This window comes from Cryptomeria japonica, chromosome 9, assembly GCF_030272615.1.
Source record: "Cryptomeria japonica chromosome 9, Sugi_1.0, whole genome shotgun sequence".
In the NCBI taxonomy this organism is placed as follows: Eukaryota; Viridiplantae; Streptophyta; class Pinopsida; order Cupressales; family Cupressaceae; genus Cryptomeria; species Cryptomeria japonica.
This window is the reverse complement of record NC_081413.1, coordinates 400860262-401148619: the sequence shown is the minus strand read 5'-3', so window position 1 is coordinate 401148619 and position 288358 is coordinate 400860262. Positions and strand designations below refer to the sequence as shown.

General features: G+C 36.8%; 1 protein-coding gene across 1 annotated transcript; it reads left to right on the top strand.

Annotated features, from left to right (window-relative positions):
• The first annotated feature begins 73384 nt into the window (after positions 1–73384).
• On the top strand, positions 73385–189250 carry LOC131073132 (uncharacterized). Its single transcript, XM_058009521.2, has 10 exons — positions 73385–73657; positions 80302–80599; positions 80697–80849; positions 82486–82764; positions 136291–136476; positions 136588–136718; positions 188141–188333; positions 188435–188503; positions 188605–188692; positions 188804–189250. The coding sequence occupies exons 1-10, from the start codon at positions 73392–73394 to the stop codon at positions 189010–189012; spliced, it is 1872 nt and encodes a 623-aa protein (XP_057865504.2). The 5' UTR covers positions 73385–73391; the 3' UTR covers positions 189013–189250.
• Positions 189251–288358: the final 99108 nt, after the last annotated feature.

Here is a 288358-nt window from a genome sequence, read left to right as displayed (position 1 = left end):
AGTCCACCAGACCAGAATATTGCTAGTTCTACATCTTCGCTCAATCTACAAAATCTGTCTTCTATCTTCTATTTTATGTTCTCTCAAATGATTCACAAACTTCTATTTATACCATCCACAAATAATAATAACTTGATCAAGTCGGCCCAAAGACCAATCGGTTCATGAAACGTGCTAAAGGTAACATGTCATCTCAAATCACTAAGAACACCTCCAAAATGCATAAAACATCATGCGGTTCTCTAGGAACATAAAACATGACACAAGAAACACAAATCAACAATCCACAAGTCACGGAGATCAACCGCAACCTAATCCAACTTCGCTCAACACACTGCAAGAGTAACCGGTAAGAACATATCAACCGGGCCAATGTCGAAATAGATATCATCGGAATCAAATCCAAATGTCATGAAACTCAAACATGAGAAAGACAAAAAACTCAAGGGGATAAACCCAAAACCACAAAGCCAAACTTTCAAACAAGAAGAAATGCCATGATCTCCAAGTAATTCCACTACTAACTGCTCAATTGGTAAGAACCACATCGGTGCTCTTGCATCAAACTCTCAAAGTAAATTGAAAAGTGAGTCCCATCACTTGATCTAGTTCGGCGATTTGTCAGTAGGTACTTGCAACTACCTCAAGGATTTGGCAATCCGATCTTGGATTGCGATCTAGCATGTGGCATATGTAATTCTTCATCTCACTTCATTCTTGAAGGATTTTTATAGATTGTGATACATTATGGACATACATCTCACTGATATGGTGAAATTTTTAGAAGACTTATAGATGTTAAGCATATCAATTTCAGTTCCAACAAACTACAATTATACGAAGTAGTTCATTCTTGAGATTAAAAGTTAGATCAAGGTGTTGGTCTCCATTGAAGATGGTTGGGCTATGGCTTGGAGATCTTTGAAATTAGTGAATAAAGCTATCATTCCCCCTAGCCTACAAAAACTATAATCTTCTATGGAATGATTCTTTCTTTCTTTTTTATATACATATTTTCTTGATGTTGATAAGGTGTTACCCTTAGAGGGGGTCAATTTGATAAAACATAAATCCATTTTGTTATTACTATCAAAGGGGGAGAGAATCTAGGAAGAAGTTTTGGTTTTGAATTTTGTTGGTACAAAGTTGTCGTCAATGACAAACGGGGAGATTGTTACAATATTCCCACTACTTGTCATTCATGTATTCTCCTCTTGATTGGAGCTTATCCAGTATCTCCTACCCAATTTGATTAATGCATATATTTTGTATAGTAAGCTTCCAGATATTAACATTTTATATTAAGTGACCCACAAGATCGATAAATTTATCTTGATAGTTTTCTAGAGTATATGGTAATCACTTTTTTCTCTGGATGAAGGAATAATGAATGATTAATCATATTTGAGGATATGTGGTAGCATGTGAAACATATAGATCTCTTGCAGTTGTTGGAGGTGATGCAGTATACATATTTTTGTGCATTCTGCATTAACAAAATTGGGTGTTTTTGGTCTAATGGCAATATACACATTACATATTGTTGGAAAGAGACATTGTAGAGTGTAGATAAGTGTATGGGAGTTGTCATTGATGGCAACCCAACTTAGTAATTTCATCCGGTTTGTATAGCTTCATCCTACCAGAAGTATGAAATTCATTTTGCTTAAGTCTGGAAGGTGGAACACAATATTTGATATTGTGGGATTATTTTGAGAAGAAATTCACTTTGGTTGCATACTTTGCTTTTTTATGATTCAGGTAGTTGGTTGGATGTCTGGAGTAGCTTATCCCATAATCTTAGCCTCCGGTGTTGTCCGTCGTGCAAGATTGAAGATCCGGTATTCGGCATTTCAGGAAGAACAGTGCTTTTTGGACAACTAGTGATGTATAGTGTTATGTGGAATTATTGGAATGATTTCGGTGATTAATTTTATACTCAAGGTTGTTTGGACGACATGTGGGTAGCGTGTAGCCAATTTTTTTTGGTTTGGATATATGCATTGAGGAACTGATTCAACCGACACATCTTACACATTCATATTTTGCAAATATTTTTGAAGTCGACTTGTTGGTGAGCTAAATTCATGCTGCGGATATATATAAGAGATTGGAAAGTTCATTTTGGATATTAGAAAGTATGTGAGTGGTGTGTATGTGCGATTGTGTGTAGTTTCACATGTGCCATTGAAGGATTTTTCTCCAGATTAAAGCAGAATGAAGTAATGAGTCTTAGAGCAGTGAGATAGTTGTACTTTGTGCTTAAACCGAAATTATCCCAATCATTTGTAGATGCTAATTCATAGTTTAATCTTGGTGTTATCCTTTTGTAATTCCTTTATAAGGCATTGAGCCTTCTAGGGTTGTAGCCCTTATTGTACTTGAGTAGTGAGCTCTAGGCAGTGTGCTTGAATGCATGTGTATTCCTATGTAAAATTTTCACATACTTATAACAGAGTATCTTCTTACTGTGGGTAGGATTCCCACTATATTTTTTCCCTTGATCGGGTTTTCCACATACAAAATCTCTATGTTATGGTGGTAGTTTTTTGTGTGTTTTGCTTTTTCTTATCTCTCTTGTTCATTTGCATTAAGTGGATTAAAGGATAGCTTAAGAAGATTAAAAATTGTAGAACACTGATTCACCACCCCCCCCCACTCTCAGTGTTCCCTGATTCCAACATTTGGTATCAGAGCCTAGTACCTCAAAGGAAGCCTAATAGCTTGAGGAAGATCTGAGAAAGAAAATCCATGCATTCTGGTAATCTCTGACAACAATTGTTATTTCTCTTGAAGATCTTGATCATGCACAAGCTTAGATCTAGCAAGTAAAATCAAATCTCAAGGATGCTGAGAAATACATTGAAACATTGAAAGATCAGTTGAAAAAATAAAGGGATAAGAGAAAGGATATTGTTGACAAGCTGAAGGAGAAAGAAAATCAAAGCATTGATGAAGAAGCCCTGAAAGAAAAGAAAGAAGAATGTTAGAAACTTTCTAGAGCTAATATAGTCCAGAAGAATGAGATGAAAGCCACTATGATGAGATTGACAAAGGAGATTGAAGAAAGGAAGAAGAATGAGAAAAATCTTGCTCAGTCACTGAAAGACAAATCTAAAGAATGTTGCAGACTTGAGAATGAAAATGGACAGTTGATAAGTGATCTACAATATGCTAGAGATCATGAGGAAGATCTTGGAAAGAAGATCCTAGTTCTTAAGGTTGATCTTGAAGATGCAAATGAATACAAAGAGAAGTTTTGAATCAGCTCAGCCAAGCTTAATGAGATGCTTGCCAATCAGAAAAATCCTAATGATACTCAAGGTCTCAGATATGAGAAAGTTGAAAGCTCCAAATCGGCACAACAAAAGAAAAATTCAAGAAAGTCTCTCATAAGGTAGCCTAATGCTCAAAATTTCAATGGTAATTATTTTGTTTGCAATAAAGTTGGTCATATGGCTAGTCAATGCAGAAATAGGATGAACAATAATGGCTCATCTTTTACCGGTCAATGTTTCAAATGCAATAAGTATGGTCATAAGGAGAATATATGCAAAAGTGTGATAAATAACTTTTAGAATAGAATAAATGTCAGATGTTATGCATGTGGCCGTATGTGTGGACGTATTTCTAATCAATGCAAATCAAGGACAAATCAAAGAAATTTTAGACCTAATCAGAGGAACAATGTTGTTTGCTATGCTTGCAACAAATTCTGTAGTGTCCACCCTTGACTTGACTTGTTTTTATTAGAGTTGACGTTTATTCCATGCGTGATAGACTTATCTCTACTATTTATGATGATTATTCATGTGATTTGATGGATACTATATGCTTACTATGTGATAGATTGTCGAAAGATTATATTGATCATGGATTTGATGTTGATTATGATTATACTAACCCTATTTCATGATTACATTTGATGAGATTCTTATGAGATGTGTTTGACTATAGTTTGTTTGTCTTTGTGGAGAATCAATGTTACATCACTCATTGCAAGCAGGATGTGTCGTTACATATTTCTACCACTTGTCTGTTATATATATATATATATATATATATATCTGTGTGTGTGTGTATGTATATGTATCGTTATTGGTGGTTGCAGGACTAGCAGGTACTGGACATTTATTCCTTCTAGAATTCCTAGGTGTGAGCTCCCCTGGCTTCACAAGTGCGAGCATGTCCTTATCCCAATGGTAATATGTGGTTTCGGAGTTGACATGGGTTCCCTTCACATACTCTAGGTTTAAGTTGTCACTAGGCGCAATTGGTCATGTCAGTTTTCAGCTTGGCTCTTTCAGTTTTGGGAGTATGTTAGTATTGATTGACTCTTTTGGTATGAGGATTTTTTATGTTGTGATTGATTTTATTGTCACGTGGTTATTTATGTGGCGTTCGATTATTTATCTATTTGTTAAGAGATTTGATAATTAGTATTATTTATTTTTTAATTATTTGATTTAAGCTATTTAAGCTTTTGATTATTTGATTTATGATTTTTAGAATTATAGTATTTATTTAATTAATAATTTTGTAAAGATTATTTAATTAATTATTGATTATTTCTTATAGTCTAAATATTAATTAAATATTTAATATTGGAAGCAATAAATTATTTAATGGTTGACTTATTTAATTATGTTTTCTAGTGGCGAAGTATTCAATTAAAAATAACAATAGTTCATAATGTATTCAATAGTAATTCTTATAGGGCTATAGTTTAAATATTAATATTTATTTGGTGGTATGGTAATTATACCTTGGGATATTAAAATATATATATCCCACCTACTTATAATATATGTTAGTATTTCCTACCTACCCTATTCTCCTATTGGAGGATTTTATTTTAGGGAAACCATAGGATATGAGAAAAATATTCCAAAATGGAATTTACCCTATTGGTTGGTTTTCTAGGGTTTCTTGTTTTATTATTTCCTTTTAATGGATTCCCTAGGATGGTTACGGGGGTTCCATTCTTTGGCTTTGGATTCTCGGTGGATTGCCTAGATTGGGTTTTGGAAGAGATTTGGGTTTGGATTTGGATTGCAAAACTTATGGGCTCTCCTTCAGTGACCTACCATCACACGGGTTGTAGGTTGGAGGCCATACCTATTGTTCATCAAAACTGATTAACCCAAGTACACCTACAATTGATCTATGAAATAGCCAATTCAATCTATGAAGAACCTGAGGGCTTGGACAACATGACAAGGATATGAATCCTTCTACTCTTCAGGCTCTACAAAACCTAGATGGGTGTACCTTTGATGCTTAAAATTAAACCCATTACACACCTATGACAACATCAACAAAAGCAGATAGATCTCACTAGGGCTCAACAACAAGTGGGTTACTACAGATGGGCTAGATCTACACATACAACTCAGCTATGTTTGAGCATGAGATAAATGAAACATTTCAAAACATAACATGAAATAAAGATATTCTAATTGGTTTGAGAATCCCCTTAATTGCAAGATTTGTGCCTTATCCAAGGGCAACAGAGTCACAAATCAAACTATAGATGAAAACTTATGTTGCAGATCCATCTTCATTCTTAAGTATTCCTGCATCTAATGCCTTGCATAAATGTACTACTAAGCTTATCCATAGAAAATATCAGATCCAGAAACATGAACCCTATTTTATTAATGTTTGCTCATAGAGTTTAAAATCTTCCTTGAAGATTACCTACAAACAAGAATTACACTCATAGACACAGCTGCTCATGACCAACTTGATCCTCCTTAAGAATTAGATTTGAATAAAATGAGAATACATTTCAGAGACAAATTATGTATGAATTTGTGCATGCCTTACATACAAAAGAACTTGCAACTAAGAACACCTACAGCAAGAATTGAACTCAATTACTGAAAGAAAAGCCCTTCCCTGTACAATCTTGAAGAAAACTCAAAATTGGAAACCATGAAAATATGGACCCATTCTCCAAATTTTTGGAACCCTTACAATTGAGAAGAATTGGGAATAAGAAGGAGAGGGAAAAAAATCATAATCCATTAGAACATGCCATGTGTCTTCTTTTCCCTTAACTGCAAAAATATCTCCTTCCTTCCCATGGAAACTTCTCTCAAAATATCTCATTCTTGTTTAAACTAATTCCATAACTACATTCCTCATCCCAAGAACTTTCTGGTGATATATAATACTTGATATTTCAGACAAAAATGAGCCTTTGAGCGAATTAAACATTCAATATGTGCACATCATTTAAATTTTTCAATTTTTTATATAGTCTGCACTATATATTTAACTTTGATTTTAACTTTGATTTTTGGCCTGACACCCTACCACGTGTCAGCCTACGATTCGTTGATGGGATCCACTAGGTGCCACCTAGGATGACACCTCATCCTTCGCCACTTGTCTGCCTCATCACCGCCATTGGACTGCCTACTTGTACGCCACCTCGTCGACACGTTAGCAGGACCCATGAGCTAGACCTCCACCTGCACCTACCACCTATACGCCATGTCATCTTTTTCCATTTCATAATGGCTAACAGACATGCATCTTCGGGTCACAAAATCACGCCAGCCGTTGGATCCTACTGAACCTGCATGCTCTTTAACTCTTCACCATTTCGCGAAGCTTAACCGGCGAGCATCTCTGCTTCGTGAAATTGAGTGCACTGTCGATCTTCATGGAACATGCTCGATCTTTAGTCTTTTTGCTGCTTCGTGATGCTTAACTCTTGCACATCTTTACCCCGTGAAACAATGCACGTCGTCAGAACTCCTGCAACTTGCTCACTGGTTAAGTTACCTTTCTCTGCAAAACTCACCTCGAGAACTGTGCCTATGTGGGGTCCACCTGGTTGCCACTTGTCAGCCTCCTTGGTCACCTCGGGAAGTGTGCCCATGCACGTGGGGTCCACTTGGTCACCCAGCCAACACCATCCGTCAAAAGCCCTTGAGGCTTTGACATTATAGATGGGTGGAGTTTTACTTATAAATACCACAAATGATGCCTGCCCAGCCAATGTGGGATAATGCATTTTAGCCTGAGAATGCATTTCTGAGCTTTTCCCTTGGGTTTTAATGGTGTTTGCTTGAGCTTTTTTAGATGCTTTTTCACCAGACACTGCGCAGAGAGGACATTGGCAAAGTCACATGGGGTTGCAGATTACATTTGCCATTGATTTTAAACCCTTTACCATGCCATTGATTCTAAACCCTCTACCATGCCATTGATTTTCATGCAGGGAGGAGGCATAAGGCATGGAGATGCTCACTGAAGTAGGGAAAAAAAATCTGCTAAACTTCCTTCTGCAACTACCTCACAGAAGCTCACGCACCAATTGCATTGCTTCAGTTTTTTCCATCAATTCAAACATAGTTCATGCACCACGAACAGGGGAATAAAGTTGTCTAGGCTTTATGCCTGGCAATTGAATTTTCTATTTATTTTCAATGCCTCCCCTAACTCCACGCAGGGGCTGAACTGGTTTCACACCTGCCATTTGCATTGGCAAATGTTTTATGTTGCCTCTCCTCCACCAACCACGCAAAGGGGGAGAGAATTTGATGCTTCAAACCTGACAATTTGCCTTTGTTTCATGTTCCACACAGAGGAGGGGGGAATGGACCTGTTTGTTTACTTGAGATTTCAATGCTTGAGCAACCACGTGAGAGGGCAGGTTTGGCTGGAAACCTACCAATTGCATTACCATTTTCCTTTTAAACAAATACCTTCATCATCCTACGTAGAGGAGGGAAGACTAGTAGCGATTAAATGCTTTTTCCAACAAGCCAATGCAATTTCTAGAGTTCATGTTTAACGTGGCTTCTTCAAATCTAAACGTTGCACAGGGGCTTTGTTGGTTTTCACATGGGGAGAGGATTTGCTATGGCTGAAAGCTTTCTGCAACCTCTTCAATGTGACTTCCACGTGAGGATTTGGCACTTGCTTGGAATTTTACTTGTTGAAGGTTCTTAAAACCTTTTAACACCTCCCTCTTATGCAAACCCAGGAAGAATTGCCTTCACATCTGCAGATTGCATTTGGTTGATAGCTCATAAAATGCCTCTCCTTTCAGCCAGGCGTGGGAAGATCTCGGCATTATGTATGCCCATGGGATTTTCTTGCAAATTTATAAAGCTTCTTCAATGCCTTCTCCAGTTCACCCACCACACTCAGGACTATACCAGAATTACACTAGCCAATTGTATTTGTCTGGAAGTCAAATGCCTTCTTACAATATCGAGCCATGCACAGGCAAAGAGGAGCTACCAAAGGTTATGGAATTACACCTTACACCGGCCATTTACATTGATAGTTTCTGAGGTTTTTGAATGTAGTCTCTTATCGGCAAAGCTAAGATAGATCCAATGTCTTATCCACAAGATGTTGATTAGCACTTGGCCCCAAATTGTAAATATGATGTGTAACAACACCTACAATGTTTTATCCTGATTTCATGAAGAAATTCCTCAAACCAATTTGCATCAAAAAACCATCAGGTGCAACAAGTTGGGGTCTCACTTGAAAATCCTCATGACTCTTTGTCAATATCCTATTAAGCTTAATTACATCAAATGCATACTGCTTAGAGCTAATTCTTGCTTAAAAGACATATGAAGGGTCCAGTTAGGTCGGGCTCCAAGGCAGGTTCGACTAAAACAAAATCATTTTCATGCAACTAACCTTCAAAATTCCTCATGGACCTTAAACATACCTCTGGAATCGATTGGCACCATTTTCGGATCATCAAACTGAGTTTTGCAACTTTCAAGCACTTGTGCCACATTTTCGCATTTAATAGCGAAGACGTAATTTTCAAACCAGTCAAAACACCTTTCTGGACCTTGCCATCTGACAGGCGTGTACTCTGATATACAAGCATGAACTCTACTAAGCGGTTTCTCAAGTAGAATCCTGAGTGAAGAGATATTAATGGTCAAAGATGACCAACTGGCTTTGTCGGCACTATGGACCTGATGAAGTCAATGCGTAGGCAACTCATGATACCTTTCTCAAAAATATCAAACGATCTCCATAGACCCTCAAATTTGAGGCATAGGTACCTTGAAGTACATATCAAATCTTTGAATATTCAGTTCAACCAAAAGGATGATTGGGTGTAAAGGGTACCCTCATGAAAATAGCTACATTAACTGATATAGCAATGAAAGTACGGATCATTGAAATAGATGGCCTAAGAAACCCTTTTGAAAACCGATTAAACGGATTGGAAGGAGCTTGAAACTGGAAACATAACTTGTAATTTATACCAACAATAGCCCAGAATAGACATTCTGACATGACATTCACGGAGGCATCTTTTACACTTATGCAAAACAGGTCTCCGCCTAGCAGCTGAAATAGGGACTTGTCAAACCATACAAACTGCAAACAGATTGAGCTTTAAAAACTAAGTGAATGGATTCATAAAGACTTGAAAATTTGCATGCTGACTCACATTTGTGCATAGAATCGAATCCATTTTGAAATTATTCATGATGATCAACAGGGAAAAAGATATAAGCACTCAAAGTAGGCTACTTGGTAAAATCTGCATATGTGCCTAAAATGCACTTTCAACTCACCCCTTGAAATGGGTACCTGATAAATTGATCCAAACTGAAAACGGAAAGTTGCACAACACTTCATTAGCTAAATGAAAGGTTTAGGACACATTTCCCAAGCCTTACCCTTTGAAAATCAACTGGCTCCATGTTACCCTCTCTCTAACCAGGCCATTCAAACTGACTCATTTTATGATCATTTGGAAATGCATAGCAAAATTTTGAAATGGGCCTCTCAAATTTGACTCAAATTTAATGAGTCCCAACAATACCCTTTCTATTTATCTTTGTTTTCATTGTCTGCAAGTGTTTACTCCGTGAATGTTTTGTGTGGGGAATAAAGAAATAGTTCATTTCATTCTCTCTATTCTTAATGGAAGTTATTGAGAATTCCATGGGTTATGAGATCTTTATTTGGATGAAAGTCTGGAAGTTATCTTTTTTGTGGTTGTCGTGAATGCATGACATTGGATTTATATGTATTGATATTTCTTCCAATTATGATGTGATTGTATTGGATTATTGTTGTTTTTTGAGATTTCTTTCATGTTGTTAAAGATTTAATGGAGTTTGTGGAGTTGAGAGGAGAGAGCCTTGTGAGCTTCCAGTTTGGCCATGTTGTGAGGAAGACTCACAGAACTCATCTCCTTCTGAGAAATTTTATATAGCTCCCTTGTTTTAATGTGTTTTTATGTTTGGAATAAGTTATTGTTTGTGTTTATATGTGTGTTGAGTCTATTTCATGATTTGGATTCAAGATTTGGTGTTTGATGGTTTTCTGAACTTGCTAGAGATGTTTTTTCCTCCTGAGGTTTGTATTATGTTTTCATTTGGAGTTCCTTGGGTGAATTTTATTATTTTATTTTGTTTACATATTCTTATAGTTCATTTTGTGCCAATTCGAATGAGTATAAATACGTCATATTTGGCTCATTATGTTTCAAGCCGTTTTGATCCCGCAATTAAGCAGTTTTCTACCAAAATTTAGACCTTTTTCCTATGCACTAAAGAAATGACCATATGCACTAAAATAAGCACCGGATGCACTAAAGTATTAGCCATGTGCACCACTTCAGAGAATGTATGCGTCATTCTGTGTATTTTTAGGGCTTTGTCCAATTTGAAGTATGTTTGATGTCAGTTGGATTTTGGGTCGTACCAGAGGCTTTTTGAGGGCATTTATGATGTTGTCTAATGTTTATTTATGATTGGTGATGTCTTCATATGAATTATTTGTGGTTTTTGTATTCTTTTTACTCCATTTGAGTTGTTTGTGCTTCCTCTCTTGTTGATGTGCCAAGAGAGAGATTGAGATTCTTGTGATTATGCGTCAGCAAGTGGATAGGCCTTGCTGAGATTATTTGATGATTCATTTCAGATTTGATGGCATTTCTTATGGCCTTGATATTTTTATTTGGCCAAGAGGCTCATTGATTTTTTGTTCTCATGATGTTACCTTTCACATGTCTCATGATTACGAATGAGATTATTGGTTGCATGTGGATTGTTTATGATTTCAGATTTATGCATGTTCTCAGATTTAATTATGATTCTAGATCCTCTTGTATTGCCATGTTTGAGACCATGTTAGGGGGGAGTGGGCTTCCTTGTGATGACCGGGGTCGCGAGAGATAGACTTGCATGAGGCTCCTTGTAAGGATGCATGAAGTCTAGACCACTAGGGCACATTGGGAGTTTATCATGATTGTAAATAAGTGAAAACCTAATAATTGATGGGTTGGATAGTTAGATTCATTTATAAAGATAAAACTGATGTGAGCCTCATGACTTGATCCTAGGGAGGATGTTTTAGGATAAGCATGAGAAGGTCGTGAAGACGGTAAACCAAATCTCCCTTGATCTCTCATAGGTTAAGTTGGTTCCGCATGTGTGTCGCTTACCAAGAGGTTCCTTGAAAGGATGCTTGTAACATGCAATGACACTCCACTCTTACATGTGTTTCCTTTGATGATCTTATGACTATGCCTTGTTGATTGATAAGCCTCTGGGAGTTTCTTATTATGGTTGTTTGTGTTGGTTGTATTTTCTCCATGCTTGAGAGAGTTGTTGTAATCTTGTCTTTTGGTATTAAGTGTCAGCCTAGATGTAGAGTGTGTGTTGGGACCCTGTGTCATCTCCTAGCACGGGGGGTGGTTCCTTTGGTTCCACATGGTCTGGTGGTTGGTGATTATTACCATTGGGTTTTTTCCCCTTGTTGGTGTTCTTTGTACGTGGATATGGATTCTCCTTCTTGATAGATTATGGATGTACCTTGTAGAAGATTTATGTAATGAATACGATGGAATGCATGGATGTAGTATCTTGTATGTGGTAGATGGAATCGTGTAAAAGGAAGAGATATGTTCATGATGTATTGTTATATAAATGTATTCGTAAGTATTTCATAATGGGTAGTTAGGGTATGTCATGATTTGTAAATGTGGCAATGAGATGGATGGATATGTTCTTGTTAAATGAAGGGAATGATTTCATGTACCCAAATTTGGTAATGGAGATGCAATTGAAATAGATGTGATTTATAATATGATTTGCTTGTATTAGTTAGAAAGGAATTCTATGGTTATTCTTTAGATTGTGATTTAATATGTGAAAGAACCTTGAGAAATGGAATAATCTTAAATATCAGTATTGAGAATGTTAGATAATATGGATAAGGTTTAGATAATTATGTCTCTATGTGTATGGTTGGAAAATATTAGGATTCTTGTGTTATGCATTGGGGTTATTGTCAAATTAGGAAAATGGTTGCATGTGTAGTTGGATTAGGAAAGGAAACTATTGCTATTCGATTTGTGGATATGCTTTTGGTGCTATGTGAAAACTACGATGTTATGAAGGAATGTAATATGCTAGTAGAATGGTATAATGGTATGCATTTCATAATGGATAGATAAGCTAGTGGGTTGCATATCTCATGATTAGGGAATTAAATATGATGTATTAATTCAAGGTGGAATATGTTTATCATGTGAGTAGGCTGTCATTATGGAAGTTAAATGAGTAGTGGCGTTGAAGTACCCTTGGGAAAGGTTAATGATGTTATGTTATTTCCGCTTGCATAAATTAGTGAAATGTGAGATGATGTATGTTCATAATGTTTAAATGGTTAATGAATATAGTTATATGGAGATGTTATGTATTACATTAGTTGTTATTATAAGTTAATTTTAAAAAAATCTCAATTAGTATGATAGATGATTAGTTTTCTCTAGGGTATTTTGGCGGGCATTACAAATTTGGTCACATTGCTAAGTATTGCAGAAGCAGAAATGTTAATAGGAGAGGTCCGGAAGTCAAAAGAAAAAATATAAAGCCAGATGAGAAAGGAAAATAAAAAATTGAAGAGATCAGAGAGCAGACGAAGAAGACTTGGATGAAAAAGAGAGATAATGATGTAGGAAGTGGGTCCGCGCCTAATTCTGGTGCTGGAACCTCATTCGGTAACTAAGCTAAGGCATCCGGCCTTAGGGGGATTTTTTCATGAAATTCTGACAAACCCCTTCTTGGAGATCTATACCTATTTCTGGTAAGTTGCAAAGATATGTATGATGGTCACTGATGCATTTTTTAAAGATTTGAGCCGAACTGAAGGTCCATAGAAGAGAACTTTGTGTATGCAAGGTGTCTAGAAGAAAGAGAATTTATTATACTTAAAGGTTAGGTATGTGGCAGACAAAAGGAGATCCAGTCTCTCATTTATCACTTTTCATTCAAAGAGAGAAAGAAACAAAGTGTGGCGAAGCTGATTTTGCAAAGATAGAGAAACTTGTCGAAGAGATCTTGCATCCGGTTGAAGATTGAAAATGTATTTCTCTAAGCTAGAACTTTTTCAGTTTGAAATCTAAAATTTTGATATGGTATCAACTGGTGTTGTGACTCCACTAGTAGTTGAGGTAATTGAATGAACTAGACCAAACTTCAAGAAACATCTCTACAAATCGATGGAAAATGATCCAAACGGTGCATTTTCATCAATCCCATATGGAGTCTTGCATGTGAAAGATATAAGGTTTTACTATCATTGTAACATTGAAGAACTTGGGAATGCTTAGATGTTAAAACTTTACACAAATCATATGATTAACAAGATGGGAAACCTAAAACTTGATTCAAAATGCTTGAGGAAAAGGGTTTTGCACAGTTTGTGAATTTTCTAGTTTTTTATGAACTTGAGTGGGTCTGATATATCTTGAGAAGAATGCATGGTGAGTTTATATGGCTTGAAAAACCACACAAGATCACTAAGACAATAATCAAGGCCATGACCTGTCTAAATTCGATTGGTGAGGTACCTAGTCTAAGAAATGTGAAAAACCAAACCATCACAGAAGCAACCGGTTCATAATTTGACAAGAGAGCAATGACAATTAGTGATATAATTGAACATGATGTTAGATTTGTATCGATGGTAAGAGGATACAAATTTTATCAATCCAATCATGACAATTCGGTATCTGGTACGACCATTTATGTTTCCTATCAAATCTTGAAGGAAGGTAAGATGTACGACCTATGTGAGGTGCTTTAGAGTGATCTCTTGAGAAATCTGAAGAAAATCAAGCAAGATAAGAAGCATGTATTTAAATTTAGCACTCTGATTATCTATCTATATTTCTAGTTTATGAATGAGATTTCAGGAGTAGGAAAGGTTCAGCGGGCCTATGACAGGCCGGTGGCTATTCAAATCAAAGAGACACTTCAGAATCTAGGAAATTTTCAAGCACATAAAGACATACTTTGGGGATACTTCAAGACATTTCAAAGCATGATGCAAAGTAGAGAAAGGATTCCTAGAGAGATAGTTGAGAAATATCAAGATACTATCTATTTTATGGTTGATACCGACCAATGTCTTATGGAAGATTTTGAGCCAAGGACTTCATGGATCATGCTCATGGGGTATGAGGTCAAAGGACATGTACTTGAGGCATATGCTCAGCACCTATTGAGAAAATTGGTGGATAAATCTAAGGAGAGATTCAGCGCATGTATAAGAAAAAGAGCTTGAGCTTGCTCTCTCAATTCAAGAAACCTAAGATTCAGAAGAAGGTAAGGAAGGAGGTGGAGCAACTGGCAAAAAATATGGGGATCACTAAGGAGGTGATTTGGAGAGCCCGAGAGCATAACATCTTGAAGGACGAAGATATGGTGAAGCCTTGGGAAGCCAAACCAAAAACCCCTCCATCTAAGCCAAGGAAGACAAGGAACTCTGCACCCTCCTTTGATGCTTAGAAACCATCAAATTCTCAGCCTCAAGCCTAGTCATATGATGGAGTAGTGAAGAGGAAGAAAGAGTAACCACATAGAGTTTATGTGTCAGCACTTATAGAAGAAGAGGAAACTGAATCTGATGAAGCAGTAAAAGAAATAAAGAAAATCTCTACAGCTTCCAGAGTTGTCAAGAAGAAACCATCTGATGAGGAGAAACCAAGCAAGAAGTCAAGAGTTGAAGCAGAACAATCTGGAATAACACTCAAGAAAGTAAAGGAAGCAATAATTGAACAAGGTAATCTCAAACTGCTTTCTCAATTTTATGATCTAATGAATTACAAAGGGAATAGATCATTGGAAGAGGCCACAGTTGTATGCTTGAATAATTATAATAGAGATTTTATTGATATTGTATCAGAAGTTCCTAAGAGATTGTATGACCTCTTAGAAATAAGGAAAGAGACAACTAGACTAGAGGAATAAAGGATAAGGGAATATGTGTCAGTGCAACTTTGTCCGGTAATTGCTAAATTGGAAATAGATATAATTCTTAATGAAAATAAAGATAAGTTCAGGAGTAAATCAAGGGTGAATAGATTGATGATTAGCAAAAATGAAGAAGTCCACAAAGGAGACTAAATAAATTTTGAGGGAAATTATTTTGAAGTATTAGTATGAGGTGATTCTTGAGAGATCTCAGGAAGATGTTCAAGAGTCTATTCTGGAAGTCCTAGGAATGTCATCGCTAGGAGATGAGCAAAAAACTATTGATCCGGGAAAACAGATAGCTCAACAGGTTGTCATAGATTTTGAGGCAGATGTAGGAGTTGAGGATACTATAGCTAAGGAAGCAGATGTAGATGAGGGAACTCAAAACCCTCTGGTAGTAATTGTTGAACTTGAGAAGGCAATAGAAGAAGAGAAGGAAGCAAAGGAAATAGAAAGCAAGGTTGAACAGATTCTAGTGGAAAGAGACGTTGTGGAATCTGAGAAGGGGAAGCAGATCATGAGTGACATAGATTTTGCCCAAGGCCCTACCAATCTTGACTCTCTATCCCCTATTCAGGCACTTAAATTGGTTGCACTCACTCAAGCCAAGGCTAGCAAAGGCTTATTAAAATCCCACATAGAGGACAATGAGGTCATATAATTGGAAATGAGTGTTCTTGAGAAAAATTTGCCATCTTTCAACAAGGGCTCATCTGACACACTCTTCGATAAGCTAAAGAGTTTGCTCGAGTCAATTGATTCTTATTTTTAATCATTAGAGAAAGTTGTTAAGGCAAATATTTTAAGAAATTTTAATGCTATTAGGATGAAGATAGTTTTGAAAATGATTGAAGGAGACAGAAAAAGTTTGGCCACCTATGTTAAAAGCATTCAAGATGCATTGGCTGAAGGAGGAAGAGTCTACAAGTCATGCCTACTACTGCCTATGTTCACTATTAAGATTGATAAGAAGATAAAGGAGTGTGAAAGGAAGTTGACTAGTCTATCTCAATCTTATGATCCTCAGTCTATATCAGGAGAATGATATAATTGTAGAAAAATTTTAATTTTTGGAATTTTGACTTTGTCATTGATGTCAAAGGGGGAGATAGGGAACTGAAAAATGGTGTATAGTCTCAGGGGGAGTCTGATGTTTGTAGAAGTTTTTCTTTTTGCAAATCTTGCATTGTATGACATTTTTTGGTTTAACACTTAGTCATTTTTCACTAAGTGTTGCCATCAATGCCAAAGGGGGAGATTGTAGGCAAGAGACACTGCATATTATAGATAAGTGTATGGGAGTTGTCATTAATGGCAACCCAACTTAGTGATTTCATCCGGTTTGTACAGATTCATCCTACCGGAAGTATGAAATCCATTTTGCTTAAGTTTGGAAGGTGGAACACAATATTTGACAGTATGGGAGTATTTTGAGTAGAACTTCACTTTCGTTGCATACTTTTCTTTGCAGTGATTTAGGTATTTGGTTGGATGTCTGAAGTAGCTTATTCCATAATCTTAACCTCCGGTATTATCCACCATGCAAGATTGAAGATCCGGTATTCGTCATTTTAGGAAGAACGGTGTTATTTGGTCGACTAGTGATGTATTGTGTTATGCGGAATTATTGGAATAATTTTGGTGATTGATTTTATGTTCGAGGTTATTTTTCCGACATGTGGGTAGTGTGTAGTCAATTTGTTTTGGTCTGGATATGCATTGTGGAACTGATTCAATCGACACATCTTACATGTTTCATATTTTGCAAATGTTTTTGAAGCCGACTTGTTGGTGAGCTAAATTCATGTTGTGGATATATATAACAGATTGGAAAGTTCATTTTGGATATCAGAAAGTATGCAAGTGTTGTGTATGTATGATTGTATGTAGTTTCACATGTTCCATTGAACTATTTTTTCTCTGGATTAAAGCATATCAGGAAAACATAACAACAAGTCTCAAAGTAGTGAGATAGTTGTACTTTGTGCTTAAACCGGAACTATCCCAAGCATTTGTAGATTCTAATTCATAGGTAAATCTTGGTGTTACCCTTTTTTAATTTCTTTGTAAGGAAGTGAGCCTTCTGGGGTTGTATCCCTTATTGTATTTGAGCAATGAACTCTAGGCAATGTGCCTGAATTCATGTGCATTGCTATATATAATTTTAACATACTTCTAGCAGAGTATCATCTTATTGTGAGTAGGATTCCCACCATTATTTCTCCCTTAACCGGGTTTTCCACATACAAAATCTTTGTGTTGTGGTGGTAGTTTTTTGTGTTTTTTTCTTATGCTTATCTCTCTTGTTCATTTGTATTAAGTGCATTAAAAGATCATTTTTATAAGATTAAAAATTGCAAAACACTGATTCACCCCCCTCTCAGTGTTCCTTGATTCCAACACATCTCCTTCTAGACGGCTTTATAATATATGTGTTTGATCTAGATGATATAAAGATGTCAGAAATGCTTTGTAATTAAATGTATGAGTATGTGTGGATATCAGAAATGTGAAGAATGCAAATATTTGAAACAAATCAAAAATATAGAGACTTAGTAGATGAATCGGGGAATTCTTTAACTGGAATTGTTATCAATATTGTATAGATTCTCTTTTTGTACATTTCAAATCATATTGCATATTGTACCGAATTGTTATCTGTATGATCTTCAGCAGTGTAAGTCATCTTTTGTATCTTGCCTAGTGTAGTGCACCTTAGTCCATAAGTTTGGAGCAATAAGATCAATAGTTGGTGACCACATTTATTGTAAACAATGAATATTACATATTGTGAGTTTAATTCTCACCATGGTTTTTTTGAGTTTGGGTTTTCCACGTGAAAATATAGTGCTCCTATGTGAATGTGTTTATTCCTTTGTTATTTGCCCTGCCACATAATTGAAGTAAGCAAGTAATGTGTTTTGGCATCTTTAATTGGTAATATTTTATTAATGTTAATTCACCCCCCTCTCAACATCTTATAAGTGTTCAATGGAGCTAATATCATTGTCATCGATGTCCTCCTCTAACTCCTCCACCTCCTCAATCTCCACATCCATCCCCTCTTGCTACCTATGGTGACACTGTCACTATGGCATCCTATCCTATAATCTATCCCCATCTCCTCCCTCAGTCTTGAATCTACCTCCATCTCCCCCTGTAGCCTCAACACTTCCATCTCTACCTCCATCTCTCCCTCTACCCCTACCTCTCCTCCTCCCTTGACCTCAACCTCTATCACCCCATCCTCCATCATCTCCTTTTTCCCCATCATCACCACCATCATATTTTTTGTCTCGCCTTTGTCTCATTCACCGCCCAATACTGCCAACAATGTTAACTATTAGATCTATCAAGGTAGTAAGGTTTATATTTTGGATACTAGATGTCATACTATAGTGTGGTATTAGCATCAATCACTATTGATCCTCATCCCCTTTTCACTAGAAGAAAACTATCAAACTTAGTAGACACAACTTTTTCAATGATACAAGGACCCCAGTCTGATACCTCCCTAGTTGAATAAACAAATAAGGTTGTGCCCTGCAAAACACCCTATACTTCCCCAAACTACCTAAGAATATGGTCCAATAATTGCACATCAACAATCTTGTGTGACTAGACAGTTTGGCCTATCAAGTACCTTTTCTACCTACAATAGGGTACATGTTATGCATTGTCCTCCCATTTGGGTCACTCTATACAGCCTCCATATGAAATTTTGCAATACATTAATCTCATGCCATTAATATAAAGTGTAGCCCATATGCCTCTAGCAAATTGCACTTCAATATCTATATGCATAAGGTTGCACTACCTCCAACTAAACATGCATAGTAGGTTTGAACATGATAATTTTCTCCCAGTCCCATACCTGAAGGAATGTGATCCTACAACTGATAGACTAAGCCCCAAGATACACTACTATATGAAGCTGATAATACAACATGGCAAGAATGCATGGGCACTAGGCATAAACTCTGTTGTCAAACATCATCCCATATAGTACTCGACTCAAACCAACAAGAAAACAATGATTTCATCGATTCAAAACCAAAGTACCAACAATCAAGCTACAAAGAACTATGCTAATCTTGTCATACTCTATCATCATAACTCACCACCTGATCTCATAAAGAGCCTTTATACCCATCTCATCCACCTCACACTCATACAAATCACACAGTACCACAATCCTCGAGCTTTGGTCATAAATAACCTTCTCCCCATGAATAGAAATATGCAATATATGACACACATGCTCCAAAGTCATTGATGCCTCTCTAGTGGGTAAATGAAAAGAGATAATCTTAGAGTGTCACTACTTTGCAAGTGTTGTAATCAAGCCCCTATTACTCGTAACCTTGAGCGTGAATAGAATATGATATAGACCAACTTCACGGAATAAATCTCACTCCTCTTCATCCAATTAATAATGTAAGCCAAGGCCCTTAGGCCTATTCTCTCACACACCAAGGACTAGGAGAACAACCTACAAATACATTTTCTTGTCAACTTAAACCTATCAAAATCCCTAATTGACCAAATGAAAACACCTAATTGCAAGAGAAAATGCAAAATAAACCTAATTTAACAATTGTAAAAATTTGTCAAAATAAATGTGACGCCCTTAAACAACTATGAGCTTCTAGGAACAAATGTGGTAAATAATTAACAATTGTGAAACTCTTTTGCATAATTAAAAAATTTCATGCAAATAATTGTGAAAATGTCCAGTTACACGTGAAACTTTTAACAAATGTGAAAATTAAATAACAGTTGCGAAATTCAATTAACAATTGTGAAAAAATCATAAAACAACCGTGAAATGCTTAAAAATAAGACATTAGGCAAAAAATAATAAATAAGAAATTAATACAAAATTTAACAACTACACAGGTGGTACTTACCCCCATTGTTGAGCCCATCGGTCTCCCAAATGTCCTAACTTGCTTAGACAAGTGTTATCTCCACCTAATGCCCACCATTGCTCCTAAAATGCTCAAAATTTGCTCTAAAATCTCCAAGCTTAACAAATGCAAATGGTCAAAATGAAGCCCCTAAATTCAATTTATAACCAAAATGGAGCCCTAATTATGATTTTTCACCCTATTGGTCACAGTAAATTTCAACTTCAAATGCCTTGTAGGTCATTCATATGAGCCCGAAACTTCTACAAACTACATATTTAAGATCCCAGTCCTATTATCAGTAAATTAGTCCTCACATTATAATTTTTTAACCAATTTCCCGAGGGGAAATCATCATACCCTATTATCATTGGGACATACTAGGGCATGTTTTTCTTGATTATTCTTTGAAATAATGCCTAAAAACGCATTGCTGAAAGAGGGGGGGAAATGTAGACTCTCAAAATTGTCCCACTTCTGCATTATGTCAATGTTGCTAATTATTCTTCCAGATTAATTAAATAATTTTAATTGTCTAATTTATCTAACTTGATTAATATTCTTCAGTCATTTCAATTCAATCATTCAATTTACATGTTAATCATTTAATCAATTAACCATTCCCCTTTAAATTAATCAAATAATTTTATCATTTAATTAATCTCAATTTCTCACTTTAATCGAATGATTTTTATTGTTTACTTAAACTCAAACTCTATTTTCTCATAATTAAATAATTTATTTAAATATCTAAGTATGTCCTCTTAATTAAATAAATTTCATAAATTCATTTAATTTATTTTCCACTTCATTTTGAATTAATCAAATTGCCGCCAAATTCAAATTCAAATTTATTTCTCATTAATTTCAATTTCATTTCATTTTCAAAAACTCAAATGCAAACCAAATGACATTTCGTCCTAATTTCCTACACCACATGTGGAAAATCTTAACTATCACTAACTCAATCAATCTTTGATCACTTTTTTCTAACTAGTCAGTCACTTCCCCCTTTTTTGAAATCAACTTTTCCTAACTGATCAATCAATTCAGTCTTCAAATCAATCAAATTATTTAACAATTCAATCAATTTTCTTAACTAATCAATCAAATTCAGTTCCACTCCCAATAATGTCACTTAACTAGTTAGTCAAGTGAGTTAATCTCTTAATCATATCCAGTTAGGATGATTTATTCTCTCCCACCAACCTATCTCATTTAACCTCGACCATTAATCAATCCTATTCCTAAATCGATCTCAACCATTCAATCAAGTCTCTCCAAATCTATAAATTGAACATCAATCTTCCCTTTTTGATAACCACTATCTTTGTAATTCTTATGTCAATAACATTATAGGTAGCTTCCAAAGTGCATCTTTGAGAGCCACATTCCCACAAGAAGAAGCACAATGGAGAGCAAGCATATTGGAGTCAACAATTGTTTCATTGTTTTATGATTTCATGCTTTCTTGTTGATTTCAATTTTAATTATCCATTGAGTTGCGATTGAATTAATTAGTTAGATTTCAAGTTTCTTGGTTGCCTATCGATCTAATTGACATGCATATTTTCTCTTGTACACAATAGGTATGGTAAAACCTAAAATACTACTATAGATAAAAAGATAAGGATTATAATATAATATATTTTATTGCTTAAAAAATTAGACTAGTTCCTACCCAATTGGGAAATGGAGTCTCAACTTGCAAAGAAGATGAGATTTATTTTTAAATCAAGAAATGAAGCAGGGATTTTATACACATAATTCTAAAAGATAAAGAAATTTTCAAATGGAAATACTTAGTTATCCCTTTATACCCCATACACAACAAATAAGATCATTACAAAATATTTTGCAATAATTTATAATACATATCATACTCTAATTAAATCTTGTTACAATCATACCAACAAAAAAAGAAAGTGAGAGAAAGCAACTAGGTTTAGAGCCCTCTTGAGATGTTAAAACTTGTTATGGATAAATAAATTTACTAGTAAAATCTTATTAGACTACCCTTCCCCTAATCTAAAAAAAAATCTTCATCAGTTACTAAAATTTTATTTGATACCCTAGAACTTGCTTAAGTAACTTACATTTAAAAATTGGCTCATTGACCAACTCTAGTTACCTCTTACAAGCATGCATACATCATTACATTGAATCTTGATGCTTGGGCAAGAATGCAAGAATGGTTAATAGATTGACATGTTGCCCATGTTTGTTTCATCAACATCACAATATTGTGCACTAGAAACCATTCCCCTTGCATCAACAACCATATTCCTTTATACACAAAACCATGCCTCTTAGGGGTCCACATGCACTAAAAGTAATTTGAAAGTCTTACTCTATCTAATTTTCTTAATTTGAGACCATCAATGAGAAATTGGTTCATGAATAGAGTAGGAAGGATTTTTTGTTTAAATGCCAATTTTGAGAAAAATACATGCAAAATGACATGATAGACTAACAAACATCCCAAGATCTCCAAATGACAAGCTAGGATTACAAACCCAAAATCTCTAAATAAAGGGAATTGGGAAAATAAAGTTTGAAGGAATGACATGCCATGATGGTAAATCCCAAAATTTTGAATTAGAAAAAAGAGAGTTTGAATGAATAACAAGCTAGGAAGGAAAATTCTAAAATGATATTTCAAGATGGGAAACTCTACAATCTTGAAATGGGTGAAAAAGGGGAAATGGTATTTGGAAGGAATTCAATATCTAGAAGGTAAACTTAGAAATGATATGTTGGGATCAAAAACTTTGAAATCAAGAAATAGAAGGAAATAATAAAAGGGGACTTAAAGAGAAATGGGGAAAACATACTTAAAAAGAATAGCATGCCAAAATGGGAAACTCTCATATATTGAAATGGAGATAAATGGGAAAATGAGACTTAGAAGGAATGACATGTTGCGAAATGAAAATTTGAAATGACATGTTAAGATGGGAAACTCTTAATCTTAAAATAGAGGGAAATATGAAAAGGGTATTTAGAATGAATATCATGCTAGAAAGGGAAACTCCAAAATGGCATGTCAATGTATGAGAAACTTTTAAATTTTGAAATGGGGGGGGGAAATGAGAAAAGGGAAATTTGTGGGAAATGGGGAGGAAAGGAAACTAAGAAAGAGTGGTATGCTAAGAATGGAACTAAAAAATGGCATTCTAGGATAGGAAGCTTGTAAATGATATGTTGAGATGGGAAAGATTGAAATCCCAAAGTTGAGAGAAATGGGAAAAGGGGACTTAGAAGTAATGATATGCTAGGAAGGGAGATTTTGAAATGACATGTCGATGTAGAAAACTCCAAAATACCAAAGTGGAGAGGAATTTAAAAAATAGGAGTTAGAAGGAATGCCATATCGGAAAGAGGACTTTGAAATGACATGCAGAGATGGAAAATTTTGAAATCCTAAAAGTTAGTAAAATAGAAAAAGGGGACTTCAAAGGAATGAAATGCTAAGAAAGAAAACTTTCAAAATGGCATACCAAGGTAATAAAATCTCAAATACTAAGAAAGCCTATAAAATATCCAAAATACCTTCTCTTTAAATATTTCAAAACCTAGGTTGCCATTGAAGTAACAAAGTGGAAAAAGCACACAAACTAGAAAACCTAGAAAGATATGGGAAACCCCCAAAAAAGCTAGGGAAACTAGAAAACCTAGAAAAACATAAGAATCTAAAATAATCAAAATGTTCTAGAGTTTTAGATTCAATAAGGTGTGGCAAGAAGGCCAAGGAAATGAAAAAGATACAAGACCTAGAAAAATATTTATTATTAGGGAAGATGCCACCAAAGATTGAGGCATAAGGTTTTTATGGCTAAAAATAGGTACAGGAGTCATTGTGGAAGGAATAGGAATGGGTTGAACAACATGAGGAATGAGCATGTGCCATAGAAATTGAGGGGCACAAGATGACATGAAATGTGATCCAAAGCTCAAGGGAAGACTATGAGAAGTATGGATATGAACTAAAGGTTAGGAAATGGATGTGGAAACATGACACACCATATGTAGAGCTTGCATATCATTAAATTTTTTGTTGTATCCTTGTGTGTATCTATGTGGCATGTAAGTGTTGATGAAGATGTAAAGATTTATCTATAATGGTTTGGATACTATCCTCTATTTAGTATGAAAATGCAGAAAGGTAGGATTAGGGCCAAGATCCACTTTCACACAAACATTGGAATACAAAGCCACAAGATGTGATTGAATTTGACTCTCTTGTCCAAGAGAGTCAAATAGTACCTTAGGGATTCTATTCCTTTGCTTCTTTGGAAAGTGTATGGATTTGAGATAATGTTAAACTATGATCTAAGTATGATGTGAATGAAAACTTAAATGAGTGTAACAAACTGATACACAAACAAAATCTTCGCAACAAGTATAGAATTGAACTAGAAATACGAAGGTGCATATGTGATTTAAATCTGAAGTTGAATTCATGGGACATGGTGCCCGGAGGGCACCAGTCCTTTGGATTTTGCACACAAGTCCTTTGGATTTTGCACACAAACTCATCTGTGACATTCTGAGACCCTATACTTTTCTCTCCTAAAATTTGGTACAAAATTTTGAGGACTAGGATGCCCAAAGCGCCTCATTCTTGGACCATGACACTTAGAGTGTCCTAGGTTTTTCCATCTAGGTTTTGGGTACTAGCTTGCATATGTCTACTGAAGCTCTCTTGTTATTACAAAATTCATAAAAAAAATATAACTACACACAAGAGGAGAAAAATGGTGTTGTTGATAAACTTTTGCCTAGGTCAAACTATAGGTTTGGAATCAACCCTATAATTGAATTGAAATTAAATTGGAAAAGCTCGCCTTTTGAGGGCAAGATTAAATCTGAATTGAAATGATTGAATATAGATTATACCTTCAATAGGTGATCCATTTCTCTTAGGATAATCTCTCCATGTGTTGATACAATAACTTGATAAATTACATAAAATCTATCATGAAATCATAAATGAAACATAAATGAAGATACCTTGATGTAGTTTGTTTCTCCTTGAATTAGATATGCTCTTGAAGGAATGGTAGCATATTGAGGAGATAAGAATGATATAATAGTAGATAGATGAAATGAACTGAGAGGGATGCCTTATGTAGGAATTTCATAATAAAATCACCTTTATGTCATCCTAGAATTATGATATTTTTGCACAGAGCTAGATTTGAATAGGATAGGATTGTCTTATTATCCTCCCAAAATTCAAGACATAATGTGTGGAACTATGGCAGAATTTTCATCCTGGTCTCGACACTTTCAACCCGTTAGGAATGTGATATAATAGGGTTCTAATATCGTAATTAAGTTTGTGTGACAGTATATAATGTCTAGATGGGGGAAATATGTGAAGAGGGGAAAATAGATTAGAAGGTCAAATGATAAAAAATATAACGAAATAAACATGCAAAATGCTAAAATATCATGAAAAGACCATTTCACCTTGCTATTTTACCCTCTCCTTCAGATTGAGTTTGATGAAGTGAAGCCACCCCTTGATAATGCTCCACTTGATGTGCTCCTTTGATTGTTGGATGTGGATGGCTCTCCAATGTTGTGCACAAATGGAATGGATTTGGAAAATGATAAGGATGAGATGATCAAGTTGCCAAGATGATTTCCTGGGCTCAAAAGGGCAGCATAAGCTTACTGGATTTTGAGATGTTTTTGAATGAAGGGATGGAGCCCTTTATTTATAGGAAGAGGAGAGAAAAATGGATGGCTAGGATGGATTTGAGATGAAGGGCTAGTATTTACTTGTGAGCTCACACAAGGTCCAAGAGAGGGTGTGGAGACCAAGAAATATGCCTTAAAGGCATTTCTTATCTCCACACTCCACAAGGTGCATTGGAGGAATTAAAAATTCTCCAAAAAAGGATATCATGGGGATTGGAGGAATAAAAAAGAATTAAAAATTCCTTGGGAGAGGGGATGCTTGGAGGAATGTGAGATTTTGAAAATCTTACATTCACCTAGGAAAAGAGTATTTAAAAGCAAGGAGTTGACTTTGTGGCTAATCATGTTGATTAGCCATTAACGATTCATTAAGAGGGGGATTAAAGGAAATGTTAGGTGGGACTAGGATAATTTGACTAGGAGAGAGAATGAGTGGAGGGAATAAAAAAAATTAGAAGAATAATGTTAAGTGAGTTTAGGGAGTTTCTAGAAGAATTTATTAGGTTAATGATGAATTAAGAAGATGATTTGTAGGAATCATGTAGGTTAACTAATTAATTGAAATTAATTAGCTAAGAGGAAGATTTGTGAGGATTTGATTTTTTAGAAGAATAAAGAAAGGGATTGATTTATTAAATTAATCAATCACATGCTATAGTGACAATATTAATTATATTTAATTAATATTGAGGAGAATTTGAATTAACATAATTAATTAATTAATTATTTGAGAAATTAAAAATAATTAAAATAATTATTTTTAAGTGTCTACATTTTGACCCTCTTTGAAGTGAGGTGTGATGACGCATTGATTCAAAGAATAATCTTGTTTTGGTGTTGATATTGGTTTAATAGGATGCCCCGACTCTTGATTGATAGATTACGGTATGGTGATGCCCCCTCGGGAGATCAATTGAGGTAATTGATCTTTGGAGTTTTGCGAGATTGATTTCCCGATAGATTTGATTTGATTTGATTGATAAGATCTAGATTCAGTCTGGTTTCAGGAAGGATTCATCCTGTATAAGACAAACATGATCAAAGCATCTAGTTTCAGGAAAGATTCATCCCGTATAAGACATAATTGATCACAACACCTGATTTTAGGAAGGATTCATCCTGTATAAGACATGATTGATCACAACTTATGGTTTCAGGAAGGATTCATCCTGTATAAGACATGATCAGAGCTTCTGGTTTCAGGAAGGACACATCCTGTATAAGACATGATCGATCACAACGTCTGGTTTCAAGAAGGATTCATCCTGTATAAGACATGATCAGAGCATCTAGCTTCAGGAAGGATACATCCTATATAAGACATGATCGATCACAACGTCTAGTTTCAGGAAGGATTCTTCCTGTATAAGACATGATCGATCACAATGTTTGGTTTCAGGAAGGATTCATCCTGTATAAGACATGATCAGAGCGTCTGGTTTCAGGAAGGATACATCATGTATAAGACATGAATCAGAATCAGAATTGATTATGTGAGGAAGAAATAGAGGAAGAAAAATTAGGGTGGAAGGGATAAATGAGGAATAAATATGAAGCAGTTGTGAGGTATTTGGAAAGAAGAATACGAGATGCGAGACCGCGAAGGAAAATGGGGGCAATTGAGAGCTCCATGGGATTATTGAGTTTAGGATTTTGATGGAATGATGGTGAGATTTTGTGCACAACAAATGGGAGAGCCAACCTAGTTTGATGTTGCACTGAGTGACTTGCACCACTGATTATAGAAATCAGGATGCCATGAGAAACCTAGGGCGTGGACTGACTCTGTAGACAAATGGAAATTTCTTGCACACAATAATGCAAGTGTTAAGAAACACTAATACAAAGTTGTGGGTCCGTGCAAGGAAACCCTCAAACACACCGATACCTCTTGTACACGAGAAGGTGAGTGTTGATAAACACTAGTACCAGGTCGTTGGTTTATAAGAGAAGGATCCAAAACATGCCATACTATGAAATATGCCCTAGTATGCGCCTATCATAACGTACCTGGATATGAAAGAATCCATGCAGTCGTAAATAGTGGCAATCGTAGGGCAAAAGATGCAAGTCTATATGAAAAGATCTAACAAAATCTAACAAGTCTCTTCCTTGTGACCAAATGATACCTCTTGTTAAGAGTAGAACTAGGATGGAGGATTAGGTTGCCAGGCGAGGGAAGGAGTCATCCTTAGGGCAAAGTGGGCTTTTGGATTAGGCAAGCGATTTAATAGTTTTGGAGAGTGACCTGTGGACTTGGGATTGTTTCTCAAGACTTCTTGAAGCTTACACAGAGGCATAAAAGCTCAGTTTAAATGGGGCATTCCTTGTTCATGACTCAAGTGAAGACTCATCATCATACACATGTTTTATTGGGAGGCAGAAAAGAAGGAATGTTGTGCATGGGTGGGCTGGATGGCGGATGATTTGTAGTATCAACATGATAGACAGTGGATCCAGTTATTTACCTTAGTGCCTGCACACAAGTTTTCACCAAGGTACTTGTCCATAGCGCCACCAAGTGGTTTTCACTAATGGATGAATTGTTTTTCTTTCTTTTTCCATTTTTTTTTTTTTAAATTTGTGTCATAAGGCGCCTGTTTGCCAGGTTTTTCACCAAAGTGACGATTTTTTTTTTTTCAAGATCTTTTTCTCATTTTTTTATTTTTATTGATTTTTTATTTTTTTTGACAATTTAAGACTTTCTGAGGACTAAGCATAAAATCTTTTGAGGTGCATGATATTCATTGGATCATCCATAGGATCGCCTTTAGGAGTAGCCAACTGATAAGCTCCTGATCCATATTTCGCTATGATTCATATGGTCCAAGCCAATTAGGCTCGAACTTGCCTTTCTTTTCTCTTTCTTGTAGATTTTTCTGATTCTCCATGAGGACAAGATCACCAACTTGGAATTCTCGGGTTCTGACTTTTTTATGATAACTCATGCGCAGATGGTTTTGATATACCTGGAGATGATTCAAGGCCTTGAGGCACCTATCATCTAATAATTCTAGCTCTTGTAAGCAGGCAATTTTGTATTCTTCCTCTGGTAGGATGTTTTGCAACAATACCCTTAGAGAGGGGATCTCGATCTCAATGGGAAGGATGGCTTCAGAACCAAATACTATGGAATAAGGAGTGGCACCTGTGGTGATGTGAATGGAGGTGCGGTAGGCCCACAATGCAGGATGGATTTGGAGGTGCCAATCACGGCCCGCTTCATTGACTGTCTTTTTGAGGATTTTTATTAGGGTTCTATTAGAAGCCTCAGCTTGGCCATTGCCTTGGGGGTAATATGGAGTGGAGAAGCGGTGCTGGATGTTGAATTTTTGGCAGAGTTCTTTGACATCCTAGTTTTTAAATTGTTTTCCATTATCTGTGATGATAACTTTTGGGATGTCATACCGGCAAATTAGGTAGTTCAGGATGAACTTGGATATTTGCTTGCTGGTGGTGAAAGTAAGAGGGATAGCCTCTACCCACTTGGTGAAGTATTCGGTGGCAGTGATAATGAATTTATGTCCATTGGAAGATGAAGGGTGGATTTTCCCAATGAGATCGAGCCCCCACTGCGAGAAGGGCCATGGTGTAATGAATGGCTGCAATTCTTGTGACGATGCATGAATCTTGTCACCATGCTGCTGGCAAGGGATGCATTTCTTCACATAGTTGTATGCATCTTCTTCCATTTTAGGCCAATAGTATCATGTTCTCAAAAGTTTTTTAGCCAATGTGAGTCCACTTGAGTGTGCCCCACAGATACCCTCGTGTACTTCGCATAATGCCCATTCTGCTTCTTGTTTATCTAAACACCTTAGGAGGGAACCATCAAAATGCCTTCTGAACAAGGTGTTTGCAAGGATGGTGTAACAGGCACATCGACGGATGAAGGTTTGTTGTTAAGTTTTGGTGAGGTGTGAGGGAATGGTGTTATCTTTGAGGAAAGCAAAGGTTTCTTGGTACCAAGGGGACTTGGGACCAATGAGAACACACACCATTTCAGACTCTGGTAGGTCATATGTTGGTATAAACAATTGCTCGACCAAGAACTCACACTTCTGACTGTGTGTTGGCATTTGAAGGAGTGAGCCAATGGTGGCCATTGCATCTGCAGCCCTATTGTTTATTTGTGGGATTTGATCAAACTTGATTGCCGTGAAATGTTGCTTAAGATCTTCAACTATGGTACGGTAGGGAAGGAGTTTATCATCTTTTGTCTGGTATTCATCATTGACCTGTTTTATGACAAGCTAGGAATCACCATAGACTTGTAATTCCTTTATTTTCCAGTGGATAGCCAAGCGTAAACCTTTGATGAGGGCCTCGTATTCTGCTATGTTGTTGGTACATCCAAAGGCTATCTTGTATGATTTTGGGATGCCATCTCCTTGAGGTGTGACCAATAATATTCCTGCCCCCGATCCATTTTGAGTGTAGGAGCCATCAAAATACAATTTCCATGTGGAGGATGTGGTAACAGTCATAATGAACTCATCTGGTAATTATTTGAGAAGAGGATGGTCACTTGGAAGTGGAGCTTCAGCCAATTGATCTGCAATGACTTGTCCCTTGATTGCTTTTCTGTCCACATATTCAATGTCAAACTCACTTAAGAGCATGACCCATTTAGCCGTTCAGCCAGTGAGAGCAACTTTGAACAAGAGATATTTAAGTGGATCGATTTTAGCAATTTGTTTTGTTTTGTTGTTTAGCATATAGTGTCAGAGTTTTTGTGTGCTAAACACCAATGCCAAGCATGCTCTTTCAATGGGGGTATAATTGAGTTCATACCCTACCACTGTACAACTGATGTAGTAAACGACATGTTTTTTCCCTTGATCATCTGTCTATGCCAATAATACCCCCAATGCCACTGCAATAGCGCATATATACAAAATAAGGGGTTTTCCAGGAGCAGGAGGCATCAATACCGGAGGTGATGCTAGATATTCTTTTAGTTTCTCAAAGGCCTTTTGGCATAAGAAGTCCCATTTGAATTTTGTGTCCTTGCGCAGGAGGTGTGCAAATGGATGGCACTTATCTGCTAGTTGTGAAATGAAACGTCTGACAGACTGGAGTTTTCCCTAGAGACTGCGCAGTTGTCTGAGAGTTTTTGGTGGAGGCATTTCCATGATAGCTTTTACTTTTGCAGGATTGACCTCGATGCCTCTACAGGAAATAATGAATCCTAATAGTTTTCCCGATGTGACTCCAAACACACACTTTTTTGGATTCAACCGTAGTTTGTATTTTTCTAATCTTTCAAAGATCTGCTTTAGAATGGGGATGTGTTCTTTTCTTGTTGTAGATTTGCCTAGCAAATCATCCACATAGTCCTCCATAATTTTGTGTAAGAGGTCATGAAAAATTGTTGTCATTGCATGTTGGTATGTAGCTCCAGCATTTTTGAGACCAAAAGGCATGACCCGATAACAGAAAGTCCCCCATGGCGTTGTGAATACAGTTTTATGTTGATCCTCATCTGTAATCTTGATTTGGTTGTATCTAGAGAATCCATCCATAAGCGACAACATCGCATGTCCTGTTGTAAGGTCCACAATCATATCTATGTTTGGGAGCGGGAAATCGTCTTTAGGACAAGCTATATTTACATCTCGAAAATCTGTGTAGATGTAGATGCCCCTAACAAGTTTTTCGATAGGTACAATGTTGGAGACCCATTCAGCATAATCTATTGGTTTGATAAATTTTGCGTCTAACATCTTTTGGAGTTCCGCCTTGACTAGGAGTGCAATATGTGGGTGCATTTTGTGCAATTTTTGTTTTACAGGTTTTGCGTCTGGGCGGACAACGAGATTGTGAACCACCAAGGCAAGATCCAACACTAGCATATCGGAATAGGACCATGCAAAATTGATTTTTACCTCTGTAAGGAAGTTGATGAAGTCTTGTTTCTCTATTTCTATGAGGGATTTGGCGATGAGCACATTTTTCAGAATGACTTTGGTGCCCATGTTGATGTTGTTTGTTTCTTCTATCAAAAAATTTGATTTGTCTTGTGGAAGGTAACCAATGGTAGGGAGGTCAAATCCCTCATCGTTAAGTGCCTTTTCTAGGTTTTCACTTTCGGATACGCCCTTTGTTTTTATTTTTTGCTCATCCAAAGGTGCCTCAGGGAGGTTTTCACCTAGGGAATCATGTCTTTTCCTTTTATTATCTTTTTTGTGGCTAAGGGCATTGACTTGACTACCAAAGTATCCCTTTTCGTGTAGTTGAATACCCTCGATTATGTTACAATCTTCCAGATTTTGCGTTGTCAAGAGAGCAATGAGAGCATTATCGTCGGCACAGATATCTAAAGTGGGTTTGTCTCGTTGGCCCTAGTCAATGAGTTCAGGATGGACAAGATGTAGCTCATGTGAAGTGGGAAGGATTACGGGGGTGATGGTATTGATGTAAGCGTCCAAGAAGATATATTTCTCATATTCATAAGGCATTTCATGGAATTCCTCTTCATCAACGCTTTCGATATCTGAAGAAGGACTAGAAGGGGCACCAGCAATACTAATCTTAGGCACCAGGGTGTACCCCAAGCCTCTGTTGTATTTGTAGGAGATAGGATTTATGGGTGCTTTTCTTCCTTTCTCCTCTGGTCCCAGGTCGTGTCCTTTGTAACCCATTTTTTAAACTATGGCAGATGCTTTTGGGTACATTTTTTTGGATATTCTTGTTGGATCTTCATCCTCTTCCCTGTACATCCATGAAGAGATATCTACTTTGAGGCTCTCATTATCAAGTGGGCCCCATTGTTGGAAGGTGGTGTTTTGGCATTGCATGACTAGTTTCGGGTCCTTTTTGAGCTCTTTTGGTTTGCCAAATGACTTAGGAGTGAGAGGGAGGTTGCCTATCAATGAGACGTCCTCCAATTTGGATTCTCCATAGCCATTGTCCAAGATCTTGATTTGATTATTTGGTTGGGATGATGTGGAGGCAACATTTAATGTGTCAGGTGGAGGCGTTGGTGAGGGTCTATTTAGTGGGCAATGATATGGATGATTCCCCTCTAATAGTTTGCAATATTGAAAAGGTTGGGGATCACCTTTGATAGTGATCACTCTTCCATTATAGGGGAATTTGATGCATTGGTGATAGGTCGAGGGTACGGCTTGCAAGGAATGAATCCATGGCCTCCCGAGGAGAATGTTGTAGGGGAGATCAAGATCTAGTAATTGGCAAGGGGTTTCAATTGTAATGGGGCCCACTTGAAGAGGTAAGGTGATCATGCCCTTTGAAATTCTTTCTGCATCATCATATGCCTTTATTGTAATCCTTCCTGATGTGTCTATCAGATCCTCAGAAATTTCCAATTGTTTTATTAATTTGTATGTGCACAGATTAAGCCGGGATCCACCATCTATCAGGATACATTTGACCTTGTGCTTGTGGATGAGAGCTTCGATGTGCAAAGGTTTGTTATGGTCTTCATCTGCAGGAGCATCTTTGGAGTTAAATACAATGTGTTGCCGGGCAGCAAGGTTTCCAATGGGGACTTGGAATTGGGTGGCGTTGATGTTATCAGGAACGTGTGATTGGGGAAGGGCTTGTTCCAAAATTTCTTTATGGACTGGGGAAGTCTTGAGAAGTTCCAAAATGGATATCTGCACAGGTGTCTTCCCAAGTTGATCAAGGAGGTCATATCGGTAGGTGGAAGACATGGGTGGGGGGTTTGGTGGGGGAGGGACTCCTTGGATGGTGACTTTACCTCGGCATGCAGTTGCATTGCAGTCATTCTAGAAATGGGAGGTGGAAGGCGTGGCGCCTTGAATGACTATCCTAGCAGAATTTGGTCTGCTTTGGGAAGAAGGAGGATTGACTCCTTAGATGGTTATGACATTGACATGATTGTTTGCAGGTTCAATGCGACCTACTAAAAAATCAAAGTCGGCTATGTGATTAGCGTAGTCATAACCCATTGCGTTAGATGATGAACCTTTTCCTTTATCATGATTCGGGAAGGGTTCCTGGTACATTTTGAGTTTGTCATTGTTATTACCAGGTTTTGCATTTTCTACTTCAATCTCACCTCTATCAATGAGATCTTGTATGTAGATCTTCAGTTTCATACACGTGTGTGTATCATGTCCCTTGATATGATAGTATTCACAATACTCATTTTCATTATACCATCTTGGTTTAGGTTGATTGGGGTCAAACAGGTGAGTGATTGGAAAAACCACTGCACCTGCTTGGACAAGTTTCTGAAACACCATTTCAATAGGCTCAACTAGAGGAGTGAAATCTCTTGGAGTCCTGTTATTCGATCGAGGTCGATCGGGGTGGTCGTCCCTGGATTGAGACATTGTTGTGAGGATTTTGGGATTGATTTTGATTATTTTGATTGTTGAATTGATGATTATTGGTGGTAGATTTTGGGGGAGCGGCCATGGTTTGGACCCGCTTTGCATCAGTTACACCATCATTGACCATGTTTTTGTTCTTGGACCAGAATTTTGGCTTGTTATGATAAGAGGAAGAACTTTGTGTTGACTTTTGGTAATGTTTCAAGGTTCCTTCCTCCAACAAGACACGTTCGAGGGCAGGGCCCTTATCGGTCAATTTTTGGAAGGATTTGATACATTGGGATATTAAGGGTCTTGAAAATTCAAGCACCAAGTTCTTTTGAAATAGTTCAATTTGATGTTGTTCTGGTATGTCCCACTAGAATTTCTTGATAAGATGTCACCATATTTGTAGGAAATTGGTGAAGGTTTCTTCGGGACTTTTTTTTGTATTACATAGGTCCATCATAGAAACATCATTACCCATGTTGTATGCATAGTGGGCCACAAATGTTTCTACCAAGTCTGGAAAAGAGACAATGGAACCTCGTGGTAAAGATGAGAACCATGCCAGGGCGTCTCCCGTGAGACTCTTGGGAAAGAGTCTGCGAAGATAAAGGTCACTATAGGAGACTTCTTGGCATAAGATGTGGAATTCTCGAACATGATCGCGGGGGTCTCCTTTGCCTTCATACTTGGTGAATTTAGGGATCTCAAATCCCGAGGGATATGGTGCAACTGATATGGATGGGTCATAAGGACAAGGGCAAAACTCTTCGAACGAGTAAGTTTTTCTTTTATTAGTCCTTTGTTTCATGCCCTTGATGATATTTTTCATGTCTTGAATTTCCTTGATGAGGTCTTGTTGTGGGCTTTGATAATGATGAATTGTATTTGCCCCAAAAATTGGATGAGCCAAAGAAGGTGCACCACCACCAATATATTGATATGATGAGGGAGGTGGGAACATGGGATGTGATGACTGATGTCGCTAGGGTTTGAGTGATAGTTGGTTGTGGTCCGCAAATGGTTGTGACGGGATTGAATACGGTCCGAATAAAATTTGCGACATTGTTGGGAGGAAGGGAAGTTTGTGGAATAGAAATATGTGGTTGAATATTAGGTGGTATAGAAGTTTGTTGGAGAATAGATGAGATCGGATTTGATAGTGGTATGGATGGTAAGAAGGAAGAAGATGGGATGGAGACCACGGTGGGAGGTACCGCGGGTGGCATTGATTGAGCTTGGATGATTGATGGGGCTGCAATTGATTGAGTTTGAATAGTAGGTGCAGCACTTGTGTGGGAGAAAGGTCTCCTTGTGGTTGTTGGGCGAAAGCGGATCTATTAAACTCAAGCGGAAGTTGAGCTCCATTTTCAAGAAGAGCTTTCAAAAGTGCAGTAGGATTGTGTTTAATAAACTTGTCCATCATCTCTTGGTTATAAGAATCTACTAGGAAAGTTTGCACTTCCAGACAAAGTTCATCTTGGTTAACCATGTCAGGATTTTGGCTTTGATCTTGATTGCTAGGTTGCCCACTTTGTGTATGATCTTGCATGGGATCTTCATATAGGACACCAATGTTCGGCATGCCATATTGTTGTTCAGCCATCTTTTTCTTTTGGGATCAAGTTGCGACCATACACGATATTTGTGATGAAAGGACTTAAGAAATTTGAGGATGAAAGGACTTAGGAAATTTGAGGATGATTGATGGAGGAGGTATGGTAGTGATAGTTTAGAAGAAATTTGATGACTAGGTTGTCTTTGGCATGAACATGAAGGATCAATTCGAATGACAAGTTTTATGAAGGGATACGACCACCCTGATATGGACGATAATTGGTGTTTCAAAGGACAAACTTGAATGTTGATGGAGAGGACGGACTCTTAGCTTCTCTCTTAGGCTTATGAAATATGTGATGGATAGACCTTTGACGCAATTTTGGACTTGGTGTGGGTAATGACTTGGACAATTGTTTGTGTCTTCACAAGTGTTTTTGCAAAGTGTTTTGGGATAGTGATGTTTTTTTAGTCTTCTCTTGGCAAGTATGTATCAAACAAAGAAAACACAATGATCAAATGCATATTATCTCAAAGACACACATGCTCATATACAACATTCTTAAGGCTGGCAAGGACAATAGTCATTGAATTCCAATTGGTTTCCCAGCTACGCTTACCCAGAGCAGACACTTAGATGCTTGACCCCACTGGCTCCCCTCCATGGCACTCACTTCTCGGGGCAGCCAAGAATTAACTCCCATGAAAACTCCTCATGGTGAACTTTGTGTCTCTACTAAGGGCCGTAAAAATATGGGCGGCTTTAGAGGTCCGACCTCCTGCACCAATGACTAGAAGGTTTTTGGCCACTATGAACAAGGTGTTTAGTAAGTCTTCCCGTTAGGAGCTACCCTTCGAAGTTGCGCAAGTGCAATTGAGGCCTATAGCCCAACGAAGCACCAAGAACTTAGTAGTCACGCAAGCGTGATTGAGATCTCTAGGACCCTACTAAGCACCCAATGTGAGAGTGAACTCTCATATAGCCCCAACCATTAACCCTTTCGTAGTCATTGGCCTATTTATTATAGTGAGTTGGGAACCCCAGGTCCGGGTGTACTCACTTGGGTCGTTCCCCTCTTACCTTCTCAAAGAGCAAGTTGGGAGGGCAGGCCCGCTAGAGGTAAACACACAATCAAACAAGAAAAGGTTGGAGGGTCTGGATTTCTGATCGTCTAGCAAGATGAGAGCATACTCTCCTACCTTTACGCTTTTCTTAAAGACACATAAGACAATGGTTCATTCCATTTTAAGTAATATCTAGGTGCCTAATTTAAATAAATGCACAATATTTGGTTGAATCAGCTAGGCAACCTACAAAACTTCTTGATTAGTAGTTTGAAAAATGGAGTCTTCAAAAAGCGTCCTGCAAAACAACTAGATTAGTAGTTTGAAAAATGGAGTCTTCAACAAGCATCCTGCAAAACAACTTGATTAGTAGTTTGAAAATTAGTCTTCAACAAGCGTCTTGCAAAAGACAACAAAATGACAAAAATATTATTTTTTTTATTTTTTGGGAATAAGTAGAAAAACATGAATAAAAACTTTTTTACTAATGACAAATGTGGATTTGGAGGAAGCTTTGATGGGTAAATGGGGTTTGACTAGGTTTTTGCCACTTTCCAAGGGATAAGCAAGCAAAAAATGGGGATTTTAGAGGAGAGATGAAGGAATGGGAAAATTTGTCCAAGAGGGACAAAGAAGCAAAAGTTGGAGATGGATAATATGGGAAAAATTTGGAGGTGATTGGATAACAGGGGAAGGAGTTATGGAAACCCTAAAAATAGAGGAATGTGGGATTTTGGGCTTCAAAAAGTGGATTTTTTGGGATAAGGCCCCCAAGGAAATGTGGAAAATGGAAATGCGGAGAATCTGGTGAAGTTTGAAGGAAAATGGAGTCAAGATAAAAAAAGATATGGTGAAAAAACAGAAAAAAAAATTACTTTTTTTTTTTAAAACCCTAGATTTAATAGAGCAGACAGAAACCCTAGATTTAACAGAGCAGACAGTCGCACTAAACAGAATAAAAAAAAATGTCAAAGGTCTGGATTTCTGATTGTCTAGATAGACAAGAGCATACTCTCCTACTTTCACACTTTCCTGTGGTCAGACAGATTATGATTAAACAGAGCAGATAACAGGAAATGAAAAGAAAATGTAGACTACAGTTAGCACCTAAAAATTTCAGACAGATTAACAGAGTAGACAGTCACACTAATCAGATGGAAAAGTGCCAAAGGTCTGGATTTCTGATTGTTTAGATAGACAAGAGCATACTCTCCTATTTTCACACTTTCCTACGGTCAGAGCATACAGTCACGCTAAATGGAATTAAAAAAATGCCAAAAGGTCCAGATTTCTCATTGTCTATATAGACAAGAGCATACTCTCCTACTTTCACACAAATTATAATAAAACAGAGTAGATAACAGATCAGATAACAAAGTTATCGTGTTGAAACAGAAACAGAAATAAAAAAGAAATAGAAAAGAAATAGAATGAGGAGCCATCACATAGAAATACAGAGCCGCTATTTTGGAACCTGTGAAAAAGATATATATTTTTTTTTGTAGTCACGCTATTCTAGAACCTGCATCTCACAACTCACAAAAACTTAAAAAAAAACATTAGTTCTTAGGGACGTGGGTCCCACCGGGCATGCCAAAATGAAGAGGGGAAAACAGATTAGAAGGTCAAATGATCAAAAACATAACGAAATAAACATGCAAAATAATAAAATATCATGAAAAGACCATTTCACCTTGCTATTTTACCTTCTCCTTCGGCTTGAGTTTGATGAAGTGAAGCCACCCCTTGATAATGCTCCACTTGATGTGCTCCTTTGATTGTTGGATGTGGATGGCTCTCCAATATTGTGCATGAATGGAATGGATTTGGAAAATGATAAGGATGAGATGATCAAGTTGCCAAGATGATTTCCTGGGCTCAAAAGGGTAGCATAAGCTTACTGGATTTTGAGATGTTTTTGAATGAAGGGATGGAGCCCTTTATTTATAGGAAGAGGAGAGAAAAATGGATGGCTAGGATGGATTCGAGATGAAGGGCTAGGATTTACTTGTGAGCTCACACAAGGTCCAAGAGAGGGTGTGCAGACCAAGAAATATGCCTTAAAGTCATTTCGTATCTTCACACTCCACAAGGTGCATTGGAGGAATTAAAAATTCTCCAAAAAATGATATCATGGGGATTGGAGGAATAAAAAAGAATTAAAAATTCCTTGGGAGAGGGGATGCTTGGAGGAATGTGAGATTTCGAAAATCTTACATTCACCTAGGAAAAGAGTATTTAAAAGCAAGGAGTTGACTTTGTCGCTAATCATGCTGATTAGCCATTAACGATTCATTAAGAGGGGGATTAGAGGAAATGTTAGGTGGGATTAGGATAATTTGACTAGGAGAGAGAATGAGTGGAGGGAATTAAAAAAAATAGAAGAATAATGTTAAGTGAGTTTAGGGAGTTTCTAGAAGAATTTATTAGGTTAATGATGAATTAAGAAGATGATTTGTAGGAATCATGTAGGTTAACTAATTAATTGAAATTAATTAGCTAAGAGGAAGATTTGTGAGGATTTGATTTTTTAGAAGAATAAAAAAAGGGATTGATTTATTAAATAAATCAATCACATGCTATAGTGACAATATTAATTATATTTAATTAATATTGAGGAGAATTTGAATGAACATAATTAATTAATTAATTATGTGAGGAATTAAAAATAATTAAAATAATTATTTTTAAGTGTCTACAACATGTCTTGAGATTTAAAATAGGGAATGATCTATGATGAATCGGGATAATAAAAGATAAAAAGGCACACCTAGAATTAGGGGCCTAAATAAGAGTGTGATGATGTATTAAAGTGGAATAAGGCTCGTAATATTGAATCAAATATTAACTTAAATCATTATTGGTCCTATAATGCATAGTGAAATGAGAAATACTAAAATGGATGCTAGGAGAGTGTGAAATTAGACACTCTAATTAAAGGTGTACAATTTGTGATGCTACATTTAGCCCCCACATTAGCAGAGTATGATTTCATGGTAAAGTAGAAATGAGGAGATAGAGCTTCTGAGAGTAAGACAAGATAAGGATAGGATATCACTAAATTTAAGGGGTGATAAAACCCCCAAGCATAGGATCCTATCAATCCATGCAAGTAACCTTCAAGTATCAAAAAGAACACAACATTAGTACTTGTTTTCACAAAGTTCTAAGTTAACTAGTTGAAGGGACCTCGATAACCAAAATGTCTCATCTACTAAAATCATTCTCAACATATTATTTCAAGGGAAAGTGGAATTATAGAAATAAAAAGGACATACAACAATTTAAAGGACAAGATCCCATGATCCAATACTAGCAAAGTGTGTTATTTTATGGGTTCATGGGAGGAAGGAAAGCATGGATTCCACGGGCTAGCAAGTTTTGTTGTGCTTGGTGATCCATGAGATGAAAAGCAAGAGGGAACATGGATACCATGTGCTAGCAATATATGTTATGCTAGGTGGTCCATGGAAGTATGGATTCTCATGGGACAATAAGTTGTGTTATGTTGTGTGATCTGTGTAGGGAGGAAGAGTTGAGTAACAAGTTGTGTTATGCCAGATGCACTCATACTAAAAATGAGAGAAAGAGGAGTTGAAAGGTCTAGAAAGTTGTGTTATTCTAGTCAACTTACCCAAAAATAATGCAAATTGAAAAAGGATATCTAGGAAAATCATGTTTCTTATAAGGAAATCCATAAAGTGAATAAGGATAACCAAGAAAAGCATTATATGCAAGAAAATCCACAACTTTAATTGAACATATGATACGAGGAGGTTGCATGCATGCCTCCCATTAAGATGTTAACATATCCCTATGTTGATCTCTTAAGGAAAACATAGAAACAAGGATATACATCTTCATCACCAAGGGGATATCCTTTAAGAAACAATGAACATAACTCCAAGCTAAAGAGGCATGACTCTTATAAGCAAGGAAAAGATAGTTGAAAAAGAGATATCTTGCAACAAGTGTAAAGGGATCCTTTTGAGGGATGCTTGAAAAAGGAGGAAGAAATATTTGCATAAAGATATTTACCTCCAAAAAATACAGGAGATCTTTAATAAAGATAACATCTTTGAAAAAGGGGAAGGAAAATAAGAATGCACACCTTCCCTATTGCTAGGAAAAAGTGGATTCTTAGTGAAGGATTGGACACTTTCACTAAGAAGAGATTATGTATAAAATGCATATCGTTTCAAACAAATAATAAGTCAAAACCAAGGGCCACACATGTACTCACTTGGAAGATAACTATATGCAGGAAAGGACATCTAGTTATAAAAGATGCAACTCAACAAAGGAAAAGTGAATCCTTAGATAAAAGAAATTATTGAAGACTATTCTTGCCCCCCAAGCATGAAGACAAGAATAAATGGGCTATTATGTTTCTCACATAGCACGATTGCACATGAAATTGTACCACCATGAATAACAATGAGCCCCCAATAAGTAAGCTAGCAATGTCACATAGTGAGGAGCAACATAATAGGAACTTAGATGTGTACATAGAATGGTGATGACCAAGATGCCACTCATTATCACCTTTTAATTGAATGATACTAGAATAAATTAATTGTTGAATTTAAATATGCAAATCTTGGTATTCAGAGTGGAATGGCCAAGGAGTTGTTGATACACACAAAAAGTAGTATTTTCCAAGTTCTTGTCTACATTTTCTCCTTCATTTGGGCCCAAGAAGGGTAATTAAATTGGCTTGAACAAGGCTAGATAAAACATTATCTTGTTGTAATGAAACATGAGAAGACATGGATGTACTAGCTAATAGAGGAGAGGATGTTGTCAAAGGAAGAGGTTAGAAAACTAAATTTTTATTGCAAAAGTGTGACTTCTCATGATCTTCAAAAAATTGTTGTGCACATCCTAAAACATGTCCATTGTATCCATGTGTAGAATCAGATATAGGTGTTTAAATGTCTATAGGAGAGGGTTCACTCATAGTTTTAAGATCTAAAGAGTCTCAATCATTGTCAAGAGATATGTTGGAAGAAGAGGTTGGAATAGAAGAAGCTTGGATAAATGACACACAAGGTTCCTTCAAGGCTTCATATTTATATTGGGGGATCTTATATCCAATAAAGGAAGGTATAAAGTCTAAAGAACCCCGATTCCTTTTTAAAGAATTAGTTATAGGAGACTATTTTACATAAGGAATCATAGAGTGAAAGGGAGATATGCATCCTACTTCATCATGAAAAACATCATAAGGATTAGGATCAACCTTGATTGTGTAGATTTCATTGTTATGTATGAATTTTATTATAAAATGAAGAGTAGAAGGGACCAATTTCGTAGCATGAATCCACAGTCTTCCTAAATGAAGGTTATAACTAAGATTGTTGGAAATGACACAAATAGAAGTGGTAAAAGTCATAAGTCCTACATTGATAGCTAATATGAATATACCAAGTGACTCTCTAGGAATATTATCAAAGCTGCGAGCATATAGAGGACCAAGATAAACTAAGATGCAATAATCTCAAAGCACAATATCTTCAGTGACTCCAGAGCAAAAATTGCACAATAACAATAAATCTCCAAGGTGTCTTTAATGAGAGATGACGGCTGAATTTATAGAGACTCAAAAGAGAGACCAACGGTCAAGATCGATTAACAATGAGTAATTGTGATTCCTCAAGAAAAAGCACAATCCAGGTTAATTGAAATAATTGAGAGATCATATTAAGTTAATCTTGAGATAGATTCCAATTATAGCTTGATTGATTGCATTCAAATTATAAGTCTAAGTTTGCATTGGAGATAAAATTAGTTGATTCCATGCACTTGAGATAAAATTTAGTTGATTCCATGCACATGAGATAAAATTAGCTCAAGATTTTTATTTAGAAAAAGCCTTTTCAATGTAACTGAACCTCTTTCCTCAAGAAAATCTTTGAGTTTTTAATTTTAGAGAAAATGATTAATTCAATTTAATTGCTTTTTTGAAATTTCTCAAGTTATCTCAATTTTAGAAAAAGAAATATCTTAAGTTTGATTTCTTCTCTCAATTTAATTCTTTTGTTTTGTTTTCAATTTAACTCTTTCTTTTATAAATTAATTCCTCTTTTTGTAAATTAATTCCTCTTTTTCTTTAAATTAATTCCTTTTTTGTGATTAAAATGGCAAATTTATTTATTAATTAAATATGCCAGGATATTTAATTAAATAAATAGGATAATTGATCAAAATGATTTACTTAGAATGATTTAATTAATTAAATAAATATTTAATTAATATAGAGTAATTAATTTGCCATGTAACATTAATGATTGAAGAATTAATTAATTAGGTGCTCAAGGTTGACTTAATTGCCTTTGGTTAGGACCTTGGTGATGTCGAGATTAGGGAGCCATGGTTTAGGTGATCATTTTTATGGTATTACAGAGGGCACCTTGATCTAGGACCACAGTGCCCCTCATCCTAGTCCTCAAAAAATAGGTTCAAAAACCTAGAATAAGGGAGGGCAACTCTAGGATGGTCCCCACTCAGTGTTGTCAATAGGTGACATCAAGGTTGGAGTAGAATGGGGCTAAAATAAGCCTAAGAGGAATGAAAATGGGACACAATAAAGTAGGAGCACAAACATGAGGTGCAAATTGTTGAGACATGGACCAACTAGGACTAGAACCTAGGACCTTCCATATGCTGTTGGAGTGCTCTACCACTGAGCTACTGGCCCCTCTTGGACCAGTCCATTTTTGGTCTAGGTGTGGCTTATTTCCAACACCAACACCCCTCCTTAAGTTACACCTATCATGTGCTTGGGGCTCCTAGCCTGGACCTGGCTCCGATACCATGTTCAGACATGGACCAACTAGGACTCGAACCTAGGATCTTCCATACGCTACTAGAGTGCTCTACCACTGAGCTATTGGCCCCTCTTGTACTAGTCCATCGTTGGTATGGGTGTGGCTTATTTCCAACACCAACACAAATTATATTGGTTACAATTTATGATGCTACACACCTATTGAAGATATAATCTACATTCAAGCATTTTGATTCATAGTTACTTTTCTAATTCAATTTCAATTCAATTATAGGGTTGATTCCAAACTTGGGGTTTGACTTAGGAAAAACCATATCAACAACACTATTTTTCTCCTCTTGTGTACACTTATAGATTTTTGGCAAAGACAGGAAGAACATAGGAGATTCAATAGACAAATACAAGTCGATACCCATAATCTAGACAGGAAAACCAATTTCTCAATTGCCTGCATCAAGAAGATTAATCTCGGATTTTCCATTAAAAATCCTAGCCCTCAACCAATTTCTCAATTGCCTACATCTTTTGATCCTAAATCTCCAGTCAACCAAAAAATGTTGATCCAAATACAGAGGAGAAAAATGATAACCGAAGTATTTTTGGAAAGGTTGGAGGGAATAATTCAAGAAAGTACAAGCTATATCAAAGACTTGAGTAAAGTATATGATGATGCTATGGTGGTGATTAAAGATTTGGAAATAGAGATGGTCTTATGGAGGACAGAATAAACAAAATTACTAGTAGTAATCACTCAGATGGGTGAGGTTTAAAAATATGGTGTAATGAAATTTCTAGCAGAAAAGGTAGTGCCCAAATTGGATCACAATGTGTTGTATGTATGCCGAAAAGATATAGAGTGGTGAAACTCAATTGTGAAATAGGCGTATGAAGAATTCGCCAAATTATTAAAAGATTTGATGGAGCTCACTTTATCAATGATAAATGATCTAAGTTGCATTGGTGTCAAATGCTTAAAGGATGATGGAAAACCCATGGAAATTGTCGACTAGATAATTCAATCTTTTAAAGAAAAGATCGATTATGTACAGGATGCAAAAATATTGATAACCGAAGACCTCTCTACAACTGCAAAGATAGAATCTCTGCTAAACCTATGTATCAATGGCCTAGATAAACATGCAGACAAAGTGGTGTAGGTTAAGCTGGATAAAGATGTTTGGAAGAAGCAGATCACTCACATCAGACTCCCTAACTTTGCATTCATCCAAAAATTCTCTGCGGCCCATCTAGAATGGAAACGTGTAGTAACTCAGAGCTAATCTGGAAGTTCCACGTCACAGCACCATCCCTAATCGTGCTACCAGATTATAGTTTTCTATTCAATATCTTTAGGCTTGCTCTAGAACAGTTTTAGTTATGTTCAAACTGAATTTTACTTCATGATAGAGTTAAGTAATTTTGGTTTCCAAGAGACTGTTATCCTTTCTGGCTATATATATGTTTTTAAAAGACTTCAAAAAGGTCCAAGAGTTTTTGAGGGAATAACTCATAACTTTTCTATAAGTTTTGATTTGTGATGTTTTGGAAGAAGACAGTTTATCTGTGAATGAAATGAATGAACAATTATTGTAGACTTAATCTGTATGTTTAAGTTTATGATAGTAAATTTCTATCCAAATTTATTCTCAACGTGGTAACTAGTTTTGCTTCTATAATTTATCATATTCTATTCAAATGGAATTGGTTGATTTGTGGGTTCTTTTTGTTTAAATTTTTGAGCAATAAGCAAAGTTTGTGTGCTTTGTTAAAGTGAGATCAATTTTATTAAAAACACATTCATGACATGTTTATGTGTGAATGGTATCTTGCCTTTAGTACTTTCAAGTTAAAAGTATGTTTGAAAATTTATTTTTTGTTTAACTCATTCCTTGAAAATCATAAAGGGAGTTGTACCTTTAATTTAGAAGGAAACTGTTTAAAGTTTACCCAACTATTGGTTATAGATTTGATATTTAAAAAAAAAAGGTTCATAGAGTTTAAAATATTTCTTATGGTCAAGGCCAAATCTGCTAACCAACAATTTAGAAAAAGGATGGGGAACTACCTTTTGTAAGGCTTCTTGAATTAACTAATGGTATGAAGGTGTAGTTTGAATCAAGTCCCAAAGGGAAATCTTAGCTAAGATATCATGGAGTTTCTCAATAATATTAGATTCCTTATGGGTATTTTGCTTAATATGAGGGGAGAAAGTGAGGAAAGTAAGAAGAACATTGGGATCTTTCTCGTTGAATCTAGTTTTATATGTGTGAGGCACTTCAAGTCCATATTTTTGTGCTAGTTGCCTTTCCAATACATTTGTTTCACATATGAATTTCATAACTCTTAAGAAACAACCAAGAGGTCTCTTTGGTTTGTTAGCATTAATCACAATTTGGTGTTGAGGGAGTGGCCTATTGAACAAATATAAGCTTGTAATAACTAGAAACATGAATAGTATTGACTTGATTAAGCTCCAAGGATTCATCTCTAAAAGGAAGAGCATCAAGGAAAGTGATAATAATTTCCTCCTCTTGCTCCAAGGTATCTTTATAGGTAGGACAAACTTTGGAGAAGGATTAACAATATCCATCAATGCTTCATCTCTAGAAGGAATACCATGAATGTACGGTAAAGTGACATTAAGGAATATGTTTATGATATCATCCTCTTGCTCTAAGGTATTCTTATAAGCAAGACAATATTTAGGAGAAGGACATACACCACACATTAATTCCTCATGAGAAGAAGGTAAAGATTCATTAAGAGGATTATCAATCATGTTATCCTCTTGTACCGAGGAAATCTCATGGGGGAGATACATTAGGAGAATAATTAACATCATTCCCTAATGATTCATTCTAAAGAGAGATATCATTGAGAGAAGTGTTAATAATATCTTCTTGCATCACAATATCCTCATTGAAGATAGAAATCTTGGAAGAGGTGTAAGGTGATATAAGAGAGGCCAAAGAAACATCACATGCATTAATCTTGTTCGTTTTAGAGCTATTGGGAAAAACACAATGCGAAGACAAGTCATCTGAAGGTCGATAAATTTTATTTGCAACATGAAAATAATTTAAAATGTCCTTTTTTATGATGCTTGATTAAATGAAGCAAACAATGTCCTAAAACAAGAATTAATATCTAAGCCATGCATATGCATTAATGAAGAAATTATGGGATTAGTTAAAAATTGAAAGTGCATCAACTAAGCCATGAAATAAGCAATGTAAATAATGCAAGTACATAAGTAATGAATGAGTGTATCTAATGACGTGTAAAAATAAGATCTAAAACTCAAAATCACAAGTCATGCAATTGTAAGAAGAATCGGGTACACCAAAACATTTAGTATGAATATGGAGCAAGGTAGGATTAGGGCCAAGATCCACTTTAAAACAAACATTGGAATATGAAGCCTCAAATATGTGATTTAATTTGACTAACTCTTGTCCAAGAGAGTCAAATAGTACCTTAGAGATTATATTACTTTGCTGCTTTGGAAAGTGTATTTGAGATTATGTTGAACTAGGATCTAAGTATCATGTGAATCAAAACTTAAAGGACTTTTACAGATTGATCCACAGACAAAAATTGTGCAACAAATATAGAATTGAATAGAAAATACAAAGGTGCACATGTGATTGAAATATGGAGCTAAATTCATGGTATTAAGGCACCTAGAATGCACCAGCCCTTTGAAATTTTGACACAAACTTAGTTGTGACCTTCTAAGACCCTATACTCTACTCTCTTGAGATATGGTGTACACTTTTGAGGATCAAGATGCCCAAAGTGCCTTGGTCTTGCACCATGACACCTAGAGCACCTTGGTCTAGGGTTTTCCTGTCTAGATTCTGGGTATTGACTTGTATTTGTCTATTGAATCTCCCATGTTCTTCCTGTCTTTGCCAAAAATCTATAAGTGTACACAAGAGGAGAAAAATAGTGTTGTTGATATGGATTTTCCTAAGTCAAACCCCAAGTTTGGAATCAACCCTATAATTGAATTGAAATTGAATTAGAAAAGTAACTATGAATCGAAATGCTTGAATGTAGATTATACCTTCAATAGGTGTGTAGCATCATAAATTGTAACTAGTATAATTTGTGTTGGTGTTGGAAATAAGCCACACCCAAACCAACGATGGACTAGTACAAGAGGGGCCAGTAGCTCAGTGGTAGAGCACTCCAACAGTGTATGGAAGATCCTAGGTTCGAGTCCTAGCTGGTCCATGTCTCAACATGGTATCAGAGCCAGGTCCAGGCTAGGAGCCCCAAGCACACAAGAGGTGTGGCTTAAGGGGGGGTGTTGGTGTTGGAAATAAGCCACACCTAGACTGACAATGGCTTGGTCCAAGAGGGGCCAGTAGCTCAGTGGTAGAGCACTCCAGCAGCGTATGGAAGGTCCTAGGTTCTAGTCCTAGTTGGTCCATGTCTCAACAATTTGCACCTCATGTTTGTGCTCCTACTTTATTGTGTCCCATTTTCACTCCTCCTAGGCTTAGTTTGGCCCCATTCTACTCCAACCTTGATGTCACCTATTGACAACATTGAGTGGGGACCATCCTAAAGTTGCCCTCCCTTATTCTAGATTTTTGAACCTATTTTTTAAGGACTAGGACGTGGGGCACTGTGGTCCTAGATCAAGGCGCCCCCCTGTAATACCATAAAAATGGTCACCTAAACCATGGCTCCCTAATCTCGACAACATCACCAAGGTCCTAACCAAAGGTAATTAAGTCAACCTTGAGCACCTAATTAATTAATTCTTCAATCATTAATGTTACATGGCAAATTAATCACTCTATATTAATTAAATATTTATTTAATTAATTAAATATTTTAAGTAAATCATTTTGATCAATTATCCTATTTATTTAATTAAATATCCTAGCATATTTAATTAATAAATAAATTTGCCATTTTAATCACAAAAAAGGAATTAATTTAAAGAAAAAGAGAAATTAATTTACAAAAAGAGATTAATCACAAAAAGAGGAATTAATTTGTAAAAGAAAGAGTTAAATTGAAAACAAAACAAAAGAATTAAATTGAGAGAAGAAATCAAACTTAAGATATTTCTTTTTCTAAAATTGAGATAACTTGAGAAATTTCAAAAAAGCAATTAAATTGAATTAATCATTTTCTCTAAATTTAAAAACTCAAAGATTTTCTTGAGGAAAGAGGTTCAGTTACATTGAAAAGGCTTTTTCTAAATAAAAATCTTGAGTTAATTTTATCTCATGTGCATGGAATCAACTAAATTTTATCTCAAGTGCATGGAATCAACTAATTTTATCTCCAATGCAAACTCAGACTTATAATCTGAATGCAATCAATCAAGCTATAATTGGAATCTATCTCAAGATTAACTTAATATGATCTCTCAATTATTTCAATTAACCTGGATTGTGCTTTTTCTTGAGGAATCACAATTACTCATTGTTAATCGATCTTGACCGTTGGTCTCTCTTTTGAGTCTCTATAAATTCAGCCGTCATCTCTCATTCAAGACACCTTGGAGATTTATTGTTATTGTGCAGTTTTTGCTCTGGAGTCACTGAAGATATTGTGCTTTGAGAATATTGCATCTTAGTTTATCTTTTTGCATACTTAGTTTAATCATGATTGCTTGGATTCATCTAGCTTAATATTCATTCATCTAGCTTAATATTCATTTATCTAGCTTAATATTCATTCATCTAGCTTAATCTTGCATCCATTTAGCTTATTCTTGTACTCATATAGATTAAATCCTTCGTCTTGGTGTAGTCTAGTCACTAGTATTGCTTAGACAAATCTGAGAGCGAGTCTATACTCGCATCTTTTAGAAGGCAATAGGTCTATTTGTTATGGTTTTTATATTCATGATTATATCTATCTAACCATGCATGCAATGACTTAATTGAAATGTTGTGTCTTATAGCTTGCATGCTTTATCAACTTTTCACACGCACATTTTTGGCACCCACCATGGGGCAGAAGACTACAATTTTCAGCCTTGCAGATCAACTTATTTTTATTTTTCCGATTTTTTCTGTATAGTTACTGCTAAAACTCGTACGAGTTTTCATAGAGGCTCAAACGACAATCTGTAGGTCTCGTATGGTCCGTGGTGAATTATCGTACGACAGGGTTAGAATTATTGTACGATTTTATAGTTTTTGGTATTAAAACAGATTGCATTTTTAGGGTTTTTTTTATTAAATTTTGATGATACTAATGCTAACCTTGGCTTGTTTTTTGTCTGCCTGAGAGAATTTTTTACAACTTAGCTAGTTTTTGCAGGGCGTTTGTCGAAGAACACGCTTGCTGCACAAAAACAATATGACTACTGATTCATTGCTTTTTGTAGGTTACCTGAGGAGATTCAAGTGAATATCGTGTATTCTATAAATTTATTTTTAGGCACTTAAATTATTATCTGGTTAATGAACAATTCTATCTTTTGTGTTTTAAAGAAAATTCTAAGAGGTAGGAGACTATGCGCTTGTCTGCACAGACAATCATAAATCTAGACCTTCGAAGCTTTTTCTAAGTTTTGAGATTTGTGTATCTTTAGCCGACCTGTCATAGTGAAAAAAATTAATCACCCTGTGAGAACGACCCAAGTGAGTACAACTGGACCTGAGCATTCCAACTCACTATAATAAATAGGCTTTTGGTGATTAAAGTCTCGGAGGATGAGATTATTTGAGTTTTCTCTTTTAGATCTCTCATATAGGACATTTTGTAGGGCCTCATGGTCTCAATCACGTTTATGGGACTACAACTTGTTTCAGTACCTTGTCGGGCTAAAGGCCTCAATCATGCTTGCATGACTTCAAGGGGTAATTTCGAACAAAATTCCTTACTAAGAACTATAAGATAGAGGCTACCCAATTCACCTCTGAAAGGGGGATAATCTTTGTGCAAGAGAGATAGTAACTCTCCCAAGATACTTTCCATTTTCCATTTCGTGCCCCCATTAGCATTTGGAGTCAGCTAATACGACGTTGAGAATCCATTGTGTGAGACTCAACGATCGTATTCTGATGAGATATTGGGTGTGTACCTGAGTCAACAAGTGAAAGTTTTCTTCTCTCAGCCAACTTTCGTAGGGTTAGTGTGTTGTGCTTGAAGTTATTATACATCTTGCGTGTTTACTGTGTTTTCGTCCTTGAAACTGAAACTGAAATACTGAAACTGGAGAAAACAATCAAAACGTAAAAATAAAACTCAGTGATCAAAACTTTGTCTGTGTCAAAAAGTAGTCTTTGTCTAGTCCTCTATCATATGAGTCTACTATATTGTCGTCTGGCTATACATCTACTGTCGTACGAGTCTTATTTTTTGTCGTCTGGTTATAGACCTATTATCGTACAAGTCTGAATTCATCCTGTTAGTTTTTCATTTGGTCTTGTCAGAATTGTTGTCCTAGTCCGTGAAAATTATCATCTAGCCTTATAAACACTATCATATGAGTAATCATTATCCTCATTAGATTGTCATCTAGAAAACCTTAAACTGTCATGCGAGTATAGGTAGCAACTCATACGAGAAACTATCTGTATCATCTGGAACCTATTAAATTATTGTCTGGGTCAGAATACTCTATCATACGAATTTATGATTTTGTCATTCCAAAACTTGTCTATTTGCATACTTTTCCAGAACTATCATACTTGCCTAATCGGTCTACAGTGAGCGTATATGTGGTCTTTTTCATCCTAAGCATAAACAATTTTGATAGTGTACACTTGTCGTTGTGTTGCATGATTTTGTCGATCATCTTTCAGCTAGTTCAATCAACTACTTATCAAACTTAAGTTACTTAGATCATGTCTTATACAGGATAGATTGTTCCTGAAATTAGACCGAGTCTTAGTCACTTCTCTCAAATCAACCTAAGTTACTTAGATCATGTCTTATATAGGATAGATCATTCCTGAAACCAGATTGAGTCTTAGTCACTCCTCTCAAATCACTACGTCAAACGAACAAACATCTCCAATTTGATCTTGACATCTGCATCACTCCTAGCTCTCGGTCACATCAGTTATAAATGCCTATTCAAACTAGAACTTCTCATAAGAAAGCTGCCAAAGGTAAAGGACAATCCTTTTCATTATAGACTAATCCATTCTTTGTAGAAGAACTCGTATCTAACAAACCTTCATCGTCAAATATACCAATTTTTTATCAACCCTTATCTCCCACCATGTCTGGAGAAAGGCAAGAAAGAGAAGCTGCTAAACACGATACTTCTGACAATATCAGTACCCATGCTAATGACAATGATTCCTCATCTAGCGAGTCTAAAGCTTCTGAACCTATAGAAGATATTATAAATAGCTGTCAAAATGATAAATATTTTTGAAAAATGATGAAAATCATCATGGCTAGAGAAAAAGACGAGCATTTTCTAGAGCTAGCAAAACAAGGTGCTAAACTTCCCATTGATTATAACATTGAAACCCTTATCACTAAAGAGGAAGAGATACCACTAGCATTGGTAAGCAAATAATTACAAGTGTTACAGACCGAAATCAAAGAAATGAAAAACAAGGATAAATCATCTATGCAATATTCTTTAAACACAATCTACCTGTTCCCATTTGACAAGAACCTCCACATGCCTCCATTTCCTTTAAGAGTGAAAATTCCTAAGTTTGACAAATATGATGGTACCACAGATCCTCAAGGCCATGTTAGAGAATTTTGTGCTTTACGTATGGAGTTCATGCATGAAGAGACGTATCTCATGCACCTTTTCCCGAGGAGTTTAGGAGGACAAGCTATGGAATGACTTTCAAGCCTACCTATGGGAATTAAATCTTTTGAGGAATTAGTCAAATTATTTCTTGAACAATACTCCTATAACATTAATCATCCAGTCACCATGATCAAGCTTTGCAATACCAAACAGAATATAGGAGAACCTTTTCTCTTTTTTCTTCAATGTTGGAGAAAGATGTTCTCTAGATATTCACGACCTATCCCAGATTTTGAGAAGATGGACATTTTTTTTAATAACATGATCCCTGAATTAAAATACAATATCCAAATGTAAGTATACCTTTAATTCAACAAAATGGTAGATAGTGCCCTCAAAATGGAAGATGTGCTTATAAGGAAAGGAGATATATCACTTTGGAAAGAAACACAACAAGGCCCTAGTTCCAAAGAAAAGAACAAATACTGAAAATATGGCAAAGATAACAACATAAATGTTGTTAATGATGAAGTGGTGGACACTATTAAATCAAAATCAAAATCCACAATATTTAATCTGGCTAGCGGTACACAAGCCCTCAAAGCAGCTGAAACTGCTATGGAAAACCCTCTGAAGAAATCAAAGGAGTGGTTTTAAGAGAAGCCTTTGGTTTCAAAGCCTAAATGCATTTTCACTCCTTTGAAAGAATCATATGAATCAGCTCTTAAGACTTTATTGACAAATGATCTGATCACATTGCCTGACAACTCTAGACCATATGATCCAAAAGCTAAACTCAAATGGTGGAGGGAAAATGAGTACTGTGAATATCATCGAGACAAGGGTCATACAACAAACAATTGCATGAAACTCAAACATGAGATTCAAGACCTTATCGATGCTAGAAAAATTGTTGTTGGAAATCACATGACTAATGCTGATCACAAAGCCTTCAAAGATCCTTTACCTGCTTATGAACAAGGTGAATCCTCAAAATCCAAGGGAGGTGCCAAATTCAATTATACCTATGCCAACAATGACAATATGATCAACATGATTGAATCTTCCCAATCTAAGTATTGCAACGTGGTCATAGTCAAAGATAAACAACATAAAATGCAAACTACAAATGTTGTAACCCGCGCTCAAAAGAAGGTTACTCTCAAAGGAGCTAGTTCCTCAACTCCCAATCAAACAACATCAAACCTATCAACTTCTTCAAATAGACAACCAGATACGATCACGGCTAAATCTAAGCAACTGGCTTCATCATCCTCTCCTGGTTACAACATTGTCAAACAATTAAAGCAAACCACCACTCAAAACTCCATTTTTGAACTGCTTAAGATATCTTCTGCTCATAGAGATATCTTGGACAAAGCTTTGCTCAGTACTAATATCCCTAAAGATTTAGATGTAGATCGGTTTCAATCTATGGTGGGTCACCTGACTTTGCCTCATTACCTCACCTTCTCTAAATAAGATGATAATTCACAGAATCACCCACATAACCAACCATTACACATCGAAGCTATGATCCATAAACATAGAGTCAAACGTGTTTTGATAGATGGAGGTGTTGGGTTGAATATTTGTACCTACAATTTACTGATACAGTTGAGATTTTCTAAACATGTCATTGATCTAGCAAGATGATTCAGAAACTGAATCAAGTGAGTATGAATGGGGTCTAGAGCCTCTATCAAATGCATCTACTGAAGAAACTCCTGAAGAACCTAGTAATATCATAGATGAAGCACAAGAGATATTGTGCTTAAAACTGCAAAAGGAAATAGAGGAAATCAAACTAAAAAGACAAGAAGACTATGAAAAACAACGAAAAGAAGGAACAACACTAGAAAATTCTTCACCTACTATATCTCTCTCTAATGAGATAGAACAAATCAGGTGTGGGACTACAAATGAAGAATTGGAGGCTATAGAACTAGGGCCGATCATTAGTCCACAAGAAGCTGAATGGAAAAGATGACAAAGACTAACAAAGTCATCAAGGTTATGTCAACAAGTATGTCAAGTACAAGTGATCATTGAACCAAATTGCGAAGGAAATTGTAGCATCAAAGATGTAGATATTGATACTATACATGCTTTCACTAAGCCACTTGAAGAAGACTTAGAGGCTTCATCTTCTGACTTTGATCACTTTGAAATAAGATCTATTTATGACATTACCTATTCGACACCAAACTATGACTACTTCGTAATGAATTTCGAAACTCTATTTGTTGAACCTGTTACTATCAAACCACGATATGTAGTCCAGTCTAAAGTAGAGGACGATGCTAGTGGTAGGTCTATTGGGTTAGGTTCCCTAAATACTAACGTAAACTTTGATAATCGTGTTCTAATTGTTCCTAGTCTTGAGATGCTTATGCAAGGTAGTCTTCTAGAACTCAACTTGTCGGTTCAAGGTTGTGATGACAATACCATGAATTCTCTTGAACCTGTTAAATCTTTATCCTTGGCACATCTTGAGCTTATTGACTATACTCTCCAAGATCAACCTTTGAATATACCTACCTTTGTCAACGACTATACATTAGTCTGTTCTCTTAATGCAGTTGAACAAATGGGCTCTTCCACCAGTGAACAAAGTGAGAACATGATAGCAATAGATGTCAAGTATCTTAGTCGTAAAAATAAAAGAAAAAGAAAAATAAGAGTTCTAATGGCGAAAACCACACTGTGGCGGTGTCACATTCAAAATTAGTAAAAATAAAGGACGTACCTAATGGTGAAAACCTCTCTGAGGCACCTGAAGGTGAGATACTTGACATTTTGCCTGATCACTTTTAAGAGCGATCATCAGTGCTAATTGAACCTACACAGCCAGTAAACATTAGAACAGAAGAAGCTCAACACACCATACATGTAGCTCAATTCTTGTCAGCCAAAGAACTAAAAGAATTTGTTAATTTCTTCATGGAAAAGAAGATCAATTTTGTATGGACATATGTTGATATGCTCGGTCTGGATCCTGACCTCATAATGCATTAGATTTCTATCACTCCCGGAGTTAAACCTGCTAAGCAAAAAATCTGAAGAATGCATCCTCATGTTGCATTACTTGTCAAGGGTGAGTTAGAAAAATTACTAAAAGTTAGATTCATCAGAGAAATTGATTATGTTGAGTGGATGTCTAATATTGTACCCAACGACCAATTCCTCCTCAAATAGGTTCCAATTTGAGACTAGGTGGGCTCTCTCCCTCCCCAATGGAATTTTCTATCCATGGCTACACTTGACCATTGGAGGTCGATCTAATTAGTAATTTACCTAGGGAACCCTATATAAAGACATCCTATCAATTCATTTTAAATATAAGACTCCATACCTAACAATTGCACATTCAAACATTCATCATTAAACATTTTCAGATATTCAAGGCACTGTTTTATCCTTTAAGCATTATGGAGCAAAGTTACATCTATCTTCATACAAGCATGCGTGTTTGACTAGGTCATTCATATCCATGTGTTTATCATGCCATTACATTCAACACTTGTGATTTCATTCAAAGAGAATTGCATCATCAATCCTTCCATCAACGATTGCAAATCTGAGGTATATCTCCTAGCATTTACTTCAATATTTACATTATTCGATTCAAGGTTAATTTCTAAAACATGGTTTGACCTAATGAAAATCCCTATCCACAACACTTTATTCTCTCTTTCTATGTGCAAGGAATTGGCTCAGGAGATGTACATAAGGATTCTGATGACAAACATTTTTAACTTTCTACAAAGAAAAAGTCAGAGGACTAGGGTGAATCTCTATTACCTGGTCTTGGAAAATTAGCCCAAACTTTCAGAAGTAGGTTCTGAATCTCTTCTTTTACCCAATCCCATTTTGTGGCTTTGTTGGATATTTGTAGCATTCTATCTTCATCAACTTAATTCAATTATCCCTTGTTTTGCCCTAGTTTCACAATTCACATATGATTTGAACTAGAAGGAGGGGGAAAACTTAAAACCAGTGAATCTAATTAGAATTTTAGCTCTTTTACTATTTGGATTGTGGTTAGATCTATTGGATTCACCCTTCTTTCAATATAGTGGTCTCCCAAGTAAAATTAGTGGCTTTATTATCTTAATTGGTGAAACCCTAGGTTTACAACCACATTATATTTTGGTGAACCTAACTTCTTTCATGCTTTTTTTATTTGTGGTCTCAAATCTAATTAGTACACACTTAAACACTAAATTTTGCACTCATAAATCATATTTACAATTTAATCACATAAATTTAGTGGTTAATTTCATAAAAAAACCTCTAATTTATTTATTCTAAAATTGACTTGTGGGTTGCATAATTTTTTACTTGTTTTTTTAAGATATGACTTGGGGTATTTTCAAAATAGAATTTACTAAATTTGATTGGTTTTATATTTCACATATGATTACATTGTTTCTTAGTTACATATATCAAAATCATGTGTTGGATAATGATTTCTTTCATTTTACATTACTTATTTTCATCCATAGTACTCTTATTTTAGAATTTCAAAGATATTTCCTACTTGCAAATCATCTCTCAAGGATTTTACCCATATTGTATATTATTTTTATGATGATATTTTAAAGAAAATACAATACATATGTAGATCATATAAAAGATTTCGTAGACAATGATAATCCTAGAGAGGATATTGAAAAATCTAACACTTGTACCTCTCCTAGAGTATCTCGTGTGAATGAGAAAAAAGTCAATACTCCTATCAATGATCCCTCTAATGGAGAGAAAGTACCGAAGAGAAACATTACACCATCTTCTTCTCATGTGCATACTCTAGTGCAAGGAGGGAAATATCAAAATTTTAGTGTGTCAATCTCTTTAGGTCCTCCATATTCTCCTAGAGCTTGACTCAATCATCAACATATTTGTAGGGAAGAAGATGTTATGAATTTTATTCATGATATATGTCCTCACATAACATTAACTAAAGATGAATCTTTAGATGATAAGGAACCTACTTTCCAACCTATCAAAGAGGACATCAATGATGATAGAAAGGAGAAATTCCCTGCAAAGGACATCCCTTATTCATCTGCTCATCCCTTTGAATTCTCCATGTGACCTTACACTACAAATTTTAAACAAATTCGTGATAATGGTAATTTTTTACAATTGAAAAATTCTTATAAGAGTGGTTATAATATAATCTCAAAACAAGGTTATATTGGACAAGGAATTGGAAAATGGGAACAAGGAATCAAAGTCCCTATAAAACCTCCTTCACAAGCTAGTATGAAAGGTCTAGGACATCCTCATCATTCCCCTATGGATGATCTCCTTAAAGTTCAAAATATTAAGGAGTATTCTACAAAACATAAACTCTATTGTCTATTTAAATCTGATTCCTCCTCAAATAATCCCTTATGCACACATCATCAAACTAATGATTATCATACAAATGAATGTCATGATTTTCAAAATGAAATACAAGGACTCACTAATAATAGAACTTTGAAAAATAATAGAAAATAATACTCCTCCTTCTTTACCTTCTACTAGCACACCTTGTCCTAGATCTCAAGAGACAGGGCCTACCCCTATTGACAATCAAGACAAATTAGCTACAAGAATATTTTGGAGATTGAAGTATGATAAGAATGTTTTTTTTCCTTTCATAATATATAACAATAAAAATAAAGAAGGTGATGAGTATTGTCTTTTTCATCATTGCTATTCTCATTCTCTTGGAAATTGTAAATCTTTTAAGGAATTTGTTCAAAACCAATATGATCGGGCTTGCATAGCTCTTACAATTAATCTTGCAGTTTTTCTTGGTGAAGAGGTATATCCTTAGCACTCCATTCACCTTATTATTTTTCTCCTCGCCCTATGGTACTAGTAGTTTAGCATTATTGGGGGCTCTTTGTCATGAGTGGTGATACATCTTCTTTTTCAATCATACTTTGACAACAACATAATTCATATTTGTCTCCTTGCTTGGGGGGAAAGGATATTATATTCAATCATCTCTCCTTTGAAAGACTACATCTTATTTTGAGTTGTATTTTATATATCTTGATGTCTTTTCTAGCATTAAATCTTACTTCATGTGATTACATGTGTGTTCCTTGGTTAGGACCTTTTCTTTTCTTGAAGTGATACATCTTTTATGGATAATCTCTCTTTGGAGGTTGTGTAATTTTTCTCTTTGCTCCTATGCTTGGGGGCATTGATTTCTCATATTTTTTTGAAGGATCCACTTTTCTTTTGTTGAATGGTGTTTTCTTATGATACGATGTTATTCCTTGTGTCAAGTTGTTTTTTTTCTCAAGGATTCTCTCTTATTCAAGAGGTGTGTATCCTTGTGTATAACCTCTTCTTAAGTTGGCAGTTTATGTCTATTTAAAACAAACCCCTCACTTCAGGTCAAAAGTGTGTTATCCGTCATCAAGAATCTCTTTTTCCTAGAAATAGGAGGAAGGTATGAATTCTTGTTCTCCTTCCTTTCTTTTGGTCAATGGTGTTATTTTTGTTCAAAAACTCCTCTTAGAGGTAGGTATATTTGAGAAATGATCTCTTCCTCCTTCTCCTCCAAAGGATTCCCTTTACGCTTGTTGCAAGATATCACTTTTACAAATATCTTTCCCTTGCTTCTAAGACTCCTACCTCTTTAGCTTGGATATATGTACAATTTTTCCTAAAGGATATCTCCTTGGTGTTGAAGGTGTGTATACTTGTTTCTAGCTTCCTTAAGACATCAACATACATTTATGTTGACATCTTAAGGGGGGATATGAGGTGTACATTCTCAAAACTAGACCTAACTCTTATACGAGATGCTTCACTGTTGAAACCAGACATAACCCTTTTATATGTCTTATATGGGGTATACATTCTCAAAACCAAAACTAACTCATGTGCGAGATGTTCCTGAAACTAGACATATTTGTTTTTATTACATGTCTTATACAGGTTGTTGCATGCTGAAAACCATACCTAACTCTTATATGAGATGCTTAAATCTTGAAACTAGACAATGACATACGCAGTAGGGTGAGTTGACTAGCATAATATAGCTTACTAGACCTTTTAGCTCTTCCTTTATCAATATGAATGGAACTAGAATAACACAACTTGCTAGAATATTCTGACTCTCCTTCTTTAGATGAATCACACAACATAACACAACTTCTTATCCCGTGAGTATTCATGTTCCTATGAGCCACCTAGCATAACACAAATTTATAGCTTGTCGATTCCAGGACCTCTCTTGCTCTTCTTCTCATAGATCACCTAGAATAACACAACTTGCTAGCCTGTGGCATCCATGTTCTTTATTTTCTCCTCCCCATGAGCTCATAACTTTTCTATTTGTGGATCATGGTTCATCACTCAATGCATGCTCTTTCTCTTTTTATGTGACCACTTGTGTTCTTATGATAACATTATGAGAATAATATTAGTTGCTGAGACATTTGATTATTGAGTTCTCTTCAACTAATTGACATCGAGCCTTTTTGTTTCTAGTACTAACCTTTTGTGTTGTGTGTCTTTTTCCCTTGTTTGGCTTTTTACCTTTGTCTTATTTTGTGTGTCCCTAGATGTGATTGTGTGAGTTAAGATCCTAAGATTGGGGGCTTGGTTTGTCAAAATTAATGATGTCTTAGCTCCTTGTGATCTTGCTCCTAGTTTCTCCTCTCTCTCATCTTTCTACTTTACTACGAGTATTTGCACAGGCCCATACTCCCATTAAAGTGGGGGACAAATGTAGCATCATAAATTGTAACCGGTACAATTTACACCTCATGTTTGTGCTCCTACTTTAGTGTGTCCCATTTTCATTCTCCCTAGGCCCATTTTGGCCCCATTTTACTCCAACCTTGATTTCACCTATTGATACCATTCAGTGGGCCACATCCTGGAGTTGTCCTCCCCCAGTCTATAAGTTTTTGGTCTTGTTTTTGGAGGACTAGGGTAAGGGGTGCCTTGGTCCTAGACTAGGGCGCCCCCTAGTGCCCTGGTCCCCCTTAAATAGGTCCCAATTTGAGATTGGGTGAGATCTCTCCCTCCCCGATGGAATTTGGTCCTCGTGGCCACACTTGATCATTAGAGGTCGACCTAATCGGTATTTACTTAGGGAACCCTATATAAAGACATCTTATTAATTCTTTTTAAATCTGAGACTTCATACCTGACACTCGCACACTCAAGCAATCATCATCAAGAATTTTTAGAGATTCAAGGCAACATTTCATCATTCAAGCATTATGGAGCAAAGTTACATCAATCCTCATGCAAGCATGTGTTTTTGACTAGGTCTTTCATATTCATGTGTTTGTCATGCAATTACATTCAACATTTGTGATTACATTCAAAGAGAATTGCATCATCAATTATTCCATCAACAATTGCAGATCTGAGGTATATCTCCTAGAATTTACTTTAGTATTTACATTATTCAATTCAAGGTTAATTCCTAAATCAGGGTTTGACCTAAGGAAAATCCCTATCCATAACACGTTCTTCTCTCTTTATATGTGCAAGGAATTGGCTCAGGATTTGTACTTAGAGATTCCAACAACGAATAGGTTCAAATTTTGATAGAGAAAAATTTGGAGGACTAAGACGAATCTCTACTACCTCATCCCAAAAAATCAGTCCGAACTTTTGGGAGCAGGTTCTAAATCTCTTCTTTTTCCCAAATCCTAGTTTGTGGCTCCATTGGATGTTGGCAATATGCTAGATTTGGTTAAGTGTTTTTATTGATGTCAACACTGTATCCCGATTGGATCTATCCCGGTTAGTCTTGGTAATCTTCTTGGTTTTGGCTGTGATTCTGATTCGATATGATCAGATCTTTGGATTCTGTTTTGGATTCTTATTCTAGTTGGTTACATACGTGCTATATTTTTTTGGTTCATGATCTGGTGCTTTGACTATTATCGCTTTTGGTATTTACCGATACCGCCTAGTTTCTGGCTTTACCGGCTTGCCTCTGATATCCTGGTTAGCTTTACCGGTATGCATTATTTGGTGACTTGGTTAGTGGATTTTGGGTCCGACTTATGGAATCAGTCTCTATCATGTTGAAGGTGTTTCTTGATCATGTTTCGAGTATTTGGTGACTTTGCATTCGATGACATGCTATTATGATGGTCCTATTTGGATCTGGTTAAACTTGTTATTTCACTAGGGTTTCTAATAGTTGGTGAAGCGTGTTGGATTTTGGTCTTAGCGGAATCTCCAACAAATATAATTGTTTGAATACTTGATTTAGCTCCATGTTATGTAACGTAAATCATAATATTTGTCCGGTGGTATCGTGTGATGTAATTTTTATAATTATGGGTTTAGGGTTTAGCCGACCTTGTCAATAAGGTTGATGATCTGTATTTATAGGTGACTTATTCATGTAACTTGGATATCGATGGGATGGATGGTTATGTCTGCATTATCAGAGGAAGGATTATATGCAAATAAAGCTATATCATTCATGTGAAGGCTGGAAAGGTTTTGTACTGCAGAGCATACATTAGTGCTTAATCGAAATTGTATCAAGCATTAGTAGATGCTACTTTCATAGTTCATTTCTTTCCAGATTGTAGTATGATGTTTATGTAAGTTAGTGAGACTTCCCTTTATGATGAGCAGTGCGCTCTAGGCTATTGGCATTTCTGCAAGTGTAGATCCCATTGCAATTATTCATAATACTACTATAGAGTATTCATCTGATTATGGGTAGGGTTTCCCACTGTGGTTTTTCCCTTTTCGGGTTTTCCACGTCAAAATATAGGTGTTATGTGTGTTGTGCTTTCATGATATATCTTTCATTGTGTTGTGCTCCAGTATAAGGTTTATAACTGAATTAATTATTGTACTTGTGAGTAAACCGATTCACCCCCCCCTCTCAGTTTACTATTGGTATCAGATCATTCCAACAATTGGTATCAGAGCAAGGTCCTCTTTGCAGAAGATTAACCACTTGAGGAGATCCGATGGCAATTGCATCAAGTTCCACATTCAATCCTTACCGGAAGGAGAGTCCCAGATTTGATGGTACTAATTACAAAATATGGAAGGAGCGAATGAAGATTCATCTCAGATGTCTTGGAGCTAAAGTTTGGGAGACAGTGGAGAAAGGGTATATACCTCATGATCCTAATTCTAGAACACTAACACCTGCTGATGAACAGAAGAGAGCTAGAAATGATGTGAGAGCAAAAGAAGCATTGTTAAGCGTCCTATCTAATGAAAAGCTATTGAATGTCATACAAGTGGAGAATGGTAAGTTGATCTGGACAAAGCCTGAAACTCTTTATGAAGGTGGCTAGGTTGTGAAAATTGTAAAACTTTAAGGTTTCCGGGTAAGATATGAAACTTTGAAGATGGAAGAAGATGAGAAGATAAGTTCTTTCATGGATAGAGTCAATGAGATTGTCATGGGTATCAAATACTGCGGCGGATCGGCTAGTGAGGATGAGATAGTATCAAAAGTTCTGAGAGTTGGACCTCCAGCTTATAAAATGAAGGCTATTGCTATCAATCAACCCTGGACAATGTCAAGTACCCCTATGACCAGAGATACATTAGTTGGGAAATTGACTACTTTTGAACTTGAAGAACTTGGAGATCAGAGTGTTGTTAAAACTAAGACTGCATTTTAAGCATTTGCCTCTAGTAAGGAGAAGATAGATTGGAAGGAGATGTATGCTAAGTAAATTGAGGAAATTGAGAGAGAAGAAAGAGAGCTTGAAGAGCTGGAAGCCCTGATTGCTAGAAGAATTCCTAAAGGACTAGCTGGAAGTAAGTATGAAGGAAAAGTCCGTTTTAAATGTTTTTCATGCAATAAGATTGGTCATTTTGCTTCTAGATGCCTTGAATGAGCTGCTAGGAATCATGAAAGATTTGTGAGGAATTATAAGCCTAATCCTGAATATCAGAGATGGCCTGGATTTAGAAGGAATAAGGATAAACCATGTTATTATGTTGGTGATGATGATTTTGGTATTTTTGATGATGAACTTGTGAGTGGATCCGGTAATGGTGCCTCATCCAGAAAAGACTGGGTCTTTATTGCTATTAAGGATGATTCTCCAGAATCTATCATTGAAACAACTCATACTGAAAAAAAGGCTTTAGCTACAAAAATTGAAGAGAAGGATGAATGGGTCATAGATAGTGGATGCTCACATCACATGATTGGTGACAAGAGAAAGTTTTTATAATTGCAATAATTTGATGGTGGATTGGTCAGATTTGGAGACAACAAGGCGTGTAGGATCAAAAGAAAAGGAACAATATCATTAAATAGTAAGACCAATATTGATAATGTTTATTATGTTGAAGGGTTAAAGCATAATATTGTAAGTGTAGGTCAGCTGTTGGATAGAGGATTTCATTTGCAATTCAATGATGGAAAATGTAAGATCATCAATAGATCTGGATTGGAGATTGCTTCTGGAACTCATACCAATGAAAATATCTTTCATTTGAACTCTGGTGAGAAGGCTTGGTCGTTTGCTCATATTAAAAAAAGCTGGTTATGACATAAGAGGACGTGTCATGTAAATTTTTATTGCATAGTGAAGATCAATTCAATACCGGCTATCAAAGATTTGTCCAAGATTGTTAAACCTCATAATCCGGTATGTAGAGAATGTCAAATGGGTAAGAAAGTTAGAACTTCTTTCAGAAGTATACATGATAAATCTAATGAAGCTCTTGATCTTATTCATATTGATTTGCGTGGACTAGCAAGGACTAAAAGCTTTCAAGGTGATAGATATTTTATGTTACTTATTGATGACTATTCTAGAATGATGTGGGTAGCATTTTTGAAATAGAAATATGAAGCTTTTGAGAAATTCAAAATCTTTAAAGATATGGTTGATAAAATGCTTAAGATTAGATCATGGTGGTGAGTTTACATCTGGTGATTTCAACAACTTTTGTGAAAGGAATGGTATTAGGAGACAAATTTCTACCCCAAGGACTCCACAACATAACAGATTAGTGTAAAGAAAGAACATAACAATTTTGGATGCAACAAGGACAATGATGCCATAAGCTAGATTACCTGATATCTATTGGAGGGAAGCTATCAATACAATGATATAAACTTTCAACAAAGTACACATAAAAGGTGATACTAGTAAGACTCCTTATGAATTATGGTTTGGTCATACTCCTGCTGTCAGATATTTCAAAATTTTTGGAAGCAAATGTAACATTAGAAGAGATGATGCATTAGGAAAGTTTGATCCTAGAAGTGATGAAGGAATATTTTTGGGTTATTCTACTAAGAGAAAACCATACAAATGTTATAACAAAAGATCGAATAGGATAATGGAGAGCATAAATGTCAAGGTGGATGAGCATGACAGTAATCATATCAGATCATTTGATTATGGATCGAAAGATGAATTTATCAGACCTGAAACGATAATGTAAGAATTAGTTCTGAACAGTGAACCAGTGACACTGGTAACATCAGAAAATTCAACAGTGACACTCGTAACATCAGAAAATTCAACAGTGACAGATGAACAACAGAATGGGTCAGCAAATCAAGAAAATTCAAAGACTCCCAGGTATGTAAAACTAAATCATTCTGAAGATCATATCATTAGGGATTATTGCAAGGTGTGTGCCCTTGGTTTCCTTGTGTTGTGCACTACAACGCTTGGGTTTGTGTCATGGTGTAATTGCCTCCTATGGATTATATTGGTTTTTTGGCTTAGTAAGAAACAATCATGTACTTTACTATCTACAACTGAAGCAAAATATGTTGCAGTTGCTAACAACTGTACTAAGATTTTATGGATGAAACAAATGTTAAAAGATATAAGGGTAAGTTATGATGAGCCTATTTTTATTCACTGTGATAATACTACTGTTATTGATATGTCAAAGAATCTGGCATTTCATTCCCAATCAAAACACATTTCTATAAGGTATAATTTCTTGAAGGAAAAGGATGAAGCAAAGGAAGTTAGATTGGTTTATGTGCCTACTAAGGAACAAATTGCATATATTCTAACAAAAGCATTGCCTAAAGACACTTTTGAATATCTCAGAGATCAGTTGGGGGTTACCAACCCTTCGGAAGAGACTTAGAGATGCAGGAATGCATCAATCCAGTAAGCTTATCAGATATTTTCTTTGATTTGGGTTGATGAGATGGTGCTACTACTTAGGAGGAGTACTCAGTTGTTTGGTTCAATATTATTGGTCTGGTATACATCCTTTGTCATTGATGTCAAAGGGGGAGAGGTGGTATTCATGTGAAAATTAGTCATATCTTTGAGGGAGATTATTGGTATTCCTTGGTAGTTGGATGTTTTTCACATTCAGTGTTGCCATCAATGCCAAAGGGGGAGATTGTTGGCAATACGTTGGATTTGGTTAAGTGTTTTCATTGATGTCAACATTATATCTCGATTGGAGACTATCCTGATTGGATCTATCTCGGTTAGTCTTGGTAATCTTCTTGGTTTTGGCTGTGATTCTGATCCGGTATGATCAGCTCTGGATTCGGTTTTGAATGCTTATTTTGGTTGGTTACATGCTATATTTTGTTGGTTCATGATTTGGTGCTTTGATTGTTATCGCTTTTGATATTTACTGGTATCGGCTAATTTTTGGCTTTACCGACTTGCCTCTACTATCCCGGTTAGCTTTATCGGTATGCATTATTTGGTGACTTGGTCAGTGGATTTTGGGTCCGACTTGTTGTTCACCAAAAGTGATAACCCAAGACACCTATAAATCTATCTATGAGATAGCTAATCTTAATCAATGAAACACCTCAGGGCTTGGACAACATAACATAGGATCCTAATGATCCTCCTGCACTTCAGGTTCTACTAGACCTAGGGGGGGACACCCTTTTGATGCATTGAATACAACAATCACAAACATAAGACTGCATCAACAATGAGCAGACAAACCATTCCACAAGCTCACCAAATTAGGTAACATGTACATATGGGCTAGATCTTATACAAATAATAGGTGAAATAGAGCTTTGTAAGGATAGAACATTAACCCCTAAACATAAAGGGAAATAGATTTATCTTTTAAAATGTATATCTGAGACCATTCCCAAATCTGTCAAAGACTAGTGCCTTGTTCATTGGGCAGCAGAGTCACTCACAGAACTACAAATATAAATCATAGATGCAAGTTTGTTTTCCCAAACAATATATTCATGCATCAATACCTTATATTAATGCACTATTTGATTCATTCACAAATTCATCAGATCTGGATATATATTTCATTATTTATGACTGACTATAGAATTTAAACTCTTCATTGAAGAATGCCTACAAACAATCATACAATCTCCTTGAGATGACAAATTTCATCCTCCTTGAGGATTGAATTCATAATAATGAAAAAAATATCACAGAGACAATCTTGTGGGAAATGACTCATGCCTGACACAAGTAAGACCTGCAATTAAAACCATATTTACAACACTGCACTGAAATCTCTATACCTTGAAACCAAACAGAAGCATTTACAAACTTGGGTCAAGATCTTCAGAAAATGGAAGCCATCAAATCTGGAGCATTTTCCAAATTTTTGGAACCCTTACAATGGAGAAGAATTGGGAATAAAAGGGAGAGGGAACCAAATCAAATCTGCAACTGAATTGCCAAGTGTCTCCTCTCTAACTAAATTTTGTTCCCATGGAAACTACCTCCAAAATATCCCACATTTGTTAAAATTAACCTCATAATCAGATTCCTCACTCCAAGAGCTTTTCGGCGATATATAATACTTTATATTTTGGCCAAAATTTAGACCCTGGGCGAATTAATTCCCATTTGTGCTCAGTCATTTAAATATTTCGAATTTTAATATAGTCAGAACTATATCATTTATTCATTTTGATTTTGATTTTTTGCCTCCATTTGTGCTCTGATGCCTTGCCACATGGCGACCTCTGATTGGTCAATGGGGTTGACCGGACGCCACCTGGGATGACACCTCATCTTTTGCCACCTGTCGGCCACGTCACCGCCTCTGGGCTGCTTACTTGTACGCCACTTCATCGCCATGTCATCTTCAAAACTGACATGACCATCTATCACGACACGTGGACGACTCTCGTTCACTTTTGCTATTTCATAGGGTGTAACTCGCGTGCATCTTCCTTTCGCGAAATAGCGCGCACCGTTGATCCATCTCAAACTTGCTCACTCGTTAAGCCGACCTTCCTCTGCAAAATTTTGCCTGCTTGCCTCGGGAAGCGTGCCTACGTGGGGTCCACCTAGTCGCCATCCAGTCAACTCCTTTGTCACCTCGGGATGTGTGCTCACGCGTGGGCCCACCTTGGGCGCCCATAGGCACCATCTGTCAAAAGCCTTTATGGCTTAGACATATTACTATAGTAAGGTTTTGCATTTAAATACCACAAAGTTACCCTCCACAGTGAATGTGGGATAATGCATTATACCTGGGAATGCATTTTTGAAGCTTTCTCTGCAACTTAATGGCGTTTTTATCATTTTCTTTTGCTTGAAACATCTGATGCAAGAGTTTTAATCCTTTACCCTGCCACGTGAGACGGAATAATGGATTTGTTGATCATTGCATTTGTTTGAGAAATTCTTTAACTGCTGTAGCTGCTACCAGAGACTTCACATGGGGAGGAAGTGGCTTTACACCCAACAAACTGCATTTTTTCTTGAACACTCTATCCTCTCACAACACCACACTCATACACCAGACACCACGTGAGGGAGGGGAGACTGCAGAAATTTCCATTTGTATTTAAAGCTTAACTCTTCAATACTTCCTTCAACGCTGCCCCTCTCATTTGCTTCATTTGTTTATTAAGACTGCAGATGCCCTCCCACAAATACCACACAGGAGGACTCAGTTGTTTCAATGCATTTGATTGTTTTAACATGGCCTCCAAACAGCCACGCAGGAGGATAGGATTAACTGCTGTTTGCATTTGATTTGGAAGTATTTCTGCTGCCCTCCAAACTCCATGCAAGGAAATTTAGCCAAGGAAGTGGGTTTTGCTGTTAAACCTTTCAATCACTACACAAGAGGAGTGAGTTGGCTGCAAATTGCATTTGTTTTTGGAATTTTTCTGTGGTTGCTAACACGTGGGGGGTTTTGGCTGGGAGCTTGCAAATGGAGGATGTTGCTGCCAGCAAAAAACTTGTTTAAAAGATCTTTTAAAATCCTGTCCTCCACCATCCACACAGAGAACTTGGCAATTTCATTTGCCATGGAGTTTTCAATGGTCCTGCATCTTCAAGACTCCACTCCATGCGTAGGGAGGATTGGCTGGGCTCTTCATTAAATCTGCTTTGGAGGTTTCCAATGTTCAGCAAGATGACTCGACTTCACTCTTAAATCATAAATGATTCACTTAAGTGGTCTCTATATTTTGGACAAGTAACCTGGTTGCTGATTTGTAGTTGCTTGAATGACTCCAATTGGAAAAGTTAAGAACCATGCCAATCCACAATGCTAATATCATACACCACCATGAAAGTTGAAATTCTTCTTTCCATACCATGCTACCAAACAATAAGACTAAGAACCACCACTTGTGGTCTAGTGAGAAGCTAGGGTCCATAATCTCCTCCTATTTGGCTTTCACTTTAAACCTTGAATCATATATCATATGATTTTAAAATAACAATTAAAACTTTGCCTGAAAAGATGCCTGGAGCAACAAGTCAAGTCGGGCCCCAGAGTGGGTCTGACTAAAAAAAATTTCGTTTTCATGCAACTGACCTCTAAAATATCTCACGGACAACAAACAAACCTCTGGAAACGATTGACATCGTTTTCGGATCATTAAACTGAGTTTCGCAACTTTCAGGCAATTACGCCACAATTTTCGCATTTAATCGCGAAGATGTAATTTTCAATGTGGTCAAAACACCTTTCTGGAGCTCGCCGTCTGACAGGCGTGTACTCTGATATACAAGGATGACTTCTACCAAACGGTTTCTCAAGACGAGTCCCGAGCGAAGAGATATTAATTTCCGAAAATGCCTAATTGGCTTTGTCGACACTGCGGACCTGATGAAGTCAATGTTCTGGCAACACATGATGCCTTTCTTAAAAATACCAAACGACCTCCGTGGGTCCTCAAATTTGAAACATAGGTACCTTAAAGTACATATTAAATCTTTGAATTCTCAATTCGATCACCAGACTGACAGGATGCAAACGATGCGCTCACCAAAACGGCTACATTAACTGATATAACACTGGAGTGCGGATAACTGAATTTGATGGCAAAATGAGCTCTTTTGAAAACCGATCAAACGGATTGGTAGAGCCTTGAAATTTGAAACGTAGCTCACCATTTATACCAACATTAGCCCGGAACAAACATTCTAACATGACGCTCACTAGGACATTTTTACACTTGTGCAAACATCACAAACTACAAACGGATTGAGCTTTGAAAACTGAGCAAACGGATTCATAAGGACTTGAAATTTTGCATGTTGACTCACATTTATGCAAAAAATTCAATCCATTTTGAAATTATTCATGATAATAAACATGGCAAAATATATAAACACCCAAAGTAGGCTACTTAATAAAATTTGCACTTGTGCCTAGAATGCACTTTCAGCTCACCCCTCGAAATGGGTACCTAGTAAACTTATCCAAATTGAATTCTGAAAGTTGCACATCACTGCATAGGCCAAATGAAAGGTGTGGGACATAAATCCCGAGCCTTACCCTCTGAAAATCAACCGGCTCCATTTTACCCCCTTGCTAACTAGGCCATTCAAATTGACTTATTTTAATCATTTGGAAATGCAGGGCAAAATTTTGAAATGGGCCTATAAACTTGACTCAGTTTTAAATACTCCCAACACGACTTATGGAATTGGTCTCTATCATGCTAAAGGTGTTTCTTGATTGTGTTCCGAGTATTTGGTGACTTTTCATTCCATGAAATGTTGTTATGATGGTCCTATTTGGATCCGGTTAAACTTTCTGTTATTTCACTGAGGGTTTCTATCGGTTGGTGAAGCATGTTGGATTTTGGTCTAGTGGAATCTCCGATGGATATAATTGTTTGAATACTTGATTTAGGTCTATGCTATGTAATGCAAATCATAATATTGGTCTGGTGGTATCGTGTGATGTAATTTTTGTAATTATGGGTTTATGGGTTTAGGGTTTAGCCGACCTTGTCAATAAGGTTGATGATCTGTATTTATAGGTGACTTATTCATGCAACTTGGATATCAATGGGATGGATGGTTATGTTTGCATTATCAGAGGAAGGATTATGTGCGAATAAAGTCATATCATTCATGTGAAGGCTGGAAAGGTTTTGTATTGTAGAGTAGACATCAATGCTTAATTAGAACTGTATCAAGCATTAGTAGATGCTACTTTCACAATTCATTTCTTTCCAGATTGTAGTTCGATGTTTATGTAAGTCAGTGAGACTTCCCTTTGTGCTGAGCAGTGCGCTCTAGGTTGTTGACCTTTTTGCAAGTGTAGACCCCATTGTAATTATTCATAATACTACTGTACAGTATTCATCTGATTGTGGGTAGGGTTTCCCACCATGGTTTTTCCCTTTTCGGGTTTTCTACGTCAAAATATTGGTGTTATGTGTGTTGTGCTTTCATGATATATCTTTCATTGTGTTGTACTTCAGTATAAGGTTTATAATTGAATTAATTGATGTACTTATGAGTAAACTGATTCACCCCCCCTTCTCAGTTTGCTTCCGGTATCAAATCATTCCAACATTGGATACCTATAACATTCTATCTTTGTCAATTTACTTCAATTATCCCTTGTTTTGCCCTAGTTTCATAATTCACATCCGATTTTAAACTAGAAAGAGGGGGCAAACTAAAAACTAGTGAATCTAATTAGAATTTTAGCCCTTTTCCTATTTGGATTGTGGCTAGATCTATTGGATTCACTCCTCTTTCAATGTAGTGGTCTCCCAAGTAAAATTAGTGATTTTATTATCTTAATTGGTGAAACTCTAGTCTTACAACCACATTACAAGGCGATGCAATGCTCTTAGGATAATTCCTCCATGTGTCGATGCAATAACATGATAAATCACATAAATCTATCATGAAATCATAATTAAAATATAAATGAATAAGCCTTGATGTAGTGTGTTACTCATTCAATTAGATGTACTCTTGAAGGAATGCTAGCATAATGAGTAGGTCGGAATGAGATAATAGTAGATAGATGAAATGAATTGAGGGCTGCCTTATATAGGGATTTCATAATAAAATCACCTTTATGCAGAGTTAGAAATATGATAATTTTGTATGGAGCTAGATTTGAATAGGATAAGACTGTCTTATTATCCTCCCAAAATTTGAGACAAAAAGTGCAAGTGCAGGACCGTGGCAAAACTTGGTACTTTCAACCCAACTTTTTATGAATGTGAGATAATAGGGTTATAATGCTAGAATTAAATTTGTGCAACAATATATGATGTCTAGATGGAGGAAGTTCATGTCTTGAGATTTAAAATGGGGTAGATCTATGATAAATCAAGATAATAAAAGATGAAGGGCACACTTAGAATTAAGAGCCCAAAGAAGAGTGTGATAATATATTCAAGTGGAATAAAACTCATAATATTGAATATTTAAATTAATATAGGTGCTAAAATGGGTGCCAGGAGAGTGTGAAATTGGACACCCTAATTAAAGGTTTACAATGTACAATTTACGATGCTAAATCCTCAATGAACCAAACAATGATTGAAAGACATCAACATAAGATTATCCTTCATGCATTTCTAAGCTAAATATTTGTTCATATTGGTCTAATAAGGGGCAATAAAAAACTCAATGTAATTAGTCCCTTCATTAATTTATGAGTTGAGTCTCTTCATTAATTTATGAGTTGAGATTTGAGACACTAAAATGAATAAATAGATGATTAATGAAAAATGAAAAAGATTAGAGGGCTTACCTATAATTTGATGTAATGTTGAATTTGGCTATCTTGACACTATGAAAACGAGTTGATATCTAAAATTTAGAACTTGATAAGTGAATAGAATCTAAGATGAAAAAAGCTAGAGCTTTCGAGGGATTTAGGTCATATCATACTTACTATTCAATCCTTAGACAACTATGTACTATGTAGTCTAGTCTACCATAAAATTTATCCTTCCTTGTAAAAAATATCCTTGTTTGTATATCTATGCTTGAGAATGGTGTTGTGCTAAAGAGCTGTTTTGAGAGTTTGCAATGTGTAAAGGGAAGTTCAATTGACTTATTTAATGACCATAAGATCCCTAGGTTGTTTCAATAAGATCAAAATAGAGATAGAGAATGATGGACACTAAATAAATTATAATTGATGTAAATCGTGAATCACAATGTATGTGGTTGAATTGGTGAACATGAGATACTACTAATGAATGATTAATCTTTTAATAATGAAATGACTTTGGATAATCTCCTTAAATACATCTCTAAATTGACTAATGATTATATCACAAGATTACCAATTTTGGAATTGAGAGATCTAAATTTTTAATTAAAAGGACTAGATTTTACTGGAAATCCACTCTGAGGGACAAGATTGTGAATATGATCTAATCCCGAAAAATATGTAAGTCTAAATATGCAGGTTAGTTATGTTTTGAAGCAAAGATTTTGTAAAACATATTAAAATTATAATTAGTGAATATGTAAAAAATCCAAATCAGATATTAAAAACATACATTAATAACATTCACACAAAATAGATTTATCACTAAAAAAAGAATAAAATATTAATGACATCCACACAAAATATAAATAAAATTTAAAAATAGAAGAATAAAATATACACTTTTCCCCTCTTATTAAAATAATTTAAAAAACATCAAACTAATAATTGCAATTGATTCATATTACTCTGCATCTACATCTGGAAAAGTGACAGTTTTAAAAAAAAAAAAATCTATCTCGTTGAATCATAGTAATGGATATTCTAGTCCTGTGGTACGTGAGAAAGGAATGTGAGATACAGAATCAAACTCATAAGAATCGGCCACGTGTGGCATTTGATTAAATAGAGAGAGAAAATATAAGATGGGGTGGCATCTGAATGATCAGAGGGGAGGCCGTAGGAGCAATGGCAGCTTGCAGTTGCAGTTGCGCGGGCAGGTGGGGTGTTGGGAGCGTGGCGGGGCAAGCGGGTGGGAAGAGATGTTTAAACATCAGAGCGGCTGTGGAAGCAGGAGTAGGAGGGACCAGACTATCAGGGGTGTTGGAGTGGGAGGTGGGAAAGCGGCTGCAGGTGCAGAGGGCTCCAATTGCGCCCAATTTGACCACCATCAGGTCTTTGGACTGGGACCGCGATCGCTTTGACATGTATGATTTCTTCTATCATATTTCTCAACTTGTATCAATGTCCAGCAGCCCCCTTTCATTCTTATTTTCAGTTCTTCCATATCAATTTTCGTGCTTTACCATGAATTATGGCCGTAGAATGCTTGAATCATCCACACGCCCTAATTCATTGATTAAATTTGTTTGGGCAAATGGAGTTTATTGCATCAAGTAGCTTTGTTCGCATGTTTGTATTTGTCTCTTGTGATGTTGCATTGTTGTCTTTAACACATACTGTAGCGCCCAACTCAAAGCCTATGTGGCAGAGCAGTGTGCAGTAGTGTTTAATGTGTTGTGTTATTCCTCCCCATGTCATGTGGGTATAGTTGCATTGGCATAGCCATATGTGGATGGATTGATTGATTTAAAATCGTCCTCGAGACTAAATCTGTCTTTGGGACCGTAAGGATGCGAAGTTAACTTTAGAAGTGAGAAACTACTAAAATAAGAGACCAGGGAGGTTAATTTTGCTTGTTTGCACTTTCCTAAGATTGAGCACTTGAGAACCAAAAATCAACTTCCCTCTTTCAAAATGGCAAGTTGGAAGTTTTTTGTTCAATGCGACTACATGCAAAAGTGTTACTTTTGGAATGTTCATAGGAAGATAGTGCTCCGACGACTAGTAAAACCGTGAATTTTCATAGGATGGTAGCATGTTGCACTCCCATCCATGCGTAGCACTCACGTACGGAAAATTCGGACTCAAGAAGTTGTGACCATCATGAATTTGCTAGAATTATTGAGCTCAAGAGTTAGCATATTGTAATTAAAATGTTAATGTAGCGTAGAAATTAGGAATCATCAAAACATAAGTAAATCAATTAAAACACAAGACATGATAGCTCAATCAAAAGAATACTCATTGAAATGAACCTAATTCCAAAGCACACTCAATAGAGGCATAAAAACAAAGCATTTAAAAGAAAATGTCATGCAAACCATATAACAATTCGGATGCCTCTTCCATGCGGCTCCATTGTTGTTCTTTCCTCTTCAATGGGTTTGTGGATCTCACCTACAAGTGCTCACACAATTGAAAGCAAAAAAGCTCAAGAGTACTAGAAACGAAAATTCGGTAGTTTGATAGAAATTCAGGATTCATGAAGGGTTCGAAGGGATTGATTGAAGAAAATTATCCAATATATAGAAGAATTGGATAAATGACAAGATTGGCATGATGCAATTCAAATGGAAATTGCAAATCAATATGACAAAATATGACAAATTATGCACTTTCCATGCACAATTTAATTGATTGATAATTGATGACAAATTATGACACATTTCATGTCAAAATTGATTGATTATCAATTATGACAATTTCATGACAAATTGAAATGTCATTCCCATAGAATTAGGAGAGAAATAGGAGGAATTTGAAATTAAGAAAATTAGAAAATTGAAATTGATGACAATTAGGAATTAGAAATTGATGGAAAAATAGGAAATTAGGAACTAGAAGAAATTAGGTAAATTAATTAATAATTTGTCATTTATTAATTAATTTACAAGAGGAAGAATAATTAGCCAATTAAATAAAGATTTAATTGTAATGAGAAGACTTAGGATTAATAAATAATTTAGTAATCCTAGAGGAAGAAATGAGAAATTAGGTTAAATGATTAAATCATAAAACCCTAGAAGACGAATTAGAAATGCGAAAATGACAATTAGGTCTTGATTGAAGATAATTAATGTCATGATTTTGAATTGATAAATGACCAGTGTTGATAAATGATTTGATTGAGATTGGTTGACAAAAATCAATGACAAATTGACCAAATTGACATGATTTGAAAAGGACAAGGATCGATGATGAATCGATCGCAATATGACAAGATTGACAAGGACAAAGATCGACCAAGATCATGATTGAAGATTGTTGTCGACAAGACCAAATTCGAAAGCGATACAAATGAAGAATGCAGAAGAAGGACTCAATGCTCGCAAATGATAAAGACCAAGTGCGTGACATAGAAGGAATGTTAATGCGACGCAAAAACCTAAAATGAGGCAATGCGCAAATGTTAAAGTATGACTCCGCAAGCGTTGACCATTTTTAGGTGTCTACAGTTATATAACAGAGGGCTAAAGAAATGACACGATGCAGTGTGAAATTGCAGGGGTATGCAATTTTCAACACTACACCTACTGCCACTAAATTTAACATGATTCACCTTTTTTTATTGTATCTTATTTCTTAAGAGAGAATATGTAATCACCTATAGACATTTTAAAGAGTTAACGAGAACATTTTTGTATGTAGTGCATTTCATGATGTAGTGCCATTCTCTTTGCAAACCCTGAAGTATGAAATAGATGTATTTTGTTTTACTTTTCAAATTCCTTCATTATTTCTCACCTTAGTGATTAGAAATGAAACAAAAATGACAAGGTGACAAAAAATGGGGTTGGATGAGCTTGCACATAAGAAACAATTTTCTATATGCATATATAATTCACATTTTTCTGATTTTTAATGTTATATCTATTGAACATATTATGACACAAAATCATAAGACATAAATATTGGAAACTGCATTTTGTAAATGAAAGAACATGTCTAATTAGAGGTACAAATACAACTGTCTTCAATAGTCACCATTAAAAAATTTGAAAAAATTAAAAAAAGGTTACAAAAACATGTATATATCAGCATATGCTTATATGAAACAAAAACTAAATCTCTAATGACAATTCAAAAAACAAATCATATAAGTTTAGTAGGATCTATTTAAACTCAATTTCAAAGGTGTTGTTATGCTTTTACTTCCTTGCCCTTCTTAAAAAAGTTGGGTTGAGCTTGTTTACCTAAAATGTTCTTTGCTTCATCTTCAAGCACTGTAATTGGCAAATCATCATTGTTATAATCCAATGAGTCATCACAATTCCACATTTTGTAAGGCCTTAACTAAAACTTTGTTGAAGCTTGGGATAAGAGTCAAAGGTTGGAGTGAATATAAATAATATCATTTGCTTTTTATTTTCCAACCTATTATGTCTCACTGAATGGATAATGCGATACCCTCCATTTTATTTCATAGATTATCATTAAAGAACTAGAAACCTATGAAACAAAATAAATTTCACTAATTAAGGATTAAATTTAATTTAAAATAATGTGTTTTGTTGCATAGCTAGGAAAGATTTTGAAAATAACTCATGATTTTTTTATCTGAGAGGACCCAAATAATTGTGTATTTATGCAAGAGTGCGCAAGTGCCATACACCTTTCAAATTTTTAAAGTCTTCAAGAAGCTTTAGTCAGAGAAACATCACACTCTTTTATTTTAGCACAATCTTCCCTATATCTAGATTGTAGATGATACTTATCAGTATATGTTTTTCCAACCTAATGCAAACTCCTCATACATAACCATGTCTTTTTATGAAACCACCTTGGATTTATTAGAAAAGCTACAACATGAAGAGAATTGCGAAGCATCCTACACCTTCGATCATAAGAAGCCCAAATTAACTCCATTGTCTCTTAATCAAAAGAAGGTGCCCTTTCTGCAATAATAGCTTTAACAGTCTCCCTTATCTGGTCTAAATTCTCAAAACATTCCCCATGCATGGCTTATCATTATCAAAAATATGAGGGACATCTAAAATTAGTTTGCAAAGAAGATAAAGATATACTCATCTTTGCCAAAACAAAGTAGCCATTTCGCCAATAATGAGTTCTACAATGTCATCATATAAACTATAAAGTGGTGTTGCTGGTAGGTTAAATTTTTCATCTTGTATATTCAATAGTGTAATGTCCCTACTTTGAAATATAATTTAATAATAAAGTCATAAAATTCAAAACACAAAAGAATAAAAAATAAAAATAAAATTAAAATGTAAAGGAATATAATTAAATATAATCAAAATTTGATTAAAGTTAATGAATGGTCAAAGGCATGAAATGATAAGTTGGGACTCCCCCAAATATGAGGTATAAAAGGGAGAAGAGAACTCATTTGAAGGGGGATAATTTGGAAATTAGAAGTGCAGATCCGTTTGTGAAAGGTTGTGTCCCTTTCAAAGGGCAGAAATAATGAAGAGTTGCACTCTTTCAAAAAGTGCTAATGGCGAAAGGGTGTGTCTCTTGCGAAAGGGCATACATGATGAAGAGGTGTGACCTCTCCCTCACATTGAGAGATATAAAGGAAAGGAATCAAAAGCATCCAATGACATCACCATGGATCAGATCAGATCAGAACTGTTATTAAGTTACAGGCAGTAACATCCTTGTTCTTGGTGGTATGCATGGGGATGTGCTTAATATGTATCCTTAATATATGAAGCCTGATAATGTTCTTATGCAGAATTTAATAGTAATATTAATATAGACTGCAATATGTATGAAAGTCATACTTAATTTCATATACATTCATAGTAGAACAAGATATTGACATATTTATAGTCCCAAGCTCTTAACTAGTTCTAATTCCTTTTTCCTAAGGAGTGGTGTGATGCTGTTAGGGAGAGGCGGAGTTAAACCATCTCATGATAGATGAGCCCCAAGGGTGAAAGAACTCATGATCCTGAAATCTGGGCTGTGGGTCCCAAGGGTGAATGGACTGAGGTTCCAGTAATCTGGGCTGCATTAGGGAGATGGTATCATCGTGCCCTAGACAAGCAAGTCTCCCATCTAGGATTAGAAATTAGAAGGGGATTAAGATTAGGCCTGAATAAGGACAATGCCTAATTGTACTATGAGCAACCATAGTCATTAATTCCTAATTACTGTAACATGGTAGGTAGTAATGTATGTTTCCCTTTGGGAATTGACAGCCTATAAATAGGGGACATTACAAATAGATACCACCATCTCCTTGAGTGATTGCTAAACATTTAAGGATGCAGCCAACCATAATATAAGAAGGTGCAAATTGAGTCTTAGCACATGGAATTAGTTGTAAGTATGATACTTTTTATATGTGATATTGGACATTCAATGATTTATAATGAAATGCTGAATTTTCTTTATATCTGCCACCACTTGGCTATTCCAAGGAAGACCATTTGAAAAGCTTTGAGCAAGAGGTTCATGAAATGAATCACACCTGGTGTCCGAATTATTTTTTTGATACTTGTCCTCAATAAGCCTATTGCTGGTACACTACTTGAAGCAAAATTTGTGTGATTTGAACCATATTATGTCTTCCCACAAGCTCAATTTCACCTCCAAATAATCCCATCAGATAGGTCACATACTTTATACGACTACAAGCATTATATATCTTTGATAACATCAGACCTTTAGAGAAGGAAACAAAGATGTTTATAAGGGGCCTATGCACAACATCAGTGCAGCCATTTGTATCAAGTGATCCACTTGTCTAAGACCAACTTTTATTAGTGTTTTTTAGTCTAGCCTTAACTTGGACTTTCTCACCACTCAAACAAATTGTTATGAAGCTTTTTATAACTAGGAGGAACATCATTCGAGGAGAACAATTCATGGGCTAAACTGTTTATTTTAGACAGCTCATGAGCTAAACTCTCCATTTTATTCTCTATCTATATCTCTATGTTATGGAAATGCCTTTAATTTTTAAAAAAAAGTAGTGTTCGTCTCTTTTTTAGCATTTTTTTTATATCCAATTTTTTCCTGTTTAAATCTTTATTTAAAATAAAAATCTTATACACTTAGTTTCCCGATTTTTTCCCCAAAATATTTTTGCTGCTATTGTTTAAAGTTAAACACAATACCTTAATTTATTTTCTAATGGGATGCTTAAAAAATTATTTCTATTTATGTCTAGATGATATGAATAATCAGATGGCTTGTCCTTCATTAATTTATCAATTTGAAAAGAAATGAAATTTGATTCAATATAAGAATCATTTGATTATGCTCTACATTTGGATAGGTAAGTGCTCAGCTTCAAAGTTTATCTGTTTAATAAATCATTTTTCATTAGCACTTGCGCATTTATTGGAGATCATTTGCCTTTCAATAGATGAATGGAAAACTTTCTATACTATTTTAAGGTGAAACTTCTGCTTCCTATACTATTTTATGATGATCATTTCTGTTTGGATTCCTATGCGTTTTATATCTTGTGTCTATACAACAATAACATGTTTGCTAAGTGTCATCCCAATTAGTATAGATACGACACTTTTTACCATAGTTGTCTATTTGGAATAAAGATTTTGCATTTAAAGCATGCTTTTGTGTAGGGGTTATTATAGAGGTAGAAATCATAACTATCTTTGATATGCTAGTAAAAATAGACTAAAAGGGTGCTGAGAATTAGAGGAGGTGGCAGTCAAATATAGAGTTAAGGGGGTATACTTAGAACCCTATGAAAATATGTGTTTTGAATATGTTTAATTATGCAATCTCCCTTAGTAATATATTATATAAAATGTTACTAATATAAAATTAAACATGCATTCAATAAATAGTAAACATGAGAGACACGAACATGTTGCCATATGCATGACTCTTGTTTTTATTTTCACAAGGCTTCACATTTTCGTTCCTTGTATTTTTTAAATGACATGATATTATTTGGACCTATAGTCATACACATTTCTGAGTATGAAAATTACTAAAGCTATATAAGGGTAAAACATTCATGTTTGCCTTGGTTTGAATTAACATATAACTTTTCTTCCTGCAGAGAATTTGGATTACAAAATGGGACTACATACAATTCATTTATAATTGATGCTGATAAGCCAACTGTAATTGATGCTTCACATGAAAAGTTCAAAGGACTTTACCTGTCAGCAATCAAGGAACAAATTGATCCTAGTACCATTGAGTATGTTATAGCAAATCACACAGAACCTGACCATAGTGGTCTTATTCCCGATCTCCTAGAGCTTGCACCAAATGCAACAATAGTTGGATCTAAAACTTGCATTATGTTTCTTCAAAATCTTATTCTACGCCCATTCAAAAGCTTAATTGTGAAGGTAGGTTGAACTTTATGATGGCTTGTCCTTTGATTTTTGTATTTGACTTCCAATGTATGTCCCATTGTTTCTTATGGCAAGTTTAATTTTGTTACAGGGAGGTGACACTCTAAACCTAGGAAGGGACCATGTGTTAGAATTTATAATGGCACCAAATTTGCATTGGCCTGATACCATGTTCACTCTTGACCATGGAACAAAAGTTCTCTTCACATGTGATGCATTTGGAATGCACTATTGTTCTGAGTTGGTAAGATATTTTCTATTCCATCTAGTTTTCTCTATGTTGTCTAGCATTGTGAATTCTGATATGAAAATCAATTCTGCAACTAAAAATGTATTTTTATGCTGATAAATGAACAATTTATTTTTATACTTATGGGAACATGTAGATCTGCCATGATAACTAGGATTCTAGGGTGCCTTTTAATTTTTACTGCTAAGGTTTATGGCTATCCAAGTTTGTGAAATTTAATCACTTAATTTGAAGGGAAAATTTTAGCCTCAACATGATTGGTTTACTGTTTACAATTCCCAATTAAAATAAATTATAAGTGAGTGTGTTGATACAAGTAACTTTGGTGTGTTGAATTTGTGTTATTAAATAATTAAACTATAGCTTATCTAATATTTTTACAATTTCTTTAGATTTAATTTATTACTTTTCTTCTTCTACTCACTAAAACATTGGAACATTATATGAGTACCCAAGATTACGTTATATGAAAATAAGTGCTTTATAATTTTTCATCAAATCCTTCAGCTGACACTCCTTTCTTAGCATTGTAGAACTCTAGCAATTATATATTTTAAAAATTTAGCGTTGCAACTTGTAAACTTCTACTTTGGGTTATAAAATTGAACCTTGCTGTTGTATCCTCTTAGTGGCAACAATATTTCATTTTAATGACATATGTTTGAGCATCTGTGGTATTTGAAATGGCACACATCAGTTGGAACTGAAAGGAAAACCAATTCCATGCCATTCTTTAGCCCTCAGATGAGGAACTTAGCAACATTCACTGTTATGCCTAATATTCGTAGGCAGTGCAAAATATTGTGGAGAGTATGTGTAAACAGAAAATCTTTGAATATTTATTGTACATGTTCTAATGACCTCTTTATGACAGTTATTTTTCAAATTCTAGATGTCCATGAGAATTTTTCCTTAAGGTAGTTTAGAGTTATCAGGAACTATATTGTCAACTTATACCAATTCTGATTGAAAGAATATCTCATTATTAAGTAATATCCAGATTTGCATATTCTAGATGTCCACGAGATCCAGAAATCTATTTAAAGTTTCAAAAGTATAGCTGCACTTCTTTTAGTTGACATAACAATAATTTGGCTATGGCGCTGCATCTGAAATAAGTGCTACAATTTCCTTGTGCTATTTAATGATTACTCAGCCCAGAGGACATTCACTTGCCCTTGTAAAGTGTATACGGTCAATAATTGACTTATTGACCATACATGTTCATAATGTTGGAGGTATGCATTTATATTTCTAAGATAAGATTATGTACATGCTTACCACCTTACAGCCTCAGAAGATTTAATTAGAATCTAAATCAAAAAATTATATCAATGAATACTGTGATGCCTATTACAAAAGAATAAAGTTTTATTCTGGTGCTATCACATCAGACATTAGAAAGGGGGTAGAAGCTGATTTAAGAACTGTGTGTTTTTGGATCCACATTACTTCTGTCAACTTTTCAATTATGCACTGTATTGATCATGTTTGCTTCCGTTGTGCAGTTGTAGCTGCTATGCACCCACATGTTTTGAATCTCCCTCATTAACATCTTAAACTATTTATCTCCACTGGTTCATTGGACACTTTTTGGAATTACTGTAATGTTTCTTAAAATTGTGTGTAGGTATATGATGAAGACTTAGGTGCTATAGAACCACATTATAGGTTCTACTATGATTGTTTGATGCGGCCGAATTCACGTTCTGTCATAAATGCATTGAAAAGGGTTTCTGAGAAGGATTTCAGTATTGTAGCAACAGGTCATGGTCCTCTTTTAAGGTACAATATAGCTGAACTGATGAATAAATATGAGATGTGGAGCAAAGAAGCACTGCAAAAACAGTTGGCAATAGTTGCTGTACTTTATGTATCTGATTACGGATTTAGTGATCGGCTATCTCAGGTTTGGTTTTGGAACCAGCTATCTTGCACCTTATAACATATATTGTAAGGCCTTTGGATGCATTTCTTTTTCAATGGTATTTCTAATTTATGGTTACTCAAACAGTAAATTTCCATTTGGTAAATCATTTTCTATTGTAATGGTAATGGGTCCAACTGTTATTCCCAAAAGTATTAGTAATTTTTTTGTTTGTTTGTGGATTGTACTCAACTTGAATGTTCATTTATTTGTATATTTAGGTACTTCTATTCATACAGGATAGGTATTTGTGTCCATACATGATAAGCATTCTTCTATGCATTTGGGATAGGTATCTATCCATAAAGGGTAGATATATGCTTTGGCCAGAGTTTTAGACTCATTGGGACTATTTGAGTTTGTAATATCCCTGACATTTATTTTTTATTTTTTACAAGATTACAATCACACCAACACCCGTTAGGGATTAGAATAAGAAAACAAAACCAGCCGAAAGGAACCCTACACCTTTTGATCACCGAGAGCCCAAGTTGGGAGGGTGAGAGCATACAGTGGTAGGGGATCGTTAGATGCAAACTTCTGAAAATGTTTATTACAATAATGGGCGGCAAGCCAGCCCCTTCCACTTTCCAGTGGGTAAAACAAGGAAACTTGGCGATAAACCAGCCAAGTAAACAAGAATACACTCAAGCACAAAACATTCTATCCCCTTCCACTTTCCAGCAGGTAAAACAAGGAAACTTGGCGGTAAACCAACCAAGTAAACAAGAACATACTCGAGCACAAATCACTCTACCGCAATATTTCAGCGGGAGGACATGAATGAAAATTACAATCACTTTATCGCTTGTGCGGTGGGAGGACAGTATTACAGAGACAAATGTAGGCGGCAAACCAGCCTCTTCCACTTTTCAGCGGGGATTTGCTTTACAATCCAGAAATGGCTGTTAGTACTACTATCCAGCTTTACAATAAAGAGATACAAAGCATAGAAAAGAGAGATTATACTGTCTAATACTAATGAATTCCTCCAAGCTTAACACAATTAGCAAACTCAAACACACCCACAAAGAAATAACACACCACTGATCACTAAACTAAAAATACAATTTGCTGTTCGCATAACACGCAGAAAACAACCACTACCAAATTCACTATTATGCTCATAACTCGCCTTAAACTACTCGGAATGACACAAAAGTTGAAGCAAATGAAAGCTAAGACAAAGACGATGCTACCAAAACCTCAAATCTGCACCGCGAACACCACCAACAGCCAACACGCAACCCAAGGCAGCCAATAAATGGTACGACCCAGCTGGGAAGTACGATTTTCTGCCAAAAATCAGAATGCACACCCAAACAAACGCCAAGGTAGAAGAATGGTCGCCCTCCAAATACGCTTCCAACGGGCTAATACCTACAATGATCGATTGCACAGGCAGGGAGATATGAACCAATCTTCGTTTCAGCCACACCAAAACCAGCAACATAGGAAAACCACACCACACACTGAAAACTTCACCAACAATCCTCCACTCAGCTAGGTACTATTTCTCAAGTACGAAACTAGCTAAACTAGGGAGCCACAACTCCGAAGCTCAAGTTCACTCACCATTCCGATAGCATAATGATATGATTTCGTCAAGATAATAAAATGAGGAGCCCATCCCTTGTATTTATAGATTTTTGAAACTCAAATTCACCTGAAATGGCGCCCAAATTTCCTTTCATTCATTTGCATTTCATTACATGTCCCCCTCAAGACATGGCGTCCCCTTTTCCAGCCTCCTTAGTCGAACTTTCCCTAAGGAAATCGCTATGTTATCTCATCAACATTACAAAGCATAAACACCTTCATTTTTGATGCCATCAACTAAGGGAAATAAAATGTGACTTAGGATAAATAACAAAATATTTTCCTTCCTAAGTCATTCCTCCAAAATATAATCACTCGAAATAATTAAATATTAAACTTTAGAATAAAGTAATAATATTTAATTAACAATTAAAAATTAACCACTGATTGTTGCCAAATCAATTATGTGAACGGAGGTGCAGAAAACACTAATCTAAACTGGATTGGAGTTTTGTTCAAGACTGCCAAAAATAGCATTGCCTAAATTGACACTTACTAAAAATAGTAAGTCATGAAAACATCTTCGAAAGACATGCTCGTCGAACCCTGTGAGAGAGCTCAGAAAACCTAGAAAAACATCAAAACCCAGTCAGTTGCCACCAACTTACTAAAAATAGTAAGTTCATAAATCACTCTAGAATAGAATGCATGTTAAACCACCGTGAAGCTTTGGAAAAACCCAGAAGGAATTCTCAGTTCTTTCTGCCAAACTCCAACCAAAATATCCTTGAAAACTGTGAAGAATCCTCCTAGAAAATAGGAAACCCTAATTCCTCATTCCAATCAACCTACGGGTCTTCTGAATAGGCCAATGGACCACTAATTACTCCTTACTGAGAAGGGGACATTACAAAGTTCTTAGTCTCTCACTAAAGACAATATTCCTCTATTGGGAGTGCGTTGAGGTCGCCATCTTTTAGATATATATTTTAAAATACTTTCATATAAATATAGGATTGAATGCCACCTTAGAATTTGACCTAAATCTTTCTTATTATCCAGCAAAAATAGTACATCAACCTTCCCATGCCTTAAGCATCCCAGCCGCTTATAACATGCGTTTTTACAGGTATATTTTGGACAGGTATATTTGGGTGATGATGAGCCCTGTCAAATTGTTGGAAAATGAAAGATAAAGATCAAGTTGCAAAATGGAAATGACTGGTTTCTGCAGGAGGAAAGACATGTTCCTAACTTAAGAAGAAATTTAATTTCTGCAGGGCAACTAGGTAGTGAAGGTTGCATAGTTACCTTCTCAGACAGTATCTGGAAGGTCACTAAAGGATCATTAGTAGTAGCTAAAGGTGCGAAGGTAGGCACATTATATCTGTGTACTGGTAACACTTACTCTACCTTAGCTGCTACAGATAAAGTTACTGCAAGGACAACAACAATAGATGTTGCAAGAACAGATTCGATAATGTGGCACCATAGGCTTGGGCACATGAGTGAGAAAGGGATGAAAATACTTCACTCCAAAAATCTATTGCCAGGACTAAAGAAGATTGATTTAGAGTTCTGTGAAAACTGTGTTTATGGTAAACAGAAAAGAGTCATATTTCTCAAGGTTGGGAAAGAGAAGAAGAGTGAGAAGTTAGAGCTTGTGCATTCAGATGTATGGGGACCGGCTCAGGTATCATCTCTTGGTGACTCTTGTTATTATGTTATTTTTATTGATGTCTCAACCAGAAAAACATGGGTATATTTCCTAAAACAAAAATCGGATGTTTTTGAAACTTTTAAGAAATGGAAAGCTTTGGTTGAGAATGAGACAGGAAAAAAGTTGAAGTGTCGCAGATCGGATAATGGAGGTGAGTATTGCAGCAAAGTATTTGAAGATTACTGCTCCTTAAATGGGATTCGAAAGCAGAAGACAGTTCCAGGAACTCCACAGGAAAATGGTGTGTCAGAGAGAATGAATAGGACTATCATGGAATGCGCGAGGAGCATGAGATTGCATGCTGGATTGCCTTTAAATTTTTGGGCAGATGCTGTACATACTATTGTCTATTTGATAAATAGAGGACCTTCAACCCCTTTGGATGGTGGTATTCCAAAGGAGGCATGGATTGGTAAAAAGGTAAATTATTCTTTTCTGAAAACCTTTGGTTGTGAAGTTTTTGTCCACGTTGATAAAGAAAACAGAACCAAGCTTGATGCTAAATCTCAGAAATGTACCTTCATTGGATATGGGATAGATGAATATGGCTATCGGTTATGGGATTTTAAAAATAAGAAAATAACTAGAAGTAGAGATGTTATATTCAATGAGAAGGTTATGTATAAAGAACAGATGCAGGAAAAGAAGCATGAACAGGACAAGCAAGAATATGTGGTGTTGGATGAGATTCCTGAAAATGAAATGCCATAGGTGCTTGATGCTCAACAACAACAGAATGTCCCACAAACTCCTGCAAGTGTTAGACGTTCTACGAGGTCAAGTAGACCCCCTAAAAGATTTTCTCCTTCTTTGTATTCTATATTATTAACTGATTCTGGTGAACCAAAAGAATATGAAGAAGCAATGCAGGTGGATGCCAAACAACAGTGGGAGCTAGGCATGAAAGAGGAGATGGACTCCTTGATGAAAAATAAGACTTGGGACTTAGTCCCTCTACCTGCAGAAAAAAGAGCCTTGCCTAAGAAATGGGTTTATCGGCTAAAGGAGGAGGAAGGAGGTCAGAAAAGATATAAGGCCAGACTTGTGGTAAAAAGTTTTGCACAAAAAAAGGGTATAGATTATGATGAAATATTTTCTCCAGTTGTAAAAATGACTTCAATTAGAACTATACTTAGTTTTGTGGCTGCAAATGATTTACATCTTGGACAATTAGATGTGAAAATAGCTTTTCTCCATGGAGATTTGGAGGAGGAAATTTATATGTTGCAACCACAGGGATACGAGGTCAAAGGTAAGGAGAACTTGGTGTGCAGGTTGAAGAAAAGTTTGTATGGCCTAAAGCAAGCACCCCGACAATGGTATTTAAAATTTGATAGCTTCATGGCTGAACACGGTTATCATAGATGTCATTCTGATCATTGTGTATATTTTAAGAGATTGGATAATGGCAGTTATATTATCCTATTGCTTTATGTTGATGACATGCTTGTTGCTGGGTCTAACATGGAACACATAAATGATCTTAAACATAAATTAGCCAGGTCATTTGCTATGAAGGATTTGGGTGCAGCTAAGCAAATTCTGGGTATGAGGATTACACGGGACAGAAAAAATAGAACCTTGAAATTGTCCCAAAGTGAGTATATAAAGAAGGTGTTGAAAAGATTTAACATGTAGGATGCAAAAGCAGCTAGTACACCTTTGGCTAGTCATTTCAAATTGACTCAGGAGATGTGCCCAAAGGCACAGGAATAGGTAAATAAAATGTCTAACATCCCGTATTCATCAGCTGTTGGTAGTCTGATGTATGCAATGGTATGCACAAGGCCAGATATTGCACATGCAGTGGGAGTTGTGAGCAGGTTTATGAGTAATTCGGGTATGGAACATTGGAATGCTGTGAAATGGATCCTTTGGTATTTGAAAGGAACCACTACGAAGGCATTATGTTTCAAAGGATCTAATGCTGCTTTGAGTGGATTTGTTGACTCTGATCTGGCAGGTGATAATCTGCTTGAAACCCTAACAACATTTCCCCATCGATGCCTCCTCTTTTCTAACTTATATCACTTTTTTACACACTGCAATTATTTCTATCAATCCATATTTTTCTGTCAATGCCTTTTCATGTTCTGTCTTCATATATTCTTTTCTACTTCTTGGGCCGATACCAATGAGTTTACATTTCCCATACACCTTACATGTCATCCTTTCTTTGCAAATGTATATATCATTTAATTAATTGCAATCTGTTTGTCACTGTCCATAGCCTAATTGATTGGTGTTTTTTTTCCAAATCTCTCTGCGATTTGATCGGATGTGCAATTCGATCCCCCTTGTAACATTTCGCTTCACCTCCCGGTGCATTTTCCTCCTCCCTTCATTGCTTCATGCTTGGTATGGAAGCTGAATGGTTTTTCTACTGATAGGTTTTGATGTTAAAATCTAAGACTTGCATTATATTAATTCCTCAATCGCAACCTTAGTAACACTTTATATTTGGCATTATAATATGAGAGTTGCCGTAGACACATTATCAATGGCATGCACCTTCCCACCTTCTAATGCACTCGTGTTCTATCAATTGCATTTGTTTGAAAGTTTCTAAAGCCTTTCCAACAAATCCATTTTGTGATCATTGCCTGTTCATGAACCCATAGTTCTTTGAGGCATTGCATCAAATAATTCATGGGTCTTGTCTATACTTCTGCATTTGAAGAATGCTTGCTGGAGATTTTTTACTAGTCACAAATATAAATGAGAACCCAAACCAAAAGAAAAAAATTATTTCATGAAATTCTTTCAAATTACAGGCAATTCGCTGTTATGTCTAGGGACATGCAACAAGGGTTCTCCAATACAATTTCCATTAAACAAATACTATAGCCAGAGACTGCATTAAATTCCTATGATTAATTAATACAAAGAATTGAGCATATGGCATACCAAATATCGCTCCGAAATCTGGTTACAAATCCCTGACATATGCTGATAAAAATGAGGCACTGAGAATGGCTGAACACAATATGATTTGCTGATGCTGTTGCTGTCTGATTTGGGCTAGCAGCAAACTGGAAATTGTGATCAGACTGTGAATTGCAGACAGCCAAGAACTAGGTTTAATAACCTCTGATTGCTGGAAATATCTCTCTCAAATACAGTGTTAGTGATGAGTGCTAGGAATCACTGCTCCAAATTGTGGGAAAACACTGTGAAAATTGCCAAGCACAGGCCTGGGGCTACGCCCAGCCTGAGATACAGGGGTTTCGTCCTGTAGGTTACACACCACTTGCAGAGAAAATATTAATAATAACTTTAGAACTGAATGAATACTCTAAATAGCTGCATCAACCCCCTTTTTATAATAACTTTAGCCAATCTAAAAAACCATCGATGCAACTAGAAGCTTCTCCTTAGATGACTTAGGCAATTGAATAATATAAATATTAATTATCCCCCCACCATGACGTTGCCTAGTAAAATAACGTTGTAACTTAAAGTGGCCCCTTTATTAGTCATAACGAATAATTAAATATTTTGCACAAGACTTTAGCTTTTTGGGGCTCATTCTTCAATTATTCATTTATTCTCAATATTCCTTTATTAAATTCGTTCTAACCTTCGATAATAAAAATAGGGGACATTACAGTCCTCCTTTCCCGGGATTGCTTGCCCTCAAGCAATCATCAAGCACCCCACTGCTCCACTTTGATCAAGACACCATACACCACAATATGTGAAGCAACAACATGGAATCCATGTAAACTACCAATCAATACCCGGATCCCATATCAATATGTAAAACATGCTATAAGGGATGAAGAAGAAGTTTGTCAACCAATCATCCTTAAGTAATCATCCATACATGTAGGACACCAAGACAATGCGAAGATGAATTCCCATATGCCAATAAACGAACACAGATGGCCACCAACTCTTGCTGACATAATTCTGATTAACAACATCGATGATATAAAATATATCATCAAACCAATGCCAATCAAAACAAATCACTCCAAACTCCCTCTCCATCCAAAAGAAATATTCCTCAACACTCTCGTACACTTCAATCGCTGATGTGGTCCTTGCAAAATCAGGAAGTGCTGTATGACTCCAACTAGGTCGGCCATTAGTCCATAAGGAATCAAAGAATATGAAGTCACCAATCAACAAAGATGTCACTGCCATATCAAGAGAAATAGGTGACAAACTCAAGAATGAAGAATGTATGCCATCCCTTCTCAACACAGACAACTCTTGTGTGGCTGGTCCATTGAGAGAGTCATCAAACAAATCTCTATCATCATCATGAGAATGATCAGCTATCTCAACTGGGAACTCTGGATTAGTCAGCTCATGTCTCTCATCAACAAGTTAAGTTTACATACACTTGTCTGCCACAACCTATGGGTTATCACTTTTGATAGCTTTCAACACAAGTTGTTTACCTTCATGAGTAAACTCAAGCTCCATGTCGTTGAAATCTTGGATGTGTCTGCCAAGAGATTTCAACCACGGTACTCCCAATACTATATCGGACCCACCAATGCCAGCAACATAGTATTTGTTATCAAATGTATACTCCCCAGTTGTATGCTCAACTTTGATATCCTTTTTGTGCAACATATCTTGGATCCATTTGCCAAAATGATATTGAATTCGAGGAAGTCTTCTACTTGTAGTCCTTCCTTGGCCACCAAGGCCTCATCAATAAAGTTATGTGCAGCACCTCTGTCCACCATACACATAACTTCGTTCCCTTTGTCAGTCCCCTTAAACATGAGAAGATGATTTGTAGAATCACTGAAGAGGGAAGTAATAGTACCATGTGTTTTATCATCATGCCCATTATCGTCATCGCTGTTCACATCAAAAATCACCTCAATAAGATGGACCTTACCTTTACCAAGACATATGTGTCCTGATTCCCAAGGTTCTTTGCAAGAAAAGAAAAGGTTCTTTCTTCTCAATTTGTTTCTTGTTTCTTTTTCTATCTTAGGCATTGGGTCCTTTGGCTGATTAGGAACCTTCACATTTGATTTCCTATTCTTGAATTTCTTCTTGGGTAGCTGATAAGGCGGTGAGGTCTCAAGGTCAAGAGCTAACCCAATAACATCATGCAGGGTCCCAGGCTTGTGTGCCTTAACCAAACCCCTCAAACTGTCACTCAAACCTTCGACAAATAGCATAGTTACATGCCTCTCGGTCATGTCAGGAACCATAACTGCTATTTTCTGGAACTCGTTGATGTAAGCCTCAACATGCCCAACCTGTTTCAATTGAGCTAAATCCCTATAATAAACCTCAATATCCTTCCTGTCAAAGCATGCAGTCAATTTATTGACGAACTCCTCATATGAGTGAATTAAACCATGGTCTTGTGAAACAAGCTCGTGGTGCCACTAGTTGTATGCCACACCCTCCAAATGCATTGTGGCAAATTGTATAGCCTTGTCTTCCTCCATAGGCTTAAGTGATAGGAATGTGTCAAGTTTGTGCACCCAAGATTTGGCACTAACTCCTCCGCTACCATCAAAATTAGGTAAGGAGATGTAATGTCCTCACTTTGAAATAGAATTTAATAATAAATAATAATAATATAATGTAAATATTAAAAATTAAATTAAAATATAAAATAATATAATTAAATATAATTAAATATAATTAATGAAAATTTAATTAAGTTAATGAATGGTCAAAAGACATGGAAGGAAGAGTTGTGACTCCCTCAACAATAAGATATAAAAGGGAGAAGAGAACCTTATTTGAGAGGGGGGAAAATTGGAAAATCAGAAGTGCAGATTTGCATTAAATAAGAAGTGCAGATCTGAATTAAATAAGAAGTGTAGATCTGATTGTGAAAGGTTGTGTCCCTTTCAAAGGGCAGAAATAATGAAGAGTTGCACTCTTTCAAAAGTTGCTAATGGTGAAAGGGTGTGTCTCTTGCCAAAGGGCATGCATGATGAAGAGGTGTGACCTCTCCCTCACATTGAGATACAAAGGAAAGGAATCAAAGCATCCAACAACATCACCATCGATCAGTTCAGATCAGAACTGTTATTAAGTTACAGGCAGTAACATAGCTGATCATCTGATAAATGATCACAGTTATACAGTAAATATAGTGGATACTACAATCTGATACGTGAACATAATCAGATATAATAAATGTTGCGGGGAACAGAAAATTAAATCTGCCAGCAAGGATAGAGGGATATATAGAGACTGCCAGCAAGGATAAAAAAAAAGGAAGAAGGCCAGTGACAGGTACTTATGTATAGGATTTCTGATTTAATAATGGAATATAGCAGGCAGTATTATATATATAAAAATCTTGTATGATCTTAATTAAATTAGTGGCATTAATTTGATATTAAGTTCAGAAGCAAATATTGTATAATTATTAAAACAGCATTAAAATGGTTATATATGACAACACTATTAGACACACAAACACACACACACACACACATTTGTTAGTGAATCCAGAAGGAATAAGGCAATCAAATTCAGTTTGTATAAATTGCTATAATACTATACAGTGCTAATAATATAAGATGCAGCAACGACAATTAATGAATAATTATGATTTAAAGTAATACTAATAGAAATAACTTTTGACAATCTGATATAAGACACTAAGGCAATATTATATGATGGAAGTATAATAACTATGTAAAGTACAATTGATTATCATAATTAGTTGAACTGAATAACAAATACGACTTCATTAGAATATCACAATTGGTTCATTGCATATGAGGGAGTCTCTCTTAAGTATGCCACTCCATGATGGATGCCTAGCACCTGCCACATGGAGCCAAAAGGGGTGTAGCACCTGCCTCTTGGAGCCAAGAGGGGTGTAGCATCTGTTAATTTTTAGACTTTCAGATTAATACAATGTACAGAAAATAGAAATCTATCTAAATTTTAGGTTAATGTTGAATGCTGTTAGGATTTTCCAGAATTAAGCATAAGTAGAGAAATAAACAAAATGAACTCACAACACACAAGTACCCTGGGAAAACCTCCTAGGAGGAAAAACCTAGCCAGAAAGATCCTCGGATCTGATTATGAATTAAGCAAAGTTTTCTGATTGCAACTTATCTCTTAGGGCTTTGATGAAGAAGTTCACTTAGCAAATAGGTCAGCACACAAGCTACTTCTTAGGTTGTCTTCAATAGGTCTGTAGTTTGTTGTCCAAGTCTGCACTTCAACAATCAGATCTGTTCTTTCAATGTACACAGGTCTGCTACAGTTCTGAGGTTATATGCAAGGTCAACACTCCTTCTTGAATGGAGATCGCACTTTCAGCAACAAAGATGATAATGAAGGAGGAGCAACAAGGTTCACAGTTGACTGGAGATAATTCGCACCTTTCTGATGTATTTCGTATTAGCTAACAGCAGACTGAATTTCACAAATGATATGTGTTTTCGAATGTGTAATGTTTCACTTTACATCTTTATTTATACCCATATCATACTTTAATTAAGTCGGCCTTTGAATAAGGTATTTTGGCGCCAAGGGTGTAGCGTGTCCTTTTGGAGGCTGGCCCTATTTGAGGGTGGCGTGTGAGAAGGGGCCCAACCCTATTTGAGGATGGCATGTGGGAAAAGGGCCCAGCCCTAGAGAGTGGCGTGTGAGGAAAAAGGCCTAGCCCTAAAGGGCGGATTCCAATGTTGCCTTAGGCAATTGGAATCCGCTCTCCACCCTAATTAAAACCAACACTCCCTCTTAATTAGGGAGAAGAGAATATAATCAAAAAATTGCTATCTTCCATCTTGCACACAAGCAAAGAATGGATTACATAATCAGAACATAGTAGACTTCCATCTTGCACACAAGCATAGAATGAAATTACATAATCAGAGGTCTTTCATCTTGCACACAAGCAAAGATTTGGAATTACATAACAAAAGATCTTTTGATCTTGCACACAAGCAAAGACTGAAGCCACCTAACATTGCCCGTAGAGGGTGGTGAGGATCTTTTCTGGTAACAATTATTCTTCTCCCTGAGAAGACTACCACCTTACATTGCTCGCAGAGGGTGGTTGATGCAACACAATGCATCACTGGAGATGAGACTCCCTCTCAACCAAGGTCTCATTTTCTGAAACCCCAAGCTTGTTTCTGAAGTACACAAAATTTACCTTGGATAGAGGCTTGGTGAGGATATCTGCAGTCTGATCATCAGTGCTGACATATTTCAGCTGAATAGCACCTCTTTGCACCATATCTCGAATGAAGTGATAATGAGTTTCCACATGTTTTGACTTGTCATGAAACACTGGATTGATAGACATCTTGATACAACTCTGATTATCACAATGTATAACTGTTAGTGCCCAAGGTTGTCCAAACAACCCATCAAGAAGCTTACGAAGCCACACTGCTTCTCTAGAAGCAACACTTGCTGCAATATACTCAGCTTCAACAACACTTAGTACAACAGAGGATTGTTTTCTGCAAGCCCAAGAGATCACTGCGGATCCTAAGCTAAAACAAATACCAGAAGTGCTTTTCTTGTCTTTGTCACTTCCAGCCCAATCTACATCTGAATAACCTTCCAATGTTATTGAAGTGTTAAGTGGATACTTCAGCCCATAACCAACTGTGCCTCGCAAGTATCTTAGGATGTGCTTGACTGCAACAAGATGAACATGTTTGGGCAGCTCATGAACTGGTTGAGGGCATTCACTGCTAGCATATGTCTGGTCTAGTGTTAACTAGATACATCAATGATCCAATCAATTGCCTGTACTCCGATGGATCTGCAGAATCAGAGTTAGCTGTAGAAACACTCAACTTCTTTAAGTTAGATTCCATAGGGGTAGACATAGGTTTACAATCCATTATTTTAAATCTTTTCAAAATATCAATAGTATACTTAGAAAAATTTCGTTAGATCTTTGCCATATTTCTAGGCCTAGAAATAATGCATTCGACCTAAGTCCTTCATTTCAAATTCTGAAGCTAATTCTTTCTTACATCTAATGATAAGTTCATCTTTGCCAATAAGAAATAAATCATCCACATATAGAACTAGAATTAGCATTTCATCATTAGATATCTTAAAGTAAATGTTAGAGTCAACATCATTTTTACAAAACCCTAGACTTAACAAGTACTTATCAATTCTTTCATACCAAGCACGAGGAGCCTGTTTGAGGCCATATAGAGCTTTCTTCAATCTGCACACATGAGTTTCTCTATCCTGAATCTCATAACTCTCAGGTTGTTCAATATAGACTTCTTCCTCAATGACACCATTAAGGAAGACAATCTTAACATCCATTTGATGTAGCTTCCAACCTTTAGCTGCAACAATAGCTATTATAGTTCTAATAGTGGTATATCTAGCAACAGGAGCAAATGTTTCTTCATAGTCTATGCCTACCTTTTGAGAAAAACCACGAGCTACAAACCTAGCTTTATATTTTTCAATACTACCATCAGCATTATGCTTATTTTTAAATAACCATTTAGAGGAAACAACAGATTTACCTTTGGGTCTAGGCACAATGTCCCAAACATCATTCTTGATGATTGACTGATACTCTTCATCCATAGCTAGCTTCCAGGCATGATGGTTCAAGGCTTCTTCAACATTGCATGGCTCAGACTCAATGAGATTGCACATCAATGCAACGTAGCTGGAGAATACTTGCGGTCTTTTGGTTTCACAGAAAGTGCCACTGGGAGCTGCAAATCTTTCAGCTTCTTGAATGGTGTTTCTCGACCAAAGTGGCCTCTTTTTGCTAACAACAATGTCACTAGGTATATCAGTGGGATTCATAGCCTCAGGTGGATCATTATGCTCTTCTTGAGGTGACAGTTCAACAAGCTCCCTCTGAATCTCAGGGTTAGTATCAACATTCATATCTTGATTGTCATTAACTTCATCAATAACAAGAGAACCTTTTGATTTCTTAAAGGCAATATCTTCTTCAAAAGTAACATCCCTACTTACCTCAACATACCTTTGACGTGGCATATAGATCCTGAAGGCCTTGGAGGATTCACTGTATCCAACTAGCATGCCTTTCTTCCCGGAGGGCTCCAGCTTGGTTCGCTTTTCCTTGGGCACATGAACATATACAGGACTTCCAAAAATTCTTAAGTGACTGATGTTAGGTTTGGATCCTGCGAAGGCTTCTTCAGGAGTCATATTCTTTAGAGCACGGTGAGGACATCTATTCTAAATATATACTACTGTTCTGGAAGCCTCAACCCATAGAAAGGTCTGCAAATCCTGATCATGAATCATAGCCTTTGCAGCCTCAACAATTGTTCTATTCTTTCTTTCAGCAACTCCATTTTGCTGAGGATTGTATGGAACATAGAACTCCCTCTTAATTCCTGTCTCAACACAAAAATCATGAAAGCTACCAGAGGTATACTCACCTCCATTGTCAGATCTTAAACATTTAATTCTTTTACCAGAGGTGTTTTTAGCCAATGCCTTAAACTCTTTAAATCTACTTAAGACTTCATCAAATTCTTTAGATTTCAAAAAGTAGATCCAAGTTTTCCTAGAGAAATCATCTATGAAGATTACATAATAAAGAAATCCACTAGGAGATGCTGTAGACATAAGATCACATATCAGAGTGAACAAGTTCTAGTTTATCTTTAGTTCTATTTTCACTTTTATGAAAAAGACTTTTAACATTTTTACCTATAGCACAACCTTTGCATGTATCATCATGAATTTGACTGAGTTTAGGCATACCTTTGACCAACTTCCCAAGGGAGGGAAGTGCTTGATAGTGTAAGTGTCCAAGTCTTCTATGCCATAGCTCACAGGATTCGGGAGCTTCTTTAATGAGGGCTTGAATAGAGTTAGCAAAAAGCTTATATAAACTATCATATCTATTTCCAATTACACGAGCATATTTAAAACTAGATTTCTTAGGCCAAGCAAGTACTTTACCCTCAGAAAATGCAATTTGATAACCTTTATCTTCTAAAGCAGAAATGGAAATTAGGTTTCTTTTAATTTCGGGAACAAATAAGATATCACTAAGGTGAAGTGAAATACTAGGGTCTAAATTTAAGGAAGTAGTGCCAGAACCTCTTACCGAATTTCGAGCATCGTCACCAATTACCACATGTAGACTGGTATCTTTTTCTATTAAGTCTGAAAGGTGATCACGGTAGCCTGTGATGTGTCTGGAAGCACCACTGTCAATTAGCCATGTGTTACTGTCTGTGGGTATGCTGCTTGACAGGGCAGAAATGAATAAGAAGTCATCATTTTGTTTTGAGACTTCATTTAGATTGGCTTCTCTTTGTGTGGGATCATTCTGACATTCTTTAACATAGTGACCAAATTTGTCACATCTGAAACATCGAACATGAGAGATATCTCTTGGCTTCTTCCAAGAATGCTGAGAACTAGGTGGTCTGAAATCTCTATTCCTCTTGGGATAATACTTCTTCCAATTACCACTGTTCTTGCATTGGGCTGCGAGCATGTGTTGATCATCTACTTGAGGACTTTTGAGTTGCCCCCTTGTGATAAGACGTGACTCTTCTTGAATGCAATCATTCTTAAGGCGATCAAGGGTAGGTAACTCAGATCTTCTACTTATGGTTTGAATAAAGGACTCCCATGAGTGTGGTAGACCATTTAGGGCAATCATAACAAGATCCTTGTCTTCCATGTTATGTTCAATTGTACCTAGCTGATTCTTTAGTTATGAAATTCTCATAAAATAAGACATAACAAAATCTTTTTTTGATATCTTGACATTAAGTAATTGCTACTTTAAAGTAATTGCCCTACTGAGATTGTTAATTTCATAAGTACCTTGTAGATGACTGAATATTTCTCTTGCAGTAGTGAATGAGGCAATGGAGGTGACTAGGTGGTCTTTAACTGAATCAATAAGGAGCTTTCTAGCCTTGACAGCGTTCCTTTTGAATTGCTTTAGCTCAGCTGCATCCGTAGGTTCAGTTAGCTCTTTCTCTTCTATGAAGTGAAGATCTTCTTCCTCAAGGGCAACCATGATGCGAACCTTCCATGCAGCAAAGTTGAGATCTCCATCAAGCCTATCTTCAACTTTCAGCCCCATTGACCCGACCTGTGAATGAGACAACAATCTGGAAATAAAGGAGTACTAATTCTGAAATCTGAAAGTTGATTTAGCCTATAGCTCTGATACCATGTTAATTTTTAGACTTTCAGATTAATACAATGTAAAATAGAAATCTATCTAAATTTTAGGTTAATGTTGAATGCTGTTAGGATTTTCCAGAATTAAGCATAAGTAGAGAAATAAACAAAATGAAACTCACAACACACAACTACCCTGGGAAAATCTCCTAGGAGGAAAAACCCAGCCCTCGGATCTCATTATGAATTAAGCAAAGTTTTCTGATTACAACTTATCTCTTAGGGCTTTGATGAAGAAGTTCACTTAGCAAATAGGTCAGCACACAAGCTGCTTCTTAGGTTGTCTTCAATAGGTCTGTAGTCTGCTGTCCAAGTTTGCATTTCAACAATCAGATCTGTTCTTTCAATGTACACAGGTCTGCTACAGTTTTGAGGTTATATGCAGGGTCAACACTCCTTCTTGAATGGAGATCGCACTTTCAGCAGCAGAGATGATAATGAAGGAGGAGCAACAAGGTTCGCAGTTGACTGGAGATAATTCACACCTTGCTGATGTATTTCGCATTAGCTAATAGCAGACTGTATTGCACAAATGATATGTGTTTTCGAATGTGTAATGTTTCACTTTACATCTTGATTTATACCCATCTCATACTTTAAGTAAGTCGGCCTTTGAATGAGGTATTTTGGTGCCAAGGGTGTAGCGTGTCCTTTTGGAGGCTGGCCCTATTTGAGGGTGGCGTGTGAGAAGAGGCCCAACCCTATTTGAGGATGGCGTGTGGGAAAAGGGCCTAGCCCTAGAGAGTGGCGTGTAAGGAAAAGGGCCCAGCCCTAAAGAGCGGATTCCAATGTTGCCTTAGGCAATTGGAATCCACTCTTCACCCTAATTAAAACCAACAACATCTGCTCTTGGGCTTAAAAGGGAAGGTGGTTGTGATGAGGGGGAATGGCGATAGGATACCTCACTGGGTACGCCACTCCATGATGGATGCTTAACACCTGCCATATGGAGCCAAGAGGGATACAACATCTGCTCTTGGGCCTAGGAGGGAGGATCTCTTGGACACCCTATCCAACTAGCCTACCCTAGTGCACTAAGAAATTGGATAACAAAGAATGGTGACTAACCTACAATCTGATTTTATCTAACAAATATAACAATCTGATTCTATCTAACAAACATAATACTAATGGTAATTAATACATCAAAATATTGATATCATTCAATATAATTCATTAGCCTATGTTTCAGTTTATGAGTATTACTTCATATCGGGTCTCTAATTTTGTGTTGCAGGAAAACAATATACAAAGGTACTCCCATAAAACTTAATTACCTATTTTAGATTTGGGCAAATTTAAGTTAATTTAGAGTATAACTAATTAGGGGACATTACAAGAGACCTTATTCAGAGCATCTTTAAATTCTTGAGGTTGTGGGCTTTGTCTAGTTTGACCTCTAGGTCTCCTCTCTTGCCTCTCCAAGTGGCATCTGGCTTTGTCCTTCCGCTGGTTCATAAATTGGTTTTGGTTCATTAACTGTCTTACTTCAGCCAGAAGCAGTCTATACTCATCATATGCCACCATGACATCATCTGTGATGTGTGTCTCTACTTCCTCTACCTCTGGAACTGCTTCTTCTTCAATTGGCCTTAGCAAAAAATAAGGTCCTAGAGGCCAGTCGGATAGGGTGTTCGCTGTCCTAATAGCGTTAGAGGTTGTCCTTTCTTGTTGATAATTCTTGGCATCACTTCTAACTCCATTTTGACCTTGTGCCTGCGGTTGTTGGATCCTTATATTTCCAATTGCAGCTAGAAGCTGTTGCTGAGACTGCATAAATGTTTGCATCGTCTGTTGTTGCTACTGTGCCATCTGGGCCATAATATCTTGAAGGCTCGGTTGACCATTTCCACCATCATTTCTTTGTTCAGCCATGCTGCCAGAATCAAACAAGGGATCCCCTTCTTCTTCCAACTGCTGTCCAGACTTACTCCTGGTGAAGTATCTATGTAATCCAGACCCTCTCAAGTGCATAGAAATGTTTCAAATTGACATGCAACTGATTAGAAGCAACATGCAACCATAAATTCCAACATGCAACTGGTTTGATCACCTTCAAACCAACATGCAATTATTTGGGTATTCACCAAATTGACATGCAATGACATCCAACACACATGCAAATGCAAAATCTGACATGCACTACTGAAACCCTAACAGGCTGGCAAGATCACCAGTTCTGATACCACTGAAATATGCTTGTTGGAGATTTTTTACTAGTCACAAATATAAACAAGAAGCCAAACCAAAAGATAATTTCTTTCATGAAATTCTTTCAAATCATAGTTAGTTCGTTGTTATGTCTAGGGACATGCAAAAAGGGTTCTCCAATACAATTTCCATTAAACTAATACTATAGCCAGAGACTGCATTAAATTCCTATGATTAATCAATACAAAGTATTGAGCATATGACATACCAAATATCGCTCCGAAATCTGGTTACAAATCCCTGACATGTGCTGATAAAAATGAGGCACTGAGAATGGCTGAACATAATATGATTTGCTGATGCTGTTGATGTCTGATTTGGGCTAGGAGCAAACTGGAAATTGTGATTAGACTGTGAATTGCAGATAGCCAAGAACTAGGTTTAATAATCTCTGATTGCTGGAAATATTTCTCTCAAATACAGCATTAGTGATGAGTGCTAGGAATCGCTGCTCCAAATTGTGGGAAAACACTGTGAAAATCGCCAAACATAGGCCTGGGGCTATGTACAGCTTGAGATACAAAGGTTTCATCTTGTAGGTTTTACACCACTTGCAGAGAAAATATTAATAACTTTAGAACTGAATGAATACCCTCAATAGCTGCATCAACCCCCTTTTTATAATAACTCCAGCCAATCTAAAATACCATCGATGCAACTAGAAGTTTCTCCTTAGGTGACTTAGGCAATTGAATAATATAAATATTAATTATTCCCCCACCATGACATTGCCTAGTAAAATAACGTTGTAACTTAAAGTGGCCCCTTTATTAGTCATAACGAAAAATTAAAACATTTTGCACAAGACTTTAGCTTTTTGGGGCTCATTCTTCAATTATTCATTTACTCTCAATATTCCTTTATTAAATTCGTTCTAACCTTCAGGAATAAAAATAGGGGACATTACAACATTTTGCATAATATTTGCTAGGACAGTTTGCAACTAACATCTTGACAAAATTCCTAACATATTCATGACCAAATTTGTACTTTAAACTTTACCTTTCGCCCTCCATAGTCATAGTCAAAGCTAATACTTTAAACTAACATCTGTAAGGTACTTCTTTATATCTGATTCTATCATCGTCTTTAATAGGTTTAGGCATTGATGTCATAAAGTTAGTCGAACATGGAGAAAACAAAACTCTACAAGGCTAAATAGAGAGATGCCAAACAAAATCAAAACAAACCAAAATTTGAAGAAAACAAATTGAAATGTTTTTGATTGATGCTGATTACTAGTTTGCATGGATGCTCCTGTATCAGATATGCTGGGTAGGAAATTTTTTTAGAGTAAAACTCACAAAATGGAGTCAAGTAATAGAACTACCTTTCCAAGTTGTAAACAACCTGCAACAAACTCCATCGCTGTATTAGGTACATAAAATTAATTCTTTTTCCTCTTCTTGCATTTGGTTGGAACATTCACCAATTTTCTCCAACAATTTTGCTCTACACTTCTTTTCCTCCTTCCTCTTGTGGATTCATATCCACCATGAAATGACCTCCTCCTCTAAATACTCTCTCCATTTCTTTCCTCTTTTGTGGCTTTTGACCCACCACATACTGACCACCTCCACCAAAATCCTTCCATGTCATCCTTTATTGTTTCCATATGCAAACATGCAACCTTCTGACTCCAATTTGCAATATTTACAAAATCCACTTGCTTTCTCTCTATAGCTTCTATATGCACCTATGCAAACTTTGCAACTGATTTTTTTTTTCCTTGCATCTAATTGTACCAACTCTTCTCGATTCATCTCTTCTTCACAAAACTCACAAAAATCAATAATCACCTCTGTAGTTTCAGCTGTTGCAACATCCTCTTCAACCTCTACTATACCTTCTTTCTTGTTCATACAAACAACTCTTTAATCTTTTTGATCTCCTATTCAAGCAATGCACTATATACATCAGGTCTTCGATCAAATATAGGGCCTTCATAAACCTCTGCTACACCCTCCAAGTCTACATTTTGAACTTCTACCTCAACCTGTGAGGTACTCTCACCTCTATCACATTCTCTACTTTCTTTAGTTAACTTATGGTCCATAGTGACCATTTTTTCTCCTTTTCTCTTCATTTCTCACCTCATTTCTTTTTTTCTTTTCATTTGTGCTATCTACGCTTGTGTGGGCTACTCTCACATCTTTCTCCTTCCGTCTTCCTTCTATCCAAGGGCTACAACTGTCCTTTTTCAAGGGAATTTTCCTCGTCCCATAACTCTCTTCCCAATATTGTTCCAAAAATGGAATTATCATGGGTCTCCTCATGACCCACCTCATCCTTCTCTTCGAACACATCTTCTCATTTGCTGCAATCTTTCACTTGAATTACACTCTTTGCAATCTATAATTCACTTTTCTTTGCAGCTTCAAGCTCTCGCTGCTCAGGACTTCTCTCTCTCACCTGCAGCAGTCCACATGAGCTTCTTCATAGCCACTTCACACTTCCAAGTGCAAATTGCCTCTTGATCGGCGATCTGTTTACACAACTCCACTCTCTGGTCTTGGTGTAGACTGCCTCATGTTTGGCTATCTGTCCACACACTCAGGATCATTGGCTTTGATACCATTTGATGCAAGAAGGCTCCTCTTGCTTGCAAAACACACATTTACACAATAGGCATTTCACTACCCACAAATTTAAATATCAATGACGCAAAGATTGCAACAAAACTACTCAAGTTTATACAATTTTGCTTCACAATCAAACTATACATCTGCAACAAATTAATTACAAAGTTTGGCCCCTCAATGGTCTGTCAAATTTAAAAAACTCTTCTCTTTCCTATACTCTCACAGTCTCTTCAAGCCCCCTCACACGGACTGAGACTCTACCTAAGAAATCTACTCTTTTAGCTCTTGGTCAAGCCTTCTCTGGTTTTGGTCAGCACTCTTCTTTCTATTTCATCTGCAACGCTTCCTTATTTATTCTTTATTTTCCTTCCATTGATTTTAGTCTTCAAACCTTTTCCTAATCCACACTTGGTGTGCTGTCCTCTTTTCTTCTTATTTCTACATTATTAAATTTGTCTTGTGTTTGCCTGAGCACCTTCTCTACCCTATACCGAGACTCTCCTTTTGGCCACACCCACACTCTCTTTTCTTAGTCGATATTCCCCCATTGATGCCTCCTCTTTTCAAATTTATATCACATTTTTACACTCTGTAATTGTTTGCATCAATTCATAATTCTCTCTTGATGCCTTTTCATGTTCTATCTTCACACATTGTTTTCTACTTACATGCCAATGAATTTTCATTTCCCATATATCTTACCTGCCATCCTCTCTTTGGAAATGTATATATCATTTAATTAACTGCAATTTGTTTGTCACTGTCCACAGCCTAATTGATCAGTGTTTTTTTCCAAATCTCTCTACAATTTGATTGGATGCATGATTTGATCCCCCCTGCAACATTTTTCATCACCTCCTTGATGCATTTTCCTCCCTTTCACCACTTCATTCTTGGTATGGGAGCTGAACAATTTTTCCACCGATAGGTTTTGATGTTAAAATATAAGACTTGCATTATATTAATTCCTTAATTGCAACTTTAGGAACACTTTATATATGGCATTATAATATGAGAATTGCTGCAGACATGTTACCAATGGCATGCACCTTCCCACCTTCTAATGCACTTGTGTTCTGTTAATTGCATTTGTTCGAAAGTTTCTAAAGCCTTTTCAAGAAACTCATTTTTGCAATCATTGCCTGTTCATGAATCTGCAGTTCTTTGAGGCATTGCATCAAAATAATTCACAGGTCTCGTCTGTGCTTCCACATTTTGCATACATATCTGCTAGGACAGTTTGCAACTCTAACATCTTGACAAAATTCCTAACATACTCATGACCAAATCTGTACTTTAAACTTTCGCTTTCACCCTCCACAATCATAGTCAAAGCTAATACAGATAATATATCTGCAAGGTACTTCTTTCTAACTGATTCTATCATCCTCTTTAAGAGGTTTAGGCACCGATGTTCTAGAGTTAGTCGAATATGGAGAAAACAAAACTCTGCAAGGCTGAATAGAGAGATGCCAAACAAAACCAAAACAAACCAAAATTTGAAGAAGACAAACTAAAATTGTTTTTGGTTGATGCTGATTACTAGTCCGCTTGGATGCTCCTTCATCATGAAGGGAAGCATTTAAATTTAAAAGTATTTGGTTGTTGTGACCAATAATTGTTTACTTATTTCATCTAATACCTAGCCCTATTCAAAGAATTCAAATAACAATATCTTTCTTTGAATATTACAATGATTTTTCTATTTGTTATGGTCTATAGAACGATGATTTTGTTTCCCATTTCAAAATCGAAAGATCATAATTTTTTCCTTGAATAAAGATCTTTCGACTTCCCTTATGGAAATACATGATGGTTTTCTCAGTTTAATCTAATGTTATTTTGTTCATTTAAATTATATTTCTTAATTTGCAACTCAAAGAAGTTTGCTTGTCTTTTAGATTTTAATCAACATGATGTTATTTTTCTCTGGCAATTTATAGGGACGATGCCACGAATGCCATTGTTGCAGTTGTATTAGGCTATAAGCTCAATAGTTCAAGTATGGTGGCATTATTTGTAAGCATGGACTAGGGGCACGATTCTTATTGACTATTGCTAGTTTTTTGTTTCATATCTTGTTTAGGTTGTCTAAACTAATTTAAAAAAGAAACAATTTCTTAATGAACTCAAATTAACAAGACAATCAAGTAAATTATGGAAATTGACAAATTTTAGATAACTCATTCATAAATCACTTAATTAATCAATAATCTCAGTTTAACTCTCCTTGACAACTTTGTTTGTTACTCAGCTACCTTTTTAACTAGTGTCAAAATTATATAAATAATTAATTTCATTTGGATACTTTATTTTAATTTTAATTTTAAATTTGTAATGAAAATTAATTAATTAATTATTTTTTATATTATTTACTTTATTTTATATTATTTGTTTATTTATTTTAGTTTTACTATTTCCTATTATTTTACTAAATTGATTATATAATACATACCCTTAGATTATAATTTATAATTTAATTATTCTATTAGTTTAATAAAATGGTTTTCGATGTACCAAAGAAGGGGTCATGACAATAATTGGCACCATTTTGATTCTTCTCCCTGTCTATGCATCCTCTGCTCAAGTTTTGTGGTTTTTTCCCTCCTCGCAAATTTCCCCTACCATCATGTTATAAGGGAGGGTTGTGGGTTTGCACACTAGTTTGATTGATGACTTGCAATTTCCTACTCCAAGGGAGGGTCTCCATGCCCTATTAATGGCATGGGCATCCCCTTCCCTTCTCTTTTCCATACTTAGTCAATGTGGGCTATCTCCAATCCCCTTTTCTTGTTTCAAAAGTCATTTTATTTTCTTCATTTTTTCGCATCCCCTTCCCTTCTCTTTTCCATACTTAGTCAATGTGGGCTATCTCCAATCCCTTTTTCTTGTTTCAAAAGTCATTTTATTTTCTTCATTTTTTCTTTCATTTATGTTCCTATTCCTTGACTGGCAGGATGTGATACAACCCAATCCATAATGATGATAAGGTGAGTGTGAAAGTCAAACTTACTAGCGGTAATGCTAGTCTACAACTTTGAACAAGTTGAAGCTAGAAGGAAATTGCGCACCAAAGTGGATAATGTCTAAGTGATTTGCACCAACATCGAAGATGAAAAACAAGCATACTATTGTTGCACATTTCTAATGGCCATGCTAACACAAAAAGGCAAGGACGATGGTTGAGTTAGAGAGAAAGCACAAAAAAGGGAAACTTAATTTGATTAAGTGAAAATGGTGCACTTATTTGGTGATTGTTCTAGCATAGAATATTAACTTAAGCGACAATGTTATTGGTAAATCATGATAAAAAAGATGAGTTTAAGAATCACAAATGATGCATGTCTTTTACCTAGTAATGCTAGCTCATATATGCAATTTAAGTGGAAAAATGAAAAGGAAAGTATGCCAAGTGGGAAGTCAAGTCAAAACATAAAAGCTAGTCATGCTTTTCATGTGGCAATGCCACTTCAAATGATAACCTAGCTAGCAATAACTTCTAAGAAACTAGGCCTACTTAAGTTTCCAATCTAAAACATAAAAGGAGTTAGACTTTACTATTGGCAACACCATCCTAAAATTGTGACTATAAGTTATGTTAGTTAAAGATAAAAATCAAATGCCCCTTTTCAAGATTTAAAAGAAAAAATCACTTAAAGTGTAATGTCCCCATTTTTAGCAATATTGTTTTGTGAGTTTTTGGCAGTATTTGGGTTTTCCCGTAAGCTTCTAGGTGTGCTAGGGAGAACTCCAAATTTCTTGGAGGACACAGGTTCAATATTTTATTGTTTCCATTTGTGGCATTGAACTCAAATGGTGTTATGGATTGTGTGACACTTTTAGAAGCGTATTTGGATTCTTGGTGTTTTCTCCAAACTTCTTGTAGAGCACATCTATTTTTAGTAAGTCTTTGAGTTGGCACCTGACATCGTCCCATAGCTCCAATTACATCATGACATGATTAGAACTGGTTTTTGATGCCTTGGCAATGCTTTACTGCAACTTGGTTGGAGTATTTAAAATATACACTTAAATTTTTAATGTTTAATGTTGAATTATTTACTTAAGTGTTATATTTTATTAAAGTTGCTTTATGACCCCTCAAAAGTGGACACTTGTAAAGGGGACTTGCACATGAAAATCATTTTAATATTTCAAAAAGGTCTTTTTGTGGGAAAATGAATGATCATCATTGAGCTGAATGATATATGCCCGATGTTGTTTGTGAAGTTTCAATGAATGTTAAAAGATTTGTGGAGATATATTGAACTAGATTGCCAAACTTTTACAGGTCCAAAGAGTTGCAAGTTGCAAATTTATTGAAGTTTGCAAGCAAATTTGTTTTTTTAAAGATTTAATGTATTGAGCAGGTTATTCCATTCTATTGCATACAAATATAAAATATCGAGATTAAGACACGAGAACTATAGAGATCAGAAATTTGAACAATATGAATCCTCAAACGGATCAACCACAAATCCTAAGATTCAAACTAGATTAAATCTTAAACAATAGAGCATATATGAATGCAAGCAATAACAAATGACTAAACAAACAATTATACCTTTATGCCAAAATCATGATTACCTCCGTTGCTCTTTTCAACTTTCATGTCTTGGTAATATGTTGCTCTCAGTATTGTATTGTAGCACTATTTCAAACATGATTGCATGAAAGCTTAAAGATTGTGGTTGTTAGGAATAATGATTGAAGGTTGCTTTTATAGATTATTTGATATTGATCAATGGTGGAGATCTAAGAAGATTTGATGATCAATGGATGAGATTTGATGAGACAAATTGATTGAGATAATTACAAAGTAAACTAATTGCATGATGTAGATAGACAAAATTGATTGATCAGTTTAATTGAGAGAGTTAGTGGTAGTTGAGAGGTGGAAGTGGAGACTTAATTAACATTAAATAATTAAATATTATTTAATTGTGTGCATGAGAAGAATAAATAAATAAAATAAGATTTATTTATTTTTAGAGGAGCCATGTTTAGAAAAGTGAATAGTTAAATAAATTGAAGAATTCATTTAATTATAGAAGACAAGAAAATAATTAAATCAATAATTATTTAATTAATATTAGAAGAAAAAGAATAATTAGTTAATTAAAAATTATTTAATCATGTGTATGAGAAAAGAATTAAATAAATTATTTAATTCATGTGCATGTGAGAAATAAATAAAATAATAATTTTACTTATTATTAGAAGAAATATATTTAGGAAATGAATAATTAAATAACTTAAATAAGTTTATCTAATTATAGAAGAGAATGTTAGCTAATTAAATAATTATTTAATTATAGGAACTAAAAGAAAAGATTTAATTAATTAATAAATTTTTTCAATCAATGAGAAAGGAGGAAAACAATTAAAATAATTAAATAATAAAAATCATTCAATTAATATTAGAAGAAATTAGGATAATTAAATAATTATAAATGCGATGAAGGGAAATTTGAAATTTGAATTTGAATTAGAAGAATAATGTTAACTTAATTAAATAATAAAATTATTTAATTAATTTAGGGGAATAATTAGTGAAAATGTCATTAGTAGGTGTTGGACAATTTTTCAGTGTCTACATTTGGCTCCTCTTTGAGACAATGCATTTTGGCGTTGTTTTAAAGGTGATGTGGTTCCTTCCCCAACGTGCCCCAATGGAATGTGGGATGGAGGTAGGATGCCCCCTCGAGAGATTGTTTGTGCAGTAAAGGCATGAATGATCTCTTGAAAGAAGAAGAATGATAGATGAAAGATGAAATATGATGAAATAGAAGAATGGTTTGTAAGAAGTGAAGAAAGTTTATGATAGACAAGTTTTGATCCATATCAGATGCATATAAGCTCGTTTAATTAGATAGAATAGATAGCATGAGATTGATTGATTGAGATTGATTATTTGATTGGAAATTGATAGATAGACTAGACTTTGAGCTTTCCTTGTACTTTCTCTATTGCACAAAAAAATCATCATAGAGTGTTTTTATTTTGCAAATGGATATATTTGCACCGAGGTATGGAAAGATCAAGGTGATGATGCTATCCCTTTGTGTAGACAAACATGTTGTAGACAAGGAGTGCCTTGACTCATACTAGTGACAATAGAACCCTATCAGAATATGTGAGGAAGTAACCACAAAGCATGTTGATCCTAATGCAAGAAAGTGTTAGATGACCTTTGACTTGCATAGGATGTTTTGATTATGCCAAATGGAACCCAATTACACACGAGGAACTTAGTTGCCCTAGCAATATTATCAAGATAAATCGCAAACACCAATCAAATGATAAAAATCATGAATCATTTTCGCTCCTCTAATCACATGTGGATATCCTCGAGGAGCATATGAAAATGATGTAAGATAATAATATAAAAGATAAGGCACGCTGGACCAAAGGAATAAATAGCCATTTAGATCTTTTTGCAAAAAATGAGTGTTTCTTGTTAGGATGATGTTTGATAGGATGCCCATTATAATAACAATATATTCGTTAAGGCATGATATTTGATAAATTGCTTGTTTAAGGAACAATGTATCTGTAAAGGCACGTTGTTTGATAAAGATGTTAAAAATTGATTGGCGTCCAATTGTTTAGATTGTAGGCTAGCTTGGTAGTTTGTTTGTTGTTTTGTGATTTGTTAAGCTTAGTGTTTGGTCTAATGTTTTGATTGTGTTTGTTCAAAGTGTTAGTGTCTTAGCAAGAGACGGTTTATTATGGATGATGGATGGTGATGGTTTTTGATTGGATGTTGATATGATATGAATTGGGTTTTAGTTGGAAATTGTTGGATTTTTTAGATATTTGGTGTTTTTGGATTTTTGAGTTTGAATTTTTTTGGATTTTTGAGATTTTATTTTTTGGATTTTTTTTATTTATTTAGATTTTTGAGATTTGTTTTTTTGGATTTTTGTTTTCATGAAAGTTGTCCAAATCACTAATTGAGGTACAAAATATATATCAGGATTTATTTCCAAGCAAGATGTTTTTATTTGCCCCTACTGTCTAGCAAGGCATGGAACATTATGAATGGATGGATGAACTAATGGGATGGAAATGGATAAGTGAAGGATGGAGACAACTTATTATGGATTCAGATCTGATTTGATTTTCAAGGACTATCTTGTGATGGGATAACATTTTTATCCAAGCTAAGGGACTGGATATGGCAATGCAAGGTGATGGCATGGTGCATTGAGTGGCATGTGGTCTACAATAATGGACATGTCAAGAGTTTTTTGAAAACATGTTTTGCATTTTATGTCCTTAGTTTTGATCAATATCAAGGGATGGATTTGGATAGGATGAAGATAGGATACAAATAGGATAAGAAAGATTAAAGGTGATAATGGATGATGGAAGACATGGATAAGGGTTATGGATTGAAGGGTGTGGATAAGGTGAATCAAATAGGATGCATGATGTTTATGGAGATTCTTAGCCTTGTCAAGATCAAAGGTGGAAAAGGGAATATGGATATAGATAGGGTGATGGATAGCGGAGGATGGGGGATAATGGAGGATTTGGTGGATAGGATAGCATGGATGAAACTTGCCCCCAAGTGTAGAACATAAGAGGATGATGGATTACACATGATGCCTGTTTGCCAGTTTTTCATCATGGTATTTGCCCAAGGTGCCACAAGAAGTGGTTTTCACGAGTGGCAGATTATTTCTCTTTACTTTATTTTTTTTGACTTTTTGGAGGATAATGGATGCATGATAGGAGATGAAGGAAGGACTCGAGCGTCTCGTTCTTTGGATAATATCCTTGAAAGATGTGCTACAATGGACCATGTCTATTGAAGGTATGCTTAGAGATGTTGGTAGGGTAATGGTAAAGGGAGATGAAATGGATGGGGTAAGGATATATGCAAAGGATTGGATGGGAGGGATGGAAAATAATTGTTGGATAATAGATGGGTTGTTGGAAGATTTATGCATGGGTGGATGGAAACATTGGCAAGATTAACATTGACACACACCTTGAAGGGTAGAGTGATGGAGGAAAAGTAGATATTGAATTTTTTAGATTTTGATGGAGAAGTGGATGTGGATTTTGGGACATAAGGACCCAAAATGGATGAATGAGATGATGGATTATCTAAGATAGGGAATTTTGGGACATAGGGACGGAAAATAGATTTGAAAAGTAGATGTTTAGGTGGAGTGAAGGAAACCATTGGAATAGCAAGTTTGGATGCCAATTTTGATTTTTTTAATGATGCAGTGCTTCTATGAGCAACTTGGGAATCCAAATGGTTTTTGATTTTTATTTCCTTTGTGGCTCTTTGGAATGCATTTCTTCTATGAGCAACTCAAGAATCCACATGGTTTTTGATTTTTGTTTTTGCATAATGGGCCTTTGTGGTCTTTTGGATAATTCTTTTTGCTTTTGGATCAAATTTTGCTTTGTTTTTACATGTCTTTTAAATGGTACATGTTGATCTTTGGATGTATGTGAATTTTTGGACTTATGGATTTTATGCTTGGCATCCATATTGCTTCCAAGGGCAATGGGATTCATGGGTGAATAAGAACAATATGGAGTTCTTTTGGATGGGTTCATGTAGATGGATTGTTGGAAGATTCTCAAGGATGTGTGCATTTGCTGATCTTGATTTATGGTGGAGTAACTAGATTATGAGCTAGGGGTGATATTGATAGTGGATGGAGGCATATAAGGATCTAAGATGGATGGAAGGGATGAAGGCTTTGGTTTCGGGACATAAGGACCCAAAATGGATTTGGAAGATGGGGAATGTGTATGTTTGGGTTTAGATGGAGGGATGTGGGATTTAGCAGGGTATCGGTGTCTTGAGAGTGAGTTGTGTAGCCAAGGCCATGATACTTGGTATTTTCTTTGATATGAAGGGGTTCTAATATACCTTTTTCATGTAGTTCTAACCCTTTGTCTTGATAATGCAGGCTTTGACAAATCTTTTCACCAATGGGATACTTGTTACTTTTGAAACAAGATGTGAGTCTAGTTTGAAGAGGATATGGTATAGAAGGAATGATAAGCTCATGACGTAAATCAGATTGGATGAAAGTGGAGGAATTGATGTGATATGTAAGGGGTTCATGGATAGCTTGGATAGGGGTGATGAAATCTTGAGGAGGACTAGGATTCTAAGGGGGATTAGGAGGGATGATGGGATCTTGAGGTGGATATGGAGGATTATGGCATGGAGATGAAGGGATACTTTGATCTTGACTTGGAAGGGGATCACTGGATGGAGTCGAAAGGATGCTTTGCTCTTGATTTTGAATGGGATCATTGGAAAGGATGGAAGGCATAACATGCTCTTGCTTAGGATGTGGATTATGAATGGAACTTGGAAGGATGCTTTGTTCTTGAGATGGAAGGGGATCATCTTGAGGTTCTAGGGAGATGGGATCTTGGTCAAAAGTTGGATGGGATTGGAGAGTCTTGGTATCTTGATCTTGATTTATGTTAGGACTTGTTTCTTTAGACTTTGGATTATCATCTTGATATGGATCCAATTCTTATGATGGGGCATGAGTTTGTATATGTATGGGGGATTCTTGGAAGGATTCGATACTTCGGCATGATAGGAATGGATTTTGAATGGGACTCTTCGGAGTGGGTTTGATTGGCAATGGAACATATGGTGGTGTCGGATCTAGGATTTTTGAATCGTGGAAGAGATTTGTATCAAGAAACAGATTAGCTTGGATTTCTATTGTGGATAGCCCTTGGGGGTAAACTTGAAAATTTTCGTCATTGTATGTATGTTTGATGGAGAGGTGTAGATTGTTGGTGTGAAGCTTTAGGGAATGAAGGGATGGTGGGAGATATGGAGGCTACTTGTGGGCTATTTTATTTTGGATAGACTATTATGGAATCACATGAGGTAGATATGTTGTTGGTGTGATTGTTTTGGAATGAGCCATTGCTAGGCATGGATGGATTATTGTGATCATGGTTGGAAAAAGTGTTTTGATATATGCCTAATTTCACATTAGGTGAATTATTGGGATGTTTTTCAATTGTAATGCCACCTCAATTAATAAGGTTTTGAATGAGGTTTTTCACTCTTGAGCAATCATAAGTTTTATGTCCTTTGGTCCTATGGTATTCACAAAAGTTGCGTCTTTCCACCATGATGGTTTGAAATGTCTTTGTACATTGTGTTTTACTTCTGTAAGTGTGATAATGTTGGATTCTATGAGCTTCTTCAAAGATGACTTAATAGGTTTCCTTGAGGGCATGTATGTGTGTCTTGAGATATTGTTGTTGTTAGAGGAAGTCCTCGGGGGACCGTATTTTGAGTTGTTATGAGCCACATTTGTCGATTGATCATTGTTGTGTGATTGGTTGTTGTTAGATGTTTGTATATTTGGTGTTCAAGGTCCTTTGAGGCTAATGATAGGTTGAGCCTTATTGACCGCTTTTGCATCTATGATATCATCATTTGTTACACTTTTGTTTCTGGACTAAAGTTTGGATTTGTTGTTTGATGTGCTGGGATCGATGTTGGTCTCTTTGAAGATTTTTACAAGTCCTTTTGCAATAAGGGCCTTCTCAATGGAGACACCCTTCTTAATGACTTCATCAAATGTGTTGGAACACTAGAGTTGGAGATGAAACATCATCTCTTGATTAAGGTTTTGTATGAAAATTTGAACCAATTGTTTTTCTAGTATATGGCATGGACATTTACTCGCAAGGTTGCTCCATCTCTATAGGAAGGAAGTGAAAGATTCTCTATTTTTCTGTTTGGTGTTACAGAGGTCTGTCATGGTCACCTCATGTTTAATATTGTAGGAGAAATGTGCAAAGAGATTTTTTGGCTAGTTGTTCCATGTCCTTATGCCATGACCTAGATGAGGAAACCGCTCCATAGCTTGTCCTCCAAGACTATGTAGGATTAGGTCCATGAGATATGTGTTGTTGTATGCCACTTCAAGACAAGCTATGCAAATTTATGTGATGTGATCCCTAGAATCTCATTTCCCCTTTAATTTTATCGAATTTTGGCATTTCAAAGTTGTTAGGGTTAGGTGGCATGTGTAGTGTTTTGTCAAATGGGTAAGGACATATGTCCTCCATGGTGTATGTCTTTTTGGGTCCACTAACTTGCATACTTGTCATTTGTTGCTGCAAGCTTTGCATTTGTTGAGCTAGGATTTTTGTTGGTGTTGGTAGAATGTGAATCTTGTTTGTTTGAGGATGGATTGTTTGGTTATGGTTAGGGTCTATGAAGGGGTTTGTGTTTTGGTAGGTGGGTGTTTGGTTGAAAGTTGGTATGTTCTGGCTGAATGTGTTATGATAATGTGTCATGGGTTGTGTAGTCTAGTTAAAGTTGGATGTAAATGTTTGGTTTATGGACTATTGTTGGATAGGACATTGTGTTGAGGAATGTAGGTATGATGTGTGACTTGGGGGTTTGGATTGTATGTGTTCGTGGAGAAAGTGTCTTGTTGTTGTTGTGGGGGTATGTGATGTTGGTTCAAGTTTAGGTTTGGTGCGATGAATGTGTGGGTCCGAGTTATGGGTATGTAAGTGTTTGTGTTTTGGTTGCTTGTAGTAGTTTGTGGAAGTGATGTGTTTGGTGGTGAGATGAAGTTTGTGTTTGTTTGTGATGTAGGAGGCTGTTGATTTTGTGTGAATTGGTTTTGGTTGTTTTGGGTTGCGTGGGATGCGTTGGTTGATTGCATTGTTGGGGTGAGTGGTGGCATGTTGTAAATTGGGTTTGTGAATTGTAGTCCAAAGGATGGTGGCGTAGGAATGTTCATGTTGGTCATGTCTTGTGAGGTGTTTACCAAAGGCATGCTCATGTTCAATTGTTGGGAAATTAGATTATTTGGTGGGGGTATCATATTTTGAGATCCTATGTTCTAGGATGTTGTGTTAAGTGCTAGCTCTTTCACATTGGAGATATTGAAAGCAGTGAGAAGTCTAGCTCAATTCTGTGTGAGAAACAAGAAATACCTATTGGAGTCTGTGGACAATAGTGCATCCAATGACTCTTAGGATTCGAGGATCTTGTGAAGCATTGTCAATTTCCTCCCGAGTTATATTTTTCTCAACATTAGTCAAGGAGAATTTGTCATTGGACGGCTACAACGTAGCATCTTGACGTGGAGTATGATATGTGTTTGAGGAAGACCCAAATTGCATCGTGCTAGTAGAACTATACATGGGATTCAATGAGGGATTCATTTGTTTTTCTTTTTCTTTGTGACCTTGTGTAGACCACAAGAGACCTAGAGATTGTCTAATGTGAGATGAAGCTATGCTAAATGGTGTATTTTTTTGGATTTTTGTTTTTTGAATGTTTGATGCTAGTTCTATGCTAATATGATGATGGACCAAAATGAACACAAGGAAAGTCTAGACCTCATAAGGATGATGATAAAAATGTTGGTTGATAAAAGTCAAACCTAAATTACACTGATGAGTTTTAGGCCCAACTATTGATAAGATGATGGATGTTGTGACATCAAGACTACCAACGAATGGCTAAGGTCTAATTTTGCTGGTTTTGATATTTGAGGTTTGCTGGTTGAAATGTTGGATGGATTCTTGATGCAAATTTGATCCTAAATGTATGTTATTTTAAGCTAAGTGAATGCAGTGGTGTGCAAAATGCAAATGTTAAGCTAAGATGATATGCTAGGTCTTAGGTCTCTCTCTTTGTTTTGTGTAAATTTGGTTTGACGGCTAAGGTTTGGATTCCCAAGGTAAAAAACCTTTAAAACAAATGCATTAGGTAATTGGTCAATTATGGTGCAGATTTTGATAGATGAGTGATAGAAAGTTTTAAGTGTGTTATTTTGCTCAGAGGTGTCAAAACTTAGGATATAGTCAAGAAGATAGATGTGTGACAGAATATGACAATTGCAAAGCTAGCAAGGACAAATGCGGCGCTGACAGCTATAGTTGCAGTTAAAAAATGATAGTTGTGTAATTCTGTGTAGTCCTATGTTTTTTAGAATGGATCTGTGATGTGATTCTATAGATGTGTAATTCTGGTTTGGTTTTGCAAATTTTGTGTCTAAGAGTATTGTTTGATTAGGACAAATGTTTGGTATTTCAATTTTTTGCAGGAATACACTTAGAAGACAATAAAAACAGAATGGCTGATTGACTTTTGACTTCAAGGTGATAAGGCTAAGGCCAAAAAAGCCAATGGCGTCACTGGTATTAAAAAAACTGAAGACAATCTTAAAACAAGCACAACCTAATTATTCATAGATGTGTATACTTATTGTAGGCCCATAGCGCAAGTGCTAATAACTCAAGCTCGGTGTGAGACATGTCTCTTTTAAGAGTGGATAGCTAGAGGTCCAGTGGTACAAGTGCTCACCTTTCCTCTCTCCCTGAGAGGCTAGAGAAGCCAAACCCAAGAATTTCTACCTCTACTCAAGGGAGTACATTGTGAGTAACTTCAGGGTATGATACACATCCCCTACACTACAATAGGCAACGGTCGATGGCTCCTAGGCTTCTATGCACAAAGGTTCATAGTAGGGGACAATCGTGAACAAAGAACCTATTTGTAATAGCTTGAGATTGGAGGGGTCTCCTCCATTCACCTCACCAAACAAGTCTCGGCGGACTAAGGATCTTGTGGTTCAGCTTCGAATGATGCTGGCCACAAGGTACAACTTTCGCTCTCCCCCCTTGATATACTTAGTCGGGAAACGTGGTTGAGATCTAACCTTGGGGTGATGAAATCCCCAAGTAGGTGTCCTACTTAAAAAAAAGGGAGATTATTGTGTTTTTTTCTTGCACCCAGGGTTGCACGAGCACGCAAGGGGAGAGGATACACACACAACAATCTATCCCTTAATAAAATGAAATGTGAGATAACTAGAAATTACAGATACACAACTTGCAAAAAGTATGTCAGTAGTTTTGAGATTAATGGTTTGTCCCAATGTTCGCCAAGATGTTGCACAAATTTGATTAGTAACATGAAAACCTCTATATACGTGAATTGAAATGTGTGAAATGATTAAATACCACAAAATGTATACCTTTGCTTTAACAATTGCAATGAAAAGATTAAAACAGTGACAACTTTTTAAAATCTTAATGTAATTTAAAACTATAAATTATTTTGGAAAGCTTAGGTTAGGATCTAAAAAACGCAAAAACTGTTTCATAAAATTCTGCATGTAATTTTTTTTATAAATGAGAGAATAGTACAGATTTTAGAAGAACAACAACGATTTTAAAATTGTAATAACTTTACAAATCTAAGTGAAATTTAAAACTGTAAAATGTTCTAGAAAGATAAGACCGAGATCTAAAAAACCCAGAACTATTTTATAAAATTCATTGTGTAAAATTTTCTATTGATGAAAGTAGCACAGATTTTTAAAAAAATTTGCAAGAAAACCTACAAAATCCATTGTCAAAATAGATAAAATGCAACAAATTATAATGCAAATTTGTTGGAGTGTTCAAACGTGTTGTGAAAGTCGTTAAATACATCATTTTGACTATAGCCTGTTGAAATAGAAAATCTCACAAAAACGTTAAACTTTAGAGACATTGGTCCCACCGGGTGCACCAAAATGTAGAGATCAGAAATTTGAACAATATGAATTCTCAAACGGATAAACCAAAAACCCTAAGATTCAAACTAGATTCCAAATCTCAAACAATAGAGTATGTGTGAATGTAAGCAAGAACGAATGAATAAACAAACAATCATAGCTTTATGCCAAAATCATGTTGCTCTTCTCAACTTTAGTGTATTTGTAATATGTTGCTCTTGGTATTGTATTGTAGCATGTAATGTCCCCTTTGTAAGAGACCCTAGTTTTGCCCTAGATATGATTTACAACCAATAGGAAGAGGGTTAGAAGGGAGAAAGGATACCTTTATCTCTTATAGGAACAAAGTCTTGCAAAACAAAGTTAGGAAACATTCGACTGATTATGCTACATAAAGAAGTAATCATAACAACAACTATAACTAAGCAAAGAAGGATTGATGTATAAAATAAAGGTAAACACATATTCAATTAGAAATATGAACTATGAAGCCTTATGCACAGTAAGCTATTATGCATGCTTGAAAGGGTATCTTGATCAACCGTTCCCCCTTATCAAGTCCAACTGGATAGGGTGTCTTAATCAAACCGTTCTCCCTATTATACCATATGTGATAGGGTGTCTTTATTAAACCGTTCCCCCTATTATACCATATGCGATAGGGTGTCTTATTAAACCGTTCCCCCTATTATACCATATGCGATTGGGTGTCTTATTAAACCGTTCCCCTTATCTTTCCATATACAATCGGGTGTCTTGATAAACTGTTCCCCCCTATCTTACAGTATTATAATCAGCATAGGTTATTTACAGTGCTCAGATTTAAGTTATAGTATGAATTAAGGTACAATACTCAGATTATCATGAATTAAGTTACAATGCTCAGATTATCATGAATTAAGTTACAATACTCAGATTATTAAGCCATAGTATTCAGATCATAGATCAATATGTAGAAGTATGCTATCAGTTCTATCCCTTTATTCATATATAATGTCACCAATGACCATATTCGTTGTATGATGCAGATGATATCATTGTTTAATGCAGAACAATGTCACATATTTTCCCTTATTATTATTATTAAATGATTGATCTATTCTAAAAATCAGATGCTCTATATAACCAAAAAATATTATATTCGCCAGTATCTATTAATATGATAATAGGAAGTTCTTACTATTTCGCTGGCCCCTTTATGTGTTCTGGTTTCCTGAAGTATCCTCTCTTTTTAATTTCTTTTTCTTCAGGTCCCAATGCAATCTTTTATCCATCTACCTCCTTTCGCAAATATCGTGGAGGCTATTTATCCTCCTCTTTTTGTGGCAGGAAACCACCACTATGAGTCATGCCTCTTAGTGGCAGCAACCCCTTTGAAAGGTCGCTGCCTTTCTTTTCACCATTATTATTCGCTATGGCAATCTTATTGGTTGTCCATAATAAAACGTGAATATTGATAGCTATTAATTTCTTAATAAAAATCAGAATATAATAATAATTATTTTCATTATTTAAATAATCAGAGTAATCAGAATATAATAATCATTATTTGAATACAATAATCAGAGTATTAATCATTATTTAAATAATCAGAATAATTAGAATAAAATAATTATTATTTGAAGACGATAATCAGAATATTAATAATCATTTCATATCGTTACTTAAAGGATACATTGAAGACTCCTTTGATGAGGATACGAGGGGGATATTACAATCCTCCCCTCCTAAATTTGCTTGTCCTCAAGCAATTTTAAATTTGGATGATCAAACACCTCAGGCCCCTCCCACGTGGCATCTTCGGTGGGTAGACCTTTCCACTTGACCAAATATTCTTCAATAGTTTTGTTTCTTAACCTTTTTTCTCGTAAATTGAGTATCATTTCTGGTTCCAAGATTAGTTTGCCTTCATCATCGAGCGGAGGTAGTTTTGGGCATGGGATGACATGTCCCAATACCTTTTTAAGGCGAGACACATGGAACACATTGTGGATTCTACTATTTGAAGGCAACTCTAGTTCGTAAGACACCTCCCCAATTCTTCTCAACACTTTATATGGTCCATAGAAGTGTGGTTTGAGCTTCTTTGCTCCACTAGCTTTGAGTGATGATTGCTTGGATGGTTGTAGCCTCAAAAACACCATGTCTCCTACCTCAAATGTTCGTTCAGTCCTTTTTTTGTCTGCATACAACTTTTGCTGATTCTAGGCTTGGAGAAGATTGTCTATAAGCACATTCATAATATCATTGCTTTCTTGTATGGAGTCCCTGGCCCCTGGCACTTGGCTTTCAGAGTGAATGAATTCTTCGAAGGATGTTGCTGTGTACCCATATGTTGACATGCGTTTTGTACACAATCAAACACAGAATAAAATACCCAAGGGTACCTTATCCTCTCTTGAATAAAGCCTCTGATTGCTGAAGATGTCGCAAAAAAGGATCAATCAGGATGACTCCAAGGTTCTTTGATGTAGGGTCTCTACGTGTGGATAAGCACCAGTGGTCGTTGTGAATGCTGTTTCATCAAGGGGCCTTACATTTCTGAATTGCAGGAACAAAATTTCCCAAAACTAACAAGTTCTCAAAAGGATCAAAAGGTAGGGCTTGCAAGAGATGAATTCTAATCTAATCCTAGGAATGACTCAATGAAGGCTAGACTTGGTAAGATTCTACCAATTTCAGTATTGCCAAGGAATAACAACTCTACTGAAGTTGATGCGATCTTCTAAGGTGACTAATGATTTTTCAATTCATCAAGAATCATAGACACTACCATGAAGGTACATATCAATGGTTCAATAATGATTGAAGGTTTTAAGCAATCCAAATATCTCCAGTTGACCACACAAGGCGTCCTTACAATCAGCAAGAAGCTAGTGGTTTGGAACGTGAATCTCACCAAAGATCAAGCCCAACACTTAGTCCTTCAAATTTAAATACTACTTCAATCAAGAATGATTCAAGAAAGTAAGCAACCATGAAAGTAGCCACAAGAATTGCAATAAAACACCATAACTTCAATATTTTATTGATCTCAAAGCCAAAATTGACAACAATTGCTTGAAATTCTCTCTTCAATGCTCAATCTTGCTACAAAATAACTTCTAACTATCTGACTCTAATATTTATTTCTCCTCTTAATCTCTCATTCTAATCTTACTATTATCCCCTTAAAAATGAAAATGAGTGAGGGTATATATAGCATCCTCAATTACAATGAACGGCCCAGATCAAAAGAAGATCAACGGCTGAGATTCTGACACCTAAACCCTAATTAGGGTTTATTACAAAAAGTTCCCCTTTTATTGAACAATATTAAATGCATAGCCAAATATTTAATTGGCACAAAAATCTAGGAAACATAGACCAATGATAATTAAGGTGCCACATCATCTACAACAACCTCTCTTCTAGAACCTTGTTTCCTTTCCAATGCTCTTTCTTAGCATATGCAATGAATCTAGACACAATTCCTTCAATCTCAGCAATAGGAATCTCGGGAAGATTCCTCATTCGTTCCTCCAAGTGGATAACTTGATCGAAGGCCTTGAGAAGAGCTGCATCCCATCCAGGTTCGAGTTCCTTGATTTTCTCAATCAGGGGCATAGTAGCGAACATTTGATCCCTTTGCTCATCTGTGATAATATTCTCATCTTTGCAAAAGATGACCTTAACCTTCTCTTCCAACTCTTGAAGATTCACATCTGTCTCATCTTCAATCCTTCTGCCAAGAATAGAACATAACACCTCAAACACCTTGTCCTGAATTGGATGGATGACCTCCTCAACTTGATTGCATTTGGTGCTGATGTCTTCGAAAAGAACTTCCTTCATCTGGAGTAGAGTTGACCACTGGAGTAAATTATGAGCTCCTCCATCCATTATCTTTTCTTGTGCTAGGATCTTCCTTGGTGTTTGCCTGATTACTTGTAGAACAGGAATGATAACATCTCTAGTGTGGGCAAAGGTGGCTACTGTTATCATTAGGTTGTGAATGATCTCAAGGACCTGGATAGCTCGATGGGTGGTCTGCATCATTCTTGTTGTGAACTCAATGGCAACGGTATGGGATTTGTCAATCCAAGAGCTCATAAGCTGAACTAAGCTCTTAACTCTTTCTGCCTCGCCAACTGATTCAAGGGGAAGTGCTTGCACGGGAGACATTGCTGGATCCTGACGTCCCAAAGGCTGATTGAGATGGCTAAAGTAGCCTCTCCAAGCACCGACCTCTCGCTCAAGCTTTCTATTCTTTTCCATTTCTTCTTTAAGCTTGTCTTTAAGTGCCTCAAATGAATCAGTTGCCTCATCCAGTGTCTGCTCGGCTGTGAGTGGACCAAGCTCAAAGGTCTCTACATCATACTCCTCTGCCAGGATCTCACCTTCATATTTGTCCACTGTAGGTGTAGCTATCTGCAACTTCTTGGACCCTGTCTCATCTCTGACCATCTTGGACATCTTGGTGGCCTTCCTCCTTTCTGTCACTCCCTGAGAATTTCCTACAAGGCTCTCTAAGTCAATTACATTATCTTCATCTTCTATCACGATCACCCTTGTAAGTCTCTCTTTCAACCAATCTGGAATGGCGGATCTTGTCTCTCTAACTTGTATCTCTTTAGGCAATGGTTCTTCTTCTCGGAGAGGAGATGTCACTTCATCATTATTCTTGTCTTCATGTAGCTCATTAACTTGAGGAGATTGACTTGATGAACGCTGAGATGCCTTCCCTTCTTCGTGTGTATCATTCTGTACTATTGATTCCATAGATTCCTCAACTTCAGGTACCCTCTTCTCTTGTCCTACATTCTGACTTGTTCTTTTTTCATGTCGAGAAGATGTACCGGATGAGCGATCTCAATTGGCCTCTTGTTTCTTCTTGGAGGGTTCCCTTTTCTCAGGTCTTTCTTTCCTCTTCGCGCCTCTAGGATGAGGATTGCCTTCACTTGCGCTTCAGGGATGAGGATTGCCTTCATTTGCACTTCTAGGATGAGGATTGCCTTCACTTACGCTTGCTCCTCCTTCTCCCGGCTTTTCCTCCAAAGTAAAGTTATTGGTATGCTCTGATCTCTCAACTTTTGATGTTGTATATCTACCCATTTGCGAGTATATGACAAAACTGGAGCCATCAAAGCTTTTAAGTCCAAAACCTCAGGCTCGTTCCAATCTATCCTCACTGCTTTGTCTTCTCGGTCATAAGATGATTGGAGATGTCTGCCACTGTCCTGAGCTTGATCAGCCACTTTGTAAACTTTGCATTTCCTGATGAGATCTAAAGGCAATCTGGAATGCATCTTTCTTTTTACTTCTAGATCATTTGAGAGATTCATCCAAAAGTCCTCTATCTGAAATTCGTGCCTGTACTTTCTACCAACTGTCTCCTCTATATACCCATAAGGATCAAAATTCTCCCTCAAAGCAAAGAATGAAAATGAATACAAGGCTAACTCCTTTTCCGCATCATCCAAGGCTAGAGCATTAGGACATACCCCAACTGAATTCCCTAGTATGATAGGCACAGGAATTCCATTTCCATGCCTGTGTCTGAATGCCTTCGCATAAGCCGCCAACTGCCTAGTCACCTCAAGTAGCACTATCCTGTCTGTCGGATATCTTGGCAACATATAGGGAGGTGAAGGACACCCATGAACTCTAATATATGTAAACTTTTGGAATTGGATGAACCAAGCACCATACCTCTTTACAAGCTCTTGTGCATCTTGAGATAACCGATTGTGAATCCCGCCTTGCAATATCCTGGTGATATTCATCGTAAAGGTATCATTGACTAACTTGTAGTCACTTCCTGGTGGGTGATGCAAATGAACATAAGATTCACAAACTCTGACTTCCCTGGGCCCTCTTCCGATCACTCCTCTGTGAGGTAGTCCTGCATATTCAAAACTCCTGATAAAGGCATATATGATGTACGAGCTCATGTGGAAGGACTTGGTAGCCTTCAGTCTTCTTAACTGCACATCCAAGCAATGGCTAATAATTCTAGCCCAATGAATTGTTCCTTTTCCTTGAACTATCACTTGGATGAAGTAGAACATCCACTTCTCAAAATAGAAGGCTTGAGGAGCCCCTGTAACTCGATTGAGCAAAGTTATCAAATCTCTGTACTCCTCCTGGAAGTCGATCCTATGTGGTGTGTTGGGAATCTTGCTCAGGCGAGGACGACTTTTGAGTAACCAATTCTTATTGATGATGCTCAAGCAAGTGTCTGGATCATCTTCGTACATGGACCTAGCTCCTTCCAAGCTTTTGTAAATCATATCTTTATGTTCTGGCAGATGGAGAGCCTCACTGATAGCCTCTTCTGAAAGGTAAGCCAAAGTGTTCCCTTCCTTGGACACGATTGATCTTGATTGTGGGTCATAATGGTGGGCACACTCGATCATCAGCTCATGGCACAAGATTGCTGGAGGGAAACCGGCCGCCTTGATGATGCCACTTTCAATTATTCTCTTTGTGACAGGTGATGGTTTTCCAATATAAGGGACCTCTCGAAACTTCTTCACACTGAAGTTTCCCAAGTTGGTATCTCCAATGTTGCTCCATTTTGACACGATCTTGGTCTCCAATTCTTCATTCCTTTGATCTTCCTTCATGAGAGTTGGACGACTAGTGGATGCTCCCGCCTTTGGGGTCGCCATTATGACACCTACACAACATTTCATAATGAGTAATATATTTTGCAACGTAGGAATATAGATTAGAAAGGAAGATTTAAGCTTTTAATTAGGAAACTTCATGATAAATCCTTGAGTTATCATTTCCTAATTAACTATGTATTTTCAAAAAAGCTTGAAGTTCTAAATTCAAAATTTCGACATTGGGATAAAGGTGATCACGCCATACCTCCACTTTGAATTAATTCTAAGAAACGATGTAAAAGTAAGGAGAATTCGCTAGGCAAAATGAAGATTGAAGACTCCCTTTAGCAAAATGCGCCTTCCTCTAGTCTTCGCAAGCATCAATTTACCACCTCTAGTCTTCAACGCTTGAGGAAAATTCGCTCCAACTAAACCAGATTTCGCACTTCTTCCTTGCTCTTCCAAATCGCACTTGAAACAATGAGTGAATGATTTGAATAATGAAAACATGCCCCAAATATATAGAGCGCTCACCATTTCATTTTCCCATAGGCGGACTTGATAAAATAGAACCAAAAATAAACAAAAATTAATAAAAGGAGAAGGCCGACTTGCCAAAAGATTAAAATAATACCCCAAAGCGCTCCATTTTTAAATTCAATTTAATAAAAAAATAATTTTAAATGCCTTTATAATTAAAAATTTCGATTTTTCTAAGGCTCAAAAATTAATTTATTAAATGATATGCACTTTTATTAAATGCCAATTTAATTGAAAATATTTTAAAAATATTTTGAAGTTTTTAGCGAATTTGGCATTTAATGCGATTTGAAGGATATTGGCGCCCAGGCATGGTAAAATTATCAATTTGTTAATAACCTCGCTCTGGTCCCTTGGAGAGGGACAGGAGTGCTCTTTCATGTTTTAGCCTTGTATTCCTTACTTTTACGTTCAAAACCTCATCCTTGGCGCCCAAAATGGCATTTGTTATTTGGAACTTTGTGCTTAATTCATTCGATCCTTAGAAGGAGTGTGCTTTAGGACATTTTCGCCCTGGTCCCTTGGTGAGGGACAGGAGTGATTTTGCCTTTTGTCCTTGTTCTTTATCTTCCAAATCGTCAATTCATGTTGTGGGGCAAGCAATGATCTCCTTCGCCCATTCTACGCATGCTTAACTTGTTTCTTCAAGATAAAATAGACTCTCCCAAGATTTTCGCCCTGGTCCTCCAGTGAAGGACAGGAGCGATTTTTGTCCTTGAGTCTAGGATTGTCGATTTTTTGGAAGCAATTCTTTGTTCACCATTTTTAAAAAAGGCGCCTCTCATCTTGCATCACCTTGTCTTGGCGTGGTTTTGGAGGGAATTTGTTAATTTTATGAAAATCGCCTTGGTCCTTCAGTGGAGGACAGGAGCGCTCTAGTTTATTGCACAACCTCTTGACCTCATCAACCTCCAATTATCTTCATAGCATAAAACATCATGCCCCACTCCATCTTGAGTCCTGGAAACAAGAAATAGCACTTCAAAATGTTAAGCATTTAGGCATATTTGAAGATTTCACTCTGGTCCCTTGGTGAGGGACAGGAGCGCTCCAGCCGATTTTCATTGAATTTTATGGTCTTTGCAACTCCATTCCTCCTTGAAGCACTTTAAATATCATTGCAATCTCGTGCCTTGGCCTCGATTCGTCCAAATTTGGAGGGGGAAGCTAGATAATGTGTTTTTCGCCCTGGTCCCTTGGTGAGGGACAGGAGCGATTTTGCAATTATAAGCTCACTTGTGCTTTGCTAGTCTTCGAAATTATCTCCAATGGACCGATTACGTCCTCTTTCATTCATCTCAAACACAAAACTTGCCTTAACTTTGCAAGATATTTGCCTTGTTAAAAAAATCTCTCTGGTTACTTGCTGAGGGACAGGAGCACCCTTTGAAAATCGCTCTGGTTCCTTGAGGAGGGACAGGAGCGCTTTTGTTACTTAGGCTGATTTTCTTCATTGTGGCCCACTCAAGTTATATTCAACGGACAGAACACACTCCCCTTGACCTCTTCAAATCGTAAAATCACTTAAATCTTGCAAGGATAATGCAAATTTGGAATTCAAGCTCCGGTCCTTCAGTGGAGGACAGGAGCGCTTTTTGCCCTCTAGGCCAAATCATTACAATTTTCATCTCGGAATTCCTTTGCTGGAGAAGATATCATCCTTTTACAAGCCATGAACGAGAGCCCAAGTCTAGGAAAGGTCCAAAAAGGTGTGTGAAGAAAATCGCCCTGGTCCCTTGGTGAGGGACAGGAGCGAATTTATCTTGCTAGACAAAAGGTCCAATCTTTCATTGCTTTTAACTGAGTCTGGATGCTCCATTATGCTCATTTCATCCTTCATTGTGTCCTTAATGCTTCAATTTGATCAACCAAGGCCAAAAATGACCAAAATAAATCATTTCGCCCTGGTCCTTCAGTGGAGGACAGGAGCGAATTTATCTTAATCCTTCAAATTTCATCATTTTCAAATCTTCAAAATCCTTGAAATCGTCAAGTCACGTCCAATTAGCTCCCCTGGAGACCCTGCACAAAAGAAATTAACAAAGTCAGAGACCAAAATGCACTAAAAAACATTTTCGCCCTGGTCCCTAGGAGAGGGACAGGAGTGATTTTACCCTTTTAAGCTAAAATATCCATAATTTAGGTCTTTTAATCATTTCACAAGGCATAATTAGGTCATCTTCAAGGCCGGGAACCAGTTAGCAAGCCTTCTAAAAACAAGAAATTTGCACTTAAAATGAAATTCGCTCTGAGCCTCCAGTGAAGGACAGGAGCGATTTCATGTTTCAGGCATCATCTCGCCTCCAAAATTAAATCAAAACTTACCTAGGCAAGAATATACAATTACATCTTCGAAATGCTAACACTTAGACAAAATTTAAATTTTCCCTCAAAAAAAACCCTGATTGGACCTAACCTGAGACATATCTGACTTCCTGACAGGCTCATCCTATTTCAAAAATTGCAATCTTCGGGAGGATGCTTAATAATCTTCAAAATTTGACTAGACTCGGCTTGAAAATATCCAAAAGAAACCCCTAAGGCTTAACCCTAGTCCAGACAACTCACTCACTCACTCAAAACCTTAACAGCAGAGAGAAGAACAGGCAAAACAAAAGCAAAAAGAGGGGGTCCCCATTTTAATGGGGCGATGTGTGAAATGGTCACAACACCATACAATGCCTCAAATGGACTCATTCCTATGGACATGTGGTGAGTATTATTATAGCAGTATTCTCCTAAGTGGAGAAACTTAATCCATTCATTTTGCCGCCTTGTGACTTAATTTCGGAAATACCCTTCCAACCATTTATTAACTATTTCAGTTTGTCCATCGGTTTGCGAGTGGTCACTTGAGCTGGGGGTTAACTCTGTTCCGGTTAGCCTGAAATGTTCTTGCCAAAAGAGATTGAGGAAATGACTATCTCGATTGCTTACAATGTTTCGGGGCAATTCGTGTAGTCTGAAAACCTCCTTGAAGAAAATCTCAGCTACCTATGGTACTCAAAATTCCGTTGATATAGCCATGAAGTGGGCATATTTTGTTAGTTGATCGACCACTACATAAATACAGTCTTTCCCTTGTACCTTGGGTAACCCCATTATAAAATCCATGGATATGCTCTCCCATTTTTGACTAGGAATGGGTAATGGTTGAAGTAGTTCTGCTGGGTATGTATGCTCATCCTTGTTCATTTGACACTCCATGCATTCCTTAACATGCTTTAGTACATCCCCTTTAAGACCCTTCCATGAGAACCTTTCTCTGATTTGCTTATAGGTTTTGTAGTGTCCTTGATGTCCCTCTAAGGGATTGTCATGATAGTTTTTTAAGATATCTTTCTTCACCTTTGACCACAGTGTAATGAATATTCGGTCTTTATAAAAGATGAGGTCAGTCACAACTTGATATCTTTCATCTTGTATCTTTCCCTCAATTAAATCACTTGAGAATGTATCTTTGGCATACTCAGTGAGTATAGATGTTTTCCAATCAATAGATATTGTTGTTATTGCATTAAGGTGAGGTCTTCATGATAATGCATCGGCCACAATGTTATTCTTACCTATCATATACTCAATATCAAAATCATATGCTTGCAATTTACTTACCCACTTTTGTTGCTTGTCATTTAGGTCTTTTTGACTTAAGAAAAATCTTAAGCTATTGTGGTCAGTTTTCACAATGAACCTTCCACAAATCAAATACTACTTAAATTTTGCAAGGGCATGCATTATTGCCAACATCTCTTTATCATGAACGGAGTATGTCCTTTCTAGGTCCTCGAGCTCCCCGCTTTCAAAAGCTATGTGGTGTTTGTTCTGCATTAGTACTGCCCCAATTCCTTACCGTGAAGCATCACAATATAGCTCAAAAGGCAGGGAGAAATCGGGTATGGCCAACATAGGGCAAGAACTCATGACTTCCTTGAGTTTTTCAAAAGCTGCTTGGGCCCCTTCACTCCATGTGAAAGCTCCCTTCTTAGTAAGATCAGTAAGTGGTGCTGCTAGTCTTGAAAACCCTTTTACAAACCTCCTGTAGTAGCTATGGAGACCCATGAATTCTCGTAGGTGTGTGAGGGTTCTTGGTTTTGGCCAATTCTGAATGGACTCTATCTTTTCTTCATCTACCCTTATTCCTTGTGCACTAATCTTGTGTCCCAAGTACAAGTTCTCCTCCATACGGAATTCACATTTGGATAGTTTTGCATAAAGGGAATTTTGCTCAAGTATCCCCAAAACTTCATCTATATGTTTCAGGTGCTCCTCCCAGGTTCTGCTATAGATCAATATGTCATCAAAGAAAACTAATAGGAACTTCCTATTGATGATTGTAGCTGAGGTCGGAGCCTTCTAAGGCCGACTCACAAATATGCTAGTAGTCTACGACCTAGCATATTTAATATATGCGATCCTTGTTTGGGCCGACCTAATGAAGGGGTTCTTCATTAAATGTAAATATAAAATATAATTCATTTTTACTTATTTGTATAGGGCTGACTTGTGAAAGTCCGCCACCCTATGTAAAATTGCCTTGATTAAAAGGAGGCCGACCATTGGTGAAAGGGCGCCTACCTTGTTGGTTTAAATAACGGATGATTCTCTTCTCATAACATATTGAACACAAGCAAGGATAATTCGCAGCAAGGCAAGCAGATCATGTTAAGAGCAGATCGTGGATTATCTACAGCAAGTCGACTTTGTGCAAAAGGCAAATTTATCTATTGTGCTTCTAGGAGTGAAGCGATCCTTATAGGCCTTTGTTCTTGGCCATTGTAACAACATTATTGCTATTCATATTTGATATATAAAGGAGACATTCATTGCTGGGTTTTTCTCCCTCAAGTTGGAGGGTTTTCCCAGGATAATCTGATGTGTTCATTGTCTTAGGTGTTTTTCTGATTGCTCTTAATTTTGATCATAAAATTGAACACTTCCTTAATTGACCCCTGAAAATGTGGTTCATACAAGATTGAAAGGTGGCTAGAGCATTGGTCAAGCCGAATTGTAGGACAAGAAATTCAAAATGCTTATAATGGCATCTAAAAGCTGTTTTTGGTATGTCTTCCTCCCTTAGCCTGATTTGATGGTATACTAACCTTAATTCTATTTTGGAAAAGTAGGCTGCTCCGTGGAGTTCATCAATTTGGGGAATGGGGTACCTGTTCTTTATTGTCTTCTTATTCAGTGCCCTATAATTGATGCACATCCTCATTGTGCCATCTTTTTTCTTGGAGAGTACAATGGATGAGGCAAATGGGCTACAACTTGGTTGAATGTGCCCCATCTCTAATAACTCTTTTATGGTTTTTCCAATTTCCTCCTTATACTTGTGTGGATGGTGGTAGGGTGTGGTGACCACCGGTCTCTAACTCGATGGAATGTTCAAAGCTCCTCTTGGGAGGTAAGCTTGAAGGGATATTATCAAAAACCTTTTTGTGTTTCTTTAGCAATGGTTGGATATCCACATGAACTACTTTACCTTGGGGAGTAGTTTTGTCTAGGATTAGGCATTGAGCCACCCACTCTGCTTGGTTGTGACTAAGAATTTTTCCCATCTTTTTTGCTGAAACTACCCTAGGAGATCCATTCGAGAGTCCTTGTCATACAATCCTTTCCCCATTGTTTTCAAAACTTAGTTCTAATCTCAAAAAGTTTTTGATATCTCCTAATGAATCTAGCCAAGGAATTCCCAAAATTAAATCGTTGTCCCCTAGCTTCACAATATAGAATTTGTCCTTGATTTGGTATTTTCCCATAGAGATTTTAAGTTGAGGTACCTTCCTTGTGCATGAAGCTGTAAACCCATCTGCTAGTGATACCCTGAATCCTTTGAAGTCTTGTGCATCCAATCTCAATTTTGTGGCTAGGCCTTCAATTATAAAATTATGTGTTGCTCCGCTATCTATAAGGGCTGTTACTTTTTTTTCTTTAACCACTCCTCTGATTCTAAAAGAGTGGTGTTTTGATGCTCTTGAGATAGATTCCAAAGTTCCTCCCTCCTCATCTTCTTCATTGTATTTTTCCTTCTTACTAGGAGGCTCTTCATCTTCATTGGGTATGGTTTCAATGTGATGAGCTTGGCCCCTTTTTACACAATGGTGTCCCGGTTCCCAGTTTTCCCCACATTGGAAGCACATGCTATTCTTTCTTGGATTCTTTCTTTTGCATTCATGTCCCGGACCCCATTCATTGTTACATTTGTAACATAACTTGGGCTTTTCACATTTATGCCCCCTCTCCCATTTCTTTTTGCAATCAAAACGCTTCCTTAATTCCTCTCGTTCATTATGTGAGATGAAGGTTCTTTTGCGGCCATCCCTGTCATGAAAGTGCTTATCCCTTGAAGTTGTCTTTTTTGATAGATCTCTCCCCTTAGTTTGGGCAGCCTACAACCAAGTGACCTTAAGGATTGCTTCTTGGAGAGTGGAGGGATCCAAGGCACTCACTAACCCTCGGATTGTATCTGCTAGTCCTTCTATGAATAGGTAGACAAGTCTTTCCTCGGATATCCCTGGTACCATGGCAGCAAGTCTTTGAAATTCTGATATGTACTCTTTAAGGGTTCCCCTTTGTCTATTCCTTGCGAGGTCCTTAAAATGTTTTTGGGGATGCATTTGATTGAATCTTTCAATAAGTGTTTGTTTGAAGGAATGGTAGGTTTTTATGTCCTTGTGGTGTTGGGTAACTAGGCCATGATGCCACCAATCATGTGCCATTCCTTCTAGTTACAAAATAGCAAATGTGATGGCAACCCTTTCTGTCATAGGTCAAAGGGTTAGGTATGCTTCTAGTTTTTGTAGCCATGCATGAGCTGTAACTTTTCCTAATCCATCAAAATTTGCGATGGACAATCTCCCTATTTTATTTTGCATGCTTAGGTTGGGTCGGTTATCTCCCTTCCTATGGATGCTCCTCATTCCAGTCTCACAATATGCTGTGAAGGGGATACTTCTCTTAACTTTGGGGTCCAAGCCTGCATATTCCATGGCAAGTTCCCTCATAGTTGGGTTGTTGATTTCTCTATTTTCCCTTGATGATCCCTCATTTAGAGAAGGGGGTCTATTTGTGCTTCGGTTTGACCCTATTGTAGTTTCATGATTGTTCCCAGATTGGCTGGGAGTATCTTCCCTTTCATGCCTTTGGTTTGGCTTAAGAGTATTGTTTATGTTTTGAAGGGTTTGAAGTAGTGCTTGGGTTGTTTGTTCATTTCTTTCCATGAAACCCCTCAATTCATACTCCATTTGTGAGTCCCTTGTGTTGTTTTGGTGGGGGCGCCTCCTCTTTTCCCTTTCTAGAACCCTAATTGCTTGCTGACTGAGTTGCATTAATTGTTTTTCCTTCAGGTCGGCAGGAAATTGCTCTGATACCACTTGTAATGTCCCCTTTGTAAGAAACCCTAGTTTTGCCCTAGATATGATTTACAACCAATAGGAAGAGGGTTAGAAGGGAGAAAGGATACCTTTATCTCTTATAGGAATAGAGACCTGCAAAACAAAGTTAGGAAACATTCTACTGATTGTGCTACATAAAGAAGTAATCATAACAACAACTATAACTAAACAAAGAAGGATTGATGTATAAAATAAAGGTAAACACATATTCAATTATAAACATGAACTATGAAGCCTTATGCACAATAAGCTATTATGGATGCTTGATAGGGTGTCTTGATCAACCGTTCCCCCTTATCATGTCCAACTGGATAGGGTGTCTTAATCAAACTGTTTCCCCTATTATACCATATGTGATAGGGTGTCTTTATTAAACCGTTCCCCCTATTATACCATATGGGATAGGGTATCTTATTAAACCGTTCCCCCTATCTTTCCATATACGATAGGGTGTCTTATTAAACTGCCCCCTCCTATCTTTCTATATATGATAGGGTGTCTTGACAAACCTTTCTCCCTATCTTACAGTATTATAATCAGCATAAGTGATTTACAGTGCTCAGATTTAAGTTACAGTACTAAATATAACACTATAGGAATTAAGTTACAATACTCAAATTATCATGAATTAAGTTAAAGTACTCAGATTATTAAGCTATAGTATTCAGATCATAGATCAATATGCAAAAGTATGCTATCAGTGCTATCCCTTTATTCATATATAATGTCACTAATGACCATATTCGTTGTATGATGAAGATTGTATCATTGTTTAATGCAGAACAATGTCACCGATTTTCCCTTATTATTATTGTTATTATTAAATGATTGATCTATTCTAAAAATCAGATGCTCTATATAACCAAAAAAATATCATATTGGCCAGTATCTATTAATATGATAATAGAAGTTCTTACTATTTCGCTGACCCCTTATGTGTTTTGGTTTCGTGAAGTATCCTCTCTTTTTAATTTCTTTTTCTTCAGGTCCCGATGCAATCTTTTTTCTGTCTACCTCCTTTCCCAAATATCGTGGAGGCTATTTATCCTCCTCTTTTCGTGGTAAGAGACCACCAACATGAGTTACGCCTCTTAGTGGCAGCGATCCCTTTGAAGGGTCGCTGCCTTTTCTTTGACCATTATTACTAGCTACGGCAATCTTATTGGTTGTCCATAATAAAATGTGAATATTAATAGCTATTAAATTCTTACTAAAAATCAGAATAAAATAACAATTATATTCATTATTTAAATAATCAGAGTAATCAGAATTTAATAATGATTATTTGAATATAATAATGAGAATATTATCATCATTTAAATAATCAGAATAATTATAATAAAATAATTATTATTTGAACACAATAATCAGAATATTAATAATCATTTCACATCATTACTTAAGGATACATTCTAGACTCCTTTGATGAGGATATGATGGGGATATTACATAGCACTATTTTGGCAGTGCGATGCACAAAAGCTCAAAGTCTGTGGTTGTTATGAATGATGATTGAAGGTTTCTTTATAGATGATCTAATATCGATCAACAGTGGAGATCTGATAAAAAATAATTAAACAGTGGAGACTTAATTAGCATTAAATAATTAAAAAATATTTAATTGTGTGCATTGGAAGTATAAATAAATGAAGTAAAGATTTTATTTATTTTTAGAGGAGCTATGTTTAGAAAAGTGAATAATTAAATAAATTAAAGAATTTATTTAATTATAAAAGACTTATTTAATTAAATAATTAAATAAATTATTTAATTATAGGAGGCAAGAAAATAATTAATTAAATGATTAAAAACTATTTAATCATGTACTTGAAAAAAGAATTAGAAAAGGATTAAATAAATAATTATTCAATTCATGTGTATGTGAGAAAAGAATTAGAAAAAGAAGTAAATAAATAAATTATTTAATTCATGTGCATGTGAGAAATAAATAAAATAATAATTTTATCTATTGTTAGAAGAAATATATTTAGGAAATGAATAGTTAAATAAATTTAAACAATTTATGTAATTATAGAAGAGAATGTTAGTTAATTAAATTATTAAAATAATTATTTGATTATAGGAGATTAGAAGAAAATAATTAATTAAATAATAAAAATTATTTAATTAATGAGAAAGGAGGAAAAAGATTGAAATAATTAAATAATAAAAAATATTTAATTATTGTGTGAGAATAATTAAATTAAATAATAAAAATCATTTAATTAATATTAGAAGAAATTAGAATAATTATAAATGCAATGGAGGGAAATTTGAAATTTGAAATTTGAATTTGAATTAGAATAGAGGAATAATTAGTGAAAATGTCGTTAGCGAGCTTTGGACAATTTTCAATGTCTACAAGTACAACTAGTATTTATTTGTTTGGAAACCCTAGCCGTCCATTTTCTAGTATCATATAGGTCACATTAAGGGAATTGCTAATATTGCATATCGAGTGAGCAGCACTTGTAAGGAGATGGCATTGGAATTTATGGTAGTTTGGTGACATGTTAAATTGGTTTTCGTGTTACTAGTCAGTTTTTAAAATGTCAATGACTATCCCCATGTATGGCAACTATTTTACAATTATTCGTGTGATCAATATTGATAGGTTCAGCTGTTCTAAAACCTTCAAATCATATTTATTGATTGATTTTTTGATTTCCAAACTATTTGACAAACTGTTTGTGAGTTTAAGCTGAAGTATATCCAAGTTAGTAGAAAATTTTGGTAGGAGTTATTACAATCCTATCCAAGCTTATAGAAATGGCTGCCTACCAATGAACAGGGCTAGCTGGAAATGTTATCTAAAAGAGATTTATAATTGGATCATTTCTAAAAGCTACCATTTAGATTAACTTACCTATCAATGGAGAAAAGATTTGGGTCAAATTTAATGATGAGAACATGTCTAAGATGAACTTCAATATATCTTGTCATAAGGACTATCATACTTAATTACAGTACATAAAAAATCTTTGATGTGTCTATTTGGCTCAATGAAATAAGGATCTTAACTAGGTTGTCATAGTTCATCAACATTAAAACCTAGATGAAGTGCCTGATTAAAGAAAGCAACTACCGCAACTATATGAAGGCAGTAGAAGTAAATGAATTCATAATGAGAAAGTAGAGGTAAAGATACCAGTGGAAAGAAACTAGAAAAAACCAACCATCTCAATACTTTGTGGTGCTTTCTGAAAATCTGTATATTTTTTAATCCCTACACTCTAAAATTATGGACCAAAAATCAAGAAAAAATTATTTTATCTAGTATAGACTATAGACAATAGATCAAAGATGGAAATATCTTAATCGACAATAAATCTTTTGGCCGAAATTTTTTAAAAAATTGGGAATCGGGAAAAAATCGGCAATAAATCGGCAAAATTATCGAACATTTGAAAATATCAAAACATGAATTATTTTTCATCCCCTTTCATTTCCAATTACTTTTTTTTATTCCTAGCCATCATATTCAATTATTTGGGATAATTTTGATATTTCATATTGTTTTAATAGTTTGTGTTAATTACATTATTAAGTGCATTGAGCACACAATATATAACATTGAACAAAAAAGAAAAACTATTATTCTATCTGTAACGAGGACCGACAGTTGTAGTTACATGTAGAATCAAACCCCATCGAAATAGATGTTGCAAATCCCGTTGAAGCCAATCCCATCGATTTGAAATAGATGTTGCAGAAGAGTCGAAGCCACAAATCCCGTCGGGTGTGTACTGCGTGCATTTTCTCTGATGTGTTTAGGGTTTCATTAAAAAACACGATTTTTTGCCATTTTTCTCGCGATTTTTCCTCTTAAAACAGCGCGATTTTTACCCAAAAATCGGTGGCATTTTTTTTGCAGATTAAATCGTTTCAACTTTTGACTCCCGATAAATTGCGATTCAGACGATTTATTGACGATTTTTTCATCCTTGAGCATATAGACAATAATGATGAATTTTGAAGATAGTTGTATTTGTTTGTTTTTTTGGACTTGACAATGTGAAATATTGGAGTATACTTCATGAAAAATTCATGTACTTCCGATTTCAATATCTTTTAGTTTGACGGATGAAATGAGTAAATGTCTGAATAGCCTTGAAAAATGTTTTAAACCATCCATCAAAACTTTGAAGCTACTTTGTTCTTTTCTTGTTGGTCTATTACATCTTTGCATACTTGGCTCATTATGGATTCAATATTTTTCCTTGAACACATCTGTAGACTTTAGCAAGAGGCTTGACCAAGACAAACATTGGTGTGGAGATGATGGATCTTAACATTGTAGATATACAAGATATGATAGAGTGTGTTGGCCGATGTGCTGGAGTTGTCATTATGGCTCCTCCTAGCTCTGGACCTGCCAATAAAGCTCTAAGTACACTTTATGCAGCTGTGAAGCCAAAGCAGGTCAGTAAGTAACCTGCAATATACTAATTGGTAATATTTTGTCTTTTTTGTACAATTGCTTTGTAGTCAGATTTCATTTTTATGTGATGATATAAAATAGTTTTCTTGCAGCCAATTGTTATAGCAGAGAGCTATGGAGGAGATGATGAGCCTGTTGATACAATAGCACAACGATTTGTAGGACTGGGGATTTCTCTTCCAATTCCACCTTTAAGAATAAAAGAGATACCAAATGAGGCAACGTAATCTTCCTTACTTCTTGTTTAGTTCTAGTTTTCATTTCTAAATGCGTGCAATTTTACTTGTTATTAGCTCTAGCTTAACTTTTTTAAAGCATGAGCAGGAAAGGTTTTTAAGTTTGCGATTATGAATTATGTTTTTTCAACCACTTAACAAGAAAAGTGACCTTATTTGATTTTGATCTTGTTATCAAAGAAACCAAATAGAAGGTTCAACTAAAATGTAAAACATAGCTGTTAAGAAAATAATTGTGCTGCTCTAAATAGAAAACTAGAAGAAATCTCTTCTACAAACAAAGGACCAAAATTTGGGATGTTAGATGCCAAAGTGATGCAGGAGCATACATTTCCATGATGATCTTGCATCGCCAAAAGAACATTTCTTTCAAAATTTTGGTTGTTTGTTTGATAGGCTTTTTTGTCAAGCATGCACAGTTGGAAGATTGCTACAAATGAGTTACAGATTGCCTTAAGTTATTCTCTTAGGCTACCAACTTACTTGTAACTATGCTACAGACATGCAATAGGCTGCTACAAGAGTGAAGTAGGTTGCTATATGTCAGTATTGGTTGCTTACAGGTATTCTCTGAGACTACAAACTAACTTGTAGTTATGCTACAAGTTGGTTATAGATTGTTGTAGGCATCAAGTTTTTGATGTCTAAATGGTTGAAGATCTCATAAGGGGTATTTATTGACTCCATTCAAGTCATTGGCGAACATTCTTCTATCGAGATCATTTAGAGACAATATTTATTGCTTTTATCAATATGGTAAACACCAGAATATATGTTCAGCATGCTAATTTCAGTACTTTTGTGGGGCCCAAACTGACCTCACATGGTGTCCAAATTCGAGGATTGCATAATTGGATTGCTCTAAAAATTAAGTACAATTAAAAAACATGATGCCTTATTGTGAATATGGATGGAAGGATGCAAAAGTTATGGACTCTGGAAGATGAGGTCTCTGCTAATGACATGATAGTTGTAAGGTGGCATTTTTTTTGACTTTTACTGCTTTTTCTTTAATCATGGTCGCTGGTCTAATTTGGGTATGAGGTCATCTCTGTAGTCTGTGTTTAATGTTTAGCTAACTATTGGATCTTTTTGGAGTGTTTTTGGATCATTAAAATTAGTTTTCTGGCATCATATCTGACCATCAGGGCAGCAGCAATGTGTGCCTTTCTCTCTCAAACTTTCTTTGCTGCAAGCACAAGATTTTCTTCAAGATAACCCATTTGTTTTGGTATAAATGTCTTCACATCTTCACCCATCACACAACTACACAGAAGAATCAATCCAGACATTTGTCAAATGCTTTTGTCATGATTTAAATGCTATTTAATCATTTTGAACACCCTAACTTAAGTACTGTTCCACTTTCAAAATTGATTATTTATTCCATGGGAATGGTAGGTGAAGAGATGCCATTTAGGTACTGAAAAATCGAAAGGGAATAAAAAAAGAAATGGGGCAGTTTAATTAGTATTGGTGCTTAAAATGGGCAGCATTATTTTTCAGCTCGAGGCAATGTGTGCATCCGATGGATGGTAGCATACGGAACATATGAGAGGAATGTTTAAGTTGTAGCACATCCCCTCAAGGACAATGATCTAGTCCTTTGGTTCATTTCGAAACTGTGTAGGCTCTTTTTCAACCTGTTTGTATGCCTTTTAGTAGGCAGGTTTCATGAATTAGTGTAAATAATGTTGCTTTTGCTTCTATCTTATGTATGCATGTGTTGGCGCATGCTAGGCTACTAAGTTTAGGTGGTTATTCATTTATCTTCCCACCTAGACTACATCAAGTGGTATTAGAGCAAAGTTCACCTTGCAAAGTGTTCTATTGTGAGGCTTTAGTAAATTTGTTGTAGTATGAGGTCATGCAATTGCAAAGAGGTGTGAGAGGAAGACATCAATTTGTATTTGAAAGTGTTTCAAATATTGTAACTTGCTGCTTTCCACATTGTTGTGGATAGAAAACAAAGAGGATGTCTATTGTAGAAGATGTTTTTTAGGTGAAGGGTTCCTTGATGCAAGAAAGTGGTAGAGAATTCAAGAGAAAGGCAGAATGTTCTCCATCTAGGCAAGATGGGTAGAGCACATGAAGTTATGTGGATGGCACACAAAGGGAACAAAACACATAGAGCTATAGACTTGGCAGAGATGTTGAGAGAAATTCAAGAAATAATAGATATCTTGGAAATAGGGCAGCATAAGAGTTGCCTAAATAACAGAAAAGCAATGCACTCATAGTGGAAAGCAACAAGATAGTTGTAAGAAAGACTTTAACTGTAGAAGCTAGTGCAGGAAGAATGTTAAATGGGAGGTAATCCACATCTAAGATTGAAGAAGAATTCGTTCTTCATAAATTGTTGATGGGTAGAGAGAAAGTAGGAAAAAAAAGTTAGAAAGAGAAGAGGAGTGACTTGGAAGTTACAAATCATAGTGATTGAGGAATCGATGAAGAAGATGGTGTCTAAAATGGATACCTTAGAAGGAGAATCAACAAGAGAAAGAGATTTCAGTAGAGGACAAAGGCCTGTAGAGGTCATAGAGAGATAAAAAGGTGGATGAAGATGATGTGGTTGCTTTGGTTATTGATACTTTGGCACATCATTTGAAACTTTTATGGAGTCTTTGCATCTATTGGCAAAGTGTTAAACTCTCATTTTTGAAAAAGTCAGTTCATATTGTTACAAAAAGAATAGAGACAAATGCAAATGGCCAAGCCTAGTTTTGCACAATTTGAGAGTGCACTTGCTACATGATATAAGGGCAAAACAAACAAAACTTTGACTGTGACTCAAAACACAAATTTAAATGTTATTATTGTTATAAGCTTGGGCATATCAAAAAGAATGCCAAAAATGACAATATGATCTATTCCACAAGAAGTTAGATTCAAGCTAATGTTGAAATTGAAGTTAAGCAAGACTTGAGGGAGGAGTGCATTTATGATGTCTTCCTGAGATAATGATGATGCAACTAGTTTGTTGTACTTTGATTCTACTACATCTTAAGATTTCTCCTACCACAGAGATTGGTATATAAAATTTACCCAAGTTGCCGATTCGGGTATGGGTGCGGGTACGAGAACTGGAACTCAATATGCTGGTACATAAAAAAAATTCCCCCTTGGGTATGGGTCCATGAATATATATATATATATATATATATATATATATATATATATATATATATATATATATAAAGATATAGTTCAAAAATATAAATTATAAGAACAGTGATACTCATAATTGCCAAAAAAAAATGAACTCTTAAATACCTCATATTCATAATTTGCAAAAAAGATGAAAATACCCAAGTCTCAAAATGTCAATACATAATGAAAATTAAAATTACAATTGATATTTAATATTCATATTCTTCTTCATTAGAAGCATCAAGGTCAACATGAACATTTGGTTCAATTTCATTTGAACCACAATCAATTGGATTGCCACTCACATTAGTTGTGTCGTGTAGAAGCTGGTTCAATTCCATTTTGCAAACATTTGACAAATGCCAAATCATTAACAATACAAGGAAAGTGATTTCACAAAACATAAACAAAGAGCTGCTACATATGCATAATGTAAACCAACTGAAATCAATCTCATTAATGCTGATATAAGGTTTACTAACCCTATGTTCACAGGTGCAAATCACAAATGCAATTGAAATGATATTTAATTGCTTGCTTGGCATATTCTAATATAAAATGCTGTTACAAAGTTATGATATAGTTGGGACTGAATGGATAAAGGAAATGGCATACCAAAAATGATAGATTGAAATTGAGGTTTTATGTATCAAACTACACTTGGGTACGACTCTATGTACTACATGGGTGCTTAGGTTTGTAGTACATTGGGCATACCCGGGGCTGTACTCGTATGAGGACCATACCCATACCAGGACCCAAGCTTTACTAGTAGTACCTGGTAACATAGAATTCGACTGTTGATTCTAGCTCTACATATTTTGTTTCTTTGGTTGATGGTATAATCAAAGATGGAAATATCTTAATCGGCAATAAATCTTTTGGCCGAAATTTTAAAAAAAATCGGGAATCGGCAAAAAATTGGGAAAAAATCAGCAATAAATTGGCAAAATTATCAAACATTTGAAAATATCACATGATTTATTTCTCACCCCCTTTCATTTCCAATTACTTTTTTTTATTCCTAGCCATCATATTCAATTATATGGGATAATTTTGATATTTCATATTGTTTTAATAGTTTTAGTGTTAATTACATTATTAAGTGCATTGAGCACACAATATATAACATTGAACAAAAAAAGAAAAACTATTATTCTACCTGCAACGAGGACCGACTACTGTAGTTACATGTAGAATCAAACCTCGTCAAAATAGATGTTGCAAATCCCATTGAAGCCAATCCTGTTGATTTGAAATAGATTTTGCAGAAGAGTCGAAGCCATGAACCTCGTCGGGTGTGTACTGCACGCATTTTCTCCGACGTGTTTAGGGTTTAATTAAAAAACACAAATTTTTGCCATTTTTCCTCTTAAAACAATGTGATTTTTACCCAAAAATTGGCAGTGATTTTTTGGGCAGATTAAATCGTTTCAACTTTTGACTCTTGATAAATCGCGATTTAGACGATTTATTGACGATTTTCATCCTTGATAGATGTAGTAGAAGGGATAGGTAGTGTTGCCGGGAATAATCATTATGTTATATATTATGTTTATTGTTGTGAATTTTTGTTGAAACAAGACTTTTGTAATTGACATCAACTAGGACAAAATTGTTGCTCTAGGCATTGGGTAATTTGATTTATACAAGCTAGCTGATCTTATCAAAATTAATTTTCATGGATTAGTTTGGGAAGACAATAGTAGCATTTTGTGGCATTAGAAATATGGATATCTTAACTTTTAGTAACTAGTCAAATTGAGAAAAATCACCCTTGTTCACAAATTGCATTCTATTTAGAAGAAGCAAGATATATGTGGAGTGTTAATCTAGTAAGCACAAATGGAAGTTGTTTACTACTAAAGGGGCGTGGCATGCAATCCTAGAAATCATCAAGTGGTGTGAGGTACATTCTATTGTTGGTTGATGATTTCAATAGAAAAATGTGGACATACTTTCTAGAGAAAAAGTCTAATTGCTATCAAACCTATACACGTCTCAATAGAATTTGGATAGTTGAGAGTGTTGGAGATTGTTGGAGTTTGTTGACAGCATGAGCTTATATGGTTGTCATTGATATACATGGTTATTTGGATGGATGATGGTCCGAATATGCTTTGTTAGACCTGGTTATCTGGTAGATGTTGTTCTGGATATGCTTGGTGTTAGTTGTTTCATCCTGTATTCAGGGTGGTCTGGAATGCTTTTGGTGCCCTCTAGATATGTTGCTAATTGTATTGCAGTATAGTGGATCATATTCTTTTGGTTCGGATATGTGTTGAAAGATGGGTTGAGATGTTAATTTGGTTCTCACCTTAGCGTGTGGAGATCCGCATGGAATATTTTGCATCGGAGGAGGTTTTGTGGCCAACTGGTTGATTATGTCTACATGTTGCGTTCGGTAATGCGCGTTGGAGTACGTGTTAGCGTCTGCAGATTTTTGGATCAATCGTGGGAGGATGTATTGTGATATGTTTTGGTCCCCTCTTTCTCTTGGAGTGGACCAATCTAAGTATATTAGGTCCAGGTGGCTTATTTTGTGTAATATTGCTTATTCTATTTTGGCTGACGCTTAATTAAGATTTCAATGTTGTATCTCATATTTAAGATGTGTGGATGGATGGATTTTGTGTGGATGAGAAGTGAATTGTGTGAAGTGTATGCGAATGATTTGCAAGCAGATTTGAGTTTGTGGTGATGCGAAAGACAGTTTGAGTAGAGCTTTGAAGCGGATATATTCTGCAAGACAGTGTGCTGTGACAATAAAGAGTATCACAGATGTTTGCCATGATATTGGTCGCTTGATTCAGTTGTTCAAAGACAATTTCATTATCAGGAGAATCCCTCTCAATTTCAATTTAGCTATTTCATTCGTTGTTGATTGATACTGAGTCTTTTGGCAGTAGTTTGTATCTTGTCTTGAAGAAGTGTTCTTCAGCTGTGCAAATCCTTTTTGTATATTACCTAAGGTTTTGTGCCTTAGGTTTGCAAGTCCTTCAAGTGTTGGTGCTCCTTGGCTGTAAGCCTAAAATGTTGTAAACTTTGTTATTCATATTGTGAGTTAGTTTCTCATCATGGTTTTTCCCTGTTTGGGTTTTCCACTTAAATCTGGTGTTCATGGTTGATGCTTATGTGCTGATGATTAATGCGTTGTTGCTAAGTAAGTTACTGTTGTTTATTAATAACTGTTTTTGAAGTTTCGGACTGATTCACTCTCCCCTCTCAGTCCTGCTGGGTGTTCAACAGATAGGAGAACTAGGACTATCATGCAAATGGCTTGGTGAATGAAGCATAGCAGAGGCATGTCATAGAAATATTGGGTGAAGCATTGAATACTATAGTATGTCTCTTCAATAGAAGTTCATGTGATAAAATCTCAGACAATGTGCAAGCTGAAATGATAAACAAGTACCAAATGCCCAATTGTAGATACTACAATGTGACTGAAATTAATGATAATCAGCAAAATATGATTGATGCAAACTCCTATCATCCAAAAGTGAACATTAGGAATTTTAAACCAAAGAAAGAGTGCATAACCATCTTGATTCTTGTATAATATTTGATGAAGATTGGCAGCGTTGGTTATCACTTCCAGTTTGAGGAAGATGAAGTGCTGATCAGATTCCTACAGGGTAACATAGATAACATAAACATTGTGATATAATAATTATATTGATAGGCATTGATAATATAATTATTATAGTTTATTGGGATAATATTTGTGATAATATAATTATTATGACATTAATTATATTAATATTATAATTATTATTGAAGATTATATTATTATAACACAATAATATAATAATATAATTATGTTATATAATAACAATATATAATTATTGGGCCATAAGTGGTGACCCTTAGTGAAGGGACACCACCAACATATATATATATATATATATAATTGAAGTGATGAACACATAGAAAGCATGCATTGACAATATGAAGGTGAGTACCCAATTAACATATTTGATTGCTTACATCTCTGATCATCAAAATTCAACATGGTATCAAAGCGGGTTCCGAAATTTGATCAGAGATGTAAGTTTCCTTCCTAGCAACAGAAGAAAGAAAACAGAACAGAAGCCTTGGGAGTGTAGGGTTTATGGAAACTATTATCTCCTATTGGCAGGCATGTATCTGTCATAACCCTGGTTGAAAGAAAGTTGGTAGTAGATGCGAGCATCATGGATGGGCGAAGTGTCTGAAGGCACACAGGAGAACGAAATCACTTAGAAATCTTGACCATGCCTGGACGAAACACCAAATGGCCAAGCAACCCAGTATCGTAGAAGAATGACCCGATATTAGACAGAGTTAATGATCTTGCTGGGGACATTTGTAAGTTTCATTATCAGTATGGATATGGGTTATTTCATTCGTGAGTGGGAGTTTACAAATTTTGGAGGTTCTCCATTATTGTTGTTGCCTTCGCATCTGTAATATATTCACAGAGACGACTCATCTCTCCCATTATTGGCATCACTACATTTATTGGGGGTGTTTAGAGAAGAAAAGGAAGTTGCTTCCATATTCATTCCATCTGGGACTCTGTTATTGGTCGATACTTCCGTTGGGAGTTTAACGTAGCCCCTATGACTTTTATTTTGGGCCAGTCTTCATGAATATGGCTCGTATGCACCATCATTGGTAAATGCACAAGTCAAGGATGGATGGCATACTCGAGCATGGGCAGGCGATAGCCATCAAACTGTTGCGACCTCTAGTGCTATCGCGACGCTTGTCCGGACCACCGATGATCACAATCTTCGTGACGCTTTCAGCCAGTTTGGCCAGATCCTTGAGGGCATGATTTTAGATGACCGTGAAATTGGAAGGTCCGGGTTCGGCTTCGTGACCTTCAGCAACTAGGAGACGATGATGGACGACATAACTGATGGCGACGGCAACAAGCAGGCATTGATTGCTCTGACTGACAATCAACATCAGCCCAGAACCGGTGAGGGCACCGATAAGGAGACGATGAGTGACATAGAATCAGATTTGACTAATATTACAGTCATTATGGACCAAGTGCATATCGTTGCCCCTGACATTGCCCAACTTTGTGGACCATGTGAAGAAATTGTTGAATTTAGTGTCAATGGATTCTTTCGGTTCCCCACTAGCGTTGCTAATAGTTGTTGGTGTGCTTCGGCTCCTTTCGATTTCTGGGGCTCTCGTGCTTTCAGTCTCTAAGGTTGGTTGCGTTGAGGAATCTGCAATCTCCTCTGTTGTTGTATTGGTAATTGTAGGAGTAGGAGTATTCTGCTGCTCCTCGGGGATGGGAGCATTTTCCTTCTCAATGTTGGGCGCTCCCTCAATAGTGGAGAGCGCCTCTTCTGAACAAAAGTACTAGCAATCCCACAAGAAATGCCATCCTACATATCGGGAGAGGTTAATAGATATTGCCGCTAGGCACGAGGAACTTAATTGTCCAAGCTGTGGGAGGGGGATCTTCTCCTGGTGTTAATGCTTGCTCCCCGCTAAACCGTAAAATGTACCCGATCAGTATACCAGACAGGAAGAGAAGGAACGTAACAAGGAATAGTTTAATCAATCGACCATATCTCCCTCCTTTTGTTTTGGGGGATTTAACTTCTGTGGCATTCGGATTAAGCTTGGTTTTTCTCATGATGATGAAGAATGGGGGGAACCTGGTTGAAGTCAGGAAGAGTGGTGATATGAAAACAAGGTGCAACAGACCTTAGTTCTAATTTGCTCACAGGGCGCTAGGGAATAGTTGAATTGATTTGCAATGAAGAGTACATCGTCTGTGAAAGGTTAGAATTGGAAACCGATGTCTTCGAAAGCCATGAATTTCAAAGCAAAAAGTCTAGCGTTGTCTCTGAAAGCGATTCAGATGACTTTAAATATTTAGCATCTTCCTGTGAGACACTTTCATCTCACCCTCTTTAAATTGAAAGTGATAATGTAATTTGTAAAAATGATTATGACTCTAAAGAACATGAAATCTTGAAGTGTGGATGCGTAGTCAAGGTCAGTGGTTGTGGCAATGGCAACTATGATATTGAGGACAATGGTAGATGCGCCTGGATGTCTTGTTGAGAGATCTGTTTCTTTGTTGCTCATAATTCTTAAGAATGAGACAAGAGGGCTCTCTCTATGAGAGGGAGCATACTGAAAGGGGATTTTGTTCTAAATCCCAAGATGATCATATTCCTGCCTAAGGCGTGATCTTATGATAATAGATCAATGGTGGACATCACTTTATCTTATGACAGTAGAGTCTCCTAAAGCAAGATATCTTCCATGATTGGGACCATGTGAGTAGGGGATGCTTCCGTAACAGAGGGAGCAACTAAGAGGATGTTCTTCTATTGATATCCGAGGATCTTGGTTATATTGGTTCAGAGGAAGTGGACCATGTCAAGATGTTTTCTCTAGTGATCAGTCAAAGGACTATGATTCATGAGATAGAGTCCCATTTATGTAGGTTGGAAGGCCTTTATGCTAACTTCTAGGTCATGATATTCTTGGATAGATGAATACTTGGTGAGCTTGGAATACCTCAAGAGTGATGCAGACTCCAACCTGGTATTTCATGAAAGGTCAAAGCATGTGGAGATCAAGTATCACTATGTTAGAGATATGGTGGAAAGGTATGCTATTCACTAATGTATTCTTCTTTTCAAAAGATGTTTTAAAGTGTAAACTCTTGTGATTGCATTTCTCTTTGAGAGAGACTTAAGGGAGAGCCCTTATCTACACCCCTCTGATATGGTTCATGGTGGATGTCATGTGTGTGACTCCATGACAATTTTAGTTCAGTGCTTGATGAGCCCCTGTGAACATTATTGTGAGGTGACGATCTATCAATAGTGAACACTTGTACATCTGATCATTATCGTAAGGTGACGATCTTACGATATTGATTGATCATACCATTATGATGGTGATCATGTGACGTGATATCTATGGATATGTCATAATGGTTTATATCTCTAGTAGTAATATCTATGAATATGCCATAATGGTGGATATCATGAGACGTGATATCCATGGATAAGCCATAATGGTGGATATTACATAAAGAGATATTCATGGTGGATTTCATGTGACGTGAAATCCGTGGACATGCCATGTAGTAATATCTTTAGATATACCATAATGGTGGATATCATGTGAAGTGATATCTATTGATAAGCCATAATGGTGGATATTACATAAAGGAGATATCTATGGTGGATATCATGATAAGTGATATCCGTGGATATGCCATAATGGTTGATATTACGTGAAGTGATGTTTATGGATGAGTCATGATGGTTGATATCACAGTGAGGTGATATCTTTCCTTTCCACATATGGATGTAGCCATTGTGGTTAACATCACTATGAGGTGATATGTTTAGTGCAGTTGGAAGTATCCTCCCTAGCTGAGAGGGAGTGTTGAAGATTGGCAGCGTCGGTTATCACTTCCAGTCTGAGGAAGATTGGCAGCGTCGGTTGATCAGATTCCTACAGGCTGACATAGATAACATAAAGGTTGTGATAATTATTGTGATATAATAATTATATTGATAGGCATTGATAATATAATTATTATATTTTATTGGGATAATATTTGTGTTAATATAATTATTATGACATATTAATTATATTAATATTATTATTATTATTATTATTATTGAAGATTATATTATTATAATACAATAATATAATAATATAATTATGTTATATAATATAATATAATTATTGGGCCATAAGTGGCGACCCTTAGTGAAGGGACACCACCAACATATATATACAATTGAAGTGATGAACACATAGAAAGCATGCATTGACAATATGTAGGTGAGTACCCAATTAACATATCTGATTGCTTACATCTCTGATCATCAAAATTCAACAATATTTTTGACAAGAAATTTACACAACATTATATGTTCTCAAGCACATGGAAATTTGTGCATCTCCTTTTTAATTATGCTTTCATCTATATTCCAATGGTAGGGATTAGTTGCTACACATCCCTTGTTATAAAGAGAGGCTATCCCTTGTAATGTCCCCAATTGGACAATCTAAGGAAATAGATAAAATCTCAAACAATGTTTAAGCTGAAATGATAAACAAGTACCGAATACCCAATTGTAGATACTAAAATGTGATTGAAATTAATGATGGTCAGCAAAATATGATTTCTACAAAACCTTGTCATCCAAATGTGTGATTTTGAAACAGTAAAAACAACATCCTACAATGTTGATTTATATTTTTAGAGAGCCTCAAGTGCAATTAAACAAGCACACAGAAAATCTAAACTCTTATTAACTAAAATATGTAACTCTTGTATGCAACCCCACAAGTAATTGTAATGATATTGCAATAGCAAAAGCCTTCAATAGTTAACAAGGCAGGGCAGAAACAAAAAGTGTAACAGCAGCAAGGGTTGTTTACAGCCAACAATAATGACTAGGTATTAAAACAATTTATGATCAGGTCAAATACCAACACAAAATAATGTAATTTGACTTACAAATGTGGAGATCCACCTCTATGTGGCTGTATGGTGACCAAATCAATAAATTTACAAGGGTGTTGTGTATGGCAGCTTGAATAATTTGAAATCAGATTATATCTGAGCAAATAACTTCTGTATGGTTGTTGCTAGAATTAAATGGTGGCTCCCAAATGGTATGGTGGTTGTTAGAACAATGTTAGATGCTTAGAAACTCTTCCACCAAAGCTGAAAATTCTGAAACCATCCAAAATACAGCAAACATCCACTCTAAAGTCTAAACCCTATGAATAAACCCTATGAACAGCACCAAGGGTGGTTGAAAACATTCACAATATGCTGGCACAACCACTTAGAGGGCTAAAAATGTGCAATGTCCCCTTCCAAGGAGTTGTCGGAGGCGATCATTTAGCCTATTTAATTTCCTTATGCTAATATTGAAATATAAGGAAATAAAATAAATGAATTATTTAAAGTTGTCCAATAAAGTGACCTTTTATGGATAACTTTATTTTTATTAATTTAATAATTGACAAGGGAAAATCAAAGGGAAATATTTAAAGTCATTTTATTAATGTAGTTTAATGAAATATTTTAAGCGGAAAATTGAAAAGTCCTTTAGGAATATTATTAGGGCAAATGTAAAAAGGAGTTTGGAAGCTCATTTGCTTATGCTTGGTTTTATTTTTTCTATGCTGGATTTTAGAGCTTATTCTTGGGGCAAAAACTTGTAGTGTTATAAATTGCATCCCTATGCAATTTCTTGATCAGCTAGGCCCTATTTTGGCATGCATGGCCTCCAGCATCCAATCCCCTTCTCTACAACTCAATTCAACATCTCTCTCTGGTATCTCCTTCCCAAATTGGACGCTAGGTTCCAATTTGGGGCCACATTGTGGGGACTGGGCTGATCAGCTCGACCCAGTCCCCAATGTTTGGCCCCAAATTTTGAATCACATAACTCGTGAAGTGCTTGGGCAGGAAATCTTTTCCAAAGTCAGCCTGCTTTGAGTTTTGCACCTCGAAATGCTTGAGTGAGGTATATAAGCAAGGTATCCTCCTCTTTTTGGGTAAGTCCACATCAATTAATAAGGCAAACTTGAGATTAAGCATTCAAGCATTCAAGGCATTTCGTCTCACCATATCCTTCATTGTGGCAATCATAGGTGACACACTCGCCGAAAACTCGGCGAGTGACAAAAACTCGTCGAGTTTTTGGACCTGGCGAGTAGTAATGACTTCTACTCGGAAAACTCGCTCGCGTTAGCCTGATAGCTGAAAACGGCAAAAAATACTGTCATTTTTTGTTTTTCGGTATGGTTTTGGGCTGAGAAGGGGGAAACTCACTTGGAAGGGCTTGCAAGGTGATTTGGAGTGATTATTGGGTGATTCCAAGTGGATTTCAAGGGAATTTGAAGGGGATTTGAAGGGAAAATCAGATTCCCAGGTATGTTTTTTAATTTATTTTCTATGCTTTTTTAAAACAATTTGTTTATTTTTTGTTGCATTTAGATTGATTACAAATGATTCCTAGGTAGTCTAAATCATTTCTAAGTTATTTACACAAGATTTAACACAAGTTTTGTTGAATTTTCACAATTTTTTTTGAAGAATCTAGTTTTCAAAAAAAAATTCAAACCCTATTTAAAAAAAAAAAAAACTTCGAATGATGTCTAAATTTATTTAAACTAATGTAGATAGTTTGCTTAGTGCTAAATTGTTTAACTAAAATGTTAATTTTTTTTTTCACTTTGTATGTGTAGGTTAAGTAAGCATTAATCATGGCAAGGGAGCAATGGCCACTAGATCCATGCCCATCTGGATATATAGGCACCCGTCCTAGAGGTGCTAGAGATGGGGGATGGAGGTATGCCTATGAGGGACCCGATCCTGGGTCAATTATATGCATAAAGTGTGAGAGAATACTTTATAGAGGCATCAACCGCCTCAAATACCACCTTGCAGGAATAGATAAGCATGATTCTAGAGCATGCCCTGGGACCAATGAAGAAATAAAAAGACAAATGAATGCCCTACTTGCAGCTGGGGAAGAGAAGAAATTGCAAAGGAAGAGGGCAAAGCTAGCCATGAGATCAGCCATAGCTGAATCTCAAGGTGTTTCTATTGACCTTGAAGAGGAAGAAGAAGCACTTGAGGGCATAGTGGGCTCTCAGCGTGGCCCACGTATCCGCAAACCCACCATCACCTCGCCCATTGCTTCTGCTTCCTCTAGTAGAGTACCTGGCACTGTTCCACATCCATCACAACAATCAGGGTCGATAGGTGATTATTTTGTGCCCAGGAACACACTTGGAGCTCAACCATCATTAGAGGCCACTAGATGAAATAAGGAGGTACATGAGAAAACTGACATTTCAGTTGCTGATTTTTGGTACTTCAACAACATTGCATTCAATGTGGCAGAGAATGCTTATTGACTGAATTTGGTGACTGCTATGATAGTTTCAGGAAAGGGGTACAAGGCCCCTTCTCGCAGAGATTTGAGTGGGAGGTTAGTAAATTACTACATAGTCCACTTGATTTCATTTTTAATTATTTTTTAGATTTCTTGTTTATTAAATCAAAATTGTGTACCAAGACCTAATTTCACTTTGCACTTACAGGTTGCTCACAAATGCAGTTGCTAGGGCAAGAGAAGTGATGGAGGATCAAAAAATTGAATGGGCAAATTATGGCTGCACCATTCTTTCTGATGGGTGGACAGATGGCAAGAACCGCACCATCATCAATTTTTTGGTCGCTTGCAAGGACAATGTAGTGTTCTTGAAATCTGTTGATGCCTCCAACAAGGTGAAAAATGCAGAAACATTGGCTGGAATGTTGGAGCATGTCATCATGGAGGTGGGGGTAGAGAATGTGGTGCAAATCATCACAACTAATGCAGCAGCATATGTGTCAGCAGGTAGAATCCTTTTGAATTATCACCTTTAGGCATTAGCAATATTCTCATTTGTTGTGGGCTTTGTTTTACTTGGTTGCATATTTCTTAAGAATAAATTCTTCTTTTGCAGGAAGAATCCTCCAAGAGAGGCACCCCACACTTTTTTGGACACCTTGTGAAGCACATGTCCTTGACTTTCTTTTGGAGGACATAGGAAAACTTGAGTGGGTGACTCCAATTGTGGAAGATGCAAGGAGGATCACCAAATATATTTACAATCACCCTTGGGTCCTAAATTTGATGAGACAACACACGCAAGGGAAAGATTTGGTGAGAGCTGGTGTCACAAGGTTTGCAACGATTTTCTTGACGTTGCAAAGCATTCTTGCTGCATTGACTTCTTTGAAACAAATGTTTGTGAGTGGAGAATGGCTTAACTCACCTTATTCAAAGAAGCCTGAAGGAGAGGCTGTCACATGCATAGTCTTCGACAACCAATTTGCACAAAGGGCTGCAGAGATTGTGAAGGTTGTTACTTCAAAACTTTAATTTTTAAATTTTAGTTATTCTTGATTCAAGTCTCTCATTACTAATTTGTAACTTCATTATTTAAATTGATCTTTTTGTAATTTGTATTTTTCAATTGTAGGTGTCAGAGCCCTTGGTTCGAGTTCTTTGCTTGGTGGATGGGGATAAAACCCCAATGGGATATCTTTCTGAGGCCATGGATAGGGCCAAAGAGTCTATCAAAAATTACTACAAGGGGGATAGGATCTCGAGTCTCTTCAACTAGTTCTCTCCGTAACCTAGTTTCCTCCAGAAACTCTTCAAGGCTTCTCGCTCTACCGTAGTCTGGCGACGCGTAGAAATTCCCCTCGGCTTCTGCACCTTCCGTGACACCTCCTTGGTTCCCTTCGGGCAACCCTTCGGCAGGTCGTCCTTCGGCAAGTTGCCTCAGCCTCCGTCTACGTTCTACACGTTGTTCCAGAATCAAAGCCTTCTGCGCAGCCTCCCACTCGTCGGTTTCTAATTTCTTATTTTTGTCTTTATTCAGTAAATTGGGCATTAATTGTGATACAATTTCATGTTTCTCAACACATAAATCAAAACACAACACGTCTTTATTAATTCATTCTTTTGTATACAATCAACATAATTCTTCTGCTTCTAACAGTGTTCTTTATTTCTCTCCTTTCACAATTTAAGGATTATTTGTCCTTCGTCGGTCTTCCCTACGTCCGTCATCCTGGCGCTCATGAAATTCTCGTAAAATTTGCTGTCGTCGGTTCTCCGGGTTTACTTCACCAACGGGTAGGCCCATTGTGTCTGTGCGCCATCCGTGTCTTCCGTTCCTGAGTTCGTCTAGGCAACGGCGCCAAATGTTTACCTCACTGGGTAAACAGGAAGAATACAGAAACTAAATAGCAATGCACAATGCAATTACAAAGGATGTAGCTTTCCATTAATGTCAAAAGATGTTCATATTATAATCTGTCGTCAACATTCCATGTCCTCCAACACCCGGAGATGGTACAATATATGACAGCCGAAGGGGTGCGACACAACCGTCGCGACTCCAACTACCTACCCATCGGCTAACTAACTGATCGCCGTAACACATTATTACCGACGACAACATAAACATAATATACCAACATAACATAATGATTATTCCGGGCAACATATGGAACTCACAAGTGTTCTATTGATTCGTGATAAGCTAGTACATACAATGATAGCAATATGCTCGACTACAATAGCATGTCCAAAGACTGGAAACCGATACAATATAAAGGAGTCTGGTCAGTTACCCGGTGCCAATTGTCGACAACCGACGGGTTAATTGCCGACGCTAACACAATTTACCTTAATGTTTAATTACTCGACAACAGGGGAAAGGCCTATTTGTGCCTCTGAGATCATCCATGTTGGTGTTTTTACAATTTACCTTAATGTTTAATTACTCGACAACAGGGGAAAGGCCTATTTGTGCCTCTGAGATCATCCATGTTGGTGTTGGATGAAGCATGTAAAGATTTGGTGGCTTGAATAACAAGAAAACTCAGTTTTTACCCAATTTCCATTGTTTTCCATACTGTACGATCTGACAAAGGATTTACTTGCATGGAATTTTGAATTGGTTGGATTGTGGTGTGAGTGCAGGTTCTAATGCAAGTGGTCTGACTCCAATTGATAGGGTTTGGAGCGAGTTGTGAGCAGTTTACCAAAACTGTCATTCAAAACCCCGGTTCATAGGGTTTCACCAAAGATGTGGCCCTAACTTGCAAATTCCTTTGTGGAATTCAACGGCCTCTTGGAAAATGAAAGTTAGGGGTGTGCACACTGAGGCTTCAAAAGGGTGGAATCTAGGAATGAGGGTTGGTGTGGTTACCACCAAAACCTGGTCTAAACAAGACAATGTGTTTAGTCTAGCCTACAAGGAGTGAACAAACAGTCACCTAGGGAGTGTTTGGTGACCGGTCTAATGGTGGATTTGGTCTATTTGAGGCCTAGGGAATGTGTCCAAGTTGTGAGTTTGGTTCTGCAACCCCATCTTCAAGTAGTTGTTTTGGAAAACAGGCCTAATTAGGACTATTAGGTCTGCAAACTCAGTAGGTGCTTAGGGGTGTTGGAGCAGAGTCAAACCTCAATCTCTTGGGATTGGATGTAAAGCCCAAAAGGGTATTTAAATCTATAATTTGTTCCTGGAGTGTTTTGGGGGAATTTTGAATGATTTGGGAAATACCGGTCTGATAGGGCTATTAGGATTAGGCCTAGATAGGGGTTTCTTGACCCAGGTGCAAAAAGGAAACTTCCAAACTTGGTTCGAAGGCTAGGGTGAGTGATCTTAGTTGTTGAACAGTCCAAACCCTCCTTAGGAAGTGCAGTAGGTGTCTGGTTGCATTGGTGTGTGTAGAACCTTAGTTGTGGGGTTGTGATAGGCCTTAGTCAAGGCATAGAGGGGTGGTTTTGGGTCTTCTTACCTTCTAGTTGCCCACTCTGCATTAGGTGGTATCAGAGCCATAAAGGTTCTTGAGGGTGGAAGAAGAAGATTGACAAGATGTCAGAAGCAGAAGACACTAGTGATAGGAGAAGGATGACCAACGTTGAACTGGCCAAGTTGGTAAGAGAGCAAACAGCAGCAAACAAAGAGATGAGAGAAGAATTGGATAAGTTGAAGTGTAAGATGGACAAGAAGCAAGGTGACTCTGATGAAGAAGAAGAAGGGAATGATGAAGATACCCTTTTGCAGGCAAGAGAGAGGATACCTGCAGATCAGAGAAGTCTCTTTGAAGCCCTTGAGAGAGTAGGTAGCCGAGATGAGAAAGCAAGCCTACCTATGTTCACTGGGAAGATGAACCCAGAGGGAGTCATGGATTGGTTGAAGGCCTTAGAGAATCACTTTGAGTGTGAAGATGTGCCTGAGAACCAAAAGATGAAGGGATCCGCCCTTGGTGGAATTTCTTGCAAAATGAGAGAGTAGAAGAAGGGAAGAACCCCATCTCATCATGGAAGAGGATGGTTGAAGAGGTGAGAAAGCAATTTGTACCTGAGGATTATGAAGTGACAATGCACAAGAAGTTGCATAGCTTGAGACAAAAGGATTTGGATGTGAGTGGATACATCGAGGAGTTTCACAAACTGTCCTTAAAGAGCAAAGGTTCCAGAGAGTGAGAAGCAAAAGTTGGCAAGGTACATGAATGGCCTCAAATATGCCATTCAAGATAAACTAAGTCTCTTTAATCCTGAGACAGTTCATAAATTCTATCAAATGGCATTAAGAATTGAAGAAAAGTTTAGAAGGGAGACCAACAAGGTAGAGGAAGAGGAGGAAACTTTAGAGGAAGAGCCAGATTTGGTGGAAGAGGAACATTTCCTAAACTACAAGGAGAATCAAGTAATCAGGAATCAGAAGGAGAACCAAGTCACAAGGGTAGTTTTAGAGGGAGAAGAGCAAATGGCCGAGGTAGATTTGGAGGTAGAGGAACCAATGTGTTCACCGGAAGATGCTTCACATGTAATCAAGTTGGCCACCAATCTTTCAAATGTCTGGAAAAACAAGGTTCTAACAATCAAGGTGGAGAAAGAAGAGTTCATTTGGCACAAGAGGAGGACACCCAAAGTGTGAACTCACCTTCAAGACATGCAGATCCGGAGCAAGGGGAGTGTCTGATGTTCAAAAGGACCCTCTTGAAGTTACCAACCGCCAAGGAGCCACCACAGAGGAAGTCATTGTTTAGAACTACTTGCAAGGTAAGTGGAAAGGTATGTAGAGTCATTGTGGACTCAGGGTCAATTGATAATCTTGCTTCAACAGAGATGGTTAGCAAACTTGGATTGGAGAAACTTCCTCACCCCTGCCCCTACAAAGTCTCATGGTTGAGCAAAGAGCAGCAAGCTTTGGTAAGTGAACAAGTTTGGGTTGACTTTCAAATAGGTGAATATAGAGACAAGATTTTGTGTGATGTTGCAGAGATGGATGCTTGTCATTTACTCCTTGGGAGACCATGGCAATATGATGTAGACTCAAGGCATGATGGGACGAAAAATGTCTACAAGTTGACCAAGGATGGTGTGCAATACACTATGACCCCACTATCGGATGATGGTAAGGACAATCATGTTGTGACTAGTGTCATGTTAGTAGGTAGGGAGGAGTTTATGCAGGCAATCAAAGAGAAGGATACCCCATGCTTTGCCATAGTGGTGAAGCCAAGGGAAGAAGTAAGGAAGAAAGAAGAAGACAAGGTGCAAGAGAGGACTGCAGATCCTAGAGAGGTGAAAGAGTTGTTGGAAAGATACAAGGGTATAGTTGTAGGAAACAAACCTGAGACCCTGCCACCTTTCAGAGATGTAAGTCACTGTATTGACCTCATACCAGGCTCTACATTACCCAACAAAGCAGCATATAAATTAACCCCTGATCAGAATGAAGAACTTGCAAGGCAAGTACATGAGTTGTTAGAGAAAGGATTCATAAGGAAGAGTATTAGCCCTTGTGCTGTCCCTGCAGTATTGGCCCCAAAGAAGGAAGGTACATGGAGATTATGTACAAATTCAAGAGCCATCAACAAGATCACAATTAGGTATAGGTTCCCTATGCTTCAGATAGAAGATTTGATGGACTGTCTAGCAGGAGCCGAGTACTATTCTAGGGTGGATTTGAAGAGCGGCTACCATCAAATCAGGATAAGAGAGGGAGATGAGTGGAAGACGACCTTCAAAACAAATGAAGGACTTTATGAATGGCTGGTTATGCCATTTGGCCTCTCAAATGCTCCTAGTACATTCATGAGACTCATGAATGAAGTCTTGAAACCCTTTATCACGGCCTTCAAAACAAATGAAGGACTTTATGAATGGCTGGTTATGCCATTTGGCCTCTCAAATGCTCCTAGTACATTTATGAGACTCATGAATGAAGTCTTGAAACCCTTTATCAATCATTTTGTTGTTGTGTACTTAGATGATATCTTGATTTTTAGCAAGAATAGGGATGAGCATCTAATACATTTGGATTTGGTGTTGAAAAGGTTGAATGAAGAGCAGTTGAAGATCAATTTGGAGAAATGTGTCTTCTTGCAGGAGGAGTTAGTATTTCTTGGTTTTGTAATCTCCAAGAGCAGCCTCAAGATGGACCCATCCAAGGTGGAAGCAATCCTCAATTGGCCTACACCTAGAAACGCAAGTGAGGTAAAGAGTTTTCATGGTCTTGCAAGCTTCTATAGGAAGTTTATTAAGAATTTTTGTGGTGTATGTGCAGCTATGATTGACACTATAAAGGGAGGTAGAAAATGTCAGAATGTATGGACTAGTGAAGCAGATAAGTCCTTTGAGTATTTGAAAAGAAGGGTAGCAGAGCAACCTATATTAGTTCTACCTGATTTCCATAAGGTTTTCACCATAGAATGTGATGCAAGTAACAAGGCTGTAGGAGGAGTCTTGAGTCAAGAAGGTAGACCAGTAGCCTTCTTTAGTGAAAAATTGAATGAAGCAAAACAAAAGTACCCAACCTATGACTTAGAGATGTATGCAATGGTTCAATCTTTGAGGAAATGGAGGCATTATTTGTTGCCCAAAGAGTTTGTAGTCTATACTGATAACCATGCTCTGAGTTTCTTGAATTGGCAGGACAAGTTGAATCACCGGCATATGAAGTGGTTAGAATACCTTCAAGCATTCACTTTCACCATCAAGCACAAGAAAGGAGTAGCAAATAAGGTAGCTGATGCCCTTAGCAAGAGGAACTTGACAGCGAAGGAGATTCAGTTGGAGAGCATAGGAATCACTTCCATGAAGGATATGTACCAAGGAGATGAGGATTTCAAAGAAGCATACCAAGTATGTAAGGAAATGGGTGACAAGTACCATAAGGAGTTCTCCTACTTTATTTTGTAGGAAGGTCTACTTTTCAAGGGAAGCTAGCTTTGCATCCCTAAAGGCTCCATGAGAGAAAACATTGTGAAAGAGAAGCATTGTGGGGAATTGGCAAGTCATTTTGGGATTGACAAGACCCTTGAGTTGGTTAGAAGATTCTACTTTTGGCCTAAGATGCAGATTGAGATCAGAAAGTATGTGGAAGGTTGTATGATTTGTCAAAAGGCCAAGGGTAGGAGTTCAAATGCAGGTTTGTATACTCCTTTGGCCATACCAAACAAGCCATGGGATTCGGTCAGCATGGACTTTGTATTAGGACTCCCCAAGACTAAACAGGGTTATGACAACATCTATGTAGTTGTTGATAGGTTTTCAAAAATGGCTCACTTTCTACCTTGTAAAATCACACATGATGCATCTCACATAGAAGGTATATTCTTTAAGGAGGTTGTAAGGTTACATGGTTTGCCACTGTCAATCATCTCAGACAGAGATTCTAAGTTTATTGGGCATTTTTGGCGAACTCTTTGGAGGAGGCTAGGTAGCAATTTGTCATTTACCTCAGCTTATCATCCCCAATCTGATGGACAGACCGAGGTCATCAATAGGTCACTTGGAAACCTATTAAGGTGTTTAACTAAGGATCAAGGAGCCACATGGGATTCAATACTTCCTCAAGCAGGATTTTCTTATAATGACTCAGTGAATAGGAGCACTGGTCATAGTCCCTTTGAAATAGTGTATGGGTCACACCCTAGAGGTGTATTGGAGCTGAGAGATGTGAAGGATTTGGATAGAAGAAGTGCACAAGCAGAGGACTTTGCAGAAGTGATAAGAGACATACACCAACAAGTAAAGGATAGGTTAGAACAAACCTCATACAAGTACAAGCATGCAACAAATAGGAAAAGGAGAGATTTGCAGTTTAAGGTTGGAGATATGGTGATGATTCATCTCAATAAATCTCAAGAAGGAGAGACTCCCTAAGGAGAAATACACCAAGTTGATGATGAAGAAGATAGGTCCTTTCAAAATCTTTCAAAAGTGTGGCAGCAATGCCTACAAGATTGATCTCCCACCGGATATTGGTCTCTCTAACACTTTCAATGTTTTAGATATATATGCATATAAAGGTCCTGTTACTAATGTGTGTGATGCAGGTCAAGATGATTCCAGCAGGGAAGAGATGTTACAAGACCTACCTAAGCAGCCTAAACTTGAAGTTGAGCATGTACTTGACAAGAGGGTGAGTAAGAAAACAAGGAGGCGTACTTACTATGAGTACCTGGTCCAATGGAAGGACAAACCCTTTGGATGCAAGGTTCCAGATTTGCCAACTCAAGAGACTTGAGTTTTTTTCTAGCCTCCGGAGTATGGTGCAGGGCACCCTCTTGGTTTTTGGTTTTCATTTGTTGTTTGAGTGTTGGATAGGTGGTCTTAGACCCTAGGATGATGTGTTGGATCAGTTTGGATCCTTTGGATGTAATAAAGAACCCATTTGTAAGGCCAATTGGCTCCAAGGTCATTTATAAACCTAGAGACCAAATTAGGCCATGGGGTTCATGTAGTGTAGGAGGCATGTTGATAAGTTGTCTTGAGTTGTTTTAGGCCTAGGATAGGTCTAAAAAGTCCATTAGGGATGTTGGCATGTCAAAAGTGTCAAAAATGCAAAATTGTCAAAAGTTGCAAAAGTTGCTAAGCAACATTTTCCACCAATTGGGAAAAGAGGTTCCAACGGCCATAAACAATTGGAAAATAGTTGTAGCCATTGGGGAAAGGCCTATTTGTGCCTCTGAGATCATCCATGTTGGTGTTGGATGAAGCATGTAAAGATTTGGTGGTTTGAATAACAAGAAAACTCAGATTTTACCCAATTTCCATTATGATCTGACAGAGGATTTACTTGCATAGAATTTTGAATTGGTTCGATTGTGGTGTGAGTGTAGGTTCTAATGCACGTGGTTTGACTCCAATTGATAGGGTTTGGAGCGAGTTGTGAGTAGTTTACCAAAAACTGTCATTCAAAACCTCGGTTCATAGGGTTTCACCAAAGATGTGGCCCTAACTTGCAAATTCCTTTGTGGAATTCAATGACCTCTTGGAAAATGCAAGTTAGGGGTGTGGACACTGAGACTTCAAAAGGGTGGAATCTGGGAGTGAGGGTTGGTGTGGTTACCACCAAAACCTAGGCTAAACAAGACAATGTGTTTAGTCTAGCCTACAAAGAGGAGTGAACAAACAGTTACCTAGGGAGTGCTTGGTGACTGGTCTAATGGTGGATTTGGTCTATTAGAGGCCTAGGGAATGTGTCCAAGTGGTGAGTTTGGTTCTGCAACCCCATCTTCAAGTAGTTGTTTTGGAAAATAGGCCTAATTAGGCCTATTAGGTTTGCAAACTCAGTAGGTGCTTAGGGGTGTTGGAGCAGAGTCAAACCTCAATCTCTTGGGATTGGATTTGACCTTGGGGCATGACAATATCACTTCCTATGCTGATTTCACTAAGAGGTTGATTGATAGATTTGATAGGAAGGATCGAGAGCTACACTTCAGAGAGATGGCACAACTGAGACATTTAGGATCATTTGACTCTTATACATCATAGTTCTAGAAGCTCTTAGTTATGGCCATGAATGTTTTAGAGCATTGATTGATTCTTTTGTTCATGTAGGGATTGTTCGAGTCACTTCGTGGTTTCTTTGATCCTAATACCTTGCAAGATGCCATCAAGAGGGCTAGAAACATGGAGAGTTCAGCTCTTAAAACTAATTCCAGCCTCAACCATTTCAGCCAAAGAAAAATAAAAAACCTTTCCAAAAGGAGTGGCCCAAGAAGATCATGGATGATGAGGTTCAAAATGAACCAAATAAGAAGCAGCTATATTTCAGTTGTAAAGAAACTTGGGAGCTAGGCCATAGATGTTTGGGAAAAGGGAAGGTTCACTATCTTGAGGTGGTTTTTGATGGTGAAGGAGAAGGTAGAAGGAGCTATTGGCTATGAACATGATGATTCAAATGGGGAAGTTGTAGATATGGAGGATCACACATCAGAGAAAGAGAAGGGAGGAATCATCGCTACACGTTTTGGTACTTGTAGATATAATTCATGTAAGGTAAGCGGAGTTTTATAGGGGTAGTAGGTTATAGTTTTGATTGATAGTGGGGCAACTCACAATTTTGTTGATTCGGCCTTGGTGGCTCAAAGGGGTATATAGGTAAAGGACTTAGAGAGCTTCAATGTAGTAATAGCAAATGGTTTCAACATGTCTTGTACCAAACGGGTGCCACAGTTGAATATTGCTGTAGGGAATTATATTGTTACAGATGATTTTTATGTGGTGGACCTTGGGGATACTAATATGCTATTTTGGGCATCTAGTGGTCGCACTCTTTGGGAAAGTACTCTCAGGAACTTCCAAACTGTGGAGTTGAAGTTTAGAGTGGATGGTTAGAAGATAGTCTTCAGGGGTATCGTCCAATGGTGCCTCTAGGATCATGATGAGAAAGTATATTTAGACATGGAGACATTGTGTGGGCAGTTCGGTGTTTTATTTCTTATAAACTCCTATTGATAGTGTTGGGTAGTATCATGTGGATATTCAATTTGTATTGAATAAGCATAGTGTGGTTTTCAATGAGATTCCTCTTAAGAGACCTCTTGACAAGGGTTTTGCACATGTGATTGGGTTAGAGGTGGGTTCTAAGCCTATGATTACTGCTATTAAAATCCTAAAAGGTTCAGACAGTAGATTGAAAAATTAGTTAAGGATTTGTTAGATATGGGACATATCAGGCCTAGCTCGAGTCCCTTTTCTTCTTCAATTGTCTTGGTGAAGGATGGGACTATGTGGATGTGTATTGACTATTGTGCACTTACTAAAAAGACAATAAAAAATAGGTATCCTATATCCATGATCAATGAGTTGTTGGACGAGCTATATGGTGTAGTGCATTTTTTGAAGATTAACCTTCGTTTGGGATACCACTAACTTAGAGTTAGGGAGCAAGATATTCACAAGACAACTTTCGAGTGTCTCTATGGGCACTATGAGTTTGTGGTCATGTCCTTTGGTTGACTAGTGCTCTTGTAACTTTCCAGTCTTGCATGAACCATATTTTCAACAAGTAGCTGTGAAAATTTCTTTTGTTGCTCTTTGATGATATCCATATTTACAAAAAGACATGAGAGGATCGCATTAGGCATCTTTTTGAGGTGTTGAGCGTCATGGAGGAACAACCCCTATTTGCCAAAGCTTCTAAATGTGAGTTTGGATTGACAAAGTTTTCTTGATTTGGGAGATGCGATTGTGGTGCAAATGGAGACTAGGTTCATTAGGAGAAGATATAGGCCACTTTGAATTAGGCCCCACCGAAGATGCTAATAGATTTAAGGGAATTCTATGGCCTATGCAGCTATTTCAAGATGTTTGTGAAGGGGTTCTCACAACTAGGTGCACCTCTTACAAATCTTATGAAGAAGGAATCTTTCAAATGATTGGATGAGGCTCAACACATTTTCAACAAACTTAAGGAGGTAATGAGTACTTGTGTGTAAGCATTACCTAATTTCTCTTATCCTTTTGTTTTGGAGTGTGATGCTTTAGGTGAGGAGTTCTCTTGCAGTGTAGTTGGCACTGAACTTTTGGGTTTGTGTTAGCATGTTTAGAGGGGTAATTTGATATTACTAGTGAGCTCAAATGGTTTAGAGGAGTCATATGACAATATCAAATGTTATTTATGGCTTTTAGTTTGGGCTCCAAAATTCTTGGAGGGAGCATCTATTTTTAGTAAGTCACCTAATCAGATTTGTTTATCATCTTTCATCATCAGATCACACCTACACAATCAGATTTCAATTCTGATGCATTTTGCCTATTGTTGCAATTGGGTGTGTATTATTGAGCTATATTTGATTAATTTTACTAAGGTCATTAATTTATTTAAATTATTGGCCACCTCAATATTATAGCTTGTTGGAAAGAGAATGAAAATATTTAAATGATGAGATGCTAAAAAGTAACTTTCAGTGCTGGAAATGTTTAAAAAGTAAAATAAACCATTGTTTGGAGTTATAAGGCTTAATAAGTTAATAAAATGATTTTATAATGGAGTTTCTAGAAAGTTCCCTAAAAGGCTTATAATGTAATATCCCCAGAATTTTTTTCAATTTATTTCCAGTTACAATCACAACAAGAACCTGTTCAGGTTAGTAAATGAAGATACAATAATGCTGAAACTGTAACCCTTCCACTTTCTGATCACCAAGTGCTCAATATGAGAAGGTGAGAGCCTACGGTGTTGAGGGGATCGTTAGCTTCAAATAACTGGAAATAATACAATGCTTGGGCGGTAGGCTTGCCCCTTCCACTTTTCAGTAGGATATGGAGAATATTAAAAATCACTTGGCGGTAAACCAGCCAAGGATGATGCAAGAACTGAAGAACAATCACTCTACCGCTTATGCAGCGGGAGGACTAGAAATGAAATAGCAATCAACTCCACCGCTTATTCAGCAGGAGGATTGAAAATGAGATTACAATCAACTCAACCACTTATTCAGCAGGAGGACAAAATTACAATAGATAAGAAGGCAGCAAGCCAGCCTCTTCCACTTATGCAATGGGCCAAAGAACAACAATCCAAGTATATAGCTGTTAGTACTACTAATCAGCTTTACAATGCAAACATGGATTACAAAATTACTAGAATCATTGTCCAAACTAGGCGGCAAGGCCAGCCTCTTCCACTTATGCAGTGGGACTAAGAGAGTTCAAATAAATTGCTGTTAGTACTACTAACAAGCATTACAATATGATTCATCATGGATATTCAAATGTCAAAACCCAAACTAACAGCTGCAACTTATTACCAAGACTCTTCACACCACACCCATAGACTCACACACCTGAAAACCAGCTTCAACCCCAGAAAACTAAATCTGATATGAATGAACAGCAAGCTGGAAATACAGACCAACAACATTAAAATCCTCACAAACACTTCTAAATCACTCCCCACACAATCAAATTATCTCTAAACACACTCCATAGAACCCACACACTCTAAAGCCAACTCCACACAAGGAAACACTCCAAACTTACAATTTTTCAGATTTTGATATGCAACCCATGCGCTGGAAACACACAGACCAGCAACTTAGAAACTCACAAAAAAGCTCGTAACTCTATTCACACTCAATGAAATTACCCCCAAACGGATGCAAATGAGAGATACAAGACATGCGATGAGATTAGAACCAACAAATTGCACCCAAAACCCCCAAATGAATTTATGCACGCATTCCCAAGCAGCCCAGCATAGTACTGCTAGGAAAGAAGTACGATTTGCATTTAAAAATTAAATACTCAACATTAAGCTCTACAAACTTACAAACTTGATCGCTTGTGGCATAGAAAGAAAACGAGCCACTACCCAGAATGATCTGACACACGAACTGAGAGTTATGAACTAAAACGTGCTACAGCCACACCAAAAACCAGCAACACTGAAATCCACACCACACTGGAAATCTGAAAATGCACACTAAAATCGAACCACACATTCAAAAGATCCAATCACAGCTAGGAGTGATGTCTCACACTCGAAGTCTGTCAAGAGCCCTAGGAGGTATTCACCCTCAAAGATTGTCTGGAGTCAATCCGACAGCATAACAGTATAAATTGTCTAAGATACCAAATGAGAAGCCCAACACTCTCATTTATAGATTTTGAGGGCTCAAATTCAAATTCACATTCCCTCCAAATGAATGCCAAATCCAAATGCACATTCACTTCACATTATTTTGAAATTACATTTCATTTCTCCTTTCTCCAAATCGACCTTCTCATAGGAGCAAATATTCTTTATAAAAATGACAATAAAATCATAATGTGGCATCCAAGGTAGATAAGTGAAATATATTATAAAATTAACTTATTTCTCCATAAGGCGTCCATCTTGCCGTATTAATATTTCACTTTATAAAGTATTTTTCCTCAACAATAAATCACCCAATATATAATTAAGGAAAAGACTTATATATCAATATAACTTAAGCCCTTTTAAATAAATCGTCCAACCTTTGCCATAAGTTATAATTTAATTTAAAACACCATTTTTAATCAAATACTGAACTTGCCAAAACAAGCTCCAAGGATATGGGGAAACAAGCTGAGAGAATTGCCTTGCCAGATATAGTCATTGAACTAAGTTGAGGAACCCTTGCCAAGAATAGCACCAAAAAATGAGGGAAGACCAACTGCTCAAACTGACCTGCCGGAAATAGCCATTTGAACAAGCCTGCTGACATCCTGCTAAAAATAGTACTTACTAAAACTAGTAAGTGTTTCCAAAGTGATTTTAACCACATTCTGAGCAGTCGTCGCACTTTAGTAAGTCTTGTAAAAGTCACCCGATGCAGATGCATGTTGAACCATCTTGAAGCTCTCTGAAAACCCAGAAGGAATCCAGAATCCAAACTGTCAAACTCCCACATATAGCCCCTTAAAACACCAAAGAATCCTCCTAGAAAATAGGAAACCCTAATTTCTGCCCCTGACTAGCCTACGGGCATCCGAACTAGGCTAACGGCCAACATAACTTATCATTGCAGAGAAAGGGACATTACATATAAATAAGAGGTTTGAGAGCTTATTTGGTGTGGTGAGTCTATTCTGTTTCTCTTATTGAAACCCTTGTGGTTTTGGAGTTTGGACTTGGTCCATCTCAACCTTCAAAGGGCGAAAACCCTCTTGGGAAGAGTAGTTTCAGTGATGAAACATTCCTCCCTAGCTGTTGTGTGTTGGAGATATCAGTCAGGTATTTCACATTGCATTTCTTGGAAAGTTTAACAAATTTGTGTAGTCTCTTCCAAAGACAAATTTGTAGAAGATTGGATATATTGCAGATATTTTTGGAGTTCTTGAAGTTCGCTGATTTTTATATCTGCTTTCATAGCATGAGGGAAGTTTTGGTAGGCGGAAGCCTTTATTACATTCTTGGTAATATGTATGCTGTGTGTGGACGCATTGGGATAAGGCAAGGAGGCGGGTGAATAAAAAGATTGCTTGAAAGCATATTTTAAGGGAGCCGTGGCACTTGTTGGAGGATTGAAACCCTAGGCAAATAGCTGGAGCCAATCAACTTCTAGCTGCAGCTATACTTGGGGGTCGTGGATTCTTCCCTTGAGTGAATTGTATGATCTTGCGAGCTTTTTCTTCATTAAGTTTGGTGCCTATATAAGAGTAGCAAGGTCGATGACTTGCTAGGCCTAACACAATAAAATCTGAAGCTAGCTGCTGATCATTCTTGGCATGGAAAGATTGTTCAGATTTGGACTATTCTTCTATAAATTCTCATTCAGCTAAAAGCCTAATATAAGCTGCTAAATGAAGACTCTGCTCTGTGTTATTCCTGTATGACGGATTGATGTATTTCCAGCTCCCTCTTCTTTTTTGTGAGGATTCATTCTCTGGACATGGTCATATTTAGTGGGTGTTGTTCCTTACAGAGCTATGATTGCATGATTAGATTGTATGTTATTCATAGACAGATTTGTAATGAGAAGGTCAGGGTTTTCCTATCTTGTAATCTGCATTTTCTGAAGGTTATGTTAAGCATGGTATTTACACTATTGAAGGAAGACTGTTACATGGAGTTTGGTTTCAGATCCTTGTTAAATGAGATTGAGTTTATATCAATGTTTATTTCTATTCTCACTCCATTTGTAGCAGCCTGTTGAACAGAAATTTACTGTGTCATCCTAACTCATAATCATAATTCATATTGTAATCAGTCATTCATGTTTGATGGTCTGATTATTATATGTGAGTATTGAATCATAAATGCATACAATTACCATTAAACATCAAACAATCAACATATTCTATCATAGTTGCAATCTGAAATTTGTAATCAACATGTATGCAATCTTTTTGACAAAATAACTCATATTGGAAAGAGGAAAATTTGGGTGAAATCCATTGGGGAAATTACATTATGCAAAACAGACATCCCATTGCTTATGAGAGCAGGGAGCTCTATGATACTGAGAGATTATATTCCATCTGCGGTAAGGAGATGCTTGCCATCATGCATTGCATTGGCAAAGTTCAGACAATATTTAGTAGGTGGAAAATTTGTTGTCAAAATAGATCATAATATTCTAAAATATTTATTGGAGCAGAAGGGTTTGAATGAGCATAGCAAAAAGTGGTTCAGTAAAATTCAGGCCTATGATTTTGACGTAGTGTATGTGAAGGGGAAGAAGAACATTGTTGCAGATGCACTTTCTAGAAAACCCACTATTTGCTCCTTGGTAGAGATTTCCTTTGATTGGAAGATTCATCTTTTAGTTGAGTACTCCAAGAATAATTTTGCGTATGAGTTGATGGATGGTGAGGTTTGGGATGGCAGATGCAAGGTGGTGGAAGATATCATCTACTACAAAGACGGGATTTATTTGGTTCCTAAATCAAAGCTGAAGGAGAAGATTTTGAGAGCCATTCATGATACACCACTTGCAAAAACATCTAGCTTACTTCAAAAGCTACAAACAAGTCAAAGAGAGATTCTCTTGGAAGGGTCTCAAGGATGATGTCATGTGGCATGTCCATGAGTGTATGACTTTTCAGCAGAACAAGTCAGAGCATACTTTCCTTGTAGGTTTATTGCAGCCATTACCACTCTGTTGTGCGTTGCACACGCTCCCGGTCGCTGACAGGGTCCCCTTTCCTCTTTTTTGGTCTTTTCGCCTTCGCCCCGTTGAGTTCTGGGCAGGGTGTCTCGCGTCCTTTTGAGCGTGGCCGTAATTAGTCCATGAGATGATAATGTCATGTGCGGAAGCCTGTGAATTCGCAAGATTAGTTTAACCTTTGGGCATTAAAATTCCAAGAGATCGTTTAAACTTGCGAAATTGCTTGAGATAGGCGAGGAATGGTAGAAACTTGCAAAATTCCCCAAGTAAAAGATAAAGCGTCTGAAGGTCACATAAGGACCTGTTGACGTGTATTTTGTACACAGCCTAACACAGAATAAAATACCCAAGGGTACCTTATCCTCTCTTGAATAAAGCCTCTGATTGCTGAAGATATCGCGAAAAAGGATCAATCAGGATGACTCCAAGGTTCGTTGATGTAGGGTCTCTACGTGTGGATAAGCTCGCCGTGGTATGATGTGATTTGCTGGAATCACAAGGGGACTTACATTTGATGATTGAACTTCCGATCTGCTTTGCTGGAACACAGGCTCTGACTAACTTAGATTTAAAAAAAAATGAAAAAGGATGAGGGCGAAGAGAAGATCTAATCCTAATACTAAGAATGTAGGAGCAATGATTTGATTTTTTTGATGAAACTCTAACTAGGTCTTGTTTTGACATCAATGGACCATCTCCACAAGGCTAGTGCGATCTTCTAAGGGAAGCTTTATGATGTTCAAATCATCACCGCAGGCATAGACACCATCAAGTTGATGCATATCAATGAAGAAGCGACAAATTGAAATTGAGCTTAAGCTGAACGATTCCAGTTGACTACACAAGGCAAGTCTGCAATCAACAAACTGCTAGTAGTATGGATATACGAATTCCACCATCAATCAATCACATTTCCTCCATTCATCTAATCATCTACCATCGAGGATTGAAGACTCAACAAGAAACCATGCAAATTGCAAGAAACGACACACTTCACCATTACTTCAATGAAAATGGAGTTTGTTTACAATCAATGGCAACAATTTCTTGCCTTGTCCTCCTATTCTACTCTAATTACTATTCTATCAATTTCTAACTACTCTCTATCTACTAACTGCTTTCTATTTTTTACAACTCTCTCTCTAATTATTTCTAATTAGCCTTTACAAATGAAATGCCTGGGCTTATATAGTGCCCACAATACAATTTGATGGCTTAGATCAATTCAAGATCAATGGCCAAGATTCAACAATGAAAACCCTAATTAGGGTTTGTTACAACCATTACATAACATTTAATGCTTGACCAATGATAAAATTGTATTGCTTGGACACATGTCCCTTCTAGAAAAATCGACCAATGGATAGCTGGGGTAGGTACATCGGAGTTTGTGCCACCTTCCATGAGTTAGGTACATTGAATCTGGACATGCTGAGGTGGACCACACTGACTGGAGGAGTGATGACTGGGATGCCACCTCATCTGACACTTGTAGCTTGCTAGATATTCAATTTGATGTCGTTGAGAGGCTATCTTTAATTAACTCTTGTCCTAACTCCTTTTGTCCTTGATGTGCCGGATGATGATGTACCTCGCCTTGGAATGCTGGATTGAGAGAGGTCGCCCCTGTCCTGGCTTGATCGTCCCGGCGAAGATCGTCCTTGATCCGGCTTGATTTTCCTTGATGAGATCTCCATTTGATGCCTACACAACATTTCAAAATTAGCAACATGATTTTGCAATATATAACATAGATTAGAGATTAAATTTAGGAAACTTCATAATAAATCCTTGAGTTATTATTTCCTAAAAAGCGATTGAGCTATTACAATTCAAAATTCAAAATTCAAAATTTAAGCTATGACGATCAATGTTCAAAATCAAAACAATAAATCCATATCGCCATACCTCTCTTGAGAGCTAACTCTAGAATGCAAAATGAAGAAAATTCGCCTAGGCAAAATTGATATTAGATGGCTTCAACGTGATCTCTTGTTCAAATTAGGAACTTCGCCACCTTTGATATGTCCTTGACGTGATCTTCAATGTCCTTGGCAAGTTCGCTCAAGTGGAAACTAAGTTCGCACTCCTTTGATGATATTAGCGCCTTCCTTTGCTTGAAATGAAATTCGCACCTCTAACACACAATTCGCACTACTCCTTTGTCTTCCTCAAATCGCACTTGAATGATAAAATGGTAATGTGAAAATAACAATCTTCACCACCCTTTATAAGCGCTTACACCACCAATTCACTTAGGCCGACTTTTATAAAATAAGACAATTTAAATGATTTTTAACAAATAATAAAGGCCGACTTTCATAAACCAAGCGCTCCATTTAATTTTTTAATTAATTAATAATTAATTATTAAATGCCATCGTTTTTTAATTAATAAATTCGATCTTTTTTTGCAAGGCAAAAATAATTAATTAATGATCAAGCGCAATATTTAAATGCCATTTTTAATTAAATTTTCAAATTATCGAATTTTCTAGCATTTAAATAAATTCAAAATGTTTGTTTAGCGCAAAAATTGGAAAAGTGGGAAGATTCAAACCTCATCGCCCTGGTCCCTGACTGAGGGACAGGAGCGATCTACCATTTTAGTCTCGATCCTTGTACTTTTGACGTTCAAAATCTTCATTCCTACGTTGAAATTGCCATTTTTGCTAGGGATTTCGAGCTTGATTGACTTGTTTTTGCAAACGAATACCCTTTAGATGTGATATCGCCCTGGTCCCTTGGAGAGGGACAGGAGCGATCTTCATGCTTTCTCCTTGATTTTGCATCTTCGATCTCCAATCTTCATCATAAGGCGAATAATGACATCATTTCTCCACTCCACGCTTGTTTCATTTGACTTCTACGAGGCATATTTGATGTTTAGAGGATCATCGCCCTGGTCCCTTGGAGAGGGACAGGAGCGATCTTGATGTTTTCTCCATTTCAAACTCAAATTGGTAACATTTTAACGTTCTCCTCCTTTGTATCGCCTTCCAAATGATGTTTTAAACTTTGTGCAACTTTGCTTTGACGTGATCTTCAAAGGATAACAAGTGTTCTAGCAAATATCGCCCTGGTCCCTTGGTGAGGGACAGGAGCGATCCTGGTGTCCTGGCTCAAATTTGCAAACTTCCAATCTTTGCTTGTTGTTCATCGCTTTCCAAATGGCGTCCTTGATCTTGCCTATCCTTGCCTTGTCTTGATTTTGAAGGAAAATGAATGATCATGTGCAAATCGCCCTAGTCCCTGACTGAGGGACAGGAGCGAATTTGATGTCTCAATTCGTCCAAACAAGGTCAGAAATGACTCCACTAAGCATTTTCGCTCTGGTCCCTTGGTGAGGGACACGAGCGATTCGCCTTGGACCCTTGGAGAGGGACAGGAGCGCTTTTTGCTCTGGACCCTTGGAGAAGGACAGGAGCGAAATTTGACTTTTCGAACTCTCTATAAGTGACATTTCCTTCTATGTTTCTTCTTTCTTATACTTTAAGTTATATTCCATATATACTTTCAGGATGTTTGAGAGTGGTTTCAGACCTCCAGGAGTTATATTGCAAAATCTAGTTTTTTGAGGTTTTTCAGTTTCCAGACTTAGTCAAATTTCAGGATCAGGACATTCCAGACTTAGCCAGATTTCAGGATCAGGACATCACTCAAGCCGGACTTGCTATCCTATTGATCTCCCCGACAGCACTCAAAATGCAAAGGCTAACCGACAAAACCCTAAAAAACCTAAAGAACAAACCCTAAAAAGCAAAAAACAAGGGTCCCCATTTGCAATGGGGCGATGTGTGAAAACGTCACAACAGGACCCAAAGAGCCGATTTTCGCCAAAGGATATAGAGGAGATAGAAAAATGCAAAGTGTCAAAAGTCGACAAAACCTCTCAAAATCCTGAAATTTGCACTGGGGGGGAAAATTACATGAGTTTCTAAGAGTTTGCAAAATGGGTGAAAATCTTGAAATTCGCCAGTATTGGATAAAATGCAAGAAGTAAAACTTGGCAAACTCTCTCCAATGGCCAAAATCGCATTATAAGGGGTAAGTGATGGATGTAAAAAGTTGGCAAAAGCACACAAAATCCCGAAAATCGCGATTTAGAGGGTAAAAGTGCGAAAAGTAAAGTTTTAAAAAAGCTACAAACTTGTAAAAGCTCTCCAAGTGCTGAAGTTTTCAAAATACCCTAAAACGCCGAAATTCGGAAAAAACCCCAAAATCACGATTTTGTTTGTGTAAGTGGTGTAAGTTTGCAAAGTTTGCAATACCCCTGAAAATGCCGAAAATCGCATATAAAGGGTAAGTTAGAAAGTTTGCAAAGTTGGCAAAACCCCCGAAAATGCCGAAAATCGCATATAAAGGGTAAGTTAGAAAGTTTGCAAAGTTGGCAAAACCCTCGAAAATGCCGAAAATCGCCTTATGAGAGATAAATAGAAAGTTTAAAAAGTTTGAAAACTCCTCCCATTCACCGAAAATCACGATATAAGGGATAAGTTAAAGTGAAAACTTGCGAAAGCATCTAAAAGCCCGAAGTTCGCATTATAGAAAAAATCGCAATAAAGTATAAAGGCTTGCAAAAGCACACAAGGTGCCGAAAATTGCAGTATAGGGTAAAATCGCGGTTTTTGACATTGTTCGCAAATGGCATTCACAACGCCAAAGTTTGAAAAGACTTTCCAAAATCCGAAATTTGCATTCCACCTGTAAATCGCGCAGTGAAAGGTTATCAAACTCTCTCAAATCGCCGAAGTTTGCTTAGGGTTAAGTTCACGCGAAGTTTATTAATCCTTGCAAAGCTTTCCAAACCCATTTTCCGAAAATCGCCATAGGGTAAAACCTTGCGAAGTGCAGAAAACGCCATAAACCCATTCAAAACGCCCAAGTTTGACGCCGTTAGGAGAGAAAACGCGAGGTAAGAGTTTGAAAGCATTGCAATAACCTTGAAGTTTACCACTAAAATTGCGAAAAAAGAGCTTGCAACAGGAGTCAAAATCACTAAGGTAAAATCGTTAAATCTAAGTTCTTAAAATGTTGCATTCTTCTCCAAACTTAGGCACGAAATTAGAATGGGAGTTAACCGTTGAAATTTGAAATTGCAGAGCTCTCCCATTCTAAATTTACAAGTTGTGAGTTTGTCTTTTCAAAACGCAAGGCATAAGACAGACATTTTTTCAAAATCCAAAGGAAATCATTCTTGCAAGATAGGTTGTGCGGATTCACGCCATTCATTTCGCTAGGTAAGTTTGCCTTGTCCTTCTTAAAGTCGTTTGAAATATATGCAAAATGGGATGGATGTGTTTGTGTGAAATTGATTAAAATGATTGTCTTAAAACCGCATCTTTTCCCATTTATAAGGCGTCAGGCAAAGCAATTGAAATTAGAAGTCTATTCCCATGAGTTAACCAGGAAATGCATTTTCAGACTTGGGGAAAATTTTAAACTTCGTCCGTTTTGAAAATCGATCTTGAAATGTCTAAGTGTAAGTTTAGCAGTCGAAATTGTCTAAGTCCTTGAACCACAGCCGAATAAGTAAATTCGTAGTCAAAGAGCTTCATAATGTTCATGTCTAAATCAATCAAGCTCTTTAGTTGAAGTATCGTGCTTTCTTTAAATTCGGTTTTCAAATTAATCCTTGTGTGCTAACGTATTCCTTTTATCTAACCCGCTTTGTTTCCTTCATATCGTCTCGTAATCCGCGTTTGGCTGTGCAGGATAGATGCCTAAATCGGCGGTAGAATCATCAAAGACACTTGGTGCAGCTGAAACGTCATGAGCATCCAAGTTAGATATCCCTCGCAGAGTCGAAAAGATGAAATATCAGTATCAGAGAGGCAGACTGAGGGAATCAAAAGTTCAAAGTGTGTGGGAAAATGTAGGTGATACTGACCTGGGGCACATTGATATTCAGGATTTCAGAGACCGAGTTTTCTCCCCTAATGCCTATGGCAGGCCTAGGCGAATGATGGAAAGTGGCATCGCTCAGGCAGCAGGATTTCCCTCGTTAGTGCAAAATTATGAGCTGGTAGTAGAGGCTGCCCGACATTACCAACCAAACACCAGATTGGTGCTCCTCGAGAATATGGTTCTCGCTGATTTCACTCCTGAAGCCATTGGCGACGCATTTGATATTCCCTTCTCGAACAACCCCATAGCAAGAACTATAGATGAAGCGGAAGTGGCGTATGATATGAACCTCGCCAAATACAGAACACTGATAAATGAGTGGTACAAGGAGAGAAGACCTCCAAGCATCAAGATTGGGAAAAAGACCCCCAGAGGCGACTTTCACAATGAGCATGGAGACATGGTCACATTGCTCAGTAGGGTTATGGGACTCCCCCAATCTAACTACTTTGAAGAGTGGATGTTCTACTTCACAGAACAGGTCTTCGCTGGGAAATCCAAGTTCGACTGGGCCCAGATCATAAGTGACAACATCCATACCCAATTGATCGAACTTGAGGCGAAAAAGTACTTTACTATGACATCCTATCTAGTCTACATGTTCGCCAGAAACCAGCCACTGTCAGGTTTAATCATGAAAGGTGAAATTGGGAGTGGATCCAATCAGGTGAAGGTATATGATTTCTACCCACAGTTACACTATCAAGACATAGCTCAAAGGGAAAAGAACAGCCTGCCTATGCGGCTGGCCAGTATGAGCGTGTCAATGACGCTTTCACAAGGCGCATGGTCAGGCTGATGCAAGGAGGACTACACATAAGGCTCTCAGAGTAGGCTACTATTCTGGTATAGAGGTATGGCGTCTGGTTCATCCAGTTCCCAAGATTCTCCTACATCCGAATAGCTGGCTTTGAGGGTGCACCTTTCCGACTTCCGCGATACCCAACCGACAAGATAGTTCTTCTGGAAGTCGCAAGGTAGTCACGTTCGGCGAACAGTTTACTCAGAGACAAGAAGCAGTCTGGATTCGCCTTCCCTATGATCATAGGTAACCTTGATGTCCATCTGAAAAGTCCAGTTCATGCCAAAGAATCCCTTGCAGAACTAGCCTCCTACGGCCTACAGGAACATTTCCCAAGGAAATGCTTTGATCACGACAATCTAGCAAAGAGAGCCTACGACAGGCGATACAGAGCAAAGGAGTTAGTTGAAGATTATTGGAAGAACTGCTCTGATGACTATGAAGTCCGATGGTGCAAATATTCAAGGCTGAGTGTGTAGCAAATGCGACTCTATGAATACCGTCGGGTCCTGGATCAGTTAACAGATTCTGGAAATTGCCTACAAGTCCGGGAATTCGAGGCGGTAAGACATCTTTTGCCAGGCATCGATTAGTCACAAGATCCAATCACTGATTTTGAGGCGGTTATGGCAGCCCTAGGAAGGTACACTGATCAATGGTTACACCAACAAATTGAGCGGCTGATTCATGAGGGAGTCCAATTCACCTACCAAATGATGGGTAGCCTTGATTCTCAGTTCTTTGAAGATGAGGGAACCTCCAATGCACCTAAGGAAGAGGTTGAAAGCCTGAAAAAAAGGAAGAAGGCCAAAGCCAGCAGAGGGAATCGGACATCTAAAAGAACAAGAAGGGAGAAGATCCCTATTAGGAGACCGAAGGTCACTTCATCATCAAAAGATCCCAGTTCATCTGATGATGTAGATGAACTAGATTATATACTTGCTCCACCTTCCCAGAGCGATGTTGAAGCATTCGGAGCTGATGATCCTCCTACACCTGACATGCTAAATACAGAGGTGAGGGTCATTGAGGCTACCGAACCTAAGAATCAAGTTGAGGAAGGAGAAATTTCGTCTACTCAAGGGCTTGAATTGCATGAACTGACCCAATAGAGCTGCCATGAATTGCAACTGCATAGTACTGCCAAGGATGACTCCACTGTTGAAGGAGAGCAAAGGACAAATGAGACCCGCGAGCCTGAAAGGACTGAAGAACAACCATCACATGAAGATACCAGACATTGTTCAGTGAAGTAGGAGAGAATTCAGCTGCAAGCAAAGGACTTGACACTTCCTCCACTCCTCCTGTAACAGAGCAGCTGCAAATATGCAATGAGCCGGCTGAAAACATTAAAGAGAAGAGTGCAAATTTAACTATAGCATCAGCCCAAACCATACCTCAAGATTGGTTAGTTGCTCAAGCCCAGCGAAAGGCAGCCACCAAGCCACCCATTGACTTGGAGGACATTTTCTCGTGCATAGACGAAGCCAAGTCCAAGGGGAAGAAAAAGCCTAAGGCATATTCCCGGATAACCAGAGATGGGCAAAGGAACCGTACCCTCCATATCGCCACCTTGTCTGTCGATAAGCCAACAGATCAAGTTACACTGGCTGATTATGGCATCACAACTGTCCCCATCGGACGAGCCACCAAGGAATAGGAAAGGGAGGAATTCAAAGACTCTGTGCAAAACATGCTCAGACAACTCGAAGAGATAACTGCTGAAAAGGACATGTATCCAGTTCGTGCTGAGTAGGCCGAGGGGTACATTGATCAACTCTCGAGACCATTACATAATAATTCCGAATCCCACATTCCCTTGACAGCATTGGCGCAAAGGACCACCACAGAATTTGAAGGAGTACGAGATACTGCCAAGGTCGTCAAGGAATGGATGCAAGACCTTAAAGAAAGAGGAGAGCAAATCATTGAAGAGGTAAAGGAAATGGCTCACCATCGAGAGACCATTTTGGTCAAGTTGCTCGAGGTAAAACAGGAATGTCTCAGAATCCATGAGGTAGCTACTACAACTCTTCCTCTTGTAAGAGCTCTTTTCTGGACCCAAGCACAGATCCCTACACTCTCCACCATCCTGGACCCCCACGATATCAACGTTTTTAAAGAATGGTACTAGACTATCACTATGAAGAACGAGACAAGAGAGATCATTGACAAAGAGCAAGATGCATGCGAGGGAATTCTGAAGAACATGCAGGAACTTGGCAACACAATCCTCCGATCAATGGCTTTGGGGTGGAAAAATGATCTGTCCGATGACGTAATGCAACCAGACTGGGAGAAAAGATTGAGAACAGACAAGATCGCCTACTCAACCGAGGACCTTGGTTTTGCCGGTCAACTACATTCAGACATGTTGTGTTTTGAGCGTAATCGGTCCAGCTGGCAGGATGGTTTGAAGCACGTAGACTGTTATCTAGAGGGCATGTAGTATAAAATTCGTCATCCCCCTATGACTCAGTTCAATTTGCTGTTCCAATTGTTCATCAGGTTCCAGGAGTATGTTCACAAAGAATGTGCAGCAGGTCGGGACCTTTGGAAAGAGTATTTGCATGGCGAAGATGAATTTTTAGAAAGAGAATATGAAGCTGGGAAAGAAAAAGTGCTTTCTTAAAAATGCATTTTTCTTTCAAATTTGAAAAAACACTTTTTGGCCAAAGTTCATATTTGACTGCCAAGTCAACTGTAAACTTTAGACTTTGTGCATGTGCACTTTTTGAATTGTTGTGGATAATTTTAATTACCTTTTTTAGGTAGTTATTGCTTCCTTTTGGGTGGTTGTTGATATTTACCTTCCATTTATGGGCATGGGTACCTTTTGTAAAGATGAATTTGGGCCACTTGTTTAGTTTAAGATCTTGGCCATTCATCTATTTTTGAAAGCCTATTTAAAGGGACTGGTTTTCCCTTATTTTGTAAGAAGTTCATGGATTGTTGCTGAAGCTTTGGCGAAATTTACACAGGATTAATGCAAAGTTAAGGCTTTTTCATTGTGAGTGCATGGTCTCCTTCTTCACCATTTAAATTATTCTGTTATGTCTTTCATTTTTTCTATAGCATTTTCTAGATAAACATCTAATAGAATCCTTGTTGTTCATACCATTAAGGACCGACTGACTGTCATTCCCTTTGCATGGTTAATCTGAACCTTCTCATATGCTTAGTTCGGTTATTAAATGGTTAGTGAATGAATATAAAATTCTGAATCTATGTTTAATAGCATGAAAACTTAATTTTCCCTTGAAGATCGCACTAGATTCTTACAAACGTTGTGCTTAAATAGCTGATAGTGTTTAATCTGGTTATTTGGAGGTGTCTGTATGTTTTTCTTGAATATGCTATCTTGGTTAATTAGTTAGATTCTCTGTATCTCTTTTCCCTATCCCTTTTTTTTCCTTTTTTACCAAGAAGAATCCACAGTCCAGCTGAATTAGTATCAATCCAACTGAAATCAAACGAGAACAAGACTCTTAGAATTTTAGGGAACTCATCCAACAATTGTTCATCTCACCGTAAGTCCCCTTGTGTTTCCAGCAAAACACATCAAACCACTGAGTAATACCGTAGTCAAGACCTGACAATCAAAACCTTGAGGTTGTCCCCTTTGATCAAACGAAAAACAGCATTAGGGATTTCCTTATCTCAAGAGAGGATAGGATACTCAGCGAGTACATTCTATTCTGCGTTGGCTGGATGGAATTTGCAGCGATGCGACTTTAGAAATGTCAACACACTCCCTGAGTAAAACCATGGATTTAATATTGGTCTTTCGAGGGTGCAAGGCAGAGTTTGTATCTATATTGTGGTTGACTAGTTGACCAAATATGCTCACTTCTTTGGCATTTCATATGAGTAGAAGGCACTTCAGGTTGCAGAGTTGTTCTTTAGGGAGGTGTTCAAGCTCCATGGATTGCCAAAGAACATTGTCAATGCTTGCTATAGTAGGTTTCTTAGTGCTTTTTGGCAAAGGCTATTCATGTTGGTTGGCACATAATTTGTTAGACTTTTTGTCATTGATGCCAAGTGGTTTTTGTCAAGCTTGTGCTATTCAAGCTAGAGGATTACTCAAAGTAATATCGGGTTGAGTTCGAAGTGCTTTTTGAGTTGTTTATTCATTAGATCTTCTCAATTTTGGTTGAGCTGCTTGACGTGCGTGCGTACTTGTCACCTTTGTTAGCTACTTCATGCCATGTCATCCTTGAATATTCAAAAGAATCAAGTATTTTATTATGCATCACATTTGCTAAGTGTAGTGGAATCAATATTTCTTTTTGGGCATATCATGGGCAAGCAAATTTAATTTAAGGCTGCCGTTATTTATTCAGGTTGTGCATACCTTTTTGTGGAATGTTATGTGGTGGTCAAACGTATCGTAAAGATGGAAGATGTGAGGGGTTATGTTGTGGTGAGAAGCTACGTGGCAAGGCCATTACTTTTTTTCGTAACCAATGAAGTTTTATGGTTCGTGTTTATCACATATCTTTTGGAGGGAGGGGTGAAAATTTAGTAAAGACAAAAATCGTGGAGCCTATTAAGTCCACTCAGCAATCATTTGTGAGACGTTTTATTGTGCCACGATGGGGAGACGTGAGGCTTGGTTTTATTTTGTTTATTATTCTTCTTCAGCGCTTTTGGAGGATGTAATGTCCCCTTCTTGGACCTGATTTTCTCTGCGACCGTTGGTCTTTTGTTTGGAAACTCGGAGGCCAGTCGGAAGGAATAATTAGGGTTTCCTATTTTTGAGGAGGACTTTGTTCATGTTGGGTGTTTTCCTTGGCGGCTTCTTTCTGGTTGCTCAGAGAGCTTCGCAACGGTATATTCATCTCTGCTTTCGAGGCAATTCTTAGAATTTACTATTTTTAGTAAGTTCTATTTTTGGCAGTATCCAGGTGGCATCAGGCAATCTCCTTTTCTTGTTCAGTCGACTCAGAAGGGCGTAGACAGATTCGAGCTCCAGAATGCATGGTTGAGAAGTCAAGTAATTTCAATTTTAAATAACATTATAATTATAATGTTATTTTACCCCTTGGCCTAGTCAAATGACTTAATGACAACTTAAAAAGGGGGTTTCTAAGGGTGGCGCTTTCATGGAGTAGATTTAATGTTTTTTTTTGTCCTAAGCCAAAGTCAAAACCAAGGCGTGACTTACCAAGGTGAAGACTTTATTAAATACCTTGACTTTTGCGCTAGGAAAGATGGGACGCCATGTTGAAGGTGAGGTTAGGGTTTGAGGTGAAGTTGCATTTAGGGTTTCGTGGAGTTCAAGGAATCTATATATTGGAGTCTTGTGCATCATGGAGGGATCTTTTTGCAGAATTTTGTCTGGCTGCCGTCTGGCTCTGGGATTTGCTTCAAGGAATGAAGGCCTTCTAGCACAGGCATCGCTTCTTGTTTGAAAGACAACAACTAGTGGTGATTTAATCTCTATGTATTGCATTTGATAGTAGTTTATCTTCAGAGTATTGCATTATTAATCATTTAAGCATTGTAGTGTATTCAGTTTTCTGCATCCAGGAAACCGCGACTGCATGTTTTTCATTCATAAAACAGAAAACACCAAAAATATCATTCTGGGTATTAGCTCATTGCATTTGTTTGACCTAGGCGTTGCATTTCCTAAGTTTGTAGCATTTTAGAAGCTTGCTTTGAATTTTGAGAGCAAATCGTACCATTCTGCCATACCGTACCATTTGGGAGGGCATTGAAATTAGTGCAAGTTGTATGCATGGTTTTTGGGTTGGTTTCTTGGTCTTGTCTTAAGCATCTCCATTAATAAGGGTTATTGCATCTGATTGCTGGTCATTTGGAGATTATATGTGAAGAATATGAGCATGTGAAGTAGTCCTATAGACTGCTGTTTATGCATTTAATGTGCAGATTTGTAACAGGAATCGGGAGATCCAGTATATTGATCTTTGAAGCTATTGGATTTTGTATTTCCTCTTAAGTTCATAATAGCTCTCCATAATGTAATGTGATCCCTTATAAATTCTACAAGATTTGAACAAGAGGAATCCACTCTTTGTAAAGGCTGACAGTAGTACTGGCAGTCTTGGTATCATGCTTCATTTCTAGTTGTATTTCTCAAACTCACTTAAGTTGTTGTAATAAGTTAATCCTCCACCCTATGGTAGCTACTCTCCCTTCTTGGGTCGGAAAGCACATTCCGGGTGTTGAGTGTTTTCAATTTCTGCATTACTAATCAATCAAGCATTATAGTTTTCACTCCGTCATATGGTCGCCCCTGTCCGTTTGGAGTGGGTAGCACATACTTGGCGTAGAGTTCCCATTCCAGTTTTAGAATAGGGGATCCTCTGACCAATGCTCGCCATCTCGGCGCCATGCTGGTTAGAGTTTTCTGCATAAGCATCTGTTTTAAGATCCTCTGACCAATGCTCGCCATCTCGGCGCCATGCTGGTTAGAGTTTTCTGCATAAGCACTGTTTTAAAGATCCTCTGACCAATGCTCGCCGTCCACGGCGCATTCTGGGTAGAGTTGTTTCAGCACATGGAATTATGTTCTAACTTAAACGTACAATCATCTAAGTTATTGCAATCCATCTTGTTTTAAAGTGTTTTCAAAAAAAAAATTTGGCTAGGGATATTTCAGAGGAAGTGGTGATTATTTTTGAAAGCTGCCGTAAATGCTTTTGGAATTGCTTTTTTTTCTTTTTTTGTGGGAGGTGACGTGTTGACTGATCACAAATATTCATGGGAGTTGAGGTTGCGTTGGTGTTACAAATATATCTTTTTAAATATGGTGATGTGGGAGTCTAACTTCTGAAATGCTAGCCGCTATTATTTTTGCTCGGTGAACATTATCAACCAGACGTTGATTTCGAGTTGTGTGTGGGTGTAATTCCTTGGTGTATTGTCTTTCTTTCAGGAAATAATAGTGTGGCAGTTTTTGGAGAAGTCGTCTTTGTGATTGGACAAGGAAAGAGTCGTGTTTCTAAAGATACGATGCTTCAGTTTTAAAATTCTAATGTAAAAGATGGAGATGCCGTAAATCATGAGGGAGTTATTTTGTTTCTACTAAGTCGTGTTTTTCTGAAAATATTTGAATGTTCGTTTTGGTCAGCTGGCATGTAGTTGTTAACAGGGTGAACTTATTTTTCTGCAGCAATGTGTGGATGAAAAAAAAGAGAGTTGCTATAAATCATTTTGGTAGTATAGTCTTTTTCTGATATTTGAGATTTCCTTGAGCTGGAGAAATGTTTGCTTAAGTACTGTTTTGAGGAGTGACTGGTCTGAGAGTTTGTTTTGTATTGGAGGGAGTTGGTGCTCTTGCTTGTGTAGGGGTTGGTGCTGTGAGGAGAATTTGAGCTCTCATTTTGATTGATACTTTGTAACCTGGGTTGGTGCCCAGTTTGTGTTAATGAAAGCATTTTGATATTGTGGTTTTTTACCCGAAAAGGTTTTCCACAAGAAATATGGTGTTATGTCTTCATGCTTATTCTCTCTGTTTTATAATTGATTTAATTTTGTCAAAAGTTATTGAAAATACGCAAATACCAATTCACCCCCCCTCAGTATTGCTAGTGTGTTCTTCATAATTGACCTTGAGCACCAGTTACCACCCTTAAACAAATGGTCAGATGGATATTGTGAACAAATGGATGGAAGGATATTTGTGTAATTACATTGTAGGGCAGCAAAAGGCTTGGATTAGGTGGTTGCACTTAAGTGAGCATTGTTACAATACCACCTATCATATGTTGATTGGGATGATTCCTTTAAATGTTGCATGGATATGATGCTACATCTTTTGTAGATTTGGCTTTTGGTGACAACAAAGCTCCTAAGGCAAAGGATTGGATTTAGGAGAGCCAGGATATCCTTAAGTTTCTTAAGGATAATCTTCATAGTGTCGAGAATTAGCAATAGATTTATATAGATAGGCATAGAATTGAGAGAAGTTTTGAGGTGGATGACTTAGTTATCTTGTGCCTTCAACCTTATAGGCAGTCTTCTATGAAAAGAATGGTGTGGAGAAGTTGAAGCTTCGCTTCTATGGCCCTCACAAGATTGTTCAGAGGGTTGGTGAAGTAGCTTATGAACTGGAGCTGTTAGAAAATAGTAGGATTCATAATGTGTTCCATCTTTCTTACCTTAAAAAGGCACATGGGTGGCATATCACATCATCACCTGAGCTTCCAACATTGGATGAGAAGGGCAAATTGGTTTTGGTTTTAGATGTTATTTAGGATGTCAACGAGAGGAATTTGAGAAGCAAAGTAATTAAGGAGTATCTCATCAGATGGAGAGACCTGCCCTATGAGGATGCAACTTGGGAAGGTGAACAAATTCTTTAGCATCCTAATCTACAATTCTTTGAGGGAAAACAATTTTGGGAAGGGAGGATTGTAATGTCCCCTTTTGAGGAGTAGTTGGAGGTGACCATTTAGGCTATTTAAATCCCACATACTAATGTCAGAATATAAGGGAATATCTTAAATTAGTTATTTAAAGTTGTCCAATAAAGTGACATTTTATGAATAACTTTATTTTAATTAATGGAGTTTGGAAGCTCATTTGCTTATTCTTGGTTTTATATTCTCTATGATGGATTTTGGAGCTTCTTCTTGGACCAAGAACTCTAGGACGAAAACTCGAAGGGAAATCAGGTTTGGTGGTGGAAGATCCACCCTAGCTGATTGAAGGTGGAACTTCTCAGCTTTCATGCTTAAAATGAACATCTATGCAATTTGTGAAGTCTTATAGGCAAGACAAAATGTTAGTATTTCATGAAATTTGTAGGAAAAGCTAAGTTGGATGGTTGAGTAGATTTGTGGGGTGTTGAAGCTAAAAATATAATCACCTACTTCATCAGTTGGGCAATTGATTTTCTTTCAAGCTGGGTGATTCACTTGTGACCTGGGCAACTAAAATGACATTGTTGGCTGACTTTGAGAGGTGAATATTAGGAGTCAAATTTGGTCTTACGATCGAGGGTTTAATCCGAGGCTGGCCACTGCATATTTTAGTGATTTTTGAGGTGTTGGCCATTATATATCTTCTGGTGCATTGAAGTCTGAGGTTTCTGGGTGACTCAATACCCATTGCTGATGCGTTTGGCTTTGTGCTGGATGTGGACATATTTCCTTGCCATGTGATTAGATTTTTGGCAGAAGATTGAATTAATAGGGGTGTCTGGCAAGTTTGAGTATCATATCAGGCTGACATGGAGTTTGTAGCAGCAAACACCAAAGTGTAGAGTAGGATGTGAGGCTCAGTTTAAGATGGGAGATACCAAGGGACTCCATAAAGGTTAAAACTACTAATGTAAAGGTTAGATATTTGTATTTATTCATCCCTGTACTCAGCTCACATTTGCAGCAGACTGTCATTTTGTATGATGAAACTGTTTGTTAATTTGTCACTTGAATAAATGGGTAAAGTTCATCATTCTTCTAAAGTATTGAAAATTTGTTATTTGTGATCTGTTTTGAAAGCATAGCATATGATTCTTCATTGTATAAACTGTCCAAGAAAATATATTCAGAAGTTTTATCTACAAAACATTGTGACGAGTGTTTGATAAAAAACCAAAACAGAAAAATTAGAAATATTAGGCAAAACCAGACTTGCGGTCTTTACAAAATGATGTCAACAATGGCTGAAAACCTCAAAAAGCAGCTGGTCCAAGGGTTGGAATATCCATAGATAGAAAATATAAATTGTTCCAACCCTCCAAAAGATGAAATCTTGAATAAATCATTGTAGCTACATTTTAGCAGTAAGATGTGGTACAATTTGCTTGCAAGTATGAATTGAACAACGACATCAATAAGCCCAAATGTGATCCTTGAGTAGAACTGTCTCAAAGAATGTGAGTGTTTTCATCTTCTAGATCTCCAACACCAATGGTTTTTGTCCTTGAATTTTTCACACTCCAAAATGGAAGGAATAATTGAAATGACAAAATTGGTTGCTTTTCTTTGAGCCTTGACCTCTCTTTTATAGACACCTACTTTGGGCTGCTATTTTATTTTATTTTTTAATTTAATTTACTTTTCCCTCCAAATATCTAAATTTACTTATAAATCACATTTAAAAGTCCCTTTTTGAATTGCATATTGAATAAAGCGTTAACAACACTTGTTTAAACATTACATAGGACGTATAATAATATTTAAGATGCTCATTTGAAAAAAAAAGCAGAGTCACCTGGGGACGCGTCCTCGACCTGAAAACCCCCATCCCCGCCCCGGGGAGGTTTCGGGGACTTGGGGACGGCCAGGGGACGTTTCCCCCAATCCCCAAATTGTCTAGTATTTTGAGGGGACGTCCCCGAAACGGGGGGACGCTTGCCCTAGCTTTGGGGGACATCCGTACGTCCTGGGGACGGCTGGGGACGGTTGGGACATCCCCAATCCATCCCAGGGACGGCTAGACAACCCCCATATCTAAGGCCCTTAAAAAATATTAAAAAAATTAAAAAAGTTGTATTTTCAATTTTTTATTTAAATTTTCTAATATCGGCCCCTTATTAATTCAAATTGTTATTAAAAATAAAAAAAATTAAAAGATAACATTAATGAAATTTTAAATTTATTAATTTAATTCATAATTTTGACAATGAAACTATATGGCAGCAGTGCAGCCTTTGGGCATTTTGACACAGAGATTAGAAAATCGCCAAACTCAGCGAGTCAATAGAAAAATAACACCCAACGCCTTTATTAAAGAATAAGTTTTAGCGCGCAAGGGGCGCTGCCCCCAAATCCCCATTGAAAAATATGGGGGGAAACTGCGTCGATAGAAGTAGGGAAAATTTAACCTCCGAGTCTATTGATATGCATATTGACAATGTGAATGAATTGAAATTCTGATTTATGAATGCATAATTGCATATTGTCTATTGAGTATTAACAATGTTGTATGTTCAGAATTTACATTCTAAAATGTTTTCAACTTTTCATAGTATCATACACATGCTATATCCATATTTTATTGTTTTCATATGAATATAATGTATGTATGCATGCTTTATCCATGTTTTCATATGAACATTTAGAATTTTGAAATTTTCCTATATATTTTAAATTTTTCCTATATTTTATATAGCCGTCCCCTTTGCCGTCCCCCGCTGTCCCCAAATTTGGCAAATATATTTGCTGTCCCGGAAACACGTCCCGTCGTCCCCTTCCATCCCCGTCTCGGAAACTCGGGGTAACTTTGAGAAAAAGCTATCGGGCTCAGCTTAATATATTATTAATTCTTTTAGTTCTAAAAAGGGGACATTATGTCCCTATATCTCATGTATTCATCCATTTAAATCTAAGTTACCGATTCGGTTACGGATACGGAATCGTAGAATCGACAAATTTTTTTTTCTCTTGGGTGAAAGTACGTCCGTACACACACACACACACACACATATATGTATATATATATGTGTTCAAACATCAAAATTAAAAAATATAAACTATATGTAGAACTATAAGAAGAGTCATACTCATAAATCCATAATTGCCAATAAATAGAATATTTTGATAGCTCATTCATAATTTGCAAAAATGAAAATACCCAAGTCTCAAAATGTCATTACATAATACAAATTCAAATTATAATCAATTTTAATATTCATTTTCTTTAGCAGAAGCATCAAGGTCAATCACAATCAATTGGATTGCCATTACTACTAGCTGTGCCAAGTGTAGAAGAGGAAAGTGATTTCACAAAACATAAGCAAACAGGTGCTACATATGGATAATGTAAATCAACTAAAATTAATCTCAGTAATGCTGATATTAAGTTTACTAACCCCGTGTTCATAGGTATAGCTCACAAATGCAACTGAAATGATATTTAATTTCTTGCTTGCTGGCATATTCTGATAAAAAATGCTGTCACAAAGTTATGAGAGTGAAACTAAGGTTTTAATTTATGAAATTAAGCTTGGGTACGGCCCTTGGTACTTCCTGGGTGCTTGGGTTCTTTGTGGGTCCTTCATAGAAGAACCCACAGAGAATCCAAGCACCCAAGAAGAATCCAAGCCTTACCCAAGGTCGTACCCGAACCCAAATTGTACCCATACCAGGACCCAGGCTAAAACAGAAGAATCCCATATCTTAGATTTAAATAGTAATAGTTTTATTTCTTTTGGAAAAAGATTCCTCCATGAAATTTGGATTTTTGGGGAAATCCATATTTTGGGTGTGTAGTTGCCCCCATATCCAATTATTTAATATAGTTTGCCTCTTATGGATGCAAGTACACTATCAATTTTAAATATAATAGTTTTTTTTAACTTCAAGGCAGGGAAATGCATGGATAATCCCAAAATCAAAGACGTAGATCATTTTGTTCACTTTTGTGAAAGTAGGTCCACATTCTGGGGTATGTACTACATTAAATTTTGAATGATATGGTGCTTCTTTGTCATCTATTTTGTTGCAGTCTTCTTGCAAGTATGCTTGTGAAATTGCTTTTTAATACTGGCTTTGAAATAAGCTTTTCTATTGTTTTGGTACTTCCAGATTCTATAATCTTTTTGTATTATTGTGTAGATGATTTTGATGTTGATTTTTGTGATGTTTTTTTCCCACTGTACTAGTGATTCTTATTTTAGAAGCATTTTTTATCTCAGGAAACCCTTATCTTCAGCTGGAAATAATTATTCTATTACAAAAAAGTGTTTGGTCATTGTTTGGGATTTTGTTAACATAATATCTATCTTCACCAGTCTTCAGCCATTCTTGAGTCCGATTACTCCACTCTCATCTCCTTGCTCGCTCACTAAAGAATAATTAAAACCACATCTCATATTCAATCTTGGCAATTAAAGAATATTATTTTCACATTTGTTATCACCAGAGAAAGTCTAATCATGATATGAATGGCCAATCTTGTGTTTTTAATTCTGAATTCCATACAACTTCAATTTTTCTACTCCGTATATGGGATGCTTGGTGCTTAGATTCATATGTCGTAATATTTACATGTCAACAGCACACCTATTCATCTACTTCTGCTTCTTTGTCTGATTGCCTTTTGTGGAGTTCTGTTCTTCTTAGTCCTAAATGGAAATATATGATCGTCTTCCATGCCTTCCTCATTTGTGATCATGGCATCTCCAAAGGTATTGCCTAAGCTGCCATAATGTTCTATTTGGTGAAATCTACCATGAATAATCTTATTAGCTTGTTGATTTCTAATTGTCAAACATTTAAATTTCCTCATATTCCTCTTCCTGGACATTTGGAGCCTATGTTACAACACATTGTTGTTTAGTATTTTTGGGGCCATTTTAAATTCCCATACCCGAAAAAAATGATGATGTTTTTATTCCATGTTCAACAAGCTGATTGAAATCATAAGTCTTATCATTTATTGAAGAGAAATTTCCATGTAGATGTTGCTACTACCATCCTGTTCGCATTTTGTTTGATCCCAGAACCAATTTTGAATATAAAGTCATATTATTCTTCACTACCTCTAATGATATTTCCCTGTCTCTTTACTATTAATTTTAAGTATCTATCATCACATGTCCTAGAAAGCATTGATATGGCACAAATTTATTTTGACTATGTATACCAATCCTTAACATTCTGATTGGAACGGTTTCCTTTATATGTTTGTGTGAGTGTATGTAAATCCTCAACATTCTATTTGGAACCATTTCCTTTTTGTATATGTGTGTGTACATGTATATATAATCTACACACTTGTGCACATGGGCATGCATGCGTGTGCTTGCATGTGTGTTTGTGGCTGTGTATGTTAAATTTCTCCATGGCAAGCTTTTTATGGTCATGATCTATCTTTCCTCTACTTATTGACCTTACGATTCAGTGGGCTTCTACGGAAGCTTTGTTGAACTTCTCCGTTCTGAGAACTGGTATTCTTCCAAAGGAACCAGTGTTCTGCACCAAACTTCCTAGGGCTAAAAAGGTGTGCACTGCTGCCCAATTTCTGTTGCTTGTAACTGCCACAAGAATGTTAAGCTTTTTTAGTTTGTTAACTAGGTACTAGATTTATATTTATTTTGAATAGTAGGCATGGCATTGGTAAATTAAATCACAGTTATTAATGTGACATGTGTTTGTAATGATAAATTTGCAGTTACCAGCAGTTTGAGGAAGCTGGAACTGATTTGGGGCAGCTTTTATCTCAGAAGAAGACAATTGAGGAAAAAAAAGCAGGCATGCCTATTAACGTTGCCAAGGCTGTAGCACGCATTTCAGGGGGACTCTATGTTGTCACAGCTATGAAGGGAGCATCCAAAGGTGCAATGATTGCTTCATGGGTATCACAAGTGAGTGTGGCTCTTTTATACATGCAATTCCTTACGGATTTTATGGATTTGGTTATGGATGAGCTGTTACATAAAATCTCCCCAACTCTCTTCTTGTATAGGCTAGCTTCAAGCCCTTGGGTATAACTATTGCAGTGGCAAAGGATCGAGCCATTGAATCATTAATGCAGGTTAGTGTGTTTGTGGATGTTTTGATTGGAGGATTTTCTGACCTTTATAACATGTTCACCTTTGTTCTAAGACTAAAATATAATTTGGTTTGTGCTGCTAGGTGGGAGACATGTTTGTTCTTAACTGTCTAGAGGATGGAAACTACACACCCTTAATGAAGCATTTTCTGAAGCGTTTTCCAGCAGGAGGTATCTATCCCCAATTATTTCTCCATTTGTTGGCTGTTGTGGACAATTTCAAATTCAAATCTAAATTTCTTTTTTCTCTGAAATATTATAAATGGTTTATTGTGCTTCCAGCTGACCGATTTGAGGGAGTGCAGTGGACCTCAGCGTCAAATGGGTCTCCTATTTTGATTGATTCAATAGCATATTTAGAATGTAAAGTTGTAAGCCGCATGGAGACAAGTGATCACTGGATAGTATACTCTCATGTTACTGAAGGAAGTGTGTCCAAACCTGAAGGACGCACTGCATCCCATCATAGGAAAGTAGGAAACTACTACTAAGACCAGTTTTGTTTTGTTCTCAGGCTGCAGTCCATCGGTAAGGTTGGGCCCTTATCTCAAAGCCCCAGGTTCGTTCATGATCCTGGCAAGCATGTGTAAAAATCCTCAGCCATGAACCTTCATTAAAAAAGGTTTGATTTAATATTCCATGCACATTGTAAAGTAATCTTTCAATCTTGAAGATAGCCCCAAGAAGGCATTACCCTTTTATCACACAATATAGTTTTTCGTTTATGCACATTGGATGTTAAGGCATAGTGCTAAGCCAACCTTCTGATTTTAGAGTAGATTTTATTAATTTTCATAAGATTGAGATAAATAATTAATATTGTAGTAAAATGTACACAAGGTACCCAGAAAATAGCGAGCCATGCTATTGCATTGAATGTGTAAGGATCCTTACCAACTCTCTGACTAGTGGTATACTACTTGTGAACTTCCCTATTTCCATGCCTTTCACCATTCTTCACCATATTATACGTTTAAGTTCTGAGAACATCTCATGCATAGCAGTCTTGAACTTAAGTTATTGATTACATTATTTCTGTACTTGTTTTTCGCAACGGTTTAGTCCCTTTGAAGCTCTTTAAACCCTACCTATCTGAAAACAAAAAAGTAAAGATGAAAAGAAAATCTTGTTGTAGATATGATTTTTCGAAAACCCTATTAAATACATTTTTTAAGGGGAAATTTCAGCAAACTTATTAGAAATCTCTTATCAGTGGAGTAGCTAAGAATCTATGGGAAGGGGGGAAGAGAGACGTGGTTGTGTATATGCTGTTACATGGCCACGCAAAGAAGTGGTTGTATATATTTGCTTCTATGGCTAGTCTAATCACTTACATTCAACAAGTGAAAAAGAGAATGAATCTTCCATGAATCACTAAGAGGTTGTGTTAGTTGTCATTCCATCCTGTTTTGTTAGTAGCTTGTATTTTCTGGTATAGTTGGTGGACAGTTATTAGAAACCACCTCTTTTGCTCTGTATTACATTTGGCAGTTAGATTGCATAGATTGCATTTGTGATTACATTGGTTCGGCCCATTAACTCTGCATTGTTTGGATGAATTTGCTCACATCAAGCACACATACATGACTGCCTCGGGGTAAAACCCTTCTCATCGACGTAATTTTCTGCGTTTTCTTTTTTATTTTAATTTACATTTAACATTCATATTTAATTAACTTAGGGATATTATTTTATTAACCAAAAAAAGGAAGGGGATCATACCCTAATAGCGTGCAGACTAGTTTATGGTGAGTGTGTCAAGGCCAAAAGTGGAATGAACAACATATAACAATCTAAAATGCAAAATTGGCCTTCCCGTTTTAAGTCAGTTTTGATATTTGATTGATAATTTGAGGTTTTAAAAGTCCCAAGATTTATAGTATTTTCATTTTAATTTTAATTTTGTAGTTAGTTGAGAGGAACAACATGCTATTAGTAACACTAGTTTTTGACACAATTTAGGCTCATGAAAATTACTAATTTTTCATTCTAACCTATTCATTGCGCCTTTTGGTATTATTTTGTAAGCAAATATATAAATTATTGAAGGGGTGCATTATTGGGGAATTGAACACTCCATTGTTTTCCCTTGCTTTACGCACAAGCACATTGAGTATCATATTTGCTTCATGATTATGGTGCTGGAGCTATCAACATGCATTATTGGTGGATGTGGACACCCCATTGTTTTCCCTTGCTTTACGTACAAGTACATTGAGTATCGTATATGTATCATATTTGCTCCATGATGTGCTGTTGGAGCTATCAACACTTTCCATACTGCATCTTATGGATACAATTTGAGGTGGGCACAAGGACGAAGAGGAGGTTAAAGGACACACTAGGAAGATAGAAGACTATTCCCATATCTAGGTAGCTTCTTGCTCAAAGTTTGGGTACAATGTTTGAAAGGTTCCAAATCTTTTTATTATTTCTCGTTTTGAATGAGGGGGTTTTTTTGCTAGGTTCTTGGGATTTAAAGATTTGGTAACCAAGAGAGTGAAAATATTTGGTAGCTAGCATAGTCAAGGAGAAACATTTTCTAACCAAGATAGTGAGATGTTTTGGTAGTGATTATGGAGGAGGAAAAGTTTTGATAAGTTGGGGGGAGAGGGACTAGAGGGACAATCAAAGGAGGTTAGAGGACTATTCCCATCTCTAGGTAGCATCTTGCTCAAAGATAAAGATTGGGTATAATGTGTGAAAGGTTCCAAATCTTTTTATTATTTTCACATTTAGATCTAGTGGGAGTATATGCTAGGTTTTGGGATTAATAGATTTGGCAATCAAGAGAATGAAAAGCTTTGGTAGCTAGCATAGTGAAGGAGAAAACATTTTGGTAACCAAGATAGTGAGACATTTTGGTAGTGAGTATGATGGAGGAAAAGTTTAATTGTCTACATTATTTGGATGAATTTTCTCACACAAAGCACCATACATGATTGCCTCGTAGTAAAACCCTTATCAATGATGTAATTTTGTGCATTTTTTTTTAATTTATTTATTTACATTTAACATTCATATTCAATTAACTCGGGGATTTGGAGAGACTTTTTTGAAGTTTAGACATATATTATTTATTTATAAAAAAAGGAATAGGATCATACTATAATAGCTTGCAAACTTGTTTATGGTGAGTGTGTCAAGGCCAAAAGTGGAATGAATGAGATGTAACAATCTAAAATGCAAAAGTGGCCTTTACATTTGAAGTCAAAATTTTGAAATTTGATTGATAATTTGAGGTTTTAAAAGTCCAAGATTTATAGTATTTTCATTACACTAATTTTGCAATAATTTTAGAGGAACACAGTGTTAGAAACACTAGGGTTTGACACAATTTAGACTCGTTGAAAGTACTAATTTTCTAGTTCGAATTATTCATTGTGCCCTTTGGTATTATGTTGTAAGCAAATATATAAATTATTGTAAGGGGTGCATTATTGGTGGAATTGGACACTCCAGTGTTTTCGTTTGCTTTATATACAAGCACATTGAGTATCATATATGTATCAAATTTACTTCATGATTGTGCTATTGTAGTCATCAACACTTTCCACGCTACATATGATGGAAAAATTTGAGTGGGTGGGGGAAGGTAGAGGGGAATTGTGGGGAGGGAACAAGATTGGGAAAATGCTCAAAGGAGGTTACAAGACACACTAGGAGGATAGTAGGCTATGCCCATCTCTAGGTAGCTTCTAGCTCAAAGATTGGTAATAATATTTGAAAGATTCCAAACCTTTCTATTGTTTGTCCCTTTGAATCGAGGGTTTTGTTTTTTAGATTTTAGGACAAAAAGATTTAGTAATTAAGAGTGAAATTTTTTGGTAGCTATTATAGTGAAGGAGATATTTTGTAATAGTAATACTATTGGTAGTGAGGATGATGGAGGAAAAGTTATGGTAAGAGTGTTGGTTCAGGGTGGGGGGGCAGGGGGGTAGGGGTGTAAGGAGTGGAGGGACAACTAAAGGGGGTTAGAGGACACACTAGGAGGATAGAAGACCATTCCAATCTCTAAGTAGCTTCTTTCTCAAAGATTGGGTATAATGTTTGAAAGGTTCCAAATTTGGTGGGGGTGTTTTGGCTAGGATTTGGGATTTAAAATTTGGTAATCAAGAGAATGGAAAGTTTTGGTAGCTAGCACAATGAAGGAGAAAACATTTTGGTAACCAAGATAGTGAGATGTTTTGTAGCGAGTATGATGAAGGAAAAGTTTTGATAAATATATTCGTAATAATGAGAAGTTTTGGTAGCTATAACTATGAGTTGTGCTTGTGGATAACATGTGTCCCTATCCACATTTTTTGTAAGATCATAATTGTTAATAGCATGCCATTTTACAAAGTCGATGTTGGATAATGTGTGTCTATACCCATGTTTGTTGTAAAATCACTGTTATTGGTAGCTTGTATGTTTGTATTAAACAACTTTGATGATGGATAGTTTGTATGTCTATATCCTCAGTTGAGAATTTGGTAAGGCCATTTCTACTAATGTGAACAATTGGGTCTATATTTGTTATGATGTGAGATATGGATTGTAGTGTGAGTCCTTGTCTATGAACCTTTAAGTACGTGATAAGCTATTGACTGTGTCCTAGTTCAACAAGGGCTTGTTTGGGTTATTATGTTAGTCCACTCCAATTTTTGGTACCCCCTCTTGAAATAAACACCATGTAATAGGCGAGGAGGGGAGGGAGAGAGGGAAGCAAGAGAGGTAGATTTAGAGGACAATTGATAATCACTTATTAGAAACCTTTTCTTTTTCTTTCTATAAAACTCATATGATGAAGCAATATAATAAATCATTATATTTAAATCTAATAGGTTGGTAGATTCCAAAGGAAAATTATGTTGTTAAACTAATACCAATAGTGTTGGGACTTGAGTGATATTTATCTTCAAAGAGTCCTTGTAGTAATAGTTTGTCCATATAACAATGTAGTGAAATTGGATGTATTTCAAGTGTTGTAGTATATCATGCATGTTGATTTACATGTGGTTATGTGACAACAACTACAATTCATTTGAAGAATGATAACAACTAAAAGTCATTCAAAGAAAAATTGACAATCATATGTGGAAAATAGTGTTGCTAGAAGCATGAACAGTGATTCAAGGGAACTTGAGATATAGTTTGAGTTCATGTGACATAATTAGAGACTAAGATGATAATCTGAAAGAGGCACTTGGTACTACAAGTAGTCAAAATTAATCTTATGTGTGTTTTTGCTATTGCATGGAGCTAGTAGTGGTGGCTATAGTAGAAAACATTAACTCATCAATAGAGTTGTATGTAGCATGTGAACATCATTTTATGGTTTGAAAATAGTTGCATGTCCCTTGGTATTCCGCTTGTTGGTTAGACAATTGGACAATTGGAATTCTCATGTGCACATTTATATGTATCATCTTGTAAAATCTTCACCCTTGATTTTTTTTTTAAGTCATTTGTTGATTGAATGATTGAAAGGAAAGGATAATTGTTGGTTGTCTTTATTGTGTTCAGATCTCATGCAATATCTCATTGCAATGATTTTTGGAATCATTCATGAAATAGCATATTGAAAGGCCAGTGCATAGAATCACCAAGATTACTATTAACTCTTCAAAATCAGATTACATAACATCAATAATTTGATTGACTACAAATATTGCAGACCTAGAAATGCAGATTTCATTGTATTTGTTGGCAACAACACTCTTGTAAGTCTGAAGACTAATTTTTTGCATCTAAACAAGAGTCCATGTAGAGTGTTTCGAGCCCACTCTAGCAACTCTTCGACAACACACTCTAGTAGACTTATGTGAGCAGGTTTAAGTGATTTTGAAAGCCTCTCCAAATCCAAAACAACCTCATAAACCTTTGCTACAACAATCCGGGTGCACCATTTGACTAGTGGTGATTCATGTAATTAATTATCAACACTTCTTTAGCCTTAAAAATTGGCACATATTTAATAGAACCCCTAAGACACCTCTAATATGATGTTTTGCACATGGTAAAACACAAATATCACATGCAATAACCACTTTTCATTACCCAAAGTTGGGTGCTACCTCATAGGGGTGATTTGGTGCTAGAAATCCAATACTCAACCAAAATCCACATGTAATATATGTGAACTCATCACCTAACAATAAGAAAATGATTGATCCAATACCCTAAACTAGATAAAATTCACCTCGAGAGATATGAGCATAAACATGGTTTCTTGAATTCTGAAAATATTGGTCAACACATAAAAAAAAGCTTCCAAAAACTCAAACAACACTCTAAAAAAGGACCAAATACCAAAACAAGAGTGTAAGAACTGGCTATGGAGATAGCCACCCAAGATCTAGAGGCCTATTGAATAGCACAATAACAAGAGAGAACAATAGAGACGATAACAAATTGTATTCTTATCAATGATGCAATGAACTAGTCAAATATACATAGGAGATCCCTTGGTTATATAGCCAAGGAGAGTGAATGAGACAACGACAAGTGTCGTTGTCTCATGACATGATAAGTAGAGTGAAAAGCTATCATCCCACCTAAAGTGGAAAAGTAATCACATGATAACACCACTAAAGGTGGATTACCCACCAAAGGTGGAAAAGTGCAACCATGAAAGGTGGATATGATAATATGATAAAGTGATAAGTCCATCTAAAGTGGAGTTGCTCCAACTACTCCTATGCAATTCCCTAAGTAAGGTTAAGTAAAGTGTAATTAGAATCTAAGAAAGAATAAACCAAAATAAAATGCCTTAATTACACCAACAACCCCACTTAAGTGCAACTTAGGGGAATGCCAACTCAAGCTAACAATGTAAGATGGGTGCTGACAACTAGGCCATGATAGGTACCTATGTACAAATGCAAGGCAATCTCTCACAACTAGAGAAAGGGAGAAAACCTAGTGGGAAAAAAATCCCCTCAAAAGAGAGACGAAACACAAAAGAACTCTCAAAGAAGAATGAGGAAAAAGTTCCCCCCATAAGAGAGAATGGAGAAGTCAACTGACCCCCCCCCCCCGATGAAATATTTCACACCCCCAAGAGAGCTCACAATTGATGATACTTGCTCTCAATGAAGGGTTTGGTGAAGATGTCTGCAAATTGCTCTATTGTACGACAATACTGCAAATCAGTGACCTACTCTCGTATCAGCTCCCTAATATAGTGCATATGGATCTTGATGTGTTTGGTCCGATGATGGTGAACCTTCAAAATCTGAATGTCACTTTGATTCTCACAATGAACAATTGTAGGTCATGGAGTGGTGAAGCCAAACTCAGAGATAATATTCTAAAGCCAAATAGCCCAGTGGCAACATTAGCAGCTCGTTGATACTCAACCTCGGTCGAAGAGAGAGCTATAACATGTTGCTTCTTGCTCTACCAACAAATGGACTTGAAACCAACGTGAAAGTTGTAGACGGAAGTGGACTTACGATCATCAAGATCACCAACCCAATCTGAGTCTATATAACCAACCAAGTCAAGTCTTGTACCTGCTACATAGTGAATCCCAAAGTGATGTGTACCTTGTATGTAGTGCAAGATGCATTTAGCAGCTTTCCAATGAAGCTCATGTGGTTTCTGCATAAAGTGTGAAACTATGCCAACCGCAACAAAAATATCAGGGCATGTGTGAGTCAAGTAAGTGAGACTCCCAACAAGGTGATGGTACAAAGTGACATCAACAAGTGGAGTGGAACACTTAGCTTCAAGCTTGACTCCTAAAAGAAAGGGAGTTGACACAGACTTACAATCAGCCATGTGAAACCAAGCAAGAAGATCGATAACATAATTGAGCTGAGCAAGAGTGATCATGGAAGAAGACTGTGTGATCTCAATCCCGAGAAAGTAGTGCAAAAGGTCCAATTCAGTCATAGAAAATATGTCATGCAAGGTATATTTGACACTACTAATGATGGATGAGGTACTCCTTGTGGTGATCAAGTCATCAACATAGAGCACAAGTAACAAGTGAGAGTCATCCTGTCGCAAAATGTAGACATGAATGACACCTAGTGATTCCTTCCGAAATAAGAAAGGAATATATCTTGATATACCAAGCCCTAGGGGCCTGCTTGAGGCCATAGATAAACTTTCTCAATCTACAAACCAAAGAATAATTCTCAATGAATCCCTGCAAATGCCCCATATAAATTTCCTCCTAAAGCTCCCCGCGAAGAAATGCACTCTTCACATCCATTTGATGTACAACCCAACCATGAGTTGCGACAATAGCAAGTGTCAAGCGAATGGAGTTCATCTTAGCAATAGGGTCAAAGGTCTTTGTATAATCAATATTAGGACTCGTGAGAAACCTTTTTCCACAAGACGAGCTTTGAACTTATCCACACTTCCATCCGCTGCATACTTGGTTTGATAGATCCACTTACATCGAACCATCTTTCTCCCCTTAGGGAGAAGAACTAAGTTCCATTTGTGGTTTCTCATCAAGGAACTATACTCTTCCTCCATTGTTGAATCCCACTTAGGAACTCTTGATGCTTCCTTAAAGGATTGTGGATCAAAAGCACTAGCAATGTAAACATGTGGAAGATGTTGACGTTGTGACCGATTCCTTTGAGTGTTGGAAGTATCCCCAACAAGAGTACCCATTGAATCAAGTGTAAGAACCCCTATCCTTTTGGCGCTTATATTTTCAATTTGTGTGGTTTGTCATTTCGTCAAACACTTAGCATGTATTCATCTTTAGGATTGATTTCTGAGTTTTTTTTTTTATTTCAGAAGTTTAGAGTTTGTGTTTGATATTTATTCTTAATGACATATCATAGATAAACACATATAAATGATAAACAATAACATGATGAACACACCATAAATTTATGATTTCTCCTTGAACACCAATGGAAAATACAATGATATCACATTTGATACAGGTTTGATATTACTACAATGATGAACGAGTTCCTTCAAATATGAGGGTTATAATTAATCAAAAAGATTTCACACATACCCGAATGCATAAATAGAAGCCCATTATTAGGTGGAAAGCACAACTACCTCAAATGGTGACCAAATATGAAGTAGTTGACTGATATAGGAAGCAATTGACCCTTGAAATTCTGATATATAAAGATGACCTCCAAACCCTAGTTGAACAATGCCAAACTCTAGCAAAATATGCCAAATCCTTCTTCAAAAATCTCCTTCGAACCCTATGCACAACTTAACAATGAAATACTAACAAATCCTTGCTCAAACAAATCAAAACTTGCTGCTAATTGTTAGTCCCAACTGGTGCTAAGAGGGGAGGGGTGAATCAACACGATCATTTTTTCACAATTAAAACTTTTAACTCTAATCCACACTTATTTAATATTCATCAATATACTTAATCACTGCAGTAGAATATGCATGCATGAAAAGATAACAATGACACCAAGATTTATCTCGTGGAAACCCAAATGGGAGAAAACCATGGTGTGAGTTGGAACTCAAAAAAAATGTACTCTTCTGGAGTACGCTCGGTGAGGAGCCATACCTGTTAGGAGATTACAAAGACACTATTAGGTGTCACCCGGTTAAGGGATTTTGTTTAAGGCTGGTTAGTGCCTTTACTCTGCTAAAGGTAGCTTGATTAAAGGACTTAAGAATATCAATTAAGATGTCACCCAGTTAAGGTATTTTACAAAAGGGACCTGTTAAAGTCCACCCGGTTAAGGGATTTAAGTTGCAATGGTTAGAAAGCAACGAATGGATGATCTGCTGAATTAGCTACTAATAGATTGATCAGATCACAATGAGAATCATACTTTATCCACACCGGTTGTGTCTGCTCTCCACAACACCAGTTTTCTTCTTACACCTTCGGCTCTGCACTCAGCCGATCCGTTGACCTTCGGCTCTGCACTCTATCGGTCCTTTGTCCCTCGGCTCTGCACTCTGCCGGTCCTCAGACCTTCGGCTCTGCACTCTGTCGGTCCTTTGACCTTCGGATCTGCACTCAACCAGTCTACCTCATGTGTGTGTGAAAAGTGGATCTATATCTGTATCTGTATCTGAATACACAACACTTCAATTAAGTCATTAGATGCATGGTTAGTAAATCAATAATCAATAATGAACAATAAACCATCACCAAGCGACCTATTGCCTTCTAGTAGATGCGAGTTTAGTCTTGCTCTCATATTTCATATGCAATACTAGTGACTAGACAACACCTAAACGAAGGATTTAATCTATGAGTACGAAATTGAGCTAAATGGATGCAAGATTTAAGCTAGATATGCATGATTAATCTAACATGATTTAAGCAATATTAAGCTAGATGATTTAACAAGTATGCAATAACTAATATGTAATATCTCAATGCACAAATCTCAATGGACCTAGAGCAAAAACAACATGATAACAATATATTCTCCAGGATCCTTGAATGAGAGATTAGAGCTTGAATTTATAGAAAATTCAGAAAGGAACCAACGACTGAGATCAAATGATGATGAGCGGTCAAGATTTTCCAAGAAGAAGCACAATCTAGGTGAATTGATGTGATTGGCTGCTTTTCTTAGTTTTCAAGGAAATTGAACTAAAATTGAGATAAAATCAGAAAAAAATGATTTATTTATTTTGGTAACCCAGAGGTATCCCCGCGTCTCGTCCCAGCGACCAACCCCGCCTTACCTTGGGCTTATGGGAGCCAAGTTGGGGTCAGGGAGAGGCGAGATGAGGCGAGACTAGTCCTCTGGAGGCGGATGAGTCCGCCCGCAGTCCCCAGCCGCCAGGATAACCTGGCAGGGAATCGAACCTGAGACCAATGGGGAGCAAACCCACGACCCAAGCCAATTCACCTACCATGCGGGAATATAGAAAAAAATGATTTATTATTCTCTATTTCATTCAATTTTGATATTTAATTGTTTTAATTGCTTTCTTGAGATTTTTTTTTAATTTTTAATTTGATTTTCAAGATTATCTCCATTTGATTTCCTTTTCTCAATTTTTAATTTGATTTTTCCAATTAATTTCCTTTTTTGATGATTTAATGGCAAATTGATTTATTTAATTAAATATACTAGGATATTTAATAAAATAAATAGAATAATTGTTTTAAAAAGATTTTCTTGAAATGATCAATTAATTAAATAAATATTTAATTAATTCAGAGTGATTAATTTGCCACGTGACATTGGTGATTTATGAAATAAATTTTGTGCTCAAGATTAATTTAATTGCCTTTGGTTAGGACCTTGGTGATGTTGTCGAGATTAGGGGCTCATGGTTTAGATGCCCATTTTTAGGGTATTACATTTGCCCCTCTTTGAATTAATGTGCGAGCAACGCATTGATTCAAAGAACAATTGATGTTTAGGAGACATCAGCTCTGAACTTGATTGATTATGAACTAGATGAAGAGCAAGGTATTCAATTTGTTTTGAAGCGATGAAACTGAACAAAGTTGATTAAAGCGATACCGATCCCAGACTTGATTGAATTAGGACCGATGAAAAGCAAAGATATCGAACTTGAACTTGATGGATCAAGAAGTGAATCTTACTGATCTAGAACTTGATTGAACTAGACACAGTGAGTGAAGATAAAACCGATCTTGAACTTGATGGATCAAGACACGACGAGAGAAGATAAACTATCCAACTTGATTTGATGCGATGAAACTGAACACCTACTTAGATTGAATGTGTGATCAAAGATACTCTTTAAACCCTTGATTGAGTTTAAACGAATAATTAGCTTGATGAAATGCGATGAAACTAATTAACGTTAAGGGATTGATTCAGATGAAGACAATATTAGCTTGATTTGATTGACAAAACTGATAATGCCCCTAGAGATTGATTTGATTTAGATGATCAAGAAATCTCAACTTGATATGAAGCGATGAAGCTGAGATGCCCCTAGCGATAAGGTCTTGTTTTGATGAAGCTTAGCTGCTCGACTTGTAATTTTGAAAGAAATCCTCGACTTTGAGGATGTGATCACTGATGATGATGTCATGAGTATGCTTCCTCAGGAGCGAATCGAAAGATAGCGAGGTTTGCGCAGTGATTTCAAGCAATTTTTTGAACGATGATAGGTTATTTGAGCACAAAGATTAATGTTGAAGACTAAAATTAGAGTTGGTTTGAGAATTAAAATTGAGATTAAGAGTTGAGTGCAAATTGAAGAAAAGAATGAGCAGTTGATGAAAGCGCTAAGTGGTTTGAGTTGTACGAAATTTACTAGGAAGATGATCTCAGATTTCAATTTCGATTCCGAAAATGGAATCAGGACCGTTGATTTAGCTTAGGGTACAAGTTTGATGTCCATCGGAGCAAGTTGAAAAATAGGGTTTTGGCTATATAAGGGGACCATGTGTTATTTTCACCTCTCCAAGTTTGAAATTTTAAAAACCCCTGGCAAAGAAAAATGGCCATTCTGATCCAGGAGCATCATTTGGAGTGCTAGAGACGTCATAATCGGCTGCAAAACTATGACCCGATGGTAAGTGATCGATCTTAAGCCTATTTGATTTCTTAAATTTTGAATTTTGATTGATTTTTTTGCATTTTTAAGTCGTTTAAAGTCGTGTCTCATGGTTTATCGTGCAGGATAAAACCATTTCTCATACGATAAATTGTCGCCTTAGTGTTTTATTGTATGGGCATATAGGGTTTGTTGTATGATGTGGGCCCACGTCTCATACGAACTTGTGCTTGAGTGCCCATTTTGTCGTGCGATGTATAATATTTTTTCATATTGTGTGATAGTTTGTCGTGCTATGTATAATCCTGATTCGTACGAAATTTTGCCCTTCTATGAAAAATTGTATGAAACACAACAAGCATGTTTTAGGGTCAAAATATCAAATTTTGATTTTGCATTTTGTATATTTGGCTTCACAAGCATATTTAGCATATTTGTAGCATAATTTGGATCACGTGCTGATAGTGTTTATGTTTGATTTTGCAGATTCGGTTGCCAAATATCTCGTTTTGATGTGTTTATCCACCTACGATGGGATTAGTTTGTGGTTTATCAGACACAGATAGGGGACACATTGAGTTGTGCGGGTTTGGATACCTTCTTTAGATGCCAGATATCCGTGTAAATCATGGGATGTTGACTGCATTAGTAGAGCGATTTCATTCAGAGCATAATACTTTTCATTTACCTGTAGGAGAGATGACGATCACACCTGAGGATGTCTACCGGATTCTTAGGGTTTCGTTCACTAGTGACAAGGTCGATTATGATTCTGTTCAGCGACCGTGTATCTTAGAATTGAGACGGATATTCCATGATGAGACTATCCTTAAGTGGGCCATCACATGGGATGTTCTGATGACTAGGTATAGTGAGCAGTTTCCATTGGCATGCGTGTTAGTAGGTATCATTGGGTGTTTCATTATGTTGGATAGGGGATAGCAGGGTTTTCTGTGTGGATGGGCTAGGATGCTTGAGAGACTATTGACTCAGCTTGAGAGATTAGGGTGGGGATTGTGTTTTCTTGCGCATATGTATCATGAGATGAACGAGATTGTGTATTAGGAGGGTTAAGAGCATGGCAACATGTGTTATAGTTCTACAGATATGGGCATGGGAACATATCCCAGTATATAGGCCTATAGTAGATGATTCGAGAGAGGCGCACCAACCTATTGTGTATTGCTATTCAAATTATGTCACTCAGCCCCATCTGGGCAAGACGGATTATTTGAGGAGACAACTAGATGATTTGATTGTGGTAGTATGGAGATCATATAGAGGTTTGGAGCTATGGGATGATTGGAGAGGGCAGAGGAAGGATATGTTTATGATTCATCCTCTTATTGGCAGGTCGGTGTCCATCATTGAGTGGTTCGTAGTTTCTAGGGTTATGAGGCAGTATGGCAGACCACAGGGTATATCTCAGAAATTTACAGCCTATGCCCGATATGGAGATGAGGAGAGACAAGGATGGGCTCCGAGGTTATCCTATGTGCTGAGCATGCAAGAGCTAGTCAGTTTACAATGATAGCGATGGGATTATTTGGAGGGTGTTTCAGATGCAAGGGTATTGCCCCAGTATAGGGATTGGTTCCAGAGACATCCATTTCCTAGATTCATAGATCTTGCAGAGCATGCGCCTCTCATAAAAGAGGCTGAGGATGAGGCACCAACATAGGCACAGGTACCGGGCCAGGTATAGGGATGAGGACAGGTGCAGGGATGAGGATAGGTGCAGGGTTAGAGAGCAGATGCACCTAGGCGAGTAGAAGGTGATCGTGGAGCTAGTAGCAATAGGATACCAGCCAGAGTGAGACAACGACAGAGAGGGGAGGGTGGATCTCTAGGGGCTGTTGGGGTTGAGGCTGGCGGTGCCAGGGCGACAAAGGGCGAAGGTGAGGAGGAGAGAGAAACTCCTAGGAAGGTGAGGCAACAGAGGGATGAGCAGGGAGGCAGATAGGGAGGCAGAGAGGCTAGCAAAGAGCGGGGGGTACTAGATGCAGCACGATTGTTGAGATCGAGGGTGGCAGGCTTGCAGTCATAGTTGACAGTGGCACAAACGGAGCTGGCAAAGCGAGATCGACAACTTGCTGAGGTCAGAGCAGAGCATGATCGATAGCTTGCTAAGGTCAGAGAAGAGCATGATTGACAACTTGCTGAGGTTAAAGAAGAGCGTGATCGACAAATTGCTGAGGTTAGAGCAGAGCGGGACGCACTTCAACGAGAGCTGTTACATCAGACGAGTCAGGAAGCATATTATGTGGCATCTTATTGTGTAGTAGTCCCAGTAGCACAACAGGTTGTCCCGTATTCATAGTATATGACTCGATCTGAGGGAGCTAGGGCACCTAGACAGGATGTTGGTCAGCAGGCACCACCTCCTCCACCTGGCGATGAGGGAGAGGTAGAGAGTTAGCTTTGTTATATCTCCTAGATTTTTGTTATGTGCCTCATTTTTGTAGCCTATACGATTCTTGCTCCGATGAGACATTGTATTTGAGAGTTGATATTATTTTTACTCTGAGACTCTGAGATTATGATGATATATATGAGATCTTGATTTGATTTCATCGTACTTGTGTTGATTGATTATGAGATGTCTTTCTATATGCTTTATTCTATATGTATGCATAGCTTTTTAGTATGGATGTATGTAATGCAGATGAATATGGATGTTTATTTTTGTTTTTTTTTCATATGCAAATGGATGATGAAAATGAGTAACTAGCAATGCAAATGTTTAGTTTTCTCCGTGCAATAATATGAATGCAAAATAAGTAATAATGAAATGTATGGATCTATATAAGATGCTCATGTATGCAACTAACATCTCAATACACAAGTACTCGATCAAAGAAATGATGATGAAAAGGAGACCACTTAGCTGAGAAATGATGATTGCTTCAAACTCTCATTCAGAAGATAAAGAGATCATTGTTATTTTGCCGAAATCACTCGAAATGCATAAAATTTAGAATAAATGCAAGCTAAACCTAGTCACTGGATTTGGAATGCTTAATTTTCATCACTGAGTGTTTTACAAACACAACAGGGAAAATAGAGTCCCTTTCTTTGTATATGCAATATGAATTATCTTGTCCGCAATGACCCTTTGTTCGTTCATATCCTTAGATAGATTACACATGCTTCCGGATTGCAGATTAAAGAAATTCCCTCAAACAGCCAAATAAATGACTCCAACCTCCTTGTAGTATACAAATAAGTAGAGTCGAGGTATGTGTGGTGATTTCACCTTGATGTGAAGGCACTTATCATAGACACTCAACTGATTAGATGTTTCCAGATCATCAGATTCATTCCTACAAGCAGAAAACAAAGAAAAGTATTATGCCCCCAATCCTTGCTCTTAGTCAAGATAGACTTCCTCGAGTTACTCAGAGGGAATAATAAGCTAAAGCCAATGTAAAAGATGACACACAAAAAAATTTCATGATTATCTCAAACAGTTTAGTGATTGTTTTCAGTAGTCTTGTTTTTCTTGTGTACTCAGTGATAAAACTCTTCAGTAGTTGGGAGACAGGTGACTGACTCAGAGTGGATGATTGGGTACCATTGAATGAAAGATGACTTGGTTGATACTGCTTAAGACATGTACATTGCTTATTTGATTACCCTAATACTAGGACAATGATCGGTTTCAAGCCATAAGGGTTCCAAAAGAACCAGGATGTCACAAAAGTAACTAAAAGATATGTACAAGCAAAAGCAAAAATGCAAGAAAGTGGGAATGAAAATGAGAAATACCAACATTGCATTGATAGATGGAGTGCTTGAGTACAAGAGGCGTATGTTTACCAGGTTTTCACCTGCTTGGCAAAGATCTTTGCTCTTTTTTTTTTTTTTCAGGACATTTTATGATTTTTAGGATTTCTTCAGGACTTTTTAGCTATATAGGTTGCCGGAGCAGAGAATACTAAGTGAAGAATTTCTTCAATTGGATGGTGTTGATTTGTTTGTGGAGCTGTTCTCCTTCCGATGTTGAGAGTTGATAGGCACCAGAGCCAAAGATTGTAGTAACGATGTAGTGACCCAACCAGTTGGGTTCAAACTTCCCTTTCTTGTCTCAAAACTGTTGATTTTTAGGATTTTCTCTCAGAACAAGGTCACCAACTTTAAATTCTCATTGTCTAACTTTTTTGTTATAACCTTTAGACATTCTCTTTTGATATGCTCTCAGATGATCAAACGCCACTTGCCAACGTTCATCCAACAACTCGAGTTCTTGCAATCTAGATATTCTGTAGTCTTCATCAGTAACAAGACCTTGCAAATAAACTCTTAAAGATGGTAGTTCCACCTCAATAGATAAGACTGCTTTAGACCGATACACCAAAGAAAAAGGTGTAGCCCCAGTAGGTGTTCTAATACTTGTTCTATAAGCCCATAGTGCAGGATTGAGCTGCAGATGCCAATCCTTTCCAGATTTATTTACTGTTCCGTGTAAGATAGTCAACAGATTCTTGTTAGATGCTTTGTCTTGTCCATTACCTTGAGGGTATTATATGGATGACCAATGCTGTTTTATTTTGATTTTTTCATAGAGTTCATCTAGATCTTTATTCTTGAACTACCCTCCATTGTCAGTCACAATGGATGAAGGTATACCATACCTGCAGATGATAAAGTTAAGGATGAACAGAGCTACTTGTTTACCATTTTCCTTGATGAGCAGAACCACTTCTACCCACTTAGTGAAGTACTTAGTGGGAGTTATAATAAACTTGTGTCTGTTAGATGATGTGGGATATATTTGGCCAATGAGATCAAATGCCCATTGTTGAAAAGGCCAATGTGTAATGAAGGGTATGAGATCCCTTGTTGGAGCATTTATGAGGTTCCCATGTAGCTGACACTTCTCACAATTTTTAGCAAATTTTATAGCATCTTTCTCCATGTCTGGCTAGTAGTAGCCAACCCTTAGTAGTTTCCGTGCTAAATTTAGACCATTTGAATGGGATCCACAAATACCTTCATGGATCTTAGATAAGGCACGTTGGGACTCTTCAGTTTCTAGACATCTAAGAAAACTACTATCCAAACCTTACCTAAATAGGGCGTTCACGATGATGACATACCGTGAATCACTTTGGATTAGGTTCCTTTTTTCATTACGGGTAAGATTAGCAAGGATAACTTGGTCACACAGGTAAGAGTAAATGTGGCTATAGCGAGATGCATCATGTACAATAATAGAAAATACCATCTTGGACTCAGGAGAATCATAGGCAAGATAATGTAACTCTTCCACTAGGAATTCAAAGTGAAAATTAGATTCTTATATCTGTGGTATAGATGCCAAGGTGGTCAATGTATCTACTACTCTATTTGCTAGTCTGGGAATCTGCTGAAATGATACAAAGGTAAGTATTTCTTGAAAAAATCCACCATTCTCTTATAAGGCATCAGTTTCTCATCTCTAGTCTGATATATATCATTGATTTGGTTGATGTTTAGCTGAGAATCTCCATATATGTGTAATTCAACAACCTTCCATTCAATAGCCAGCTTGATCCCATTTACCAAAGCTTCATATTCTGCAATGTTGTTTGTGCAAGGGAAGAGAATCTTGTAATCTTTTGGGATTGAATATTTTTGAGGAGTAATAAAAAGTATTTTGGCACTAGAACCATGTTGAGTGAAAGACCCATCAAAGAACATCTTCCATGATCGTTGAGTAAGGTGCATGATTGATTCATCTAGAAATTCTATGTGCAAAGGTTGACTGTCTTCAAGTGGAGCATCAGCAAGTTGATCTGCAATTACCTATCCTTTGATAGCTTTTCGTTCTACATATTCAATATCAAATTTCGTAAGAACCATGACCCATTTAGCCAATCTTCCTGTAAGTGTTGCTTTGCTGATAAGATATTTGAGCGGATCAATCTTAGCCACCAACTTAATAGAATGTGCTAACATGTAGTGTCTTAATTTCTGTGACGCAAAGACCAATGCCAAACAAGCTTTTTCTATGACAGTATATTTTATTTCACAGGACACTAAGGTTCTGTTGATATAATATATAACTCTTTCCTTTTTATTTTCATCTTGTTGTGCCAGAAGTACCCCCAGTGATGTATCAGTAGCTTTTTTCTATAGAACCAATGGTTTACCTTGAATTAGTGGCATTAATATGGGTGGATTAGAAAGATATTCTTTGATTTGTTTTAGATGTTGTTCACAATCTTCATCCCAGTTGTATTGGACTCCTTTTCTTAATACTTTTGTGAAGGGTTGAGCTTTGTCTGCTAGCTGAGATATAAAGCACCTTATTGATTGGATATGTCCTTGTAAACTTCTCATTTGACTAATATTCTTGGGCGGAAGCATTTCCATTATGGCTTGGACCTTTTTAGGAACAACCTCAATTCCTTTCTTTGAAATAATTTAACCAAACAATTTCCCTGATGTTACTCCAAATGCACACTTTTTAGGATTTAGCCGAAGCTTGAATCTTTCCATTCTATCTAGTATGAGGCCTAGTTCTTGGATATTTGTGGATCTCTTCATGGTTTTACTAGGGTGTCATCAACATAATCTTCCATGTTTTTGTGCATCATATCGTGGAAGATAGTGGTTATTGCTCTTTGATAAGTTGCTCCTGCATTCTTTAGTCCAAATGGCATGATGTTCCAACAGAAGGTTCCCCATGCACATGTGAAGGCTGTCTTTTCTTGATCCTCGGGAGATATCTTGATCTAATTATAACTAGAGAATCCATCCATTAATGAGTACATCTCATATCCAATAGTCATATCCACTATAATATCAATGTTGGGCAATGGAAAATCATCTTCTGGACATGCTTTGTTGAGATCCCTGAAGTTTGTGCAAACCCTAATAGATTTGTCTCCCTTTGAGACAAGTATCATGTTTGATATCCATTCTGCATAGTATATAGCTTTGATAAATCTAGCTTTTAGTAGTTTTTCTAGCTCAACTTTGACTAGCAGTGCCATATGAGGATGCATCTTACGGAGTTTTTTCTTGACTGGTTTAACTCCTGGTCTAATAGAGAGATGTTGCATGATGAGATCAGGATCTAGGCTTGACATATCGAAGTATGTCCATGCAAAGTTGATCTTCTTTTCTGAAAAGAGGTTGCTGAAATCTTTTAACTCTTCTACTGATAGTGATTGAGCTAAATGGATGATATGTGGTGTCTCTTGACTTCCAATATTTACTGGTTGAGTTGGTTCAATCAATATTGAAGACCTCTCTTGGAAGTGACTTGGCAACATATCAAGTATCTCACCCTTAGGTGCCTCGGAGAGGTTTTCACCCTTAGGTATGTCCTTTATTTTTATTTTTCTTTGTTCTGACACTGCCACAGTGTGGTTTTCGTCATCAGAACTTTTATTTTTCTTTTTTTGATTTTTGCGACTGAGATACTTGATGTCTGTCTCAGTCATGTTCTCACTTTTCTCACTGGTGGAAGAGTTCATTGGTTCAACTGCATTAAGGTAGCAAGCTAATGTGTAGTCATTGGCAAAGGTAGGTATATTCAAAGGTTGGTTGTAAAGAGTATAGTCAATCAATTCAGGATTTATCAAGGATAAAGTTTGAACAGGTTCAAGGGAGTTCACGGTATTATCATCATAACTTCGGACTGACAAGTCGAGCTCCAGAAAACTACCTTGCGTAGATGTCTCGAGACCAGGAAGAGTTACAACACGATTATCGAAGTGGATGTTGATATTTAGTGGACCTTACCCAACCAACCCACTCCTAGCATCATCCCCTACTTCAGTTTGGACTGCATATCGTGGTGTGACAGTAACAGGGTCAGCAAGCAGAGTCTCAACTTTCATGATAGTAGTCATAATATGATGCCGAATAGTTGTTGTCATAAATAGAGATTTTGTCAGAGTTATTAGAGTCATAAGATGAAGTTTTTGACTCTTCTTCGAGTGATTTAGTAAAAGTATGTATAGTATCAATACCTACATCTTTGATGCTGCAAGTTACTTTGTGATTTGGTTTATTGATCACTTGTATTTGGCATACCTATTGACATAACCTTGATGGTTCTGTTAGTCCCTGTCATCTTTTCCATTCAGCTTCCTCTGGACTAATGACTGGTCCTGCTTCTGTAGCTTCTAATTTTTCTTTTGTAGTTCCATATCTGATTTTTTCTATATCTTTAGAGGGGGGATTTTCTTGTGCTCTTCCTTCTTTCAGTTGTTGTTCATAGTCTTCTTGTCTTTTTAGTCTGATTTCCTCTATTTCCTTTTGCAACTTTAAGAAGATTTCCTCATGCGCTTCATCTATGATATCACTACATTCTTCGGGAGTTTCTATAGTAGGTGTATCTGAGAGATGATCTGGACCCATTCATACTCATTCGAGTCAGTTTTTGAATCATCTACTTGTTGTCTACCTATATATACAACTGAGATGTTCAGTGGTGCAAACAACTCTTGGTTTCCTTCGATTTCTTCCCTCATGTCTTCTGGGATTTCTACCCCTTGTAGTGTTATTGCTGATACAATTGGAACTTGCATACTAGCCGCTTCTTCTCTCTTGATTGCCAATTCTTCTTGTTCATTTTTTATACTCTTCCTAAGTTTGTTGAGTATTGATTTCCTGTGATGTTGAAGGTAGTATCTTTTTCCTCCACTTAGGTTGATGGTGAGAAGTATGTTTATGATCTGATGACTTTCTTGGATTGTATCCGAGTCCAACTTTATCATTTGCAAACTTAGTTTGTAGTTGAATAGGTTCAACAATACCTTCTTGATGTTTTCCTAGAGGATCAGTACCTGAATATCCCATGCGTTGAATCATCTTATAGCCTGAACCATATTGTGTCGGAGAAATTTCACAATGTCGTATTTCTTTGTTTGTACTATCTTCTTTGAAAAGCCATTTGAGAACATCATCCTCTTCTATTTCATCTGCAAGAGAAGTAGAGGATTGTATAAAGAGGCCATCATAAATGACATTTATAGTTGAAGTTTGTGGCTTCATAACCTCTAATGGTTTTCCCAACTATCTTGGCGATGGAGGAAGAGACATTAGTGAAAGTACAGGTTCTATTTTGTATCCATCCATGCCAATATTTGTGATTTTCAATTTCTTTTCTAAATCTTTCAGCAAAGTTTCTAAAATTTTAGATGTAGAGGCTGCTCTATTATGAGGAACAAAAGCATCAACACTTTGTGTTAATGCATTGTATGTATAGCTTGTATCAGCGGGAATAATGACTTCAACTCCGTTATAAGGAAATTTCGAGCACTGATGATATGTAGATGATACCGCCTTCATTTTGTGAATCCATGGCCTACCGAGTAAGATATTGTATGAAAGAGGAAGGTCGAGCACCTAAAAGATAACATCTCTTTCCACAGGTCCTACCCTGATTGGTAATAGTACCAGACCTGTAGAGGTTCTTTCTTCTTCATCATAAGCTTTGATCATTATTTTCTTTGTTGGATCAATGATATTTTCAGAAAATCCCAGCTGTGTCAGTAGATTGTAGGTACAAATATTCAACCGAGGGCCTCCATCTATCAAAACATGTTTAGCTCGGTGTTTATGGATCATAGCTTTGATATGTTATAGCTGGTTATGTGGGTGATCCAGTGAGTTATCATCTTCTTCAGAGAAAGTGAGGTAATGAGGTGAAGTCAGGTGACCCACCATAGATTGAAACCGATTTACATCTAAATATTTAGGGACATTAGTAGTGAGTAAAGCTTTGTCCAGGATCTCTTTATGAGCAGAAGATATCTTAAGAAGTTCTAAAATGGAAATTTGAGCGTTAGTTCTTTTCAATTGTTTGATAATGCTATAACCAAGAGGGGATGATGAAGCCAGCTATTTAGATTTAGCTGTGATTGGATCTGTTTGTCTATTTGAAGAAGTGGGTAGGTTTGATGTTGTTTGAGTAGAAGTTGAGGAACTAGCTCCTTGGAGAGTAACCTTCTTTTGAGTGCAGGTCACAACATTTGCAATTTGTGCTTGATTTTGTTTATCTTTGATTATGATCACATTGCAATATTCAGGTTGGGAAGATTCAATCATGTTGATCACATTGTCATTGTTAGTGTAGGTGTAATTGACTTTGGTACCTCCCTTGGATTTTGAGGAATCACCTTGTTCATAAATAGGTAAGGGATCTTTAAAAGCTTTGTGATCAACATTAGTCGTGTGATTTCCAACAACAATCTTTCCAGCGTTGATGAGGTCTTGAATTTCATGTCTGAGCTTCATGCAACTGTTTGTTGTATGACCCTTGTTTTGATGGTATTCATAGTATTCGTTTTCTCTCCACCATTTGGGTTTAACTTTTGGATCATATGGTCTAGAATTGTCTGGTAATTTTATCAGATCATTTTCCAATAAAGCTTTAAAAGTTGATTCATATGATTCATCCAGAGGAGTGAAATCGCGTTTAGGATGTGAAAGCCAAGGTTTCTCTTTAAATGATTCTTTTGATTTTTTTGGAGGATTTTCTACTGCAGTTTCAGTTGCTTTGAGTGCTTGTGTGCCGCTAGCCAGGTTAAATATTGTGGATTTTGATTTTGCTTTAACAGTGTCTACCACTCTGTCATTAATAACATTTTTGTTGTTATCTTTGCCATATTTCCAGTATTTGTTCTTTTCTTTAGAACTAGAACCTTGCGATGTTTCTTTCTAAAGTGATATATCTCCTTTCTTTATGAGCACATCTTCCATTTTGAGGGCACTATCTACCATTTTGTTGAATGAAGGGTACACTTACGTTTGGATATTGTATTTCAATTTAGTGATCAGGTTATTTACAAAGATATCCATCTTCTCAGAATCTGGAATAGGCTGCGAATATCTAGAGAACATTTTTCTCCAACGTTGATGAAAAGTGAGAAAAGGTTCTCCTATTTTCTATTTAGTGTTGCAAAGCTCAATCATAGTGACTGGATGACGAATGTTATAGGAGTATTGTTGTAGAAACAATTTGATTAATTCCTCAAAAGTTTTGATTCCCATAGGTAGGCTTGAAAACCATTCCATAGCTTGTCCTCCTAAGCTTCTCGGGAAGAGGCGCATGTGGTATGTTTGTTCATGCATGAATTCCATACATAAAGCACAAAATTCTCTGACATGGTTTGAGGATCTACATTTCCATCATATTTGACAAACTTAGGAATCTTCACTTTTGAGGGAAATGGAAGCATGTAAAGGTTTTTGTCAAATGGAAACAAACATATTGTGTCCAGAGAATATTGCTTTGATGAGTTATCCTTGTTTTTCTGTTCTGTGATTTTTGTCTGTAATGTTTGTAATTATTTTTTTACTTGCACTAAAGGTGTCTCTTCCTCTTTAGTGATGAGGGTTTCAATGTCATAATCAATAGGAAGTTTAGCGCCTTGCTTTGCCAGCTCTAGAAAATGCTCTTCCTTTTCTCTAGAGATGATGATCTTCATCATCTTTCAGAAATATTTATCGTTTAGACATTTATTTATAATAGTTTTCATACGTTCGGAGGCTTCATAATCGCTTGATGAGGAATCACTGTCAGTAGCATGGGTATTGAGATTGTCATAAGTATCAAGTTTAGTAGCTTGTATTTCTTTCCTTTCTCTAGACATGGTGGGAGATAGGGGCTGATAAAAAAATTGTATTTCTGACGATGAAGGTTTATTTGGGATGAGTTCTTCTACAAATAATGGATTCTCATTTGATAAAAATGATACTTCTTTACCTTTGTCAGCTTTCTTGCGAGAACTTCTAGTTTGAGCATGCATTTACAACCGACAGGACCGACAACTAGATGTGATGCAGAAGTCAAGATCAAATTGAAGCTAGTTGTTCATTTAATGTAAGACGTTATCTAAGTTAACTTAGGTTTGATAAGATTTTGATTGAACTAGCTAGAAGATGATCGACAAAATCATGCAACACAATGGAAAGGGTACACTATCAAGATTGTTTTATGCTAAGAATTATGATAACCAGTTTTATGCTCATTGTAGACTGGTTTGGGCAAGTTTGACTGTTTTGACTGACAAGATCAGGAATTCGTACGACAGAGTTTGCAAACCCAGCCGACAGTTTAGCAGTTTAAAAACGATAAAGACAATTTTTTGTACAAGTTGTTGCCTGATTTCATACGATAGTTGGGCAGAATCCAGATGATAATATGATGAATGTGATGTATATTCATATGACAGACTGTAATAGACCAGACGACAAATTTTTCAGATTTGTAGGAAAGGTTTAACAGAGCTAGACGACAAAATTTTAAGATCAATGAAGACTCGTACGACAAGAGGTATGTAGCAGGATGAAAATTTAGCAGACTCATACGACAGAGGAATGGACATAAATGAAATTCTGACAGATAGATTTTTTTTTTACGATTGACGATGACCGGTTTTTGGACACAGACTGATATTTCGATGACTGACAGAGATCAGTTTTGGACACAGACTGATGTTTCGATGACTGACATAGACCAGTTTTGGACACAGACAAATTTTATTACTGAGTTGTTGATTTGTTTTCTCCAGTTTTAGTATTTCAATTTTAATTTCAGGGATGAAAACATAGAAAACACGCAAGATATATATAATAATTCTAAGAACAACACGCTAACCCTACGGAAGTTGGCTTAGAGAAGAAATCCTTTGCTTGCTGACTTAGGTGCACACCCAATAGCTAATTAGAATATGGTTGCTGAGTCTCACGCAATGTATTCTCAATGCCGTATTAGCTGACTCCAAATGCTAATGGGGGCACGATATGGCAAGTGTCTTGGGAGAGTTATTATCTCTCTTGCACAAAGATTATCCCCGTTTTGGAGGTGAATCAAGTAGCTTCTATCTTATAGTTCTTAGTCAGGAATTCCGTTCAAAATTACCCCTTGAAGTCATGCAAGCATGATTGAGGCCTATAGCCTGACAGGGTACCGAAACAAGTTGTAGTCACATAAACGTGATTGAGACTGTGAAGCCCTACAAAATGCTTGATATGAGAGATCTCAAAAAGAAAACTCAAATAATCCCATCCTCTGAGACTTTAATCACCAAAGGCCTATTTATTATGTACTCACTTGGGTTGTTCTCACAGGGTGATTGCTTTTTCCCATTGTGACAGGGCTGCTAAAGGTATACAAATCTCAAAATTTAGAAAAAGCTTCGAAGGTCTAGATTTTTGATTGTCTGTAAAAGACAAGAGCATACTCTCCTACCTCTCTGATTTTTTTGAAAACACAAAAGATAAATTTGTTCTTTAACTAGATAGCAATTTAAGTGTCTAAAAAAAATGAATTTAAAGAATACACGACGTTTGATCGATTATCTTTAGGCAACTTGCAAAAACAACGCATTAGTAGTCATGTTGTTTTCGATTCTTTGACAGGCGTATGCTTGATTGATAAATTCTCTGACAAGATTTCTGCAAGAAACTGGTTAGGCTGTAAAAATCTCAAGCAAACGGACGACAGACCAGGGTTAGCGTCAACATTAGCAAAATCTAAATTCAATTTACAAAAAACCCTAAAAAAGTATACTGTTTTTGAAACATAAAACATAAATTCGTATGATAGAGTATACCTTTTCGCACGAGTATTCTCACAGGACCAAATGACAAAATGCGGAGTTAAATTTTCAGAGTAGAAACTCGTACGAGTTACTTTTCTGATCCACACGATAAAAAACGGGTCTTGATAGAATGTCGTACAAAGGACTTATACTCGTACGATATTTAGCAAAGGCTACATTGATGAGACCTGAAAGATAAAGCCGAAGGATTGAATTATGGGCCCCATGGTGGGCGCCAAAAATGTGTGTGTGAAAAGTGAATCTATAGTTGTATCTGTATCTAAATACACAACACTTCAATTAAGTCATTAGATGCATGGTTAGTAAATCAATAATCAATAATGAACAATAAACCATCACAAAGCGACCTATTGCCTTCTAGTAGATGCGAGTTTAGTCTTGCTCTCAGATTTCATATGCAATACCCGTGACTAGACAACACCTAAACGAAGGATTTAATCTATATGAGTATGAAATTGAGCTAAATGGATGCAAGATTTAAGCTAGATATGCATGATTAATCTAACATGACTTAAGAAATATTAAGCTAGATGATTTAATAAGTATGCAGTAACTAATATGTAATATCTCAATGCACAAATCTCAATGAACCTAGAGAAAAAACAACATGATAACAATATACTCTCCAGGATCCTTGAATGAGAGATGAGAGCCTGAATTTATAGAAAATTCAGAAAGGAACCAACGACTGAGATCAAATAATGATGAGCAGTCAATATTTTTCAAGAAGAAGCACAATCCAGGTGAATTGATGTGATTGGCTGCTTTTCTTAGTTTTAAAGGAAATTGAACTAAAATTAAGATAAAATTAAAAAAAACTGATTTATTTTCTATTTCATTCAATTTTGATATTAAATTTTTCTAATTGCTTTCTTGAGATTTTTCTTCAATTTTTAATTTGATTTTCAAGATTATCTCCATTTGATTTCTTTTCTCAATTTTTAATTTGAGTTTTCCAATTAATTTCCCTTTTTGATGATTTAATAGCAAATTGATTTATTTAATTAAATATACTAGGATATTTAATAAAATAAATAGGATAATTGTTTAAAAAAGATTTTCTTGAAATGATCAACTAATTAAATAAATATTTAATTAATTTAGGGTGATTAATTTGCCATGTGACATTGGTGATTTAAGAAATTAATTGTGTGCTCAAGATTAATTTAATTGCCTTTGGTTAGGACCTTGGTGACGTTGTCGAAATTAGGGGCTCATGGTTTAGATGACCATTTTTAGGGTATTACAACTCAAACACCCTCTGCTCTACTAAATCCTTTTAGCACTTCCTCTCAATTTTCTCTTCACTTTGGATCGCCTTCTACAAGATCTGCTTGTGAATTTTATGATCAAAATTTTCTGAATGAACTCAAGAATACTTTATACATTTTCTGTCATCACCTTTAGGTGTTCCCTCAATCAAAGAAATCACATATTTCAGAAGATTTCAAATTCAAAATCTCTCACTCTTTCTCTATGTGCCCTGCAACAATTCCACCAAGTGTTCAACGAATTCTACCACCGCATCTCCCAAAAATAGTAACTTCTGGGTCGAGTTCAGTCATTTAAGTGTGAACCAGAAAGTTCGTAGGAAATCATGGTATGAATGCATGATAATTGAAGTCGACCTTACCAACTTGTGATTTGGCATAGACACAAGCTCACCAACTCACCTTTTGCCACCACAACTGAATAACTGATCATCGCTCTGAGATTTATGGTGTTCACCTATCTTCCTTTTGTCATGTCGGTGTACCAGTATACCATTGCACTTCTATATTACCGGTTCATCCTTTGATTACCGGTTTGTTGTGCTAGCATCAAGTCTCTTTCCTTGTTTGTCATTGAGGTTCTAGTTTGCATACAACCTCAAGTCTTCTTTCCTAAGTCATCTTTTGTGACTTCATCATCATCAGAATGACCGATCATCTTGAATGTCAGACCAGTTGGCTTAGTTTATCTTCCCTTGAGCTGATTGAACTGTTGGTCATTTATTTCTAATGTTGTTTTCATGTGTTTGCAAGTTATCACCTTTGCTTACTGAAATACACTACTTTACTGATACCACTTCACTGATCAGTGTTAAACATCAATGACAAACTTTATCTCATATATCGGTTCTCTAGATTGACCGGTTTTGTCAATGCCAACAATCTCCCCCTTTGGCATTGATGGCAACACTTCAGAATTTGTCTTATCAGTTGTATGTTCTTCCTTCATTTCTGTACCGGTCTTTACTTCTGCCCTGAGTAATGAATATCTCCCCCTAACACTGGTAATACTCTGATACAACTTCAGCTCAATCACTAATTACCAATTCTCAAACACTATAATCATATCTCCCCCTTTGACAATAATGCCAAAGATTCATTTTGGTACACTTACAATATTGCTTTGTTGGCTTGATGATGATTGTAATGTGTTCATCAATTGTTGTCATTGATGAAACACTCTCACACACACATATGATTATATTGACTACCGGTGTAACTTCATTGGTTTACACTGTTAATTGGTATGTTTAAGGTTCATCTCTAACTGGTACTTTGTGTCAACCGGTATGTGCATAAGAGATAACTTGTGGTTACATTAATTCGCCATCAAAATGAAGATTGAGATCAAGTGGAAGATTCCAGGACAACAGTTCACATGTTTTGTTCCAATTGGTATTGACTGTTCTAATCGGTATCTGATTTTGTGATGAATTACTAGCACCGTTTTCTTGGTGGTCATTTTTGTAATGAGTTATGTTTACTTGTCTAGATATACCGCACCTAGGAAATTGTGTTTTGATTTCTTATGGCCGACATAAGATTTTAATGTCTATTTAAAGACATCTTAGTGAATCATTTGGAACTGATAACTGATATAGAAGAGGAGATTATGCGAATACTAATATGCATAAAGAGTGAAAGCTTTTGTTCAAAAGCGAAAAGTGTTAAGATGAAGAGCAGCTTTGAATGTACTTAGAATGATCTAATCAAGCAAATATTGTGCTACTCAGAACATATCAAACCATTCTTGTTGTTTTCTAATCATTACAACAGAAATCAAATCCTCTAATCGAGTAAGCTCTAACAAGCTTCATTGTACAAATCCTCTAACAAGGTGATCCATTAGTTTGGATTCTCGAATCCTCCAGCGAGGTTACTCCTAATAGGGTAGTACTCTTAATAGGGTATAAGATTCTAATCAAGCTTGGGATCTCTAACAAGATTCGCTCCTAGCAGAGCACTTTGTAAGACTTTAACCGATCAATTATCTATTACTACAGATAGTTAACTTGTGAGTTCCATCTCACTGTGGTTTTTACCTATTTGGGTTTTCCACGTATAAACACTTGTGATATGGTGGATGTGTTACTTTTTGTGGATGCTATTATTTCATTTTGGATAGCATGTATTTTGTTTAAATGCTTGGTTAAGTTCATCTACCAGTTAGTGTTTGAAGTAGTGTTTGTTTTGGTGTCACTGATTCACCCCCCCTCTCAGTGCTTTTCAAGTCCATCAATTAGTATTAGATCCTAACTTCTTTGAAGCCTAACTACTTAGAAGGGAGTCTTGAAACTATCATGGGGGACATGATCTACTTTGAGATGGTTAGAGAGCTAGAAGCTAGCAGAAATGAAACTGAATCCCTTAGGGGCAAACTGAAAGTTTCTCAAGTCAAAAGGAGAGAGCTATCTGAAAAACTGCTAGAAATATTTGATAATAGTTCTTCAAATGAAGCCAATATTGAAGCTTTAGCTAATGAAGTTGAAAAGGTGAATGGTGAGAAACTGAATCTAAGGAGAGAGCTAGAAGGTCTCACTATCCCCATGAGTTAGGAACTGGAAGCCAGAAGAGTTGCTGAAGATCTTATCAAGGTAAGAGATCAAGAGATCATAAAGATCAAACATGAAAAAGAAACTATGCATGAGGAATTGATTGCTGAAATAGAAGAAAAGGAGAACCTAAAGCTAGACCTTGAGTTGGGATCGTCTCTGAAAGAGAACCTGCCTAAATGAAGATCTTGTCAAAAAGCTTACTAAAGATTGTGCCCAAAAGTTTGGGCATGACAGTTTGGTATCAGAGCCAAGTTTCTAACACTAGGAACCTTTCTCCATTACGTTTCACTTTAAGTATTTAATTTATTATATTAAATTAATTTTTTATGGTATTTAATTTTAATTAATTAAATATTTCTTTGAAAAATTATTTATTTATTTAATTTTATTTTTATTTTCTCATAAGGATGCCTCCGACTATGTGACAAGCTCGCAAACGTGGTAGAGGTCCTAGGCGTGAAAGTATGGCATGCGAAGAGGTCGATAGGGAGGAATTAGTTCCAGAAAGGAACCCAGAGGCCCCTCCCGAACGATCAGTTGACCCAAACCGAGAAATCTTAGAAGCACTCCAGAACTTGGTAGGGATAGTCCAGGAAAGGCTTCCAGCAGAGGATCATCATGTTGAAAACCAGAACTCAGGGAGCCATAGATCGACAGATAGGGAACGGAGTAGGAGTCCACCTCCTAATCACGTAGAGAGTCAGGCTGGGCATGAACCCAACTCTGTTCACCTACCAGGACCACCTCCAGTAGCAGAGCCAATATATTATGAGAGAGTACGTCGGGATCCAGGGGATCTAATCAGAGAGGTTATGTGCCTCCAGCCACCATCTTTTGGGGGATCTACCGACAAGGTAGAAGCTGAGGCTTGGCTTTTGAGCCTAGATAGGTGCTTTGCATTGCGCTCTTACGATAGCAATCTAAAGACATGTGTAGCAGTCCACCTATTGAGATAAACAACCTCCACATGGTGGAGACAGGAGGAATACAAGTGTGGTTTAGTTGCCGATACTCTCACATGGGAGATTTTTACAAAGAGGTTCAGGGAGAGGTACTTGTTAGAGCATTATAGACAGCATAGGATAGATGAGTTCCATGACCTCCAACAGAAGGATCTCTCAGTGACCCAGTACGAGAGCAAGTTCTTGAAGCTCTTGCCATACGTGGACTACCTTAAAGATGAGAAGCTTCTCATCAATCATTTTATCAGAGGGCTGAATGCCAGCATAGCAAGACCAGTGAGGATGTCCGCTCCAAAGAGCCTTCGGGTTGCCATGGAGAAGGCTTTGATAGCAGAGGAGATTCAGGTCAGGCCACAGGATACAAGGGATTGGTTCCAGAACCAAAACCCTATACCCCAGACATACAGTTTTCAGAAACCCCATTGGAAAGGTAATAACAGACACACATCGGGGTTCTCCAAACCTCCTCCTCCGCAACAGTCATAGCAGAACCAGAGGCAGAGGCCTCCGTAGAGTTAGCAGGGCGCAAAGCCCAAGCAGTGGCAGTCTCAGGGTCAAAGGCGAGATTAGCGATCTTAGGTTCCTTATACACCTTCGGTGAGGACTCAGCAGTCCTCCAGGGGTGGGTACAGTGGTTCTAGCAGGACAGGGGGACAATCTTTTTCTAGGCCTCAGGGCGTCTAGTTTGAGGCATGCGATGCTTGTTTCACGTGTGGAGCCATGGGGCACATGGAGAGAGAGTGTCCTCAGGGTCAGATGGCAGTAAATCAGAGGATGGCAGCATTAGAGCCTACAGTTGGAGATATGGGCAGGTCCCATAGAGTCTTCGCAGCGATTGACAACCGTCAGGCAGAGCACCAGGCCATGGTCATTGAGGCTGTAGGTATGATCAAAGGTAACATTGTATCTATATTATTTGATTCAGGAGCTACTGACTGTTTTATATCTCCTTTGGTTGTGGAGCATTGCAGGCTAGTGGCAACTAGACAAGGTGTCAGTTGGGAAGTGGAGTTAGCTTCAGGGGTTAGAGGGTCAGTGGAATCAGAGGTTAGGGCATGTCAGCTTTAGATTGGCAATACCACCACCTTAGTAGACCTTAGAGTTACACCACTTGGATCATATGGTATTGTACTTGGCATGGATTGGCTTTATGCCCACAAAGCCAAGATGGATTACCGCTGGAAAGAAATCAAGTGTGAGGATGATCAGGGTTCGCCCATAGTAATCATTGAGATTCAGATACCCGTGTCTCTTCGTATGATTTCCGCAATGCATCTTAAGCGGAGCATACGAAAGGGATGTCAACTATTTGCCATCACCATTAGTGATAGAGAGGAAGAGGATGAAAAGGAAACATCGATTGACGACCATCCTATCCTTAAGGGATATTCAGACATGTTTCCTTCAGAGCTACCAGGAATGCCACCCCATAGAGAGATTGACTTTCATATAGACCTTGTACCAGGACCTGGGCCAGTTTCAAGAGAACCTTATAAGATGACCACAAATGAGCTTAATGAGCTCAAGATGCAGCTTGAGGAACTCCTAGAGAAGGGTCACATTTGTCCTAGCGTATCCCCTTGGGGTGCACCAGTCATCTTTGTGAAGAAGAAGAATGGATCTCTTCGGTTATGCATGGATTATCGTTAGTTGAACAAAGTAACCATCAAGAACCGATATCCCTTGCCCAGGATCTATGATTTATTCGACCAATTTCAGGGTGCCAAAGTATTTTCCAAAATTGATCTGAAGTCAGGATACCATTAGTTGAGAATAGTGGAAAGTGATATCCGCAAGACCGCATTTCGCACTAGATATGGCCACTATGAGTTCACCATGGTTCCATTCGGTCTTACAAATGCTCCAGTTGTTTTCATGAGCCTCATGAATGGGGTATTCTGTATATTTTTTGACCATTTTGTGATTGTGTTCCTCGATGACATATTGATATATTCGCAAAATGAGGAGGAGCATGAGGAGCGCCTGAGACAGGTTTTGTAGTGTTTGACGGACAATCAGTTGTTTGGCAGTTTGTCAAAGTGTGATTTCTTTCGTTCAGAGGTCAAGTACCTTGGGCACGTTATTTCCAGTGATGGGATCTCAGTTGACCCATCAAAGATCAGAGCTATTATGGATTGGCCAGTGCCAACTAGTGTGACAGAGGTCAGGAGCTTCATGGGCCTAGCAGGTTATTACCGACGCTTTGTTGAGGGATTCTCTAGAGTCGCACATCCCATTACTTCTCTTTAGCGTAAAGGGAAGAAATTTGAGTGGACAGAGAAGTGCGAGAGGGCCTTTCAGGAACTCAAAAGGCACTTACTAGCGCACCTATCCTTGTAGTACTAGATCCCTCAGCGGACTTCATGGTTTGCATAGATGCTTCCCTAGAGGGTTTAGGAGCAGTCCTTATGCAAGATGGTAGGGATATAGCTTTTGAGTCTAGGAAACTTAAGACTCATGAGCTTAACTACCCTACTCATGACCTTGAGCTTGCATCAGTGGTGCATGCATTTGTGAGGTGGAGACACTTCCTTTTGAGTCATCATTTTGAGCTTCATTCAGACCATCAGAGCCTTCAGTACATATTCACTCAACCGAACCTTAATGCACGTCAGAGGAGATGGATGGAGTTCTTGTGCGAGTATGATTTTGACGTTCACTACATCAAAGGGAAAGAAAACGTAGTTGTAGATGCTTTGAGTAGGAGACGTCACTTGGTATACACCATATCTATGGGCACGGATTTGAGAGATCATATATTGCAACAGTTGCTAGAGGATGGATGGTACTTAGAGGTTTGTTAGATGGTTCAATCTCAGGATACTCTAGAAGGTAAATATGTGGATTATTCGTTGGATCCCGATGGACTATTACGCCATAGAGGGTGCATCTATGTACCTTCTTCTAGGGGATTATGAGAGTTCATTGTCATGAAGGCTCATAGATCTCCTTATGCAGCGCATCCCAGAGTTAAGAAGATGCATGCTAACTTGAGATAGTTATATCATTGGCCAGGAATGCGGCAGCTCATTGATGAGTTAGTAGCCCGATGCCTCGAGTGTCAGAGAGTCAAGGCAGAGCACCGCCATCCAGGTGGGTTGCTCCAGTCTCATGCTATACCAGAGTGGAAGTGGGATACTATATCCATGGATTTCATCATTGGTCTCCCTATGTCATATTGTTGCCATGATGCCATCTTGGTGACAGTTGACATGTTGACCAAAGTGGCCCACTTTTCACCAGTTCGGACTACCTTCACAACACTAGTAGTAGCACAGGTGTTCTTGCGAGACATTGTCAAACTTCATGGCATTCCATGCAAGATTATTTCTGACAGGGATTCCCTCTTCACTTCTTCCTTTTGGAAGGCATTACAGGCAGCTATGGGCACCAAACTCAATTTCAGTACAGCCTATCATCCAGAAACGGATGGTCAGACATAGAGGGTTAATCAGGTGTTAGAGGATATGCTTCACATGTACATCATGGATCATTAGACCAGATGGGAAGAGCACCTTCCCTTAGTGGAGTTTGCCTATAACAATGGGCATCACACTTCATTGGGGATGCCACCCTATCAGGCATTATACGACAGGCCTTGTAGGACACCGTTGAGTTGGGACTGCATAGAGGATAGAGTTACTATTGGTCCTGAGATAGTTTGGGATATGGAACAATAGGTGGATTTGATTAGGCAACGTCTTAGAGAGGCACAGGATAGACAAAAGAAGTATGCAGATGTGAAGAGGATAGATCATAGCTACTTGGTTGGAGATAGAGTCTTTTTGAGAGTGCGACCACATAAGAGTCCAATCCGTTACGAAAAGGGTTCTAAGCTCGTACCTCGCTTTGTAGGACCAGTTGCCTACCGTTTAGCATTGCCACCTAGCCTGTCACACATCCACAATGTGTTTCATGTATCAATTTTGAGGAAGTATATCTATGATGAGTCTCATATTTTAGATTGGGATGCCTTGCAGGTGGAGTCGGATGGGCAGCTAGCTTTGGAGCCCATTCGCATTTTGGCACACCGAACGTTGACCCTTTGAGGTCGAGAGCTGGACCAAGTTAGGGTCTAGTGGGATTGCTATGATGAGTTTATAGCTTACTGGGAGGATGCAGCACGTATGAGATCACAGTACCCCCATCTTTTTGATGAACTCCAGGAGGAAGTTCATGCCTAGAGGGGGAGGGTGTGAGGCCCTACCCTGACTCATCCTAGCATTTCAGTATTTTTCATGTTGAGACTATTATGGATGCTTTATTTTTATGCATTATGGATTTGGAACTTATATGATTCCATGATTTGGATAACATTGATATATATTGATGCTTCATTTCTGTGCATTATAGATATAGAACTCTATATGATTCTAGAATAGGATTACTTTGTGATGATGTATGTCATTATTGGAATTGCAGGACTTTACTATGATGATAGAAATAGGATGCATGTTTTATGTATGGATAAGCATTATGTGGATTATGATAATTGCTTATGTGGATTTATTTGGATATAAGATATATCGGTTTGTTTAAATGTAAATTGTATGCAGAGTGTTTGATGTGTATTTTTATTCATGTGTTTAATATTATATGAGGTTATTGGAATTACTAATGTGTAATTGAGATGCGCAGGAAAATTATCCATGTGACCATGGAAATATTATGGAGAACCAAACCTAGACCTATGTATGTTTGTAAAGCCAGGGGTTGTCTATTTGGAGAGACAACACCCCGTATGTATCGTATTTTATTTGTAATATTTAATGATGCATGTGTGTTAAATTTTATTGTTGATTTATTTAAATCCAACAAGAGACAATTTCCATGTGTAATTTTGTAATGTATTTTATTGTGTCACTTGACACGTGTTGATTTATGTCTTGAATTTTGACTTGTCTCTTGAAGGGAGTTGTCCAACTATAGCTTTTTCAAATATTTGAATGTGGTTCTATAATTTCCTTGGGTAGAGAGTCTTTGGAGTTGTCAACTCAAGTTTGACCCGAAAATAAACTTCAGATGGGTTTATAAGGAATCAAATGGACTCCTAGGGGTAGTTTAAAGGTGTTTCCTAAAGTCCATAAGGTATACCTATGAGTTAGGAGTGTTTTTAGGCACGTGTCTACTCCCATGTGACTGTTTAGTCATCCCAAAAAGTGGGTTTTCTAAGATGTGCGAAAATTCAAAATTAGAAGGTGCCATCTAGGTTAGATAACCTTCCCATTTGATGAGAGATCCTTTTTGATCTTTTTCTTACTTTTTTTTTTTTTTTCAGTTTTAGAAACCTATGAGAACTCTTACTGAGATCTTCTTAGGAAAGAATGAGAGATTTTGTGGGTAATCACCGACTCTCCATTTTTGGAGACTATGCATTTTGAAAAGTTAAGTTTTTGGATTTGAAATTTGGCTAAGTGTAGAAGGGAGGATTGTGGATTTGGGCTGCTCATCCTCAAACTAGTTCTAGCATACCTTTGGGCAGATTGAAGGTTGGTTCATCTTTTTGCTTTTTATGTTGCATGTCTATGTTGGAAGGTTTGGTTTTATGTGAAAGTGATTCTCTTGTATTTTCTTTTGTGAAAATTATTATTATGCGATCTCTTTTATTTTCTTGTATGCATTTTTTGTGTTTTGGGAGTAACCAAGGCCTTCTACTCTTGGGAGAGTAGGATGGTCTTGTGGGTGGTAGAAGTTTGATAGCCCTCGAGTGAGAGACTCTCTTTATGAGAGAGAACTCAAGGGGTGTATTTGTGACCCTTGCTGCATGGCCTGGTTTGTGCATTTGGGGGTCATAAGGGGAGAAAGTATGGCATGAATGCCTTAGGGGGAATAAGGAATGTGGGGTTAATGATCTTATGAAATAAATTTGTTTTCCATGAGGTGGCATTGTGTTCTACCATTCTTGCAGTCTCCTCGGCGTATTTGGTCCACTACCACCCAAGTAAAATCATCACATTTTGTGATGGAGTGTAGCCTTGGTTGGGAAAGTGTTTGCTATATCTTTTTCCCTTGCTTGTTGTGTTTGCATGTCTGTAACCTGTCTAGGGCTTGGCTCTCCAAGCTCGGGGGTGGCTTCTAGTAAGCCTAGGCTGGGAGGTGAGCATTACATGGTCAAGCCTTATGATTTATTTGCAGGATTGCTTGGAAAGAAAAGAAAAAGACAAGCTAGGAGTTGCTGGTTTTTGTGCATTATTTTTATTAAGTATTATTTTATTGCAAAAAAAAAAAAATGAAATGTGTATTTCTGGATTTAGTTCCTATAGTTATGAAAATAATACTTGTTGTGTATGTGTTATTTTGAAAATCAAGTAATTCATTTTATCCCTTTAAGCATTTGAAATCTTGGAAAAAAAATGAATAGAAAAGCATGTATGTCAGTAAGCTGGAAATAAAACATTTAGTCCCATTTATGGAAATGCAAATATAGTTATTAAATTCTGTCATTTTCCCTTTTATCTATCCGCAAAAAATAAATCTAAAAAAATAAATTTAACATTTCTATTTCTAAGATTTATTTCAATGCTTTCTAGTCTAAATATAGTTGTTGTTTAGATTTATTTAACTCTGTCATTTACTTATATGCAGACGATAAATCTAACGTTAAATAGTCTATCTCTGATTTTAGCAATAAGGTATTTAAGATAAAAAAAAAATACATTGATGTAAATCTGAATATTTTAATCAATCTGTTAAAAAAAAAAAGAAGGGGTTCAAACAGAAATAATATATTGCATAGTAGAGTTAGTCCTAAATTTAATATGCATCCAATATATATATGTGTGTGTGTGTGTGTACATATATGTATATATACATATATATATTTATATTTAAAATATATTTACATCTATATTTAAATAAATGTATTTTTTTTACATTTTAAAACCAAAAAAAAAAAAAGGAATCCTTAAATTTTTTAAAGGTATTTAAAAAATAAAAATAAAAATAAAAAAATAACTTTTGGGGGGGGGGGAAGCCGAAGGGCCGAACCACTATGTGGACACACAGTGGTGTCGCGACCTCCACTGTGTGGACACATAGTGGGCGACACCCGACACTGCTGCCTCTCCCTCCCCTTCTTCAAGCACCCCTGGCCGCCGCCATTAGCAGCCTCCGCCATGCCTTCGGCCTCCTCCCTGCATCAAGGAAAAACAATATCATGGAACCCTAACCCGGTTGGGGTTAGGGTGAATTTAAAAATATAAAAGAAAAGAAATGAAGGGGTTAAGTTTTTAAATAATAATAAAAAAAAAAATTAGGGTTTTAGTATTATTTAATATTTTAGTTAAGTTATATGGGATATTTATATTTTAGAAAATAAATATTTCCATATATATGTGTTTTAATAAAAAAAATTATATATATATAAATCTCTCTCTCTCTTTCTCTCTCTCTCTCTATATATATTTTAAAATATGAATGTATAGGTCAAATTGAAGATTAATCATTTTATTAAGATGTTTATATTATATATATGTTTTTAATAAACATATGGGTATATTTAAAAATGATGTTTTAAATTCTAATTAATTTGGAGTTTAATCTCTTAGGAACTTATAATAACTTTATAAGTTATTTTGACTATAAGGGATTATTTAGTCTACCTAAATTTAGGCTATGCCAGGCTAAATTTATAGGGAAATTTTCACTATGGATTAATTGACCCTTTAGTCGAATTAGATTAATGACATTTTAATTATTGTTAAAATAAGATATAGACAATTAATAATCTAAGTGCTAGGACTAATTTTATTTAGTTCTTAAAAGATATTAATGATTATTGGAGGTTAATACTATCCTTGTCAATCAATTTAGAGATTTGTGATTTAATTTAATCTATTGATTTAAATTGATGAGATAACAAATAATTATTTTAGTATTCCGCATTTAATTTAAATATTATTTTGCTTACTTGAGTTAGTGGTTAGAGTTAACCCAAACATAGTTAAGACAAACTTGTTAGTGCATTTTGTATTAGCAAATTTAATGTTATTAGGTTGTAATTAATTTTATTTTTTAATCCCATTCGTGCCCAAAAGTTTGGGCATGAAAAAAAGGAGAACCTAAAGCTAGACCTTGAGTTGGCATCGTCTCTGAAAGAGAACCTGCCTAAATGAAGATCTTGTCAAAAAGCTTACTGAAGCTAATGATAAATTGGAGAAGTTCATCAAAAGTTCTACCATGTTGGAAGAACAAATTCAATCACAGAGAATGAAGGATGATATCTCTAGACTTGGTTTTCATACAGCTGAAAAAAGTGAATCCTCCGGTACAAAGAGCAACTATCCAAAGAACAAAACTGCTCCTAAAGTCAATAAGACTACTGGTAAGAAGGTGTTTAAACCTGTCTGCTTTGTTTGTCATAAGCCTGGTCATACTACATTTGTCTATAGAGACAAACCTAATAGAAATGCAAATTACAATACTAATGTTAGGTATGTGTCTAGAAAGTTTGAAGGTCATTGCTACACATGTGGAATGCATGGGCATAGACATATTGAGTGTAGATATGGAGCAAACAATCCCGTACCACACATGCATTCTAGACCAAATGGTGACTAGATAAGGAACTTTGATAACTGGGTAAACTGGAACTGGCAAAGATCCTATGACAACTGGCGTAGTCCATTCGAAATAGACAAGGTAACAAATGTTGTTTGCACCTTTTGTAATAACTTTGGTCATGTGGCTATGAACTGCAGAAGAGGAACAGGAAGAGGAAATGCAGGACCCTGGAGATCATTTGGTATGGTCTGTTGTCACTGCAACAAACTAGGGCACTTAGCAAAATTTTGCAGATCAAGAAATAGTAAATCGGTCAACTCCTTCAAGGATCAGAAAGGCGAGCATAAAGTTGATATTGAGGAAACCAAAGAAGATATGAATCAGATTTGGAAAAAGAAAGGTGATGACTCACCTGGAGAAGAAACTGTTCCTTCACCCAGTGAAGAGAATCCAACACTGGTGACTTAAGCTTGTCTAACATGGGTAAGGGGAGCTTAACGGTAAAACATCTTCAGACCCCTTGTAAAATGAGCGGGAAAGAATTTTTGAATTATGAATTTTTGGTGACTTTTTGTTGACGTGTTATCAACCAGTATTTCACTTAAGTGGTAAAATTAGGGTTTCTAACCTAAAGTGCAAACATTTATTCTAGTTGGTAAAGAGGATAAAAACAAGTTTTACTCTATCATTTTTACCCTAACTCTTTCAAAAAAGAAATTTGAAGCGATTGCAGAGTAGAACAAGATTGTCTTGGTGTAAATTGGCAAATTGCTTTGAGATTAGAGAAATCAAGTTGAATCGAAAGTTGTAGAGAGGCGAACGGGTGTGCATTTGAACATTTCAACCGAAAAACAGAGCGACGTGCAAGATACAAAGTATTTCTTTGTATATCGCTTCAAAACTTGTTTATCTAGAATGACATCTACTTCTAAGTCTGTAGAGAGGTTGATGATCACTGCTGAGCCCGAGGAAGCTCTAATGTCTTATAATGCATTGTCGCAAGTCCTGAGTGGTGTTGTGGTCAAAGGTGACTTGTCCAGCTATATATATTGCAAAATAGAAGAGTTAGAAGATCTACACATCTATACTCAACTGAAATCACTTTGTGATAAGAGTGGAAGGATTGAAACAAAATATGCTAGTGTTTTTGAAAAAAGGTTTTCATAATGCCGCCTATTTTCTTGAAGATTTTGAGAAAGATCACATCAGGATCATTTTTAGTCGAGTCCACGGAGAGAATATGGATTTGGAGAGGACTCACACAATAACCAAGAAAGCTATTAGGGCTGTGACGGGTTATTTCTCAACAGGCGAAGTTCCTGTGTTAAGAAGAATTTCAAAGGATATTGTCTTCAAGTTAACTGGTTCTACATCTGATAAGCGTGTTTTCACCATCAACAATATTAGAGACCCTGTAGTGAAACTTGCAGCAATGGTGATAGGCTACTGGGTATTTTACTCCAGTAGACTTAACAGTGTTCCATCTGCAACAATTCATACAACACGTAGAATGATTGTTGATAATATAGTTTATGATATTTGTGAAGCCATCAGAGAGAAATTATTTCAAAATTTGAAATCCATTAAGGATAACACACAAAAGTTCAAATATGGTCAGCTATTAGCCGGGTTATTTTTCTATTTTCAAAACTTCCTACTGGGTATAGGAGACATTGAATGGTCCAAAGAACAACTGATCAATGCACAAATCAAGAACAACATTAAGATTGTGAAGAATACTTTTTCAGCTACCTCGAACAAGTATTTTAATGAATTCCAGAAAAAGATGAGCATGAGATTGAGGTTACCTGAAGATGTGGTAAAACACTTTGCAAAAGACATAATCTTCACGGTTACCACTGAATTTTGCTTGATGCAAGCAATTGAGCCTAGAGAGGAAGAGATGGAAGATATGAGCTATGAGGTTAATCATGATTTACTGGTCGACTATGCTAATACTCTGTTAGCATCGCCTAAAGATAAATAGAAGGCAAAATTGGACATTGTGACAGTCCAAGTTGCACCAACTGAAACTAGTACTGCACCTATAGCCAAAGTGAAAGGAAAGAGAAAGAAATCAAATGAAAAATCTCCTATGAAAAAGACCACAAGGGTGACTCGGAGTGTCCTAACCAATAAGGAACCAACACCTAAAGCATATGTAAAGAAGGAGAATGCACCAAAGAAGAGAAATCAAAAATTGATTTTTCAACCAGAGTCTCAGGGTGCAGATTTTGAAGAAGAATCAAAGAAGGAAAAAACAACCAAAAGAACACTCAAGAAGGTAAAGGTAGTGCCAAAGGCAACTACACCTATAGATATTGCCACCTACAAACCTGACACAGTTTTTAAGAGAACAATGAAGACATTAGGAAGAAATAGGTTTGATAATGTCAAAGAATATTTTGATTCTTTCACTGAAGATGAGCAGAAGCATGTAATCCAACAGGTAATTAATTATTTGGGTCATTACAATATATTTCCCCATGACTTGGAAAAAGATATTTCAATCTCTTTGTATAATACTCTGTTAGATAAATGGGAGGAAGCAATTCAATTGGAGAAGAAGATTATTGATGAAATATTTGTACAATATTTTCCTAATTTATCATTGGATGGAATTAGTGCTTTAGTTGAGCAATACAAAGTATATTTTGATTTTAAAGTGAGAAGATTGAAGCTTCTTAATGCAAAAAGGGAACTTGTTGAGACTAAGACACATCAGCTAGCTTGTATAATCAAAAAGAGGGAAGACGTTGTCCACTCTAGCAATAAGGATGATACTACAGAGGATGTTCCTCGACCAGAAATGGATGAAGAGGAAATTGTTCAAGCTGACGTAGTCTATCCAATCAAGAAGAAGGATGATTCCATTATTCTTGTTGATGAAGATGTTCAGGACATAGTAGACCTATCTAGATACATCACTGCACTAGATATGGAGCCTCCTACAATCACTGAAGTACAGGTTTCATTAGTTGAACAATCGGGTATTCAACTAACAATGGACAATGAACCGACAAAAGAACAACCGGAGAAACCCCAATCTCCACCGGTCATTGAAAATACTCAAAAGGAGTCTACTGAGAAAGTTGTCACTCAGTTACCTGAAGAGACAACAAAGAAGAACATAGAAAGAGCTATCATTAAGAGTGTACCTCCTAAACCAGCGAAGCAGAGGTTACTTGAAAATGATGATGATGATTCTTTAAGTATTTCAAGACCCATTGACATGAACACTTTGAGCGCATCTGAAATGATGAAGATTGATAATGTTATGCAATATCGAGCACACAAGAAGAGACTAAAAGAGCAAAGGATTGAAGTAGAGACAATCCTGAATGCAGTAGAAATTTTATCTAGTTTACTACAGGAAACAGCTATTGCATATCTTCCCACACCCATTAGCAAACTTGGTCAGTTAGTTGCAGATGCATCTGATCAAATCAAGCCGCTTGAAGATGTTGCTCAAATGTCTGCTGAGAAGAGCCACAAGAAGAAATATGGAGATAAACTAGCAAAGAACATTGGAAGTGGCAAAATGGCTTTATCTCATAATGGAAGTCTGTTAAAGAGAGCTATTGAATTTGGAGGAAAGTATCTTGCCTCTACCTCCAATGTTACTTTCTTTTATTCTGACATTTCTAAAAGTCAATTTGAAACCGAGCAGGAAATGGAAAAGTTATGCAAGGCATATGTCCCACTCCAGGTCTCCATTCATGCATTTAACCGGTCTCTAGATGATTTTCATGACAAATTGGTCAGGAATGATAATGAGAAGGCTAAGAGATTCCGACATCTAAGAGAGCTCAAGAGTTAGCTCACCTCACAGGTCGACATTCTTTAGAGAGCCTACTCCAATGCATAAGCTATTCTTGCTACTCCTGAAACATGCACGCTAGACTCAATGGAAGAATTCCATTCCTAGTTGATTTCTACATTTTCGTATACTACTAACATACTGGAATCATGGGAAAATTCTTTATCCCAGATGAAGCAGAACTTCAATGATATTTTTATGAGACTAGCCAATGCATGAAATTTTTTTTAAGTTGTAGTATATGTTGAACACTTTGATAGAAATTTTCTATATATATATGTATATATTTTACTTTATCATTTTGGCATTGTTTTCAAAGGGGGAGTAATAAAATGTATGTGTGTTTTTGAAAATTTTGTATTTATGCATGCATTAAGGGGGAGTATTGTATTAGAGGGGAGTATGAGCAAATGTGTAAATATGGTGTGTATGCACACGTAGCGATATTGTATTACTTTAAAATTTTCTAAGTGTTGCCATCAATGCCAAAGGGGGAGATTGTTGGCTTGATGATGATTGTAATGTATTCATTACTTGTTGTCATTGATGAAACACTCTCACACACACATATGATTACATCGACTACCGGTGTAGCTTCATTGGTTTATACTATTAACTGGTATGTTTAAGGTTCATCTCTAACTGACACTTTGTGTCAATCGGTATGTGCATAAGAGATAACCTGTGGTTACATTAAGTCGGCATCAAAATGTAGATGAAAATGAAGATGGCGATCAAGCGGAAGATTCCAGGACAATGGTTCACATGTTTTGTTCCAACCGGTATTGACTGTTCTAACCAGTATCTGATTTTGTGATGAGTTACCAACACCATTTTCTTGGCAGTCATTTTTGGGATGAGTTATGTTTACTTGTCTAGATACACTGCACCTAGGAAATTGTGTTTTGATTTCCTAAGGCCGACATAAGATTTTAATGTCTATTTAAAGACATCTTAGTGAATCATTTGGAACTGATAACTGATATAGAAGAGGAGATTATGCGAATACTGATATGCATAAAGAGTGAAATCTTTTGTTTAAAAGCGATAAGTTTTAAGATGAAGAGCAGTATTGAATGTACTTAGAATGATCTGATCAAGAAAATATTGTGCTACTCAGAATAGATCAAACCATTCTTGTTGTTTTCTAATCATTACAATAGAGCCAAATCCCCTAACTGGGTAAGCTCTAACAAGCTTCATTGTACAAATCCTCTAACAAGGTGATCCATTAGTTTGGATTCTCAAATCCTCCAGCGAGGTTACTCCTAATAGGGTAGTACTCTTAATAGGGTATAAGCTTCTAATCAAGCTTGGGATCTCTAACAAGATTCACTCTTAGCAGAGCACTTTGTAAGACCTTAATCGGTCAGTTATCTATTACTGCAAATAGTTAACTTGTGAGTTCCATCTCACCGTGGTTTTTACCTATTTGAGTTTTCTACATATAAACACTTGTGTTATGGTGTATGTGTTACTTTTTGTGGATGCTGTTATTTCATTTTGGATAGCATGTATTTTGTTTAAATACTTGGTTAAGTTCATCTACTAGTTAGTGTTTGAAGTAGTGTTTGTTTTGGTGTCACTGATTCACCCCCCTCTAAGTGCTTGAACTTGTTCCGTTAGATAGTGATATTTGATAGCTATATGCTTCGTTTTGGAATGCATCACCGAATTATTGGATATGTCAATGCCACTGGTGTTGTCACAATGAATCACTACCGGTCCAATCACCTTTTCTTGGATACCTTCCAACAATTGCTTGGTCCAAACTATCTGTGTGCAATTAATTGTAGTAGCTACATACTCAGCCTCAACTGTGGATTAAGATATGGAGTTTTGTTTCTTGCTTGTCCTAGATACAATCCTATCTCCAAGAAAGAATGCACCTCCACTAGTGCTCTTTCTGTCATTAATTTTCCCTGGCCAATCTATGTAAATGATGTTCAATTTACATTCAATATGCAAGTTTTAATTCTATTATCTAATTTTGTATTATTAATTTCTTATTGTATATATCTAACTATCTTCTTGCTTGTGGTAGATGAGAGGAGCATTTAATATTTTCTATGTCCTATCTCAAGAATTCCACTTACTATAAGTATATGAAAAAGGAGGCACAGTCAAGCAATGCCTTGATCGGTCATGACCAATCAAGACATTACTTGATCGTGCCTTTTTGTTTATACTAACAAAAGCATGTTACGGTACATGCCAATCGGTGATTATAACCAAAGTTCATCGGTGTATTAACCCAATGCTAACAACTGATAGTATATCGGTGGCTGTCAATGCTAATAACCGATAGTTATCGGTGTGTTAGCCTTGACAACCGATAACTATCGGTGTAGACTAACACACTGATAACTATCGGTGACTAATATATTGCCACCTGATATGCATTCTGATATACCTTATATGCAACCTGATATATATTATATGCACCTCGATATAATATTATATGTAACCTAATATAATATATTCAATTTGGTATATATTAATCGGTGTCATCATTATTTATGTTTAGTTGATATTCATCTAAATACAGGATTCATTAGATAGATGAACATGAGGAAGATACATAGTGTGATTATCAATAGATTTCTGATATGCAAATATAGAATGGCTATCAAGGATGAATTAATTGCTTGATGGTTTTATCATAGTTATCGATATGATAAATGATTGAATGAGAGACTTCATTTATCTCTCATTCAATCATTTATCTTACCGAAGCTATTATGCATTAACAATCTGAATTAGTGAAGACACTTGAGCTGAAGTCTCCCTTTTGTGGATACTAGAGACCATACTCATCAGTCCCCTTGAGGTATCTAAATATTCTCTTGACTGCCACCATGTGAGTCTCTTTTGGATTTGTAGAAAATATAGAAACCAAGCCAACAACTTGTGCTATGTTTGGTCTAATATGTACTACATACTGCAACTTACCGATCATGGACCAGTAAAGTGTCTCATTCACTTCTTCAGCCTCATCATATTTAGAGATCTTGCAACTTGTAACCATTGGAGTTCCAATAGGTTTGCAATCTTCCATTCCAAAAGTTTTCAAAATTTCTGTTATGTACTTAGTCTGACTGATGAAGATGCCATTCTTTAGCCATGAGACTTGCAGGCCAATAAATTTTTTTATCTCGCCAATCATGGACATCGCTTCATTTGTTCTGCAAATATTCTACTCATCTCATCATCTCCTCCAAAGATGATGTCATCTATAAAGATATCAACAATTAGATGTTTTCGTTCAGCTCCAATCTTCAGATACATGTCACTCTTATCACTGGTTCTTTTGAACCCTATTCTTAGTACATATGAGTACAACCTCTCATACCAAGCTCTTGGTGCTTGTTTTAGCCCATATAGAGCCTTCTGCAACCTGCATACCATATTTCTTCCATATTCAGATGCAAACCCTTCCGGTTTCTCTATGTATACTTCTTCCTCTAACACACCATTTAAGAATGTCGATTTGACATCCATTTGATAAACTTTAAAAATTTTGTAAGTAGCACAGGCTAGCAAAATTCTGACCCCTTCTAGCCTGGCCACTGGTGTGAAGGTTTCTCCATAGTCCAAACCTTCTTCCTGAGCATAGTCCTTGCAGACTAATCTTGCTTTGTTTCTTATCACTTTATCAGTTTTATTCATTTTGTTTCTGAACACCCATTTAGTGCCTATCACATTTTTATTTTCCGGTCTGGGCACAAGTGTCCATGTTTCATTTTTCTCAATTTTCTCCAGTTCTTCTTCCATAGCTCTGACCCAGTCATCATATTTTAGAGCCTCCTTTGCTATTTTGGGCTCAATTATGGAGAGCATACAACCATTCTCTCTTGCTCTTCTTCTGGTTAGAACTCCTACATCTTTGTCACCAATGAAATTTTCTGCAGAGTGATTGTTTCTGACATACTTAGCCAATACCAGTTCACTTTTTGGAGCTTCTTCTACCGGTTGTGCAGGTTCTACTTCACAAGCTTCTTCATTTGCCACTTCAACATGATCTTCTTCAGCAGGTTCCACCGGTACATTGTACTCAAACCCTTTATAATCCTCTGGTCCACTTTTTCTATCTTGTTCATTTTTCTCAAAGTACTCATCTACTCTGACATTTGCACTTTCCACAATCTTGCGGGTCCTTTTGTTCAAACATCAGTATGCCATACTCTTTGTGGAGTAACCTAAGAAGGTTCCTTCATCACTCTTGGGATTATATTTTTCAGTGTACTCATCCCCCTTGATATAGCACCTGCTTCCAAATAATTTGAAATAACAAACATTAGGTGAGTATCCACACCATAATTCATAGGGAGTTTTATTTATCCCTTTCTTTACCTATATCCAGTTCAAGTGTATACAACAATGATTATTGCTTCTCCCCAAAAAATATGTGGAATATCTATCTGTATCATCAGAGTCCTTGCACAATCAATAAGAGTTCTGTTTCTTTCAACAACCCCATTCTGTTGAGGTGTTCTGGGTGCAGACATTTGTCTCATAATCCCTTGTTCCTCGCAGTAATTCATTAACTCTTGAGAGGTGAAATATCCTCCTCTATTTGATCTCAGACACTTCAGATTCTTACTAGTTCCTCTCTCTACTCGAGCCTTAAAAACTTTAAACATGTGAAAGGCTTCAAATTTTTCCTTCAAGAATACAACCCACATCATTCTTGAGAAGTCATCCACAAACAACATAAAATACCGGTCTCCATAGAAAATCTTGGTTCTCATAGGATCGCACGGGTTTGTATGAACTAAGTCCAACACATTTTCAGATGAAAAAGATTTACTGCTGAAACTAGACCTGATCAACTTTCCTACTTGACATTCTTTGGACATAGCATTTTCAGGTTTCACTGTATTAGGCATACTTTTGACATACTTTGTCTTACTAACTTTTGCTATGCTATCAAAGTTAACATGACACAGTCTTTTGTGCCACAACCATCTTCTATCTTAACCATTAGACAACTACCTATGGTGGTGTCTAGGTGAAACAAATTGCCTCTTGACTGTTTATCGGTAGCAATTAAACTTTCTGATTTGTCATTTATTTTGCATATTCCTTCATTGAACTCTAGCCGGTAACCCTTATTGTTAAGTTGTGTGATGCTTAACAAATTATATTTCAGCCCTTCTACCCAATAGAAATCATCACAATTTGTTTGATCATTCAAGGCTATAGATCCCTTACCTTTTACTGCACAAGGAGCATCATTTCCGAATCTTATAGTTCCTCCATTTCAATCCTCCATGCTAAGGAATTTGTTCCTGTCACTGGTCATGTGGTGAGTGCAACCACTATCAATCACCCATTCTCCACACTGGTTTGCACTAGAAATCAGTGTCATATCACCTTCCTTTGTGCTATCCTTCTTAACTACCACAAATGCAATTCTATCTCCATCAGATCCTTCTGATTCTTCATCAATGATTCCTTCTTCTGTAAGATAACACTCCTTCTCACTCTAGTCCCTATAGCTTCTGAAATTATCCTTCCTGTCTCTATCATTTTTAGGACATCTTGAAGCAATATGACCTATCTTATTACAGGAGAAGCACTTTAAGGGTAATTTACCTTTATACTTTCCTTTTCCTCTTGGCAATCTTCTTGCCAATAGAGCTTCAATTTCATCTTGCTCCTGTTCTTCAGATAATAGATTGTCACTTTCATGGGAATGATCGATTCTTGTAGTAGAAATACTTTCGGTTTCTTTTCTTCTCCTTGTTGGTGCATGCATTATGGAGGCTTTGAAAGAAACATCAATCTTTGGTATGCTGTTGTCATAATTGCTTAGTTCAAAATCAGTCAAATTACCGATCAGTGAGTCAAGAGATACATTAACTATTCCCAAGGATCTGAGTTTCTAGATAGAAGAGACCCTTATGGCATATTGTGGTAGCAAGGTTATTAGGATTTTTCTAATCACATCATCCTCTTCAAGCTTTCCTCTATCACTTTAAATGGAGTTTACTACATCCTTTATTCTTTTGCTATACTACTCTATGTTTTCTCCTTCCTTCATCCTCATCTCATCATATTTTCCTCTCAAGTTGTCTAATTGAGCCTTTTGAACATGAGGATCTCCTCCATAGAATGTCTTCATCTTATTTCACATATGAAAGGTTGTTTTCAAGTCTTGAACCTCAACATATTAATTATTTGAAAGAGTGCTAACAATCAGATCCATAGCAGTAGTATTATCTTTCCTTTCTTTGACTTGATCTAGAGTAAGAACTCCTGAAGGTTCATTGTACTCTATGATAACATGATTCCAGTAGTGTTCTCCTAGGGATCTTAGATAAAGCTTCATTCTTCCACACCATAAGGTGTAATTATCCTTAGAGAACTTATGACCCTCATTTCGCATCATCTTGGATCTTTCCTTAAGCTGATTAAGCTTCTTCTGATTCTAAGGACCTGATGCTTTGATACCAACTGTTAGTCCCAACTGGTGCTGAGATGGGAGGGGTGAATCAACACTTGATCAATTTTTCACAATTAAATTTTTTAACTCTAATCCACACTTATTTAATATTCATCAATGTACTTAATCACTGCAGTAGAATATGTATGCATGAAAAGATAACAGTGACAACAAGATTTATCTCGTGGAAACCCAAGTGGGAGAAAACCACAGTGTGAGTCGGAACAAAAAAATTGTGCTCTTCTGGAGAACGCCCGGTGAGGATCTATCCCTGTTAGGAGATTACAAAGACCCTGTTAGGTGTCACCTAGTTAAGGGATTTTGTTTAAGGCTGGTTAGTGCCTTTACCCTGTTAAAGGTAGTCTGATTAAAGGAATTAAGAATATCAATTAAGATGTCACCTGGTGAAGGAATTTTACAAAAGGGGCCTGTTAAAGTCCACGCAGTTAAGGGATTTAAGTTACAATGGTTAGAAAGAAACAAATGGATGATCTATCGAATTAGCTACTGATAGCTTGATTAGATCATAATGAGAATCATACTCTATCCACACTGGTTGTGTTTTCTTTGTAGAACACTGGTTTCCTTCTTACACCTTCGGCTCTACACTCAGCTGATCCTCTGACCTTTGGCTCTACACTCTATCGGTCCTCTGTCTCTTGGCTCTGTACTTTGCCAATCCTTTGTCCCTCAGCTCTACACTCTACCAGTCCTTTGACCTTCATCTCTACACTCTGCCGACCCTTCGACCTTTGGATCTGCACTTAGCTAGTCTACCTCAAACACCCTCTACTCTGCTAAATCCTTTTATCACTTCCTCTCACTTTTCTCTTCACTTTGGATCGCCTTCTACAAGATCTGCTTGTTGTAAATTTTACAATCAAGATCTTCCGAATGAACTCAAGAATACTCTATACATTTTTTGCCATCACCTTCAGGTGTTCCCTCAATCAAAGCAATCACAAATTTTGGAAGATTTCAAATTCAAAATCTCCCACTCTTTCTCTACGTGCCCTGCAACAATTCTACCAAGTGTTCAACAAATTCTACCATCACATCTCCCAGAAATAGTAAATTTTGGGTCGAGTTCAGTCATTTAAGTGTGAACCAGAAAGTCCATAGGTAATCATGGCTTGACTGCATGATAATTGAAGTTGACCTTACCAACTTGTGATTTGGCATAGATACAAGCTCACCAACTCACCTTTTTCTACTGCAATTGAATAATCGATCATTGCTTTGAGATTTATGGTGATCACCTATCTTCCTTTTGTCATACCAGTGTACCGATATACCACTACACTTCTATATTACCGGTTCATCCTTTGATTGCCGATTTGTTGTTCTAGCATCAAGTCTCTTTCCCTATTTTCCACTGAGGTACCAGTTTGCATACAACCTCAAGTCTTCTTGCTTGAGTCATCTTTTGTGACTTCATCATCATCACAATGACCGATCTTCTTGAATGTCAGACCGGTTGGCTTAGTCTATCTTCCCTTGAGCTGATTGAACTTTTGGTCATCTGTTTCTAATGTTATTTCTATGTGATTGCAAGTCATCACCTTTGCTTACTAAAATACACCACTCTATCGATACCACTTCACTGGTCAGTGTTAGACATCAATGACAAACTTTAGCTCATATACCGGTTCTCTGGATTGACCAGTTTTGTCAATGCCAACACTAACACTATTCATGTCACTACAACAACATTGTTCACGTTCCTATTCATGCACTATTCATGGTACTGTTCACAACATTGTTCATGATACTATTCATGGAATTGTTCATGGCACTGTTCATGTCATTACAAATAAGCCCAAACTATAGATTCATACAACCTCCAATATGCAGATTAGATGCATCATTAGATCCAAAATTTTGTGAATAAGCTCAATAGTGAATTATGAGTAGATCCACCTCTTAAGTAGAGTTGTGTTTTTGTCCAACCTAATAATTCCCAAGGGTTTTTGTCCTAGGACACAAAAAAATTGAAAGCCAGAAGCTCCCAAATTCTCTAAGAGAAAATAATAAACCAAGCTTCTTCATAAATGAGCTCTTAAGAGCCTTTTATAACTTTCCCAGGAGAGCTCACACACTTTCTAGCCAATGTGGGATAAAAGATATATTTTTCCCTTTAACATTCATGTCTCCACATACTTTAATAAAGGGAACTTTTAAAATTTAAATTACTTTCCCTTTTAACTTATGTTCCCACATCAATAAAGTTAAATACTTTAATTTAACTTTATAACTTAACTTTATTGATAAATTAATTAATAATTACAAATAATTATTAAAGTCTCAAATCAATATCATCAATAACCATTGATAGGATATTATTCATGAACCATTGATGATATTGACCTAGCCAAACTAACTTACTATAAATAATAAGTATCCCAGAAACACATCAAAACACATTAAAATCGCCTACAACTAAAACTGCCTAGGTCAAATATCCTCAACATCCATTAAATGTCCTATTTAGCCTATAGGACCATGTACAAATATGCTAATGACAACATCATACAATGCATGCTAGAAAAGGGGACATTATATCAATAGTTTATTGATCCCAATGAGGTCTTGTAGGAGATGAAGGATGAGTATCCTCAACTTCAAGTAGACCTCGTGGAGGTGTGAACCTGCAAGTATGAGTTGAGATAGAGTCATCTGAGTCACTATATCACTTTCCACTATGGAGGAAGGATGAGGAGGATTAGAGGCCAAGCTAAGAGAGATTTCCTCAAAGTGAACACTCCTCTCAATGAATAACTCATGTGTCTTTGTATCCAAAAGTATATATGCCTTGACACCATCAAGATATCCAACAAAGATGCAATTCCTACTTCAAGGTTTGAATGCCTTACACTTCTCTTGAGGTATGCGTGCCCAAGCTAGCGAGTCAAAAACTCTAAAGTATCTCACAATCAATTTTCTACCACACCAAGCCTCAAAAGGAGTCATTCCTTTCAGTTCCTTGTGGGGAACCCAATTTTGGATGTGTGTGGCATAATTAATGGCTTCTACCCAAATGAAAGACCAAGAGAACAATCCTAAATCATGTATATAGCCATCATCTTAAGGGTTCTATTCTTCCTTTCTGCAACACCATTCTGCTATGGAATGTAGGCAACCAAATGCTAAAGATCAATCCCCTCAAGAGTACAAAATTTCACAAGTTGATTGTTCACATATTCCCTTTCATTGTCCTTGCAGAGAATCTCAAATTGCTTCCCTTTTTGCTTCTCAACATGAGCTTTGAAGGCTAGAAAATTGTCAAACACTTCACTCTTGTGACAAAGAAAGTAGATCCAAGTGAAGTAGGAGAAGTCATTAATGAAGGTGAGGACATACTATAAATGGGACTACTACATCATTGCAAAGCAATTGAAGAACTTCCAAAGCTTTTCGATACTTCCCTTTGTTAAATTTCTCTTTTGGATTCCTACCCATGGAACAACTTGGACTTACACCATCTAAAAAGTTGATTTGAGGGAGACTTGTGAGCATATCCTTGGAGCTAAGTTGTTGAAGGTAATGATAATTGAGATGTCTAAATCACTCATGCCATAACTTAATTTTTGAATTTGAATGAGTGAGCAAGGGTATAGAAGGAGATCGAGGCACAAAGTGGGAAAATGAGAAAAGCCGAGTGTTTTGATTGGTTTGTCCCATTGTAACAAAGGAATCATACTTAAGTTATTTGACCACAACTGAATCAGGTAGAAACTCAACTGAATGAGTGATTTGGTAGATTGAAAGAAGGTTGGTGCTCAAGTTAGGAGTGTAGAGAAAATTTTAAAATGTTCCATCATCCATGTTAACCGAACCTTTTCCTTCAACTTCCACTTGTGTATCATCACCTATGAAAATGTGAGGTATACTGGATGACTCCAATGGGGAAAGTTATTCCCTTGTAGAACTCATGTGCTGAGAGGCACCTAAGTCAAGTTTCCATTGCTATGAAGAACTTGTAGTTGTCACAAATTTGTTGCCCTTTTCCTTTTGACTATTGAGGAAGTGGAAGGAGACGAATCCTTCTCCTTGAAAGTGGATGAAAAATCGATGTTGTTCTTCTTGATGATGTTTGTCAGCTTAAAATTTACTTAGTGTGGCAATGATGCTCATCATGACCAACTTTCTTGCAATAAGAAAAAGTTGACTTCTCCTTCTTGTTTGAATTTCCCTTCTTGAAAGAACATGAATAATTGCCTTGTTGTGGAGATGATGATTGTTCTCTATCCTTTTGTGGCTTAGGATTAGATTACTTTTGGTTCTTTCCTTTTCCTTGATTCCATTGATTAGTCACCAAAGATTTTGACTTGGAAGACTTGAGCTTCCCCATGTTGATCAACTTTGATTTCTCAAGCATCCACATGTTTGTGAATGCATCAAATGATGGTGTAGTGTGAACTACTCGTAGTCAACTAGTGGGTTTGGAAACTAGAAACAAAGGCCACATACTCTAATGGAAGCTTGTCCAACAAATTATAGACCAATTGTGCATCCTTCTTTTCAATGCCACATTATTTGAGTTGTGATTTTATCTCATTTATTTTAGTTACGTAGTCTTGGATTGTATCAAAAAATTTAGGATCCAAATTTGTGAGAACATTATCAAGCTTGTAGCCCCTAATCTCTTCAATTTGAACATACAATTGACCAAGCTTTTCCCAACAATATTTAATTGTCTTACACTTTATCAATGTGAAAGATAAGATCATTTGATACATACTTCCTCAATGATCTAAGAGCCATAGTAGTTTTAGTGAGCCACTCCATTTGAGCATTTGGATTAGCCTTAGGATTTGATAGTGCTTCAATAGTTCCTATAGACACTTAAAATTGTCCCATGCCTACAAATCTCAAATTTATTAATTATTCCTCTTTCCTAATTAATTTTAATTATTTAATTAATCTAATTTTATTCTTCTGAATTAATATTCCGCTTTCATTTTAAATTAATTACTCAATTTCCCTCTTAATCATTTAATCAATTGACCATTCCCCCTTTGAATTAATATAATATTTTTTATTAATCTTGATTATTCACTTTAATTAAATAATCTTTATTGTTTAATCAAAATCAATTTCTGCCCTCCCATAGTTAAATAATTTCTTTAAATTATTTAATCATTTAATAATTTCTTCCCATTAAATAAATTCCATAAATTTATTTAAACACATTTGATCTTCATTTTGAATAAATTTAGTTTCCCTCTAAATTCAACTCAATTTCATTTCCCTCTCATCTTAATTTCATTTGAAATTTTAAAAAACACAAATTCAATCCAAATTACATTTCATCCTAAATTTTCTACATCATGTGTGGAAATTGCTAACTAAGATTGACACTCAGTTCTTACTGATGATTCAACAATCACTTTTTCTAGCTAGCTAGTTGCTCCCCACTTTTCTAAAATCAAGCTTTTCTAACTACTCTGTGAAGTCAATTCCACTCCCAATCATGTCTCTTGACTAGTCAGTCAAGTGAGTTAATCTCTCAATCATATCTAGTCAGAATGAGTAATTGTCTCTCACCAACCTATCTCATTGAATCTCTACCATCAATCAATTTTGTCTTAAATCAATCTCAACAATCAAATCAAGCCTTTCAAAATCTGTAAATTGAACACCAATCCTCCCTTATCAACAACCATGATCTTCATAATTCTTATGCTTACATCTTGCATGTATTTCCAAAGTGCAACTTTGAGAGCCACCTTTCCCTACGAGAAGGAGGACAATGGAGAACAATCTTATTGGAGTCAATACAGATTTAATCGTTTTAGGATTTTATGTTGTTTTATTGCTGATTTCAATTATATTTCTCTATTGAATTGGGATTGAATCGCTTTGTTAGATTTCATGTTTTGTGGCCGCGTCTTGGTCTAGTTGACATGTAGATTTTCCTTTGTAGACATTTTGGTGAACTTGATGTGAAGAAACAACTTATTGACTTTTGTTTTTCATGTTTGTATAGATATAGGTTTGAACTTTCTTAATTGTTTTAGAATTTTTAAATTTGTAGCTAGGATTTTTGCATTTGTTACCAATCTATTTTACATTTACTTATAGATTTTCATATCTAACATTCGATTGTTTTGCATTTGATAGTTTGAAATTTTGCAATTGGCAATTACAATTTTGTAACTATCTGTTCAAAATCTACAAGGTATAAGTTTGTGTTTCTATTGGGATCCTGGGTTTCTGTAGTTTTCGGATGCTATTCTAGTAGGGTTTTTATTACTAACCTTTTGTCTTCTGGTATGTGGTTGTTAATACTCAAATAATGCCCTATTTGATGCACCTAAGATCTCTAGGATACCGCCTACATCCTAAGTAGAGGCACATCCAAAGAGTGCAAAGACACATACACTATGTAGAACCCATTGTATACATAAGCTAGAGTACTTACCAAATGTACGTGTCGGCATATACTATGCATTATAATATGCCACACATCTCACTAAACCAACAGTAGTCTAACCTTCTGATTTTGATGCAATTATAGAAAATTTGCACGTACAAGCTCATAATTTTATATTACACAACTTAGAATTTCACATTCAACCGATAGGATTTATGCATTCAACATTGATTATTTGTGCATTTGCTAAAATAATTTTGCATCTATTTCGCAAGATTTTCACATTTAACAACCATAGATTTCTCATTTGTCATATACAATTTTGCAATTGATTGGTAAATTTTGGAGGTATAATATTTTAAATTTTGTTGTTTTTGTTTCCATTTTGGTTTTGTTGTTTTATTGCATTTCTAGATTAGGTTTTCTGGTACTAATGCATGATTTTTCAGTGTGTGGCACTCCTAGGTCCAAGAAAAAAATCTAAAACTACTAATACATGTGTTGTAGGGTTTCATGTCTTTTTTTTTGTATTCTTGAGTGTTTGATAGCTAGAAAACACTTCATTTTTTTAAAGAGAATTAACTATTGTGTGACTATCTTCTGTGCTTGCACATTTGTTTGGGTGGACCCAAACTATTATGCACGTATCCTCTCCCATTTCCTTCACCACTCTAGGGTGCACAAGAAGTGAATAAACCACCCACTTTTTCTTTTAGTAGGAGGCCTTCTTGGGGACCTCATCACCCTAGTTCTAGTTGGTGAAGCTCTGCCAGTCATTTCCTATGTGTTCCCTAGTGATGTGGGACACATGTGGGTGAGGATCTATTTTTGATGGTGAAAGTATCAAACAAGGTCTCAATGGCTATTGTCTTAGGCAGTGACAATCTTGGACCTTACTAAACACCTTTGTAGTTAGAGACCACCCTTTTTGACTAAGCATTGCATTGATTTTAAGTGCAAGGGTGTAGCATTGCACCTTGAAGTTACTCACCATATACCTCCCATGACATAGAGACAAAAAACCCTAGCTTGGTATAAGCTATTTGTAGCTTTCCATGGAGAGGGTGATTGTGTCATCCTTCCAGTCCTAGAGGCCCCTACTCATCCTACCCAGGAAAATACTTTTAGGTGTGGAACACCCCTTTGGGTGTGAAGCATTTAGGTTGATAGAGCTTTACAAGATGCAGTCCTAGTGAAAACTTCAACGCAATGAGCCTTGTCCTTCGAAAGTATGCATTGTTTGATTTGTTTTCAATTGTGCTAAGACTAGTGAAAACTTAGGCTGAATTTGGCCTATGAATACATACAATTATACTAGTCAAGGTCAGAGATTCAATAACCATACTATATTTTTTATATTCTGTATGCCTAATCACTTAATTTGTTTGTAATTTTATCTCAAAATAATCTGCAAACTTAAAATTTTCAGATTAGGATAGAGTTTGGCAATTGTCAATCTATTTTTTCATCTGACCTCACTCTATCTTGCAATTGCTAAATAAATTTTCTCATTTGTCCTTAATCAAGCATACAATTGCTGATCAATTTTTGCATCAGACCATAATTTGTTTGGCAAGTACTAGAATCCAATTTTGCAATCGACTATCAAACCAATGATCCAAAGGGTCAAATTAAATCACTCATTTGGGATCCAAATCATTTTAAAACCTTATGATTGAATGGGATTTTAGAGTCTATAGGTGCATATAGTTTCCTCCTTTTAGAGTCATCTTAGTTCCATGGAGAGGGTGATTGTGTCATCCTTCTAGTCCTAGAGGCCCCTACTCATCCTACCAAGGAAAATACTTATAGGTGTGGAACACCCCTTTGGGTGTGAAGCATCTATGTTGATAGAGCTTTACAAGATGTAGTCCTAGTGAAAACTTCAATGCAATGAGCCTTGTCCTTCGAAAGTATGCATTGTTTGATTTGTTTTCAATTGTGCTAAGACTAGTGAAAACTTGGGCTGAATTTGGCCTATGAATACATACAATTATACTAGTCAAGGTTAGAGAATCAATAACCATACTATATTTTTTATATTTTGTATGTCTAATCACTTAATTTGTTTGTAATTTTATCTCAAAATAATCTGCAAAATTAAAATTTTCAGATTAGGATAGAGTTTCGCAATTGTCAATCCATTTTTTCATCTGACCTCACTCTATCTTGCAATTGCTAAATAAATTTTCTCATTTGTCCTTAATCAAGCCTACAATTGCTGATCAATTTTTGCATCAGACCATAATTTGTTTGGCAAGTGCTAGAATCCAATTTTACAATTGACTATCAAACCAATGATTCAAAGGGTCAAATTAAATCACTAAATTGGGATCCAAATCATTATCAAACCTTATGATTGAATGAGATTTTACAGTCTATAGGTGCATATAGTTTCCTCCTTTTAGAGTCATATTAGTTCCAAAAAGGTTAAATTTGCAACATAGGTTCCTATAGTGCCGTCTTAGTGTGAAACCATGTCTTCAAACATTAGCATCCTTAGATTAATTACATTGTAGAAACCATTCATTCCCAAGGAAATCCAAAAAAGTCTAGTCTTAAGATTGACCCTTAGTGATCATTGAGACATCAAGACCTCCATAAAATTTTGTCACCATCAATCATCCAGTCTCCAAGTTCAACCCTCATGCTCGTAAGTATAGCTTAGGGAAAGAACTTTGATGAAACATCCAATCAATCCTCGTCATATTACAGGTCAAAGTGTCTATTAAATATCCTTACGTGAATATATAGATTCTTATGCTTCTAGGTTTCCTAAGAATCATCATAAGTTTTCATAGTCCTTGCATTTTTCATCCCAAAATCTTGATAAAATCCTAAAAACAAATAGGTTTGCTTTAGCTTCATTGTCATTAGCTCAAAAGTCCAAAAATAAAAAAATAAAAAACCTACTTCTTCCATTCTTAGTCATCCTTTAGTGTGCCTTTAAGAGTCCTTCATTCCTATCACTCAATCAGAAAGAGGCAAAAATTAAATGGATCCATATAACGAACCAAACTTCAATCTAATAAGCACCATGAACCTTCCATCTTACTCACACAGATAAGCTAGAAGAGCCGCAACTTTAACGGGTCATGCTTTAATGTCAAATTCCAATGATCCATATTCTGCTGAAAATATCCAAAGGGGTGTGGAAGAACTTGAAGACGTACAACAGGACCCACAACTTCTTGAAATTATCAATGGGATTTTGAATTGCGACCCTAATTGTTGTCTTTTATTACTAGGACAAAATGGTGCTAAATTGCCCCCAAACTTCGATGTCACTACCATAATGTAACTTGGTGCTAAATTTCCTTAGATCATGGGACTCACACAAGGACCATCATCACAAGAAGTCCCTACTAGTCTCCCTCTAGTGAGTTCTACCCAAATTACCATGCAAGGTACGATGTTGACATCATTTTATAACAATCCCCTTAATAACACCAACCTAAGTGACCAAATTAATGCCACTTCATCCCAAAACCTTGCATCCTCTAGTGCAAACATCCATATTCAGAGCTCCAATCCCAATGAATCTCCTTTAAACACTCAAGTAAATACTAATGTTTCATCCCAAATGAGTAGTATTCTTTCACAAGCTACAACCAGTGTGTCCCAAATCCCAACTTTCATTCTCGTGGGATCAAATTTCAGCTGTCAAAATGTTCTACCACCTAATCTAGGATTACACAATCCTTTTAGTGGGACATAATCAAATATTAACACCTAGTTTACCTATTTCACCTCACCAAGTGCTCCAATCCATTCTCAACTTTGTATTGTTGCATGTTTCAACATTTGCCAGGATATGTGAGTACCAATTCATTCATTGATCCAAATCTTGCTACCCAAGATCCCTTTAATGGATATTCTTGTGCAACAAATTTAGAACCTACAATGGAAAATGCCAAATCTTCAAACTGGGGGCACCAAGAAGAGTTACATGATGGAAGATCTACACCCATATCCTTTTATAAAGCAATGTACATGCCACCTTTCCCACCTATTTTGAGGCTCCCAAATTCAAAAAGTATAAGGGAAAAGACAATCCTTGAGATCATTGTTGGGAAAATGGTGTTGTACACCTTGCATAATAATATTTTATTGTTGTATTATTTTATTATTATGTGAGGTGGACATGGAATTATATTGTAATATCATATTGTATTGTTGCACTTAGGAGCACCTAGATGGACGCACAACATGTAGAGATTCCCTTGGAATATTCTTGTAACCACTTGATGAGTTGTATTGACACATTGGTATTATTATATTTTATTTCTTTAATATTGGAGAATGTAATTATGATGAAGTACCCAATATTAAATGTGGGTCAAGGGTAGGTAGGAAAATATTATATTTTATTGTCACATGGTTTTGGGCTTATGGTTTTGATGTAATACCACTTGGTGGTTTTGTGGGAGCTTGTGTTTATAAAAGCAACCACAAGGGTAGTTGTTTGGGTTAGTCAGTTAGCCAGGTTAGTATTTGTGGAAGTTGGAAGCATGGCATGGAATGTGTGGATTCGTGCTTGTTCACATGGAGTGCTTGTTGATGGCTTGTTATGGTTAGGTTTTCGAAGACTTTCCATAGTTGTATTGTAATGGACGTATTGTTGATAATACATGGTGGATGATGCTTTTGGAGGCCGGGTTTTTCCCTCATGAAATTTTTCCCAAGATATATCTTGTGTCACATTTTTATGGGTATGTTGTCTATTCTTTGCATATGGCTTCTATGTGTTGATTTGATTAAAATTTCAATTGGTTTATGTGGAAACTGTCATTAAGTTGGCTGCAAGTTTCCTTTCAAGTGGTATCAGAGCTATATGGTTTTATGGTGTTATAACCCTAGATGTTGAATTCATGAATGCATGTAAGAATGAAAGACAAGACAAGATATGAGGGTTTGTTGCAAGTTGTGGGTTGCAGATTTGTGGGTATTTGTTGCAGATATGGTGTTATAAAAATTTGTTTCAAATTGGTTTTCCATTGATTTGCATTTTGTGGGTTTTGTTGGTGGAGTTTCATATTTTTCCCTGTGGGACAAAACGGACCCCAAGGTTGTGATCAAAGAGGCTGGGAGACAAATTTTGATATATAACTTGCCCTATTTTGATGAAAGGAGCATGAGTTTGAATTTTTTTTAGATGGTACAGTGGTATCGCCTCACAGTGGCTTCGTCAGAAATATATCAAAAAAATATTACTTGCAGATAAAAATCCGAATTTCAAAAATGGCGGAGGGGTGATTTAAAAAAGGTTTAAAAAAAAAAAAATTAATTTTTATTTTTTTTGGGGAGGGGGGAGGCGCTTGTACCTCCCACCCCCTCTGTGTACTGCCTACGGTAGTAGGTACCACCGGTGGTGGTACCACCGCCGACAGTGGCACCACTGCCGTGGCGAGGTGGGATCCCTCCCACCGAGGTGGGTTCCCTGATGGGGCCCCACCATAGTGGTGGGACTTCCCACCAAATTTGAAACAAACAAAAAACCGCCCTCTAAAAAAATTAAATTAAAATTTTATTTTAAAAGTTTTTTAAATAAAAACTTTGTCTTATTTACCGCCCAATGTATAATTTGTATATGTCATGTATTAAATATTGTTTTATACGCGATGTGGGTGGGCCCAGCTAGTGGGCCCCACCCAGTTTAAAAATAATTGAAAATTATTCTTTTTGGCATATGTGAGAAAAATTTGGAAAATGAATTTTGAAGAATATTGGTGATTTTTTGGAGTCCATTATTTGCTTGCATATAGCCTAATTGGATGTTTTCTTTCGCATAGCATAACTTGGGCATATGGTGTCATTTTTTCGACTTCTTATAGTCGTTGGAAAGGTGATTCAGTGTAATTCATCATTATATGATTAGTTTTTTCCAGATTTTGTTGTTTGGGCAGTGAAAATTAATCTAGAAGTAAGAGTTAACTTGATGGCTTTGAGAGGTCATAACTTGAGCATACGGATTTAGATTTTGGACTTCAAATAGTCAATAGAAAGCTCTTAGAGAGCACTACACTTTGATTTAGATTTGGAGCATATTTGAAATTATTTATATTCTGATATTTTGACTTGAGTTGATTATGGTTCCTTTTGACTATGGTGACATTATGAGTTTATGGCATGCTACATATTGGAGATTTTGATTTGATGTCATTATATACTCAGTATTGTATCTCATATTTCTCTTATGATCATATGGATATCAGTTTTGGTTTGAGTATGTATGTTTCATTGTTGGGTCTACAAGTTGTGTAATATTGTTGGCAATCTATACTTACAAGATTGCACCTATGACTTGGATATGGGTTGTCTATGCCCATAGATCTTTCATTGTTTATGAATATTTAGATTTGGTGGCTTGGCTTAGTCATTGGTTCATTGATTTGTTATCATGTTAAGGAGGAGAGATTTTGTTACCTGGTACAATCATGATGGGGACCTACATGGTTGACTATGTGATGCTGACATGTTGGACACATTGAGTTAGATGCTTGTTTCGTAGAGGTGATCATGATGCCATGGTTCTTCCTTGTGTTTAGGGGCTTTGGCATGACATGGTTGGATTTGCAGGTGCTTTGATTGATGATTATTTGATTTGGATTCCTAATTGGTTATGGCAGTATATCTTCTTGTTTGAGGATCATGGTTACTTTGAATTTTGGGAGCTCATGATGTGCACTTTGAGTTATTTGATTGTTAGATAGCTTTGGTTGATTCTCATGGATAGAGGATGATTTTATCATGATGTCACGGATAGGTTGTATACACTTTCAGTGGGATCTTTTGATAGTGTGATGTGGCGATGTAGGATTTGATCCTGATTATTTATTTGGTGGTTTTGTATCTTCTTGAGATGGAGTTCATGGTTTACTTGATATTTTTGACATTTCAGTTGTATGTGTGTAGACCTAGATGATCTTCATTTAGGAGATGGTTATCACGATGCTATGGAGAGCTTGGTATCACAATTCAATGAGAGCTTGTAGTAGTGATGTGTGTTCACCATTGGATGGTGGATGATCTTCTTAGTGTGTAGATGTTTAAATGATGCCTTGAATCCTATTACTACAGAAGGGTCTTTCACATTTGTGGGTACACTTGTAGGAGATGGCGATCTTCATGATATTTGAGGATGTTTATATATTGAGGGCTCAAGGAGTCCTTGGTTGAGGTGTGGTTTATGATTTCATTTGACATGTTATCCTTGCTTGATGGGATGGTTGATATTATGTCATGGTGCACTCTTGATACTAGTTTTGAGTTTTGGCATGATATGGTTATTTGATATGTTCATATGGAGCATATTTTCTCTTTGGAAGAGATGGTTAGATCAAGTTGTCATGTTATGTTCCTAATTCTATGGTTGGAGCTTTGACATTGATCTTGGTAGTTCTCTTTGTATTGGGTACTATTAATGTTTTGTCGAAGTTGTTCGTGGGGTGGCATTTTAGTTAAGTGTTTTCCATGCCCCTTTCTCTTTTTGGCCCACTCTTCTGTTTGTCCATGCGTGCCACGTGGTGTCATGATGTTTCTCTAAGCGGATTTCCTATCTCGCCTTGCATTGAGAAAGTGCGGAGTTGTTGCGTGGTGTAGGTCTTCCCTTTGGCGTATGTGCTCCTGACCCCACCATTCTTCATGCGCTAGTAGTGGCACTTGGCACCTTCATGCTTCATTTCCTGGTCTTCCTTTTGCGCTCGGCTTTGAGTCTCCTTTGATTTTCCACGTGTCCCTTTCTTAGTTCGTGATCTAGAATGTTGTTGGAGCTATGAGTTTCTTGGTTTGGCAGGTACAAAGATTGCCATGATGGAGTTAGAATAATGATATCAAAGGGTTGTTTTCACCTTTTGATTGCATGCATCTCTATGGATGCCACATAAGGAGATTCCTGATAGGGAGCGATTGTGGGGGTTTTTCTCGTGCTTTCCTGCTGGTAGTTGTTAGGCACCTGAGGGCTATTTATTGGCCTTCCTTAAGTTGTTTTAGAGGTTTAGACTTTGAAGAAATATTACTAGACTTTGGCTATGTGAATCAGGCCTTTATGTTAATTATGTTTTGTGGATGATAAATATATCAGACTGTGCCTATGGCCTTTATGGTTATTTTGTTTGAAGTTTAATAGGTTAACTTCTGTGTTATTTTCTAATTTAGTAACTTCTATGATATGTGCTATGAGACTACAAATTAAACTATGTTATTAAACTTGTTGTCTCTTAGATGAATGATGTATGTTATATTATGTTGAATGAGCCTTGTTTGATTTTCTTCTCTAATTTTATTGGGCATGTAGATTGTTGAATGGGCCTTAAAACTGAAAATACTTGGGTTTCCTGTGCTTCAAATGTTTAAAAAATATTCAGGTGCTTCACCTAATTAGTGTAGCTTTTAAGTATTCTTTCTCCCTTTTCTTTCCCCCATTGTATGAAGAGTTGGCTTCTCAAACCCAGAGGTTATTCAGTGAAATTTGTGCAAAGGTCCCCCATCACTGAATTTCCCATAAGGCAGTTAGCATATAATGCAAAATTAGTAGTCAGTAGTTCTTTTCTGGCATGCCCAGTGGGACCTAATTTGTGCTTAAAGCCTAAGTAGGTTTATGAACCACAAACCTGTTGCCAGGAGTCAAACAGCTTCAAATCCTAGTTTACTTTTTCTACCCTTGGTAATCGTCTAGTCATTCATAGCTGCCTCTTCTCAAAATTCATCTTTTATTCTTGCAGTACCCATTCCTGTAGTGATGGCTCAAGTTCCTCCTATGAATTTTGTGACTTGGAATAGCAGCAATCCCCTTATTCCTCCCATTCCATCGGCAGTATGGGGCCCTATTCCTACCTTTGCGCTGAAAGTTGTCCCTAAATTCACTGGTGAAGATTCCAAAACCCCAAGAGAACACCTACAAGATGTGGCTGATGTTTGCATGGTCCATAATATTACAGAGAAAAATGTAGCTCTGAGATGGTTTGCCACTTCTTTTAAAGGAAGATCTTTAGATTGGTACAGATCTCTTGCACCCAATTCTATAGCTGATTGGGATCAGCTTGATGATAGTTTCTTTGAGAGATTTTCAGATAAGGCAGATAGGTCATCTTTGATGAAACAAATGATTACTATCAAGAGAGCTCCTCATGAAGAGGTGACAGACTTCAATATGAGATTTCAAAGAGCCTGGCAGAGGATACATTTGTCCGCTCATCCACCCGCACATATGGTGATTGTCTTTTATTTGAAGACTTTCAATTCAGATATATCCATGATGATCCAATCTCTTGAAGGCATTACTCTCCCAGATGCATATCATTTGGCAGTTCGAGCAGAGAACAATTTAATTGATGTCAGGAAGCTTGCATCATGACCACTCATGCTAGTCTTTCCCGAAATATCAAATCAAGTTCCTGAGCCTGTTACACCTAGCACTTCTAAGCCTCAATCCATGTACGTATACCCTGGATCCCAACAAGCCAGTACACCCTCTTCTTCAACTCTGGCTACTGAAGTCAATGACATGACAAATTTGTTGAGATCTTTTTCTAATGAGATCGTTAACCTAAAAAGATCCCAAATCCCCTCTACTAGACCTCATTTCCAGCAAAATTTCCAAGGAAATAAACCCCCATATCAACAAAACCAATATGCGAACAACCAAGCTTCCTTGAGTAAAATAATGGCCAGATAGTTCTAATGCCCAATCCACTACAAACCATCCATCCTAGTACCAATAAAGAATTAACTATAGGATAGAATAATCTAGCTGACGACACTAATTCTTGGTGCTTCCCATGTAACAATGCTCATGCTCCAAGAAACTGTCCAAGGGGTAATTTGAAACAAAATATTGTAGATTAGCGAAGTCAAGGTGTTACCTTGAATGCAGGGGTTTATTCTTCCCCTGGCATGGACAATGCATTCCTCATCTCTCAAAGGCAAGGCATGTCGATGGAGCAAGAAGCAAAGATAGCCCCAGATCATGCTTTATTTTCTTGGATGGAAGATAAGGATGTCATACTCACAAATGATGCAATTGCATCGAGTTCGGGATCCCCCCATGTACACTAAGACTACAACCTTCGATTGAAAAAGATGGTTCACGGGAGAGCCTGCAAATGCACAAGGGAAATTCAGCTCAAAAAAGGCTCTTGAACAACCTGTGGCTACTGTCGCATATCAGAGGAAAGATTTTATCCTCTATAAGCCAAGAGAAGTAAAAGTGCCTATGCCATCAATATAAGATGTGGTGGAACAACTAAAGAAAGCCCTGACTAATGTCTCTTTATGGGATATCCTTAGCATCTTGGAACAAAAGAACCATTTAAAAGAAGCTATGATAGAGGTGGAGAGACCTGCCACCAAGAATGTCACAATTCCTCGCAGGTTAATGAGGAAGGGTCTACTGCTCCCGTGACTCAATCATGCTTGTCATCTATACTAATGAATGAGGTCAAGCCACCCAGGTCCCAAGTGGAAGGTAAGCCTAAACCAAATCCATTCTATTGGACTCTCATTGTAGGGGACAAGTTGCTGCATAATTCCATGATAGACTTCGGTGCTAGAACCACTGTCATGCCAAAGAAGATTTTTGAGGTTTTAAAAATCAAATATGAACCTCTAAGTAGGGGTGCTATACAATTAGATGAAAACAAATTTTATAATGTGGGTCTTATCAAAAGTTTTCCGCTAACACTGTTTGCATGTCCTAGTGTCACTGTATCTCAAGAGGTAGTAGTCATTGATATCCCTCTATTTTTGGCCTTTGCCTCTTCCTTGACTTTACTGCTAAGATAAGAGGTTACCTATCCCTAGATTGGTCTAATTTGATCCTTCGGACCCAGCATGGGGCTAAACTCAAAATCCTTTCAAAACCCCTACATGCAGAGCATATAGCTGATCAAGCCATGATCAACTTTGAACCAACCCATACCTCCATCTCTAATGAGGAGAGGAAAAATGTAGATTACCATCATAAACTCTGACCCATATTCCAATTACCATGCTATGAGTCTTGGGACCTATTGTATTTTTGATGAAGATCAGATAATTCCCAAATTGACTAAAGAACCACTAGAAAAGGATGAGTTGTCTTCTACTCTCTGGACCTTGCACTTTGATGGTGCAAGATGCAAAGTACGCTCAGGAGCTAGATTTTTCCTTACATCACCATTAAAGCATTTGCATCTCCATGTAAATATTGTATTTTTAGGAGGGTAAATTTTGTGTGCCTATGTTTATTTAATTATGACATTTCATGCATTGTAAAGAGCAAAAAGTGAACCATAAGATACATTATAAATGAGAAAAAAGAGACATTATATTATATTATAGTATCTATTTTGTACAATGCAAAAGAGAGGCTCATAGCCTGTAAAAAAGAAAAGCAAAGCAAAGGTGGTAGGTTGTCAAAGCAAGGTGGGAAATTCTTTTATCATTCATCTTCTTCATCCTCCTCTTCCATGAGGAAATCAAGGTCATCGTCACCATCATCCCCTTCCTCCATCCATTCATAGCCAGAGTCGTTGTCCGACTCTTGGAATATTGTGACGTGCACTAGGTGTGGAGGGATGTGTGGCATCAAAATCCTCAGGAAGATGTAGTCTTATAAATCAGTATACCAAACCATTCCATCCAAAGCAGACACTGTCATATGAGCTCGTAGGAGGAATTCAACAACGCATTCTACTTGAAAGCAGTGAGCAGACAATGTCATCGTCCTCAAACTACCAATTAGTGAATGCCATTCCACCTATTCTTTAAGGGTTATGAAGCATTGAAGGTCTGAATCCAAAGGCAGGCCCCGGAAGGGAACAACGTATTGCACTACTTCGAGACCACCTAGATACTCTGATAGGAGGAATGTCTGAGTTAGATCCACTACCAGAAATTCATTCATCTCAATGTCTAATAACGAGGCCACAAAGTGCAAGAAAATGGCTGTGTTTATGCGGTACTGATCCATATTATCGATAAAATACTCGTCAAACACCCATTTGATGCTTGCAATAATCAAAGGGATTCTTCGCCGCGTCATGCCTTGCAACCGCAGGTCTAAAATATTTCCTAGAAAAGTGACCCACGCCTTGCTGCTGGTAAGCCTAACAGGAGTATCCATGACTCTAGAAACTTCGTCGTTTGATGGTATGATGAAAAATTAAATATCCAGTAGATTACCCAGAGGGGGGGGGGGAATCAGTAAACTGAAAAACTGATACAAACTTCCCAATCTCAAATTCAAACTCACAAAGTAAACTTTCACTGTCAAGATCAATACTCAACATCAACCAGTTAACTGTTATAACAACTTAACAGTAAACAACTTCAATCTTGTAAACATCAAAATGCTTAATCATATATCAACATATTTCATCTCTCAATTCTTCTAGTTATCTTGCCTTATCAGAATTTAATCAAATCAACAAATAAGATCATAACCACAAAAACATTCACCACTTGAGACAAATGTTTATACGTGGAAAACCCAAATAGGTAAAAACCACGGTGAGACGAGACTCACAAGATAGCTATCTGAACTCTTCTGAAGTTCGCCCTGTTAGGAGCCAAGCCTGTTAAAGATTTTACAATAAGTCCTGTTAAGAACTGATCCTATTAGGAATCACCCAGTCAAGGGATTTACAAAATGCCTTGATGAAAAGTAAAATACCTTGTTAGGAGTAACCTTAGTAGAGGATTTGAGAATCCAAGCTAATGGATCACCTTGTTAGAGGATTTAAGAAGTAACCAAGCTTGTTAGAGCTTACCTGGTTAGGGGATTTCAATTCTATTGTAATTGTTACAAAACAACAGGTTTTCTTGATTTGTCTGAATAACACTACATTTGCTTGATCAGATCCTTTTAAGCTTCAATCTGCTTTCACTCAAATTGCAGATCCATTCTCTGGTTAGGAAAACACACACTCAACTAATTTTTGCCAACACTTTGCCAACAACATTACAATCAACTTCATTGACCTTAAATAAAAATCAATTAGGTCGGTAACACAACAAAAACCTAATTCTCTCATAAAGATTACAAACAAATCGGTTCATGTGACCATTGGATTTACATAGCAATCAATACACATTCTTCAAGAAAATTCCAACCGCTCTATGATCACCACTTCATCGGAATTTGTAACTCATCACGCGCTATGTATTAGATGCAATCCACTTTGTGCATTCCCTAGAAAATCAAACAAATGAACAAATGCGCCAAAACCATCTGAACTTATCCTCATACAATGATCACAAGTGTCACTATCATTACCGCTCATCATTAGATCTTAAACCAAAAAACTTGATCGATTAGGGTTTAATAAGAAAAAAACTAGTAGGGTTTACCGGTTATATTGCATAGAAAGGGTTTAACCTTATACATCGGTTTACCTGTTCAACTCACAAACTTACATACTAGTTTACAACATCTTCCTCAAAGATCTTCCTACCGGTTACAAGGCAATATCAATAACAACAACAATATCGACAATATCATAAATACCATTACCGGTTTAATTGACATCAACAATAACACAACATATCATTAATGCAATCTTCATGCAAATGCCAACAATCTCCCCCTTTAGCATTGATGGCAATACAAATATCAATACCTCTGATTGCTGTTGTGATTGGTGAATAGGAATCCTGGTTTACATTACCAAGTATTCACATTGCTTTGTCTGTCTTCAGCCTATTGCTGGTTTCCCTTTGCCAGTCACATAATTATTCTCCTCAATCACATAATTCTTCTCCCCCTTTGACAACAATGCCAAATTGAAAGTAAAACATGTAATTCTTCTCCCACTGTGTATCAACAACATACTGTAACTTGATGCTCCCCCCGTGGATTACATCCACTTCTTCATCAATCCATGTAAAATTTTGCAAGTGATTCAGGGACTGATCTAATCAACATCATGCTCAAATATCTTCATGAAGAGGGACAACCCCCAAATGGCTTCTAAGATACTCAAAAGTGGTCTTAGGTAGAGGTTTGGTAAAGATATCTGCAAGCTTCTTCTTTTTTAGAAACATGCTCTAAGATAACATCTTTACTTTGAACTTTTTTCCTCAAGAAGTGATACTTCAGTTCAATATGCTTGGTGCGAGTGTGCAAAACATGATTTTTAGAAATATTAATGGCACTTTTATTATCACATAAAATCTTTATAGGTTCTGAGATCTTCATCTTAAAACCTTCCAAAATGTGCCGCATCCAAATAGACTATGTGCAATTCATAGAAGCTGCAACATACTCATCTTCAGCAGTAGATTGTGAAGGACAACTCTGCTTCTTACTACTCCATGAAACTAGCCTTCCTCTTAGAAAGAATGCTCCACCAGTAGTACTTTTCTGGTTATCAATATTTCCTGCCCAATCAACATCTGTGTATTCCTTCAAATCAAAGTTTCCTCCATATGGGTACCATAATCCATAGTCAATTGTACCTTTCAGAGATCTAAAAATTCTCTTGGTTGCCATCAGATGTACTTCCTTTGGATTCTTCTGAAATCTAGCAACTATACCAACTGCATGGGCAATATCCTGTCTTCTATGAACAACATAGTGTAATTTTCCAATCATTGACTTGTATTCCTTTTCATCAACAGACTTAGATGCATCTTCCTTGGATAACTTACAACCTGTAACCATTGGTGTTCTAACTGGTTTACAATCACTCATGCCAAAAGTCTTCAAAACCTATTTCACATACTTAGATTGAGTAATGAAAATACCATTATTTATTTTTTGTATCTGCAAGCCTATGAAATTTTTTATTTCCCGTACTAAAGACATTCCAAACTCATTTTTTATTTCATCTGCAAAACTATTGCTCATGATATCATTACCTCCAAAAATAATATCATCAACAAATACTTCACTGACCAACATTTCATCTCCTTCAGACTTGAGATAAATATTACTATCATCACCGGTTCTTGCAAAGCCTATCTTCATCAAATGTGTATGAAGTTGTTCATACCATGCTCTGGGTACCTGCTTTAATCCATACAAAGCTTTATGCAATCTGCATACCATGTCTTTGTCATCTATCAAAGCATAACCATTTGGCTACTCAATGTATACCTCTTCTTCTAATATCCCATTCAAAAATGCAGACTTAACATCCATCTGGTATACCTTGAACTTCTTATGGGCAACAAATGCAAGTAAATTTCTGAAACCTTCCAATATTGCTATTAGTGCAAAAGTTTTGCCATAATCCTCTCCTTCTTGAGCATAACCTTTGCAAACTATTCTTGCCTTGTTGCAAACTACAACACCATCTTCATTTAACTTGTTTCTAAACACCCATTCGGTACCTATAACATTCTTGTTTACTGGTCGGGTTACTAGGGTCCAAGTGTTGTTCTTCTCAATTTGATCCAATTCCTCCTCCATAGCTTTAACCCAATAATCATCACCAAATGCCTCCTTAGCACTTCTTCGTTAAATGGTGGAGATCATGCAAGAGTTCTCTCTTATTTTCCTTCTAGTTAGTACTCCAACATCCTTATCCCCAATAATCTTCTCAAGACTGTGGTTCAGTCTTACATACCTAGGAATAACATGATCATTCTCTTCAGGTTCATCATCTTCATTATCATCTTCTTCTGCATTTATTTGTTCCGGTTGAACAAGTACATCAAAATTTGCTTTACTGGTTTCTGATTTAATAGTTTTAAGTTCCAAAAGAAAAATGTAAGGATCTTCATCTTTTTTCTCTGAACTAGTTCCGTCTGAGACTTCAAGACATTCATCTACTCGAACATCAACACTCTCAACAATTCTTTGTGTCTAGATGTTGAAGCATTTATAGGCCTTACTCTTGGTGGAATAGACAAGAAATATGCCTTCATCACTCTTAGCTTCAAACTTGCTTATGTAATCACCTCTTTTAATAAAATACTTGCTACCAAATATCTTAAAATAGCTAACATCAGGTGATCCTCCATACCAATATTCATAAGGGATCTTGTCCTTACCTCTTTTCATCATAGCTCGGTTCATTGTGTAGACAACTGTACTTATAGCTTCTTTCCAAAGTCTTTTTGCTACACTTCCTTGTATCAACATTGTCCTAGCACCTTCAACCACTGACCGGTTGTTTCTCTCTGCTATACCATTCTGCTGTGGTGTGCTTGGTGTAGAAAGATACTGCTTGATACCATTCTCATCACAGTACTTAGTGAATTCCTCAAAAGTAAATTCACCGCCTTTATCTATTCTCAAACATTTTATCTTTTTGCCACTCTCTTTCTCAGCTAAGGCCCTGAATGCCTTGAACTTACCAAAAGCTTCATTCTTATTCTTTAAGAATGTGACCCACATCATTCTTGAACAATCATCAGTGAAGATCATGAAATATCTATCACCTTGAATTCTTCTTGTTCGTATTGGTCCACATAGATCTGTATGAACCAAATCTAAAAAGTTCTCTGCTGAGAAGGACTTGCTCTTGAAAGTTGAAGAAGCCATCTTTCCTAACTGACATTATTTATAAAGAGCATTAACCGGTTTGTCTAGCTAAGGCATAACTCTTACAGTCTTGGACTTGCTCACTTTAACAATGTTATCAAAGTTTATATGGCAAAATATCCTACATTAAAGCCAACTATCATCTATCTTTGCAATCAAATAGTTGCTAACTTTAGGATTAAGATGAAATAGATCACCTCTGGTTTGTTTCCCGGTTGCAATCAATTCACCTTTGTTGTCAAAGATTTTGCACATACCATTTCTAAACTCCAGAGGGTATCCTATGTCATTAAGTTGTGCCACACTCAGAAGATTGTGCTTTAGACCTTCAACCCAATAGACATCGTCAGCACTGCTCTTCCCATTAAGAGAAATAACTCCCTTACCTTTAACCATATAGGGTGAGTCATTGCCAAATCTGACAACACCGCATCAAATTCCTTCAAGAAAAGAAATTTTCTCCGATCATCGGTCATGTGATGTGAACAACCATTATCAATGATCCAATAATAAGAATTATCCATCCTGGACACTAGTGCTTTCTTATCTGATATCTCTTCCTCAATAGCTACAAACACAATATCTTCACTAGAATCATCATCAGATTCTTCATTGGTAATACCACTGTCAACCCCTATAAGACAATCTCTCTTGCCTTTGCCCTTATACTTCTTGAATTTGTCTCTCTTGTATTCATTTTCACCATTAGGACAATTAGCTGCTATATGACCAATCTTGTTACATGCAAAACATTTTAAACGTAGTTTACCTCTATATTTACCAGTGCCTCTAGGTAGTTGTTTTGCCAACAATGCTTCGAGTTCCACTAAGCTATCTTCATCATCAGCATCTCTGCTAGATCTAGATTCATAACCATGACAAGTATCTCTATTTTTTCTCACAGATGGGTTAGAGACAAAAGCTTTGAATGCATATTCTAATTTCTGTACACTATCATCATAACCGTTTAATTCAAAAGTAGTAAGTTTGCCAATGATAAAGTCAAGAGTTACCTTAGTTTTGTCAATGGACTTCAGCTCCTAAATAGCTGCAACTTGGATAGCATAGACTGGTAGTAGGGTTCTCAGTACCTTAATGATCACTGTGGCATCTTCCACTTTCCCTCCTGCACTCTTTATTTCACCAACTATCTCTTTTATCCTTTGACCATATTGTTGGATATTCTCACCTTTAGACATTCTCATGTCATCAAAATTTCCTCTTAGGATCTCCTCTTTAGCAATCTTAACATGTTCATCACCGCTATAAATATCTTCAAGTTTTTTCCATACTTCATATGCAGTTTCAAGACCATGAACATCTACATATTCAGCATCAGACAAGGAACTAATAATAACCTCCAATGCTTGATGATTTTCTTATTGTTCTTTCTTCTGATCATCAATCAGAGTTCCAGTAGGTGTGACATACAAAGTTTCTACATGATCCCAATACTGACTTCCCAAAAAATGTAAATCTTCATTTTGTCGCTCCATATCCTATAGTTATCTTTGTTGACTTCGGACCTTCCTTCTTCATCATGATCTACAAGATATTTTCCTCAAGTTGATAGTCTTTTAGGTTAAAGAGGACCTGAGATGCTCTGATACCAATTGATGGTATGATGAAAGAATAAATATCCAGTAGATTACTGAGAGGGGGGGGGGGGGGGTTGAATAAGTAAACTGAAAAACTGATACAAACTTACTGTTGGGACTGATTAAAATTGAGTCAAATTTTAGAGGCCCATTTCAAAATTTTGCTCTGCATGTCAGAAAAGCACCTAAATAAGTCAGTTTGAATGCCTAGTTAGCAAGGGGGTAAAGTGAAGCCAGTTGATTTTCAGAGGGTAAGGTTTAGGATTCATGTCCCACACCTTTCATTTGGCCTATCCAGTGATGTGCAACTTTCAGAATTCAATTTGGATAAGTTTATGAGGTACCCATTTTGAGGGGCGAGCTGGAAGTGCATTTTAGGCACAAATGCAAATTTTATGGAGTAGCCTTCTTTAAGTGACCACATCTTTTTCCCTATTGATCATCATGAAAAAATTCAAAGTGGATTCAATTCTATGCATAAATGTGAGTCACCCTGCAAAATTTCAGGTCTTGACGAATCCATTTGCTCAGTTTTCAAAACCGAATCCGTTTGTAGTTTGTGATGTTTGCACAAGTGTAAAAATGTCCTGGTGAGCGTCATGTCAGAATGTTTGTTCTTGGATAATGTTGGTATAAATGGTGAGCTACGTTTCAAATTTCAAGGCTCTACCAATCCGTTTGATCGGTTTTCAAAAGAGCTCATTTTGCCATAAAATTCAGTTATCCGCACTCCAGTGTTATATCAGTTAATGTAGCCGTTTTGGTGAGCGCACCATTTGCATCCTGTCGGTCTGGAGATCGAACTAAGAATTCAAAGATTTAATATGTACTTTAAGGTACCTATGTTTCAAATTTGAGGACCCACGGAGGTCGTTTGATATTTTTGAGAAAGGCATCATGTGTTGCCAGGACATTGACTTCATCAAGTCCGCAGTGTCGACAAAGCCAGTTGGCCGTTTTCGGAAATTAATATCTCTTCGCTCGGGACTCGTCTTGAGAAACTGTTTGGTAGATGTCATCCTTGTATATCAAAGTACATGCTTGTCAGATGGTGAGCTCCAGAAAGGTGTTTTGACAAGTTTGAAAATTACGTCTTCGCGATTAAATGCGAAAATTGTGGCGTAATTGCCTGAAGGATGTAAAATGCAATTTTATGATCCAAAAATGATGCCAATCGATTCCAGAGGTGTGTTTGAGGTCCGTGAAGCATTCCAGGGGTCAGTTGCATGAAAACGAAAATTTTTTTAGTCGGACCCACTTTGGGGCCCGACCTGGCTCATGCCCGCAGATTTATTTTATTGACGACTTTGTTCACTGAGAGATTTTTAGAATATTATGAATGATGGATTGTAATCACAAAACATGTCATGCGAGTTGAAAAGACTGTAGACCTCCAGGCAAATTCCGATTGGTGATTTTAATACCAAATCCTCCTTCAGCGACAGAGAAGAGACATTTTTAAAAAATCTTCCTAGCAGATGGCATCTAATCTTCAGCAAATGTTATTTGGGGATTTTCAGAATGTAGTGTATTGGCAAGCATGCTCACATGGAGTTGAAGAAGGCTGCCAGAAACAAACCAAATGCAATTGGTGAGTGTTTAAACCAAATTCAGCAGCAAATAATAAAGTTTTTAAACAAATAAAATTGGCTGGGCTTGCATAGTGTTTGGTGAAGGCCATTAAATATTTTTAAGTCAAATTGGTGAGCAGCAGGCAACATGGTCTTAATATTAACCCATTGGTAACAAGTGAAGAGGTTGCAGCAACTTCAGAGAATGCAATGTGGATAATGGAAATGACATATAAAACATCTACCAAATCCAATGTTTGCCAACATCATTTCATCCTACGTGGAAAGCAATGTAAGGGTTTGAAGTTACCAGCAATCTCAGAAGATGCTATGGCAGATCACGTGGCATGTAGTATGTTTTTTAAATGCAGAAATTTTTTAAACAAAAGATCTCCCATTCCTTCCTCCACGTGATGGGTAAGCTGCAGAGCATGCTAATGTTGAGTTTGGGAAGCAAGAACAAAATCAAAACAGCAACAACATAAGCTTTCAAACAAATGTTAAAGGAGTTCATGGTGAATGTGTAGAGGTCTTCAAGCAATAGCTGTTGGCAAGTGTAATTGAAACCTTCAGCAAATTAAACAAATAGCAAGATGTCATTGGCCATTGTAAAGGGCCCAAATTCTACAACCTTTGCCAGGTCTCCCTGCGTGGTGTGAGATGGGAAAAGCATTAATCAAACAGCAAATGCATATTGGCATATGCATTGCCTCCTCCCCATTGTGCTTCTGTTAGCAAACCTCCCCCCACGTATGGCATTTGGAGCAGCCACAGGAAAACTTAAGGCTGCAAGTGAAGGAGGTGCTTGGTCTGCGTGGGTGCTAGGCACTAAAAAAAAAAAATTTCAAATAAATCTCCTGGCAGGTGTAATGCCATTCAAACCCCTCTCACGTGCCTTTTTTCATCCTCCCTTGCATTGTGGCGTGGTTGGAAAGACCATTGACTTCCAAGAAAAATCTAGAAATCACCATTAAAACCCAGGAAAAAAGCTTCAAAGTGCAGCTACAGGCAAAACATAATATCCCACATTGACTGGGAAAGGGACATTTTTGATGTTTATATGCAAAAACGCACTATAGTAATGTGTCTAAGTCATAAAGGCTTTTGACAGATGGTGTCTATGGGTGCCCAAGGTGGGCCCATGCGCGAGCATGCTTCCCGAGGTGATAGAGGAGTTGACTGGATGGCGACCAGGTGGACCCCATGCGGGCATGCTTCCCGAGGCAGACAGGCGAAATTTTGCAGAGGAAGGTTGGGTTAACGAGTGAGCAGGTTCGAGATGGATCAACGGTGCGTGCTATTTCGCGAAGGGAAGATGCACGTAGTTTAAACCCCGTGAAATAGCGAAAGTGAATGAGAGTCGTCCACGTGTTGTGATAGGTGGCATTCCAGCAGGCGGGTCCCGGTGAGGTGGCACACAGTTGGCACATAGGTGGCAGTCTAGTGGCGATGACATGGCGGCCAAGTGGCAGTGACAAAGCAAATGATGTGGCGGTGATGAGGTGTCATCCCAGGTGGCGTCCGGTCAACCCCATCGACCAATCAGAGGCCGCCACGTGGCAAGGCGTCAGAGCGCATCAGAGGCAAAAAATCAAAATTAAAATGAATAAATGATATAGTTTAAACTATATTAAATAATTCAAAAATTTAAATGATGTGCACATTGGGGAATTAATTCACCCAGGACTCAATTTTTGGCCAAGGTATAAAGTGTTATATATTTTCGGAAAGCTCTCGGAGTGAGGAATCCGATTATGAGGTTAATTTGGACAAATGTGGGATATTTTGGAGGCAGTTTCCACGGGAACAAAATTCAGTTAGAGGGGAGACACTTGGCAATTTTCAGTTGTAGATTTGATTCTCTTCCCTCTCCTTTTTATTCCCCATTCTTCTCAGTTGTAAGGGTTCTAGAAATTTGGAAAATGCTCCAGATTTGATGGCTTCCACTTTCTGAATATCATGAACCAGATTTGTGAATGCTTCTGTTTGGTTTCAGGGTACAGAGATTGCAGTGTATTGTTGTAAATGTGGTTTTAGTTGCAGGTCTTGCTTGTGTCAGGCATGAGTAAATTCCTCATAGTATTGTCTCTAAGTATGCATTTCATTATCATAAATTGAATCCTCAAGGAGGATGAAGATTTGTCAATTTTAAGGAAATTGTGTGACTGTTTATAGGTATCCTTCAAGGAAGGTTTTAAATTCTGTAGTCAGTCATGAATGATGAAATATGTATCCAGATCTGATAAATTTGTGAATGAATCAAATAGTGCACTAATATAAGGTATTGGTGCATGAATATTTTGTTTAAGGAAAATAAGCTTGCATCTATGAGTCATATTTGCAGTTTTGTCTGTGACTCTGTTGCCCAATGAACAAGGCACTGGTCTTGCAAGTTTGGGGATGTTTTCAGATATACATTTTAAAAGATAAATCTATTTCCCTTCATGTTTAGGGGTTAATGTTCTATCCTTCCAAAGCTCTATTTCACCTATTATTTGTATAAGATCCAGCCCATCTGTACATGTTACCTAATTTGGTGAGCTTGTGGAATGGTTTGTCTGCTCATTGTTGATGCAGTCTTATGTTTGTGATTGTTGTATTCAATGCATCAAAAGGGTGTCCCCCCCTAGGTCAAGCAGAACCTGAAGTGCAGGAGGATCATTAAGATCCTATGTTATGTTGTCCAAGCCCTGAGGTGTTTCATTGATTGAGATTGGCTATCTCATAGATAGATTTACAGGTGTCTTGGGTTATCACTTTTGGTGAACAACACTTCCCAATCTCAAATTCAAACTCACAAAGTAAACTTTCACTATCAAGATCAATACTCAACATCAACTAGTTAACTATTATAACAACTTAACAGTAAACAACTTCAATATTGTAAACATCAAAATTCTTAATCATATATCAACATATTTCATCTCTTAATGCTTTCAGTTATCATGCCTTATCAAAATTTAATCAAATCACCAAATAAGATCATAACCAAAAAAACATTCACCACTTGACACAAATGTTTATATGCGGAAAACCCAAATACGTAAAAACCACGATGAGATGAGACTCACAAGGTAACTATCTAAATTCTTTTGAAGTTCGCCCTGTTAGCAGCCAACCCTATTAAATATTTTACAATAAGTCCCGTTAAGAATTGATCCTGTAAGGAATCACCCAGTTAAGGGATTTACAAAATGTCTTGATGAAAAGAAAAATACCCTGTTAGGAGTAACCTCAGTAGAGGATTTGAGAATCCAAAGCTAATAGATCACCTTGTTAGAGGATTTAAGAAGTAACCAATCTTGTTAGAGCTTACCTGGTTAGGGGATTTCAATTCTGCTATAATTGTTAGAAAACAACAAGTTTTCTTGATCTGTTTGAATAGCACTACATTTGCTTGATCGGATCCTTTTAAGCTTCAATCTGCTTTCACTCAAACTACAGGTCCATTCTTTGGTTAGGAAAACACACCCTCAGCTAATTTCTGCCAACACTTTTCCAACAACATTACAATCATCTTCATCGACCTTAAATACAAATCAATTAGGTCGGTAACACAAGAAAAACCTAATTCTCTCATAGAGATTACAAACAAATTGGTTCAAGTGTGACCATTGGATTTACATATCAATCAATACACATTCTTCAAGAAAATTCCAACCACTCCATGATCACCGCTTCATCGGACTTTGTAACTCATCACACGCTATGCATTAGATTCAATCCACTTTGCTCATTCCCTAGACAATCAAACAAATGAAGAAATGCACCAAAATAATTTGAACTTATCCTCATACAATGATTACATGTGTCACTATCATTACCGCTCATCATTAGATCTTATACCAACAAACTTGATCGGTTAGGGTTTAACAAAAAAAAATGGTAGGGTTTATCAGTTACATTGCATAGAAAGGGTTTAACCTTATACATCGGTTTACCAGTTCAACTCACAAACTTATATACCGGTTTACAACATCTTCCTCAAAGCTCTTCCTACTGGTTATAAGACAATATCAATAACAACAACAATATCAACAATATCATAAATACCATTACCAGTTTAATTGACATCAATGACAACATAACATATCATTAATGCAATCTTCATGCAAATGCCAACATCGTTAAGCCAACTAATATGCAAAATTATGTCTAAAAAGACATATTTATATCTCATTTATAGTCTTGAATAATAAATGAAAATTAGGAGCCAACACCCCCGATCTTCGATGCGGCTGTCCTTTCTCATGGCTCGCACAAGTGGAGTTAAGCCTAATGATTGTGTGTATCTTGATCAGAGCCTCGAGAAGAGAAGCAACATACTCAAATGCCACGCATATCCCAAAGTATGTTTTTCCTTAACCCAGTAAGCTGGAGGACCGTTTTAGTTTGTGTTAGCCTTACTGGTTGCAAATGTTTTCCTTAATGAGGAGATTTGTCCTGACAAGCGGATCATCTCAAGTGGCTTAAAATGATGGCGTAGTTGGTAGATATCATTTCAAAAATGAAATGATGATGCCTCTTCATGTTTCAGCATTAATGCCATATGGAAAATAATATTGCATACATGCAGACCGATACCTATAGTAAATGTGACTTTTTCACATGCAAATCTAGGCATGCGATGCATTTAAAGAAGGGAGCCTCAAAAGTGCATGCAAGATATTCATTCTACATTTCGAGTGCCAAAGTCCTCAAGAAGTGTCAAGAAGCTTGTTTACAAAGAAATGGAGATTGCAGCAGGAGCCTTTAACCCAACTCAGGTCGAGATGTGGGTTGATGTGTATGGAGAGATCTCATATACGTCTCACGCTATGCCTCCAAGGTAAAAATACCCCAAAACCAATCGCAAGTCGAAGACAAACACCTGCAACCCCATGGCGGTAATTGATACATTTGAAGATGTCATTGAGCTTGACCTACATAAACAACCAAAGGGCCTCAGGGAGACCGCATGCACGAGAATGTTGAGCCATAGGAATGAGCCGCAATCTACGATGTGTAAATTTTGGAACAACGATGTTCCCCAATTCTTGGTGCCCATGGTTCCACATTGCCCAGAGTTTGTTGTAGCATGCAGGAGTAGATTTTTGCCTAATCCTCCTTCAATATAGATCTCTTCTTTGCAAGTCATCATAACCCCAGATGCTATTAGGGATATGCTGTGTTGCCCCATAATTAATATTATATATTTTTGACAAGGATGTCATGGAAGACTACTGGTACACCAGCAAGATATCATCCCCTTCTGTCAAGCCACGTTAAATTAGAGCTTAGTGATTGAACCTCCCAGTGCCCTATAGAGACCTAAAGGAAGATGACCTTAAAGACATTGCCTCAACAATTGCGTTCTTGTGTGGTCATGACAGTGACTGGGAGATCTCAGCTCCCATGATGGGGTTTCTTTTTAAATGTCAGAAACAAAGAGAGCCATTTCATTTTGACTTCTCTGTGTTGATAGCCAAAGAGATGACAAGGCAATTGGCCGAGTTTGAGTAGTCGTGATGGTTCAACTTTGCTTCTTTTCTAGTTCATCTATTCATCCACCAGAATTGCCCTATCTTTATTTAGTACATGCGATTGGGTACCCATGATGAGAAAGGAAACATGATGTCGGTGTCCACCTGGACACCCATCTTGTCAGCCACCTATGACGCATATCAATTTTTAGATTGTTTCCTAACCCCCATGTTTAAGGATTTTGGTGTTATTCCTCAAGAGTCTCTTTCTCAGTTTTCCTAGATTCAGATGAATTGGATGAGTAATGAACACCCCCGCTATGATTGGTTCTTGGGGAGAGATTTTTCTTTCATCTATGTACATGGTTTTTCTGAGGAACCATTTCGCCTACCTATGTATGTCACTGAAAGGACATTGGCTCTTGAAATATTCAGGTAGCTGTTGGAAGTTGAGAAGGATATAGGATTAGGGAAACATGATACATCTATAACTGAATACCACAAGGCAATTGGCCCCATTGTCCTCGAATGGAAGAGTATCGCTGAGATGGTCTTGACCTCCAAGCTGGTGCAACTCGGCTTGGTAGTAATTGATGATGTATAGAGTTATTACCCAAATGGGTGCTTGTCTAGTGGAAGTAGAAGGAATGCCATCAAGCATGTGCCACATAACTCATGGGAAGGCCACACCAATCCTCCAGTGAATGACCCAAGCCTCTATATTTATCCTAGTGATTTTCCTAAAATTGTGTGACCCCCATGGTTGAGTTTCTACACTCCCTTGCAGAGGCACAATTCGGCTAAGCCTATTCGTTAGAATATGCTATGAACCATGAAAGAAGATTTTTGGCTTAGAAAGAAGAGAGAGCATTTCTATATCTAGCGTCAAGAAACTCAACAACTCAGGGCTAATGTGGGTAGCACTCCCTTGGAAAAGTATTTCAAAGTGACATGGAAAAAGTACGGTAATGATGAGGAAGAGGCGAGTGACGAGTCTCCACACGAGGACTGATTCCTTGAGGAGGCTCAACAACAAGAGGTGGAGATTATAAATGTAGAAGAGAAATATCTTGAGGCCTACATTTTGGTTCCTTTTGCCAGTCCAACTTAGAAACCATGTTCCAAATCTTAAAAAAAACCAGCCGAGAAGCAGATCTCCGACCCCCCATCCAGAAAGAAACAATCTCTAGTTCCAACAAATAAGGGTGCATCTTCTCAAGTTCCTATAACTCCTTCAACCTCTCAGCAGGCGGCAACTTCTATGGTTCAGGTACACCTTCCTTCTCCCCTCCTTTCTTCTCAGTCTTTAGTTTCCTTGGCATCCCAAGTTGCACCCATGTTTACCCAGGTCCCTACTACTCTTACATTAGTACATGCTTGATTGTTGGTTGAGCCTCAGGTTGCATCCATGACTGCCCCTTCGCAATAGGCTATGTTTTTGCAGGCCGCTTCCTCGTTGCCTGCCCCTAATGTCATTTTCCCTACAATGTTCTTCCTGCAGACTTCCACTACAACCCATGTAGCGCATATGCTTGGTTTTGGAGAGTCCACTCCTCCCCCCAATGTCGGTTCAACCTTCGCCAATTCAGGATTTTTAGGAGCATCTCTCTTTGTACCACTGTTCTCCCCAACCATGCTTGCACAACCTATTCAGAAAAACCTTTGTGGTTCCATTTATTATTTTCCCTATGCCATTCCTCTCAGTTCAACATTTGTGGGTCAAGCTATTCCCACCTTAGATACTTTTCATCAGTAGGTCACCTACTCCAAGATCGCACATTTTAATCAGGCCAACAAGAGAAAGGATAACGATGGATAGAAGCCATCCCGACCACATGTGCAAAGAAATTTCAGTGAGGAGAACCAAAGTCTCCTCTTTGCAACCATGTTTCCAAAGGTCAACAAGCTAGAGGCCCAAATGAAATCAGCTGATTACTCCTCGTATGCTGTCGAGATTGATCGCATGAAAGCCACTACAATGGATAAGGTGGAAATGATGGAAGAGACTTCGAAGGCCTTGTCTTTGGATTTCATCAAGAAGAGCCATCATCCGGACAAGATGAAAGAAGAGCTCAGTTGCCTCAAAGAATCCTTGACCATTAGACGAAGGGGGACAAAGATAGAAATACTGAGATCAACCATTTGCAAGGCTTGTTAGCTCAAGCAAATTTTAAAAAGGAAAAGTTGTAAGCCACCCTGAACAACGTGAGTTCTCAACTATAGGGGAAAGATGTGACGAGGGATGTAGCACTAAAGGAATTACAAGAGAGAGAACAAGAAATATAGAAGATGAAAGAATCTTCTAGAGATGCTACCTAGATTCAAGCTCAACTATGGGAAGAGGTTTGTTTGAAATAAAAATACGTTCAATATTTAAGCGATGCAAAGGTCACTCTTTCTGAGGAAAGAGGGAAGTTTGAAGTAACTATGTGTGAAATGAAGAGTAGCTTGGAGAAAACTAAGAAGGAACTCTAGGATGCAAAGGAATTATTGCAGCAAGAGTAAGATCGCATAGTGGGGCTTCAAGATACTTTTCAGGATAGAGGCACTAGGATCCTCACTTTGGAGTATCAGGCCACTCGTGAGCAAGACATAAATAAGGATCTGCTAAATGAGATAAGAGAAAAGGATGATGAAATCACATTCTTATCTCAACCCCCCCCTCTAGAAGTTCCTCAAGATCTCTCCCCGGTTGTCGAATAATTGTATGTTTCTCATTGGGAGAAGGTTAAGAAATATTTCCCTTTGTTGCAGCCTATGCTGAGGTTCCTAGGTGAAGCACAATCTCTTTGTGCTAGAGTAGGTGTTCTCATTGATAGGGTTACATTCTTAATTGGTCCTAATCTCCCCATGGCCCAGAGGCTGATTTAGTGGCTATATGCCACTTATGATGAGGATTTGGTAGCAAAGGGAGTTGCAGATCATAAGCAATTGACTAGGAGGGTTAATATTTTTCACCAGTCATCACAAAGAAGCCATGCAAGCATTAACAACACTTAATTCATTGATGATTTTGGTTCTAGATATCAAGCGACATTTGGAGAGGTTTGTGTACCTTGGCCTGCCTTCACCTTTTCCTGTAGATGGCTCTGTTTTAGGGGTTGAGCAAGTTATGAGCCACATTGATCAGTTGCAGCAATATCGAACTTTCCTACAATGCCTTAGTAGTCCTATTTTAGTCGAGGAAGTCGAGAAACTATTGCACCCCTCGGATCAGCTCTATGTGCTTCTAAAGATGGTCCATGAGGAACCAACAAGCTTACCATTTGATGAAGTTATCTGTTTAGACTAGAATTTCCAGATTCTAGAAGCTCAGGCATTGCCTTTTGAGGACGATTGGATCCTGCTATAGCAGGTCTTTGATCTAATTTTCCCAATTCAAGCTTAAGTTTGGTCTTCGAACCAACAATTTTGGGTCCTAGTATTCCACAGGAAGAATTCCCTATTGAGTCGCTAGAGATGTTAATGTTTTGTCAAAGTTGTTCACAGGGTGGCATTTTGTTTAAGTGTTTTCCATCCCCCTTTCTCTTTTCGGTGTGCACTTCCATTTTTTTGTGCATGCCATGTGGTGTCACAACGTTTCTCTAAGAAACTCTTTTTTCTTGCCTTGCATTGAGAAAGTGCGGAGCTTCCATGTAGCACAGGTCTTCCCTTTGGCATATGTGCTCCCGATCCTACCATTCTTTGTGTGCTAGTAGTGGCACTTGGCACCTCCACACTTCATTTCTTGGTCCTCCTATTACGCTTGACTCTGAGTCTCCTCCGAGTTGTCGCATGTCCTTCATCAGTTCATGAGATGGAATGTTGTTAGCATCGCGAGTTTCTTGTTTTGGCGGGTATAGAGACCTCCATGATGCATTTAGCATAATGATATCAAAAGACCATTTTTATCTTTTGATGGCATGCATCTCTATAGACACCACGCAAGGAGATTCCTGACAAGGAGCGGTTGTGGGGGTTTTTCTCGTGCTTTCTTGTTGGTAGTTTTTAGGCCCCTGAGGGCTATTTATTGGCCTTCCTTCAGTTGCTTTAGAGGTTCAGATTTTGAAGAAAGATTACTAGACTTTGCTTCTGTGAATCAAGCCTTTATGTTAATTATGTTTTGTGGATGATAAATATATCAGATTGTGCATGTGGCCTTTATGGATATTTTGTTTGAAGCTTAATAGATTAAATTTTGTGCTATTTTCTAATTCAGCAACTTCTATGATATGTGTTGTGAGACTCTACGGATTAAACTATGTTATTAATCTTTTATCTCTTAGATGAATGGTGTATTTCATATTATGTTGAATGAGCCTTGTTTGATTTTCTTCTCTAACTCTATTGAGCATGTATATTGTTAAATGGTCCTTAAAACTGCAATTTCCTAGGTTTTTTGTGCTTGAAATATTCCAAAAATATTCTAGTGCGCTGCCTAATTAGTGTATCTTTTATGTATTCTTTCTCCATTTTCTTCCTCCCATTGTATGAAGAGTCGGCTTCTCAAACCCAGAGGTTATTTAGTGAAATTCATGCAAAGGTCCCCCATCACTGAATTTCCCATAAGGCTGTTAGCGTATAATGCAAAATTAGTAGTCAACAGGTACATGATCATTTGCTTTATTACATCTTGGTGATGCTATGTTGCATTTGTATTTTGGCATGGATTGATTTATTACAGGTACTCATGGATACATGGAGACATAGGTGATTTTGATATTCTCTTGTTATTAGAGACATGTGTTGGGATAGTTGGTTGTTTCAACATGAATTCCAAGGAGCATTCACTTGGTATGGAATTGAGAGGAGATTGTTCTTACTGTGAGTCATGATGATTTGGATGTCTCAGAGGAACATTCTCATTTCCCACTCTTGGTCTACTCAGCTATTTACTACTTGAGAGGTATTAACCATTGTTTCCTTTCAGGTGCATTATGTTTATGCTTATCTTTCATAGATATGGATCTTGAGTCATGGAGATAATTAATTCTGGAGGGTTCATTTGAGAGATGTATGGCATTGGTTATCTCCTTGTGAATTTGAGTTATTATTATGATGGTGGCAGTCATTGATATTAATTTGGGAGATGTTTTATTCGGCGTATTCCCTAGGCTTTGGAATGGATATTTAGTTTGATCTTCTTGGTTATGAGAGGCTTACATCCATGTTGATTACATGTTATATATGTTTTTTGGTCCAAGGGAATGAATAGGTTTTGGGTGTTGTGATGGCTTTTCATTTGGGGTTTTATGGAGGATATCATACTTGACACAGTTAGCATTTAGAGGTGTGTTTAGAAGGACATGCTACATGTTTTGATTTGCAGTGTTTCTCTCTTTGTTTTGGTTATCTTCTTGGATGTTCGTATTTATATTACATTGGCTAGAGATTGTTTGGATCCATGTGTTCACTGGTTTTGTGTTCATGTGTTATCATGTGGGAGATGGCATAGAGGTTCCTTTATCTCTTTATTTTGTTGGTGTGGAGAACATGGGAGAATGTTGGAGACATGGTGTGAGAGTGGTACTTGCAGGTTATCGGTTTACATGATGTTCATATTGATGTGGATGTTCTTGATACTACATGGTTACACTTCTATGATATGTTGTTAGTGGATTCATTTCTGATATTGACATTACCTATGCAGTGGGAGTTCCTTGGTGTACATACATGGTAGGTACTGCACTTGCGGCTTATGGTTGCATGTTATAGGTTGCATATGTTGATGAGATGCTATTCACTTAGTTTATATTCCTTGGAGGCATGTATATTTTATGTGTTAGCACTTGCTATGGGTGTTATTTCAGCTATGTAAACAACTACCTTTACATTGGATACCTTTGGATTAGTGTTTGCATTCGGATATCAGTTGGTGCACGACTTATCATTTGTTGCAATAGATTGTGTTGCTTTCTCTTTGGATGGTCTTTTTCATGTCTAGTGGCAGTGGCATGATGGAGGGTGGGAGCATTCATGTATGAGATGGTGGTCACTTTGTTTCCGGTTGCAACTATCTATATGGAGCACATGGATTCCATGATGGTATATGTGCATGGAGAGATCAATCCCTTCTTCATGTGATGGATTAATTCTTGGCCCTTATGCAATGTATACAACAAGTGGGATAATGTTGAGAAAATGATGTTGTACACCTTGCATAATAATGTTTCATTGTTGTATTATTTTATTATTGTGTGAGGTGGACATGGAATTATATTGTAATATCATATTGTATTGTTGCACCTGGGAGCACCTAGATGGACATGCAATATGTAGAGATTCCCTTGGAATATTCTTGTAGCCACTTGATGAGTTGTATTGACACATTGGTATTATTATATTATATTTATCAATATTGGGAAATATAATTGTGATGAAGTACCCAATATTAAATGTGGGTCAAGGGTAGGTAGGAAAAATACTATATTTTATTGTCACATGGCTTTGATGTAATACCACTTGGTGGTTTTGTGGGAGCTTGCATCTATAAAAGCAACCACAAGGGTAGTTGTTTGGGTTGGTCAATTAGCCAGAAAGGCATTTGTGGAGGTCGGAAGCATGGCATGGGATGTGTGGATTCATGCTTGTTCACATGGAGTGCTTGTTGATGAGTTGTTATGGCTAGGTTTTTTAAGGCTTTCCATAGTTGTATTCTGTTGGACGTATTTCGGATAATACATGGTGGATGATGCTTTTCGAGGCTAGGTTTTTCCCTCATGAGGGTTTTCCCAGGATATATCTTATGTCACATTTTTATGGGTATGTTGTCCATTCTTTGCATATGGCTTCTATGTTTTGATTTGATTAAAATTTTAATTTGATTATGTAGAAATTGTCATAAAATTGGTTGCAAGTTTCCTTTCAATCATATCCATGAGTTCTTCACTTCTTGCATAGAGGTTGCTAACGACAATACTTACCTAGTGCACCTCTTCCCTCACAACTTAGGGGGTTAGGCAATGCAGTGGTTCTCTCATCTCCCACTTGGAATATGCTCATGGGGTGAATTATCTGAATGATTTATGACACACTTATCCCACAATATAAATAATTATGTTACGTTAATGGATTTATGCACCACTAAATGGAAAGAGGGAGAATATTTTTCCACTTTCTTACAAAGTTGGCAGTCGCTTGCTCGAAAAATCCCATATTAAATACCTGAAAAAGAGAAAGTTGATATGTTTACATAAAATTTGATCCCTCAAATGAAATATCCTCTTTAGATGCAATGCTTGGATTCATTCCACCAATTAATTGAAAAGGGACTTGAGTGTGAAAAAGGCCTTATCGTACAAGGTATTTTAAAAACCTCTAAAGAAGGAAACCAAGATAATAATGCATCCAATGACAAAACTAAATTTTTTTGTCTAGTAATAAGAATGTAACAAATAATGGGATAGTGGATGCTGAAGTAGTCAATCAGGCCCAACCTATAACCTATCTCCAAAGGCCCTAATAGTGAAAGCATGTCCACTCCTAATAAGAGTCAAACAACTAATAATGATAGTTCAACTAATGCGACTCAACCAAATCTACAACATGTATCAAGAACTAACATTCTAATGAGAACATATACTCCACTTTAAGAACCTATTGAGTTCACACTCAAGAAGTAGATTCAGTCCAATGTAATAATGTTACCTGAAGTCAAACCATATGAGCCCAATCCTTTCAAATCAGCTTGGAAGAATGACAATGTTTTTTATGAATATTGTAGAGTCAAAGGTCACAAGACCTCAAACTATTACAAGCATAAAAAATTGTTACAAGCTCAAAAACCTCATTCAAGATTTCATAAAAAAGAGTGATATATCTAATTGAAAATAAAAAAGAATCATCCAATAATTATCACACAATTTCTAAAAAAAATTTCCACAATCACAATAAGGGTAAAGTATCCAACTCAGGGTCTCATAATAATAAAGCTAATTATACCAATGTGTTGCATGAGTATACTATTAACTACATCAACCAAGATAATGGAACCATTTCAACTATCACTAGCAAAAACAAAAAACCTAATTGTGTAGTTGCTATGCATCACTCCAAAGTGACTCTTCAAGGAGCGCCATCCAATCCCCATCTAGAAGGCTAGTATAACCTGGTTGATCATCTCAAGAAAACCCCTACTTAGATCTCCATTTTTGAACTCCTTCACATTTCACCAAGTCACAAGGTAGTTCTAGTTAAAACCTTACAATAATCCGCAGTACCTAGCAACATCGATGTCAATGCACTTCAAGCCATGGTTGGTAATCTCTCCACTACACCCCATGTCACTTTCAACCAACATAATGTCCCAGCGCACAAACCTTCACATAACAACCCTTTGCACCTTGAAGTATACATCCATAAGCATAAAATTAGAAGGGTCATAATATATTATGGATAAATTCTTAACATTTGCACACTAAAGTTGGTTAAGGCACTAGGATACTTTGAGCATAGAGTAGACACTTCTAAGAAAATCAACATCAAAGCCTATGATGATTTGGAGTTCCCATCAAAGGGATTAATTAATCTACCCACAAGGGTTGGTCCAGTGACTAAAGACATCATCTTTCAGGTTCTAGACCTTGAGATTGGTTACAACATGATCCTTGGTCCCCCTTGGATTCATTCTATGAGAGAGGTCCCATCCACTTATCATCAATGTTTGAAGTTTTTGCATAATGGAATAGAGATTACAGTAACAAGAGATCCCGATCCATTCAAATATTACAATAACTTGAGGGCAAATATTGATAATCAAGTGCCGATCAATCAAGAAGCTCCACTCATGTACCATTTTGAGTCCTTGTCACTTTCAGACACATTGGCTCCTTCCACTTCCCAACCTAATATCAAAATTCATATAAATGATTAAGGACATGGAGAATATTTCTACATCGAAGCCTTCTGCATTGGAAAGCTTCCTATATCACCAAAATTCTTCAAGAGACCCCAACCAAATAATAATGATCAATGCAAAGGGAAATCTATAGTCCAATGTCCACCTTCTACATCCTTTATTAGATGGAGTGAATTGAATGATGAATCCCTTGAGAAATACATATGTAAATGGATATATCAAGATGAGAAAGATACACCTCCAGTCAAACTCCCCCTAGAGCAGTATGGGAGAGGATTTACAATGTTACAAAGACATAGATATGATGGAACCACTAGCCTCGGAGCATAAGTTCAAGGAGTGATAGAACCAATTATTTCTACAAAGAACCCTATAAATCAATAATTGGGAAATGGGAAAATGGAAGAAGGATATACAAGACAAAGAAACACACCATTAATAGTGGGAACCACAAATACCCTATTGCCTCCTTTTGAAGAATTTAACATGACTATTGATGAATTATTTGAAGAGGAGAGTTATATTGAGATTGACTATAATGACAATGAATAGGATTCCTTGCACAACAATAGAAATTATGTTGTCGATAGATCATATGATCATGAAGAAATTATTGATGATGGTTTATCTACGAGTAAAAAGAACTTGACCCTAATTCTTGGAGACACTATGTTTATACCTAGGCTTGTACCTTTACCTCAACCCCTATCACCTATTCCAATAATGATGATGACATATACCTTATATATTTCCAATTTATTGATTGGAATCAGAAAAATCCACCGCATTTGGATTGGTTTAACAATGATGAAGCAATTGTCAAATTCTTAGGAGTTCAAAAAGGAAATCACTTGGGTACCTTATAGTTGGATTCTCTATAGATATCTACAAAGAAACATATTTTGGGGAAACTAGTGCTTCTTCTAGCCATGAAAATGAAAGTGAAAATAAAAAAGAAAAAAAATGCCAGGTCTCAAGTTGAAAACCGAAAGGCACTCTTCGACTTCAAAATAGTAAAAACAAAAGGCGTATCCAATGGTGAAAGACTCTTTGATGCTCTAGAGAATGGAAGAATAGATAGCCTCCCTATTGACCATAAAAATCATCATTGCTAGTTGAAAAATCAAAAGAAATAAATTTGGATGATGCTGAAAATGTAAGGAAGGTCAATATTGCACAATCACTTAAGCTAGAAGAAAAGGAAAATTTCATCAAGTTTTTCAAAGAAAGACAAATCAACTTCACATGGTCCTATGTGAATATGTTAGGTTTGGATCTTTAATTAGCTCCACACCACCTACATATTCTTCCATGAGAAAAGACATATAAGAAAAGATTTAGAAAGATGCATCCTCAAATCACTTTATTGATCAAAATTGAATTGAAAATCTACTAGATGTAGGTTTCATAAGACCTATAGATTATGTTGAGTGGATATCAAATCTGGTGCTAGTAACAAATCTGAATGGGGGCATTAGAATCTATATTAATTTCAGAGACTTGAATAAGGCTTGTCCAAAAGATGACTTCTCATTGTCAAACATTGACACAATTGTGGATCTTATAGTCATACATGAAATGCTCTCATTAATGGATGATTTTTCTAGATATAACCAAATAAGAATAGCAACACAAAAATACTTTCACCTGTCCATGGGGAACCTACTACTAGAATGTAATTCTCTTTGGACTCAAAAACATTGGAGTGTGTTGGAAATTTGGAGTAATTGATTATGTGTTGCAATGATGTTTGTCATTGATGTCAGCATTAGCTGCTTTGGTTGTTTACTGATATCTGGTTGGTCCCAATAGGATGATTGGTTTCTGGTTGATAAGATCATGTTGATCTAGTATTCTTCGGTATTATTTGGTCTATGGAATTGGTTTGGATTGGTTATTCATGTGTTCCTAATGTGTATCACATTCAGTTGGTTTGGGATTTGATGATTTGGAAGTTATCACTTGTTCTAGAAAGCCTTTTGGTTACTGGTACGGGTTTTACCAACAGAGCTTTGTTGAAGATCTTCTGATGAATCCGATAAGTAGTGTTGGTGTGGCTTCTAGTAGGGATTCAGGATACTGATGGTGATCATGTTTGACCCTTGACTGATTGGGATAATTTCTTTAGCATGTGTGGACCTAAATTGGTTTGGTGCTCTCTAGGTTATGGACCAACTTAATGTAAAGCGTTGTTGGGAATTCTCAATGTGTTTTCGGGATTATTTATAGGTTGGATGATATTTTTTTAGCCTTAGACTGACATTTTTTATATTTATGTAATAGGTTATATTGTTTGGGTGGCCGACCTAATTGTTTAAGGTCTAGGGTTTGTATAAATATGATGTAAGATCTCTTTGTAGTTCAGATGAGATAATGCTATGCAAGAGATTAATGTTGTAATCATTCATGCAGAGGTTTTGATCGATCATAGGTGATCAAGTTGGGATTGTGCTTGTGGAAGAGATTTAAGGCCTTCGGTATTGAGCTTAAATGGAACTGTACTCAGGCATTGGAGATGCTATACTTGTAGTTCAATCTTCATTCCATATTATTGTTTGATGTTTTCTATAGTTAGTGAGACTCCTTTTGTGATGAGAAGTTTGCTCTAGGCTATTGGCCTTCCTGCATGTGCAGGCTTCTTATTGTAATATTTATTCATTTGATCAGTGGATAGATATTGTGGGTCTCCAATCCCATCGTGGTTTTTCCTCTTTGAGGTTTTCCACTTATAAATCTATGGTGTTATGGTGTTCATATTTGTGGTTGCATTGTTGATTATTGTTATATTCTTTTATGTTTACCAGTTGCTGAGTTGTTGTATTAATAAGGTTAAAATTCTCCATTCCGGTAGAACACTGACTCACCCCCCCCTCTCAGTGTTCTTGGATCCCAACAGAGTGACCTATCAAAGAGCCATGACAATATTTTTCATGATGTGATACATGAAATCATGGAAGACTATGTGGATGATATATTGGCCAAGTTAACTACAAGAGAAAATAATCTTGTTGTCCTAGCCCAAATCTTTCACAAACTAGAATAGTATAAGGTTTGCCTAAATCCAAAAAAATGTGTGTTTGGTGTTACATTAGGAAAATTATTAGGATTCATTGTATCAAATAAAGGAATTGAGGTAAACCCAACCAAGGTCAAAATTTATTCTTAATATGCCTCCTCTATCAAACCTAAACAAGTTAAGAAGCCTATAAGGAAAATTACATTCAATAAGGAGGTTTATTTCCCATCTAGCAGATAAATGTCAATTGTTACAACATCTCCTTAGAAAAGGAGTAGCATTTAAATGGACAGACCAATGTCAGTAAGCCTTTCAAGAATTGAAGAATTATTTGCTTGCACCACCAATATTAGTATCAACTACTGTTAGATAACCTCTTTTGTTGTATATCACAACTATCGACTCATTTATAGGAGCTCTCCTAACAAAACATGATGATCAAGGAAGAGAGTGAACAATCTACTATATCAGTAGAACCTTGGTTGGGTATGAGAAAAATTATAATCCGATTGAGCATGGGTTCCTTGACATCATCTTTTCATCACAAAAGTTGTGACATTACATGCTAAGTCATAAAATAAAGCTCATCGCAAGCATAGATCTGCTCAAGTACCTCCTAGCAAGGCAACCCTCACCAAAAGACTAGCTAAGTGGGTTATTATCCTCAATGAGTTTGATATCCAATATATGGACAAAAAGGACATTAAAGGGCTGATAATCATAGACCAACTGGTAGAAACACCAATTCAAACAAACCACCCTATACTGGTTGATTTTCTTGATCACCATAGATGCCTCCACAAAGTGGAAATTATACTTTGATGGATCCTATAGTAATCATAGAGCGGGGGCATGAGTCTTATTTATAAAACCACAAGGCAATGTAATTCCAAAGTCATATATAATCAATTTACCTTGCACAAATAACATGGGAGAACATGAAACTCTTATCACTGGGCTTCACACAGTAGCACAAAGGAAAATTAAGGACCTTCATGTATATGGTGACTCTCAACTAGTAATAAAGAAAGTCAATGATGACTACTTAACCAATGGTGAAAAGGTTTTTCCATACAAATTTATTGTAGATGATTTTAAGCAATAATTTGACCATATCATCTTTGATAAAGTTCCTCGTATCTAAAACAAGACAATAGATGCATTGACAATAATGGGATGTTTACTTGACATTGCAAATAACATGACACATTTCAAGTTCTTAGTAAAGTAGCTAATAATTCTCATTTATGATGTTCTACAATCTGAATGTGTGTGTGTGGTTGTTGGACTAGATTTACATTGGTAGAAAGATATATATTCTTATCTCCATGACCAATAATTATCCCCTGACCTATCCCGTAACCAATGAAAGACCCTTACTATAGTGTCCACCCTTTACTTGACTTATTTTGATTAGAGTTGACTTTTATTCCATGCATGATAGACTTATCTCAACTATTCATGATTATTTGGATGATGATTATTCATGTGATTTGATGGATACTATATGCTTACTATGTGATAGATTATCGAAAGATTATATTGATCATGGATTTGATGTTGATTATGATTATACTAACCCTATTTCATGATTATATTTGATGAGAAGCTTATGAGATGTGTTTGACTATTGTTTGATTGTCTTCGTGGAGAATCAATGTCACATCACTCATTGCGAGCGAGATATGCCTTTGCATAATTCTACCACTTGTCTATTATATATATATATATATATATATATATATATATATATATATATATATATATATATATATATATATATATATATATATATATCATTGTTGGTGGTTATAGGACTTGTAGGTACTGGACATTTATTCCTCCTAGAATTCCCAGGCGCGAGCTCCCCTGGCTTCACAGGTGCGAGCATGTCCTTATCCCAATGGTAATATGTGGTTTCGGAGTTGACATGGGTTCCCTTCACATACTCTATGTTTAAGTTGTCACTAGGCGCAATTGGTAATGTCAGTTTTCAAATTGACTCTTTCATTTTTGGGAGTATGTTAGTATTGATTGACTCTTTTGGTATGAGGATTATTTATGTTGTGGTTGATTTTATTGTCACGTGGTTATTTATGCGGCGTTGGATTATTTGTCTATTTGTTGAGAGATTTGATAGTTACTATTATTTATTTTTAATTATTTGATTTAAGCTATTTGGGCTTTTGATTTTTTGATTAAAGATTTTTTAGAATTATAGTATTTATTTAATTAATTATTGATTACTGCTTATAGTCTAAATATTAATTAATATTTAATATTGGAAACAATAAATTTTTTTAATGGTTAATTTATTTAATTATGTTTTCTATTGGTGAAGTATTTAATTAAAAATAACTATAGTTCATAATGTATTAGTAAATTATTCCTATAAGGCTATAGTTTAAATACTAATATTTATTTGGTGGTATGGTAATTATACCTTGGGATATTAAAATATATTTATCCCACCTACTTATAATATATGTTAGTATTTCCTACCTACCCTATTCTCCTATTGGAGGATTTTATTTTGGGGAAACCATAGGATATGGGAAAAATCTTCCAAAATGGAATTACCCTATTGGTTGGTTTTCTAGGGTTTCTTGTTTATTGTTTCCTTTTAATGGATTCCTTGTGATTATTCACGAGTTTTATTCCTTGGCTTTGGATTCTCGGTGAATTGCCTGGACTGGGTTTGGAATTGGATTGCAAAACTTGTGGGCTCTCCTTCAGCGACCTACCATCACACGGGTTGTAGGTTGGAGGCCATACCCTTGTTGTTTATCTTTGCTTTCAATGTCTGCAAGTGTTTACTCTGTGAATGTTTTGTGTGGGGAATAAAGAAATAGTTCATTTCATTCTCTCTATTCTTAATGGAAATGATTGGGAATTCCATGGGTTATGAAATCTTTATTTGGATGAAAGTTTGGAAGTTATCTTTTCTGTGGTTTTCGTGAATGCACAACATGGGATTTATATGTATTGAGATTTCTTCCATTTATGATGTGATTGTATTTGATTATTTTTGTTTTTGAGATTTATTTCATGTTGTTAAAGATTTAAGAGTGTTTGTGGAGTTGAGAGGAGAGAGCCTTGTGAGCTTCCAGTCTGGCCTTGCCGTGAGGAAGACTCATTAGACTCATCTCCTTCTGAGACATTTTATATTCCCTTGTTTTAATGTGTTTTTATTTTTGGAATAATTTTATTATTTTTATTTATATGTGCATTGAGTCTATTTCATGATTTGGATTTAAGATTTGGTGTTTGATGGTTTTCTGAACTTACTGGAGATGTTTTTCCCTCCTGAAGTCTGCATTATGTTTTCAATTGGCGTTCCTTGGGTGAATTTTATTATTTTATTTTGTTCACATATTCTTATATTCCATTTGGTTCTAATTCCAATGAGTATAAATACATCATATTTGGCTCATTATGTTTCGAGCAGTTTTGATCCCGCACTTAAGCAGTTTTCTGCCAAAATTTACACTTTTTTTCCTATGCGCTAAAGGAATGACCATATGCACTAAACTAATCACCATATGCACTAAAATATCACCCAGATGCACTAAATTATCAGCCATATCCACCACTTTGGAGAATGCATGCGCCATTCTGTGTATTTTTAGGGTTTTGTCCAGTTTAAAGTCTGTTTGATGTCAATTGGATTTTGGGTCGTACCAGAGGGTTTTTGAGGGCATTTATGATGTTGTCTAATGTTGATTTATTATTGGTGATGTCTTCATATGATTTATTTCTGAGTTTTGTATGCATTTTATGCCATTTGAGTTGTTTGCACTTCCTCTCTTGTTGATGTGCCAAGAGAGAGATTGAGACTCTTGTGATTATGCGCCAGCAAGTGGATAGGCCTTGATGGGATTATTTGATGATTAATTTCAGATTTTATGGCATTTATTATGGCCTTGATATGTTGATTTGGCCAAGAGGCTCATTGATTTTTAGTTCTCATGATGTTACCTTTCACATGTTTCATGATTATGAGATGAGATTGTTGGTTGCATATGGATTGTTTATGATTTTAGATTTATGTATGTTCTCAGATTTAATTATGATTCTAGAGCCTCTTGTTCTTTTGTTTGAAACCATGTTAGGAGGAGTGGTCTTCCTTGTGATGACCGGGGTCACAATAGATAGGCTTGCATGAGGTTCCTTGTAAGGATGCATGAAGTCTAGACCACCAGGGCACATTGGAGTTTTCCATGATTTGTAAACAAGTGATAACATTGATAATGAATTAATTGGGATGGTTAATTATAACTCATTTAAAGAAGACAATGAATAGTTTTGGAGCCTCATGGCTTATTCCTAGGCAGGATATTTTAGGATAAGAATGAGAAGGTTGTGAAGATGGTAAGTTAATCTCCCTTAGTCTCTCATAGGTTGAGATGGCTCCACATATCCATCAAGGTAGTGCCTTGTGTTATTATTTTATTATGTTATGAGGATGGCATGTGATGACACTCCACTCATACATGTGTTCCCTTTGATGATCTTATGACTATTCCTTGTTGATTGATAAGCCTCTTGGAGTTTCTTATTATGGTTGTTTGTGTTGGTTGTATTTGCTCCATACTTGAGAGAGTTGTTGTAATCTTGTCTTTGGTATTAAGTGTCAACCTATATGTAGAGTGTGTGTTGGGACCCTGTGTCATATCCTAGCACAGGGGGTGGTTCCTTTGGTTCCATATGGTTGGGTGGTTGGTGCTTTTTACCATTGGGTTTTTTCCCTTGTTGGTGTTCTTCGTGCGTGGATGTGGATTCTCCTTCTTGATGGATTATGGATGTACCTAGTAGAAAATTTATGTAATGAATATGATGGAATACATGTATGTGGTAGATGGAATCATGTAAAAATAAAGAGCTATGTTCATGATGTATTGTTATGTAGAGGTATTTGTAAGTAGTTCATAATTGGTAGTTAGGGTATGGCATGATTTGTAAATGTGGTAGTGAGATGTATGGATATGTTCTTGTTAAATGAAGAGAATGATTTCATGTGCCCAAATTTGGTAATGGAGTTGCAATTTGAATAGATGTGATTTATAATATGATTTGCTTGTATTGGTTAGAAAGGAATTCTATGGTTATTTCTTTAGATTGTGATTTAATATGTGAAAGAACCTTGAGAAATGGAAAAATCTTAAATATCAGTATTGAGGATGTTAGATAATAAGGATAAGGTTTAGATAATTATGTCTCTATGTGTACGCTTGGAAGATATTAGGATTTTTGTGTTAGGCATTAAGGTTATTGTCAAATTGGGAAAGTGGTTGCATGTGTAGTTGGATTAGGAAAGTAAACTATTTCTATTGGATTTGTGGATATGCTTTTTGGTGCGATGTGAAAACTATGATGTTATTAAGGAATTAGATATTTGAATAGATCATGTTGGTAATTGGTAAATCATGATGGAGGAGACATATATGACCATGTGAGAATTTGAATGTAAAAGAAAATTGGGATTAAAAGGTATTGAGGCTTTAGAATGAAACTAATATGGAATGGATTGATTTGCATAGTAATGGAACATATATCATGCTAGATAAATAGTAAATGACTTGTATATGATGTAAGCCATGTACTTGTAATGAAGTTACTAGATTTATATTGTTATATGTTTGTAAGCCAATAAATGAACTTTATGAATGAAGGATTAGTGTGATGTTGTGCTTGAGTAAAGGAATAAGAGAATTAGTCTATTATATGGATTTAAGAATGAATTGTAGTTTATACTTTATGATGAGATAATCATAATAAATAGAGTGAGATCATGTTAGTATTAGAAGTGATTGAAGTATGTTTATATGGATTATCAAAGATGGATTTTACCTATGCATTAGGATTCAATCATCATGGAAAAGGAAAAGAGAATGTAGATAGGAGATGTTGGGTCAAAACATATTTTGATTTGGTGCATAAAATGAATGTAGGATTTTGGGGTTGTCTTGCATTTTAAAAAGGAATGTAATATGCTAGTAGAATGGTATAATGGCATGCATTTCTTAATGGATAGATAGGCTAGTGGGTTGCATATCTAATGATTAGGAAATTAAATATGATGTATTAATTCAAGATAGAATATGTTTATCATGTGAGTAGGCTATCATTATGGAAGTTAAATGAGTAATGACGTTGAAGTACCCTAGGGAAAGGTTAATGATGTTATGTTATTTCCGCTTGCATAAATTAGTGAAATGTGAGATGATGTATGTTCATAATGTTTAATGGTTAATGAATGTAGTTATAAGGCGATGTTATGTATTATATTAGTTGTTATTAAAAGTTAATAAAAAATAAATAAATCTCAATTAGTATGATAGATGATTAGTTTTGTCTAGGGCATTTTGGCGGGCATTACACTTACTCGACAAGCCACCTGATATGTCATTGTCGTAGAAACCATATACTAAAAAAGTCTTGACAAAAGTCTTCTCCAATGTTTTGATTCATAAGAACACAAACAACTTTAAGAGAAGTTCATGAAGGTATTTGTGGGGCTCACTCTAGTGGTCTTACCTTGACCAAGAAGCTCAAGTGCAGTGGGTACTATTGGCTAACTATGGAAAATGATGCATATAAGTTTGTTCAAAAATGTCGACAATGTTAGATGCATGAAGATCTCATTCATGCACCAACACAGGATCTGCAACTAATAACGTCTCCATGGCTCTTTTCCTAGTGGGGACTCAACCTCATGGGAAGTTCAACTCTACCTCATTTATTGAACACAAGTTAATACTCATAACCACCAAGTACTTCACCAAGTGGGTGTAAGAAATTCCACTTACCTACATAATCGGTAAACAAATAGAAAAGTTCCTCCTCAACTGCATCATATGTTGATATGGAGTACCCCATCCATAGTCATAGATAATGATCACCCCTTTAAAAACTAGGATGTCTATGAACTATATGA

Excerpts from the sequence above, each read along its gene's own strand:
- LOC131073132 (XM_058009521.2), top strand. The coding sequence starts at position 73,392 with ATGATCAGAGGGGAGGCCGTAGGAGCAATGGCAGCTTGCAGTTGCAGT. Across the intron at positions 80,850-82,485 it reads TGCACTATTGTTCTGAGTTG|GTATATGATGAAGACTTAGG; the intron begins GTAAGATATTTT and ends AATTGTGTGTAG. Across the intron at positions 188,334-188,434 it reads TTGCTTCATGGGTATCACAA|GCTAGCTTCAAGCCCTTGGG; the intron begins GTGAGTGTGGCT and ends CTTCTTGTATAG.